Genomic DNA, 243,793 nt, shown 5'->3' with positions numbered 1-243,793 from the left:
AGAGAGGAGTAATCTAAATTTGATTGTTTGACAGTTTCACCTGTGTAATTTGGCGTTCTGATGAGCAATGAAGGAAGTATTCCCTAGGCAAAACTACAGATAGAAGGACCTTAGAAGCATTATGGATAATAAGACTAGAATGATTTCAACTAAATGAAAAAACAGCTCCCCAGAACAGGGATGCTGTTCAGTACAAGTGAAAAAGATAATATCACTCTTGGCAAGAATCAAAATAAAAATAAACTAAAATTAAAAATAACTAATAGCAAGATGAATGAACAGGGATTATGTGGAATCATACAACTGCTGAGGTTGGAAGAGACTTTTGAGATCATCAAGTCTATCTGCTTACCTAGAGCTTGCAATTCCAACACTATGGCTAGGCCACTACCACTAAACCACATCCAAGTGACTTTGAAATGCTTCTAGGAATGGTGACTCCACAACTTCTCTGAGCAGCCCGTTCCAATGTTTGATAATCCTTTCTGTGAAGAAATTTTTCCTAATATCCAAACTGAGTCAGCCCTGGCACAACTTAAGTCTGTTTCCCCTTGTCCAGTCACTTGTATGTGAGAAGTGACAAACTCCCACCTTGCTCTAACCTCTTTTGAGGTAGCTGTAGAGAGCACTGAAGTGCTCTCCTCTTCTCCTCGCCTCATCACCCTCCTCTTCTGAAGACTGAACAACCTCAGTTTTCCCAGCCATCCTCATAAAACTTGTGTTCAAGGCCCTTCATCAGCCCAGTTAGTCTTCTTTGGACATGCTTGGGCACTTCAATGTCCTTGTAGTGAATGGCCAAGAACTGAACACACTCCTTGAGGTGTGATCTCACCAATGCCAAGTAGATAATCACATACCTATACTTTCTGGTCACACTGGATGCTCTTGGCTTTCTTGGCCACCTGAGCACACTGCTGGCTCATGTTCCACCAGCTGTCAATCAACAGTCCCAGGTCCTTCTCCACTGGGCAGTTCTTTGCCCACTCTTTCCCAAACCTGTAACATTGTGTGGAGTTGTTGTGGCTGAAGTGCAGCATTTAACACTTAGCCTTGTTGAGTCTCGTACTGCTGGCCTATGGCCATGTATCCCATTTGTCCAGACCCCTCTGCAGAGCCTCTCTACCTTCATCAGGTCAACATGTCCACCCAACTTGGTATTGTCTGCAAACAAACTGAGGGTGCACCCTATCCACTTGCTGAGGACATTGATGAAGATGTTAAACAGACCTGGCCCAAATTCTGGGCACTGACCAACACCACTTTAACTGGCATCCAACTGGACTTAACTCCATTCACCAGCACTCTTTGAGCCTGGCCATTCAGACAGTTTTTCACTCAACAAAGCGTGCATTCACCCAAGACATGGATGGACAGCATCCAGGGGGATGATGTGGGCAACAGTGTTGAAGGCCTTAAGTAGAGGTGTATAACATTGACAGCCTTTCCCTCATCCACCATGATTGCCTTTCACAGAAGGAGATCAGACTGGTTAAGCAAGACCTGCCCTTCATAAATCCAGATTGGCCAGACCAGATTGTTGTGTCCAGAGAAGGGCGACAAAGCTGGTGAGAGGTCTGAACGACAAACCCTATGAGGAGAGGCTGAGGGAGCTGAGGTTGTTTAGCCTGGAGAAGAGGAGGCTCAGGGGTGACTTCATTGCTGTCTACAACTACTTGAAGGGAGGCTGTAGCCATGTGGGGGTTGGTCTCTTCTCCCAGGCAACCAGCAACAGAACAAGGGGACACAGTCTCAAGCTGTGCCAGGGGAGATATAGACTGGATGTTAGGAGGAAGTTCTTGGCAGAGAGAGTGATTTGCCATTGGAATGGGCTGCCCAGGGAGGTGGTGGAGTTGCTACCCCTGGAGGTGTTCAAGAAGATGGGGCACTTAGTGCCATGGTCTAGTTGATTGGCTAGGGCTGGGTGTTAGGTTGGCCTGGATGATCTTGGAGGTAGGTCTCTTCCAACCTGGGTGATTCTATGATTCTATGATTCCTGTGCACAATGCATGATGTCACTTAAGATGATCCGATCCATGACTTTTTCTGGAGCTGAGGCTATTCTGACAAGCCTGTGGTTTCTTGGGTTGTCCTTCTTGCCCTTATTATAGATGTGAGTCTTTAGCAAGACTGCTGTGTCCAGACTTCTTTATGTAGCAGAGGTGAAGAAGAACGCAGGACACCTGAGAGAAAAGCTAGATCAGTAGGGAAGTTGTAGAGATCTAAAAAACATGACTGTTAAGAAAAGAACTGAAAACTTGAGATTGTTTATTCTAGAAAAGGAAAAGTTGAGAGGAGACATCATAAATTCTCCAAACATAGTATACTGCTGCAGAGAGGAAAAGGTTATTCATTCAGATTGGTATAAGTTGCTACAGACTTAACTACAGAAAGGGAGATTTAGGTGAGGCTTTAGGAAACTATTTCTGAAGACAAGAGTGGTTGTGAATTGGAAATGATCATGTTGTGAAAATGTGGGCTACTGAGGGAAAGAGGTTAGACAAATCTCCATCTCAGATTTCGTAGGTGCATTTGATAATGTCCTGCGTGTTCTAACATGAAATCATGTTTAGTGGCCATGAAATTATTATTTAAAAAAAAAAAATCAGTAAAAAGAGGGTTCACAGAGCTAAGAAAGCACAAAAAGAGAAGCTTCAGGAATACTTATGTCATATGAAACCCTGTTCACTGTTGGTGTGCCAAAGACATTGAAGGTTCTTGATACATTTACTACTGTTAAATTAGTTTAGAATTAACTTTTGCTTGGTCAGTGTTGAGAAATGGTTAAAGAATAGGGGACATGGGTCCCTGGAAGTCTTGTACAACCCAGGCCTTGACATGAGTTCTGAGTATATTTGGTGTCATGGATGGGGATTCCCAGTACCTACACCTATTTGGCGGAGGGTAGAAATTAATTACCGCGAGAGGATATGTATAAAAATATGTATTTATTAACTTCCAATATTTCAACTCTTGCCTCCCCCAACCACTGAACTTTAATATTAACAGGGTTCCTTACACTGTTATGAAGACATTCTAGGATATATATCTACAGAAAACTTATTAATAACTAGCAAACATTCAAACTGTTAACAGAGAGAGAGAGAGAGTTTCCCAGCGGCTCAATGCTGTCTGTGGTCTTGTACTGCTTGCCCAGCAAAGCTGAGCTGAAAACTGCTCTCTGCTTTATGGCAGAGGCAATAGAAATTACAGAGGCATCTACTCACAATTCTTATCAATTATTAATCACCCTCCAGGGCTATATCAGCCTATTGCAAGTGTCCAATTCTTCAGGGTCTCTGCCTGTGGACTTTAAGGCTGGAATCCTCCAGCATCAGGGGAATGGCAGACTCTGGCCTTACTGCTGCTGGATTCTGCTGGCTGTTCTCTCCAGGGGTACGCAGGCAGATCTCCAGGTGCAGAGGCAGGATTCTGTGCCGTCTGAGCATGGGTCCAACGCTTGCTCCTCAGACCGATTGAATACAGACAAGTGGGTCTGCTCCTGGCAACCCACGGCAGTGTGCACACCAGGCACTCATACAAAGGCAGGCATAACGCTGCAAGGAAGTACGTAGGCAGGCAGGCAAGCAATGTGGCGGAGCTGCAAGTAATGTGGGGAAGGCTGCACGTGAGCCTGGGCACCCCTATTTATCAAATGCGGGCCAAGAGTCAATGGTCTCATTGGCCGCTCAAATGGTTGGCAGTCAGCTGAACCCTACCACACTAGGTCAAACCCACAGGCCTGGACTCCACATATGGGAATCACGTGGGCCCAGCACCAGGCAGGCCCAAGCTGGGCGTGTGGGGACTTACACAATCAGGTGTGCCTTTGTTCTCGTTTACCCCTGGTGCAGGCAGAGACATGTCCAGGAAGAGCAGGCATAAATAAGCCTGCTTTTGGGCCTACAGGCCCTCCACAACACTGGGATGCAGTAGCCCACAGTGGTGTATGTGATAAAGCTCAAGGACACTCGTTCTCAAGCTTTTAGATAAACAACTCTGGTGGGATTGTGTCCAGGAAGAAAGAGGGACTAATTTTGGCAAGAAATGGCCAGCAGGAGGATCATGCAAATGCTAACCCTTAGATGTGCCAATCACTGGGTAGCAATAACGTGCTTGTGCTTACATGCACGCTGATGGTTGGGGTATAAAAGCCTGATGCTTGCAATAACCTTTGGACTGTCTTGTAGCTAACTCATATTGAGTCGTCTCTTGACTTTCCCAAATCCTGCCTCCGCAGGTCAGGTTTGAGCTTTGTACAATATAATCTTTTTTTCCCCCCATGATTAGAGTTGCTGCTTGTATTCTCTCTTTTTAAAGTTGCCTACATTTCTGAGAGGTATAGTACATGTTTATTCACTACTCTATGAATAAATATCATGTCAGCCTCTGAGCACTCTCTTTGGATGCATTCATGATGTTCTGAAAATCTGTACTTTAGGCATTTAAGGTGGAAACCAACAGGTATCTTGAGGAACTGAGTCTTTGTGTGAAATGTCTTTGAACTTACTCTCCAAACAAGTAGTTTAACATGCTTTTCTTCTAAAAGTACATTACACACAGGGTAACCAGGAGGCACACTGACTGTCCATAGCTGTGTGATATGATGCTGGATCTGAATTCTTGTGGTTTTCCTGTGATCACAGGGGGCCACTACGCCAAGGGTCACACGGTATTATCGTGGAAGTAGCAATTAGTTTGCCACACTCTTTACCTGATTCTCTCCTCCTGTTTGGAACTTGAATTAAACTAGTGATCTGACAACTGAGCTGGCCCCTAATATTTGTGAAATACAGATCAGACCGAAACACTAGAACGGCCAGATGTGTGAGAGCAGCACTACCTTTTCTGCTGCCAATCTCTTGGTAGTGTAGCTGCTTTGACTAACAGTTCACAAAAATTATTCTTACAACAAAAAGCCCAGCTACTTATTCTTCTCCATTTTTTCCTCACATGGTAAAAGCTCCACAATACTGCGTGTTTTTGTGCTGCCGGGAAGCATGTACTTCAGCATCACCGTGACAGAAGAGAATGACATCTATTCCACAGTTCAGTAAGGGTAGATGAGCGCTAATCTCCCATATTGAAGGTAGAACTACCATAGGATACTACGCAGTGGATATGCTATGTATTGTGAAGGCTTCTATGTCAGGCACTTTTCACGACTGGGTTTTCCCGTGCCTATGAACCATGGCTGCCCAGGTAAGATCCTTGCGCAGTCACAGTACTTTTCTAGCTGTTCCCTAATCTGTGGAATCTTCTGGCATGATTCTGTTCCTCTAGATTTTACTTAAACTATCTTAACAAGTTAGTTGCACTGGGACTGTTTTGCTGCCAGCTGGTTTTCAAGTGCTGTAATATTCTAGTGTATGTATCAGTGCTCATCTGGTGCAAAGTTTTTAAATCTCATTTACTCACAGCATGAGAATCAGGATTCTTCTTGGTACTCTGTAGAGATTCCGACAGCGGGAAAATAGCTTTCTTTAAGGAAAAATGCCAATGTCATTGATAAGAAAGATGGAGACACAAGAACAAAAACTTTTCCCAGTCCTTCACTGTGGAGCTTTACAAATAGCAAGTATTTAGTAAGAACTTCTGCTATTACAGTGAAACACCACTGTCTTTTAAACAGCACAATTTACAGGAGTCAGTACTAATATCTAGACAGGTTTCACACTGTAAAGTGTACTACATTCTCATGATAATTTTAGTTAATAACAATGATGAATTTGCAGTGCACGTTTCAGCTCCTGAAGTTTACCAGAAAAAGTGTTATGGACTCACTACAGTCCATGAATGAAGCTCTCTTCTAAGAACAGGGAAGAAAGAAACATGCTTGTTTCACTTTATCTGCTAATCACCTTCTAAATACTTCTAACACTTAGTCTGGTACTAATTACTTTGACTGAGAAGAGTGTATTGTCTTCACCTCAGTATTTCTAAAAAGGTTTTTATTGGAGTCCCTGCCATTCCTCTCCTGTCCATTCCCTGTTCTAGGACTGTAACTGAGAATATGCTGTCCAGTCTGCTTGCAAAACTCCCCCTGTGTTACAAACCCTCTATTTAAAATTATCTTTAGCATTTGGAATATCCAGGTAGCTACTCAATTCAGATGTATTTCTCACTTGTGCATTCATATTTCTGGTTAAGCTCAGGAATTCCAAAAATAATATCAGAGAGGAAAACTCAAAAGCTCATTGCTTTTGTGGCTTTTTTCACTGAGACCACTTTTAGGCCCTATTGCCAATGATCAGCCTGTACTCTTTAGTTCTATGCTATATAAATAAGCCGTGTGTGCAACAAATTATGTTTTCTTAGCTTCTCCATATAGACTATTAAACAGTAGTTGGACTACTTCCACCCCTAAAGCAAAACCTTTGGCATAAATAATATTGTCATTTAGACAGGCTAGACATACTTTTGCAAAGTGGCCTTGTAAAAATATTGTCTGAGGTATGGCTGAGCCTAAATTATATGACAGTGAGGTAGTATGTTCTGGTCCCTCCAGTATATGAGGTCTCATCAGTGAAACCACCTGAAATTAAAAAAGAAACAGCAGTGTGCATCAGATTTAAGAATTTGAAGTAGCTGGTTTGGGTTTGCTTGGGCTTTTTTAGTTGCAGACGCTTATGTAAATTCTTTGTTTGGCAAAGGCAAACGTTCCTTACTGTGGTTTTTCTCTCTGATGATCTTTGTGTTAATAAAATAAAATAATATGAAACACACTCTGCCTACTTTTTAAACTTAAATAACTCTGGTAATGGGACAGAATTATTTTTTACTCTCTCTTTTTTCATCTCTCTCAAGTATTTTCCCCTGTCATCCAGAGATAACTTAATTGTCTGAGTGCTCTAGGTGACAACAACTTGCTCTCTACTAAAACACGTTTATCTTCATCAATCATTTTGCAAACTCTCTTTATACTCTGTAGAGCAGGAATAGGTTTTACAGCTGACATTCCCATTTACCAGCTCACTCCCCTGAATTCAGATATCCATGCTTCTTGTATCAGGCTACCAAGCCTATTCAATTCCATAAGAACAAATGGAATCAGCCCATGCTCCATCATTTGAAGTAATTCTTGTGCTTAGTGTGTAAACTTGTTTGTATATTCTGTAAATGTAAAGGGAAGTATATTGTAGCCATAATGGAAATATTTTTTGAAGTTACTGTACATATACTGACTCTTACTCTCTGCCATTCCAGTGAAATAACTTTAGAGATGGAAGAGCATGAGGCCTGATAATCCAGGTCTCATACAGGCCACTCACACAGTGGGGCTGCAAAGAAGAAATGTGAAAAATACAAGGGCATTTGTGAATCAATGTTTCATACTGCTTGCCAAGAACATAGAGGAACTCAGCCCAAGCAGATGAAAGAAGTATCCTTTGAGTATAATGTTGTATTAAAATCTGGTTGACTCAGAAGTTACTTATGAAGAAGAGCATACATGATTTTCGAGCCAGGTTTTCTACAGCTGTTGCAAAAATGTGATCTTCCCAGACTGTGTTGAACATAAAGGGTTTAGCTTTTAACTTTTTAATGCTGCCAAAATGAAGCTGCCAAAACTAAAGGCTATCCTAGGACTGCTCTGTGACTGTGCCCTTTTACTACCACAAACAAATCATAAACAGGAGCAAGTGTAGAGATTAAATAAATTTATGAATATTAGGCTATTTTTTCAAGTTCAAGACTCCCATTGACTGAAGAGGATGACTGTCATATCTTGAGTTGTTCCACAGCCAGTGCATTTCATAAATTAAGAATCACAGCAGAAGCGCCTTATAGCAGGAGCTGTGTTCTCTTCCATGAGATCTTCTAGAAGGTAGAGGAGGTAGAAGGTATTCCTTCTGCTTTCTCATATTGCAAAAATCCTTCATTTAGATTCGGAGAGTTTATTCATAAAAGGGAAACTTTTTTTTTTTTCCTGATGTGCTGAGGTTTTAGTGTTGGGGTGAGGGTTTTTTTGGTTGTGGGTTTCTTTCTTTGAGAAGTGCTGTCTTGTTGATTGTCTCCTTGAAAGTCTGTAAAATTAGAATTGTTATGGCACATCTGTGATGGATAATGAAGTAGAAGAGAAATCCTGTCAAGAAAAACAACCTTTGTTACACAGTACTGTCGAAAAGAAAACCAATTCAGGAAGATATTTTGTTGTGAGAGCAGGTGAGGTGTAAGGGCTGTTGGTCACTGACAGGCTGGGTGTCACTCGCTCTGGGTGTCTTTCAAACTTTGTGACCAGAGGTCATCAATCAGAGAATCTCACTGGATATGTGGTTTCCATCTGTCTGCATGAGGAATTTGTGACTTGCAAACTGGAATGTGGCATGTCTGACCAGGATAACTGAAGGCAAATCACTTAAACAGTAGTCTCATGGTACTGGCAGAACAAGTAAGTGTTATTAAAGGATATAATCTACATTCATAAATGGGTCTTAATTGATGGACATGAGCATGCACTCACCAGGGGACTTTTTGGTCTAAGGTGCTACCGAGAACGAAGGTAAATTAGCTGTGGAGCTAAGGCAGCTGCTGGAAGAGAAGACTGCAAGTGCAGCAAGAGCTCTGTAGTGAGGTAGTAGCTCATACCCTGTCTGAATGTCCATGTGCATGCGGAGTGCAGGGAGAAGCAGGGAGCTGAAGGACAGACTTAAGCGTAGAGATGAATACTTGGCACCAACACTTGCAGTCACCCTCAGGGAACTTCAGCATCGTCTCTTTCTCCAGCTACACAATGCACTCAGACTCTTGTGTTTAATGGGCAACATTTGGAAGATATTCCTGGTTGGTCTGACACTCTAAACCAGGATAAGAAACATGAGGAGATGTGATTTTGCTTCTCAGTTCACATCCACTGTGCTGTACATACTTCAGCAGCAACCTTCTAAGCCTAGCCACTTTATGATCAGCTCATGTTTTGTTACAAAGAGTGATGTAAGCAAATATCTACCTCTTTTACTAGCAACACACACATAGAGTTCCTCTCATCTTCTAATGGCCAAAGTCTGTCATCGTTTAAGTAAGGACAGACGCAAATGTCTCTAATGGAATGAGGGAGAGTCTGGAGCTACCCAATCTGTCTGAAGCAAAGTTTTATGCTGCCAAAATTTAACTATCCCATGCAAACATGAGGTTCTCTAGATGAAAACAGACAACATTTATTTGCAGTTACTTTGGAAAATAAGAGTTCAGACACCCTTCTGCTGGGGAAGTGAGACAGTATGGGAACACTGTCTTCCCAAATCTGCTCATGCTGCAAGCTTAGGGAAAGCTGTGTAATGTGGCATTGCAAACAACACCCTGAACAGCCTAGGTATAGCAACTATTTAGCAGAAATAAACCAATTCCAGTAGCACTTCAGGTTTCATTTAGCTCCAAAGTGGAAAGGGCATGTTGTACTAGCTGTTATTGACAGGATTCATGAGGCAAGACTTTAAGCAGTTCTTCAGGGTCTTGCCATTACCAGATGTAGCCTAGAATGGCCTTATCTTTCTGAAATAAAGCAAAAATACTGAGCTTGCCAACAGAATGCTCTGTTCATGGATATAAGACATCCCTACTCTTCATTTAGCAAACTTACATTCCCTGTCACATTACATGGTAGGTGAGCACAACTGGAAGGACTGTTTGCCGACTGGCCAGCCATGCTGGCACTAATGTTAATGTATTGCAATTTAGTTGCCTTTAAAACCAGACAGCTTTGACTTTTGTGCTCTAAGTAAAATTTCAGTCATAGTTTGGATTTAGCTTATTGCAATTAGTAATCAAAAAAGCAGGTGAGTGTGGTGTACAAGCAGACATTAAACAGCGACTTTTTCACAGGAAGTATTTACATACCAGCGCTGTGGCCTGTGTATTCCAGGTGGGTGATCTGTCCACATAATTAGCATCTTTCAGGAAGGAAAACATAACAAGGGTCACAACATTGTGTGCTTACACAACCAATTGCATTAGTACTTCTAGCATATGTTACAACTATGCAAAAATTATGCTTACATGTTTATACAGCCATCAGGGTGGAACATGGGATCTGCTTAATAAAAAGATTCAAGAAATCATATTCAGTGAAAAATCTCACTATCACAGAGTAAATTGTTTTTTCCAGCCATGAAGCCAGTTGTTTCTTCAGTTTTCAGCTACCAATCTAGTGCAAGACTTCTGCTTCCTGCAGAGAGGTGAACCTGCTAAGATTGCATTTCCTACCTGCTTTTCATTATCAAGAATTGAAACGTGTAACTGTGAGCACACATACTTCATAGTACTGCAATCCTCTAGCTGTCAACATTTCTGTAACTATAGAAACACCTGGTGCGACCTCACCTGGAGTACTGCATACAGTTCTGGAGCCTCCATTACAAGAAGGATGTGGACATGCTGGAGCGTGTCCAGAGAAGGGCTACTGGGATGCTCAGAGGGCTGGAGCACCTCTCCTGCAAGGACAGACTGAAAGACTTGGGGCGGTTCAGTCTGGAGAACAGGAGGCTCCAAGATGACCTTATTGTGGCCTTCAGGATCTTCAGGGAGCTTGCAAAAAAGCTAGGGAAGGACTTTTCAGGACATCAAGGAGTGACAGGACTTGGGGGAATGGAGCAAAGCTGGAGATGGGTAGGTTCAGGCTGGACATGAGGAGGAAGTTGTTCAGCATGAGAGTGGTGAGAGCCTGGAATGGGTTGCCCAGGGAGGTGGTTGAGGCCCTGTCCCTGGAGGTGTTTCAGGCCAGGCTGGATGAGGCTGTGGCCAGCCTGATCTAGGGTAGGGTGTCCCTGCCCATGTCAGGGGGGTTGGAACTAGATGATTGTCTTGGAGAGGATTTCTCTGTTCCTCCTCTGATAGGGGGAGGTGAGAAATTAATTTGAGGCAGTTTTGATTTTTTATAAAATTATTTATTAAAATTAATATTTACAAATTTGTACCACCCCCAACCACTATGAAATCCAGGGTTCGTTTGCAAGTTTATGAGAACAGCTTGGGATATATTTACAGGGATTGATTCTTAAATGGAAATATCAAATTATCAACAACTATAGACAGAGAGAAAGATTCCCTTAGGCTTAATGCCTCTTAACAACTATACTGTTTGACCAGCAAGGGCTGAAACTGTGTGTGCTCTTAAGACAGAGGTAACTTATGTTACAAAGGATTTAAGGCTTGCTTAGGTGTGTTGTTCTTGAATATTAATCATTAATCACCCTCCTGGGATTCTGTCACAGCGTGTGCCTCAGTATTGGGGCCTTGGCAAAGGCTGGTTTGTCCCGGCTTGCAGGAGAATGATACGGTTTCCCAGTCTCTGGGTTAAATGGGATTTTCTCTAACCTTCTCTCCTGGTCTCTGCCTTGGAGCTGCGGCTTCTGGATGCTGTGCGTGTCCAGGGATGATCAGCTGGCAGGTTTTCCCTGGTGCAGTAGAAGGATCTGTCCGTGCAGCTTCTAACACAGTCTCACAGCTAGCAGGCTGTGTTTGCAGGTTTGCAGACAGTCTGAGGGTCTGCTGAGCCTGGATCTTTCCAGACTTATAGGATAACTGGCAAGCAGTATCTATGCCAGGCAAGCAGGGTCTGCCGGGCTTTGGGGAGACTTAACTCTGTAGATAAATCAAGATAGCTCTAGGCTTAGGCAGGGGCTTTCAGCTCCCCATATATGTATGAAGTGCAGGCGTGCATGCGCTCTGCTTCTCAAAGGGTTCGCAGACAGCTTAACTGCACCTTGAGATCAGTGCATGAGGTCTGAGCCTCAGTAATGTTTGCAAGTGAGTAAGGCCTGACCCTGTGTCTAGGCCATGCAAGCAGGTCAGGGCAGCAGGGTGCTGCTGTGGATCAGGGCTGAGCCTGAACTTCTGAACACTTTGAACCATCTGACCACGTGGTGCTGCTATGCACCCCTCTTTATAGACTCTGGCCGAGATTCGTGCCTCATGTGGACATCTAAAGTGACCAATCAGGCTGGCAGTAAGCCAAACCTTACCCCAATAGACAGTAGGTGTTTGACTGGACCCTCCCAAGAGGGGTTACCTGGGTGGACCCCAGGGGCACACGGGCTGGGCGTGTGTGGGTTACACAACCTGTTTACTGCCTCATGGGTCCTGGCAGAAAAACATGTCCAGGCATGTAGAGGCATAGAGAAGCCTCAGTTTTGGGGCTGCTGCCCCTCCACCACATTGATCCTTGTGGTCCCTTCCAACCCTGACTGATTCTATGATGAATGAAGCAGATTTAATTTTAAAGATGCATCTGCTAGGCTAGCATCATAGGAAATAGGTGGTCTTTGCTCACAGGTAAATAGACATAGAACAAGAGGGAATGGCCTCAAGCTGCAACTGGGTAGGTTTAGAATGGACATTAGGAAAAATCTTCTCATGGAAAGAGTGGTCAGGCATTGGAATGGGCTGTCCAGGGAGGTGGTTGAGTCACCAACCCTGGATATGTTTAAAAGTTGTTTGGATGTGGTGCTTGGAGATATGGTTTAGGCTGAACCTTATCGGACTTGATGATCCTGAGGGTCTTTTCCAATCAGAATGTTTCTCCAATTTCTGTGATTGGTATTGACAGTATAGGAGCTGTTGCGGAGAGCAGGAATTAATATGTGGCCAAGTCGGGAATTTATCAAAAATAGTTATTTTTTATTTTCCCAAAAACCCGCCCCCACAACTATATATACAAAGATTAATTTAGTTTAATAAGTAGATTCAGTTGCATGAGAATTAACCTACAAGGATACCATCAATAATCTGACTATTTTTGGAAGTCAGAAGTTGGAAAAGGCCTCAGCTATTAATTAATAGCGGTTTCTTACTAAATTAAGCTAAGCCAAATAACTCACTCAGGCCGACTCCTGCGGTCTGTCTTACTCTTCTTTTCCAGTGGCTGCAGGTGAATCGTTAAGAGGTCGTTAAGGGTCGTTAGGCTCACAAAGGTGTCAATAGGAAAGCGAATTCCTGAAGGTCTCTGCAGTCCAGCCGAGGGGAGTGTGTGAGCTCAGGCAGACACATATGTCCAGGCACAGGCAAACTTCAAAGTGGGAACCCCAAAGGCGGGAAGACCCCCAATATTTATAACCTTCGCTAGACAAAGGGCAGAGTTACCACACCTTAGGCGCGAAAGCGCACGGCCAATCCCAGCCTGGCTCCAGCGCGGGAACTCACGGGGCAGTCCCTGCCCCCTTCACGGCTGCAGGGCAGGCGAGGGGGGAGAGAAACCAGGCGGCTTTTCCCCCTTCCCCCCGAAGTCCGGGCAGGAGAGGAATTTAGGGGTACAGGACTCCAGGACAGGAGCTCACTGCAACATTGCGAACCAGTTGTTCCAGAAAACTGTCATAATTTCAACCTGTTTCTTTCAGGTTCTTACTCTTTGGTGCTGGATTCTAATGTCCTCATACTGTAATGTATGTTAGTGTAGCAGTGTGGGGTTGAATGAAGAAAAGTAAGAACAGGGATGCCTCTTAAAATGGACTTCCCTAAAAACATAAGGTAATTTTTCTTAAGTTTCTTTTCTACATGCAGAATTATGTCCTTTCCCTAGGGAAAGAATAAAGGCAGATACTTTTCTTTTCTTAAAGAAGTGCTTGCATTAATAGAGGTGAACTGAAAATCCTGAGATAAACTTACTCAATGAATGCTGTGAAAAGCTACACAAGGCTGATTAGCCCTGATGATGAGTATCACTTGTAACAATTCTTTGTAATTCACAAAAATTCAAAGGCTCTGTTTCTAGGAATTAAATGTTACAAAATAATTTTATCACATAGAATTGATAACCTAAAAAATGTTTCATTTGTAGTACTTCTCATTTATGCTTCCACAGGGTGCGTTTTGCCTGCACAAGGCTCTGTGCCAAGATTCTGCATGATTTTAGGCTCAGGAAGTCCAAATATCTTCCAGGGCCTGGTACTTGGAGCTGTCCTCACCAGGGTAGAGTGGATTTTCCATGCACAATTACAATAAAATGGAAAGTTTTGACGAAAACATCCTTGTCTGAGTTTGCTACAGAGAAAAATGCAAACTGTGAAGGAAGCTGATCCCAACTCTCATTTTAAAATGCCCTGAGAGCAAGCCCCACTTCCTTTCCCAATGTTTTTTTTCTTTTTTGCATCCAGAAAGCCAACCTCATTGCTAAGCACATGCTAACTTTCTACTGGAAACCTGGGCTTAATGCAGTAAAGGGCCATTACACATGAAGACATACTAGGCACAGGAAAGATGGCTGCTAGGAGTAAGCATTCTTCCTCTTGTGCACAAAGTGTAACAGTGTAGTACTTAGAATAAGGTTAAACCGAAAACACACTTCGTTTCAACTGTAGTATTCATCACAGAAGATACTTTATCTCTGGCAAGATGTTTACTGATTTTCAATACATACTTCACTTACCAAGACACCGTCAGCACAGTTACTCTCTTGTTCTTGCGATGTTACCAGTCCTGGGTATGCAAGGTCTAGACCTCTTCCTTTCAGGCCTCTTTCTACTGAGCAGAGTGCAAATACCTGACTTAATATTTTCCCTGCTGGTCTAATGCTTAAAAACAGGAAACACATAACAGAGTACACAGAGAGCTGCTGCAGATAGTTGGTGAAAAGATGCAGCTCTAACAGGTATTATTCAATTTGCCCATTCATTGACTCATTCATCCTACTTTAGCTAACAGGAAAAAATATTTTATTGGAGCACTTTTCTATTACAGGGCAGTAGCCATCTCTTAGAACTAGTACTTAGGTTTCTCTAGATCCAGTCCTTTTTCTCCATGCTGATCCCTCTGCCAGCAAGCACACACACACACATACACACATACTCTCTTCCACCCTCTGTCCCCACCAGAATGTGATATATTCATTTCCTGTAATGGTTGCTGTAAAATTTTCTCCACAAACAAAGCAATGAGTTTCTAATGTGGGATATGTGGTAACAGCATGGGGCCTAAGGTGTTCTTGAATTTGCCAATAGCAGCCAGACAGAAAATTACTTAATGATTAAAAAGCTGAGACTCACTAATTTATGAACAGCCATGTTTAAGGATGTAATCCCTTTGAATTTCTTTACACCATAGTACTATGTAATTCATTCAACCTAAGAGAAGGATAATGCTAGCTTTATACCAAATCTCACATCACACCTCCAAGTTTTCTTCTTATCTTAAAGGTTGCAACATGCAATATTGTGTATTAATCTAACCTCTGACATTTGGGCCATACTAACCCACCGATGCGGGTTTATGTATCTCACACCTCAGACCCTATCAGGAAATATGGCAGTGGCAGCTTGATAAGGACTCCATACCTTACTGAACTTGTTCTAAAAACAACATCAGTAAAGCACTCCTCTGGCTGTTCTTTTTAGTGACCTTGCTCACTTGTGCTCACTCTTTTTTAGCTATGGCCCATATGCCAATTAAATAGTTAAGGTGAGTATCGTAATTGAAGTAGACACAAAAGTCACATCAGTTATTTTATTAAACACATGTTTCTGAAAATGTAAAGAGAGTCTGGATAATGACTGCACCAAGGGCACCTGGCAGCACAACTTAAGATGATAGCTCTGGATCAAAACTGCATGAGAGACTGAGAGATTCCTTTTTACACTTATCCAGTGATATTTTTAGGAACTACAACTTGCAAAAGAGTCAGTGCTTCACTTCAGTCACTTTGCAAGGCAGCCCTGGCTAGCTTTACACTCTTTTTATCTCCTTTCCTTTTTTTCTCTCATTATCTTCTTGCTTTCTTCTCTTCTCCTCTTAGTTACAGGATTCCGTGGATCATAGATCTCGAAAGTGTCTTCATCTTGCATGCTTGCATCTTTCACCTTTCTGCTCCTATCTTCAAACTGAAGTACATGTGACATCCTACAAAAACAAAATACAGCTCAAAGTCAGTAAAGGAATGGAAAGCTTTATTTTTTTTAATTATGACATGCACGGCAACATTTCTGCACCATGACATTTCCCTGTGTAGTCCATATTTTGCAGTTTATTTTTTGTTGGTTTATGTTTTCTTTTTTCTTTCCTCCCCTCCCCTCTTTTCTTAGCAAATGCTAATGTTACATGATAAGTACTACTGTGAAGTGAAAAATACAGATAGAGTTTGCTCTGCTGGACTTTACTTCATGTACTGAGCCCTCTTTGTCCTATCTTTTTCTGTCCCATTCACTGGAAAATTCTCCCAGGCACAGGGAGCGTTTCTCAAGTTTTCCTATTAGTCACTCTAGACTTGCTTTCACTGTTATGGTTTTACAAAAGACTGAAGAATTTACATGGAAAACACATGAAGTAGGCACACAGAAGATCAAAAAGGGAATGGTCCACATACTGTTGCTCTACCTGAACTTAGTTCAAATCATGCTTTTAAATTCTCTGAATACCAAACTAAACTAATGGTTTGTTCAATCCAGTGCTTTGTTGTTTTTTTTTTTCACTGTTGATTAAGAATTTCCCATCATTACCTATTTCCCCCTTTCAGCAAATTCCCAACAATGTGAAAACATCTCAAGTACAAGTTCAGTAAGTGAGCCCATGTGAGTCTCATGATTCACAGAATCATAGAATCACCCAGGTTGGAAAAGACCTCCAAGATCATCCATCCCAACCTATCCCCCAGCCCTGGCCAGTCAACTAGACCACGGCACTGAGTGCCTCATCCAGTCTTTTCTTGAACACCTCCAGGGACGGTGCCTCCACCACCTCCCTGGGCAGCCCATTCCAATGCCAATCACTCTCTCTGGCAAAAACTTCCTCCTAACATCCAGCCTATACTTTCCCCGGCACAACTTGAGACTGTGTCCCCTTGTTCAACAAGCCCAAATGCAAGGTCCTGCAGCTTGGCTGGAGAAACCCGCAGCATCAATACAGTCAGGAGGATGAATGAGATTGAGACCAGCCCTGTGCAGAAGGAAGTGTGGGGTTACTAGTGGGTGAAAAGCTGGACTTGAGCCAGCAATGTACGCTCATGCACCAGAAAGCCAACTTAACTTGGGCTGCATCAAAAGAAGTGTGGTCTGCAATTTGAGTGACATTGATTTTGCCCCTCTACTGTGCTCTGGTGAGAGGCCACCTGGAGTAATGCATCCAGATCTGCAGTCCTCATCACTGTAAGAGGCAGAGACCTGTTAGAGTGGATCCGGAGGAGGGCTACGACAATGCTCAGAGCTGGAGCACCTCTCCCATGAAGAAAGGCTGAGAGAATCGAAGTTGTTCAAGCTGGAGAGGTCTCCAAGGAGACTTTATTGTGGCCTTTCAATGCTTAAAGGGGGCCTATAAGAAAGATAGGGACAGACATTTTAGCAGGGCTTGCAGTGATAGGACAAGAGGTCAGAAAATGAAAAATTTTAGCTTGGCCAAACTCTTAAAAAAAAAAACAACTCAAAGTAAAGGATGGGAAGAAAAGAGAAAAAAAACAAACCAAAGATGGTTTACAAGGTGCCAATTCTAAACCGCTTGGTCTTTACTGACAAGCTAGCACAACTTCTGAATATACATTTGTAGTAAAGCTGTTATTTATGAACCAGGAGAACAAGTATAATGTTTGTATGTTCACCTAAAAAAAACCCCAAAATACATCAAACCAAAACAGAATTAAAAGAGTTTTCCAGTGCAAAGAAGTAAAAACCTCACTTAAATTTGGATCCTATATTAATCAACTACAAAAATGTCTTGATGGACAACCTAAAATACTTCGAACTATAATTGAACTGAAAATAAGCATTTTAGTCTCTGGATTTCTTTATATACACGCTCAGACAGAAAACCCAGGAAACACAAGTCAGTATCAGAATTAAAGTTTTGTGGCCAATGAAATACTGCTTCATCAGTCCCCTGCCACATGTATGAGGTCCTGAATTAACCACATTTTCCAGAGAGCTGTAGTGCAAATCTTCTTATATAAAGAAAGGAAGGGAGATGGGAAACAGCGCAGTTACCATAGATTGCAATACACTGCTTTTACAGAAATCAGACAAAATTCAAATCTATTGACTACATGGAATCTGTTTGAATGCTTCAGAAAGGTCTTACAAAAACAAACTGAGACTTTTCCCAGGCAACCAGCAACAGAATAAGGGGACACAGTCTCAAAATATGCTGGGGGAGGTCTAGGCTGGATGTTAGGAGGAAGTTCTTCCCAGAGAGAGTGATTTGGCATTGGAATGGGCTGCCCAGGGAGGTGGTGGAGTCACCATCCCTGGAGGTGTTCAAGAGAAGACTGGATGAGGCACTTAGTGCCATGGTCTAGTTGACTGGATAGGGCTGGGTGCTAGGTTGGACTGGATGATCTTGGTGGTCTCTTCCAACCTGGTTAATTCTATGATTCTATGGTCTAGTTGACGGGATAGGGCTGGGTTATAGGTTGGACTGGATGATCTCTTCCAACCTGATTGATTCTGTGATTCCTGAGAATTGATTCTTCACATAATCTCATAAATCTCATACAGTACAGCATTGTCAGCATGCCTGCATATTACCCTGTCCTATGGAAATACTTGAGTGGTTTCCAGTGTATAAAACTTCAGTGTTTTATAACCCTGTGCACACTACTAACACTGAAAGTTATTTTTTCAGTCATATCTACGATTCAAAGTCACATAATGTACCATCGGCATGACTCACAATTACGTGTTTGTAGTTTAATTATAAAAACATTGTCTCACAGCAGACGGACTGAAGTAATTTATTTTAGTTAAGATGCTTTCTGCATTTGTCATATTCTTTCCAACTTATTAAAGATGAGCATTTGAGTATGTTTTCAAGAACTGAACCACACCATCCTAGCCTGAATTAAAATACTGGCCTAGAGGAGATGGAGTCAGCCCCTCACTGAGTGGTTTTGGAGAGTGTTACATGAGTGTACGGAGAAGCACAGTCACGCCGAGACGTTTCATCAATGAGGTTTTCAAAGAATGTCACAGCACACTTGCAGAATACAACAAGTAGGAATTAAAAATAAACACATCTCTAACTTTTGGGTCAGGCCATACTGTGTCCCAGGTACTTTGCAAGTTAGACGCCCTAGATTCAGACTAAGTGATGTTTACTTCTCTCCAAGAGCTGAAAGAAGTCATAGTCTCTGACTTCTATTCATAACTTTCCACTGAGGTATTCCCAGCTGTGATTAAAAATAAGCCAATATTAAGAAACTTTTGCACGTTCCCAGAATCAATTTCAAATGCAGCATCTCATAGGTAAAGCAAAATAAACAGAGTGGAGATTAAAAAAAAATATTTTCCTGATGTGAACTTAAGCTCATTTTCTGCAAGTCACATATCTTCACAGGTAGAATGCTTTTATATCCACGCAAATGGTAAATCACACTTAGTATTATTTTGCAAAACTACTTCAGTTTGTTTTCTTTTTTAAAGGAACACGGGGAGAATGTAATAATTACTACTATATGAATCATTTGAATTTACAGTAATCTTACTCAAGCTTCTCCAACAGAAGTTTACACTTGCATAATTTTCCAAGTGCAGAGTTAGGGCTGCAATTCCAGTAATACAGGTTGTATTTTTTTTTTTTTTGTTTAATTTTGTGGTTTATAGCCTTTCCATGAGCTCTTGGGTCCTGTGTACAGAATTCTATTTGTTCATCTTCACTGTTCAGGATCTATTAACTTTTGCTTACTACTGCTCATTGACACTTCATTACAAAGGAGTAAAACATACAACTTTAAACCATCTTCTCCTCCCCACCTCAATTTAAAGGACAAAACGTTATCAGTTCTTCTATGAGGGCTTTTTTCAGCTCAAAACTAGTTTTAACAAAATAGCTTGCCAAAATTGATGACTCTGGTTTTAAAGTATCTAGGTGTGCACATTGTTGACTTTCTTTTAAAAGAAAAAGTAACTGCAAAGTTATTTTCTTAACCTCTTTTGTTTACAATAGCGCTGCAAAGCAGAAGCAGCTAACTGAGCATCGATTTATTGCTTGAGAAGGTTGATTTTTTATCTTGGCCAGATGACAGCATCCTACAGTTTAACCACTGTCCTATTGCATGTAATATGGGAGCAGCTGCACTTTTTTCCTTCAGTGTTACTAAAGGACATTCAGTATTTGGCTCTCTTCCATATGCCAAAAATAAAATGTCTCAAAACATTTGACTGAAATACTTGAATTAATTTAAGAGTTTCAGTGACAGCACTGGATTTAAAAGGCATGGACACTCTCCTGGCCCAGAGATATTCTCAGATAAAGAATTTTGCAGCAGTCAGCAAACAAGACTGCTTCTTCACAGTTAGCAGCGGAATAGCTCATTTTACTTTAAGCTGTGGTAACTAATATATTGCCTTGGTAATGAGTTTGATTACTTTCTAGGAGGTAACAAGTGGGAGAATGTTGGCTGCAACTGAAGCAAAAAAAAATAAACTTCAGCACACCGTGAAGCATTCAGAAACTATCACAGTATGATTAAGCTGTGCATCCTGTAGTCTTGTAGGCAATACCATGTTTGCCAACTGTGCATCAATGAATTAGCCTCATCTACACCTGCTCTCCAGGAAGACTTAACTAGTTTATTCAGGAGATAGACCATATTCTTCTGGACCACTCTATTGAGATGGTTGTAAGAAAAGACAGGATATACAGTGGTCTCTCTGATTCTGAGATGCATGAGCCATGCACTGGACCTGAATTGTATGCCAGCTGCTGACAAGTGCCAGTTATGTTAAGTGTAGCATAAAAAGAAATCTGGTATCAAAACTGTTCTGGCCTTTCCAAAAGTGGCCCTGGGGAGAAACCAAACCAGCAGTTGGTGAACTGAATTATTTTGAATTCAAACAGGACAAAGGAAGGATTTTGCTTTTGCACTAGTGATGAAGCTTGAATCTCCAGTTACAAATGCACTGCATGCATTAGTGATTTTTACACCAACTGAATGAAACAGTAAAGACACATTGCTTAATTCCACACTTGCTTAAGAAACTGACAAAGATGTTGGCTGTTACTAGCTCACCTGCTGCCCATTCAACCTTCCTTCCACAAGTGACTACACAGCATGTCATCTGAATCTGGCACACTGCAGACACCCGTATCAGCATTTTAAGCAGCTGAGCTTTGCAGTAAATCAACAGGTGTGGAGAGAAGTTACGTTCTGGCAGTTCTATTGTGAAGGCAGTAGCTTTTGGCAGAGAGGCAGTAACTTCTAAGTAGTTTTAGCCAGGATTAATCTGGAGGTGCCCACATAAAACATGGCAGGCATGTAGGCAATCAGTAGGCACCAAGAAAAATTGACACAGATCTTCTTACTTTGCAGATGCAGAATTATATTTTACTGAAGATGCACTACTTACAGACAGTACATCTAAATCCATACTCAGAATACTGCCAAAAATTACATACCACTTTTAAAAGGAGGTTAAATGAATTCAGCAACTAATCACATTGCTCTAAAAGGATTCTATCAGAATCCTGCTAAATATTGCTATGTTTTATGACCATCACTGGTTCTCTCCATTGGGATGCTTAAAATGAACAAAGTAGGACTAAGTATCCATGTCAAGACATTAAGTGATGCTTCTTGTGTTGTACAGGCTGACTGAAAAAGAAAGTATGATGCAAAACATAACTACTAGTACTACCATTTGTTCCTGAATTCAACACTGCTTCCATATAACAGGCCACTTACTTTTCTCAATCATTATCAATCCACCATATATTTAATAGAGAGGTTCTCAACCACTACTGCTTTTCTTAAATTATATTCTGTTTGTCTGTAATGTTTTCCTTTCAATACTGCAAATATGTATGTTAAACTGTAAGGACAAGAAACGTTCTAACACTTCAGTCCCACCAGTCTCTTGATACATAAATGGATTGAAATGTAGCTTATGTGAACAGATGAGAAAGCAGATGAGTGAATCCAAAACAAAAAAAGCAAATTAATCTCTCATTTTGGCTGTTCTGGAAGAATGAACTCACTGGCACTGTTTTCACTTCCAGCAGAGTAGCAGGTGGCATAAGAAGAGCAGAAATAGTTGGGAAATACTGTGACACAGTTGAGACACCAGAGGATAAACTGAGGAAGGTGAAGACCAAGAAAAAAAAAACCAAAACAGGATAAGAGCATAAAAGAAAAATGGAGAAAACAGACAGATGCAAAAAGTAAATAAAATGAAGAAAAATGCCAAATGTCAACTGAAAACAAGCAAAAAAATTGGATCAAGGTAAGAGGATGAATAAAACAAAACACATCGAACATGTAAAATTATGAGAATTTTGAAGGATGAAATACATTAACAGCATTAGCTTTTCCCCCCCGCCCCCCAGAACTGGGATGCTACAACTGAAGTAAGTCTATTGGCTCAGGCTGCTGTCACCACTGCTTGCATTAGAGTGTCTGAAAGCTGTACAAATAAATTTGTAAAGACAATAGAACCAGAAGCAGGCATATGTCTGTAACAAAAGCTGCAGCCATCACCAAGTGCTCTCTGTAACAGTGCTTGCAGCAAGTTCTATGGTTCTTCAGCTTTGTTTCTCTTTTCGTGTAAGGGACAACCTCTTTTCTTGCCAAAGAGTCCAGTAATCTAAGTTTCTCTCTCTCATAGATGAGGAAAAGAAAAATATTTTTTCCCCAAGGACTTGTAGCAAGTTGTGACTTTTATAGCAATAAGAGCTCAAATTTGGATTAGTTTCTTCGATTGTCTAAAGTCACTGCTACCACAAAAAAAGTATGTGCATGAGATGAACTTCCTTGAGTGTGTTTTTTACTTTTTACCTCTTTGATGGTTTGGGTGTTACCCACCCCCCCTACACTTAAGAAATCACCCAGCAGAGCTGGAAATTAAAGAATAAAGCTTTATATTTACAGCTTAGCAGAATATACAAGCAGATATTTACAATACATACAGCTATATACAGAAATATACAAGTTAAAAAAGTAACACAGGAACACAACATCCCACCCAGAAACCAGAGTTCCCAGGAGGGGCAACCACCCTTCCATCTCCTTTCCACCCCTCTACCTTATCACAGACTTTGCCTTATGTTCAAGGTGAGTCTGGAGAATTGGCCAGGGGAGTTAGGAAGCAGATGAATTAGACAGCAAGTTAGGGAGAGAAGGGAGGCAGACAGAAGCCAGAGAGCAATTGTGTTGTCTATGCTTGTGATCTTGTTTTTATACATCTCAGCAAGCCTGTGAGCGAAGTATTGTTTCCTTTTCACAGCCTATGATCTAATTCTTCTCACTAAAATATGCCAGGTAGGCTCAAACTAGCACAAACTCATAGCATTGGAGCTGTACTAAATTATGCATGGAGGCATACATTTTCTGTAGCCCTTGGTATTTAAACTCATCACTGTATCACACACTGCTCCTGTTTGAACCCAGTTTGCCAAACCAGGTTTGATTTCACTTTTAACAAAGTTTACAATGATCCTACCAATAATCACTGGTCATAGGTTTCTGCTGTGATTGTTAGCACTAAGAGATTTCACTCTTTCTTGCTTCACTGCTTGTTTCCACCATTCCACACTCTTTTTTTTCTCTTTCCCCACCTCCTCTCCTAATGATCATACAACCCATGCCTCCATTTTTTTTGGTACTTTCACAAAACCTTGCATTCTTCAAATGTTTGAAAAATACTACTTAAATAGAAAAATAAGATTTGCTATTCATGTCTAGCCAAATTCAAATCACTGGTCATTCCACACAAATTTCTTATATATATATATATATATAAATCCTTAGAATAGTAATGAGAAAACTGCTCTAAATACAGATATAGGCCATACTGCAGATAACTAAGGTTAAGCATTTAATTTTGCATCAAACAGCACTGTTTATGTATCAATTGGTGAATATGGCACAGAGAAGACTTTGGACTGAAATTTAAATTTTGACTGTTGCTGTAAATATTCCCATCCCTAAGTACTCTCCTGAGGTTTAATTTATTTCTACAATATTTCAGCATTCAAACATTAACAATGGAGGTAACATAGTACTGTTGCTCTTGCAGAGAGCAAAAATCTCCCTAATTCTAAGCAAGGAAGATTGATAAAAATGTGCACACAAAGTTAGACGATACACTTCTGTTAACTCTGACTAGCCCTTTGAAACTGTATTACAAACACCAGGGGATGAAGAAATTGGTTTAATCACTTCAGAATAACCAGCAAGTTGTGAGTCCTTCACAGGCCAAAGAATTGATTGTTTGTATTTTCTCCAAGTGTACATAAAATGACTAGAAAAGAACCTCTGCAGGTATTTCTAACATGGAGATTGTCTATCCAAATAGTATATGCTCAGTTTTATCACAAAACAGTGACTGCAAAAATAGTAAGAAACTACTAGTTTTGCTAAATATCACAGTATCACAGTATCATCAGGGTTGGAAGAGACCTCACAGATCATCAAGTCCAACCCTTTACCGCAGAGCTCAAGGCTAGACCATGGCACCAAGTGCCACGTCCAACCTTGCCTTGAACAGCCCCAGGGATGGCAACTCCACCACCTCCCTGAGCAGCCCATTCCAGTGTCCAATAACTCTCTCAGTGAAGAACTTTCTCCTCACCTCAAGCCTAAATTTCCCCTGGTGCAGCCTGAGGCTGTGCCCTCTTGTTCTGGTGCTGGCCACCTGAGAGAAGACAGCAACCTCCTCCTGGCCACAACCACCCTTCAGGTAGTTGTAGACAGCAATAAGGTCACCCCTGAGCCTCCTCTTCTCCAGGCTAAACAATCCCAGCTCCCTCAGCCTCTCCTTCTAGGGCTGTGCTCGAGGCCTCCCACCAGCCTCATCACCCTTCTCTGGACACGCTCAAGCATCTCAATGTCCCTCCTAAACTGGGGGGCCCAGAACTGAACACAGTACTCAAGGTGAGGTCTAACCAGTGCAGAGTACAGGGGCAGAATGACCTCCCTGCTCCTGCTGACCACACCATTCCTGATGCAGGCCAGGATGCCACTGGCTCTCTTGGCCACCTGGGCACACTGCTGGCTCATGTTCAGGTGGGTATCCATCAGCACCCCCAGATCCCTCTCTGTCTGGCTGCTCTCCAGCCACTCTGACCCCAGCCTGTATCTCTGCATGGGGTTGTTGTGGCCAAAGTGCAGCGCCTGGCACTTGGAGCTATTGAACCCCATCCCATTGGACTCTGCCCATCTGTCCAGGTGGTCAAGGTCCCGCTGCAGAGCCCTTCTGCCCTCCAACCCAGTCACATCTGCCCCCAGCTTAGTGTCATCTGCAAACTTGCTGATGACTGACTCCATGCCCTCATCCAGATCATCTATGAAGATGTTAAAGAGGATGGGGCCCAGCACTGATCCCTGAGGGACACCACTAGTGACTGGCCGCCAGCTGGATGTGGCACCATTCACCACCACTCTCTGGGTCCGGTCCTCCAGCCACTTCCTAACCCAGCACAGAGTATTGCCATCCAAGCCATGGATATGGGATATCCAGGTTGAAAACACTCAGAAGATGTTTCACTTTTGTAAAGCTAACAAGAAAGCAAACGATTCTTATTCTATTCATGGTAAATACTGAATAGGTAATAGAGTATAATAATACCGATAAATAAAATAGATAATAGAGTATACTTCCATTGTTCAAGACAGTGATAATCTTAAGAAGCTGGTTGCTTTAAATAGAGAACAGCTTCTGTTAGAGTAGATTGGTATGGAAGGCTATAAGGCAAATTCCAGATGCTGTTTGAAACAGTGTACTAGTGTACAGAAACTGTACACAGTATTTACTATAGGACATGGCAACCACCACGCAATAATAGACCAATGAACCATCCTGCTAGCACCTAATCTCTGGCAGTAGTTTGTATAGTACCTGATACTCCAGAAGTCTGCAAATTGCCTTCCCAGCTTAATAGTCAGGCATCACCCTATCACCAGAGCATGGAGTTGAGGTAAGTGAAAGGAGAGAACATTTCTAGCACAAAATTAGTCAGATTTTTGTAACATTCAACATTCTCTGGATTCCCTCCCATCTCCCTTGTCTCTCCCTCTCCAAATATGTCCAAATCCTTACTGTTTAAGCATATCATCAAATGACTTGAAGTTGGGGTGCCTGAAAAAGTATGTAAATATGCAGGAAGCATGAGCTATGCTATCAAAGATTTAAAGAGTACTTCTCCATACTTCACCAAGTTGGCTGGCAATAAATAAAATATAAGACTTCCAAACAGTAAATGTAATACCAGATATCCCTTGAGTAAAGCATGGATCACCTCTGAATTTAAATCAAACAGAAGTCAGTTGCAGGCCCAGATGCTTAGTCCAGATGAACTTAAGACATGGATGAATTAACAAAAAATAAACAAACAAAAACCTCACCCCAAATGCCCTGAGTTTCTCAAGCATGCTGAGCAGCTGCAAGCAACAAATATGTAACCTCACCAAAAGCATAATTTGTTCATAAGAAATTACTGACTGGCTAGCAGCTACATTTACATATCAAAGTCTGATGTACATACTGGAGTGGACAGAAAAGTAGAAGAGGAAAAAAACAGACTTAGACTGGTTTTTCTTTTTCTCTCTTTCTTCTTTAAAATGTTAGTGCCAATATTAAAAACCAAGCAAACACCACTTTTTTTTTTTTTTTTCCCCAAACAGAAAAGAAACCCCTTTCCAATGTGTTTCTAATACAGATCTCTGGCATTCCTTTATCCTTTGTAACAATCAAGTAAGTATTTTGTCAACTCTTTAAAAATGTAGTTGAGTAAATCAATGGCCTTAGCAGGAGAGACCTAATATAAAGCCAGTTTTTCCAGACTAGTAGAGGAACGTTGGCTCATGTCTCGATGGGAGGAGGGAAGCAAACATGGCTTTAATCCATCTTTGTACCTCCCTGGCATAAATTACAGCAGCACTTCTTCTCTCCTTCCACAAGCTAGCATTGGCATGTGAAAAAGACTGCTGGTTAGTTTTCAGGAGCTTACTGTGTTTGTCATAGTTAAGCTTCTGCAACTGAATCTGCAGAGACTGGTGCTAATCATGAGAAAGACATATTTCATAATCTTCAGTCGGAGGTATTATAGAAAAGAATGAGACTGAATCTTATAAAATGTGTATAAAGATAGGTTAATGGAAGAAATAGAACAGACATTTTTAGGTTTTTATCCAGAAGAACTGCACAATTCAAAGTTTAATAGTAGATGATGTATTAAATAAAAATTCTGGAAATAAAATGTAGAAGACATTATCAAATGTACCTGGAGCAGATACTAACAGTACCCATCATGACTTAGCATTTAGTATTGACGAAATCATGGAATCACAGAATGCTAGAGGTTGGAAGGGACCTCCAGAGATCAGAGTCTAACCCCTCTACAAAGCAGGACCTCTTAGGGTAAGGTCACACTGGAACATGTTCAGGTGGGTTTTGAAGGTCTCTACAGAAGAAGTCTCCACAACCTCTTTGGGCAGCCTGCTCCAGTGCTCTGTCACCCTCACAGGAAAAAAAAATCTCCTGTTGTGGTGGAATTTCCTGTGATTGAGTTTACATCCATTGCCCCTCATCCTATCACCAGGTATCACTGAAAAGAGACTGGCCGCATCCTCCTGACAGCTGCCCTTCAAATACTTGTAGACATTGGTAAAGTCCCTTCCACTCTTTTCTCTCCAAATTAAATAGTCTCAGGCCTCTCAGTCCTTACTCATAAGAGAGATGCTCACTGGAGCACCTTAATCACCCACACTGCTCTCCACTGAACTCTCCCCATTAGTTTCCTGTCTCTCTTGAGCTGGGGAGCCCAAAACTGTACACAATATTCTGGATGTGTCTGGCTAGCTATCAACGTTTACCCAATTCTGAAATTAGAATTTCAATGCAAAAATCCCAATCCCAAACCAATTCTAGCTTACTCTCTACAACACACACTGGAAAGGTTGTGTCTCGATACTTTTTATAGACTGAAATCTCTGTCTTTCAGCCACAAAGCTTTTTAGTGGGAGCATGAAATATTGTGTGCTCCCACTTCTAACAGCTCCAGATTGTCCACTGAAACCAGTGCTAAATATTCTGAGAGACATTTTCTTTGTACTCACAGCAAAAACAGTTTTAAAAGAAGATAAAGGATGTAATTATTGACACTAGACAGGGAATACCTTCACTGAATATACAGATTTACTTTTTATTCGTTCTGGAGTAAAATATAACACTGTCTACAAACAGTGTAAAAAATTATTCAGTTAAATTGCTATGAATGTCCTGGCAGAAAGAGTTTAGCATTAGTACTCAGTGTTGTCTGGTATTTAACTGCCCTCAGTGGTAGAACTGGGAACAGATTACAGAATTTAACAAATACAGACTATGCCACATTTGAAGTGGACTGCCACTGAATTTCAATGAGCTTTTTATTCACAGAGGCAACAAATTAAACCAGACCTATTCCTTTAATTTTTTTATATAAACATGCAATTTCATCTATGTGTCACTGTGTAAGTCAATGTACTTTTGTGATGGTTTGGATGTTACCTGCCCCCCCCCCACTTTTGAAATTGCCCCAGCTAACTCAGAAGGCCTCCAGGAATATAAATGAAGCTATTTATTTACAAGTAGCACAATATACAAGCAGATATTTACAATATATACAGTTATATACAGAAATATACAAAGGATAAGTAATACAGAAGCACAACTCCCCTCCCAGAAACCTGAGTCCCAGGAGGGGCTCTCAAACCACCCCAACACCTCCCCCTGCCCTCTCAACCTTACTCCAAATCCTGAGAAAGGAATAGAGGTGCAGCCAAGAGGTTAAGAAGGAAGGTTAGTGGCAGTGAGGTTAAGGAGATGTGGCTAGGTCTCAAGGCAAAAGTAGAATAAGAGACAAAATGGAGAATGTTATCTAATTGTTTACTTCTTCTTCCCAGAACTCTCAGCGAGACTGATGAGGGAAGGAGACACAACCATTGTTTAACTTTTCACTGCCCATTATCTAGTTCTTCTCACCAAAACATTCTAGCTTGCTTCAAACTAGCACTTCTTTGTGACCAAGAAGGTATCTTTAAAAGCCTTCTAAAAGCTGTAAAATCTTAGTCTATCTAAGTGACCAGTGGCATTGAAGTCCCATTTGAATTGTTTTTAGTCCTTGCTATCTTAAAAGAAGCGTGCCACAAGCAGCTGACAGTCCCACCCACATTAGTAATTTACACAACAAGACTATGAAAAAATCACAGAATCCCTCTGGTGAGAATGGACCCTCCAAGATCACCTCATCCAATTCCCAAGGGGTGAGCAGGGACACTCCCAACTAAACCAGGAAACAACATAGGAAGCAAGATCTGAAATGGATTTTTCTTTCATAGAATCATAGAATCAACCAGGTTGGAAGAGACCTCCAAGATCATCCAGTCCAACCTATCACCCAGCCCTATGCAGTCAACTAGACCATGGCACTAACTGCCTCATCCAGTCTTCTCAGAGAAGACTGGATTTTTCTTTGAGATAGAAGACTTTTGATCTCTTATAATTCTCAACACCTTCTAACTGCAAGTATTGAAAGGCATTTTCAGGCATTGACTTGCCCTCTTTAATCTAAAAAAAAAAAAAAAAAGACTATTTTTCCATTCCCTCAAATTATCTAACATTTAGAATAACTCAGATTTGACCAAGGTAGTGAACCATAAGAGTTTTAAATTTGAAAACTTCATTCCAAATTCCCACTTCACTTATTCTTTCTTTTCCTACAGTATATCTGAAAGTTGAATGGATTTATGTTTTTATAAAGAGTAAAGCTTCAGAGTCTAGACATCCTCCCAAAAATACTTAAGTGATTGTCTCATTTACATTTGTCGCTTAGCTACAGCTATGACAGCATTCCATGGGGAAGGAAAAAGCTGATCTCTTTTAAAGATTAAGAAGCTTTGTAGTTCACATCCAGCCTTCTAAATTTCACCCAAGAAACACTGCAGTGTTCAGTTATGAAACACTGGCATCAGGTGCTATCAATTAAATGAACTATGTAGCATGCAGGCAGTCACAGACAAATTCTAAATAGCTGTAAAGTGCATTACTGAGAGCAGATGGAGGACGGTGGTGAGATCTCAACAGAGAAGGAACGAAAGATCTTAAACTTTCAACCAAATGCAGAATGAAGGAAAATTCACTGGTCTTGCAGCCCCAACTTGTGAATTGATGGGATCAACAATAGGCTGAACTCCTCTAATAAGGGAGATACAAACTTTGACTTGTTTCCTAGTGGCAATCACAGTTTAAATGCACTTTGCATAATTGTGTTCATCTGGCAAGGAACTGCTTTCACATATTAATATTGCAGCTTCCTGTTACAAATTATGCAAAATTAATAACCAATACTCATTTTTATATACAGGTGAAGACTGATGATTACTATGAAGATAGTTTATTAACATCAAATCTCACCAGAAAACTTATTTACAGTGTTCAAAACACACGGTTTGGATACTTATACACACAAGGAACAGGCAAAACTAGAACACTTGAAGAAATAACTAGCAAATGCAAACATTAAAACTGGAAAGAGGTTATTAGTTTCAATTATACCTCTTGTCCACCAGGGGATCTGAGAGGCTCCTTTCCACTACCAAGGCAGAAAGGCAGAATAGAATCTAGTTACAGAATTTCTTAGAGAGAGGCTTGGAATATTTACTCATAAAAATTGGCCCCCAGCTCGTGGGGCTAGCTACAGCTTCAGACAGCACTCAAATGCTTTCAGGGAGTTCTGTTGATGCCTTGCCAGATGCTGAGGCTCCCGATTCTTCTCAGACTTCACAGGATGCTGAGGAAAGGGGACAGACAGTCTTTGACCTTATCCTGGCCCCTCTGCATGATCTGTGTATCCTTTCTAGGGCTCCTTGTCTTGGCAGGTGTAGGCAGGATGTCTTGCAATGTGCAGTCTTAGCACAATGTCACGCTGGCTATGCACATCTGTAGCATGGAGGCACTTATGCCTATTCCTGGTAAATCCAAAGCAGGCAGTTTCCAGACAGATAAACTCATAGCATCAGGGCTTCTTCTTATGCAGCAGGGCTAACTTGTAGCTTAGCACAGAATAAGGCAATGGCAGAATCACTGCCAGAAGCAGAGTTTACATTAAGGCAGCAGGCAGCAGCAAGCATGAAGACAATGGCAGAGCATGTTGTCTCTACCTGCTCATCTATCAATAGAGCCTCCGACTAATGGGCCTTTAGACACAAAACAGCCATCAGAATGGCAGATATCCAAGCTTGACCATATTAGGTGAAACCATAGGCTTGCTTTACCCAAACGTGGGAAAATATAGGCCTTGCATGAGGCAGACACAAGCCAAGTGTATGTACCTTGTTTGCCACAGGATGTAAACATGAGTAAAACAAGACTGGGCAAGCCAGGGTCCTTAGAGTCAATGGCTCTACGTTCTTTGTCCTCCTTCCTATGGTTGCTTCTCTCCACAGCAGAAGGAGTGAGAGCAGAAAAACATGTCTGGGAAAGCCAGTGTATGTTCAGGCCTATTTAGACCTACCACAACACTTCCATACTGATTGTTGATGATCCAGTAGGATAAATTTGGCATCTCTGACCAGTTCCAAAGACAAGAAAGAACAATAGTGTAAAATCATAAACTATACTTACTAGGACTCAGCTTCACAGAATCACAGATTCATAGAACCCTAAAGGTTGGAAGGGACCTCCAGAGATCACACAAGCTCCCTGGCCAAGGCAGGATCCTCTAGGGTAGTTCACATAGGAACATATCCAATTAAGTTTTGAAAGTTTCCAAAGAAGAAGACTCCATAACCTTTCTGGGCAGCCTTTTTCAGCGCTCTGTCACCCTCACAGTAAAGAAGATTCCCCTCATGTTGAGGTGAAACCTTCTGTATTCCAGTTTGTAGCCATTGCTCCTTGTCTTATTGCCGCTGATTGGCCCCATCCACTTGACACCCGCCTCTCAGACATTTGTATACATGGATCAGATCTCCTCTCAGCCTTCTCTTCTCCAGACTAAACAACTCCAGGTCTCTTGGTCTCTCTTCGCCAGGGAGATGCTCAAGTTCTCCAGACATCCTTGTGGCTCTCCACTGACTCTCTCCAGCAGGTCCCTATCACTCTTGAACTGGGGAGCCCAAAATTGGACACAGTTTGTAAACAAAACCAGAATATTGCATTCAGGCAACATTCACTACCAATACCTTTTGCTGCTCTTGTAGTATTTGCTGCCTATTACTAACTACAGTTAGTAGTGAGACTACAGCAGGTGAGACTGTAGTTTAGAAGTAAACGGAAAGACATATATTTTCAATCTGAAAAAAAAAATCATTGTGATTTGCTAACCTCTGTGTCACCCAGGTTTTAGAAGGTGCCACGATCTTACTTGGTTTAGCATGAAATGTATTTGTTTCTTTGATGGTATGGGTTACCTGATCATGACAATTAAGCTTCAAATTCAAGAACGGTACTAGCTTTGAAGAACAAAGGCATTGGCTTCTCTTCTGCTGCAGACTTCATCAGCTCAAAAATTGTCAGGATTGGGTATTTTCTCATAGGAAAAAAAATAATTCAGTAGGTCAATAAATCTAGCTGTTTCAGGAAGTCTCTGCTTGTTTTCAAAGATCAGACAGAGAAAAGAGGAAGATAGTCCAGAATTTTGGTTAAGAATATGACAGGAGATAATCTGTTCCTTCCTACAAAAATCAATATTCCATCTGGAAAAATGTAGATATCTATTTCTTAAGATTCATAAGGATGTAAAGGCTGGTAAAAATTCAGATGGAGAGGCCTACTTTTAGGAGGTGTATAGGGTTAACACTCCTGGGGGAGTGACCCTGAACCTGACCCTAGGGGTCTTGGCCCCTCCTCAGGGGTGGGCCACACTCCAGGTGATGGTTAGCCCACTCCCCCCACTTCCTGCGGTATAAAAGAGGAGCACTTCCTGCTCCTCGCTCTCTTCCCTCTTTTCTCCTTTACCTGCGTTCATGATCACACACACACTGATACTGCATACCAGCCACGAGGCAGAGACACCATCACACTACTCGGGCTGTATCCATCCCTGTTTTGTATTTTGCTGTTTTCCCTTCCTTATCCTTTGTAAACTCCCCTACCTCCAATCCCTTTTTTCTAAGTTATTGTTAAACTTTTCCTTTTTAACTTCCAAATCCAGTGAGATTGATTTATTGGGGTGTCCCTACCTTTATCTCGCTCCCTGTCTTTTGGGGAAAGGAGGGGGAGGAGGGGAGGGCACTCTATAAACTCTATAAATTCTATAAATTGTCATTGGGTCTACCAAATTTATAAGAGTCTCTGGGAACTTGCATTTGAACCCAAGACAGGAGGAGATAGCCATACTTTAATGTCAAAGTGAATAGATGAATGTGGTAGGGTTGGCTAGCTCACTTCCACCTAGGACTTAACCGAGGAAGAACATAATTACACAACCTATGTATAATATGATTTTTTTTTAAAGAAGTGTTTGGAAAGTTTATTGGAATACTTAGAATGTATATTATTTTGGCAAACAAGAGTCATAGTGAGAACTGCAGGATATGACTCAGGAAGCGTAACAGATGAATTTCAATAAGAGCAACCAATAGCATGGGTACAGAATAAAGCTAGGTTAGGCAACTCACTGTTGTCTACAACTACCTGAAGGGAGGTTGTAGACAGGTGGGTCTCTTCTCCCAGGCAACCAGCAACAGAACAAGGAGACACAGTCTCAAGTTGTGCCGGGGGAAGTATAGGCTGGATGTTAGGAGGAAGTTCTTCCCAGAGAGAGTGACTTGCCTTCGGAGTGGACTGTCCAGGGAGGTGGTGGAGGCACCGTCCCTGGAGGTGTTCAAAGAAAGACTGGATGAGGCACTTAGTGCCATGGTCTAGTTGACTGGATAGGGCTGGGTGCTAGGTTGGACTGGGTGATCTCAAAGGTCTCTTCCAACCTGGCTGATTCTGTGATTCTATTTTAGAATGATAAGGCACGAGAAATCAGGCATTGAAAGAATGACAAAAAACCTAATCCTCCCACTCAACAACTCAGTGTTGTTTCCAGTCACAGACTTCATGCTCTGAAAGGCAGATGAACCACACAAAACTCTTAGAATTACTTAACAGGAGGGTGTTTCAGAGTACTAAGTATCGCTCTTACACTATTTGAAGAGGAATATTTTGCACAGGTTAGTTAGAATAGTAATTTTTTGGAATCTATTTCACTTCACCTGAACTCTTTTCTCCCATAGCTGTATGAAAAATACTTATGTTGTATTCACAGGATCTGCATCACCAGTTTCATGATCTGCAGCTGTGGACTGAAATTTGGCATATACCGCAGCTGTAACTATTTGGTATCATAACCAGAAACCTGAAGTGTCACAGCAACCTGACAGGTTTCACGTGCACACAACTCTTTGTATACAGCAATCCAAGTCCTAAACAACACAGGGAGCAGCATTGTTTTGTATAGGGCATAGACTGCAGTGTTTTCACTGCTAAATGCAGGGCTACCCAGTAATCCACATGGGAAGCAACAAATTGATTCATTATTGCACCTGAGTCTTCTGCTGTGGCATATTTAATTTTCATACTACTAGTTTCTAAGCAGATGACAACTCATGGCTCCTGTGTGGATTCTCATCTACATTTAAGTCTTTGAGCCCTGAATGAGTGACTGAGTTCTGCCAGGTATGTCTACCTACCTCCACTGCACTCTGAGCAACCTTTGTGAAAGAGAAGAATGAAGTCACATGCCTATCTTTTTTTTTGGACTGTTAGCAGATGAAGTAAAACTAATGATCAAATAGTACTGATACCTGAGAAATTGTTACAGTTTAAAACTAAATTTAGTTGTAAGCAGAACTTGTCTAGAGGTTTTGGACAGTTCAAGAGTGGTTGACTCCTCAGAGATCACATTACAATAAAGATAAAATTCATCTCACTCAATTGATCCAAAGAAAAAGTGTATATATTCTGAAATAGCTTATATTCTTGTGAAGAAGCTACTACCTCTCTCTTCTCTCACTGCTCCACTGGGCTTGGGGCTGTGCTTCTGCGCTTTCCTCCCTCCAACCTTGCAGCTTCTCTTTTTTTGCATTTGGTAAGATAGAGTGGGGGGGTGGAAAGGGAGCACGTGCAGTTGTAAAGCCTTTTGGGGCCCTTTGGCCCTAGGAGGGGATAAAGGGGCTGAATTATGGTACAGGGAGGTCTGTGCTGTTGTTAAGCTGTACATGTATTTGTAAATATACTTTGTACATTTGTTATTGCCTTTTATATTCTTATATTTAGGTTATTTTGTAAATACAATTCCATTTTTGATTCCAAGTTCTCAGTGTAGTGAAACTGCTCTTTGGGGGGCAGATTTCCAAAAAAGGTTATTGGGCAGGATCCATTAAAATAAAAGTATAGCCATGGTCACATACAACAATGGCTGTATCTAAAAGAACTAAAATCAAGCATATCTTCCAGAGGCACACAGATGCTGTAAAACGTGTCTACTTGTTTGCAGACATTTTTATTGTTATCAGTGCCTTTTCTGGCAGTACCTACCATGCTTATTTTGATACTTTTGAATCCTGCAGGGGAAACTGGATTTTTATTGCTGCAGACAGATACATAGAATTGTTCTCATATAGCAATAGATTTTGCAACAGAGTATCTCAATGAAGAGTCTGGTATTTCATGGTAAAACCTAGTGTTATACATTTCTCTTCAACTTTCTTCACAATACTTCCTCAGATGCCTTTTTAGACAGTCAAATCTGGGAATAATTACCAAACACCATACACACTGTTTACAATAGAATCGTATTTCTTCTTTTTTTCTTGCATAAAATGTAGAATGCTGCTGAAAAGTGCCCAAATGTCTGCTATGCTTCATGCCAATACAGCAGCTCAGCCAAATATGCAGAGAGAAGTTTGCCAAATAAAAGAAAACATAACAAGTTGGTAATGGATTCTATCTTGACAGAAAATGAAAATTATACCTCAATGTGTGGCCACTCATGTGGACACATAAAAATGTCTTAAAGGCAATCATTTCACCTCAGATAACACGCCCTGACAGTAGAGCAAAGCACACTAGCAGGCTTTCAGTTCCCATAGAAACAGAAACCATGACCTACAAAATGGCCTGGAGGAACCCCATAATTTATGTGTACCCTATATGCATATGCAATAAACTAACTATATTTTACAAATATCAAATAAAGTAATTTGTTTTTTTTTTGAGGATATGACTGGAAATAATTTTAAAATGTAAAGTCACTAGTTATCTGAAATATTCCAACAAAGACAATGAAAATGTAAACTCTTATCCTAAATGATGAAATGTAATGTTGCCAAGTGATTCTAAAAATCATTAATAACTTTTACAGACTTCATTGCTTGGTCAATATTGTATATATTTATAGCAGATTTGTGTAACATAAATTAAAAAAACATATTTAGCTTCATAAGTAAGTTCTTTGAAAACACAAAGTCTCACCAGTCTGTAAAGGACATTTACTGTGCCTTAAAATTAATAATATTATCTTAATTATTAGTGTTTTATGTAGTTTTATATTATTCTAAGTCGTTGGTTTAGTGCAGTTCTGAATGCAGTTATTTTCTGAACAAAACCACAACTTCATAATTCACTACTCCCCATTCAATATGAATTATTTACAGGGAAAAATATTATTGCCAATTAGATGTCAGTAGTTATTCAGAAAGGAATGTGAAAGACAGACACTTACTTCTATAAAAGTCTTTAAAAAATCGGTCATATTACTGTGACAAGAAAATATCAGACATGAAGACCGGTCCTTCAGGTTCTTGGAAATGGGCAAGCTTACAATCATAGAATCAACCAGGTTGGAAAAGACCCCAAGATCATCCAGTCCAACCTATCACCCAGCTTTATCCAGACGGTGGTCAAACACTGGAATAAGTTTCCTAAAGAGGTGGTCAACGCTCTGAGACTGTTGGAGTTTAAGAGGCATGTGCACAAGGACATAACCTGGTCAGCCCTGAACTGATTAGGCAGTCAGATTAAATGACCACTGTATGTCCCTGCCAAATGAAACAGTCAATTCCACAATTCCTGGGGAGCTCAGAACCACACTGGCAGTTTAGAAGAATATCAGAACATCAGTGAAATCCAAGGGCATCAAAACTTATGCTGCGTGTCTCAGAGATTTTTAGCAGCCCACTTAGCAACACTGAAGTGTGATTTCAGTGATGAAAATGCAGAAACACCTATTAATCTTGGAAGCACTAATGCCCACAAAGAAATGCTGAAAAAAGAAATGCATTCATTACATGCTGTTATTTTAAAATGTTGTCTGATAAACTCCAAGAATTCTATGCTATGTGCTAAACTTGCTGGTGTGTTACTCCTTCTGTCAGCACGTGTGTCTGAAGTTTTCTGCAAATGCTGCAATTTCCCTTGTGAAGGCTCAGCTCCACTCAGTGAAAAGCAAAAAGATGTGAAGGTAAAATCGCAGAATCTGTGTAGCTTTATCATACTAATCTAAAATATATGCAACTATTTGTTATGTACATGATGTAAACAAGAAAGGAAAATTCACCTAAGAATGATCTAAAATTTTAGTGTCATCAACAGAACTGGTTTCAGAATTTCATGTCATGATGTATGATTTTTTCAATGTATTTGCAATTTTCTGTTTAGTAGAATGTATCCTTCAAGCAATCTGAAGATATTCTGATGCAATCACTTCTAAAAAGTAGCTGGCTGTAACATGACATGTAACTTGCAGATAGTTGAAGATTTCATTTATCAACATGTGGGAGGGAAAAAAGTGTCAAGATGTAAAAAATTCACTCTTCCTTTCACATATTATCTTTCCTCACTGTCTTTTCTCAGTATGCACATCTTTTTCAATGGTAGAATGGCAGTAAAAATAACTAAGTTATTTAGTCCATCTGCATCATCTGCCAAAGCTAACCAACTTCTTATTAGAGAAGAACAAATTAATGTGGTTATCTTTAAGTTTCATATGAGTCCTCTCAGAACAGATGTAGAAGTTGTAAAATGTATTTCCTCTTTAAAAAGGACATGTACACATTTATACATCTAACATTTCCCTCTTTAATCTAGTTGTTTGGGGTTTTTTTTAGGTCTAGTTACCAGTGCTAGTTTCGAGATATTGCGGAGGGTAGGTATCCTACCTACCCTCTTTTAGAAGATCGTACGAGTACATCTGACATACTTTCACTTAGTAATTTACTTATCTGAGATGCAGAAAAACTGATTGTCTTAAAAAAACTTGCCAAGAAGTTTGTTACATTTTTCTCATAGTACTCTTACTGTAGCTACGATATCTTATGCAGACAATTAAGGAAAAAGTTGTAGGCAGAGACAGCCTATTTTATCTGACCAACTACGTTCCCCACTTTATAAAAAAAGATGACATGCCCCTACAAAACATTTTTGCTATACTTTTTATTTGACTTCTTTTCCCTAGACATTTAATAAAGATAATTTTACTGCCATCAAAAATCTTGAATTCTAGGACTTGAGGATAGTGCTCCTACTAATACCGATTTTTATCCCTTTCTGTATCTAAGACAGGTTCTTTGGATGGAAGACAGACATGACACAGCACAGTGTAAGTTGCTTCCTTGACTATGAGGTGTTGAGGTCATAACTCTGCAGTGCTTTCTTTATTAATTCTAGTGCAAACCCATGTTCAGTATCACAGCATCACAGTATCACCAAGGTTGGAAGAGACCTCACAGATCATCAAGTCTAACCCTTTACCACAGAGCTCAAGGCTAGACCATGGCACCAAGTGCCACATCCAATCCTGCCTTGAACAGCCCCAGGGACGGCGACTCCACCACCTCCCCGGGCAGCCCATTCCAGTGTCCAATGACTCTCTCAGTGAAGAACTTTCTCCTCACCTCAAGTCTAAATTTCTCCCAGCCTAGCCTGAGGCTCTGTCCTCTCGTTCTGGTGCTGGCCACCTGAGAGAAGAGAGCAATCTCCTCCTGGCCACAACCACCCTTCAGGTAGTTGTAGACAGCAATAAGGTCACCCCTGAGCCTCCTCTTCTCCAGGCTAAACAATCCCAGCTCCCTCAGCCTCTCCTCATAGGGCTTGTGCTCAAGGCCTCCCACCAGCCTCGTCGCCCTTCTCTGGACACGCTCAAGCATCTCAATGTCCCTCCTAAACTGGGGGGCCCAGAACTGGACACAGTACTCAAGGTGTGGTTTAACCAGTGCAGAGTACAGGGGCAGAATGACCTCCCTGCTCCTGCTGGCCACACCATTCCTGATGGAGGCCAGGATGCCACTGGCTCTCTTGGCCACCTGGGCACACTGCTGGCTCATGTTCAGGCGGGTATCAATCAGCACCCCCAGATCCCTCTCTGTTTAGTTGCTCTCCAGCCACCCCGACCCCAGCCTGTATCTCTGCATGGGGTTGTTGTGGCCAAAGTGCAGCACCCTGCACTTGCAGCTATTGAACCCCATCCCACTGGACTCTGCCCATCTGTCCAGGTGGTCAAGGTCCCGCTGCAGAGCCCTTCTGCCCTCCAACCCAGTCACATCTGCCCCCAGCTTGGTGTCATCTGCAAACTTGCTGATGACTGACTCCATGCCCTCATCCAGGTCATCTATGAAGATGTTAAAGAGGATGGGGCCCAGCACTGATCCCTGAGGGACACCACTAGTGACTGGCCACCAGCTGGATGTGGCACCATTCACCACCACTCTCTGGGCTCGGCCCTCCAGCCACTTCCTAACCCAGCACAGAGTATTGCCATCCAAGCCATGGGCTGACAGCTTAGCCAGCAGTTTGCTGTAAGGGACAGTGTCAAAGGCCTTGCTGAAGACCAGATAGACCACATCCACAGGCCTCCCCACATCCACCAAGCGGGTCACCTGATCATAGAAGGAGATCAGGTTAGAATGGCAGGATCTGCCCTTCCTAAATCCATGTTGGCTGGACCTGAGCCCTTTGCCATCCCTCAGGTGCGCAGTTATTGCCCCCAAGATAACCTGCTCCATCAGTTTCCCTGGCACTGAGGTCAGGCTGACAGGTCTGTAGTTCCCAGGTTCCTCCATCCGACCCTTCTTGTGGATGGGGACCATGTTGGCCATTTTCCAGTCTCCTGGGACCTCTCTGGTGAGCCAGGACTGCTGGAAAATGATGGAGAGCAGCTTGGCCAGCTCAGCTGCCAGCTCTCTCAGCACCATGGGATGGATCCCATCTGGTCCCATGGACTTGTGGGTGTCCAGGTGGCTCAGCAGGTCCTGAACTAATTCCTCATGGATTTTCAGGGCAACACACACTGCTCCCCGACCCCATCCCCTCTTCCTTCAGGTCACCTTACACTTCAGGTAAGTCTATCAGTCTACCTTCATCTCATCCATCAGTCTTTAAAATACTTACCACCCACAACAAAAAGTTATAGTAGGACATTAAAATTCGCAAAGAAAAATATCTTCTGCTTTTTTTCCCCCAGATTGTTAAACCTGTGCATTTTAACTGACTCCTGGTGCTGCAAGCTGTGTTTGCATGTGGTGTTTCTGGTACTCCTTAAATTCACGCTTAACAGTATTAGTGTGGTAGAACTGGTAGTAGTAAACACTGAAATTTAAATCCAGACTCACCATCCTTCATCATTATCTATTTCAGGTTCTGAGGTCTCATCTTCAGGAGTTTCTTCAATTGCTTGAGTTAACTTTGATTTAAATTGGTCCAGCAAGGCAAGTGTCTGAAACCAAATGCATGGCTTTAGCAAAGTTAAAAATATTTGTACACAACAACATGTAAATACATAATCTTTAAACAAGAGGGCAAGATTGCATTGAGAGTGCCCATTAAGAGATTAAGAAAAGTGAGCAATCAATGCTGAGATGGTAGGAGCAAGCAGGAAGTTGCCCCAGTGGTCTGAGAGCAGTTGTATGGCCATTTGCCCTGTGGAATCAAAATGCATATTAAAGGAATAAAAGATTTTGACTCCTTACAGAATAAAACAGCTGATCAAATGATGACTGCTGACAATAAATTTTACTGTTTTGAACCTGCTATTTTATTCTTATAGAGCAATTAATTGTAAAAATTACCAAAAATTTAAGCTTTGAAGACTCAGTTTTATCAAAGTTTAAAGACTTTGTTGATTCTTTAAATTATGCACTGACTTTGAAAAAAAATTCAAAGCTTTTCAGTCAAATGCTCCAATGAATCACCGTAACTAATTCTACCGATAGAGATCCTTAGGCTATGTACATTAAACTCATACTGATTTACAACTGATATTTTATTCTCCAGCAGAAATTGTCTGGTTATTCAGCTAAAGCAAAGTCAGCAAATCTCAGGTGACACCTGAAGATTGCACTGCAGGCATTGTTTCTGATGACCTGGAAAGAGATTTTGATTATACTTGAATTGTGAGCCTTGACATGGGGGCTCTTAAAAAACAACAAAAAAGGGCAGACCGCAAGAATAACTTGCACAGCCCACAGCTTATTCCTTGCTGATACTAATGATATTCCTGGAAAGGAAAGCATCAGGGAATAAACTCTTGACTGAACTATGTGGCAGACTACATTTGATCTGTAGGTGATAGGTTGGCCACCTATGTTGTAAAACACCTCTTTACGACTGTTTAGCTTTGTTTGGCCAAGTTTTTCAAATTTAAAAGAATAAAAGCTAAACAACAATAGAAAACAGAAATAGGAAATAGCAGAAGCGTTCACTGGAATCAAATTCCCTTCTGGGAGCAATCTTAACTTCAGGAGTTTCCTGGCTTTTGAATTCTTTGAATTTTAACACTACCAATGGCAGGTTTCAGATTTTCTTTTTCCCATTTATTTTCTTTATTTTCTACTCAATCTTCTGTTTTAGGTGGGAGAACAGAAAATTTCAGGTATTTGGGCCTGCAAATCATTCAAATTCTATAGCTTTCCACATCATTGCCATCAGAAGAATACAAGTTCAAGCTTTTACATGAAATTGTGACCAACCAAAGCCACATTCCTTGTGTCTTGCCTAACTTCCTCTTGCACCTGCATTCCTGTTAAGAGATCTGATGATAGAAATAATCTTGAAATACCTTAGAAGGCATTCTTACAGAGAGTGATTATATGCCATACTGTGGATCAAATCATGTGATAAATTGACCCTTGTAGAACTTAAAGGTTAGGACTTCCAACGCCTAGTACTGTAAGGAAACATACTTTCCCCTTCTTAACTCTTGTAGAGAGGATGGAAAATGGTAGACCAGGTAGCAGAAATGCAAGACTCACCACAACTGAACTGGATTAATCACTTTTGAATAGTTCCCATCATGGTTACAAAAATAAAAATTAAGATCTGCTAAAATACGTATCCTTGTAATATCATTTTTCTATAATGTCCAGAACAGGGCTACTATAAGTTTATTAAAACTGGTTTTAAGTGTCTTGATCCACATCACCAATCGAGTTCTACAGAATCACAGAACTTTAGAGGTTGGAAGTGAGCTCCAGAGATCATAGAGTCCAACCTCCTTGCCAAGGCAGGATCCCCTAGGGGAGTTTGCACAGGAATGCATCTAGGTGGGTTTGGTAAGTCTCCAGAAAAGGAGACTCCACAACCTCTCTGGGCAGCGTGCTCCAGTGTTCAGTCCCCTCACTGTATAAAGAAGATTCTCCTCATGTTGAGGCAAAACTTTCTATGTTCCTGTTTGTATACATTGCTCCTTGTCTTATTGCTGCTGGCCAGCAAAAAGAGACTGGTCCTCTCTACCTGATGCCCATCCCTCAGATATTTGTACATGGATAAGATGTCCTTGGAGTCTTCTCTTCTCCAGATGAAACAGCACCAGGGCTCTCAGTCTCTCTTTGTAGGGGAGATGCTCAAGTTCTCTCAGCCATCCTTGTGGCTCTCTGCTGGACTCTCTCCAGCAGGTCCCTGCCTTTCATGAGCTGTGGAGCCCAAAACTGGACACAGTATTGCAGGTGTGGTTTCACCAGGGCAGAGTAGAGGGGGAAAAGAACCTCCTAGGCATGCTGGACACACTTGTCCTGATGCACCTCAGAGTATCCTATGATTCAGTAAATGGGCTTTAAAATCTATTTGTTTGAATTCAAAGTGTGAATAAACTTCTTAGTTTAGAGCTCTATCAGCTTGCCACATGTATAAATGTTTGCCAATTGCTGCTATGAAGTTAGTAAGCCTTGTTTCTAGTTTCTTCTAGCTTCAGCAGTTGGATATTAACATCTTTGTAGATGAATTCACATGCAATTTAGAAACCAATATGCTTGATGTACTGAACAGATTTTAAGCATACTGGTTTGAGGCCACTAGGAATACATCTATAACTAATGATCATTGGTTGTAAAAGAAAGTAATGATAGAGTTTATATCATTAATTGTTTGCTAAAAGAGATAAAAAACCAAAATGCAAACAATTTGACACTCTTCTGCCTTATTCACACCTAAGCATTGGATCTATTGGCTTGTCCTTTGCTCTGCTCTAGTATTTTCCACTAACAGATAACAAGTAAGCTTTATTGATGGTTTTGTCTGTCTAGGAGAGAAAGAGGCTTTGAGCCACTCCTGGGCTTCTTTAGTTTGTCCAGGGGGGAGTTTGGATTTCTTTATTATTTCTAAATTGTATATAATTGTAAATACTTGTAAATATATTGTATATATATGCTTGTAAATTTTGCTTTGCTGTAAATATAGCTATATCTTACTTCCAAGCCATCTAAGCTGGCTCACAGGTACCCACAGGTGTTTATGCACTTGTGAGTGTCCTGCCCAAATAAGGGTAAACAAGCCTTGGTTTCCCCTAACATGGTCAGTTTTGCAAATGCCATATTGATTGGTGAATCTCTGCTGTCAAAGGAGCCATTACACTTGGGTAAATAATATAAACTGAGCTAAGTTGCAAGCAGCATGCTGCTTCTGCCTCATTGGCTCCGCCTCAGTGCGTGCTGCTCTGCTCTATGTTCTGCTGTGCTCAATGTGCCCTGCCACACTGCTTTTGGCTTGGGCAATGTGTTCTGCTCTGCCTCATGCTTTGGACCAGCTTAGCCCTGATGTTTTGGGCTTGAACTCCCTGGAAAACTTAAGTGCCTCAAGTTTACCAGGAGAAATCATTAAGTGCCTCACAATGTGGTGAAAAGTGCCACCGACATTGTAGTCTCTGCATATCAGCAAGAGATTCTGCCTGCACCTCTGCAAACCTCCATGCCAAGAGGAACCAGGAACAGGTCAGAGATTGTCTGTCTCTTTCTCAGCACCCTGCTAGAGCCTGGGGAGATCTGGAAGCCTCTGAATGGCTTTCAAGATGCCGAGCAGTTCCAACACTGCTGCAAAGGAGCCAGGGACTATCTCTGAATTCTACTTCACTGCTGTGAGTAGAACAGACTTTCCCTAGGGCTCCAGGCTACCTATTTGTGGGGCAAAGCTATTTTGCATCTAAATCTTTCCAATTTTCTGATTATCATAAATTAATGAATTGCCCATAAGCATCCTTGTGAGAACATTTTCCCAACCAAATTAGAACCCAAATGTAACTATTTTGTATATAGTTTGTGGGTGGGGATTTTTGGAAATAAAATAACTACATATTTTATAATTCCTGTCTCCTTAACTGCCCCAACTAAACTAGTGGGGGCAGAAGTTCTTAATCCACCACATAAGTTAATAGTATTTTCCACTACAGAGGCTGTTACATATATTTAACAGTTTCAAAGTTTTCTATTTAAAAAAATCCAAGTATTTATGTTATAGTTTTCTTTGCTTTTATTTGCATACTGAAGTCTACATAGATCCTAATTAATTTTCATTATGCACTCTTTTTACAGTACAGTTAAAAACATTTCACAACACCAAAAGGTATGGATGACTTTGACTTCTTAATGTGTTAAAATATTCAGCTTGAACAGATGCCAAGTATGCAAATTTCTGTTAATGTTACCTTAATGCAAGCTGCAGAGCCAAGGAAAGCACTGTATAGAAACGCAAACCCTTGTAAATGGAATCAAAGATATCTGTGCCTTTTGGAAGATTTTAGTGACTAAACTGATAACAGTTTCAAATACACAGGGAAATGTCACTAACCTATCTACCTGGGTAATTAAAAGTACGGATTGAAGGGTACATTTTTGTCTTTACAAATAATATGACTCTTTTAATGGAAAATGAAACAATGGATTTTAGAACTTTAGTTTTACACAAATGAAGAGAGAAGCATATTCAGAACTTTTTCTGGACTTCTATTCCCCAGCTATCAAACTCTTACCTGATCTTCACGAGAAATCCCTTTCTTTGGCTGCTGCTTCCGCTTATCTTCATATTTTCTCTTCTCCTGAAGGTATTCTTCCACAACACTGTTTGGAGCAGATTCCTCCACTGAGTAAGGAAACATATTGGTTAAACAAATTAAACCTGGTTTTATGATTTAGTATAATCTTGGAGAACATGTTTAACTTCTGAAATATCAAGGAAAAGACTTTCATAGAATGTTTAAGTTGTATGGCTTTCTCAGCAAGCAGAATGCTTTTGCTATTAAAACACAACACTGTACTGGGCAGATTAATTCCCAAATTTCTGTTTCAATTTTATTTTACTATGGAATCAGGGACAACACAGTAACAGAAATAAAAACTCTCATGTTTAAGATGACAAATGGAAACTGTTGAAATTCCTTTAGCAAGTTTACCTTTATTCCTGAAGGTCTTTCTTGGAGCAGCCAACCTGTTGTGTGTATTAGTATCCTGTGACTGCCACAGAGGAGACAAACAGGCAAATATTGTCTATAGAGAATTTCCCCCTGTTTTTTAGACTAAAGTAGCCATAAATCAAATCCTTGATCTTGCAACAGGGCAAAAAAGCCATACTTACTTTGTTTAAACAGAGTCTATCTTGATAATCAGGAAAAAAACTCTGTATTAACAAAGTATTGTATCTGGACTACTATCCTCTTTCTAACAGTTTATTCTCTGCAGAATATCTAAGGCCATTACAAACCAATAATCAACAGGACAAAAACTCAATTTGAAAATTGATTAATGCTACCCTTTCACATTTTATTCCTCTTGAATGAAGATATTTCACAGACAGGTTAGTGTATTTTAAACATATTTACATTTTTGTTATTCCTGGTAAGGAACAAAAGAGGAAAACCTTCGTAGATCCATTGAACATGATGGCCAGAAAATATTTAGTGGGGAAAAAATTTCAGTGAATTTCAGTATATGCAGCCCTATATACAATAAATCTAAATCACAGAATCACAGAATCAGTCGGGATTGCAAGGGACCACAAGGATCACCTAGTTCCAAATCCCCTGCCATGGGCAGGGACACCCTACCCTAGATCCGGTTGGCCAGAGCCTCATCCAGCCTGGCCTTAAACACCTCCAGGGATGGGGGCCTCAACCACCTCCCTGGGCAATTCATTCCAGGGTCTCACCAATCTCATGGTGAAGGACTTTCTCCTCATGCCCAGTCTGAATCTACCCACCTCCACCTTTGGACCATTACCCCTAATGCTGTCACTACCTGATAGCCTAAAAAGTCCCTCCCCAGCTTTTCTGTAGGCCCCCTTCAGATACTGAAAGGCTCAAACTCCACAAAATTATTTTTGTAGATGACTGCTGATGGCTATGCAAATTTCTGATTCCAAACTAAATTTCTCATTTGCCTGAAGTTTCCTGTGAAGTTTCTAAACACAGGATTTAATGATGAAAGGAAACAAATGTGTAATAGTATATCTACATATAAAATATTTGTTTCTGTATTTCTACAAATAACATCTCTTATTTCCTTTTTCTCCTAACCTACATGTGTGTATTTAAAAATTATCCAGGAAAAGAATCAAATACGCACAATAACATTCAGAGGTGTTTTTTTTCCTCTTGTTTTCTAGTTGAGATTTTGGTTATAATGAAGAACAGAAGACTACAGGTATCAGCAAGAAAAAGAAAGAAAAAAGCCATCACTTACAACGGCCAAAAAATGTTAAATGCATATATACTGATATTTAGGGATGATGAAACAGCTAAACATATGCAATTAAGTCTGCCTTAAAACCTAATGTGCAACAGTATCAGATTAATGGTAGAGAGTAAGAAAGTACACTATAAAACTACAAATTGTAACTGGCTCGGTTCCATCTTTCTCCTTATTACCTCAGTCTCTTCTACTAAAACCCCCTTTCTTAATCCCAGACCAGCCCCTTGTGAAGAAAAACACTACTTTTTACATAAATGCATGTATTCAGGTAAACTTGACTGTGCGCATATAGTCCTGTTTTACTAACATTTTGCCTCAAGATAAACAACTTGAACTCAAAACCCACTGGTTTTCTTATAGAAAACAACTTTTAAGATGACAATCTACACAGTTGCTTTGAAATTAGACAATGGTAAGTATGATTGCTTATCAATGCCAATCAAAAGAACTAAGAAGTGTTCTTGAGGGGTTACGATAATGTCAGTGTCAAGATCAGCATAAACATTTAAACCTTGATATACATAGGCTAAACTTAAACATGTCATCCTTAGTCATGTATCCCTTTTGACAAAGATATTAGCTCAATCTAGAGCAACTCAATTATAATTCTCACACAAATAGCTAAAATTTCCCTGCAGTTGAGTGCCTGTGTCTACCACACCCACACAGCTGCCACTTATTTTTAATATAAATATTTTAACTGTTGGTTTCAGCCTTCTCTTGATATTATTGTTCTCTTGGGTCTTTGCCTGTCAGAGATTTTTCTAATCATCAACCTCATTCTCTCTGCCTCCTAGGAAAAACTTTTCATAAGATAATCAGATCCACCTGAACTAACCTCTGAGTGAGTCAACCAAAACAGCTATGTACTTGCATGCATTGCATTTCTGCACCTTTCATTAAAATGACTTAAAGACATGCCTGCATTCCTCCACAAAGTCTTACAACCTATTACTCCACCTTAAAAGTAATGCTACAGAAAGGATCTTCAAGAGCCCTGAAGTTATTTTTTAAACATATTAAAAAATTCTGAAAACTAACTTTGATAATTTCAAAACCTCAGTGTCTGTTTTTTATTAGAAATAAAATATTCAATTTGGTAAACAGCAATTATTTGATAAAATTATTTTGTATGCATGAATAAACTCATGCAATAGAGTGTAATGAACTTGTGTGCTGGAAAGCATCTCCATGGAAAAAGAACTTGGAGTCCTAGTGCACGACAAGTTCTCCATGGTACAGCAATGTGTCTTTGTGGCCAAGAGACCCAATGGCTTCCTGGAGTGGATCAAGAAAACTGTGTCCAGCAGTTCTAGGGAAGTTCTTCTCCTCCTCTATCCTGCCCTGATGAGACCACACCTGGAATACTGTGTCCTGTTTTGGGCTCCCCAGCTCAAGAGAGACTGGGAACTGGTGGAAAGAGCTGACAGAGAGCTACAAGGATGATTAAGGGATTTGAACAGCTCTCCAATGAAGGAAGACTAAGAGACCTAGGGCAGTTTAATCATGAGAAGGTTGGGAGAGGATCTTACTAACATGTATAAATACCTGAGAGGTGGGTGTCAAATTGAAGGTGCCAGTCTCTTTTTAGTAGTGCAGAGTAACAGGACAACAATAGGTATAAGCTAGAACACAGGAAATTCTACCTCAACATGAGGAAAAATTTCTTTGTTGTGAGAGTGATAGAGCACTGGAACAGGCTGTCCAGAGGAGTTGTGGAGTCTCCTCTCTCGAGATATTTAAAACCACCTTGGATATTTTCTGTGTGGTCTGTCCTAGGTGATCCTGCTTGGGAAGTGAAGGTTGGACTGGATGATCTCCAGAGGACTCTTCCAACCCCTACAGTTCTATGATTTTATGATAACTAACAAGCAAAAGAAAACTTCTGGAAGACAGATTTGTTGGTGGGAAGAACACCTTTTATAAAAGAGACTTCTGGCTACTACTCCCTATCTCCCAGTCAGCACCTTGCAGCCCTTTCAAACCTTTTGCAACAGAGTTGGAAAAAGGAAGAATCACAGCACTGTACGACAAGTTATTACCTTAACATCAAACTTGACAAACTTAAGTCCAGCTTGCTCGTCCTACAAAAGTGTAAGGATCACTACACTGGTATTGATATATTTAAGTTTGAAACTTCTTAATCTAAAAGGATTTCTTCAGTGAAAAATGAATGAAACATGACATGAATGTACAGCAGTGAAATAACAATTAAATGCCCTATTTAAACACAGCAGGATGTAGACAATGTTAGCTTAAGTCACATGCATCTTGCACAGTTCTGCCCTAGACATTTCATCACAGAGTGTAAATAGCTTCAGGCAAAGAAAAGACCTTTATCCTTGGACTGAAAAAATTGCTGTCACTAAGGAAGATGAGGGGTGAAGAAAAAAAACAACATAAATCTCCCTATCCCTCCTTAAAGAAAATAAAAATTCTGTTATAAGTAGGATGAAGTGTAAGTACACTGCTACTTACCTCTGACTGCCTGAATTACTGCCAAGAGATCCTTCACTTTGTTGTGAAAAAGCCTTCAGCATTTAAGTAATTTATTCTTGTTCAGATAGATGCTGAAATGCTCCTTTAAGGACTAATAGATGCCAACCTGATGGTGTAATCTAACCTAAAAGTTTTGAGACATGGTTTCCAATGATAGACTGAAAGTAAGGAGGAGATTCAGAAAATTTTAAACTAGAAAGGAAGAGACTGAGCTAAAACCAACCAAAACAGATAAGTTCATTTTTCTCACAGTTAAATTAGGATCAATTCAAATTATGTCAGTTTTTAACTGTGAAACTGCAGAAATACAACAGACGCAAGAACTTGATCTGTGGGTACTGAACAAAAGCGAGTGGCAAATTTAGCATCATATTAAATAATCTTAACAAAAGTTGCACCAGACATGCTCTATTTCAGAAACCACAACTGAATTTTATCTTCCACTTCATGAAAATCAGAAGTGTGAGTTCAGGGAATCACAGAGTCATTGAGGTTGGAAAAGACCTCTGAGATCACCAAGTCCAGCCTATGACCTAACACCACATCAGCCAAACCACGCCACCCAGGGCCACATCCACTCTTTTCTTAAAGGCCTTCAGGGGTGGGGACTCCATTACCAAATTGAGCAGTCCATTCCAGCATCTAATTATCTCTTCTGTGAGGAAGTGCTTCCTAATATCCAACCTAAACCTTCCCTGGTGCAGCTTCAGACCATGCCCTCTTGTCCTGTCACTAGTTGCCTGGGAGAAGAGCCCAACCCCCACCTGACTACAACTTCCTTTTAGGTAGCTGTAGAAAGCTATATGGTCCCCTCTAGGTCTCCTCTTCTCCAGACAGAACGACCCCAGCTGTCTCAGCCTTTCCTCATACAACTTTCCCTTCAGCCCACTTACCAGCCTCATAGCTCCCCTCTGCGGCACCTCACTATCAGTTCCAGGCCTGCTGACTGTGGTAGATCAGAAAAGTACAACCGCTGCTTATACCCATGTTCGTATTGGCTGCAACGTCTGGGCTCCATTTCCAGCACTGCAGGTAGGGTAACTTTGTCCTAGCATGTACACCAACTGTGGCACAGGTAAGCTTGAGACAAATTTATTTTTGCCAGCATGTATACGATTGTTCACTGTATGAACTTTGTTATTTTACCATTTTGTTACTTCTATCACCCGTGGCAAACTTTAATTGACTGTCCTTGTAATAAGGTGATGGAATCTGTATAAAATCTAGAGACTTTTTCCCCCCTCTGTGTGATGGTTTGGGTGTTGCCCGTCACCCTCTCCTCCCACCTTTGGAAATCACCCAGACTAAACTCAGCTGGCTCAGGAAATTGAATGAAGCTTATTATTTAGAGCTTAGCACAATATACAAGCAGATATTTACAGTATATACAGAAATATACAAGGTAAAAGGTAATACAGAAACACAGCTCCCCTCCCAGAAACCTGAGTCCCCAGAAGGGGCTCCCAACCACCCCTTCACTTTCCCTCTACCTTTCTTAACCTTACCCCAGTTTCAAGGAAGAATGGAGGTTCAGCCAGGGGGGTCAGGAAGCAAAGTGGATTAATTAAAGAAATGGCAGAGAGGCTAGAGAGAGAAAATGCAGCTCAGCCAGTTCCCCAGCAGAAGTGAGACTCCCTTATCTGTGTTTGGATTTTTGTTTTTATATATCTCAGCAAGCCTATGAGTGAGGTAGACATCAGCCTTGTTTTCCTTTCATAGCCTGTAATCTAGTTCTTCTCACCAAAACATTCCAGCTAAGCTCAAACTAGCATACTCTGTAAGCAAAAGATAATGAAGATGTGCATAAAATGTTTGTTGGAAAAAAGCATTTTAAGTTTACTGAAAATGTTACTAGAATTAGACTAATCTTCAGAAAGGTATGAACAACACATACTGTGAAAGAAAAATAATACATGCTGCTTCATAAAAAAAAAAAAAGAACTTACAGGACTGACAAGGATTAGTGAAAGAACTTTGTTTTGTTTCTTTGAAGAGGTAAGCTAGCACAAGGATTTTTATACCAATAGACTTAAGGATATGACAAAATATTCCTGATATGCTAAACTGCACAACTGTAATCCCATTAAATCTTGTAATGCAGTTTGCACAAATAATCATGAAGTCACAGGGAATCAGTGTTAAGGTAACAGAGAGAGTGTACAAAAAAGCCTGTATTAAAATGCATCCCAGTTTATACAGAAAGGTTTGAGGATGATTTCATAGAATCATAGAATCATAGAATCAACCAGGTTGGAAGAGACCTCCAAGATCATCGAGTCCAACCTACCACCCAGCCCTATCCAATCAACTAGACCATGGCTCTAAGTGCCTCATCCAGTCTTTTCTTGAAGACCCCCAGGGACGGTGCCTCCACCACCTCCCTGGGCAGCCCATTCCAATGGGAAATCACTCTCTCTGGGAAGAACTTCTTCCTAATATCCAGCCTATACCTACCCTGGCACAACTTGAGACTGTGTCCTCTTGTTCTATTGCTGGTTACCTGGGAGAAGAGGCCAACCCCCACCTGGCTACAATGCCCCTTCAGGTAGTTGTAGACAGCAATAAGATCACCCCTGAGCCTCCTCTTCTCCAGGCTAAACAGGCCCAGCTCCCTCAACCTCTCCTCATAGGGTTTGTGTTCCAGGCCCCTCACCAGCTTCGTTGCCCTTCTCTGGACATGTTCCAGCACCTCAACATCTCTCTTGAATTGAGGGGCCCAGAACTGGACACAGTACTCAAGGTGTGGCCTGACCAGTGCTGAGTACAGGGGCAGAATAACCTCCCTTGTCCTACTGGCCACACTGTTCCTGATGCAGGCCAGGATGCCATTGGCTCTCTTGGCCACCTGGGCACACTGCTGCCTCATCTTCAGCTTACTATCTATCAGTACCCCCAGGTCCCTTTCCTCCTGGCTGCTCTCCAGCCACTCAGTCCCCAGCCTGTAGCACTGCTTGGGGTTATTGTGGCCAAAGTGTAGAACCCTGCACTTGGCCTTGTTAAATCTCATCCCTTTAAACGTTGTCAGTATCTTAGATGTGTTCTTTAGCAACTCAGATGACACGCTTCACATGATAGCAGACCTGCTGGAGAGAAACGTCAAGAGGCACATGGTACAGCTGGTTTGTGAAAACCAAAAAGGGAAACAAAAAAAAAGGAAAACCCTGGACAACTATTTAATTATGGCTGATTTTTTTTTTTTTTGTGCATTAAAGAGGCCTAAAACACATTCCTGCATTTGCACATTATGTTCCCCTTCCAGCTATTCAGTTAATTAGTTTTATACTGCATTCTTCTGGAATTATAGAGGTATGTAGTACTTATTTAAAAAATCTTAATGATATTCAAATCTTGAAAAGAAAAGCTATTTTTTTCCCAAAACAAACAAAGCACTTAAGAATCAGAAAAGAAATACTGATATGCCTTAATATCAAGATGCATGGCCAGCAGGTCAAGATAGATGATTCTACCCCCCTTACTGTGCTCTTGTGAGACCCCACCAGGAGTACAGCATCCAGCCCTGAGGCCCTAAGAAGGACATGCACCTGTTTGAGAAGGTCCAGAGGCAGGTGTTGTGGAGGGCCTGTAGGCCCAAAAATAGGCTCATTTATGCCTTGCCCTGTCTGGACATGTTTTTCTGCCTAAACCAGAAGTAAATGTATTAAATGAGCAAAAAGGGGCACAAGAGACCTGGTGCCATAAAGTCTGGCCTGCCCAGGACCCCTGTTTGTAAACAGGTTGTGTGAACCCCCACATGCCCAGCTGATGTCTGCCTGGTGTAGGCCCATGTGATTCCCATATTTGGAGAACGCAGGCCTGTGGCTTTTGCCTATTATGGTAAGGTTTGGCTGACTGCCAACCTGATTGGTCATTCTAGTGGCCAGGGGCCCATTAATCTCTGCCCACATTTAATAAATAGGGGTTCACAGGTAAACAACCTGCTTGGACTCCATTGCTCACGCTACCTGCATAGCTCGGACTCTCCCAATTGCTCGGACTCTGTACATTGCTTGCCTGCCTGCATACTCACTTGCAGAGCTCACTTAAGCCTGCCTATATGTATGTGGAGCCCATAGTCTCCAGCCAGCTGTGCACACTTGCACACCACTGTGTTATCAGGACCAGATCATGTATTGCCTGCCTTTACCTACGGAGCACAGACTCCCCAGCAGCCGTGCACTCTATTATGTGCCTGCTGCCCTGTCATTGCCTGGTAAGCGCCACTGCCACCAAGTTACCAGGAAGCAGACTGAATTGTCTGCACACTATCGGCCTATGCAGCCAGTGTTACACTGTGCTGAGACAGCACGACATCCTTCTCTGCACCTGAGATCCTGCCTACGTATCCCTGGAGAGAGCATCCAGAAGAAGCCAGCAGCACAAGGTCAGAGACAGCAATTTCCCCAGAAGCCGGGAAGATTCATCCTTTCCCTTGAAGCCCGGAGGATTCCAGCCTCAAAGTCCATGGGCAAAGACTCCCCTGAAGTTTGGGCACTAAGCATAGGCTGTGATGTAGCTCCAGAGGGTGATTGATGATTAATAAGAACTGTAAGCAAATGCTTTAATGCCTCTGTGATATCTATTGTCTCTGCCACAGAGCAGAAACAGTTACAGCCCACTCAGATGGGCGAATAGTGTACAGACCCCAAGTGGCATTAAGCTGCGGGGAAAACTCCTCTCTCTGTTTATAGTTTGAATGTTTGCTAGTTATTAATAAGTTACTGTAGATATTAATCCTAGAATGTTTTCATAACCATGTAGAATCCTTTTATTATTAATATACAGTGGTTGGGGGTGGCAAGAGTTCAGAATATTGAATTTAATAAATATATATTTTTATATAACATTATCTCACATCAATTAATTTCTCCCCTCCGCCAAAATCGGCATAGGCAGCATGTATTCCCTCTGTGACAGTGGGTCACAAAAATTATCAGAGGGCTGGAGCTCATCTCCTACGATGACAGGCTGAGGAAGTTGGGTGTGTGCAGGCTGGAGGAGAGAAAGATCTCAGAAGACATTTTAAGCAGCCTTCCTGTATCTGAAGGATGCCTACAGGAAAGCTGGAGAAGGACTCTTTATAAGGGCCTGTGGTGATAGGATGAGGTGCAATGGTTTAAAACTAAAGCAGGTAGGTTAAGATGAGGTATTAGGAAGAAGTTCTTTATTATGACTGTGGTGAGACACTAGAACAGGTTGGCCAGAGAAGCTGTGGATGCCTCACACCTAGAAGTATGTAAGACCAAGCAGGATGAAGCTTGAAGCAGCCTGCTCTAGTGGGAGGTGTCTCTGCTCATGGCAGGGGGTTAAGAACTAGGAGATCTTTAAGGTCCCTTCCAACTCAAGCCACTCTATTTTATAATAATATTTCATGAATTAAAATGGATTTCCTATCAGAAGTGATAGATGGAGAACATAAAGTTGCTTTCTATAATAAATATCTAAGAGAGACAACATGCTTCTTCCAGAATTTAGTAAAGAGACTTTGAGAACTGACATTTACGACTATGAAAATAAAAGCACCAATTTACTATAAGGTAGCATAAAAATGAATGTAATAGAAAATACAATATGAAATACAGCTATGTTTGAAAAAAATTATAACATACTCTCCAGTATATTATTATTTAGGACTAATTCTACTTGTGTTTTTTTTGGCACCTTTCACTACTGTTCAGTTACTGTTACTATAGTGCTGGCCTGTCTAAGTTCCTGAAGAGCCATTGTTTGCTTACAGATTAGGTAAGAGTCAGGAAATATTCAGTAATTGTGAATAACTGAATAGATTGCTTAAAGAATGAGCTCCCAAGATTGGACTGATTATTGGATTTTCAGTTTGTTACAGTGAAAAAAACTACACTGAGCCAACTCAAACAAAATTGCAGAAGTTTTCCTGAGAGCTTCAAAACATTTATTTGAAAGAGCAGAGCCACCGATTTGCAAAATAATGTAAACTTAAATATGTCACAGAGGAAGTTTTGAGTAAATCTTTTCTGCACTTTGGTAGCTTTTAGGAACAGAGTCCCAATCTAAACCGATTAATTTTCTACTAAATTAACAAGCACGTGACATGGTTAATCACGACTAAAATCAAAGCTGTCTTACGCAGAGGCTTTTGTCTGCTTTACTTTTGCAGGCAAAGACAAGATGAAAAAGCATTCAACTTAGCAAGGAAGAGACTGAATAAGGATGGTGGCTATTACTTTTTGAGATTGAACATGGGAAAAAATCAAGTGGTGGAAGAACACAGAGGTTCACAGAAGTGACACACTGCAGGTGACTACTTTGATACAATGCAGCTCTACTGTATATACTGCAAAATATTCACACTTATTTATGCTGCTTACTTCCCAAGGCACCAAATTTGGATTTGTTTTCATGATTTTCTCAAGGGTGCACAATTCTAATAAAGTCTCAGACTTCAAGAAAGCATTTTTCCATTTAAGGCTGGTCCCAGATCTTTAAAATTTAACAAACAGAAATAAAACATGAGTTTAAACTGGCATTCTTGCCAGATTTGGAGTTTTGCTCTTGTTTTTAATTTTTTTTTTTTAAATTTGATTACCATACCACAATTAGAAGCACAAAACACTTCACACCTCAGTAAAATTCTTATTACTTAAATGCTGGGTTTCACTTTAGTTGTTGGGTTTCTCTGCTCATATAGTACTCTGTAGATTTTCTGTTTTCTCATGTTGACAATTTTCATTATCCACAGATTACCAGACAGTTTACAAAAATGTTCTAACAAGAAAAACTTTTCTTGTTTCTAACAAGAAAATACCTACTTCTTAAATACTACCACTAACATTTAAAACCAACATGTAGTTAAGTAACTGGGTGGATGGTATTTGTCTAAAGCAAATTTCAATCAAGTATATTCACAGGTTTACACTACAGAACTTTTTCAAATATTTGATTAAGTACTTCAAAATGCCGAAATAATTCAGCACTCAAATTATAGTGTTTGATGTAACTTCTGGCATCCCTACAGCGAATGTCACATAAAAGAAAAAAAACATCTTATTTAAAGTAAGGTCTTGACAGCAGTCTGGCATAGTCGACAATCTTATTCACAAACTGGAAAGCTGGTTATAATCAAACATGTATGGGGGGAATTAGTTTTTTTTCTCTGTCTTCTTGAAACAATGTCAATGCCTAAATTTTCACACCCCCTCCAATCTTCCTTATTAATCTCTGAACAAAGAAAATAAATAGGCATAATATGTAACACAAACAATTTGATATACTAACAAAGATCAGCCAATGGATGCAAAAGAGATGTGCTGTGCTGTCACCTGCTCATTAACATTCTGATAGATTTAGCCCTGATTCTGCAAAAAGTCTAATATGATGTAAGGCTTACTCTGGTCTTCTGGTCTTACTGAATTTCCTAATGCAGCCAGCTCAGAGCATAGACAGACACTGTGCAAGTGTCTGCACAATCTGCATAGACATACCTAATAGAGCACATCATAACTTACTCTCCATCATATGTTCCCCAAGAGGATCAGCAGAGAACAATGGAATAACCTCCTGCTACATATAAATTAGTTTCACGATAGTAGTTTCCTTTAAATATATGCAATTTCTTAAAAGTGAAATAATGTGGAAGGGGTTAAGTGGGGCAAAATTACTGGGTCAGTTATAACATAGGTCTACTGCTGTTAGACTTCATTGTTTTCAAGCTACAGTGTTTATAAAGTTTCTTCTTCAGCTGTAAATGGCTGGTTCATAGCAAAGGTCTCCTTCATTTCTTTCACTTCCCATCTTTAAATATGGTACCATTCCATATGACATCCTAAACCGAGCATATCTTCAAGTATCTCTGGATAATTAATTCACCTACTCTTCTGCTAGTTTTAGAGGTTTGTTTGTTTGTTTCTCTCCCCCCCCCCCCCCCCCCCCCCCATTTGTATCTCATTGTTCAATATCTGTTTTGGTGGTACAATACTTGGAACCAAGTGTTTCTACAGGTAATGCCTTTGTAACAATGAAGACACAATCGTGACCATATTGCAATGTAAATTGATGTTTAGTTTGCTCTCTATTACAAATCTTTGACTTACTATGGCTTTCCTAATGTCTCTAAGTTGTAAGTTTGTGTGCAAAATTATTTTCCTTAATACTAACATCCCAACATAACTAAAAATGTACCAAATTTTTTCCTCCTCTGAAGGCTTCTAAAACCTGTCTGGATGCATTTCTCTGTGGACTACCCTAGGTGATTTTGCTTTCACAGCAGGGGTTGGACTTGAGGATCCCTGGAGGTCCCTTCCAACCTCTAACATTCTGTGATCCTGTGATCCCCTCCACCAACTTAGTACTTCCTGTAGTAGAATGCAGTATTTAGTACTCAGTGACACTTACTTTTGTTTCTTGATAATTAATAAATTAATGTTTTTTAACAATATTTTTCCAATATGCATAAGATCCAACATAAATACTCAGTCTTTGTTTTAATTTTGGTAACATAGCAATCATAAAATATACTATAGTGAGATGTTGTCACACAGACCACAGTGAAATCTGAGATAAACCACCATAATAATTTTATAAAAATCTAAACATATTTACAACTCTTAAGTGTCTTCACAACTAGTACTATTACAGAAGTTTAGAATCCTTTGCTCAATGGAATTTTGTTTCTTTACTACTACATGACAGCAGATGACACTAAATTGGGTGGGAGTGCTAATCTGCTTGACAGCAGGAAGACTCTGCAGAGAGATCTGGGCAGGCTGGATCGATGGGCTAAGGGCAGTTACATGAGATTCAATAAAGCCAAGTGCTGGGTCCTGCACTTAAGTCACACAAACCCCATGCAATGATACAAGCTGGAAAGGTGCCTGGCCAAAAAGGACCTAAGGGGCATTGGCTGACAGACAGCTAGACATGAGCTAGCAGTGTGATTACGTGGCCAAGAAGGCCAACGGCATCCTGGCCTGTACCAAGAATAGCATGGCCAGTAGGAGCAGGGAAGTGATCATGCCTCTGCACTCAGTACTGGTGAGGCTTTGCCTCAAACACTGTGTTCAGTTTTGGGCCCCTCACTACAAAAAAAGTTATTGAGTTGTTGGAGCATGTCCAGAGGAGTGCAACAAAGCTGGTGAAAAGAGTCTAGAGAATAAGTCTTATGAAGAGTGGATAAGGGGGATTGTTTAGTCTGGAGAAGATGTGGCTGAGGGAAGACCTGAAAGGAGGTTGCAGTGAGGTAGGGCTCAGCTTTTTCTCTCTAGTATCAGGTGATAGCATGAGAGGAAATGGCCTGAAATTGCACCAAGGGAGGTTTATATTGGCTATCAGGAAGAAATTCTTTATGGAAAGAGTGGTAAGGCATTGGAATAAGTTGCCCAGAGAAGTGGTGGAGTCGCTGTCCCTGAAGGTGTTCAAGAAACATGTGGACATGGTCCTTTGAGATGTGGTTTAATGGCCATGGTGGTGTGAGGTTGACAGTCTTTTCCAACCAAAACACTTCTATGATTCTAAGATACATTAGGTTAGCTGCTACTTAATGTTCCTGGTATACATTATAAAATTTAATCTGTATCTTCATAAAGCTGATGGTTCAGAACTGTTGAATTCCAGCAGACTTTGGAGAAAAAGATATTAGTATCTGGCTATAGTGAGAAACGGAAACTTCAGAAACATACTTTTAACTCCATACAAACTGTGTTGAAGATAAAAGCTTTGTTGTAAGTGCAAACAGACTCAAAAAAATTTTAATGTTTAGATTACCAGCTGGAGCTTGTCAGGCCAAGTGAGATTTTGTTCTGTTAAAGTAGCAAAGACAATCTGAATCCCAAACTTCTAAGGACGGGTTAAAAAACCCCACATACTTTGGCTTGAATCTCCACCTTGTTCTGTTCTGATTGCTGTTGGCTCTGAAATAATACCCAGACTAAGAGCTGGAAAAGGATTTAAAGGTAAAAAAGACCATGAAAGCATGGGTAAAGGAAAATAAGGGTTGTTTTTTTTTTTCATTTACCTAACTATTCACATGTTGATTTTATTAGATACCATGGAAATACCTTAGAAGCAAGAATAGAAGGTAACAAATTCTATTTGTTTATAAACAAAACCTTTCCCTAAAGACTATTCGTAGCTATGGAGCCATCCCTTTCAGCAAAACTAGCTATGCGCAGAAGAAAGTACAACCACAACATATTTTGTTTACGTACTTTCCCACAATGATTTACACTTTCATATTTGCTATATTTGCTTTATTAAATTCTGGAGTCAAAACACACAATATTTTTAGCAACTTCACAGCTATTTTTCTCTACCAGTGTCAATGGTCATTCACATTTAGACCAAGGACCATTAACATATTCTTCAATGGCTAACCAAAAAACTATGTGGTAACTATCAGTACAATGGTGTTCTGATCACTTCTAAATGTTTAGACTCATAAACTAATATCTAAATTAAAGCTGTTCTTATATTTAATCCAAAATCCTTTATAATCCAAACTACTTGCCAGTTATACAGTAGATCTCCCACCTGCCTTTCAGTTATCACTTTAAAGCACTACGCTCATTCTACCTAATGGAGTAGTTCCACTCCTTGAAGACTATATCATAAAATCACAGAACTTTAGAGGATGGAAGGAAACTCCAGAGATCATCAAGCCCAACCTTCTTGCCAAGGCAGGATCACCTAGGGTAGCTCAGGAATGCATCCAGGTGGGTTTTTAAAGTCTCCAGAGAAAGAGACTCCATAATCTCTCTGGACAGTCTGTTCCAGTGCTCTGTCACCCTCATTGAAAAGAAGTTTCTCCTCATGTTGAGGTGAAACCCTCTGTGTTCCAGTTTGTAGCCATTGCTCCTTGTCTTATTGCTGCAGATCAGTGAAAAGAGATTGGCCCCATTCAATTGGCACCTGTCCCTCAGATATTTGTACACATTGATAAGATCTCTTCTCAGTTTTCTCTTCTCCAGACTAAACATCCCCACGTTTCTTAGTCTCCATCGGGGAGATGCTCAAGTTCCCCATCATCCTCGTGGCTCTCTGTTGGATGATTTTTAAAATATTTATTCATAAGATGTGGATTTTGTAATGGTACATTTTGTATCACCACAAAGTTTTTTTACTTTGGCAGTCCTACAACCAGCCCTTCATTTTCACTGCTTGATTAAAAACCTCACAGTGACGGTAAATACAACACTTCCACCTAACCAGTATCACCATTAACAGGATGCTTAGTATCTCCTCATGAGATTCTTCTTCCAGGTCATATCATACCTTTCTTTTTTATTAAAGTTGTGCTTCACAGAATCTTGAGAAATAGAACATGTAATCTCATCCCTCTCAAAAGGCAGGACTTTTTCTGCATCAGTTCTAGGAAGTACCTGTTATTCAAAGGTTCCGCTCTGTAGGTCACCATATTTAAATATTAGGGAAGACTGCCTAAAGGTAATCTAAATCTCCTTTGCTGTAGTTGAAGTCTTATATCCTGTCTTCTCCACAGGGATTACATATAACAATTCCCTCTTCATGGTAGACATTGTTGTTAATATGTCTCTTTTTACAAAGTCAGGTCTTCTCTAAAGAACGTCCCCAGTTCTTAAAATCTTTCAAGTATTATGGTTTCCAGTTCATCAGCCACCTTTGCTGCTTCCCTCTCTGCCCTCCTAAGATGCCTTGTTTCTTTTATGCAAATGCAATCAGCAAAAGCGAGCAAACAATTCAGGTTGATGACTTGCACAGACTGATACAAAATGAGCCTGTCTTGCCCAGAACAGCCCATTTTATGTATTTACAGTAAACTTCAGTATTTTTCAATACCATGGCATTATGAACTTGTTCTAAGCTTTGTATTTATTATGTTTTGTAGATTTTAAGCTGCTTAAGTGCCACCTAACATCTTGTGGTTTTGAGAGACATACAATGTTTTCTTTGCTTTGATCTGGTCCTAACTTCTGTGAACTGACTCCATCTACCCATCCAGCACAAAAATATTCTACCAAAAATTTTGAATACTTTTCTTCCAATTTAAACTGAGTTAGATTCGTGAAAGCAGCTCCAAGAGTTTAGCGGAAGAGAAGAGAGTCACTCAGCTCTATGTTTTAACAACTGCATGTGAAAATGCAACCCTAGTATGTAAGTTTTAGTTTTCTTTATTTTCTTTAATCTCTCCCTTCTCTGTTCCACATATTTCTCTAGTCTACAAATCTAATAAAGGTTGTCTGTTGTACTCTCCAGATCAGTAATAAAAACGTTCCCAGAACTCCTGCTTTGCTGCCTAATTGCAAACAATTCTCTAAAAACATTTTGTTAACTTCTGCTTAATGTTACTATCTCTGCAAGTGCTTTACAGAATCTCAGAATGATAGGGGTTGGAAGAGACCTCTGAAGATCATCTAGTCCAACTCCTCTGCTAGAGCAGGATCACCTAGAATAAATCACTCAGGAACTTCAGTCAAGCTTCCTTATATGCTTCAGTGAATGTCACCAAGTGATTTTAATGTATCTAATTTATCTAATTAGTCTCTAGCTGCTTGTTCTGCACTTGAATGTCACTGATCCCAGGTGACCATATGATCAAAGTCCACTGCTTGTCCTGGCAGGGCATAAATCCAGCTAAACCAGTTTGGCCACTGCCCTTCCTAGCTTGCGGAGTCCAGGAGTTGAGTTGAGGAGCAGACAAAACAAACAATGGGGTTTGGCTCCAGTATGCCTGCCCTAAGGGGTAGCAACCCAGCGCCATGGTCTCAGGTATCTTGTACAGCCCCAGACTCGCACCTTAATGCCTTTTAGGGCATATATATATAGCTCATATGAGGCACAATACTTTAAATTAATTGCCCAAAACTTCAGATACTTGTGCCCATTAGCCAGTTTGACTTTCTGTCATGGTAGGCCTGATGGGCCAGAAATAGGCTTATACCTGAACTGGCTTGCTCAGCCATGTTTTTCTCCTGTGGTAAACAAGGTACACACACTTGGCTAGTGCCTGCCTTGTGCAAGGCCTATGCTTTCCCCAAATTTGGGTAAAGCAAGCCTATGGTTTCACCTAATACGGTCAAGCTTGGCAAACTGCCATTCTGATTGGCTATTCTATATCCAAAGGCCCATTAGTCTCGGGCTCCATTGATAAAAGAAACATGCAGGTAAATGCAGTGTGCTCTGCCATTCTATTCATGACTGCTGTTGCCTGCTGCCGCTGCTTACTGCCTTATTGTCTGGAAACATCACTGTGACATTGTGCTAAGACTGCACATTGCAGTCATCCTGCCTACATCTCAAAGTCTCCTGCCAAGATGGGAAGTCCTGGAGATACACAGACCACCCAGAGGAGCCAGGAGACAAGGTCAGAGATTATCTGCCTTCTTTCCCCAGAAGCTTGGGAAGAATCAGAAGTGTCAGCGGCTGACAAGACAGAATTCCCTGAAAACGTTTGGGTTCTGTCTGAAGCTGTAGCTAGCCCTGCGAGTCGGGAGATAATATTTTATGAGTAAACACTTAAAAGCCTCTTTGTGATTCATCACTGCCTTCTGCCATAAACAGAAAGGAGGTCCTTGAGTTCATCTAGTGGGCAAGTGGTATATTGACTGCAAGATGAATTTGGCTGCAAGAATCTTCTCTTCCAGTTCAGTTAATGTTTACATTTTTTGTGGTTCCCCCCCACCCCCGATCTAGTTATTATCTGTAAAATGCTTCCATGACCGTGCAAGAACCGATTACTATTAAAATTAGTGGTTGGGGCTGGTGAGAGTTCTGAATATCAAAATTAATAAACAGTATTCATTTTGGGAAAAATGCCATCTCACATTAATTAATTACCCTTTCATAACACTTTCAAAATGTATGTAACAGGAGAATGATTTGAAAAAGCCCACCATTCTTCTGCCTTTCTTTGACTGCAATTCCTAGGGTGGTTGCTTTAGTGAATCCCTCAGCGGCTTTTCTCTCCATTAGCGGCTCATGAGCTGGATTCCTGCCTGCAGCAGTGCTATTCACAGCATTGATATCTTTTGTTTCACAGTGGCCAGGTGTTTGTAGAAGTGCAGCTAACAGCAACTGTCTTCCTCTTCCTCCCTCTGCCTTGGAATATTTTGTATTTTACCCTTGAGATTACAATCATGGGTTTTGGAAGCATCTTTACAAAGGAAACATACCAAGGAAATCAGCAAGTTGTGACTAATATTTGAGCTAGTTTTATTTAGTCTCCATAAGCTATAAAACTTGGGCTCACTCAACTGTTTATTTGGTCCATCTTGTGACCATAACCAGTACTGCTCTGCTGCACAAACTCAACAATTTCCTGTTTTCTGTGCTACTGTTTTCCAAGTTCTCACTGCTTTTAGAACTGTTTACTTCTGTGTTTATAAACACCTGTTGTGTAAATACTTGCTGTTGACCAAGATTTTGAACAAAATTCACATGATCTGGTGAATTTTTGAATATTAATAAATAACAGTATTAACAGAGGAACATTAATATTAGTAATTCATATTTCGATATAAAATCATAACATAAGACTACCCTAAGGGGTGGCAATCCAGCACCATGGTCTCAGGTGTCTTGTGCACCCCTGAACACTCTCCTACTGCCTTTTTGGGAACATACATGTAACTCACATGAGGCACAACTCTTTAAACTCATTGGCCAAAAATCCTGATGCTTGTGTCTACTGGCCAGTTTAATTTTTGAATGTATTTAATAGGTGAATGATTTAAAAAAGCCCACCTTTCTTCATTTCAGCCATTCAGAGATTCTGCAGCTTCTCCCCCATTAATGGGTCACCAACTGGGTTCCTGCCAGTACTGCCACACAGTGCCATTCACGGTGCTGATGGCTTTTGTTTCACAGCAGCCAGGTATCTGCAGCAGCTTGGCTTTACAGTGACTCAGTTTTCCTTTCCTTCCCCTCCTTGGAATTATATTGTATTTTACCCTCAGGATTGTAACTGTGGGTTTTGGAAGCATCTTTATAAAGGAAACATAGTAGGACAACTTGCATGACTGGAATGTGGCAAAGGACGACTACATACTTTTCAGGGAGAATAGATGGGTAAGACAAGGCAGTGAAGTTCCTCTCTATGTGAGTAAGCAACCAGAATGCATTAAGTTTTACCCACAGGGAAATGATGAAAGGTTGGGAGGTGATCTGCTGGAGAGCAGTCCTGTGGAGAGGGACCTAGGAGTCCTGACGCGTAACAAGTTAACTATGGGACAGCAATGTGCCCTTCTGGCCAAAAAGGCCAATGTGATCTTGGGGTGTATTAAGAAGAGTGTGTCCAGTAGATCAAGGGAGGTTCTCCTTCCCCTCTACTCTGCCCTGGTGAGACCTCATCTTGAGTAGTGAGTTCAGTTTTGGGCTCCCCAATTTAAGAGGGACAGGGATCTGCTGGAGAAGGTCCAGCAGAGTGCTACAAGGATGACTAGGGGACTGGAGGGCATGGCTGATGAGGAGAGGCTGAGGGACCTGGGGCTGCTTAATCTGGAGAAGACTGAGAGAGGATTTAATAAATGTTTATAAACATCTGAGAGCTGGTCAGGAGAGAGGCAACAGGCTCTGCTCACTTGCTCCCTGTGGTACAACAAGGAGCAATGGGTGTTAAGTTGCAGCACAAGAGGTTCCACCTCAACACAAGGGGGAACTTCTTTACTCTAAGGGTCACAGAGCACTGGAACAGGCTCTCTAGAGACGTTGCAGAGTCTCCTTCTCTGGAGACTTTCAAGGCCTGTCTGAATGCGTTCCTCTGTGATCTGTGCTAGATTGTGGGGTTGGACTTGATGATCTCCCTGAGTCCCTTCCAACCTCACAATCCTGTGAAAGCACTGAAAGCTTATGAGTAAGAATCATGGGACATGCAAACATGAATGACAGGGGTTTTGTGTTTTATTACAGGCCACCAGACCAAGAAGCAGCTCTTGATGAGGCCTTCTACAGACAACTGTAAGTATCCTCAAGATTCAGTGCTCTGGTGCTCACGAGTGACTTCAATCACTTTGATTTTAATTGGAAAGACCACACAGCCAAGCATAAACAGTTTAAAAGGTTCCTGCAATGCACTGAGGACAACTTTCTCCTGCAGGATGACCTGGATGAGGGCACTGAGTGTAGCCTCAGTAAGTTTGCTGATGATACAAAACTAGGGGTGATGGCTGACACCCATCAGGCTTTGCAGCCATCCAATGAGATCTGGACAGGCTGGAGAGCTGGGTGAAGGCAAACCTCATGAAGTTCAGTAAGGACAGGTGCAGGATCCTCCATTTGGGGAGGAATAACAACAGGCACCAGGTTGGAGGCTACCCTGCTGAAAGCAGCTCTGTGGCAAAAGACCCTGGGTCCTGGTGGACAGCAAGTTCTGTATGGGACAGCAATGTGTCTGAATGAAATTCATGTGATCTGGTGATTTTTAAATATTAATAAAGAATAATAAAATTTAAAAAATCAGCATAACCACAATAATATTAATTCATATTTCAGCATTAGATCATAACACTGCTATGCTAAAGACAAAGTGAAAACAAGCATTCAATGTTATTTCCTCTGTTTAGCCAAAGTCTTTCTCACTTGTCTCCTGTGACTGTATTTTCACTAATCATTTTGTCTGCCACCATTTGCAGGTCCTTTAGTGTCTTTTAAGTTTTGTCTTAAATTTTCAAACATTTTTTTTTAGAATTTTTAGTTAGGTACTCCATTAACTTGTTGAATATACTTTATTCTGCCATATAAGTTTCTCTACAGGTACTGGAAGAAAACCCCTTCCTGTGTTCTGTATTCACAAAAAGGAGTCACAAAAAAGAAAACCAAGATTATTCACGATTATTTTCACCATTAGACATCACCTACAGATTTTCAATAGATTTACCTCCTACCTGATCTTTATTTCAGAGAAAGTGAAAAAAAAAAAACAAACAACAAAACATCAACTGTAGTATATAAGCTCACTTCCTTGAGTAAGCAGTATACATTACAAACTGTACCATAATGGAAACTTTGAGTATTGTCCACATATTCCTTTAGTTTGTTGTTAAAGGTGGATTTGCTCAGATTTCTCCACAATAAGTCCTCTGATTTAATGGGCACCAGAATAGGGATACAGTATTCGCTGTCATACATGATACTATTCAATAGTATTCATGTCTATTCATGTCTGTACACAAGGACTACTCTTTACTTTACCTACACTTCAACTTGCATTGTTTTTTTTCACATGGCCAGTCACAGCATTCATTATTTCCCCAACAGTGACTGAGCATGATACAACTTATTTATATACTGGCTTCCTTGCGTTAGTACCTTTCCTAAGGAAAACTCATTTTCTTGGGAAAAGAAATCCACATTTCAACAATATAGTGTCTTCATTTACATAACACAGTTGAAATTTTAAGGCTGGAATGTTATTTGGAGATCTACACAATACATGCTTACCTTCCCTTTCTTTGGGTTTTAAAGCTTTTTCTTCTTTTTTCTGCTTTGCTTCCAGCAGTTCACGTTTCAGCTGTCGTGCTTCTTTCCGTAGCTCCTCACTGCAAAGAGAAAAATATTTACAAGAATGTAATCCTCTGGGAATGTAAAGACACTCAGGAGAAACAGAATCAAAGCTAATGGGCAGTAAATCTCTGATATAAACAAAGGGAAAGTAGTGACTCACTGATCCTAAGAACATGGCTTAAAATTCAACTAGAAGCTTTGACAGTTCATATTTTCATTAGCAAAGACAACAGAAGAACATAACAGATGACTTATTTTAAGCCCCTATTAGGCATATGTCAAGGACATGAATAATTAAACAAAGAAACCCTTTTGCATTTTAATTTAACACTAATATTTAACCATGAGAACAACACAAAGAGAATCTGAAAAAGCAGTACTGCCAAATAAATATTACATGTGTTAAAACATTCCATTTACTGAATAGAATAAATCTTAGCATCCCGGATTTCTTAGATGGACAGCCAATGCAGTTGTTAAGTGACAGAGACATGATTTGTCCGTAAGCATAAATGATTACCTATGAAAATTACTTTGATTTCACAAATTTTACAAAACCCCTAATCTGGTGATACCAATAGAAAGAAGAACCCAAAATTTGCAAATCATGGTACTAACATCAAATAAACATCTGTCTTTATAGGTTTTAATGGACCTCTGAAAATCAGTCAGTCCAGCTTCACTGCTCAAAGTACCATCTAACAAAGTAGTTGCAGAAAGTATTATCCAGTCAGATTTTTAATATCCATAGATGGAGACTCCACAAGCCCTCTGGGCAACTATTGCTTGAACATCTTCAATGAAAAAAACAACAACTCTGTTTGTATGTTTAAAATTCATCTCGTGCCTTTTGTGTAAGTCTAATGGTTGCCAGTGGAAAAGAACTGACAACTGCTTCAAGTTTTCCCCAGTGCTACAACCTGTATTTCTCACTTACTGAAAATATGTATATTTTGCAATCATCAGAATCAATGAGCAGAGGAAATTATTACAATGCAAGAATCTCCCTGCAGCTGTTTTATGTACTTTGATTCTCATCTGTAATACCATAACTCACAAGTCAACAACCTTTATTAAGCAGACTTGGAACTGTAGGGCAATGACTTTGGAATTCCATTGTGTATGTATGCACAAATACAGAGCTTGTGAAAAGCATCAGAACACTGCCAGTGTAATGGTATTAAAAAAATGAATCACAGCAGCAGGTTTCAAGTTTCAGTAGCATGGCAGAAGCTACACTAACACAGATTAACAGCTTTCACATAAGATTACAGTTATACTTTTCTATTTTGAGAAGAAAGACATAAGGGAAAGGTGAGACAGTTTTAAGTGAAGAAGCTTCCATTGCTTTCATAAAAGTCTGGGACAGTGTTGTATGCAAGCTATATTACAACACAAATCTAGTACACTGCAAAATTTTCTAACAGAAGTTGTACAGCAGAGACAACATGAATGTCAAGAAATTTTACATTTTTAAACTCTTTGGACAGAATGTAGTGACAGAAACACAACAAAAGAGGGTTATGAATGGCACTTACAAGTAACAGAGTGTAGTGGTTGAACAAAGCCCCCCAACACAGAAGTGAGGGGAAGTAAGGCAAAAACCCTTCCAGGTCAAGATAAAGAGCTTTAGTGAGAAAAATGAGATAATACAATGCACAGTCACCTTTGCCTATTTGCAGAAAAAGCACAGAAAAATGCACAAGAAGCAGAAGAACCCAGAGACCTACACTGCAACCACTCCCTGTCTTGCAGACAACCCAGTGAAAATGACCAGCACCCCAAATCCGGAAGACAAAAGCAGCAACTGGAACAGGAAGCCTCTCATGTTACAATGTGAACTTCAAGCCCCATGACACTGCTCTAACTACCACTTTAATTTTGAAGCTGGCATGACAGCATGGTATTGAATATCAGCAGCAGATTCAACCCAATCCATGACACAGAGCCCAGCACATCAGAAGTTATCCTGTAAGAATAACACACTCTTTCAGTTAGCTTAAACTACTGTGAAATGAAAAATAACCCAGCTAGTGATCATTATTTAGTCCACTCTCCTCACTTTTTTCTTTTCCCCTGCAGGAAAGAGGTTTTTGTACAGAACACAGAGGGTCCTAATTCCTAGACAGCCTAATTGAAAAGCTTCCTCTATAATCAGCAGTAGGTCAATAAAGGACTTTGATACTTGGCTGCTTTTAGACAACTCATATCCCATTATTTTTCTCACAGGCTCACTTTATGAAGTTGAGTTCATGAGAAAGGTAGTCCAAAAAGCCTGTTTATTTAAGACAAAGCCACATGAATTAACTGATAGGAAAGCTGAGCCATATTCACAAGCCAGAGTTACTGCAACAGAACTAAAAATGACAGACTCGTTGTAAAGTTCCAAGTTGATGAGACCAAGGAGAGTCAAAACAAGGGACTACAAATCAGTCTTTACCCGCATCTTACATATCTGAGGCACAGGTCTTTGCATGCTGTAAATAGGTTTCATGTAACACAGTGGTTGGTTTGTAGCCAATTATGAAGTTGCTTCCTGTCCTTGTAAAGTTATGTCATTAGAGAGGCATAACTTCATCTGCTCCATGCTTATGTCACTGCTCTCAGTCACACTACTGCAGGCTCTTCTCATGCTCCCTTGCTTGCTCCTCCTCTTGCCACTTCCTACAGCCTGGAAACTGTCTTTCCTCCCTCAACACAGGTCTAATTCTGTGCCAAACTGCACAAATAGAAAACAAACAAGTAAAATATAATGATTTTTTTCTCATTTAAATGTTTCTTTGCAATACTTTACATTTTTAAAACAGGAAAAGTAGTTCATTCTTTAAAATGCTGTCTTTTTTTTGCTATCTTTTATCTCCAATTTGATCTTCAACATTTCAGTGAAATTACTCAAGTACCAAACTAGATGCCACCTTGCAGTTTAGTCTAAAACTAGGCAACATAGACCAAATTTCATATTACAGTGTTTTGGCTTTTTAATAGCTCTTTAAAATATTTTTTTTTTTAAAAAGAGCTCTTGAAAATAAAGTACATTTTACAGTAAATGAAAGCCATAACTTACCAAATACTGGCTAGCACTAACAGCTTTTCACCTTTTATCTTAAGTAGTTTAGCCTAATTTCTTTCTGTAATCACTGCAAGATCTTAACCACATAACCCTCAGTCTCTGACTGAAGGTGGTACACTGCCAAAACTCTCTGGGGGACTTAGCTCCAGAAAACACTATGAGAAAAAAGAAAGATCAAAAAACCTGCTCATTGAAATGTAAAACTAGAGTGAAACAGCAATATTAAAAGAATTATTCACTTTTTCTACTCACATCAGAGTTGAATGAAATCAGAATATTAATTCTGAAGGAAACTGAAAACAAATCTAGTCAAAGTGCTTCAGAACAAGTTGTGTACATCCAGAATTTTAAGATTATTTCCTCAGAACATGATTTTTTTTTCTAATCTAGACAATTTCTTGTGAAAGTCTAGGCCTATCTTCTGTTTCATTTCTGTTCAGTTGTTTCAGTCCTTGGTCTGTTAGGACTGTGAACCAGTTTGATAAGACTGGCAGGTCCAGAATCTAGAACTTATGAGTACTTGGATATCTTGGAAATCTAGTTACACCCTAAAAACACCATGCATGGTGAAGGCATGAGCATAAGATCACCACTGAATTGAGCACTCACATTGTTTTCCACAATGACTCTAACCCCACCTTTTATCCAGTTACATTAACCTGAAGTTACAACCTGCATTTCTGACACAGAACATGTTAGTTGGTTGTATTACAAGGTGGTTGTAATTGCATTGTGGCCACTTAGGTATTGGATTAAAATTATTTTTAATGGTCTGTTCTCTTGCACCCTATTATTTTCTTACAGAGACTCTTCAAAAAGGTGGTCTGTGGCTTTTTAAACAAATGTTTGCTAAAAATCTGCCTGCACTATAGACATTACACTAACTCAGTGGTAGTTACAAATCAAAAAAAAGTTTCCCCTAATGGCAACACAGTTATCAATTACGTAGAAAATCACACTTACCAGCATTAATTACAAATGCAGTCTTTTTTGCCCTTTCTTTTCTTTTCTTTTCTTTTCTTTTCTTTTCTTTTCTTTTCTTTTCTTTTCTTTTCTTTTCTTTTCTGGAGAGTGCACCAGACAAAGCATTCTGTAATAGCTCATTAGGAGTGAAGCAAGACTAACACATCTTCATTTCTCCACATCTCACCTGCTGCCATGATTAGACTCTGACACAGTAGTACATTTTTAAAAATTTTGTGTAATTTTATTTATTTTGTTTTTAATGAACACTAGTAGAGCAGAAAGCAACACATTTTCAAAGTACTCAGTCTTCAGTTAGTCAGGTTTCTCACATGAAAATGCTTACCATTAAAAGATGCTCCTCAGCTTCCTGCTTTTTAATGGATGTGAACTTTTTACTCCATTCTTCCACCCACGGAACATAAATACTTATTGAATAATTTTACATTTTCTATATAATGATGTTACCATTTTAATACAGCAGGTGACCTTTAACATACCTTGCTGGGTTTTGTTTGCTTGCTCATTTTTGTTTGCTTTTTTTTTTTCTACTCCTTTCTCCCCCTCCTTTAAAATCTAAACTGTTTAAGAAATGCCTCCTGGCTTACTGGTAATACCACCAATATTTTGTTGACTATTTTGCCCTGTCTTGTTGGTATCTGTACTTTGACACATTCTTATCCATATACTTTTTCATTTTCATTGATGTCATGTAACTTTTAAAGTCTAATGTTTGTGATTGACATTCTTGAAGGACGTGATATCATTCAGAGGCACCTGGAAGAGCTCAAGAAGTGGGCCCATGTGAATCTCAGGAGATTCATCTAAGTCCAAGTGAAAGGTCCTGCACCTGTGTCAGGGCAACACAGAATCAAGGGAGGCTGAGGGATGAAGGGATAGAAAGCAGCCCTGCTGGCCAGCAGGACTAGTAAGTATTGCTGGATGAAAGCTGGATGTGAGCTGGCAATCAGTGCTCACAGTCAAGAAAGCCAAACATATTCTGGGCTGCATCAAAAGAAGTGGGGCCAGCAAGCTGAGGGACATGATTTTACTGCGCTTTGGTGCAACCCCACCTGGACTACTCTGTCCAGCTCTGGAGCTCTCAGCACAGGAAAGACACTGACCCTGTTGGAGTGGGTCCAAACGAGAGCCATAAAAATGATTTGGCAAATGGAGCAGAAAAAAGGCAGAGAGTTGGAGTTGTTCAGCCTGGAGAAGAGAAAGCTCTGTACAGACTTTATCATGGCCTTTCAATACTTGAAGGGGGTCTATAAGAAAGATGAGGATGGAGTTTTTAGCAGGGCCTATAGAGACAGACATGGGATGATGGTTTTAAACTAAAGGAGGGTAGATTCAGAGTAGCTATAAGAATTTTTTTAAAGATAAAGGTGATGAAACACTGGAACACGTCACCCAGAGTGGTAGAAACACCACCCCTGAAAACATTCAAGGTCAGACTGGACAGGGCTCATCTAGTCAAAGATGTCCTTGCTTATTGCAGGGCAGTTGCACTAGGTGACATTTAAAGGTCCTTTCCAACTACAACCGTTATATTCGCAATCACCGACTGCTAGTATTTAATTCAACAATAAAGTGGATCAATGTTATTTCAAACATCTCAGCTTGCACCTAATGACTGAGAAGCACCTTTGCTTAACTTCAACACAGCAGAAGTACCCTCATGATTTATTTGTGGGTTTGCATACTTCGTGGCAAGCTAGGCCTCACACAGACAGAAGTGCTGGACTGGAAAACCTTCTATTTACTATGATCCCAAAGTTAAAAATAATTTTAATTGGTTGTTTCAATATGTAAACTGCATAAGTTTCTTGACTCCAAGCCTATGATGGTTTCAGAGATTAATGTCGTAAGTCACATAAATTTAGAATACTCTAGAAGCTTACAGACATTTGTATGGCTGGACAGATTTCACACACAACCTTATGGAGTCTGTTTGACCTTAATCCTCCTACTAAATTTGAAAGAAAGCAGATTTCACCAGATCGAGATTCCATCCTTACTAATGACAAGCAGTGGCTTGAACACAAGTCTAAGAGTTAATAGCATAATTCTTATTTTAGTTCTGTCACCATGGATCTAACATTCAAGTGAGCAAGCAGACACTTGCTACACTGTGCCATTAGCTGATGAGCTGCGAGAAAGCACAGATCCAAACGCTCACGATGGTCTTGCTATGGTATGGAGTTTCAGTACCTTAGCCAATTTACTTATTCAAGCTCGGCTGTTTTTTTGCTTGGTTTCAGTGTCTGTTAAACCCACTTACATGGCTTGTTTGCTACAGTGGATCCCCCATCCCCCAGCTTTTCCTTGTACCCATATTAAATCTTTATAAAATTTCAGTATCTTAATAGTAGGGTTTTCTGCTGTTATCTTTATAACACCACACAGTCTGTGATTTAGGTGTTTTGTTTACTTGTCAGTTTTAAAATTAGGAATCAAAATTTAATTAGAAAGAAATAAAATTAATTGAAAATGTAGCCAAATATTCTAAGTTAAACTAATAAACCTGTTTCTGAGCACCATGTACTGAAGCTGCCTTACTGCAAGTAAAGAAAACTGATCAGAGAAATAAACACTAATTGTGACTTTGGTGTAAATGACCATATGATTTTACCTGCTATGCAAAAAAATAAACTCACCCCTCTTTATCTACATACATATATGTTTGTCTGTACTTGTATGCTTATGCATGCGTGTATATAAACTGTAACTGACTGTATTATGCATGAAAATATCTGTAACTGAAAAAAGACAAAGGATACACAGAGACAAAAAAGACCTATAGAGGCACAGTATGTTATCCAATTGTGATTCTGGGAAAAGATGGCTGCATATATTCAAAACTGTAATCTGTATATTCCACATCCAGTGATGACAAACTTGGCAAATGCTAAAATTAATTTGATGCCTACACTTCAGTCTTTGCCTCCTATGTGTTTCCAGATTTATCCCAACCCCATTCTAAACTTCACTACAAATCAGAGTATTCACCATTCCCCCTCTCAACTCCACTCAAAGCCCCTATAGGGGCCCAAACTGCTTGAGGTAACCCTAACACACACTCATTCACTGACTCTTATACAAACAATATTAAACAAGGCTACATCCCTTCAAAATATAAGTACTTAAGTGGTATCAAAACTAGAGATAGCTTCATAGTCAAAAGATTCACTTAGGTAACGACTGAAAGACTTACAGGCTGTTCTGCATTGCTGGACCTGGTGTTTTGTTAAAAGCTATGCTGTAGTTAGTTGAAACAAGAATTAACTCAGTGAAGTGCTGTTTTCGTCAATAATGAGTATCACATAAAATTATTACTTTTGTTGGCATAGCATGTCATTTCCCTTCCTCTTCTCATGGTATTGATTTTTTTAAAAAGACTGTTTCTTCCATTTGATGTCTTCTCATTGAGCAGCATCAGAAGAAAATTACTAACTGGCTATTCTTAAATAGCATTTAATCAGTGTTCAAAATAAACTTACCAGAACAAAAAATAATCAAAGAACAAGGGCCCAAACAAACAACACTCCCCCTTCCCTCCCCCCCTTATTAATTTTGTAATGTAATTTAACAATGTTACACATAATAAAACCATGCCAGGACTGTCATTTAATTTTCACATGTGCAGCAGTCTAATTTCTTAATAAAAATGAATGGAACATTTTAACACTGCTCATGTTAATTTCACTGCAGAACTGATGATTCTAAGCTTGTTTAGATAAACCAAGTAAAACTCAAGCCATAGTACAGTATTACCATACTTGTAATGCAAGCTAATAGTCCTTGATTCAATTGCCTCCTCTTTTTTTTCCAAAATTTATCAATTCTGTAAAACAGGGGTCCTCAAACTTTTTAAACAGGGGCTGGTTCACTGTCTCTCAGACCCTGCTGGGGGCTGGACTATGGTGTGGAAAAAAATGAACAACTTCCCATGCACACTGTACATATTTTATTTGTAGCAATGCACGAGAAACAGGAAAAAGAATGCAATATTTAAAGTGAAGAACAACTGAAATCAACAAAACAAATAATATTTCAATGTGAACTATGGGCCTGCTTTTGGCTAATGAGATGGTCAGTGTAAGGTTGCATATTTCTCACTGCTAGTCGTAGCAAGTGATGCAAGTGTTCATCAGTTAGTCTGGATCTGACTGGAGATTTCAGATGTTTCATTCGGGAGAAAGTCTGCTCACAGACATAGATGCTGCCAAAGATGGCTGCAATTTTGAGTGCACGGTTCCTGAGATTATTGATGTGGAAAAGTCCATCTAAAACTGACAAAAAGACACCTTAGTAGCATCAGGGATAATGATGAAGAATTGCTATTCAGATGATTAACTTTTGGTTCCTGTTAAGATGTGTAGTACTCTCTTTGAGAATTCAAATTCCAAGTTAAAATAGAAATAGTATTCTCCAAATAGAGAACTCTGATGACAAAATGAAACAATATAAAATGTCATGTTCACACAACTAACTGATTTGCAGAATGTGTGGAATAATCATGGGAAATGTCTGCTCTATGATGTCAGTTTCGAATCCTTTTCAGATATTCCCCCTTCTGCCCCTTGGGGTACCTGTGGAACACACAATTCTTGGAATGAATAGCAAATTGCTCCATTTGGCCTGTAGATAGAAAAGGACATTACTGGAGTTCATAATTCTTATCTTAGTCTGGATTACATTACTGTTCATCTCTGACACTGCAAGAATTTCACAACTGTATGAGTAAGAACAAAAACAGTGGATTGAGAACACGCACCGACCTCATTTTGCTGTAGGAGTCAGACAAATGTCTGTCTCTCTTGTGTAAATAGCATATCACAGTCATATCTCAAATAATACAGTGATACAAAAATGGTGACATATTCAGATCTTGACAATGGAAACCATCAAAGTATTCTAAAATAGCTGCTGGGCATTGTACAGAAACCTGTGCAAATGCTAACGGTTAATGACGGTTTTGACTTCAACCACACTGGATATATTACAGTTTCTCTGGAGAAGAGGAGGCTCCAAGGTGACCTTCTTGTGGCCTTTCAGTATCTGAGCAGGGCCTACAAAAAAGCTGGGGAGGGACTTTTCAGGATATCAGGGAGTGACAGGACTAGGGGAAATGGAGCAAAGATGGAGATGGGTAGGTTCAGACTGGACAGGAGGAGCAAGTTCTTCACCATTAGAGTGCTGAGACCCTGGAATGGGTTACCAAGGGAGGCAGATGAGGCTCCACCCCTGGAGGTGTTTAAGGCCAGGCTGGATGAGGCTGTGGCCAGTCTGTTCTAGGGTAGGGTGTCCCTGCCCATGTTAGGGGTGTTGGAACTAGATGATCCTTGTGGTCCCTTCCAACCCTGACTGATTCTATGATTCTATGACTGTACGTCAGCAGTCTCAGTACTAAGTGCTAAGCAATCAACTTTCAGAGGCTGAGACTGATGAATAATATTACCATTTTCCTTTGTCAGGAAGAGTTTAGTAAAATGGTAGGGCCTGCAAACTGAACAAGAAATACAAACTTGTGCAAGAAGAAGGAAGGTATTAATTGAAAAGCAATATATTTCACTGCATCAACTGAGACAGATGGAGAGGGCAAAAAACACACACAAGTTTCAGGGGATATGAGTTCTTCTTCAGCTAGATTATTTTTGTTGCATTTTGCCTAATAAAAGGTATTAGCTTTCCCTAGAAACCTCAGTCACTCATTACACTGCCAGGAACTGCAGATGCATGCACTAGGGCATGTATAGACACATACAGAATAGTTTCAGTTTACAGTTGATTTTACGCATTTCTATGTTCATTGCAGATTCTGAAACAGATAGGAGAACTTGAATTTTCTCAGTATAAAAGAGGAATGCAATTTTAGGTACTGTAAGATAGGCAACACTGTTAAACTAAAACAAACTCAAAAACTGGATGAGAATGCCAGCATGTCTGATTCAGATCAGTGGTGTATCTATATGGATTGCAAATAACTTGTTTCATCACAGAATCACAGAATGTTAGGAACTGGAAAAGACCTTTAAAGATCATCTAGTCCAACCCCCTCCCAGAGCAGGATCACCTACACTAAATCACACAGGGAAGCATCCAGGCAGGTGTTGAATATCTCCAGACATGCTTGATAGAAATGTCTTTGTTTTTGTTTTTTTTTTTTTTTTTTTGGTAATAGCACACCACATTGATCATTTGTAACTGCAGTAATTAAGAGTTAATCTTCCTTCTCTGTCATTTTTGAACGATGGCTTTCACAACAAATTTTTACTTTAGCTCCTTACTGCAGGATCCAATGAGCATAAAGCTTCACCCTATTTCTATTGTTAAAGCTTCTGAGACCATCCAATTTCCTATTAGAATATTCCTATTTAAGTTACTCCTACCTCATTAGCGTTACTTTTCAACTCTGTACTACCAACAATCATCCTTGGTTTTTTTTGTTTGTTTGGTTTTCATAGAATCATAGAATCAACCAGGTTGGAAGAGACCTCCAAGATCATCCAGTCCAACCCTATCCAATCAACTAGACCATGGCACTAAGTGCCTCATCCAGTCTTTTCTTGAACACCTCCAGGGACGGTGCCTCCACCACCTCCCTGGGCAGCCCATTCCAATGGGAAATCACTCTCTCTGGGAAGAACTTCTTCCTAATATCCAGCCTATACCTACCCTGGCACAACTTGAGACTGTGTCCCCTTGTTCTATTGCTGGTTGCCTGGGAGAAGAGGCCACCCCCCACCTGGCTACAATGCCCCTTTAGGTAGTTGTAGGCAGCATATTTAATGTATTAATGAAAACCTGAAATAAGAACGATCCTAATAAATCTGACCCAAACCAACAGCTGCCATTTCAACATATTTGATGATCTTTAACCACTCTTGTTCTGTATTTCCCTCTCCTATTTTAACCATCCTCTCCAGATTAATCTAGAATTAGTTTTGCTATATACACTTAGCCTAAGGAAAAACGTTACTTTTGTGCAGGAAAGACCTAAAGACAGGTTAGCTTAGCAGAATCTGTGTTTAGTAAACCAGTTAAACATATTCTCTTGTTAATAACTAACATTCTTTATTTAATAATTCTTAATTTCAAATATAGACCATTGTACTATATTATTCTACTGTCTCCAAGAAAGCAAACCAAATTCTGTCACTCTAAATGTTTAGAAATGTGTGTGTGTGTAGGTTTCACCAGATAAAGACATCTTTGAGTATCTGAGATAAAAGCTCTAAACGCTTTAGAAGTTACATGGATAGTTCCTGCAAAACACAAACAGTATTAGATGTAAAGCAGAGCTCACAAAAATGGGATCAGAAAGGCAAGGAATTAAACAGTGTGACTAAACAACAAGGGTTAAAATGTTATTGAAACCAAATAATTTTGTATCTGCAAACCTCAAGCTAGGGCTGTCAAAATGGATTGTAGAAGGTCATATTTTAAGATGCATAAAAGGTTCATATATATATGATATTTTTTTAAAGAAGAAAGAGCTGAAGGTATTAATGCTAAAATGATTGAATTAACTACAACAAAAAAAACATAAAAGAAGGAAGAGGTCACTAGGTCACATGGAATTAAAGGGAATTATAAGGTAAAACAAAACCACTGCTGATAAGATAAATGACTGATTTGTACCAGCTTTCTTAAAAAGAGATGCTAGGGAGATAAGTCTCTAAGAACCTGATCTGATTTGGACATAAAGATGAGTCAAGACCAAACACGAAAGAATCAACTGAAGTGTACATCCTTGGGAAGGAAATCAGGAATGGCCTTTCTGCTAACTCACCTTAAAAAGAATGTTGTATTGGGTGACTAGGTAGTAACAAGCCCTGTACCTCTAAAACAAAACGGAAGATAGGTGAAAGCACAGCAGAACTCCTGGTAGCTTGTGGCGAGCAGTTTTGACCAACTAATAAAACACCATCTTGAACAGCCTCTAATGTCACACGACTCTAGGAGTTTCCAACACATTGGCGAGGGTGTGGATGAACAGAGTAATAGAGTAATGGAGAAGGTGAAGAAGCTTTAGATATTCCAAAATATATTTCTGATGAGTCTTTTCTTTAAAAAGAGATATTTAATGGTAGAAATGCATTGAAAATAAAGTACATGGAAAAAAAAAAAGAAAAAAAAAAAAAAAAAAGAAAAATTGAAACAAGAATAATCCATTACCTTCCAGTATGGCAAAGTTAATACTTGCAAGTTAAAGACTTAAAAAAACTGAGAATAAACTACAAGAGATGACCAATACTGCTTAGTTTAAAATACTATAAATGAAACTGCATATCTCATATAAAAATGGCCAATGCAGTAATACAGGACACTTCTGAGAGGGTGACAAAGATTGTTCCTATCATAAAAAAAAATTACCCCCACCATGAAGATGTAGAAAAATTCAATTATTAATATCAGAAGAAAATGAGACACAGGGAATACGGCAAAGGGTAGAAAATCATAAATACTTTAGACTTCAGGTATCTGACTCAAGAAAACAGTAAAATCTCAGTAATGTAAAAAAAAAAAGAGAAAGAAGGAAAAATATTTTTCACTCTTCAGATGTGACCATACAATTGCTTCAGAGTGAAAAAAAATATTTGGAGTAAAACCTTGACACAGTTAAAACTACCTCAGATGTTTACATGAAACATAAGAACAATTATTCATGACAATTACCACTAAAAATTAACTTCAGAGGAAATATAAGACTTCATTGTTTGGGATCATCTAATTATAAACAAGTGTGTGTGTATTGCTGATAGAGTCCTCTTTCCTCTGAGGCAAATGGCCCTGGTCACTGGTTGGTCAACTCTGCTTGCAGATTCCTACATCACCAATGCAGGCAAAGATACTTCAGAAAGGAGTATATTCCTAATGGAAAGTTTTTCTCCCCGAGTCTCACTTTGGCTCTCCATTTTATGAAAATTGCCAGTGCTCACAATTACTAAGGACCAAAATATCTGTACCAGCATCAGAGCCTTCACATTAAAATACTGTAAGGAACAATGAAAATAGCTTTCTATGCACTCTATTTATACCAGTACATACACAGGACATTTTAAATATCTGAACGGACGGATTAAACTAAGAGCACAATATATGCCAATTACATATCACTGTTTCTTGGAAATTGGATAAAACACTTGCTCTGAGTTTTGCCTGCTGTTTCCCAACATCTGATAAAAATTTCTAACAGATGGAAATGATTGCAAAGTGAACAGTACTCCCTTCATGTTCTCCATTCTGCTGATTTAATCACAAACACACTGAATCTGATAGTAATGAAACAATAGCCTTGTTGTTGATGAGATCACCAAATGGCTTCCATAAAAGTCTATCAGACACAGTAAAATACAGTCACCACAGACACAGAGAATCCTTTTCTGACCTGCCATATCACCTGCTTATACAAAACAGTAAATTCTGTCACAGGAGCAGCTTTAAATAAAACAAATGCTCAACCTTACTTGATTTGTAATTATACTGAAAAGCCAGACACGAAAAAGACAGCCTTGCCAAAAATGTTTCATGGAGTTAGCTGGCCTAGACATTTCTAGATTTTAGCATTCTTCCCTATTACGAAATGGCAACATTATCCTCAAGTGAGTCTGCTCCGCAGTCTCTATACAATGCATATTTTAAACAAATCATACTCAGATGCTCTGCTACTGCAAACTACAACTGAGGACTTCGTTTGAGTACGCAGTAGTTAGTAGTTCTAACATAAAAAAGACTTGAAGTTAAGCATGTGCTGAGGTGTTTGCAGGAACACTGCCAAACTGTCTGAAAGATCAGCTAAACATTCTACCTATTGCATTTCTTCACCAAGCAAGTACAGATTTTCTTTTTCACTAAGACTCAAAATTAGTAACCTCTGAAGAGAAACAAAATAACTTAATTCTTCTAAATCCTCAACATTACTTTAAATTGCTTTTCTGTACATAAAAATGTCATCAACATACTGTCAGCTTAAATATTGATTTGCAGAATGTTTCGAGTCTAGAAGCAATCACTAAGAGTCACTCAAAACTAACAATCCCCTCCCTCTTTCCAATAGTACTGTTTGAGCCTCAAAAGATTCAAAAGGGTGATTCATCCAGCCTGAGGATTCTTCCTGGCTGCCCCTTCTTCTAGGGGCTCCTCTTATCCAGACAAGGGAGAGCAGACTGGAAAGAATTTTTCTGGCAGCAAGGAAAAAACCCTAACTGGCACATTGCCCTTCTCAAGCCCTCTTTTGTCACATGAAGGGACCACATGTACATGATGCAACAGAAGAGGGATAAAGGAGGACTCTCTGGGAATGTCAAAAGCCAGGATATCCACTGTCAGAACAATTTCTATGGCTTACATAATACATGTTGTCCAGGTACAAGGGGTTCCTGCAAAAAGTGTGCAGGAAGAGCTGGATGAGATGCTCTAGCAGCAGAATGCTGCTCATTTCCCTTTTCCTGTTTAAGGCAGAAAACGCAGGCATACACAATAAATACAGCCCTTCAGAGAACTGATCTTCAGAGATGTACTGTACAGTATATTTAAATAAGTCGAGCAGTAGTTCAAGAATTCTTCCTCTCTGAAAAAATACTTGGCTCACCAACCAGTCAAGCACCACAGTTCAGTCCATGACTACTTCTGTGTAAGAACACAAGGTTGTTAGAACAGTACTTTCTAAGAACCTCTTGTCTAATTCTTACGATCCCCTCTAATGTGCTGACAGAAGGAAGGAAAAGACCACTTTCAGTTGGGATTTCAGTGAGAAATGGCTCTCAAGTCCTTCTGATCATCCAGTGAAAAAAGACAACTGCCATGTCTTGCCACTTCCAAAGTTGTTCAAGATTCAGAATGCATGCATTAAAGATAGGATATGATTAGCAATGTGGGATATGGACATTTTAAGTTGAAGGCAAATCAGAATGTAAGTTTGAATGATCCTGAAAATGATATCCAAATAAATAGGGGATAGAAATGTCTTCAACAGAGTCTAAGCTAGCTGTGTTATTCACTATTTCTTATACAACAAGGAATTGTGGGTATAAAAAGAAACTGTAAGGCAGCAGATTTAAAATAAACAGAAGGAAATATTGTCCATACTGCTTACAATTAAATTGAGGAATGCATTGCCACAAGACATCGTACAGACCAAAACCATGAGCAGGTTCAAAGCAAACAGATCTATTCACAGAAGAAAAATACACTGAAGAGCATTAAACAGAGCAGACTAAATGAACTTTCTGACTAAGTAAGCCTTAAACTTGAGACTGTTGGAAACATGAAAAGTTCCTCAGTAGTATCATGCAAATACCCTGCTTCTGGCCACTGTCAGACACGGGCTATTTGGCTAAATGAATCTTTGATCTAATCCAGCACAGTTTATTCTTAAAGCAATTATGACTGCTAAAAACCTGACATTTATTACTTTGACTTAGCAGCACATAAGCGTGGAGTGATATTTTCCATACTGGAGAGGTCTATGTCTGAAGGTGCACAAATATATTTTGGTTTTTTGCTTCATTTTTGCACGAAGTATCTCTTATGTAGAAATATTTTTCAGAGAAAAGGATTTGTCATTTTCTGGTTTTGAATAGAGGGAAAATAAGCTTTTTCACAGCTCAAAGAGAAATCATTCTCTTTTTTTTTGTGTGACTGGAAAAGCTTGATACAACTTTGAAAACAACAACTGTGATACAGGCAAAGGTAAAACAAGAAGAAAAAAGTTTCTGATTTCTATGTAATATATGAGTAGTTAAAAAACAAATAAATTTGACAATCGTTATATGGATTTTGAAATATAATCAAAGTCCAACTCATTACTTAAGACCTGTGTGAATGTCTTCCATCTTGAACCATTAACACATGACTGTTACACCTCAGGTTGATGTCTGAAATTGTAGAATTGATTACACTGATGTATGTTCAATCACTCAGCTTCTAACAGTGTGATCAAGCATGTATTTCTTATGCAGTGCATCTGATAATTTTTATTCCAACTACAAAATTTATCACAAAAATCAGCACATATTAGCTTCACAGTAAGACTGTGGAAAAAAAATAATTCAGCAAACCAAAGTAACAGTTCCTGTAGCAATTACTAAAATATTTGAAGAATAAAAAATAAAAGACATTAATGTAAGACTTACAGAAGCACAATATCAGTAGAATAGTGAAGCTGTCTGCTCCTTACCTCAGACAGATTTCACATTCTTAGGAACTAGCTCCATCTCCTCCCTTGACCCATTCCTTTATTATACAAAGAAAGAATGGCTCCAAAATGTCTTTTGCATTATTATTCTACATCTGGACATCAATCAAGTGTGGACTATATGCATGGCTAAATGGTATTTTAAAATTGAGCTAAAGTAAGTCTCAAAAATTCAAAGCAATTAGCAAAGATGTTTTATTTTTGCAGCAGATCTCAAATTGGACCTGAATCAAATAATGTAATAGAAGTCGACTTCGGATGATCATCTCATTCTCAGATGTAATTGAAAATATTTATGCAGATTTAAAAAGCAAGGCAGGTAATTGAATAATAATTAATATTACTTATATCAAACTTGTTTTATTATGCCCAACATTAATTTTTATTTCAGTACATGTAACACAGGGATAACAGAGTGGCATGCTTAACTGAGTTAATTATTTTTGTTTTAAGTACAGTCTCAAATCTTGCACTTTTGTACTTTGCTTTACTTAATTCCACTGTGATATTCAAAGTACAGTTTAACTTACTACACTTGTATCTTAAAATTGTGATGGAAGGCATTAATGACATGAGGATTTTTTTAAAATTAATACTGCCTATTAATTTTGATATTCAGGACTCTCACCACCCATCCATTGATTTTTAATAATAATTGTTTCTTTGCACAGTCATGAAAACACTACATAGATGGAAACAGAATCTAGAATACTTAAAATACAACTAGCACTAATACAAACATTAAACCTTTAGAAGCAGAAGAGAGATTCTTGCAGTCAGTCATACCACTTGCCCATTAGGTGGACTTGGGAAGCTCCTTTCTGCTTAAAGCAGGAGGCACTTGGAATTAGAGAATTTTACAAAGTTTTGCTAAAGAGGCTTTTCAGTATTTCCTCACAAAATATTAGTATCTCCAGAGTCCTGGGACTAACTACAGTTCCCAGACAGCACCCAGACACTTGTAGGGAATTCTGCTCATCTCTTGTCAGCTGATGAGGCTTCTAGTTCTTCTAAGGCTCTTGACAGGGGTGCTGGGAGAGATGCAGACAATCTCTGACCTGATCTGGGTTCCTCTGGGATGATCTGTGTCCTTTCTAGGACTTCCAGTCTCAATAGAAGACTTACAGGCAGTATGTCTTGCAGATGTGCAGTCTTAGCATGATGTCACACTGGCTAAGAGAGCCTATTGCATGACATTCCTGTTAAACTCAAGGCAGTTTCCAGGTAGACAAACCTAAGGTAGCAGGGCTTGTTGTTATGCCACAGGACTAGGTTAGAGCTTAGCAGACATAATGCTGCAGAGCATGGCAGGATGCAGCAGCAGAGAGCAATGATGAAGCAGGGAGCACATTAAGGCAAGTGTGTTGTGTTTACCTGCTCATCAGGTCTTGACTAATGGGTCTTTGGCCACTGCTCAGCCAATCAGAATGGCAGACTGCCAAACTTAACCACATTAGGTGAAGCCAGGGTTCACTTTTACCTTTTTAGGGCAGAACACAAGCAAGTGTATAAAAAGAGTATGCTCACAAGTTTGGAAAGAGAGAAGGAGACTCTTAGGCACCAGGGGCCTTTGTTTTCCTTTCCAACGGTGCTTCCCCCAGCAGAAGGAGGGAGAGCAGAAAACATGTCTGGGCAAGCCAGGACATGTTTAGGCCTAAGTTTGGCCTATTTTGGTCTTTCATGAAGGAAAATGAAATAAAACACTAACAAAATTTGGAAAGCCTATTAATCATGTATTAGTACCCTGAATTAAAATGTTGAGACTGAAACACTTCCATAGAAGAAGCATATGCACAAAAGTTTACTATTTGACTATTTTTAACACAGGTGTAAGTTGACATCCACTTTATCCCATGTACAACTGCTTCAACTAATAAGTATCCTGCAGTTTTCACCTTTCCAGGTTTCAGCCAATTAAATTTTTATCCTTAGTAGTGTAATTTATAATAAAACAGTCATCTGTATTTTTATACTTAGGCTCATATAGACAATATTTTTACATTTAGTATGACAAGACCAGTTCTTGCAAAAATGCCACCACTAGCACCAATTTGATCAGTGTTGTAGAGGGCATCTATTTGTCAAATATAAACATTCTATTATATAAGTAATGTTTTTATAATGTACAAACACAGTACTAAAAAAAACCCCAAACATTCTGAATAGTGCATGTCCTTTACTGTTGCTTAAACAATGCACTGCATAATATAATTCCTACACTATCAGTTCTATATAATACTTCTTGTATACTGTCACCATTTTAACATATTTTACATTCTATAAATTAACCAAGATTATTCTTAGTACACGTAAGTGCCAGCAAACAGACAAAAAAACAAGTTTAGCTGTAACACTAATAAAATACTCCTATGACCTGCTGAAGACAGTGCTCATTTGGGTTAAGAAACAAAAAGTTCATAACTGGACTAGTGCATTCCTAACTTTGGAACACAATAGGCATGTGATATCACAAAGAATACTGGTTTTAATTAAATATGTAATGTGAAGGGTGACTTCTGTTTCATAAGAATTTCTGACAGCTCACAGGAGTCTAACTGCCCAAAAAACTCTTGGCATCAAACTATACATTGTCTCTAAGCTGCTTTGAATTTACATTTATTAAAGCTTGTTAGTAAACTACTATCACTCAGCGCTTTCTTAAGTCAGACAGACAGCTGGAATAATGATGATATCTGCACTTAGAAAATGAAGGCTGCCATTTCCTTCTTATTAAAATGGCTTGCAATGAACCACCTATTGCCAGTCAAGATCAATGAACATAAAGAATATCATAAAGAAAAAAAGATAAAGAGATTACAGCAAGAAATAGTCCAACTGGAACAATGTGAAATAAAATACATTGCCAATACTCTTTTTTTACTGGGGCATATCTTCTGGGTTTTTGGTTTGATTTTATATTACAGCTGTTATTCACTGCTAGAATAACAAAGATCACTGGAACACAGAGAATGAGTCCCCTAGTCTTACACCCCTGCACTTAAAAAAAATCAAACACATTTTTAATAGGATTTCTCCTTTCAATCATGAAATGCATGCATTATAAAAGTAAAATTAATGCATGTGTAATAATTTCTTACTTCAAAATTCACCACTACTTATAGGAGTATCAGTTATTTCTTATCACTATCAGCATTTTGTGATTGGTTTTTCATTTGTTGATTAATCAGCAAAATCCTGTTTATGTTTGAGCAGAATTACTGACTCTCACCAATTATTCTCAAATAAGGAATGCCAGTTGAAATGTTTTATATAACTCTTAAGTCACCACAAATAAAATTGTCACAATGATTATGACAGTTCATCTGATTTTGATATCCTCAATCCAAAAATAGTTTGATGGTTGTAAACTGAACTCAATAGTCACTCCTCACTCAAACTACCTGTACAAAAATGTCATCCTAAATGTTTTAAAACTGTAATATCCTTGCATTTTCCCCAAATATACTTCTTAAAAAAGACATCAGATATAAATGGATATAAATGTCACACTCTAAGGAGTTAAGTGAAGAAAAAGAATATTTATGATTAAGTTAAGGGATTGCAGTCATTTGACCTGGAGAAAAGAAATTAATGGGTTTAAGAAATACTTCAGATTTAATAGATTTTTGAGAAGAATGGAAGTCTATTCTTGAAGTTAGCAAGTATTAGATGATATTCAAAGAGGGAAGTTGTTGCCTTCTTTATAAAAAGAAATACTTAAAACACATGTGGCAGACAACCCATTATAAGGCTGCAAAAGGAGAGCAGGGGATTCAGCACGTACTTTATTAACTCAATTTTCTATTCAGCTTTGCAGTTCACCTTTAAAATAAAAGCTTCAATTCTGCTGAAAACAGCAAAATTTGTAGAAAATCCCTAGAGAGGCTCCAAATCCTTGGGATTTGTGGATTTTCTTTTTTATTGTTCCTGTTGATTGCCCTAACACTCACTTTCAGGCACGAGGCAGCTTGAGTTACGTTATCTGTGGGCATTTAAACAGTACCAGCAGGTAGCTTGACTTTCCAAACTCATTTTTTGTAGAAGGTAGAATGCCAAATAACTGTTTGGAGAGACATGAAAATGTAAAAAGTATGATCTTATCAGTTTTGTTAACTTAACTTGGTTTAATAATTGCCACTGACTTGTTAGATATATTAAGTTATAAAAATATTTTCATATGGACTGACACCTCTATTTTCATTCTTTTTGTTATTGCCTGGTCACATATTATAGGAAAAATGGCTGTCTGGGCGAAATGCCCAGAACATTTGAAGTATCTTACACTGAAACAATAGTGGTCTTTGTTGGACACCATCTGCTAGCAAATTTTTATTTTATTAAAAAAAAAATCATTGTGTGTCTGCTAATACAGACGCACTGCACTTACCCAAACCCAATTCCATTTATGCTTGCATTAAATGCTATTCACGTGCAAAGCGTTTCATTTCACATTATGACTGAGCTATACTGATGCAGCATACTTAAGATAAGCTTGTTCCATGTGGTCAGATTACTTCAGAAATATTTGACTTTGTTCTTCTGTTTTTTACACAGTCTGCCATGCTTTTAATACCACAAATCTTAGGTTTCAGTGATCATCTGTCTTTTGAATTTGTTGGTATGATTCACACTGCTTCTTTACTAGTTATTAGAGGCAAGTGACTTGGCTGAATTATGAATCAGAGACTAAACAGACCATTAATAAAATCTGTAGACACTAAATAATTGTCATCTCCAGTAAAAAAAAAACCAAAAAAACCCCAACTAACTCATTAAGAGACTTATAAAAATATGTCCAGGCAGGAAAAACTGCAAGAAACACAGTCAAAAGTACTAACAGTCAATGGGAAGAACTAAGTAGTAATATGAAACCCACAGAAAATTGAAACTAATCTAATTAAAGACAGAGTGGTGTATTTGCAGTTGCCTTTCAAAAGTTTAGTGGAATTAATATTCTGGTCATAACAGTCCTGACTGAAATTTCTGCATGAAGAATGATATGAGAAATGTTAATCTGATTTTTGAAACATGTAAAAAGGGATATTTCAAAATCTGTAGTAAGCTATTTTTAAAACTGGAGGAAGAAAATGCAAAAGATGCACTGTGCTAGCTAGCTAATCTACTTCCTCACTTCTACACAACACATGCCACTTCTTGGTATTTTCAGGTTTAAAATATAAAACAACAATCTCTTTATGATAAATTTGAAAATGTTTCTAATCCAGTTAAATATTCCACTTCTCCTTTCCTTGGAGCAGCCTGAGTCTTTTCTGCTCTTGTTCTAAAACCCCATTAAGTAACGTTATTTTATGCCCTCATAAATAAGCAGATGCCAAAGCTTCAGAAGCGAATTTGTATCCACTGAACAGTTATAATAGCATATATGCTCATTCAGGCAATCTTGAACACAATGTAAAATCATATTAACTTAAATCAAAAGGTCAATGTGGTAATAATAATCACTGGAGACAATGAGTCTTGTAGTGGCATCATATCAGTCAAATAATTAACATTTTTGGTAAGCTAAGTTATGCAGAATGTGCTTGGTTAAGATTATACTCAATTCTATTTTTAAACTAAATGAAATCCAAGGGATATAAAAAGATGCACAGTTAATTTTCAGGTTTTTAGCCTATTTAATACTCAAAATGCAGTAAAAAATCTGAATGGATAACAGGCCCCCTTTGAGATTTGTTCTCAACGTGGTTTGCAAAGGGGGTATTTAATGATCTACAATTTTAGACAGTTATGGACCCTGGAAGACAAAACTAATAATCTAGTATTACATACCTGTAAGTCTAGTACCTGTGAGTACTTGGGCTCTGACCTCACTACATCCTGGGTAGTTGTAGAGAGCAACAAGGTCTCAGTTCAGCCTCCTCTTCTCGAGGATGAACAACTCAAGCTACCTCAGTTGCTCCTCAGAGAACTTGTTTTCAAGACCACTCACCAGCCTTCTTGCCCTCTTCTGGACATGTTCCAGCACCTCTTTGTACTTCCTGCAGTGAGTGGCTCAAAACTGAACACAATGCTTGAGGCTCAGCATCATCAATGCCAAATACAGAGGAACAATCACCTCCCTACTTCTGCTTGCCACACTATTCCTGATATAGACTAGGCTACAGTTGGCCTTCATGGCCAGCTGAGCACACAGGTGGCTGATGTTCAGTCAGCACTTGACCTTGCTGACAGAGGCCAATGGGATGAGATTTAACAAGGCCAAGTGCAGAGTTCTACACCTTGGTCACCACAGTCCCAACCAGCGCTACAGCCTAGGGACAGAGTGGCTGGAGAGCAGCCAGGAAGAAAGGGACCTGGAGGTTCTCATAGACAGCAGGGTGAAGATGCGGCAGCAGTGTGCCCAGGTGGCCAAGAGAGCCAATGACATCCTGGCCTGCATCAGGAACAGTGTGGCCAGTAGGACAAGGGAGGTTATTCTTCCCCTGTACTCAACACTGGTCAGGCCACACCTTGAGTATTGTGTCCAGTCCTGGGCTCCTCAATTCAAGAGAGATGTTGAGGTGCTGGAACGTGTCCAGAGAAGGGTGACAAACAAACGCTATGAGTAGAGGCTGAGGGAGCTGGGGTTGTTAAGCCTCGAGAAGAGGAGGCTCAGGGGTGAATCATTGCTATCTACAACTACCTGAAGGGAGGTTGTAGCCAGGTGGGAGTTGTTCTCTTCTCCCAGGCAACCAGCAACAGATCAAGGGGACACAGTCTTGAGTTGTGCTGGGGGAAGTATAGGCTGGATGTTAGGAGGAAGTTCTTCACAGAGAGTGATTTGCCATCGGAATGGGCTGCTTAGGGAGGTGGTGGAGTCACCATCCCTGGAGGTGTTTAAGAAAAGCTTGGATGAGGCACTTAGTGCCATGGTCTAGTTGACTGGCTGGGGCTGGATGATAGAGTGGACTGGATGATCTTGGAGGTCTCTTCCAACCTGGTTGATTCTATGATTCTATGAACATATAGTTGGCCTCAGCGCATCAATCTAGCTTGCTCCAATCCCTCTCTGCAAAGGGATCCTTCCTCACCTTCAGTAGATCAACACATCCACCCAGTTTGGTGGTGTTTGAAAATATACTGAGGGCATGAATTTGATCCCCTCTCCAAGGTCATTGATGAATATGTTAAACAGAACTGGCCCCAATATCGAGCCCTGGGGAACACCATTTCTGAATGATTGCCTACTGGATTTTACTCCATTTACCAACATTCTTTGGGTCTGGCCATAGAGCCAGTTCTTCACCTAGAAGTGTGCCTGTCCAGACTATAGGCAGCCAGTTCTTCCAAGAAAACACTGTGGGCAACCATGTTGAAGACCTTACTGAAGTCCACTGCTACATGATACTACTACTATGTAAGTCTACTACTTATATCATCACATCCTTAAAATTATGACTTTCAAGATGAGGCTGGGGTTCAGATTTCATACAACTGAGGTGAGAAAAACAATTAGTGTTCATGGTATCCTGAAGTAATGTACTAATAAACAGATTATATGCCTATAATGGTTTCAGCAGTATACACACTTTTAAAGTTCCCTACATAAAAGAATAATCTCATTTGCATATCTGTTCTCTGAAAAGACCAGTCATGAACCATAGCACATTTTGTGTGAAGTAAATCTTAATGAGAACAAACCATAGAAAGGAAAGACAAATGGTACTTCATACTACTGACATTTGTATTGCAGGAAACATCATAAACTGTTAACATTTTAATAACAAACTGTCATGGGTGTAGCCAACTGAAATTGCCCATGAGTATTAAATACCATGCTGATGTCATGCCAGATTTGAAATGAAAGTGCTAGTGAGAGCAAAGAATCATGGGGCTTGTAGTCTGGATTGTAACATGAGAGGCTTCCTGTTTCCAGTTGCTGCTTACCGTTTCTGGTTTTGGGGCATTGGTCTTTTCTTCTAGTCTGGCTGTGCGCTTAGGGGCATATGGGAGTCATTTTATGGGTGGCTTCTGCCACTGCTGCTTTTGGTGTGTTTTTCTGTAAAGTAGCTAAGGTAATTGTACACTGTATCATCTCACTAAACTCCTCATCCCAACCCGGAATTTTTTGTTGTTATTTTCCCTCCTGATTTGGGGCGGGGGGGGGGTCAATGTTGTGAGAAGCAAGCAATACATGCAGCAACATTTTTGTAACTAATTACTTTTAAAAAAAAAAAATCCCTACTTCAGAATGTTGCTCGGCATGTAACTTGTGAAACAGTCAATATGGTTTTCAAGCAATATTGTAAAGCCATTACAGTAACAGAAAGCACTAATAGGCAACCTTCTCGTTAAAACCTGGCAAGTTTGGGGTTTTTAAATTTTTTTAACTGTGTGTAAAGTAATCCTTTAAAATCCGTCAATAGTTTATTGGGTTTTGGTATGCATAACATGATCAAAGTATTCTGAAAACCACAAAAACATGGAAAAAAGAACTGCATATTCAGAGCATTTTTGAAGTACAATCCATGCAAATAATGCATATAGAAAATAAGAGAAAATTGAAATACACATTTTTTATGGAAGTTGCTGGACTGACATTGTTATATCTCACAGCTGTATAAATTCATCTCTTAAGCCTGTGGTCTCCAACTGCTCTTGTGTTGGTTGATTTGGGTATTTTTTTTTTTTTTTTGGTGGTGGTGTTGGTTTTTTGTTTGGGGTTTTTTTGTTTGTTTGTTTTCAAAGTTTGTTCACAAGCTATTTGGCAGGCTTTCTTTTGTAAAAAGAGAGGGTTTTTTTTTTTCTTGATAATGGACTTTGCACTTGGCTTTCTGCTATCCACATAATTTCAGGTACTTTTAAAAAGTACTTAACATCATCTTTGTTTAGCTCAGATGTAGAAAAAGAGCTATGTTTTTTCTTCACAAGAGTAACATTCATGGTCTTGTCCTTAACAGTCTGTCTTCAGTATCAGTGCAACTGGAGGAATCTGACCAACTTTTCTCTGTCACTGTGTTACCAGATAACAAAAACATCAACCAGATAATTTTTGACTTAAACATTTAAGACACTAAAACCCATGAAAAATAAATAGCTAAAAAAGATTCATTCTAGATGTAGCATTTATTTTAGGCACAAAAGTGCTTGATATTTACCTGGCTGTTGAGTACAGTCAATTATTAATGTGTCTGAAGCCAGTTTTGGCTTGCGACTCATTACTTTTCCAGTAGTTACTCTTCCAATGTTTTTTCCTACCTTTCTATCAGTTATTCTTCTTTTCAGGCTGTTTTACGATCACTTTTTTTCCTTTAACAATTCATTCTTACACAAGATCTTGCCAAGTATCATCTTTCTTATATTTGCCATATCTTTCACATAAGAACATTTACTATAAATGTATGAATTATGTAATTTGTGGCATGGTATAAAGCATAGAGCCGTATGAGAAGACAATGCATTCATTTAAGATGTTTGGTATACGAGGCAATGAAGAGCCATATTGCTTACACGTTTATCAAGTATTATGCATGTCTGAAGTTTTTATGGAAGTTATTATTATCAAGTTTTATACTTTACTAAAACAACTCTGAAGGTTAAAAAGAAGGCTTTACTAATAATTTTTTTCCTCATATCTACTTTAAGGTGTTTAGAAGAGTGGAAACAGCAGGAACTGTAGTTAGTCCTACTGAAGTACAGCCATGCTTCACATCTGCCTGCCCTTCCTACCCACTCCTGACACTGAGCAGATAAGCCAGAATGCTATGACAAATGAAAGTAATTTCTTTAACATTGCAGAGAAAGAAGTAAAACTGTTTAAGAAGCTATGGCAAAATTAATAAATTCTTTTTATAGAGAAGCATTTTAGTATAATTTCTTAGCTACAATTTATAAAGTATAACTGTAGTAAAAGAAGCAGCCTTCTGATTACTCCTGTATTTTCCTGCGTTGATGACACTCAGCATTTTCTAGACAAAGGATTCAATACAAAGAGAAAACAGTACCTTAACAATTTAGGTGGTGAGCCTCTCTAGCAAGCAAAGGAAGATAGTGAGGGTTAAACTAAGGAGCAGGTATGACATAAATCTCACAACTCCCCAACAAACCAGAGAATGGATGTATTTGGAAAGAAGTGCAATAACTGCATCTCACATATCTGATAGGGTATGGTAAGGTGCTACCTTCAGGTTCAGTAAAAGACGGATTTATAATCAGCTAGAGAAAATGGGCCTAGGTTCAAAGCTCTCCAGAAACACATCCTAGAGCACTTAGGAAAAGAAAGATGAATGTACATACTCAAATCTGAACTTTTTTTTTTTTTTAATCTAAGTTTCAGATATGCTTCCTTAAACCAGAAAATGGATTACAGTTTGTCTGTTTCAGAGTAACAAAATTTACTGCTTTCTGGAGACAACAGATGCCTAGATCTTCTGTAGTACATAGACTTTATTACACTTAGAATCAGCCAGGTTGGAAGAGACCTCCAAGATCATCCAGTCCAACCTATCACCCAGCCCTAACCAATCAACTAGACCATGGCACTAAGTGCCTCATCCAGGCTTTTCTTGAAGACCCCCAGGGACGGTGCCTCCACCACCTCCCTGGGCAGCCCATTCCAATGGGAAATCACTCTCTCTGTGAAGAACTTCTTCCTAATATCCAGCCTATACCTACCCTGGCACAACTTGAGACTGTGTCCCCTTGTTCTATTGCTCGAAAGTAGTAAAAGAATTGCAAAATGATGTTTACACTAATTGATGACTAAAATCTCATCTGTCTTTGAATCAAAAAGGACAACACACAAAATGAGAGGATAATGTCAGTTCGTACTATTTTTCTTCCCAAGGACGTAGTGCCTGGCATTACAGAAACATACAGAGACTGCCTTGGGCATGAGGTTGTACATGCTCCTCAAAATGCCGCCCTAGTCATAAACTGAATAGCAATAGCACATGTTCGCTGTTGATTATATTTGTACAATAGGGGATTACTGCTACACAGCTGCTATGTTTCTGGGTAGACTACATAAACACCAGGAATATGAAAATTAGAGTTCACTACAGATAAGTAAAAAATCTTCAGGCAAACCTTTCATGCATATACTATGGTACAGAACGGTGTCAACCTCACTCTCACAGGGTTCCCGTAACAGCTGTATCTAGCTCTGTCTATACAGACTTTCCCGCCCCTCCCCTAAACCTTGCTTTCTTTTTCACCGCCTTTCATTTAGGTTGAAATTCCATGATAAAATCCAGACAGAGTAATAGTTCTTCCTCAAAAGCCTCGTGTTACTCATTCTCTGTCAAAATATCCACAAAACCCTTACTGATACCACAAATAAACAGATGTCTGTCTACAGCCATCTTCTGTCCTCTCTATTTTTACCCACTTTCTCCTCTCCTACTTAATTGAAACAGTAAATAAGAAGAAGAAAAAAATACAATATTTTCTAAAGACAGTCTTACAATTTGTGTTTGGCATTAGTATATTGTATCTACACCCCACTTTTCTGTTTGCCCAATCTTTGGAAGAAACCAGTGAGGAGTCTGTATTTTCCATACTATGTAACACAGAATCCAGTCTGAAATGACCTAAATCCAGTTATATATGGTGGCATCAATACTCTTACTGTCAATAATCATCAAGACTATCAAAAGCAGTGGAAGAGTAATTTCTTTATCTAAACTTTGATGGTGTCTCAAGATTCAGTAGAAATATCTGAATACGATTTAAAAAATCATTATCATGAGACCATCATCTAAATGGGCTACACCATCCAGCACCAAATGAAGAATAGCAATTTACTGTTTTGTTGTTGCTAAAAATAAGCATGACCTATCACTAGATTGGGTTTTTATCTGCAAATGTACACATATAAAAAAGTAACTTTTTTCCCCCTTATTTACTTGCCAAATACCTTCATACACGAATACAAGTAAAAATGCTTATTTTTCAGAGTAGACTTGGAAAAAAAACTGTGGTCCAAATACATACCACAAAAATAAGAATATTTCAGGGACTATATTCAGTGTAGTGTCATGCTCAAACTTCACGTTGGAACACTAAACAAATACAGCTCATAGTGTTAGCTTGCATGAAACTACTTCTGGGATAACCGGTAATCTTGCCTTTCGTGTCAGTGAAAAACAAATTGGTTTATGCAGGCAAAGAATGGCTCTAGAAATCCCACATAATTACTGTATTTGAAGACCCCCCCCCCAAAATTGAAAACATCTGCATAGGTAATTATTATACTGATAATCTTTAAGAATGAAGAGGCTAAGTCACAGTACACAGGTGTTCTTTAGCCCTTGAACCTTCTTTGCTTGAACCACAAGATCAGAGGCTTAGCAATGGCAATTTTGTTGTGCAATTAGAACCAGTAATTAAATAGTAAACCTTGTAAACATGGATTATTGTTTTGAAACTGTTAATGTTATAATAGGTATCATCTGAATTCTTATGTTTCCCCTACCCATCTACTATTCTCACTCTTTTAGTTATTCTTCATAATTTGTCTGTATACACCCTGATCTGATCAGATCTATGACACTACCAGAAATCTAGAGCAGGGAAAACATCATCCAAGTGCATTAAAGGAGGGAATGGTGCACAATGGCAGCATCTTAGTCAAAAGACATGCTCCCTTTAAGTTAAACAACTGACTGATTTCCCAGAGCTCATAAGAGAGTTAGGGGTGCTATACTGAGAAACTCAGTAACACTTTTGCCCGTGAAACTATCAGTTGCAATGGTGGTCATTCAACAGCTCTGACCCAGGAGAACAAGAGGTGCTAACAGCATCATGGAATGATTTGGGTTAGAAGAGATCTTTAAGATTTTCCAACTCAAACCTCCCTGACATGGGCAAGAACAACTTACACTATATTAGGCTGCTCACTGCTCCATCCAGCCTGGCCTTTGAAATAGTACACAAGCTCTCTCACATACATACTTAACAGTTGGAAATGTTTAAATATTAAGTAATTGGCAGAGGGAAATTAATGAGAAAAAGGTACTAATTAATAAAATGGTACTTCCTACCTGAACAGGCTGAGTTTTATATATACATGAAGAAACACTCCATTAAATATTTTGATTGAAACTGTGCTGGTTTGAGGCTAATTGGAATATTTTTCTGAGAGAAATTAAATCCTTGGCTGTGAGGAGAAGAGTAACAGTGACTTATATCACTCTTTCTTCTGCTGAAAGAAGCAATTAGTCAAAATACAGGCACTCACTTCTCACACACTTCTCAGTTCTCTTGTGTTCTCTCTGTCAGTCGGTGTGCATATATTTGCCTTAACTCTTTAATGTGATCTACTCTTTCCTCTAACCTCCTTGTCATCTTTCTGATATCTCACCTCAGACCTCTGCAGATTTATCACATGAGCTATACAGGAGTTGATCTGTTTTTTTTTTAAGTGGAGGGAAAGAAGTGTGTGGGGGAGGAGAGGTTTAGTCAGGAGCCTCCTAGGCAGTCTGAATGCTTCAGGAGGGATTTTTGTGTTTCTGAATTACTTTTAATCTGCATATAACTGTAAATATTTGTATATTCTTCATATATATGCTTGCATTTTTCTAAGCTGTGAATAGAAAGCTTCTTTCCTTAACTTCCAGATGGCTGAGTCTAGCCTGGGTGAATTCACTGTGCGTGGGGGTGGGTAACTCCCAAACCATCACAGTCACATGTACCTTTTGACTCATGTTTTAGGGCTTTGCTTGGGTGGGTTCTGGTTTGGTTTGGGTGGCTTTTTAACATTTGGCAGCAGCATTATTACAGATATTACAAATCTGTTCATGAATAACTCACAATTCAGATAACTTTTACTACTTGCGGTCATCTCTGTTTCTGAACTCAGAAACTAAAACTTAGGCTGAATTAAACAAAATTTTAAGTACATAAAATATACATTGGAAACTTATAAAATGTGATTAGTTATTAACTGTGAAGCTGTGCAACTAGTATTATAAATTATTGGTATGTGAAGTGCTGGGATCAAAAGAAAAGTATTTTGCTGGATGTAAAATTGATTCTTTTCATCCCCATTAAAAAAAAAAAAAAGGCATTTCAGACACCACACTGAAATTGAGATCTGTGCCACCCTATCATTAGCATTTAACATTTGGGCTAGGGATGTCAAATTATTTAGAACTGAACAATCTGATTTTATGGCTGGGAAACAATGGCATAACTAAAACCCACTTTAACATGAAAATAAATTTCATGTTCTGTCATCTGTTTAGGGTTTATGGGAAAGATTTTCCCAATGCAAATACTCAGTTTTGCTCTTAGGATAGCAAGTTTAGAATGAAGTTAAGAGATATTCTGCATCTTTACCTACTTCACGCCTGAACTAATGCAATGCTTTAGTTGCCAGAAAGAAAAATTAGAAGAAAACAACTTTCTCAAAATGGTGTATCTGTCTTCTGCTCTGTCCCCTAAAATGCAAAATTGCCTGGCATCTACCATTTTTCCTAAAATGCATATGGAAGAAGGCTGAAGGACAAAGAAAAAGCTGCTCTCTGTGACATTTTATTATACTATTTGATAATTCTTGCACTTGCCCATAGGAAAAAAACTACCTTGTACAGTTGAAATAGTTTGAGCTAATGACAAAAATGTTTAAATTTGTACCTCTGTATATTTGGTGCATTTTTATCTCTCCCTCTAACATTAATAGCCTTATGAATACATGACAGTTTAGCAAAATAAACTTAATGCAAATAGTTTGACCTCATATTGAAGACATGCCTATCCATGTATTTGGCACAGAAGTATCTTGCCATTAGAGTAATTTTACAAAGTAAGTAGCATATATTTGTATAAATACAGAATTAAAGACATAATATTCAAACATCATTGAACTGTCCCACAGAATAAGATAGTGCAAACCACTATTACATTCAAGAATTACCTTAGTGGGCTAACCAACCCATATGCAATTCTGAAATACTTATTTTCTTGGTAATAGTGTAAATGTGCCTTTACTTCTCTTTGTGACGAAATTACTTGTAGCTGGTAACTTCTGGGCTGTCCACATTCCTTTTAACGCCAGTGTTAGATTAACTTAGTATCACACTCTTTGTTTATGCTATGGTTTAATACAGATATACCAGAATTATATTAAAAAAATACAAGTCAATAACCTAAACCATAGCAAACCTAAAAATCTGACTAATATGTTTTCTTTATTTAAATAAAAAGGGGAAAAACATGTCCATCATTTAAGTAAGCTTTACAAACAATGGTCTGGAAATGCATGCAAAAACTTACTACAGAACACTAGATGTTAACTGTCTCAAAGCATTGCTCAATCAGACTTCCTGCCTTCAGACAGCACTAACAGTATTTTTCTGACCACACCTGTCCCACAGGGTCTCTAGTGGAGCAATGGTGTTATGTTTTTGTCTTAATTAATGGGAAAAAAAAAGGTACCCTTTCATCTGCATGTGAGCATATAAAAGACTTTTCCAGCACAAAGAGTGCATTCTCATTAAAATGTATCTTTTTTCCCTATAACTTAATTTCCTTGAGATATCTCTAAAGTCCTTCTCCCAGCTTCATTCTGTGCTACATGTTTATGTATTTCTTAAGAAGTCTTAAGATTTGGACACTGTTTAGTCTGTCTCCTATTTCACAGCCTCAGTAAGCCTCTCCCTTTTATCCCATAACCCAGAGTCTGACTTCTTCAATTCCCTTAGTCAGCAATTTTTACCTTCCAGTGAAGTGTTTGCAGAGCACTCTAGGTCTCCACCAAAAGGCAAACAGTATACACTGCATGTAGGAACAGCTAGTAAAATAAGTTTAAACCCCCACAGTCACTATCTATTTCCATTTGAGCTCACCTAATATGTAAAAGAATTTTGCAAACCTTTGCTTCATTCTCAGAACTCAGATTACTAATGTAACAGTACAGATTACAGGTGTACCTTATCAATTTTTCACATGCTGCCAGGCTATAAACTAGTGAGAAACAACGCCCACAAAGCGTCAACTTTAAGCAAACTCAACGCCTAACACCACAGGGGCGAAACAGGTAATGACTAATGAAGTAACTTCTCTCTTCTTGTCTGGATGCGTTCCTCTGTGAGCTGTATTAGATAGTATTGCCCTGCTCTGGCAGGGGTGTTGGACTTGATGGTCTCCTTGGGTCCCTTCCAACCCCTAACATCCTGTGATCCTGTGATTACAAGATGCCAGCAAGTTGCATGTAATCATTTAAGATTAATCCATAGTAACTTTTAACAACAAGAACTGGTGACATATTGTACATGTACAAAACCAACCCGGGTCAAAAATTAAATGAAGAAATTATGATTTGATGCAAGGAAAGGTGAAAGTTAAAAATATTCCATTGCTGGGTATACGAAAAAACTTTTATCCACACACATACACACTAAAAAAACAAAACAAAACAAAAATCAAACAGGAAATAAAACCTGATGCAACACATTAAACACTACTTTTTAATTAAATGGTATTTCTCACAGGCACATGACACTCCTCTTTCTTTCCAGGATAACTGATACATTGATATAATATCGATATAGTAAGTCAGTATGCTAGGAAGAATTAAGGATCAACAGAAAGAAATGCAATTAAATTACTACAGTTTGACATGCTAGTGGAAAGTATAGTGGCCAAGACACACCAATGTACTTTTAAAAAGTAGTCTTCACAAAACCAGAAAAAGGTATCCAAATTGCACAAAAGAGTTCTGTTTAGAGGAGTCCATATAAACTGGATTTTAGTAAAGCATGTACCAATCCCAAAGATGTATTAGGCACAAAACCAACAAATGTGTAACTACACTGCTAAAACAGTTCTGTTTGACTAAGGCAACTGCTAACACTTCAAAGTCTAGTGGGAAACAAAAAAAAAAAAGAAAGAGGTTTTGCAGCTGGAAAACATGTTATTCTATGGAGTAGTTAAAAGAAGCACTGGAAGTACCATCATGCTGAATGCTTTGTTCTCAACAAAATTTTAGAGAAGAGCAAAAGAGTATAATCCCCTACTGATGAGATGAGAGTCTAGATGATCTAATATACTCTCCTTCTGCCTTTAGATTACACAAATTTACCAAAATGTCCTTACTTCCAGTAGGAATGAGTCTACATTCCAAGTACTTAGTGAGATAACGCTAACTGGTAACTGACAAAGTCCGAACTACTGAACCCTGCTGGGTCAATATGAATAGCTGGACTGCTGAAGATTCTGAGTAGAAATTAGTGACCAAAATTCTAGTTAAGAAAGATAATGCAGAGTAAAAGATGGTTAAGAAGGTGAAATTAACTTAAAATACTTTTCAAGCTAAAGAAATTTTCAGGGTTGCAGTCTGATACCTAATTAAAAATGAAGATCCTGAAAAAAAAACAGAAAGATGTCTACAAGCAAAAAACCTAAACACATTTTAAAAATTGCAATACCTTAAAATTACCTGTTAATAAGACACAGAGAAATAAACTCCAGGAATTATACTAGGAATTCCTCTTCAAAGAGTATTATACAAGCTTTTAACATCTCTGACATGTTATGCAGCACAAAGTTTGTATCTTGGGCTTCATTAGGAGAGCTGAAGGTTAGTAAGATGCTGAACTGTAACCTACTGCTTAAAGACCACTGGTTACAAATAAAAAAAGAAAAAATAAGACCAAATTGGGTTACAGTCTGAAAACAGCATGACATTTAAGCTAGCTTTTCTAGTCATAAAAAATATAGGAGGATTATAAAATTATTGCAGAAATGCAGATTATGAAACCACAATGAAATTGTGATTGCAATTGAATGTCTTTAAAAAAAGGAGTTTATTTATTGGAAAATCACAGTTCTGCAACACAGAAAAAAGGAAAACATTGGTAGAAAACCCAATCAGGTTAATGGACAAAGTGGAATCACTTAGAGTTCAAAAAATACTATGTACAACAATAATGATGAACACATAAACATCTCTCTTTGACAAAACCTCAAAAAACTTTATCATACCACACAAAGATGTTGCAGTATTGTTCAGGCCACCTAAACCTCATTTAATGAAATAGTATGTTTCAATCTGTTAATTTCTGTTTAAATTACTTAACAGCTCACTTGAGAGAGTCTCTATCTCCTTATCTTCAATTTAATATATACATTAACTGGCTGGAAGGCTGGGCCCAGAGAGCAATGGTGAGTGGTGCCACATCCAGTTGGCAGCCAGTCACTATTGGTATTCCCCAAGGATCAGTCCTAGGCTCAGTCCTGTTCAATACCTTTACTGATGATCTGGACGAGAGGATTGAGTCCAGCATCAGTAAGTTTGCAGATGGCACCAAGCTAGGAGCAGATGTGGATCTGTTGAAGGGTAGGAGAGCCCTGCAGAAGGACCTTGACAGGCTGGATGGGTGGGCAGAGGCCAATGGGATGACATTTAACAAGGCCAAGTGCAGGGTTCTGCACTTTGGTCACAACAACCCCAAGCAGGGGACAGAGTGGCTGGAAAGCAGCCAGGAAGAAAGGGTCCTGGAGGTTCTGGTAGATAGTAGGCTGAAAATGAGCCAGCAGTGTGCCCAGGTGGCCAAGAGAGCCAATGGCATCCTGGCCTGCATCAAGAACAGTGTGGCCAGTAGGACAAGGGAGGTTATTCTGCCCCTGTACTCAGCACTGGTCAGGCCACCCCTTGAGTACTGTGTCCAGTTCTGGGCTCCTCAATTCAAGAGAGATGTTGAGGTGCTGGAACATGTCCAGAGAAGGGTGACAAAGCTGGTGAAGGGCCTGGAACAGAAACCCTATGAGGAGAGGCTGAGGGAGCTGGGGTTGTTTAGCCTGGAGGAGAGGAAGCTCAGGGGTGACCTCATTGCTGTCTACAACTACCTGAAGGGAGGTTGTAGCCAGGTGGGGTTGGCCTCTTCTCCCAGGCAACCAGCAACAGAACAAGGGGACACAGTCTCGAGTTGTGCTAGGGGAAGTATAGGCTGGATGTTAGGAAGAAGTTCTTCACAGAGAGAGTGATTGGCATTGGAATGGGCTGCCCAGGGAGGTGGTGGAGTCACTGTCCCTAGAGGTGTTCAAGAAAAGCCTGGATGAGGCACTCAGTGCCATGGTCTAGTTGACTGGATAGGGCTGGGGGATATGGACTGGATTATCTTGGAGGTCTCTTCCAACCTGGTTGATTCTATGCTTCTAGTACTACATGATTCAACATATCATGCCAATCTTTACAAAGTGAATTTAGGACTAACACAGGTTTTACTGGCCAACTATCCTGTTACTAACAGACTACTGAATACAAGAGAAAACAAAAGGGAACAAATAAAAAGGTATTTTCTAAGTAGTGAAGTTTCAATTATTAAAGAAGTTTATGGAAAACAGGTCTTATCTAAAAAGCGCAATTTCATAGATAGCAGAGAAGTGAGCAAAACTGCTTAGCTCAGGAGACACACCCTTTTATAAAGAGTGCAAGTCTGTCTATTCAAGAAAAAAAACCCTGGTATGATAGACAATGTAAATGCACAAATGAAATCAGAGGAAATAATACTGAGAATCAAGAAGGACCTAACCTTACTAGAAAAATACAAAATGACCCATTTGCTTGTACTGAAGCAAACGCACATTCAACAGGAGGTATGCCAAATCACCAAAGCACCAAAAGAAGAAATACATTCTCCATATTTTCTTCACCTCCCATGAAGTTAGCAATTCTCTGAATATATTCTGCAACTGATTTGCACAAATTTGCCTTCACAAAACATGTACTAGTGGGCAGGTATTAAACACAGGTAAGCGGAACAAACCCTGCTATACAGAAAGTCAGCCCAGATGATCTAATAGCTCCAAAAATCTATGCTACTTTCCTTTATTTCTAGTTCACATGATGGGAAAAAACCAAAGCTTTTCATGTTTCCACACTCCTAGCCAAAATAAACATAGCTCCTTGCCAAGCATTCACAAACCTATGGTGTCAAAGTTAACTAAGATCCATCGACCAGAACATAGACTTATGTACAAAAATGTAATGTGCAAATTGTAGATTTCTGAACAAAGTCTGAAGTAGTCACATACTATTTGTTTTCCACAATCATTAGTATGAAAGTGATGGACTCAGGCACCATTTACCCACCCACTTATACATGGAGACAGCATGGTCTGTCTACTCGAACAATGGAATTCTAGATAGTTACCTAAAAAGAACAGGAAATAAAATATGGTGAAAATCCTTTGGTTCTGCTACACTTTCCAAAGCTGTTTTCACAATATTTGAGCTCCTGCATTTGGGCAAATTTAAGAAACCATCCAGCAACTTGACCTAATATCAGAACAAAACCAAGGAAATATTCTCTTCCAGACTCTGTGTAATCTATGAAAGATATGTGAAAAGTATTTGTCCTTAGAATGATGACTGCAAGTAAATTTAATTTTCTTACCTCTCAGTCCAGATCTACACTTTTCAAAAGACAGTTGCAATCTTTTTAACAAACAGATAAAACTCCTCCTATCCTCTTCTGTACAAATCTGATGTACTTGATGTCAGAAATGTTCACAGATTCATAGAAAGGACACCTTCCACTAAACCAGGCTGCTCAAGGCCTCACCCAGCATGGCTTTGAATACCTTCAGGGAGGGAGCATCCATTACCTCCACAGGCAATCTGTTTCAGCATGTCACCAGCCTCTCTGTAATGAATTTCTTCCCCAAATCTAGTCTAAATATATCCTCTTGTCCTATCACTACAAGCACTTGTAAAATGTCCTTTCTTGGCTTTCTTTTAGGCCCCCATCAGGTACTATAACGCTGCTATAAGGTCCTCCCAGAGCCGTCTTTTTACCAGGCTGAACAGCTGCAAGTTTCTCAGCTTGTCCCTACAGGGGAGATTCTCTAGCCCTCTGATTATCTTCATGGCCCTCCTCTGGACCCACCCCAGCAGCTCCATGTCTCTCTTATGCTGGGGGTCCCAGAACTGGATGCAGTACTCCAGATGGGGTCTCACAAGAGCAGAATCACCTCCCTCATGCTGCTGGTCAAACTTCTTTTGATGCAGCCCAGAACACTCTTGGCCCTCTGGGCTGCGAGTGCACACTTCCAGCTCACGTTGAGTTTTTCCATCAGTTGACACTCCCAAGTCCTTCTCCTCAAGACTGCTCTCAAGTCACTCCTTGCTAAGCCTTTATTTGTGTTTGAAATTTCCCTGAAACAGGTGTAGGACTTTGCATTTCGCCTTGTTGAACTTCATGAGGTTGGATCTGGACCAACTCCCATGCCTATCCAAGTGCCTCTGGATAGCATCCCTTCCAGCATGTCAACCAGATCACACAGCTTGGTGTTACCTGTAAACTTGCTCAAGGTGTACTCAATCTCACTGTCCATCTTGCTGACAAACGTTAAACAACACTGGTCCCAGTACTGACCACTGAGGAATGCTATTTGTCACTGATCTCCACTTGGACCCTGATATGTAGATTGCAACTCTCTGAGTGCAGTCATCCAGGCCATTCCCTATCCAGAGAGTGGTCCACTCCTCAAGTTCATACTTTTCCAACTTGATGACAAGGGTATCATGTGGGACAGTACCAAACACTTTATCAAGTATAGGTAGATTACATCCTTTGCTCTTCTTTTACCCACTGATGCTGTAACTTCATCACAGAAAGGCATTAGGTTTGTCAGGCAGGATTTGCCCTTGGTTATGCCATAATGGTTAATAACAATCACCTTTTCTTCATTTTCTGTATGCCTTAGCAAGGCCTTCAAGAGGATCTGCTCCACAATCTTGCCTGACACAGAAGTGAGACTGACTGGCCTATTGTTTCTGGAGCTCTCCCTTATCTTCTTTGCTTTTGTGTCTAACTGTAACTCTGAGTCAAGGAAGTGCTGGACTTCACAAAAACAGTCACTGTATTTGTAAAACAAAAGAACACATAAAGCAGTAAATTAAGAAGAAAATATGTCCCTTTTTACGTTTCTTCTAGTCTAAATCATAGATGTCAGTCATACAAATGAAGGACGTAATGACAAAGACGGGATAAGAAAGTAGTCTAGTTTTTCATATATTCTGAAGAAAAAATTAGACTTCTAGGCAGCACAGTAGTAAAGGATGTATGTAGGAAAGCATGTGGAGCAAGTAAGTGAAGAGAAAGCAGCAGAATAAAAGATAAGCGTGTAAGCACATTATGGAAAGAGCATAGGTTGTCACATTTCTAGATAGAAAACTCTTAAAATGCAGGTTTTTTTATTGGAGAAGATTAGGGGGTTCCTCTCCTTGGTAGCAGGGAGGTGATTCTCCCCCTCTATACTACTGTTGTGAAACCCCACCTGGAGTACTGTGTCCAATTCTGGAGCCCCTATTATGAGAAAGATATGGATGTGCTGAAATGTGTCCAGAGAAGGACCATGAGGATGATCAGAGGGCTGAAGCATTTCTATGAGGACAAGCTCAGTGAGCTGGGGTTGTTCAGTTTGGAGAAGACAAGGCTCCAAGGAGACCTTATTGTGGGCTTTCAATATCTTACGAGGGTCCACAAGAAAGCTAGTGAGGGACTTTTTAAGATGTCAGGTAGTGATAGAACCAGGGGGAATGGATCCAAGCTAGAGGAGGGTAGATTTAGATTAGATGCCTGAAGAAGTTTTTCACCATACGGGTGGTGAGACACTGGAGTAGGTTGCCCAACGAGGTGGTGGATGCCCCACCCCTGGAAATTTTTAAGGCCAGGCTGGATGTGGCTCTGGGCAACCTGATCTAGTGGAAGGTGTCCCTGTCCATGGCCCCTTCCAACTCTGAAAATTCTGTGATTCTGTGAGGGTGGTAAGTGGAACAGGTTGCTCAGAGAGACACTGCAGATGCTCCCAGCCTTTCTGTGTTTAAGGACAGCCAATCTAGTGGAAGGTGTCCCAGCCCATGGCAGTGGGGTGGGAAAAAAGATTATTTTTATGGCCCCTTCCAACTCAAACTATTCTATCGTTTCATGATCCACATACAACAGTGAAAATATATGTATGTGACAGCACCTAACTAAATTCAGTAAAACCACAGCACACTCTTTCTTAAAATGAATCTTGATAAATTCATGAAAAGGGTTGAATAATTTAGTATCTGTGACATGAGCCTGCTCAGAGTGCCCAAGAAGGTCTGTTTTATATCTCTGCTTCTACACTCTTACATGCTCTCTTCAAGCAGAAGAGACCTTTGCTTACCCAAGAATTTCCTAGCAACAAGCATATACTTATTAAAATTGCATCCCACATGACAAAAGGATAAGCACAAACTTTGTCTTCTTAACAATACAACATTTACCTGTGATCCATTTTTACTGCCCATTAACAAACAGCCCTGCTTTACCTGGACATACTTTATGGTGAAAATTAAGGCTTACCATCTTCCTAACATCAATTCTGAATTAGGCAGTAGTAAGCAAACAAGGGCAAGAAAGATTTTAAGCCTACTTTTAAACAATTAGTTTGAGTTCTTCCCTTACTCCTGTGAAGTTTTGAGATAAAGACTCAAAACATCTAACTGGGTATTATGACTAGGGACTTCTCTTCACACATTTGGCTTCCATGACAGTTTGGGAGTTCACTTGAAGGGACGTTGTAGCCAGGTGAGGGTTGGTCTCTTCTCCCAGGCAAGCAGCAACAGAACAAGGGGACACAGTCTCAAGTTTTGCTGGGGGAAGCATAGGCTGGATGTTAGGAGGAAGTTCTTCACAGAGAGAGTGATTTCCCATTGGAATGGGTTGCCCAGGGAGGTGGTGGAGTCGCCATCCCTGGAGGTGTTCAAGAAAAGCCTGGATGAGGCACTTAGTGCCATGGTCTAGTTGACTGGATAGGGCTGGGTGATAGATTAGACTGGATGATCTTGGAGGTCTCTTCCAACCTGGCTGATTCTATGATCTATGATCTATGACTTTAAAAAAGAAAATCTGAAAACAGTGGCCTTCTCTGTATGAGCATGGTGCCTTAATAACACTGGGTCTACTTATCTAGCAGAAAACTGCGTGGTCTAAGGTCCCTGCACTCTGCTCTACTATACAACTGTAGACAAGACACATAGACAAAAAGCCAAAGTGGATCCCTTCATTAAAATAAACCCTGCATGGGTTAAAATGCTTCCAGATTAAGCATTACTAGGTTAGCACTGCTTTTCCATCAATGGTTAGACCATTTGAGACAGATTAAAGAATGTCATGGGTTACAATGCTCAAACAGTGTTTAACATAAGCATTTCATACATGAATGTAACTCTCAAAGACCAATCTGTAATACAAAGCTTAGTGGTACACTACTTGCGTGCACTTTTAAAGCAAACCTGTCACCCAAAAATCTGTTGGATATTCAAATTATGAAGCCCTGTTATATGTATATAGATGGAGAAGTTGAAAAGATTGAGCCATTGGAGGTCTCTTCCAACCTGGTTGATTCTATGATTCTAAAAACATTTCATTTCTAAACCATCATTTAGTCCAATGCAGTTTTAATTCGTGTCTCTCAACTTATTTGCAAATCTTAGAGCCAGCCAAACGCAAGAACCACAAATTGTATGTTAAAAGCAAACCAGAAGATAGCATTTATAGAAATTAATTCAAGTGTTTATAACCAGCAGCCATGTGTAAGAGCTTTTCCTTAAGATATTTTTCAAAAGCTAAGAGCATGAGATGAAGCAAGAGGTTAAAGATTACAGAAAAGGAGGACAAAATGGCATTAACTGTGTTTTCCTATACCAATAATTTCACTCAATTTTGTCAGAAAAGAAAAAAAATCCTCAAAAATCAGATTTTGTCCTGAGAAGTACAGTGTGATCTCAAACTGTGATGTCAAATAGGAATTGCTAAATAGATACTGACCTTTATAAGAAAAAAAAAAATAACAAAATAAAACATCACCCTCTTGAGGAAGTAGAAATATAACTACCTCTGGACGAATTCAAAGTTCTCACTGGAAGTCTGCATGCCTAATCCTGTGTGTCACTGTAGAATGCTGCTGAGCTTCTGTTCCCCACTTGCTTCCCATGGAGCTCAAAGCTTAACTTGGCAGCTCTGAAAGTTCTCACTGAAAATGGTTCAAACTGCTTATCATCACATCCTCCCACACACAGGCAAAAAAACATAATGTCAAAAGTCACAGACATTTCAAAAAAAACCACATGAATATCATGGAATTCATAACTCTTATGAAAGCCATGACAAAAATGCAGAGTTATTGATGGTTTAGTAAGACATTTACTTAGCCCTAGAATCCTTTATGAAGGGTGATTTGGAGGGCATAACATGGTTCATTCGTTACTGCGGCAATTTTTACCAGTTTTACTAGTTACAAGCACTTAAGGCCTGAAAAGAGCATCAGGTGAACGTGAAATCCATTTTGGCATATTTTGCAAGAAACAACATGAAACATATCAGGTTTAAAAAAAAGTATGAAGAAAACCTTTAAGAAGAAATCGAGGAAAGTGTTTAGAATTTGTAGTAGTTTCGATTCAATACCCTAAATCAGTCTAGCAGTGGATAATACAACTTACAATCAACTAAAGTGAAGCTGGAAGAAACAGAAGAGGGCAAAAGATATCTGATTTGTTACAATGCTTAACACGAGGTCAACGTAAATCAGATAGAAACATTAAACAGGAGAGAAATGAACTACACAGACATGGAAAACAGGGCAGTAAGACTTTCCACTTCCAGACTGCTACAACAGTAGGTATGACAAAGAAAAAAAAATTAATCTGAAATTTCTCTAGCTTTCTGTTCAAAAATTGTAAGGAGAGAGGGAAATCAACTTAAAAAAAATCTTTCCGTTATTTTTCAGTTCACCTGAACTCAACAAAGCGAGCAGAAACAACACCATGTAAATACTACAAAACACATGTGAAGAACAAGCATCTAATGATGCTTTAAATGCAACACGTTGGATTCACCAAGAAAAGTAAGTCCCCAAGGAAACAGTAGGAAGAAATTGCACTACTGTGTTATGCTATCCTCCTCACTATTGTAAGAATGGTACTAATGAAAGAAGCAGCAAAAACATTGACCATATAAGCTTTGCTCATGTATTCTTTCGTTCTTACAGAGTCAGAAAACTTTGTTATCAGCAACATACTACAAGATAATTTAACACCTCTCAGATTCTTACAGTCTCTGAATTTCTAATGGCTATAAGGAAGTAATTTTGAAAGTAACTGAAACAGGTACTACTCCCATATACACTTTCTTTCTATTGAGAAACTGAGGTCCTCTGTCTTTGCTGTGACACATCATTGCCTCCTACTACTGCAGGACTGTAGCCTGTAGCCTGAAAATCCAGTTAACAGCCTGTCACAAGTGCTGTTCCCCAGGGTTCAGTATCCAGGCCAGCTCTCTTTAATAACATAATGATCTGAATGAGGGGATCGAAAACATCCTCAGTAAGTTTGTAGATGACACTAAGTTGGGATGGAGTGCTGATCTGCTTCAGAGTGGGACGGCTCTGCAGAAGGTCCTGGACACACAGAATAGATTAGTCAAGGCCAGTTGTATGAGATTCAACAAGGCCATACGCTGGGTCCTTCATCTGAGGCACAACAATCCCATGCAACACCACAGTAGAGGGGGAAGAGTGGCTGGAAAGCTGCTCAGTACAGAAAGGCCTGGGCATACTGATCAACAGGTGGCTGAATATGAGCCTGCAGTGTGCTTAGGTGGCCAAGAAGGCCAACAGCATCCTGGCCTGTATCAGTAAGTGTGACAAGCAGGATCAGTAAAGTGATTGTCCACCTGTACTCAGCACTGGTGAGGTTATTAGTGAGTTCAGTTTTGGGGCCCTCACTACAAGAAAGACATTGAGGTGATAGATCAGATCCAGAGAACGGCAACAAAGACTGATGAAGAGTCTGGAGACTAGTCTTATGAAGAATAGGTAAGGGAACTTGAGTTGTGTAGCCTGGAGAAAAGAAGGCTGAAAGGTGATCTTCTCAGTCTCTACAACTACCTGGAAGGAGGTTGTAGTGAGGTGGGTACTGTTATCTTCTTCTCAGTAGGAAGTGATAGGATGAGAGGAAATGGTGTCAAGTTGCACCATGAGAGGTTTAAATTGGAGATTAGAAGAAATGTCTTAAAAATTAACTTCACTGGAATAAACTTCCTCATGCCACACCATCAACCAGTGGAATACAGTCCCTGGGGAGGTGGTTGAATCACCACCCCTGGTGCTGTTTGAAAGACAGTCTTTTCCGAGTGAAGCAATTTCACGACTGGCAGACACAGTATACAGAGAAAACTACACATCTGATCTTAAATTAGGGTCTTCTAGACTAAAATAATCTGCCTGGCATTCCTCCTCTTTTCTATGGTGATCTCTCCAATAGTACCAATTCTACAGAAACCACACTATTTTGCATTTAAAAACAACACCACAATTTTCTACTGTAACTTCCCATCAGTCCGTGTATTCAATCCACCATTAAGTAATAATTTTAGCTGTGAGGATAACAAAGATTTAATGCAAAGTTCAGAGAAGAGGAAAATGCAGAATACACAATTTGACCCTTGGAAACCAACATCATGAAATACTACATAAATTGTTTGAGATTTACCAGTATGCATACACTAAGGTCTCATGAATAGCTCAGCTGATTTAATAGTCTGCTGACACTGAAAACAGGAAGCAATGTGCTACAGTTCACTCCTAAATTGCTCCTAACTCTACTGATACATCTAGTTCAGGCAGTCTTACTCCATTTCCACAAAGTATGCTTTTTATGGAACTGGTGTGCAGTGCAAATGGCAACAACTGCAAGCAAGAGTTGGGGCTGGAGGGAAAATAAAACTTTTAAAACAAGAGACAGGTAAACATATCCTGTTGTGCTAGTTTGAGCCTAGCTAGAATGTTTTGGTGAGAAGAACTAGATTACAGGCTGTGAAAGGAAAACAATGGTGATGTTTACTTCCCTCATAGGCTTACTGAGATGTATAAGAATAAAAGCAAAACACAGATAAGGGAGTCTTCTTTTCTGCTGCTGGCAAGCTCTGAGCTGCACCTCTCTAACCTCACCCTCCTTTGTTTTTTCTAATCCACTTTGCTTCCTAACCCTCTGGCCGAACCTCCATTCTTCCTTGAGACTGGGCTAAGGTTGAGAGGGGTAGGGGGAAGGTGAAGGGGCGGTTGAGAGCCCCTCCCTGGGGACTTAGGTTTCTGGGAGGGGAGTTGTGTTTCTGTATTACCTTTTACTTTCTGTTTTTCTGTATATAGCTGTATATACTGTAAATATCTGTGTTGTGGAGGGCCTGTAGGCCCAAAAGCAGGCTTATTTACGACTATACTTGCCTGGACATGTTTTTCTGCCAGGACCCCTGGTTGTAAACAGGTTGTGTAAGCCCACACACACCCAGCTCATGTCTCCCTGGGGCAAATCCATGTGATCCCCATATTTGGGGAAAGTCCAGGCAAGAGCCTTCAGCCTATTATGGTAAGGTTTGGCTGACTGCCAACCTGATTGATCATTCTAGTGGCCAAAGAGGCCATTAATCTTGGCCCATGTTCAGTAAAAAGGGGTGCACAGGTAAATAACATGCTCCGACCCTGCACAGCTCAGCTCAGCTCAGCTCTGACTCACCTGCATGGCTCAGACACGTGCTCTGACCATCACTTGCAGCGCTCAGTCGCTCAGTCCCCCATGCTCGGACTCCATTGCATAGCTCCGATGCTCAGAGGCTCAGACCCTCATGCTCTGACTCACTAGCAGCTCACCTGCCTGCATACCTTTCTTGCAGAGCTCATATATATATATATGGAGCCTATAGTCTCCAGCCAGCTGCGCACATCTGCACGCTATTGCTATCAGGGCCAGATCCTGCACTGCCTTTACCTGCGGAGCTCAGACTCCCAGCAGCCTCACGCACCTTGCATGCCTGCTGCCTATCATTGCCTGGTAAAAGCCACTGCCACTGAGATAACCAGGAAGCAGACTCTGGATTGTCTGCACACACACACAGCCTGAAGCCATGAAGAACCATGCCAGAGTCAGCACAATATTCTCCTCCTATGATACCTGAAATCCTGCCAGCTCAGAATCCCTGGACACATCATCCAGAAGAAACCAGGTGCACTAAGGCAGAGATTACATCCTTCATCAGGAGAACAAAGGTCAGAAATCTATTTCCCCACAAACTGGGAAGATTTATCCTTTACCCTCAAGCTGGGAAGATTCCAGTGTCAGAGTCCAGGGGCAAAGACACTAGGCACAGGCTGTGACGCAGCCCCGGAAGGTGATTAATAACCGGTAAGAGTTGTGAGTAAAAGCTTTAATACCTCTGTAAATATAAGTTGCCTCTGCTATAGAGCAGAAAGCGTTTCAGCCTCCTCTGCTGGGCAAATAACATAAAGATCCCAAACGGCATTAAGCTGCGGGGAAAACTCCTCTCTCTGTTTATAGTTTGAATGTTTGCTAGTTAAATAACAAATCTCTGTACATATTTTATCCTAAATTGTTTTCATAACTGTGTACCAAACTGAATATTAATATACAGTGGTTGGGGGTGGCAAGAGTTCAGAATACTGAATTTAATAATTTTTTTAATATAAAACTATATCACCCCAATTAATTTCTCCCCTATGCCAAAATAGGCATTGGTACCGAGAACCCCCCTCTACAACAATCTGCCTGTGTATTGTGCTAGCTGTAAATATAAGCTTCATTCATATTTCTATATGAATGATATGGAATGATATGGAATAATATGGAAATATTTCCATATGAATGATACTGTAAACATCTGCTTGTATATTGTGCTAGCTGTAAATATTAGCTTCATTCATATTTCCAGAGCTGGTGGAGTCTAGTCTGGGTGATTTCTAAAGTGTGGGGGGGCAGAGAACACCCAAACCATCGCAAAACTGTAGACCTGCTCACTATAATTTGAATTGCAAAAAAAAACTCGTTTCACTGAGCAATCATTTGTTTAATTTACATCAAGCAGATCATGGCATTTGCCAGATTTATCTGCTCTGCTTCAGCACAAGTCCTTTAGTACACATCCACAAGACTTAGAGGTAAGAAATAGGTGTGATCAGTATCTAATGTAATACATTTCCACTGTTGGAAAGTTCAATTAATAACATGTATTCTGCATCAATGGAAAACCTATTTCAATTAATTTTAGATCCCTAAGAATGGAACAATAATCCTTACATGCATGCTGGAACAAAATACATCTCTTGGCCAATTTATGAGGATAACAGAGACAGACTGTATGAAGAGACTTAAAGACATGAAATCTGTTGTTGTGAAATATGAACCCCTGAATCTACATCTTTTACTTCTGTTGACAGCTCCTTAAAACACACTTCCAACAATGGTTTTCTGTAACTCCATTTAAGTATCTGTTTTGTATATCAGCTTTATCTTCCCTTTGCAACTATGAGGCGTCAAAGAATAAACTAATGCAAGGAACTGGCTGGATGATTGCACGCAGAGAGTTGTGATCACACAAAGTGAACAACGTCCACCTGGAGACCAGTGACAAGTGGCATCCCTCAGGAGTCAGTGCTAAGAATAGTGCTGTGTAACATCTTTGTCAGTGATACGGACAGGGGAAATGAGTGCACCCTCAGCAAGTTTGCAGATGACACCAAGCTGTGTGGCAGAGTCAACTTGCTAGAGGGCAGAGATGCCATCCAGAGGGACTTGGACAGGCTGGAGAGGTGGGCCCAGGCCAACCTCAGGAAATTCAACAAGGCCAAGTGTAAGGTCCTGCACCTGGGTCAGCGCAATCCCACACACAAATCCAGGCTGGGTGGCAAATGGCTGGAGAGCAGCCCTGAGGAAAAGGACCTGAGGCTCTGGCTTGATGGAAAGCTCAACATGAGCTGGCAGTGTGCAAGTGCAGCCCAGACAGCAACTGTGTGCTGGGCTGCATCATGAGAAGTGTGGCCAGCAGGGCAAGGGAAGTGATTCTCCCCCTTTACTCTGCTCTCATCAGATCCCATCTGGCGTACTGTGTGCACTTCTGGAGCCCCTAACACAAGAAGGTGTCGTGCATGGACCTGTAGACCTGAAAATAGGCTTAGTTATGCCTTGCCCTGCCTGGACATGTTTTTCTGCCTAAACCAGAGGTAAACACATTAAATGGATAAAAGGAGCACAATAGGCCTGGTGCCATAAAGTCTGGCCTGCCCAGGATCCCTGTTTGTAAACAGGTTGTGTAAGCCCTCACACACCCAGCTGATGTAGGCCCATCTGATCACCGTATTTGGAGAAAGTCCAGGAAAGTGGCTTTTGCCTATTATGGTAAGGTTTGGCTGACTGCCAACCTGATTGGTCATTCTAGTGGCCAAGGGCCCATTAATGTCAGCCCACATTTAATAAATAGGGGTTCACAGGTAAACAATGTGCTCGGACTCCCCTGCATAGCTTGGACTCCCCTGCCTGCATACTCACTTGCAGAGCTAACTTAAGCCTGCCTATACATATGTGGAGCCCATAGTCTCCCAGCCAGCTGTGCACACTTGCACGCCACTGTGTTATCAGGACCAGATCCTCTATTGCCTGCCTTTATCCACAGAGTGCAGACTCCTGAGCAGCCGTGCACCCTACTATATGCCTGCTGCCTTATCATTGCCTGGTAAGCGCCATTGCCATTGAGTTACCAGGAAGCAGACCCCACTTGTCTGCACATGATCGGCCTGAGTAACCAGCTTCAGACCATGCTGTGACAGCACGACATCCTTCTCTGCACCTGAGGTCCTGCCTCCTCAGAATTCCTGGACAGACCATCCAGAAGAAGTCAGGATTGCATCCTTTGCCTTGAGAACAAGTCAGAGACCACTATTTCCCCAGAAGCCGGGAGGATTCCAGCCTCAAAGTCCACAAGCAAAGACTCCCCTGAAGTTTGGGCACTAGTAATGGGCTGTGACGTAGCCCCGGAGGGTGATTGACAATTAATAAGAGTTGTAAGTGAACGCTTTAATGCCTCTGTAATAATCCACTGTCTCTGCCATAGAGCAGAAAAGAGTTTTCAGCCCACTCTGCTGGGCAAATAGCATATAGACCCCAAATGGTATTTGCTGCGGGGAAAAACTCCTCTCTCTGTTTACAGTTTGAACTGTTTGCTAGTTATTAATAAGTTACTGTAGATATTAATCCTAGAATGTTTTCATAATTGTGTAGAATCCTTTTAATATTAAAACACAGTGGTTGGAGGTGGCGAGAGTTCAGAATATTGAAGTTAATATATATTTTTATAGAATATTATCTCGCATCAATTAATTTCTCCCCTCTGCCACAATTGGCGTAGGTGGCAGAATACCCCTCCGCGACAGACGGACATGGAACTGCTGGAGAAAGTCCACAGGAGGGCCACAAAGATGATCAGAGGGCTGCAGCAGCTCTGCTATGAGGAACAGGCTACACGAGTTGGAGCTCTTCAGCCTGGAGAAGACTTCCAGGAGACCTTGTAGTAGCCTTCCAGTATCTGAAGGGGGCCTACATGAAGGCTGGGGAGGGACTATATACAAGGTCTTGTAATGACAGGATGAGGAGTAATGGGTTTACAATGAAAGAGGGGAGATTTAAACTAGATGTTAGGAAGAAGTTCTTTACAATTAGGATGGGGAGACAGTGAAACAGGTTACCCAGGGAGGTTGTGGATATTCCCTTTCTGGAGGTGTTCAAGGCCAGGCTGTATGAGACCTTGGGCAACCTGTTCTAGTGGAAGGTGACCCTGCCTAGGGTGGGGGGACTGGAACTAGATGATCTTTGAGGTCTCTTCCAACCTAAACTATTCTATGATTCTATGTTTCTATGACCAAAATTAGGCATGAAAACAAAGTGCAGGATAGTGTACTTAGTACAGGGAGAGAAGGTTTTGGAAATGATAGTATGAAATGACCAGTCCCATGTTATGATGCAGTATCTTTTGCCCTAGAAGAGAACAGACCATGCATATGGCAAAAACTGGTTAGTGTAGATGGTATGTATTGTTGAGCCTGTAAAGCTTTAGATGGATGACCTTGTCTTTGCAGAAGATGCTTCATATAAAGAAACTCAGCTGATATGCAAAGGTTTTTACATCTCTTAAGTCTTATTATTCGATGAAAGCAGGTCAGAGTTCCCATAACTGCAGTTTGTGAGAAACTATCTGGACAGATTTTAGAATGGTCGAATTGTTTAGTTTGGAAAAGATCTTTAAGTTAAGATCATCAAATCTAACTGTTAGCATACCACTAAACTATGGCCTTAACATCACATCTACATGTCTTTTAAATACCCCCATGAATGCTGACTCAATCAGTTCCCTGGGCAGCCTGTTCCAATGCTTGACAAGTCTTTAGGTGAAGAAATTTTTTGTAACATGCAATCTAAACCTCCTCTTGTTCTATCACTTGTTACCTGGATGAAGACATCACCAACCTTTTTACAACCTCCTTTCAGGTAAATCTAGAGAGTAATAATGTCTCCCCTGAGCCTCTTTTAATTCAGGCTAAACAACCCAGTTCTCACAACTGCTCCTCATAAGATCCCCTTCAGCAACAGATCAAGTGCAACCTCAGTAAGAAGAAATGAGTGATGACATTTTGGAAACATAAGAGAGAGAATAGCACGAAGTATTTTATTTAGTAATGCATTCAGATTAGTCTTAAAAGTCAAAGGAAGACTGCATTAGAGCATTTTTCTGCATAGCTAGAAATAGAAACTGAAAAGAACAGGGGCTTACTCTACAGCTGACCACTAGTATTACAAGAATGTATATTCCTCATGTGGATGCACACATTTACCAGAAAAAAATAATTGTAATGGCAAGGCTCAAATAAGTTTCATGGGATTCAAGCCATCATAGAACCAGTTTTATTGTTTATTAGAGTGATCACAGTTGCACAGCAATTACAGATCTTTTACAATTTATACTTTCTTTTACATGTTTACCTAGACCCTGATGCAAAACACTTCAGAATGACTTGAACCTTCAGGTACAAGACTACACAATTTTTCATACTCAGTAAAATAAAGGTATGAAACCCACACACTTTCAGACTGGGTCCTAAGATTTCTGTAAGACTATAAGGCATACGATTCAAGATTCAGTGTGCAAGAATCCAGCACACTTGCAAAAGTGGAAGCTCTAAAACACATTCACCTTCAAGTAACCTAAAAAGGTCACTTACAGTCCACTCAGTGTTTGGATTTCTGCATCATGCTGGAGGCACATCATTATATTCAAGAACAAGGCATGTAGATGTGGCACTCAGAGCCATGGTTTAGTAGTGAACTTGGCAGTGTTAGGTTTACAGTTGGACTCAATTATCTTAAAGTTCTTTCCAAACCTAAATTATCCTGTTTTTCTTAAGTCGACAATTTCACTATTTGTTATAAAATTTCTAAAAGCATACATTACCAATCTGCAACAATTCCAGTCTTCACTGCATCTGTAACAGTTCAAGAACCACAAGACATTTTAATTCCAGAGGTACTTAGAAGCATGGATTTTTACAACACTATATTAATCACAAATAGTATTTCTTACAAATGTATTTAATCAAGCTCTGTACCTTTTGGACCATGCTGGCAGAGTCTGATGAAATCATGATGGCACCAATCCTTACCTACTGTTAGCCTGGATTCAAGAATTACTCAAATATTTGGAGGTATGAAAGAGAAACTTATTACTTGCCCTTGTGGCATCCAAGTTTGTGTAAAATATATACACTTATTTAAAAAATATTACAAAACTTCTGCTCTGAAAAGAGCAGGTGATTCTTTAAGCATTCTATCCTTAAAAACATATCATGAAAGCAGAGAACAGAACAGAATCTCATGATTTGTGTTTCAAGAATTTCTATAAACCATACAAAACCATACAATAGTACACATAAGTAAGGTCTATCACGCAATAAGCACTTAGAACTCCTGTTTACTGATAGGTACTAACGTATGAATTGGCTTATAAGTAAGAATTCTGCTGAGTAGCTGATGAAGTTTAATATAGATTTTCCCATCCTCTGTCCTAAGGGCTTTTTGTACTGTCATAGTTTATCAGCACATTATTCCCACAAGACACAACATTGTCAGTTTATCTTAGCAGGCATTCTTGCTGATCCCTTAGCCAGAGGGCTTTAACCTTAATAGAACAATAGCCACCATTCAAAACTGTCCTTTTCTGCCAACATGGCTGCAACTACCACTTCAGCAGTCAATTAAAAAAACAACACAGTAAGCCTAAAGGTTACTGGGCAGTGAATTTGTGGAGGAAGCGCTTGAATGAAAACAGACATCCAAGAACACATTTTTCCTCCACTAATATTCTACAGCCTTATTGGTTATATAGCTATGAAAACAGCTCCTTAATCATTTAAACTTCCCATCAGAAAATGGCTAGAATTGTAACTAAAGATTTGCTGCTATCTTACATTAATCTATCTGCAATAGACAGACTACAGATCCAACTCCGCAGACGCAAACAGAACCATTTTGTATGCCTCTGAACAAGTTAAACTATTTCTGTCAGGAACATTTCTTCTTTTGCCTGACCACTGAAACTTTGTAGGAGAAACTTCTTAGCATACAAACGACCCGATTTGAGGGAGACCTCATAAAACTGACCTAGAGATCAATACCTATAGTATGACTAAAATAATCTCCAATTAAGGATGATCATGTAATTCTTATCATCTTTGTGGAAGAAATACAAAATAAAATAAAATATACAACAACAGTTTTAATAGTAATAACAATCCCTTAGGAGTATCAGTGGATTTTGACTCATAAAGCAGCATAAACACTGTTTTCTTGGAAGCAACATGTTGTTTTTTTTAAAGAAGTGTGAATTCAGTTATGCAGGGAAGGTGTAACATTGCTCAAGTTGATTTAAAACAATTGGAAAATTACATCAACTACAACTCTCTTTTTCTGTGCAGAAATGGTATTAAAAAGCCCAGTAGCTTCAATCTGAAAGTTGTTCTCACTGTATCATGAACTTATGTTTAAAAAATATAACTTGCCTTTAATTAAATTCATGCACTTTTATGGCAATTCAAGATTACTGACACATAAAATTCAAATGACATTTTGAGTTAAAAGTACTTATTATAAAGATATTGTTCTCAGCAAATAAAAGAGAGGTGACAACATTAAAAAACACAGCTTTGCAGATGAGAAAAAACATACTTTGCTGATGGAAGGTGACTAACTTTGAAAGTATTATAACCCTAATATATAGATTTGCATCCCAGAGGCCCAAAGTGTTTGTTTAATCTTCCAATCTGTTTTCTTTCAAGAATTTAACAAAACATCTAGTTTCAGAGACCATATCTTGTCATTTGAACACAACATACCTAAAAAATAGTCCAAGTAACCATTTGTTTCAGACTACTATGAATGGTAAATTGCTCTTTGTTGAATTACATAAAAAAACCCCAAAATCCCAAAAAAGAGCACATAAGCCTCTATGAAACAAACTTATAATGAAGATGTGATACAGGTTTCAAATAAAGCATCAGAATATTCCAAAGTAAATTTTAATCAATATCCCTAAGTACATCTTGAAGAAGCTCTCAATTTGAGCATTTCAGAGATAAGATGCATTTAAAATGAATGCTAAACTTAATTCTCAATAAAAGTGGTTTGTTGTTACTCTTTTTTCCCCCTTCCATTTTGTGTTGAAGTCAGCTGAACAATCACACAACTTATTTGTTGAAGAATGTTATCTTCTAGATGGAAATATATCCATAAAAAATAGCACGGACTCTATACCACAACTAAAGCAGCAATAAATGGTCGATTCACTATCACCCACTCCAGGCACAGTGAATTACAGTACACAAACTCTGAAAGTGACCAGTACTATGTCATTTCCATAACAATATTACATTTAATGTCACTGCCATTTCTGAATATCATTGCTATCTCTGATACAAGGATAGCATTTAACATACATGCATTCAGAAGTATTCTCCATTTTCATATACAATCAACCACTTCCAGATTAGATGCCATGACTTCACTATTTAAATACTAATTCCACCATGAAAACCCTATCAGCTTACACTTTTCAATGAAGAAACATGACTCCTGTGCCCTATGTGGCCATGAGACTCACCTCAGAACTGTGTATGTCATAAAGAAAATAAACACATTTTGCCTTATTTGGATTCTCCATTATCAATCTCTTCTTGCTCTATTTGGCCAGTCACCTGAATTTTCTTTCTCATTCTCTCCCAAGCCCCTAAACCTGACACATTCTAATACTGGCATTCTTTCATGCTCCCTGCTGACCTGGTCGTCGTAACTGTTCCCATGTCTTCAATCTTCCTGGGTTTGTCTATGATATTTTTCTGACTTCCTTGCCTGCTTCTACTGACATACATCATCTCTTGTCATTCTCATCCATTCTCCTCTCCTTTTTCTTGTGAGGTGACATTTTCGCTTGAAGCATCTACATTTGGAACTTCCACATACATTAAAGGAAAGTTAAGATGATTTTGGTCTGATCAGGAAAGTTTTAGTATTACATACAGTGACAGAATCTAGCAGCTAATCCTGTTCCATAAAGCTCCATAAAAACCCCACACATTTCCACTGAAAAGTTACTTTTAGAAGCATAAAAATTTCAGAAAGGCCTACAGAAAGGACAAGTCTGTCCTATCTTCCAAAAACAAATACAGATTCACTTGTTCATCCGGGCAGGACTCTCTAATTAATGTCCCAACAGCTCAGTACTAAGTTATAATGGCAGGTGGCCAAGGCACAGTATTTGAATACCACTCTGATTTAACTCATATACAATACTTAAAATAATAGTGATCTACTGTGGGCCATCAGATGTGCACATTCTTTTTGTAGTTCAAAAAAACTTGTGTGAACTGTGAATCACAAGTGAAGATATTAATGCAGTGTTTTCAAAGAAAGAACAAGAAAGTGAAAGAAAATTTAAACAGAATTTAATCAGACTTATCCTCTGAAGTGAGCTAGACATAACACCCCATACATACAAATGCATATTATACTATCATGCAGTAGGTAGTCCAGGAGATTCCTTGAATGTATTGAGAATAACTTCATCGAGGTAAGAGAATGCCCTCCTAGAGGAGATGTGATACCAGACCTGCTGATCACCAAGGAAAGTGAGCTAATTGGTAACATAAGATTAGAGCCAGTCTAGGCTGCAGTAATCACACACTGGTGGGGTTTACAGTCCTGAGAGACAGGAGGAAGGCAAAGTCCCACTTAATGCTATGAGAATTGCTCATATGAAGCAAACAATGATAATGTGCCAGTATTCTGCACCTATGCACGGAATAAGCTAAGTAGCTTATCCAAAAAATCTACAGGAGTTTAGCAACTTGCTTACTATAAGGCAACAAAAACTCCACCGTATATGAGTTATTTCAAATTCTTTTGCCAAGATACTCAGATGTACTTTCAAAACTCATATAGAATATGGACACATGTAGGAAACAAGTATTTGCAAAATAGACCGAATAATTCAATTTAATTCAATTCAGTTTAACAAGCTGAAGAGCACTCTAAAATGAAAAAGATGGTTTAAGTATATAAATAGAAGAAAACACAAAAATAACCATAGAATCATAGAATCAACCAGGTTGGAAGAGACCTCCAAGATCATCAAGTCCTATTTCTCCCCCAGCCCTATCCAACCAACTAGACCACGGTACTAAGTGCCTCATCTAGTCTTTTCTGGAACACTTCCCATATACAGAACTATACTGAAAATCCAATTCCCCAAACAGGATTGCAACATAAAAAGCACACTGAAAAGCACCTGAAACAGATGCACCTTAAACTCTATGACCTGGAAGGGATATCTAAATTCTAACAAATAAATACATATGTGTGAACAAATAATTACATATATGGTGTATATAGATATATTTTCCCTGGCGAAAAGCAACAATTTTAATTTAACAAGCATAACAGGTCGCCAAAATAAGTTTACATCTAACAATGTCTCCCAGTGCACTAGGTTCTTTCCTGCTCCTGCTGACCTTTCAGCACGTGGTTCTCAGACTACTGGATTAGAGCTGTTAACAAGCAACAGGTGCAGCCAATTAATCAAGCAATGACGTAACTGTGATTTCCAGTCTTAAGTGTGAGCCTTGTTCAGCAAATGAAGCTTTCCATCAATGAGCTCAGTGTGGCTACTTATCAGCCAAACCTTAGAAGAACTTCAAAAGGTCTGCACTGCTGATACACTTCTCATTAAAATGTGATTTTGCTGAGAAATTATCCAACTGTGACTATGGCATGCCTTGCTGTTCTCCAAATTGAAGTTGCTAAACAATGTGCCTTAACCCCTTTACTGAGAGAACCACAATTTTTAAAGTACACTGCAAGTCAAAATGAGAACTAATGAAAACAGTTATAGGAACTACATGCCAGTTTTGACCTCTCACAAAAAAAAAAAAAAAAAGATACAAGAAGGTAAATAGTCACAGCATTGCCAAGCAAAGAGTACAAATAAAATATTTCAATGGTGCAATTTGGAATACAGTGTTTACTCAACTCCAGGTTTTCTGGATGGTCCAAACCATTTTTAGAAACAGTCAGCAATGTAACCTGTGTCTTCCACCTTAAAAATAGACATGTCACAAAATCCACTCCTACCATTGGACAGATGCAACAGAACACCACAAAGACACTGAGCGAACCGGGAACATGGTATAACTTACTGGTCCAACCCAGCATGAAGTACCATACAAATCCAACAGCAGATCACAAAGCATCTATCCAGACACACGCCTGTGAAGATGGCAGGCTGACAAGCCTCACCTGTAACAGTCATCTCCAGAGACAGATGAAATCTGAAAAGTGTAAAGACCACCTTAATAGGAACCCTAAACCAGATAGGAAGTTTAACAATAACTTTTTTTTTCTAAGGCAGGTCTGTCATCCCTCTCTTGCATTGCAAGCATGAAAACTTGTTGCAAATGCAGTTAGCCTCATGGTTATTAACTAAGGTCCAAGATTACAGATCTTTGGGTCCCGAAGTGGGTCCAGAGAAGGGAAACCTAAGGTGGTGAAGCATCTGGAAAACAGGTCTTCTGAGGAGTGGGTGAGGAAACTGGGGTTGTTTAGTCTAGAGAAAAGGAAAGGCTGAGAGGAGACCTCCTTTCTTCCTACCTAAAATAGTACTAGTCCCTAGTAAGAAGTACTCCCTAGAATAAGAATAAATGGCCTCATGTTGCAACAGGGAACATTTAGCCTGGGTATTACAAGAAGCTCCTTCACAGAAACGGCCAACAGACACTAGAATAAGCTCAGCAGGGAGGAGGTTAAATCACCATCACTGGAGGTGTTTAAAAGATACAGATATGGTGTTAAAGGACATGATTTAGCACAAGACTTGGTAGAGTTAGATAGTGATTTGACTCAATCTTAAAGGCCTTTTCTAATCAAAATAATTCTATGAACTACCAGTTTCACTCAGTATCAGATATACTAGACCACGGATGGCTCACAACAGTACACTTGCATGCTTTGGTTATACCTTGAACAATTTTAAGACTCAAATTGTGAAACTATCCTTGAGCAAAACCAGCAGAAACAATTAACTTAAAACTAAGAAAAAATTAGGTCTGCAAATAGCAGAAATGAAAAGACTTACAAACTACCTTGTGTGAAGGAAGAAAACAGCATAATTTCCAATCAAGTTTACATACAACAGTAAATACCACAAAAGAAAGTTTAATGCTCAGTCTGCTTAATTTGTCAAAGTTCAGGAGTAATTTGGTCACAAATTGCAGATGAAGACAAATGTGCTAATACAAGGCTAGCAGATGAGTGAGAAAGGGTCTGTTGGCTTTAAGACAAGCCAGAAGGCAGACTGAAAAGAAACAGTATTTTTATTTAACAAGAAAGGCACTGACCAGAGAAAATTTACTGGGGTATCTTGCAGCATAAATCCCTACATTAAAATGGGATTTATTTTCCACTGAAAGATAACAGTGAGATAAAAGTCTTTAAGAGTCTGGTGTGCTCTACTGGGTAAAACACTGGATTAAACGATTAAATGATCACAGTAGTATTTTCTGTGTTATCCTCTCAAAGTCAAAGCTTTCTGGATATTTTCCATTTTCATTAGATAAACAGCTCCTTCTCATTAGAAGCAGATATACCCATATAAGGACTCAAGTTGTTTTTTCTTTGTTCCTGCTGACACAAATTCTATCCAGAATCTTGATTAACATTTTTTAGACCTTACTGCAGAAATAATCAATGCAAAGTCTTGTGACAGTCATTTCCTTGAAGCACATTTCTAATAAAACATCTAAAATAGTTTTATTAGGAGACTCTACGGTGCCCTCCAGCAGCAAAGACTGTAAATTGCTGTAGTAGCTAGTAAAGAAAACTCAGGATGAGAAATTTATGAAGGAAATGTGAATGTAAGTTATCTTCGGCAGGCTCAACTATTAAAGCTATGTGATGGCGGAATGAAAATGGTAATGAAGAAAAACAGAGAAAGGACAAAGAAATTGGTTAATTAAAGACCAGCTAGTGTCAAAGAATCAGAAAATTACATTGTTGTACAAATAAAGCTGAAAAAGGCCCTGTACGGTGGCTTGCTTTGGAAAGGTTACATACACAACTGAGAAAGAAGAATACAGGAAAGGTGGAAGAGTGCTTTCAGAAATCAACCAACAAAGACAGATATATGAAAGGAAAAGTTAATTATCCTACACTGTGCAGCTCTCAAAGAAAGACAGTTCATCTCCCCTGTTGACAGAAATGGTTAAGAAAACAAACAAACAAAAAAATCTGTAAGTTTGAATGCCACTACTGATTTATACAGGAATTTACAGCAGTTTACTGCAGATAACATTGCAGCTCTGAGGATGCTTTGATTAGAAATTGAGAATTTCATGCAGAAGAGAAAAAAGCATGGAGAAAAGCAAAAATTTGTTAAGATCCTTCTCCAAAAAAAAAAAGGACAGAAAATCTATTATCTGGCTCGGCAGCAAATATGATAGGTAGATTTGCAGACAATTCAGTTAAGATCTGTACTCAAGAAATTAGCAGTATCAAGAAACAGGATAAAGAACAATACAAAATATGTCTTTCTACTTATGACACTGTAATAGTTACAACCTTGGAAGTAAAAATCAAAAAGTATTAGTAGTCAATCAATTTAGTGGCAGCAATCTTCACCATCTTTACTGTCAAAGATTGCAACTGAACTTTATTTTTTTAGTACCAAAACACCAACTACTACTATTAATACCTATCAAAAAGTTGACACCTTGATTTTTTGGCAAGAATTGAATTTCACTTTTTCTTCATAAACTACTATTAAATATTCCAAAACCAGACTCTGATAATCAGTATCACTTATTCTACACTGTATTAAAAATGCCTATTACCTATTTGGCTCTGTAGTACAGCATGCAAACTTATAAAACTATTGAGTTATACCATTAACTGTCTAGAGACAAACAGCAGATGTGCTAAATAAATGTTTGAATACACTGCAGTCATTCTTCAGTGCTGTATCACTTTAGGATGCACAAAAAGTGTATTTTATAATAAAAACATTAAAACTCAAAATGTCTCTTTCATGGTGCTCAACTCTGCTGAAACAAAGAAAGGAAACGGAGCATGAACATTTAGCAATTACAAAGTAAATGGTTGTAACATTGTCAAATCCACTTTGCTATGCTAAAAAAAAAAACAATGAAAAAAGTTTAAAAAAAATTAAATCACATGTGCAACTATACAACTGAGAACAGTCCAGCCCTTTGAAGCGGTATCTTAGCCACAGCATAGTGCTAACAATTCGCTGTATACTAAGGATTACACATTATCACCTTCTATCATACTAACTGCGTTTCCATGGGTCACCTACTCGTCTTTTTTTCTTCCAGATGACTAGACAAATGCACACACAAACTTCACCTAAAAATACACTAACTCTTGCCAAGTAGCAGCAGGATGAAATATACCACAGTAACAATCCTGCCTTTGTCCCATGCTAACACTATACCTATTAACATGCTTTGATGCTTCGCCAAGAAAAACCTCAGCGCTGGGATCCTGGGTGTTGTGCCCAAACAATCTGGGTTTGTGTTTAATATAGTATAGTCTACTTTTAAGTTACTGTCAATCATGAATTCTACAAAGAGTATGTCTAGCATTGCTTTTTCTTTTAAATGAATATTATTAAGGTAAAGAATACAGAAAAATTTACATTATTTTGAGAAGGATAAATAAACCAAGAAATCCTTAGCACTAAGTAAACAGTCTTACTCAGAAAAATAAAGTATTTCTAAACCAAATTCTGAAGTAATCTTTCTTTTGTATATGTCAATTACATGTCTGAAATGCTGATATTCCTGTATATAAAATGCAAATCCTGCACATAAAAATCAAAATGTCAAGGAACACTCTATCTGCTTAATCTTACGTACAAGGATTCTTTTCTACTAAAAGGAAAACAAAGTCATACTTTTAATATTCTGAAATAGTTTAAAAGAGTCAAAAAGTAACTAGGCAACAGTTTTAAAGAAAAATGGATAGAATTTAAAACATTTTTACACTTCAGCAAAATCAAATGTTAGTGCTTTCCTTGAAGAAAACTAGGCAGAAAATTGGTGCATGAGTGAATGATTCCTCATGTACTGAGGAAAAGAAATATGCAAAGCAAAATAAATTAACAATTAGGTGTGCTGTAAAAGCATTTGTATTATGGTATTACTTGAGATGATGGGAAAATCCTAATAGTCAAATAAACCTGAGAAAACACAAGGATTAAAACAAACTTGATAAAACACAAGGATAACAATAAAAGCGAGTATCATTCAAGGTTCTAGTCCCAGCAAGACACTGTATGGCCAGCAAGACCAGGGAAGTCATTATGCCCCTGTACTCAGCACTGGTCAGGCCACATCTTGAATACTGTGTCCAGTTCTGGGTCCCTCAATTTAAGAAAAATGTTGAGGTGCTGGAATGTGTCCAGAGAAGGGCAACAAATCTGGTGAGGGGGCTGGAGCACAAGCCCTGTCATGAGCAGCTGAGGGAGCTGGGGCTGTTAAGCCTGGTGAAGAGAAGACTCAGGGGAGACCTCACTGCTCTCTACAACTACCTGAAAGGAAGTTGTAGCCAGGTGGTGTTGGTCTCTTTTTTCAGGAACCCACTGACAGAACAAGAGGACACAGCCTCAAGCTGTGCCAAGGCAGGTTTAGGCTGGGTGTCTGGAAGAAGTTCTTTGTAGAAGGAGGGATTTGCCATGGAAATGGCTGCCCGGGGAGGTGGTGGAGTCACCATCCCTGGAGGTGTTTAAAAGGAGGTAGTATGAGGTACTTAGTGCCATGGTTTAATTAATTACAAGGGTTAGGTGATAGGTTGGATTTGACGATCCTAGAGGTCTTTTCCAACCTGGTTAATTCTGTGATTCTGTTCACATTTCTCTGTAGGACTGACATATGTATCTTTAATAGAGTGCTGTGGGCAGAAAGTCATGCACTTTCTAGAGCACTAAAACTTGCTTAGAAGTCTGTTGTTTGATACCTTATTTCCATCCCTAGCTTTGCAGCTGACTTGTTCTGCATTTGGATTCGCTTTACAATAATTCCATAAGCAACTGTAGCACTCTGAAGAAGGAATGGCTTGAAAAAGTGGCCAAGAGGCCAGCAGATGAAGGCGATAATCCCTCAAGATAAACAAGCTTACTGGGTAAGGACTTTTTCTGCCATTTTCACCAAAATAGTCCATCCTCTCCTTCGTCCTTCATGCCATACAACAACTGTCAAATTCCAGTCAGAAGGAAACTCAAGCTTATTTCTATGAACATTACTCATGTTAAGTTTCACTGAAATTGAGTCATGTAAAGACCTGCACAAGTGAGTGACTTCCATATGACTGTGGATAGAAGGTACTTTGTATATTAGCACTTTAGCTTCAAGTCCATATTGAATTTATGACACGTTAAAAGTTGCTCAAAACATAAAACCCACAAATTAATTGGAAGCCTATTAAACATGTGACACATAGGTAACCTATTGTAAGGCCTGTGGGTGAGTCTGGGTACAATATCATTACAAAGATCAGGTATCAATACCAAAACAAAAGATTCAGAAAACACTTTTCTTCTTTCAGGCACCACTGAAATATATAGGAATACATCTATTTCTTTCTTTTTCCTCTTAGAGTCTAAAGTGAATTTGTGTGTGTGATTTTCTAATTTAACATTCACTGTAGTCATGGCCAAGCAAGGCACCACACAAATATTAAACATTCTTTTTCTGAAAACATGTAAAAGCAGGTCAGATCACAGACATAACTTCTTCGACTCCCAGCTGCAAAAGTTCCAGTAGATAGGATTCTCTCAACAATTTTCAGGCTCTCACAAGTCACAACTTAGAGTTATAATGTCAAGAACATATATGCAGCCTCTTGGTATCTATTTTTCACCTTAATATATTAAAATATTTTCTATATTAGACTGTGTTTTAATATACAACATATAGTACTCTAACAGGTTTAGCTCTGGAGATGTGGGTGATAAACCCTAGTTTAGTACCCAGCAAAATTTCCAAAATATTATGCTGATTACTCCATACCTAAAAATTGAAACTCAGGACACAGTGAGGATTGCTAGAGACCACTGAGTGGAAGTTTTAAGTTTAACAAGGAAGCATTCAAGAACAAATCAGAAATACTCTGAAGGAAAGCTGTGAGACAAAAAGTGCTGTAACTCTGTAGCTGGTGTTTCATAGCAGTGTATTGCACAGACCGATATCTAAACTTCGGCCATGTGTAATGAAAACAGAGTGGGTAAGGATGGTCAAGACAAATACACTCTTCAAATGCACTCTTGAGGCTAGCAAAGAAAAACAGGAAGAAGGCTAATTCCTTGTCACCACTCACTTTATAATTACTCTGTTTTAGCATGTGATTAAATATCTACCTATGCCTGAAATTGGAATGTCTCTATTTCTTCTATTATTTGAAATAGCTTTGGACACTTAGAGTTCAGCACAAAATGGCCCACTTCAAGGATGTTAAAATGAAACAGAATAAGCTACTTTGCTGGTTTATAACTATTGATGGTTTCTAGTTTTAAAAGAACACCCATACAAGTGGAGTATAGTAATCACATCATGAATTTGTCTTTTTTGAGATATGGAACAAATGATTTTGAGTAAAATACAAATATTTACATTTAAGCTTCCATTGTCGGATAAAACACAAGAATTACTCTTAACACTTATATGTAAATGTATTGGGTTTGGCTGACCTGGAGTTAATTCTCACCAGAGCACCTTTCACAGTACTGTTTTACAGTAATGTAGCTGAGTGTAGATAACACACCACTACTGCTGAGCCAAACATCAAGATTGTGTTTTTCCAACTTTTCCCTCCCCACCCAGTGGGTTGAGGGACTGGCAGGATCTTGGGAAGGGGTACAGTTGGCCCAGTTGACCCAAACTAATCAAAGGGGTATGATATCAGCTCAGAAAGAAGGAAATGGCATTTGTCCTCTGGAGCAACTGCTACACATATTGAAGCCCTGCTTTCTGTGAATTGACCAAACATGGCCTGTTTATGGGAAGTAAAGAATAACATCTTCATTTGTTCTTGCTTCCACATGTGACCTCTACTTTTGTTTTTCATCTTATTAAATTGCTTCTAGCTTGATCTGCCAGCCTTTTGTTGTATTTTTCCTCTCCCCTGTCCATCTAAGATGGGGAGTGATAGAATGGCTTTGGTGAGCATCTGGCCCCCATTGAGGACCAAATCATCACAGAAAGAATTTAAGAATTCCAAGAAAATTAAATTAAAAATGCAGGCAGCAAAGTAACAAAGATCTGAATGCACCATAACATGGAAAAATACAAGAGCAGGGCAGACTGCAAATGTCAAGGCAAACTCATGCAATAATCTTTTGTAGGAACCCAGTATATCTAGGGAGAGATTTTAATCTCTTTTTGGTTCCACTTGACAGTTTGGGTGTTTTTTTTTTTTTTTCCCTGTATTTTGCTTTGTTTGTTTTAGTCTTTTAACACCTAACAGATGTTTTCCCTTATTCTAAAACCTGGTACTTTGAGGACTTTAGCAAAGACTTTTGTATCCACTGTTATGAAGTCATGATAAAAGTGCAGTAGGTTTGTCTGTATTACAATGACCTGTAGCTAAATGACTGATTCTATATGCAAATTTCAAAATATAACATGTACTCATCTCAAGAGTTAAATCTATTTTACATCAACTTTATCGGTAATGCAAATATTTATTTTTTTGGTAAAGACCGTTACTAGTTTAGGTACAGACAAATAAGTGCTTCTATAATCAAGCTGGCATAAAATAACCCAGTAAAACTCAGACAAAGCATATTAGTCAAACCCAAAAAGTTTTCAGAGTAGCATATGAATTCTGACATAATGGCATCAGACAGTCTCTTAGCAGAATTTAACATGAGTGCCTAACTGGTTGCTAACTTGGCTAATTTTAGAGTCAACCCTTCTTATTACACAAAATCAGAATAACTTGTTTCCCAGTCCTTCAAAAAAAGTCAGCAACACGAAGCAGGCTGAAAGAATATCTTCATTATGCAAGAATTAAGTTACAAAGTTATTGCTTAATATGGCTGCCAATGAGACATTAACCACTGACTGGAAATATATCTGGTCACTCCAGGAATCTCAGTACTAAATCCATTAGCAGTGAATCACAAAAACTGTGACAGTAGCAAATTCACCCACCAGGATTGCTAGGCAACTGTGGCTTGCTAAATAAAACAACAGATGAGGAGGCTAAAAGAAGGAAAAAAAGGTCATTAATTTCTATATACAGCAGTAGTAAAGTTACTGAGAGATTACTGATTAAATCTCTTTAAAGAATCTTGAAAAACTCGAGAAGGAATAAATAAAAAATTATGAAGTGATTTAAGGACAGGAAAAAATGTCTTAGTGTGACAGACTGAAAGTCATCAGCAGGCACAGCTTAATAAAAAGGCAGAAAAGACTTAATGAAGTAGCTGAAGTAACAAGAAAAACAACATACTACAGTAAACTTCAGAAAAAGGATACAAGATGAACACAGAGAAATTAAAATGTAAAGCTGGATGAGGTACCGTTAGGGCAAAGGTATCTAAACACTGGAGAAGATTACACTCAGTTACTAAATATAGCCCCCAACTACACTCTGATACCTACGAATTACATTTGAATGCCTCTCCTGTTCAGTTGTAGTCAAATGGTGAATACAACCCAGTGGTAACTGGCAGTAAATTACAGTATAAACCAGAGTTTATCTAGTGATCAACTTTACCTTAAAACACTATTAACAGAATACCTGAATTTGCTATATGAAGACAGATGCAGTTCTTTAGGTGTAATGATGTTAGAATCCAGATGCAAAGACTCAAAAACTACTTTTATTAATTTCCTGGTACTAAACTGAAAAGGACAGAAGCTGTATTGTTGGGCAAGGCCTGACAGTACCAGTTATACCTGGTTTTAGAAAATTCTAGTGGAATGAGATACAGAATTACTGCATTGGAAACAATAATTATCGTGAAGTAAGTGAAGGAGCAGCACTCAGCACATGGCATTCACATCACACTGCCACTACATACAAATAACAGTCACCAAGAAAAGTACAAAGGTGGCTTCCTAAAGACAAAATTATGTGAGTGGGCAGGTAAAAAAAAAGATCACAGACGCATTCAAGTCAGCAGGAACCTCTGAAATTAATCTCTAGTCTCGTACTCAATCAGACCAAAGCGAGGCTAACTCCATCACCTCTGCAATGATTTCCTTTTTTGAAAGCAAGTGCATGAACACCATAGACAGCAGATTCAGGTGATACCAGTTTCTGCCCCTTGAAAGCGTTACACAGTTGCACAGAAATGTAACTGTTACAAATACCGAGTTAAGATTTTCAACTAAGAATTGTGTCCCCAAAATTATTTCTATTTCTTTTCGTTATAATGCTTACATTACATGCATAAGATAACAAGTGCACAGTAAATATGGTTAGAGCAAAATATCCTACCACATATTATTAATTTATGAATACAAAGGTTCAATTCTTCATTTATAACACATGCAGAACTACAAAGAACAAGTTTTGATTTAAAGGTCTATTTAAAAAGACTTCCATGATATCACACAGTTACCTTTGGCTGTTCTGCACCACAGATTTTGGGAAATCAGTCTTGCGTTCTCAGTGTACCTTTGGTTGTTCCATGCTAATAAATGTTGTAGTGTCTTAACTATATGCAGCTTTTATTTCATGGTCTGAAATGCACATAGCATGAACTTGAGCATGTCTCTTAGCATTATTAACTATTTTTATTGCTACTGTGCAAATACCTGTAAACAAATTAGCTATCTCATCTTGTCATTTAGCAAATGAAGAAAACAGAAGTCAGTGAAATTACACTTTAAACAATGTTACAGACTTCTGTTTTGAGGACGCAAGTAATTTCTTTTATCTGTACGCAGCAGATGTCTGAAGCCTCATGGGATGTTTTATTTAACTCAGAACAAGCAACATGCATATAAGAACAATTAACACAAAGGAGCGGTAGTACACCTACTGTTAGTTAAAATTGCAATTGATAGTAACTACTACTATTATTATTCCTTTATGACTTTATTACTACTGCTTTCTTATGAAATAAATGCTGCTACTTAGAACCCCAGTTGATAGGATCACTAGGATAAAAATACACAATAGGAAATACAAAATGAGTTAAATTCACACAATACTAACTACTATAAAGTCTGCTTTTATTCCTCAGCAGTTTAATCTATTCTAAACACTTATTTCATATTGCTATTTGATAGCTCATCCTTATAAGAACACAACTGATTTTTTTGACTGTACAATGAAAACCTGTACAATTAGTTGCACTCTTCCTGGATACTGGGTTTCTTGCAAACAAGCACTGAAAATTTCAACAGGCCGAGTAACCAGAAATGTGTAGCACTTGAGCTCCATCTACAGGATGAAAACAAATGTAAATTTTTTCCAATTATGAAAGGAGTATTGTTTACTCTAAGGCCTTGAAGATCATCATTACTATTAAATAAATTCAATGTAATGCCCATAAATTTGATTGCTTCTGCAATGATGTGAAACACTTGTATCAGTATAGAATTCTTCATGTAAACAGCTGTTCTAAACTTTTAAGTTTAGATTTAAGCTTTCTAATTAAAAAAAACCCAGACCTGCAGAATTTCTCTACCACTGTTCCGTAATGATTGGGATGTTCTTTTTCCCAGGGTTTCCTAATATAAAATCACAAGATGCCTCAACCTATTTTTCAAAAATACACAAAAGGTTCAAATGCAGAACTGAAATTACCACAATATTGCCATTTGATGACTCCAACTATGATTGCATTTAGAAATGGTATCAGACCTCAGAATCATGAATTTGAGAAGGTGTCTATGGTGTCTATTATTTCCATATTGTTTCTCTGAAACAGATGTGCATATTTCTCACTTTACAAATGGATTTGCATTAAAAGAGACAAGACTGCTATAAATGAAGGCAGATTTGTAGAAAAGGTCATACACATTAAGAGATAGTACTCTGAATAAAATATTTTCAGAAGTTCATTCATTCTATTAGCTTATTTAAATAGCTGAAGAGATGAACAATTCTAATAGGTGTTTCTTGGCCCTCTGGTATGCTAGTATATTCAGGCTATGTATGGTGAGTTCATAAAAAAAAAAAATTTGCTCCTCCCACATCTCTCTGCCCTGATAAGCATGCTCTTGGACCACAGTAGATGGTGAACTCCCATAAGAATATTATCAGTCATTTCCAGTACACTTACAAAAATGTCACTACTACAGAAAATGAAACTCAATTATGTTTATATTACTTTATCTCATCAGACCTCAAAGTTAATAACATTTTATTTGTAGCAAACAATACCATGCCTTTGATTTTCATCCTACAAGATGCCAGACAATTATTTCGTAAACATGAAGTCCAAGGATTCACGTTACTTGTGGCACTAAGCAATGTCTTCGAAGGTGATGCTTCCCTGCTGCTAAAAACATGCCCAAACCCTCACACCACTCTAAAAGCATGGCCTGCTTCTAAACATATAGGCCACACAGAGTTAAAAATATTAATCCATGTGAAATGGTCAATATTTCTTACACTTGCTTTTAAAATCATAGCAAATACTTTCAGTAAAAGCAATCAATGACCATCAAGTTGCAAAAGTCAGGGTGTGATCTCCCTTGCTTCTTAATTTTGTTTTACAATTAAGATACAGACTCAATGCCCACCATAAGAGCCCCTTCATCAAAATACAGTTCTTTGATTTTCAGAAGGTATATATAGTCACATAAAACCAGAACAGCCTATAAGGGATGCAAGTCAGGTGTGTGATGGCTGAAAATAAGTGACTGTTTCAGTTACTCCTGTTTTCCAAGTAAAATTTCAATATGTATTGCATCTCAAGGCGTATCACTATTACTACAAATGTATGTGTCTTGACCTAAAGCCTTGATTTCCCAGTTGTTAATAGGAACGATGATTCATGGAACTTGGAAGTGAATATCAAATACCATGTACTCTTTTGTCATTGTCCTGAATTTTTGTTGGCAATAAGTCTGGGCCATTATATATAAAATTGTATCTGTTGTAGGAGTAAACAGAGGAAGATGGGGGGGGAAGGGGACTGGGCAGAGAGGAAGGAAGAAGAAAATAAAAAACACAGGAGAAACGGTTCTGTTTAGAAGAAAATGCTGGAGAAGAGAATCTAAGAGAGTCACTACATATGCAGAGTTTAATACAGACAAAGCCTGAATAATTTTGTCAGGTAGCTATTTACGTCAACTGTGCAGAAATAAAATAGAAAAATTTCACAGTTATCATCAGGGTTGGAAGAGACCTCACAGATCATCAAGTCCAACCCTTTACCACAGAGCTCAAGCCTAGACCATGGCACCAAGTGCCACGTCCAATCCTGCCTTGAACAGCTCCAGGGACGGCGACTCCACCACCTCCCCAGGCAGCCCATTCCAGTGTCCAATGACTCTCTCAGTGAAGAACTTTCTCCTCACCTTCAGCCTAAATTTCCCCTGGTGCAGCTTGAGGCTGTGTCCTCTTGTTCTGGTGCTGGCCACCTGAGAGAAGAGAGCAACCTCCTCCTGGCCACAGCCTCCCCTCAGGTAGTTGTAGACAGCAATAAAGTCTCCCCTGAGCCTTCTCTTCTCCAGGCTAAACAATCCCAGCTCCCTCAGCCTCTCCTCATAGGGCTTGTGCTCAAGGCCTCTCATCAGCCTCGTCGCCCTTGTCTGGACACGCTCAAGCATCTCAATGTCCCTCCTAAACTGGGGGGCCCAGAACTGAACACAGGACTCAAGGTGTGGTCTAACCAGTGCAGAGTACAGGGGCAGAATGACCTCCCTGCTCCTGCTGGCCACACCATTCCTGATGCAGGCCAGGATGCCATTGGCTCTCTTGGCCACCTGGGCACACTGCTGGCTCATGTTCAGGCGGGTATCAATCAGCACCCCCAGATCCCTTTTTGTTTGGCTGCTCTCCAGCCACTCCGACCCCAGCCTGTATCTCTGCATGGGGTTGTTGTGGCCAAAGTGCAGCACCTGGCACTTGGAGCTACTGAATGCCATCCCTTTAGACTCTGCCCATCTGTCCAGGCGGTCAAGGTCCTGCTGCAGAGCCCGTCTGCCCTCCAACCCAGCCACATCTGCCCCCAGCTTAGTGCCATCTGCAAACTTGCTGATGACTGACTCCATGCCCTCATCCAGATCATCTATGAAGATGTTAAAGAGGATGGAGCCCAGCACTGATCCCTGAGGGACACCACTAGTGACTGGCTGCCAGCTGGATGTGGCACCATTCACCACCACTCTCTGGGTCCGGTCCTCCAGCCAGTTACTAACCCAGCACAGAGTGTTGCCATCCAAGCCATGGGCTGACAGCTTAACCAGCAGTTTGCTGTGGGGGACAGTGTCAAAGGCCTTGCTGAAGTCCAGATAGACCACATCCACAGGCCTCCCCACATCCACCAAGCGGGTCACCTGATCACAGAAGGAGATCAGGTTAGAAAGGCAGGATCTGCCCTTCCTAAACTCATGCTGGCTGGACCTGAGCCCTTTCAATTACCTTTCGCATGCTTCCTCCTCCTACACCCCTGTAAGCTTTATTTAAGTAAATTTAAATGTCAAACTTGCAAAGATTTAATTGTTTAGTACTATCTGGGGGCCATGTTAATTGAAATACTGGATGTTAATTCCTAGTAAGTTTGCTGTCAGGTGTACTACACATTCCTTGTATACACGATGGATACTTGCATATAAACTTACTATGCAGAAATTCCCAAACCAATACTGGAAGAAAGATTGCCAAGACGCCAAGAAATCAAATTAACTCATTGAAAATTAAGTGCTCATCAGTATGTGAATGCTGGCACAGCTATACTGCATATTACTACAGCTATATTACATGTGTAACATGACTGGAAACCATAGTTTGATTAGCTGAATACAGCTGTAAAAACATAATAATCTGAATACTGTGTTGTACCACTAAACACAGATATATTCTAACCCTCTAAGAACAACCCTAGATTGTTTCTAAAACCTGTGTAACAATTGTCATGTTAAAAACCAGATATATTGCAAGAATGGCAGCTATGTTAAGCCAGACATTAATGGATGATTAGGAAGTCTTTATCTGAAATCTCAGTAGTGGAAGACTACCCTTTTTTGTCATGGATAAAGCAACATTGAAATTCAAGCTTATAATTGTGTATAATGTAACACATGTGTGTGGTTGAAGCTAATTAGAATATTTAAATGAGAAATATTAGATTAAAGGCTGTGAAAAGAAAACAATTGTGATGTCTACTTCACTCACAGGTTTGCTGAGATATATAAAAGCAAGGACACAAACACAGATAAGTTAGTCTATCTGTCAGAGTGCGGTGTCTGTTTTCAACCTGGGCTGTTCCGCTTGGATCTGTATAACCCAGCTAATCATTCTGCTCTAACCCTCCTCTTGCTGATCCTCCCACCTCACTTTGCACATAAGACAAACTCTGGGATAAGGTGGACGGGTGGAAAGAAGGTGGAAGGGGTGGTTGGGAGCCCCTCCTGGAGACTCTGATTTCTGGGATAGGTACTGTGTTTCTGTATTACTTTTAACTTGTATATATCTGTAAACAGCTGTAAATATTTGTAATATATTGTAAATACCTCCTTGTATATCATGCTAAACTGTGAATAGGAAGTTTCATTCCTTAACTTCCAGCCATCTGAGTCTAGTCTGGGTGATTTCATTGTGTGTGGGGATGGGTAACTCCCAAACCATCACACACATGATAAATACTTTTCACTTACAATTCACCTGGGGAAAGCAAAACTGTCATACAAAAGTATCAATAAGAAAATAAAGCTAACCAATGTCACCTTCCATGGTTTGCGGTAGAGAAGAGAGAGCAATTTTAATGTAATACTAAATTATCAATGAAGTAACTGTAAAACTGGAGTGGAACAGAAAATCTAAGTGTAAACAAGATGAAGGAAGAAAAATCAAGACTCCTACCTGCGACTAGTTGTTTTCTTCTCTGCCTTAGTTTCTTCATCTTGAAGTTGCTGTTTAGCATTTTCACTTGTTTCAATTTTCAACTTTTTGGCAATGCGTTCTTTCATTTCGAACCTCTCATTGCTAGCAGCTTCACGTCCCACACTATCAGCATCTTCATCATTATCTTCCTCCTTTATTGATTTGAAATTATAAAACTCCTTTAGCTTCTTTTTACTACAGAATGTTGAATACACACGAAGTTTTTCCTAAAAATTTAATCCCTCACAAAAGAGAAGAAAAATAATTTCAAAGAAAACTCTTCAAATAACTTACTTGATTCAGAGGAGGAAAAATAATAATTATTTTTTCATACACAAAGTAGATAATTTCTGAATGTTTTAATAAAGTAAAAGGGTATATTCTAGCCTTACATGATTGCAAAACACCTAACGGCAATGTGGTGTTCAGTTATTGTTCATGAATCCAAAATTTGATTGAGAAAATATTTTTTTTTCTTCCCAGTAAAACAATATTTTAGTAGGAACTTCCTGCCACAGGCCTGTACTACATGAACAGGTTTGTCCACAAGTCTCTGTGAAGGAATTTACAAACTGATCAAAAGAGGCTGTGAAAATCTGCAGAATCAATCATCCCAGCTTGCTGTCTATGAGATGGTGTCCTTCCATTAAGACTGATGCAGAATTCCTTCTTCAGGGAAGGAAATAGTCAAACTTAGATTCCTTGGTTTAGTTAGGCTTCTTAATTTCTGAGAAGAACGAGTTTTTTCTCCCTCCAAATGTCTTTGAACTAAGGCGGTTTATCCTCTTTTGCCATCCTTCGCTAGGCCTGGAAGCATAATAACCTCTGTAGCAAGTTGGGATGATTGATTCTGCAGGTTTTCACAGCCTCTTTTGATCAGTTTGTAAATTCCTTCACAGAGACTGATGGGCAAACCTGTTCCTGTAGTAGAGGCCTGTGGCAGGAAGTTCCTAATAAGTATTGTTTTACTGGGAAGAAGAAAAAAAAATCACTTAATTTCTCAGAAAGTTTTGTTTACCAGACAAGATAATGAAACTTTCTGAAAGATTTGCCTAATTGATAAATTATCAGGAAGACCTCAATGGCACAGGGCAGAATCCAACGTTGGAGCATGAAAGTACTGTGTTCAAGGTTTTTAACTGTCAGTGTTGAAGACAGACTCCTCATGATTTGGCCAGGGCTTAGCTAAGAGCATTTTACTGAAACATTAAATGCTGGCAGGAGAATTTCTAGTATAAAAATGGGTAACTCCAGACAAACTGCCAGTTGCTCAGTAAATTAATTAAAAATACAAAAATCTGAGCAAGAAGATGGGAATTACATGGATAATTTACTGTCCAACTCAGCTGAAGCCCCTACTTCCCAAACTTTCCCTTCCCCTCACTCTGCACAGGATTTCATTAGTTGTATTCTAGAATAAGTATGACAAGACAAGGTATAACCTTCCTCTTCAACTCCTTTATTCCTGGAACCCGCCACTTTACTTCTGCCCCGTCTTCTCCTTCAGTTTCTCTTCTGTCCCATTATTAATTCAATCTGATCTAGTATTTTTTAGGCACTCATTTTTGCGAAGTCTCCTTACTTACCAACTAACAAATTTTTACATGTTTCCACTAAGAGTGGGCTACATGACAGTTCAGAAGGGAAGCCACTGTTCAGTTGGTTGATGTTCTCTTTGTAACAAGAAATGCAAAACTGCCTCCTGCAAGCTGTGCCTAGTTCTGCTGCTTTATTAGCTGTGTTGCGCTACACTTATTTTTGCTCTAGAAATCAAAAGGTCGGAAGAGATTTTGTGTCAGAATAATGAAAGGCTACTGACTTTGAGGACTGCAGCAAGAGAAACAGGATGATATTTAATAGCATGAACAATAAAATTAGATGCTTAGAGAATAATAACAAAATATTTCTCTTACATGCCAAGGAATTGTGACCTGCGGGAGGCCAGGAGACATGTAGAGAATTATTTGCTTGTAAAATGGCTTATAAAATTACCACTGTGTTGAACCCATGTAAATACAGAAGTGACCCCGTGATGTATTTAATCTGAGAGAGAGGATAAAATACTAGTATCATAGAATCAACCAGGTTGGAAGAGACCTCCAAGATCATCCAGCCCAACCTAGCACCCAGCCCTAGCCAGTCAACTAGACCATGGCACTAAGTGTCTCATCCAGTCTTTTCTTAAACACTTCCAGGGACGGTGACTCCACCACCTCCCTAAGCAGTCCATTCCAATGCCAATCACCCTCTCTGGCAAGAACTTCCTCCTAACATCCAGCCTGTACTTCCCCTGGCACAACTTGAGACTGTGTCCCCTTGTTCTATTGCTGGCTGCCTGGGAAAAGAGGCCACCCCCCACCTGGCTACAACCTCCCTTCAGGTAGTTGTAGACAGCAATGAGGTCACCCCTGAGCTTCCTCTTCTCCAGGATAAACAACACCAGCTCCCTCAGCCTCTCCTCATAGGGTTTGTGTTCCAGGCCTCTCACCAGCTTTGTCACCCTTCTCTGGACACGTTCCAGCACCTCTACATCTCTCTTGAATTGAGGGGCCCAGAACTGGACACAGGACTCAAGGTGTGGCCTGACCAGTGTTGAGTACAGGGGAAGAATAACCTCCCTTGTACTACTGGCCACACTGTTCCTGATGCAGGCCAGGATGCCATTGGCTCTCTTGGCCACCTGGGCACACTGCTGGCTCATCTTCAGCCTGCTATCTCTCTGTACCCCCAGGTCCCTTTCTTCCTGGCTGCTCCCCAGCCACTCTGTCCCCAGCCTGTAACGCTGCTTGGGGTTGTTGTGGCCAAAGTGCAGAACTCTGCACTTGGCCTTGTTAAATGTCTGCCCACCTGCTCCTAGCTTGGTGTCATCTGCAAACTCACTTTATGAGGCTCAGGTAACTCCCTGAAATGCTAGATTCTAACTAAGATCATTCAATGAAATGAAGCCTAAGGAAAACACCTGCATGGAAAAAAAAATCCTTTTCCCCGCTTCATGACGTTATTACAACAGCATTCAGATTAATTAGGCTGCGAAATAAAACATTTAAATAAATATAACTAGCATATCCCTATTCTGTATTCCTCAAACCCAGTTCTTTGTTAAGAACAAAGGGCTATTTGAACATCCAAATAAACGAAATATCATTCTCAGAACCCTTTTGACACTTAAATGCTCCTGCACAGCAGAATCACAAATGAGAAGCGCAATCTGAATTCATACTATGCCTTGCAGAAGAAGATTACAGGTTGTGTCATTCCTTCACTTCACTACCTATACAGCGTGGATAGATACGCAAAACAGTACTTTCAGGATGCAGTTCGGGGAACAGGAAGTTACACTCTTCCTGAAACATTACAACCTCGTCTCAAAAGCTACATGACCATGGCCTATGGCTGAAGGCAAAGACATACTTCAGCTAGCGATCTTACTCTGCACCACACACAATGATCTCATTGTAACTAAAATAATCTCCCTGCCTAGCTTTACCTAACTTCCTCATTACTCAGAATTCCTGTCTTTCAGATATGACAGTCTTCATCAACACAATCTAAGTGATACAGACTCACTGAAATTTTATTTTCCTAAAGAAATCTTTTCCAACAAGACTCTCACTCATACGGAGACTTCCCCTCAGACATCAAGAGTTGCATCATTATTCATGTCAAATGAAATGTTGACTTGATTTTTTTTTAACAAGGGATCTCAGGACTCTTATTAATGGTTTATCATTCTGAGGTACTTTACCTCCCACACACCTACTGTATTGATTGAAGTATCTGCTAAGCAATTGTTGTAAAATGCAAGAGGTTGTACACAGTATTAACCTCACTCTGCTGTGAATGCTCATGGTGGATGAACCTTAGAGCTTTCATAGAATCATAGAATCAACCAGGTTGGAAGAGACCTCAAAGATCATCCAGTCCAACCTATCACCCAGCCCTAGCCAGTCAACTAGACCATGGCACTGAGTGCCTCATCCAGTCTTTTCTTGAAGACCCCCAGGGACGGTGCCTCCACCACCTCCCTGGGCAGCCCATTCCAATGGGAAATCACTCTCTCTGTGAAAAACTTCTTCCTAACATCCAGCCTATACCTACCCTGGCACAACTTGAGACTGTGTCCCCTTGTTCTATTGCTGGTTACCTGGGAGAAGAGGCCAACCCCCACCTGGCTACAATGTCCCTTCAGGTAGTTGTAGACAGTAATAAGATCACCCCTGAGCCTCCTCTTCTCCAGGCTAAACAGGCCCAGTTCTCTCAACCTCTCCTCATAGGATTTGTGCTCCAGGCCCCTCACCAGCTTCGTTGCCCTTCTCTGGACATGTTCCAGTACCTCAACATCTTTCTTGAATTGAGGGGCCCAGAACTGGACACAGTACTCAAGGTGTGGCCTGACCAGTGCTGAGTACAGGGGAAGAATAACCTCCCTTGTCCTACTGGCCACACTGTTCCTGATGCAGGCCAGGATGCCATTGGCTCTCTTGGCCACCTGGGCACACTGCTGGCTCATCTTCAGCTTACTATCTATCAGTACCCCCAGGTCCCTTTCCTCCTGGCTGCTCTCCAGCCACTCAGTCCCCAGCCTATAGCGCTGCTTGGGGTTATTGTGGCCAAAGTGCAGAACCCTGCACTTGGCCTTGTTAAATCTCATCTCATTGGCCTCTGCCCACCCATCCAGCCTGTCCAGGTCCCTCTGCAGGGCTCTCCTACCTTCCAACAGATCAACACCTGCTCCTAGCTTGGTGTCATCTGCAAACTTACTGATGCTGGACTCAATGCCCTCGTCCAGATCATCAATAAAGATATTGAACAGGACTGGGCCCAGCACTGATCCTTGGGGAACACCACTTGTGACTGGCTGCCAACTGGACGTGGCACCATTCACCACCACTCTCTGAGCTCTGCCATCCAGCCAGTTCTTGATCCAGCACAGAGTGAATCTGTCCAAACCATGAGCTGCCAGCTTGGCTAGGAGCTTCTTGTGGCAGACAGTGTCAAAGGCTTTGCTGAAGTCCAAGTAGACTACATCCACAGCCTTCCCCACATTCACCAGGCGGGTAACCTGATCATAAAAGGAGATCAGGTTGGTGAGGCAGGACCTGCCCTTCCTAAACCCATGCTGGCTGGGCCTGATCCCTTGGCTATCCTGTAGGTGCTTTGTGATGGCACCCAAGATGACCTGTTCCATGACCTTGCCTGGCACTGAGGTCAGGCTCACAGGTCTGTAGTTTTCTGGCTCCTCCTTACGACCCTTCTTGTGTATGGGAATCACATTGGCCAGCTTCCAGTCTTCAGGGACCTCTCCAGTGAGCCAGGACTGCTGATAAATGATGGAGAGTGGCTTGGCCAGCTCAGCTGCCAGCTCTCTCAGCACCCTAGGGTGGATCCCATCCGGTCCCATGGACTTGTGAGGATCCAAGTGACTTAGCAGATCCCTTACTGCTTCCTCATGGATTAGAGGGGGACTGTACTGGTCCCTGACTCCATCCACCACTTCAGGAGTCCAGCTGTCCTGGAGACAACCTGTCCCACTAGTGAAGATTGAGGCAAAGAAGGTGTTAAGCACCTCTGCCTTTTCCTCATCCTTTGTCACTCTATTCCCCTCTCTATCTAACAAGGACTGGAGGTTGTCCTTGGCCCTTCTCTTGCTATTCATATATTTAAAGAAACACTTTTTATTTTCCTTGGCAGCTGTGGCCAGCCTGAGCTCCAAGTGGGCTTTTGCCTCTCTAATTTTTCCTCTACAAGACCTAGCAACCTCCTTGAACTTCTCCTGGGACACCTCCCCTCTTTTCCAAAGGTGATACACTCTCTTTTTAATCTTTAATTCCTTCAGCAGCTCCCTGCCCATCCAGCCTGGCTGCCTCCCTCGTCGGCTCATCTTCCGGCTCAGTGGCACTGCCTGCTCCTGTGCCTTCAGGAGTTCTTTCTTGAAGCAGGTCCAACCTTCCTGGACCCCTTTGTTTCTAAGGGCTATTTCCCAAGGAACTTTCTGAATTAGTTCCTTAAATAGGCTGAAGTCTGCCCTTCGGAAGTCCAGTGTGGAGGTTCTGTTGATGCCCCTCCTGGTTTCTCCACGTATTGAAAACTCTATAATTTCATGGTCACTGGACCCCAGGCAGCCTCCAACCACCACATCCCCTACCAGCCCCTCTCTATTTGTGAGCAGCAGGTCAAGCAGGGCTGCCCCCCTGGTAGGCTCACGTAACAGCTGGGATAGGAAGTTGTCTTCCACACATTGCAGAAACCTTCTAGACTGCTTCTTCTCTGCAGTGTTTAAGTCCCAGCAGATGTCTGGTAGGTTAAAGTCGCCCACCAGAACAAGGGCAGGTGATCTTTGAAAGGACCTTCAGCCTTTTGCTGAAAAACTGACTTGAACTAGTTTAAAAAAACACTTAAGTGTTCACACATGGTAAAAATGAAAGTCTTATTTATTAAAAAAATGTTACTTACCTCACTCAAATCCCTTTCTTCACTTGCTGCCTCACTAAAAGAATAAAAATAACCATAATTACTTCCAAGAATGAGAGGAGATTAAAAATGTAATTTAAAAATCAAAGTTCTCTATAAATACTGAAAAGCTGATTCAAATTTATATAATCCTCACATTCATCTTACAAATATCACTTACTAGTATTTTCTATCATTTGATTGTCATAATCCTCTGTAATTGGAAATGCTGAAGAACACAGGATAAAATCAAAGACTTCCATATTATATCTTGAGTTATCTAGGCTAACCACTAATGTATACAGTTAAAAGAAAAACCTCAAACAACAAAAGCAGCTCACAATGGATGGTTTGGATTTCACGTATCAAAGAACTTTCAGCATTTCATTCACAATGGTCTATATTTCAGGAAGTCTTCTTTATATGGATATATTTGATGCGCACTATAATAATAAGTTTAACATCAGAATTTTCAATTGTAATGCAGCTACAATTTAGTGCACTAAACAAGGAATCTATCTGAATATACTGCAGCTAACAGAGCCATTGTTAATTATCACAAATTAATAAGAAAAAACCTTGAAGATTTTTTTCATTGCATAATTTAAAGAAGTTTTGATAGAGAAACAAAGCAAAGAATATTGAAGGAGTTCCCGAAGTCAAGGCTTTGAGCTGAACTCTAAGCCAGTGATAACTCACCATGGTCATCAAAGAAACTCTAAATTTGTTGGAATCAATTAAATTAATTGTAAAAACTGATTGAGAAAACTCTCAGTAAATGATTTAATAATGGATTATAATTTAAACAAAAAATATTTGAAGACTATTTATATACCTTAAAGAATCCAACTGCAATTCTGATGTTAATCCTGAACAAGTAGAAGCCACAATAAAAGAGGTATAATTACCTGTGCTGGATTTGTGACATAGCTTTAAAGGGAATTGCCTTACCAACCTCTGGGAGTGCTTTGAAGAAGCTACATGTGATCATATATGACCTTTCTCGTTTATTTGGACTCACACAGAATCTACAACCACAGGTTATTACAGAAACAAAGTAATCCTGGGGCAAGTACAAATCAATAGATGGTTAAAAAGACAAAAACCAAGTCAGAAGGAAGCTGCCTGAGCAGCTAGAGATCTGGTTAGGAAAGCCAAGATACAGTTTGAATTGAATCTAGCTAGAGAGGTCAAAGTGAGCACCAAGAATTTCTACAGGTATATTAATGGTAAAAAGACCAGGGAAGGCGTGGGCCCCCTCAGAAAGGAAGCAGGTGAAATGGACACAAGTGACATGGAAAAGTCTGAGGTTCTCAACAACTTCTTTACCTCAGTCTTCACTGCAAAGAAGACTGGCAAAGGCCCCCAGCCACACTCCTGCAGTCATGGAAGATAATGGCAGGGGCTCGAAGGAAGAACTGCCCATCATAAGTGAACATCAGGTTTGTGATATCTGAAGAACCTAAAGTGTTCAAGTCCATGGGACCAAATGGCTACTGAGAACACTGGTGGATGAGATTGCTAAACCCCTCTCTATTCCATTCTAAAAGTCATGGCAGTCTGGTGCAGTCCCCACTCACCAGAAAAAGGGAAACATAACTTCCATTTTCAAAAAGGTTAGGAAGGAGGAGCCAGGGAACTCCAGGCCAGTCAGTCTCACCACTGTGCCCAGTAAGATCATGGAGCAGATCCTCCTGGAGGTACTACTGAGACAGAAGAATAGTGAAGAGTTGATTTGCTACAATCAGCATGGCTTCACCAAGGGCAAATCCTGCCTGACAAACCTGTTGGCCTTCTATGAACAGGTCACAACATTCAGAGATGAAAGGCAAGCAACTGATGTCACTTACCTGGACCTGAGCAAGGCCTTTGACACTGTCCCACACCACATCCTGGTCTCCAAGCTGGTGAAACATGGTGGACCACGAGATGGATAAAGAATTGACTTGATGGCTGCACCCAAAGAGTGGCTGTTAACAGGTCTATGTCCAAGTGGAGGCCAGTGACAAGTGGAGTCCCTCAGGGATGAGTCCTGGGACCAGTCTTGTTCAAAATCTTTGTTGGTGACATGGACAGTGGCACTGAGTGCACCCTCAGCAAGTTTGCTGATGACACCAAGCTGTGTGGTGCAAGAGACACGCTGGAGGGAAGGGATCCATCCAGAGGATCCTGGACAGGCTGGAGAGGTGGGCATAAGCCAACCACATAAGGTTCAACAAGACGAAGTGCAAGGTCCTGCATCTGGGTTGAGGCAATCCCAAGCACAAATACAGGCTGGTCAATGACGGTCTGGAGAGCGGCCCTGAGGACAGGGACTTGGAGGTGCTGGTAGATGAGAAGCTCAACTTGAACCAGCAGTGTGCACTTGCAGCCCAGAGGGCAAATCAGATCCTGGGCTGCATCAGAAGAAGTGTGGCCAGCAGGTCGAGGGAGGTAATTTTCCCCCTCTACACCGCTCTGGTGAGACCCTACTTCTAGTACCGCATCCAATTCTGGAGCCCTCATTACAAGAAGGATGTGGACATGCTGGATCATGTCCAGAGAAGGGCCACCGGGATGATCAGAGGTCTGGAGCAGCTCTGCTATGAGGACAGACTTAAAGAGTTGAGGCTGTCAGTTTGCAGAAGAGGAGGCTCCCATGCGACCTTATTGTGGCCTTTCAGTATCTGAAGGAGGCCTACAAAATAGCTAGGGAGGGACTTTGTAGGCTGTCAGGGAGTGACAGGACCAGGAAGAATGGAGTGAAGCTGGAGATGGGTAGGTTCAGACTGGACATGAAGAGGAAGTTCTTCAGCATGAGAGCGGTGAGATCCTGGAATGAGTTGCCCAGGGAGGAGGTTGAGGCCCCATCCCTGGAGATGTTTAAGGCAAGGCTGGATGAAGGTGTGACTAGTCTGATCTAGGATAGAGTGTCCTTGCCTATTGCAGGGGTGTTGGAAGTAGATATTCTTGTGGTCCCTTCCAACCCTGACTGATTCAATGATGCTATGCAGCTCTGTAGTCCTCTGCACAGGAAAGAAGTGGACTTACTGGAGCAGCTCAAAAGGAGTGGTACAAAAATAATCAGAGGGATGGAATACCCCTCCTATTAGCAAACAGTTAAGAGAATGAGTGCTATTCAGCCTGGATAAAATTTCTGGGACACCTTATTGTGGTATTTCAGCACTTAAAAGTAGGTTACAGGAAAGAAAAGGACAGATTTCCTATCAGGGCCTGTAGTGTTGAAACAAGGACTAATGGCTTTAACTAAAAGAGGGTAGATTCAGACTAGATATAAAGATGACACTTTTCAAAGTGAAGGTGAAGAAATGTTAGAATAGGCTGCTCAGAGAGATGGCAGATGCCCCATCCCTGGAAACACTGAAGTCAGGATGGCTTGGCCTCTGAGCTACCTGATTTAACTGAAAATGTCTCTGCTCATTGCAAGGGATTGGAATATATATCACCTTTAGAGGCAACTTTCAACGCAAACTATACTAGCAAATTCTTGGGAGTTGATATATTTCAATGGAATAGTCTCAGCTCAACACTCAATAGTGGTTAAAAAGGAAAATCAGAAGTGTAAGAATTAAGAAATGGAAAATTAAGCAGAGACCGTCTTTATGCAAGCATACATCCACTCATGACTCAATTTTTAATATGCTGCTTAGATTTAAAAAAAAAAAGATATTTTGGAACAAAAAATAGGGCTGGGAAGAGCAACAAGAACAATCACTAGTGTGAAAGAAAGTTGAGTAGGCTTTAAAAGTTTAGGCTAGAAAGGAGATGGACGAAGAAGAAACTGCGGTAACGAAAGGTAAAAAGGGACTGACTGCTCACTATCTTTTCCAGTCTAAGAGTCATAATTTATCAAATGATGCCAGCAGCAGCCAGGTTCAGAAACTGGTCACTGTTGGTGACAGCAGACAAATATTTGGTCTGATACGGAATTATCTTTCTTAATTTCTTAAGAGTGACAGACAAATATGATGCTAATTTGGTATCACATCCTGGAAGTAGATCTGTTTTGGTAATTGGAAATCATATATTTACCTCTTGACAGCAGGAATTGAGCTCAATTGTGGATCATCCTTCAGTAGATCATGACTACTTTTACTTTTGCCTTTCATGCTCTGTTTAAAAAAAAACACATAAAATTTCAGTGTCTGAGAGAACAGATGATGAAGAAGTATAACAATAAGAGAGTAATAACTTCTTTCTTGTCAATGTTAACCAACCAACACACACAAACACTTTAATAGTTGAAGAATAGGGAAGGCATTCCAGTAAGAGGAGCATCAAACTGCCCCTATGGATTTACAAAGTATTTTTTTAATAGCAATGCACCAACTTTCAAAGAGAGAGGAGGGAAAAAAAAGGAAAAGAAAAAAAACAATATTGAAGAGATTGTTTAATCTTCACAGTTATTACATATCATAAAAAACATGTGGTCTAGAACATGAAGTCACTGAAAAGGTAAGAATGACTTTCCAGTAGTGATATAAGACAAATAACTACGTCAATGCAGTACTTATCAATTAGTAGGATGCAAATTAGGCCCCTAGGTAAGGTAAAAAGCCCCAATAAAGTAACAAACTGCAACACATCAACCTGCAATACATTGTACAGGAAGCATCCACTGAAGCAAGCAGTCAAACAAATCTAACTACAAAAGATCCTCAGACAGAAAGACTGTAGTAAGAAAGCATTCTGCATGCTAATCCAAAAAGTACATCTACATTTCAGACTGAAATCAGACTGAAAATATCTGTTACAGAAGCAGTCTGTGTTGTGACATTAATGTCTCCAATTCAGTCACATTTTATAATCCTTTCAGAAAGACAGCAGTTGTGTGAATAATAACATTCACTCGTTCAAACACAATTTCAGTTTTTTATTATGCAGAAAAAAAGGACACATTCAACAATACCAAAAATTACTTCCTTCAACAAGTATGTGGGAGCTAGATCATATCATCACTGTAAACTGCTCCAAACAAGCAGAGACAATTAAATGAGCAGTTCAGATGCTGAATACTCCAGTTCAAACACTAAGCAGCAACCACTAGTAGCCTCATCATCAAGTCTCTGAATGCACTGATAGACTTTAATGGCCTGGAGTTTTATCTGGAGCTCCTCTGACCACAAGCATCATTTTAGACCAGGTCTGACAATCCTCTCACTGCCTAACATGTCAAGGGTGTATCTGACACTAACCCTGTCTTCTGGCTGGGACTGTTGCACTTAGACCTGTCCCCAGTCCAGTCCTGAGTTCCATCTCTTGCTGCTCCTGACTGGACTCTACGGGTAGGTCTTGGCTATTGCTTGTCGTGTATGGGACTGTCGATGCATCCTGTTACTAGCAACCAATTCTGCCTGCTTCATCCATATTGTGCCCCTGTTGGTGAATGCACTGACTGTGCTGGAATTAAGTCTTGCCTAGTGGCTCACACTCACTTCTACTAAATAGTGCCAACTCTCTCAGCCTGTCTGTCTCCGTTAAGGGAGATGTTCCAGCCCTCTGATCAATTAATTTTAGGAACTCATTAAGTGAAAGAGTTCTTACCCCTTAATTGATGATATCCCAACAGTGCGCTGCAGTGAGACTAAAAACTTAGCCAAGACATTTACTTGTGCACACTGCAGCAGAAAGCTGCGGAAATACAGAGCAGGGAAAAGGAAAGCAGGGGGGGGAAGAGAAAGATCACAGCAGATTTCAGCTGAACTTAAGGAGAAACTTCTTTAATTTGAGGTGATGGAGAACTAGAACAGGCTACACAGAGAGGTTGCGAAGTCTTCTTCTCTAGAGATTTTCAAAACCTGCCTGGACATGTTCCTGTGCAAGCTGATCCAGGTATACTTGCACTAGCAGGGGGAAGGTCCCTGTGAACTACCATTCTGTGATTCTATGAGCATGCTAAGCTATAGCTACCCTGACTGCTGAAGTGAAACAGGCAAGAAAAACAGTCAAAGCTACTGTTGTGATAAACCCCTACTATCACTCTGACTGATACCATCTCATTGTAATGTCACTCAAGACTATTCACAGCTGTGTCTCGTATTTTAACTAAATCCTGTGGACCATTTTTGACACTTGGTACAGAACTCAGTACCACACAGTTGGATCACTAACTGAAGCACGTAGATACCTGAACTATACAAATAAATATGAAAGGCCAGGGCTCTAGACAAGTAACTTGTCAGCAATAGAAGAATGGCAACTTCTGGCAAAGTCAGGAAAGGAAACGTTAGGCTAAAGACTTCCTATGTAACCCTCATTATGTGAATATGGATAATTCACAACAGTGCAATATTTGATCATGGTAAGGCACTAGTTCCCACTCAGTAATCTCACTTCAGTTTGCACACAGAATGGACATACGTAAGAAAACGGAGCTAACAATGCACTGAGAGTGAACAAATTGATTTACTTCAAATCTCAAGTATTTTGTCATCTAATCATACTCATATAATTTAGGATGTGAATGAAGCATCTGTCACTTTGACAAATTTTAAAACAGAGCACGTGGATCTGCACTATGAAACGGGACTTTGTGGAAATGTAAAATATAACTGAAGGTACTTCCAAAGCCAGAAAAGCTAAAGCTCTGGTTCTTTTCAATATGTTAAAATAGTGGAACCATAAAACTTAAATAATTTCTAGTATTGTTGTTCAAAACTCAAACACAAGAACAAGATTAAGAACTTTAAAGCTTACATACACAAAATGTACTTTAGAATTGAACTGAAAAATTGGGATAGTTTTGTACAATACCTGACTAACTCTACTGACTTCCTCCTCTTCTTCTTCGGCTTCTTCCCCAAAGGACAGCAGGTTAAAATTTCTTTGAGAGAAAATAAATTTTCTAGTAAAACTCTAAATACTGTCTTATTAACATTCTATAAACTAGAATACTACTTCCAAATTGCATGCCATGGTTTAAAACAACTTTTTGTCCTGCTAAATGTACCAATTCCAAATAACTGCAACACACTTTTTTGCAGTAAACCATGAATATTTAGAGAAGCACATCCTATTCTATTTCTCAGCCAAAAGTATCAGGATGGTAACTATCATTCAGAAGATGGTAAGGTGGAACTTAAGAAATTATGCCTTGATTAACTTTCTCAGACTCTTAAAAGCTGAAGAGCTTTGAAAACAAAGCAGTTGCTTTTTCTTCAGGTTGTTTTTGGTTTTGTTTTTTTTTTTTTTTCCAAAGAGAGCAGCGTGCTAAGTATCAAACATAAAAATTTTAAGGTATAATTGCTCAGAAAGGCATCAAATACACACATGCACAAAATGTAATTATAAGAAATAATGATCTTCAAATTTTCATTTTCAAAATTAATTACTTGCACATAATAGATTTCTGTTCAACAGAACTGTCAGTGTGCACACACTTTAGATTTCCCACTACTTTTCAGTGCATGCTTATGACTACTGCATTTCATCCACAGAAACTGAAATTTCCCAGGTTGCCATGACTTCTGCCAAATATTTAGTGGAAAAGAAGTGGCAGCTGGTAAAATTCAAAACCCTCGAACAACTAAGCTATGAACCAGTTTACAGTAAGTTTTAACTTCAGTGTCATCTTGGTCCAAAAGAATGACTGCATGTTCTTGTCTGTGGGAAAGGTTTAAACTATCTTTTAGCTCTCTTACAAAAACATGCACAAACCCATTACAACTCAGCTGATGCACAGGAACCTCTGAGAGCAACTAGATTATGTATGAACTCTTCAGAAACTGAGGTTTTGCTAAGATTAGAAAATATTTATCCGCACATTTTGATATGGCCTTTTGTTTCAAAAACAGAAATAGTAAACTACTAAGCCGCAAAATAAAGGTGAAAGAAAAATAACCACCATGTATGTTGTATATATTTACTTTGTGCCTTTTACTTTCGATTTTTTTGTTTCTTCTTCTGGTTTGTCCTTCTTCAGCTTTCTATTTGGTCTTGGAACAATGTCATCAAAAGGATTAAACAAAACCTGTTAAAATAAGCAATATTTCAGACACCTCTTTTATACCTGCTATGTTAGAATTGAATTGTTCAACACTTTTATTTTAAAATGACATACTAGGGCAGTATGAACAAGAGAATATTAAAAATGTCAAACTTCAAACATACTTCACTACTTCTTATTTTGTGTGGACTGAGAGGCCTCTCTTCTTTGTCAACCTCCACTTCAGCCAGGCGTAGCATATTATATATTGTATCCCCTGTAACCTGTTGAATTTTAGAAAGAGGTTAGAGAGTCTTGGTCTAAAATTTTTGTTTATTATTCTGCAAAATGCAAGACAAATATTATGTAAACATTTTTGAAATTACAAATTATACAGGAAATACTATAAGCATGTAAGTCTTCTCAAATGCAGCAAGTGAAGCATACAAATATTTCAGTATTTTTTTAAATTTAACAGCAAAGGTTGAAGGAATAAAGGGATCTAAACCTGCAATTTTGAGACTGTATGGAGGAGAAGATGAAAAATTCTTACTGTGAGATTTGAAACAGGAAAAGAAATTTAAAAACACCTGCTTGATTTTCTTTCAAGAGTGGTAATTAATCTTAAGTTTTTCATTTTCCCAATTCTTCTGGGGTAATTAGAATTTATAAACAGAATTTCCTAGCATGTCACTAGTATTAGATGAACTGATTAATAAAAGACATAACAGTATTGGTAAGATTATTCAAAGCATGCACAATATGAAACTAAAATTCAGATGAAAAATGACAAGGTACATAATTACGGGAACAACCATAAAAACTTTTCTACCAGTAATGGGAAACAAGAACAGAGACAGCTTAAAAGCGGTGAAATAAAATTAAACTGTACACAGCAGCAAATGTCACTAAAATAGCTTTTTAATACAGAGAAACTTATAGTAGCTTTTGTCAAACTGGAGTTTGAGTTCATGTAGCAGACCTTTCCAAAGATTGTGTGCTTGTTATTAAGTTCATCTGCACGACCCAACGTAAAGAAGAACTGACTCCCATTATCATGGGGCCCAGCATTTGCCATAGCAACAAGCCCTCTTCGATTAAATCGCAGTCGTGAGTGAAACTCATCCTGGCAAAGACAGAAAACAAAAGAACACAATTTAAGTAGCTAATTAATTTTTTCCACTTCTTTAGCTAGAGCTTATTTATATCAGCATGCACACAGAGAAAATATGTTGTTTAATTTTCTTTTAAATTCAAATAATACTAAACCAAAAGTCTTTTGAAACTTAATGCTACAATTGTATTTAAAAGCTTGTTTTTAGCAGAAAAGATTACTTTCAGTCATTCCTTTTTCTTCTTAATGCCTATAATGCAAATACATGAACGATCTTTTTTCATAAGAAATCATAAACATATTTTTAATGAACAACAAAAAAAAAATAAAATGGAAACTAGTATATTGACAAAAGAATGAGATATGATTTCATTACAGCTCTCAGTTCTGTCTTGCTAACTTTCTCTACTTCCAGTCATTGGCTAAAAATCTATTGTTATTAATTTTTTTTTTCTGGAATCTGCTAACTTCTCAGTATCAAGAAAATCCAAAGCATTTCTGAAAACACACGTATTTCACACCTTTCTTGTAAAATTATTGTTCTTGTTTTCCACAGTACTTAGAGGTAAAGGTCTAATTATGATAGAACACCTGGTAGATCAAGAAGAGGTTCTAAGAGTACAATATTGCAAAAAAATCGATAGAAAGAATGCTTTCTAGACCACAAGATGACAGAATCAGACTACTTTCAAAGTAAGATGAAAATGATGAGCAATATATTAACACCATAGCAGTACTGCAATTCTTGACATTGCAATACTGAGATATCACTAGTTCTAAGCAGCACTGCTACTATAATACTGGTATTGCATATTGTGATCTCTAGTCAGGTACCAACCTCTTTCACAGACTTCATATTCATGTTATGAGTCTACCCTAGCACCAAGGAAATGCATCACATATACCAACAGACACGTATAAAATACTCAAGAGATCTTTGCTAAATGAGACACAGGTGTCTAGCACTGTACATTCCTACACCTGAGTTTGCCATATACAGTTACCTATTCTTCACTCTTCCCCTCCCCTATTTTTCCTTGTGAAGTTCATGCTAGTAAGGTTTATCACAATATCAAAACAGCTAGATATAAGAACTCTCAATTCAAAAAGGCACATGCAAAAATACCAAAACAACTTGAGAAAGCAATTATTGTGTGTGCACAGTGTTGCACTTCTAATCTAAGGTTTGTTTTCTCACAGCTTAACATGGTAGGAAAAACAACTGACAGAAAATAAGCAATAATTAATTAATATGACACCCAGATACATACCTTGAAGGGAGCCCCATAAATTGAATCTCCACCTGATCCAGTACCAGTGGGATCACCTCCCTGCACTATAAAACCAGGCACTACTCTGTGAAATATTGTGTTATTGTAATACTCTAAAAAAAACAACCAAAAACAAACAAGGATATTAGGATATTAAATACATGCAAGTGGTCACCACATAAAAAAATAATACAGATTATCATAGAATGGCTCAGGTTGGAAAAGGACCTGAGAGACCATCCACTCCAACCTCCCCACCAGAGGCGGGGGAACCTCTCAACTAGAGAGGCCTCAAGGCCTATCAAACTTGGCCTTCAGTAACCCCATGCAGAAGGCACCTGCAACCCCTATGGGCAACCTAATCCAGTCTTCACATCCTTGTACTGAAGAACATCTTTGCTAAGATTCAGTTGAAACCTACTCTCCCTCATCTTAAAACCATTCACCTTTGTTCTATTGCTAGACACCATTCCTGTAGGCTCCCCTCAAGTATTGGAAGGTAGCTATGGAGTCCCCCAGAATCTTTTCTTCTGTAGACGAACAACCCCAGCTCCTTCAGCCTATCCTCAGAGGTACTCCAGTCCTTGGACCACGACTGAAATTCCAGAATGCAAATACTGCAACTGGATTCTGCTGTTTACACTGGGTTTCTTCTTTTTCCACTCTACAGCTCCTTTTTGACTCTACCTCAGTTTCATAGTATTGCTGCTGACACTTAGGAAAAATCAATGTCATGCCATAGCAAAAGACAGCACATGACAAGGCGACACTGATAAATTATTTTCTTTTCAGGTTTTAAGTTCTACCATTGGAACAATACTATGAAAGTGCATCAATTTAGAAGCAGAAATGATTCTCTGTGCCAGGTAACACCTCATATATATCCTTATTTATATCACACACTGAATTATTAGCATTTACACTCATCAGTATGGAATACAGATATCACTGCTTTCATCATCTACACTGTAGCCAAACTGCTGATTTTCTGAGAATGAAACATGTAGTACATTTTGCTCCCCAATTTACTTTTTATTTATCTATCATGTAAGGGTTCTGAGATCATAAGAAAACAAAAGGGATGAAAAATTCACTTGATACATATTTCTGCTTGCTTAGAAGAAAAAAAAAAGAATCTACAGTATGTTGCAAGACAAAGCAGAATCTGTAAATGTTGCAGTATAGCTCCATATGAACAGTTACATGCTAGGATACTCATTTATACTTTGGTATACAAAGCAAAACACAAGATCCTACACTGCACTCAGACAAATTCATAAGAAAACCAAAACCCAGTTCTTTAACACTAAGAAAAACTGTCCTCTTAAGACTTGCCAAGGAATTGATTTACCCTTGCAAAAAATAATCTCTGCATCTTCATGTTGGGTGTAAGAAGACAGAACAGGCTGGATTCATGCTGGAAGCATAAATCCTACACTGCTATATTTTCCTTAATAGAGAAGAGCTGAAAGAACTCGTAACTACTCTGCAAATGCATTTTTCCAGCAGCAGCTAGAAAATACATAAAGGGTCCAGATTCTTCACAAATATTGGTCACAGTTTTTCCCAGAGGGAAGATCTTATTCTGGCACCCACTACTGTAGTGAAGAGCATTACAAAGCTTCCACCAACAGAAAAAAACTTCAGGTGACAAAACATTACGAGTACTCGTGTAAGAAAGATTTAAAAATAGTAAAAATGGTGACACAGAAATCAGAATTTTGAAGGATGTCCAGTGGCATCCTGGCCTGCATCAGGAATGGTGTAGCCAGCAGGAGCAGGGAGGTCATTCTGCCCCTGTGCTCTGCACTGGTTAGACCACACCTTGAGTCCTGTGTTCAGTTCTGGGCCCCCCAGTTTAGGAGGGACATTGAGATGCTTGAGCGTGTCCAGAGAAGGGCGACGAGGCTGGTGAGAGACCTCGAGCACAAGTCCTACGAGGAGAGGCTGAGGGAGCTGGGATTGTTTAGCCTGGAGAAGAGGAGGCTCAGGGGTGACCTTATTGCTGTCTACAACTACCTGAAGGGTGGTTGTAGCCAGGAGGAGGTTGCTCTCTTCTCTCAGGTGGCCAGCACCAGAACAAGAGGACACAGCCTCAGGCTGTGCCAGGGGAGATTTAGGCTCGAGGTGAGGAGAAAGTTCTTCACTGAGAGAGTCATTGGACACTGGAATGGGCTGCCCGGGGAGGTGGTGGAGTCGCTGTCCCTGGGGCTGCTCAAGGCAAGGCTGGACATGGCACTTGGTGCCATGGTCTAGGCTTGAGCTCTGTGGTAAAGGATTGGACTTGATGATCTGTGAGGTCTCTTCCAACCCTGATGATACTGTGATATTGCACCACTGCCATTTCATATATACATTAAAGTTTTTAGGCTTTGTAGACACTTGCTGAAAGTAAGCCTTACCAAGCTTTTTCCATAAGCTTCTTTCAGCAAGAGTACATCAACTGCCACATCTAATTTCCCCCCACAAGTTCCTTCATAACTTTGAAAAACACTGGGTGTTATTTGACAATCTAAAAATATATTAAAAATTATTAACATATTTAAATTATTTATGATCTGTATTTAAAAAACAAACAAAAAAAAAAGACATAAAGATTGCATATGAAATGATTTCAGCAACTCTTCTCCCATTCCGTCATTACCTTCCATACAAAGCTGGATGAAATTTCGACATGCTTTTGGTGCTTCTTTTGACCATAATTCTATATCTATATCTCCTGCTGTTGTTCTCAGCAAAACCTATAAAAATATAGACAAATACACAATCAGCTTTACTTTGTCACTGGTTAAAGAACACCCTTTTTAAGTTTAAAGGTTATGTCTCCATGTATTATATTAGTAACAGCAGGAGACATGCAAATGTGCCAGGTACTTACTGTTGGTTCTGTACTGTACCATCACAAATTAAGACACAGTTCTGAATTAATATTCATAATAAGGCCTCATGGCCAACTGTACGGTACCCGACCTATGACAGAAACTTCAGATACCCTTCCGTAGCGGAAGAACATGTTTGTGGGGGTTTGTTTGTTTGTTTTTGTTTTTTAATTATGCCATAAATACACAAAGGCAAATATCTCTCTTCAAAGTACTGCCATTAAATTCAGTGAAAAACCGTCATGAAAATAAGAACGTAAAATAAAGAGAAGCCTAGAGGAAAAGAAATGAAACGCTTTACGGACTGCTCTCGGTTACATATCCGCAAAGCACTCCTCGGGCTTTGACTCAGGTAACGTGTCTTAAGGGCTGCATTACCTAACTTTAAGCAACATGAAAACGACGAGCATCACACGCATACAGCGCACATTCTCCTGCACTGTGTCCTCATCTCCTGCAACGTATGATTTCCGCAACTTTCTCCACTCAACACTAACCGCAGTGCAAAACACTGCCCGCCTCCCCGACACAGCGCGCATCACCCTTGCACGCAAAGCCCCGCCGAGCAGTTCCCTCACCCGCACCCCGTCGAGCCTCTTAGTCACCTCAACAGCAGCTCACTCCCGCACCCCGTCGAGCCTCGCAGTCACCTCAACAGCAGCTCACTCCCGCACCCCGCCGAGCCGCGCAGTCACCTCAACAGCAGCTCACTCCCGCAACCCGCCGAGCCGCGCAGTCACCTCAACAGCAGCTCACTCCCGCAACCCGCCGAGCCGCGCAGTCACCTCAACAGCAGCTCACTCCCGCACCCCGCCGAGCCGCGTAGTCACTTCAACAACAGCTCACTCCCGCACCCCGCCGAGCCGCGCAGTCACCTCAACAGCAGCTCACTCCCGCACCCCGCCGAGCCGCGTAGTCACTTCAACAGCAGCTCACTCCCGCAACCCGCCGAGCCGCGCAGTCACCTCAACAGCAGCTCACTCCCGCACGCCATGCGCTGCCCCTTCACCCGCGCCGCGACACAGATTTCCTACCCTGACGGCATGGTCTACCCTTCACCCCCCAGCGACCATCACCTTGCCATTAGTGGGGGGTTCCTGGATATAGATGTTGCTCATGGTCAGGAAAGCAGCGTCCCAGCAAATTGGCCAACCACCTAGCCTCGATGGCCACCTACGCTTCCCCTTTAACGCTTCCTACCACCCGCCACCTTGGGCCCCTCTATGTAGCTCGGGGAGGTGGGGAGGAGGTTGCTCAAGCCAAGGAGGAAGAAAGAAAGCATTAGGTTCCTGTTGCAAGCTTCTACGGGAGTCAGTAAACAAGACATTCCTTTCAGGAAGATCAGAAGTCTTCCCTACAGAGCCGTAGTCCTTCCTCCTGCCCCCAACATGTACTGAGCTCTCCCGTCCCTCTGTTAGTGGTACGGTCTGAGAGTGCGTTCGGCAAAGCGTTCCGGCGGGGAGAAGCACTACTGCAGGCTTGGGCCGGGCCGGTGAGAAAAGCGGCGGGAGGAGGCATGGCGCTGCCGGGTGAGGAGCTCACAGCGGGGTCTGCGGGGAGACAAGTGGCTATAGGCTGCTGGCTCATGGGTCGGCATGTTAGGAAGGAGAAATAAGAGGCGAGTTGATGGAAAAGTGCTCGGAGGGGTGGCCCGCGTAATCGCGTGTCGCAGTAGAAAGCGTGAGGTAGGGAACTCGGAGCTGCGGCGGATCTCTGTAAGGCCGCAGAGGCAACCGGGGGGGAAACGCTGTTGTAGTCTTCGCGGCTCACTTTGTAAACCAGCTGGCATTTGGGCAGCGGGAGAGAGGGAGAAGGACTGAGAGGGTTGGGAGTGGGGTGAATGTGAGACCAGCCGTTTACGGGCGCAGACGTGCATGCGAGGCCTCTCCCCGATATTTGGGATGAGTGATGGCCAAGTGCGACGTTCCTATCGTCTATTAGTACGAGCCGCCTTTAAAGTTAGAGCCATGAGGCATGGCTAGTGTTCGGTTGGAGGGCAGCTGAACAAATCTGAGCTTTGGTAAGCTTTTTTTCTTAAGAAGAGACCATAATAAGCTTGTCCCCATTATAGAAGGGATCTTGAGTAAGACGTGCCTGCATTCAGCTGTTGGCAGAGCTTTTTGGTTTTTTGCAATCTCGTGCTCTGCTGAATTATTTCGGTCCTTAGTAGTGGTTGCTGCTGGGTTTTTAATTTTCCTGAGGCTTAACACCTGAGGAGAAGGAGCTGAGTAAATGAAGCTTCTAGTAATTTGTTTGCTTTTAATAATTTGAAGCTTAATCTAGTCTAAAACTTTGATTTTAATATTAGTGTTTAAAGACAAAAGTAATAACAGAATTAGAAGAGGAGGCTCAGGGGTGATCTTTTTACTGTCTACAATTACCTGAAGGGACATTGTGGCCAGGTGGGGGGTGGCCTCTTCTCCCAGGCAACCAGCAATAGAACAAGGGGACACAGTCTCAAGTTGTGCCGGGGTAGGTATAGGCTGAATGTTAGGAGGAAGTTCTTGCCAGAGAGAGTTATTGGCATTGGAATGGGCTGCCCAGGGAGGTGGTGGAGGCACCGTCCCTGGAGGTGTTCAAGAAAAGCCTGGATGAGGCACTTAGTGCCATGGTCTAGTTGACTGGATATGGCTGGGTGCTAGGTTGGACTGGATGATCTTGGAGGTCTCTTCCAACCTGCTTGATTCTATGATTCTACAAGAATCCAGTTGGCAGCCAGTCACAAGTGGTGTTCCCCAAGGATCAGTGCTGGGCCCAGTCCTGTTCAATATCTTTATTGATGATCTGGACGAGGGCATTGAGTCCAGCATCAGTAAGTTTGCAGATGACACCAAGCTAGGAGCAGGTGTTGATCTGTTGGAAGGTAGGAGAGCCCTGCAGAGGGACCTGGACAGGCTGGATGGGTGGGAAGAGGCCAATGGGATGAGATTTAACAAGGCCAAGTGCAGGGTTCTGCACTTTGGCCACAATAACCCCAAGCAGCGCTATAGGCTGGGGACTGAGTGGCTGGAGAGCAGCCAGGAGGAAAGGGACCTGGGGGTACTGATAGATAGTAAGCTGAAGATGAGCCAGCAGTGTGCCCAGGTGGCCAAGAGAGCCAATGGCATCCTGGCCTGCATCAGGAACAGTGTGGCCAGTAGGACAAGGGAGGTTATTCTTCCCCTGTACTCAGCACTGGTCAGGCCACACCTTGAATACTGTGTCCAGTTCTGGGCTCCTCAATTCAAGAAAGATGTTGAGGTGCTGGAACATGTCCAGAGAAGGGCAACGAAGCTGGTGAGGGGCCTGGAACACAAATCCTATGAGGAGAGGTTGAGGGAACTGGGCCTGTTTAACCTGGAGAAGAGGAGGCTCAGGGGTGATCTTATTACTGCCTACAACTACCTGAAGGGGCATTGTAGCCAGGTGGGGGTTGGCCTCTTCTCCCAGGCAACCAGCAGTAGAACAAGGGGACACAGTCTCAAGTTGTGCCAGGGTAGGTATAGGCTGGATGTTAGGAAGAAGTTCTTCACAGAGAGAGTGATTTCCCATTGGAATGGGCTGCCCAGGGAGGTGGTGGAGGCACCGTCCCTGGGGGTCTTCAAGAAAAGACTGGATGAGGCACTCAGTGCCATGGTCTAGTTGACTGGCTAGAGCTGGGTGATAGGTTGGACTCGATGATCTTGGAGGTCTCTTCCGACCTGGTTGATTCTATGATTCTATGATTCTATGAAGTTTGATGGAAGTATTTGGTGATAATATTCTGTCATCGGCTGGATTTTTCTGTTGGAAATCTTGTAATGCATACAGGTGCATTTATGAGGATATTTTGTACCATGTACCTGACTGTACTCACAGATCAGTTACACAACAGGGATGAAGTTTATTATTTCAGAAAGCCAGGACACCGTAGGTAGCTGGGATGATTGTGCTTTTTAATTCCTGTTGTAGTGAACAAACAGATCCTATTCTGAGTTAATCTTTGATACCACATTGCTTGCTTCTTGACGCTTTATTCTGTGTTCTATGAGTTGTTGCCTCCTCTGCATTTCTCGCAAAAGATAAACCAGGCACCTAAACACTGATGAATTTATAGGCCTCGAAGGGAGTATGTCATACTAAGGTTTTGGATCTGCAGAAAGATGTATGCCATAATGGAATGTATGTATCTTTATTGCGTAGCTTTCCAGTGCACTTCAAGCCACAGACCAATGACTTGTCCAAGCTTCCAAGGTAGTTTTTAAACCTGGGATTCGAAGTTTTCTCCTGTTACTTTGAGTAGAATTTTCTAGGGACAGTGCTTTTCTCAGTAAATTACAGTTTAAATGTATGGAGTCTATGTACCCCTTTTCTGATTCTCTAGTTTCTGTTACAGGTTTTTTCTTACATTTGCTTATTTATTTAAATAGGTGATCAAGTTATTCAGAAAATTGTATATAACTTTGTTCAGTTGGAAGACAGAAGGACACCCTTTGATTTTTGAAGTTCAGTAGTGATTTTCTTTATGAATAGACTCAGACAATTAAAAATAACACTGATCTATTTTGGGGACAGGTCTCTGGGGTTTCTCTTCTGAGTCATGTCCTACTATGTTTGTTTCCCTTTACGGTGGGCTCAAATAAGAAACTACAAGAAATTTGCAGTTTTAAGGTCTTCATTTCTGCATAACATCTACAGATTTTTCTGTCACTCTCTTTATTCAACATCTGTGTCCTTGCAACTATTAATTCTTCATATTCCATGCCATGTTGCCTGGATTCAGAACAATGTATCTATTTTCTTAGCTTTTATTTTAAAATTGCTTCAATCTTTTGTCACTTCTCAAGAGTGATTTTTCATCTCTTTTTTTTTTTTTACTTGCCTTTTAAAGACAAGCTTGATTGGTTCAGCGTTTGCAGTGGATACCTGTGAACATCATGCACTACTGGAATTTACAAGTACACATGTGGTGTGTAGTTAGAGATCACTGACATTTCAGATAGCTATTATCATGTTCATACTGACATTAAACTAGGACCTGAGCTTCCAGAGAAGTAGAATAATCATTAAAAATATAATGGAAAGGTCTTAATAAATGGGAATTTGACATTGAGTTATGTGAAACCAGGTTATTTGTAGCAGTTTATACTAGCCAAATATGTTCTGATAGATTACTACACAGAATAGTGACCTTAGAAATGCACTACTTTGCTTTAATTTTTTTTTTTTTTTGAGAGAGAACCTAGAGTGCTTCAATGTCTGAGGCATGATTACTCTTACCTATTGGCACTGTCAAGCCAGATTTTTTTTAAATTGAGAGTTCTGCATAGAAACAACTAATTGATGAAATTTTCTGTTTCAGGTGGAAATAAGGATAACATCAGAGCAGGATGCAAGAAGTGTGGCTACCGTAAGTCTGTAGTAAGCAATACGAAGTACAAAGATTTTCTGGATTTATGGTAGAATTACATTTTCTGGAGGGCAGGGGAAGTACAAAAGCAATTTTCTCCCTTGCTGCCTAGACATTTGTCTGCTTTTGAAAACACTGAGGAGAAAAATGTATGCTGTTGCTTAACATATCCTATGTTTGTGACACAGTTAATTGAAAATTTTAATTGAAGTACGGTCTTTGGTATCTGCTGGGATTAGCGTTTGTGCTTCTTCTGAATCTCACTCCACCCTTAGGCGAACATTTCAGCTCAGGCCCAATCTTTTAAGAGAAAAACTAATTTAAAGTATATATTACCTTCTGTGCTTAGTTGTTCATTCTGTATTTAAAAAAACTTATTTTTGTTACTTAAAAGTTATGTACTTAGTGTTTAGCTTGTGCTTCAGATCATATAAGCATGTCTGTGGCTATTCTGATGAATAGAGGGTAGTCTTAATAAAGATTTTAATTGTTAATCTAACTTTCAGAATGTGGGTGGACATTGTGTTGTAGTGAAGCATGTTGAACTTGTAACAGTGGTTTAGTCTGATTTTCAATGAATGGGGTGAAGGAGCAGAAAGCTTGCTTTGTTCTTAGTCTCGGACAAATTTTGTCAGTGAATTGCTTTGTGTATCCATTCTTCTAAAAGAACGTGGGTATCGTTAGAGATTTAGAGTTTAATTTCCACATGCAGTATCAGAAGCTTTCTGGAAGTGAGGAAAACTTGTAGTCAAGTCAGACAATGTGTATTTGTGTTCCTAAAAGCAATGTCTTCAAGGTGTAGGTATTTCATTATGAAAAAGATGTGTTTATTTCAATTGCTATTTGAATTCCTGTGTGTTTAGCTTAGTTTCTCCCAAACTTTATCTTCAATTTATTCTGGTTTTCTTTCTTATACCAATAGGTGTATTCAGCACAATGTTTCTAACTCTGGTCATAATTATTGAGGTGTAACTTTGAAAATACTAGTCAAGGAGTGGCTTAGTTGGTATTATGTAACATTTAAGCAAGATTCTTCTGTTTCACTAGAGGGAGACAGCAATACACCACACTTGCTGGAGTGTTTTTAGCACTTAACACTCCCAGGTAATTCTTTCAGGAAGAATTTGAGACTACTTTAAAAAGCAGAATGTAAAGTTTGAACTAAATCTTTAAATTACCATAAACAAGGAAGGTCATAAAGCACTAATAAATAATGTTGGCATAACCTGTTACAGTTGTTTAAAGCTTTTTCTGAGTAGGCCTTCTGCCTCTTCATTCACAGATTGCAGCTTAGGGTTTTTTCACTTCTCAAACCCGGTTAACACTAAACCAGTTATTATTTAGTTGTTGATATTTTTAGGTAAATTCTGATTATTCTTTCTGAATATTTCTTTTGTTTAGCTGGTCATCTGACATTTGAGTGTCGAAATTTCCTCCGAGTAGATCCTCAAAGAGATATTGTTTTGGATGTTAGCAGCACTAGCAGTGAAGACAGTGAGGAGGAAGAACTACAGAGATTGCAAGCCATGCGTGAAAAGAAGAGTAAGATGTTTTGTTCTTTAAAGACTGAATTGGATAATGGTCTTCTGAAGTAATAGCTCTCACTTTATCCATTTACATCTACGTTTACAGACTGTGCTGTAAAAGTAGATCTTTCACTTCTTGCGTTCGTACTTCAGAGATGTGATACAGCCACATACTATTTCTTTTTTCACTGTTGTCAATTACTTTCATAGGAAATTAATAATGCATCCATTTCAAATGTCTCAAAATAGGTTCCTAAATGTAAAAGATTATTACTAAGAACATGCTTAGGAGAAAATCTCCTGTATGTTCTGAGTTTATCTTTTGATTGGTGTGCAGTTTAAACATCTTAAAATTGGTAGTAACTCCTAAATCTAATGACAAATATGATAGCTGATTTTTCTGTTCATTTTGCAAGTAGTGTTTTGTCTGAAACAGTTAATGATTTGAATTTAAACATTCATATTTGGACAAGTACTGCTTGGAAGGTGTGTGAACATCAATTGATTGTCAGAGAGAGAATGAGTTATTTATCAGATACTTGAGTTTGTTTAAATTTGGACTTCAAAGAGGCAGTTCTCCTAAGTAAGCTGGGGAGGTTGTTCCACTATAGATTGTCTTAAATGAATGAAATATCTCCCTTTATGCACCGTTAAACATTGCATTTTGTTCTGTTGCTCTGACATTTGAAGCTCAACAGTTGGTTTCTATTAAAAATCCTGCTGTTTATCTGCTCTTTCTCCATCATAGAATTCTGTAGCTGAAACACTTCAAAAGAAATGGATAGTCTGCTTGTCAAGAGTGCTGTGTTGGTATTGTAATAGTTCTTCTCACAATTCTCTTTGGAAAAACTTTTTTCCCACTTACTATATCACTTGGAATGTAATGTTAGTTTTTAGCCCTACCTAAACTGATTGAAGAGGGATATATGCAGGAAAAAACAGCTGTTTGATTGCAATACCATTGTTTATTACATATTCTTTCTGAACCTGGATACTATGTGTAGTGTAAGGGCATATGTGTCTTTACCTGTTAATCTAGGCTGGATTTTGCTATTTTCAATTTGCCTTATATAATTAAGATTTGTACACAGTTTTTGTACTGTGAGTGCATATTCACATGTTCATCGTTTTTCACTGCTCCAAAAATAAATGGATTTTTGTAACCCATGTGGAATTATTTTGAATTTTCCCTCAGAACATTTAGACCATTGATTTCCATGTATGGTAGCAAATGAGAACTGTACCAGTGTGCAGACTCTGTGGAAATGTGTTTGTATGGTAGAGATAAGATGAAATTTAAGGATAAATTGTAATGCCAGTATTTTCTTCTTAGGTGATATTATAATGTGCATTTATGTAGTGGCTTTCTATTTTGAAGAATTCAGAAATACATCTTGAAATGTTATAGGAAAATGTAAGGTCAGAAATTTCCTCTAGTCTGATAAAGCGTAAGTGAAATGTGAAGATGATATACTGTACTATACAGTGTTAGGACAGGTAACAAACACAACCAGATAAGTGGTGACTCTTCTGCCAGTATTCGTGGACAATACGTTTGTTAACTCGAATTATCTAAGTTATGGCAAACTATTTGTGAAGTGAGGATGTGTGAGAGTAATTCAGGTATGTGTAAGGAAATATTGGTATTTTGTGCATTTTCATTAGATGAACTGCTTTCACATTTGGGCGGGTCTTTTAAAATATAGAGGAGCATACACAAAAATCTAAAGCTGATTTGAACATGTAGGAAAGGTCACAACTTGTTGCTGCCTTTTTATTGGCCTTCAATTCTTAGTGCTTACATCAAAGTCATTCAAATGTAAGTGGTATAAAATATTCTGCTACTATGCAATGTATTTCTAAAATTACTAGACAAGAATTTGGAGGAAAGAAAAGAAAGACTTCTAAAAAGAATTTTAGAGTAACTTGATGTTTCTGTTGAAGCCCCTATTTTAATGCCCATCTTAATTCAGATAAATGTTTTTTAAACTATAGCTTTTTATCCATAGGTTTAAACGAGGAGGAAGAAAAAAAGAAACAGAAGAGAAAAAGTAAAGAAAAACCAAAATTAAAGAGATCAAGGAAAAGGTAACTCTATAAGATACCTGGTTTAATTTCAAACCAGAACTTTAGAAATATTACTAAATAATAGGTGTTTTCTCTGAAAACTTGCTTCTTCTGATAACACTTTGTTTGCAGGCACATGTTTGGTTTAAAAAGCTTTCTGTTTTCCAGTGAGACCATGTTTATTCTTTGAGTAATGGTAAAGCCACAGGCTTTCTGCTATGATGTTAGGACCATTGAACTCCAGAAAGCTCTAGCAAGATGGAAGACTGCAGGTCTGAGAAAGCAGTGCTCTCCCTGACTATCCAATACTGTGTAATATGTGGTAGGGAAAGAACAAGGGGTCAGGACGATTATGGTGTTGCCTCCCAGTTCAGGTCATGTGGAGAAGCCTCCCTGAAGTTCAGACACCCTCAGATTTGCTATGTATGCACATACATGTGTAGACACATGGACACCGGTGTGCACATACACAGATCGGAGTAACACATTACTATGTAAAGGAAAATTTCCATAGCTTTACTTGGCATGTGTGGATTTTTAATGTTTTTTAATATAGAAGTCTAAAAAAGTGTTACTCTAGTCTCAAAGGAAAATGATAGTCAAATTTATTGTGAATCTCAGTTTTGGCCCCCTGACTGATGTATTTATATTTTTTAAAGATGAAATTGTAGTCTGGTTAGTCATTAAAATGACACAGTATCTGAGAAACTGCACTGAGGAATAGGAAACACCTGATGTGTTTGAAGGCTACAGTAAGATGAGTCAGAAATTCAGGCTGTGTCCAGTTCTGGAGCCCTTATTACAAGAAAGGTATGGACATGCTGGAGTGTATCCAGAGAAGGTTCACAAGGATGATCGGAGGGCTGAAGCTCCTCTCCTGTGAAGGTGGACTGAGAGAGTTGGGGCAGTTCAATCTGAAGAAGGGAAGGCTCTGAAGAGACCTTATTGTGGCCTTCCAGTATCTGAAGGGGGCCTACAGGAAAGCTGATATGGGACTTCTGAGGTAGCAATAAGACTGGAGGGAATGGAGCAAAACTGGAAGTGGGTAGATTGAGATTGGATGTTAGGAAGAAGTTCTTCACCACGAGGGTGGTGAGACGCTGGAACAGGTTGCCCAGGGAGGTAGTAGAGGCTGTATCCCTGATATTTTTTAAGACCAGGCTCGATGTGCATCTAAGCAACCTGATCTAGTGTGAGGCGTCCCTGTCTGTGGCAGGAGGATTGGAACTACATGATCCTTGAAGTCCCATCCAGGCCTGACAATTCTGTAATTCTATGAAAGGATTTAATGCTCGGTTTATTGGTGCTTTTCCCCATTCCTTAGCTCTAACTTAGGAAGACTGTAGAAAAGAGTCAATCTGCTGACTGTAGTCCTTACACGAAAGTAATTAGTAATTAATCACATAAACAATAGCACAAAGCTGCCCTCTGGAGTATAATGATCATGACTTTTATTGTCATTTTAATTCTTGTGTGTATGTAACAACTCCTCACTGCTAGATACAGACCAGTATTACCACTGCATTTGTCATACCTGTTTCTGTTAGATTTTTGTGTGGGAGAAAAATGTTAAGATTTGCCTGAAGGCATTACCAGAGTGGTGTTGATGGTAATGTGATATTTTAAAAGGTGGAAACTGTCTTACTACCATACTTCCAGTTTTCTGTCAGCCTGTACTCTTAGTCTTTTTCTTAGCCTATCCCATTGTTAATTAATCTGTAGTATAAATACACTGTTTGGCCAGAAAGTTTTTGTTTGATTTGATACGCAGACTGAAATACCCTAAGTTTTCCTGTGGATTCTGCTGTATGAATTCTCCATAAAATTCAATTTGTGACATATAGATAGTAATTTTTTTAAAAACCCAACTGTTATTCTTGTGTATTTTTTTCCTTTAATTACATATCAATCTACCTTTTTTTTTTCCACTAGATCATCCTCATCAAGTGAAACTGAAGAGGATGGGCCAAAGTCAAAAAAGCAAAAGTCACACAAAAAAGAAAGGGAAAAAGAAAAAAAGAACAAAACTAAGAAAGGAAAGCATCACAAAAAGGAAAAAAAGAAGAGACGAAAGGAAAAAAGCTCATCTTCTGATAGTTCAGATAGTTCTAGTAGTGACTGAGGTGTTGGCCTATGTTTGTGTTTACTTCTGCAGGGAAGACAATTCTCCTTTCAAATCAAATTTATTTATGCTTTGAAAATGCTGTATTAAAATGAGATGTATATGTATTTTTAAGAAATCTATTTGCAAATATCAGTGTTTAAAATTTATTAAATGGACCATTTAATAAAATGTAGGGAGAAAAACCTGCTCTTAATTCTATTGTGGTTAGTGGTTTGAAATCTTTTACACCAGGATATGGTGAACTTTAGAAGAGTTTGTGTGGAAAGATTTGGATTTAAATATGCTCAATATCAAAATGGTTAAATCAGATTTGGAAATTATATTACTCAGTAAGTGCAAATATGAAATAGTGTTTGAGCCCAGAAAAGGGAACAAGTGGGCACTGAGAAGCTAAAGAGATTGCTCCTTCAAAATTATTTTCTAAAGTTGATCTAGTCATAGACTCTGAAGCACAATTACACGTTCTTTAGCAGGACCACTGTAAGCAAGCTGAAAACAAACCAAAGGAAAGAAGAAGTATTAATGTTCCAAAGTCTTTTCTTTCTGCCTAGGTTTTGTTATTTTAAAGTTGCACCCATTTCTTCTTTGACATAAAGTGCCGCTTCCTAACACTAGGTCCTTGTCCAGTAAGATAGCTTACAAAATTCTAAAAAACATGTTCATACAGTGTGTGATGGTTAATATCTACCTGAACTGAAACAGGAAATGAGAAGATTGGCAATTGACAATAATCAAGGAGCTTCTATTTCGTTCTAATTCAGCTCCCACTGAAAAGTTTTTAAAAACCTCATAGACCTTTTTTGACTATAAGCAATCTATCCTGTTAAGGTCAGTAGCAAAATTTACCATTTACTATTGGGAGCAGTGTTAAGCACATCAAAGTTTTACATCTGAATTCTAGACTATCCAGTTAATACCTTGTAGTATGGTAGATTGTAGGTTTGAGACAGACTGATAATTTCAAGCAGATTTTCAATGTGTAATGGTTCCTGTGTTTGGCCGAGAAGTGAGATGGGGCTTTGAGCAACCTCATCTAGTAAGAGGTGTCTCTGCTCATGGTTGGGGGGCTTGAAACTGGCTGATATTTGTTGTGTCTCCCAACCCAAATCATTCTGTGATTCTACCTAGATCTAATTCTGTCTTTCAAATTTTAATATCTTGGACTGGTACTGTTATTGGACAGCTCATGCTGTAGATTCCTTAGTAGGGAATGTTAAAATACTCAGGAAGCCACAGAGCAGAGAAGTGATCTGTAACCTTCTGTGTAGGTCTTGCAGTAGAGCATTAAACCGTCCTTGCATATGCTCTTTGTGCTGCTAATCTCATTTTCATGTCATATGTAATTTCTGGGATGGGCTTGGATCATGTGGTCTCTAGTTAGCTGGTACCTGTGCATGGTATAAAGAACATTTCTTTCATGAATACTAATTTAACATGTTCTATCTCCTTAGTGTTGCTGTGGCTGTTGGAGATTATTTTTGACTGAGTGAATTCTCTGAAACAGTCATTATGTGGAGAGCGACAGGGCAATTGTGGGGTACTTAAGGCAGTGCTGTTGACAAAGGAAATACTTAAATAAGACAGTTTAAGATACAACTGGCTGTAATTTCTTCCCTTCCCATGGCTTCCCAAGAGTGGGGAAAAAAAGGAAAGTTACTTACTTGATGAGATTGGAAGGGTTATTGGAATTGAGGTTACTCCTATGTACTTTTCTTATAATCTGCCCCATCCTGTGATGATCCCATGATGCTAGCACTGGGGAATGGGAGTTTGTACCTTAGTTGTTTCTTGATTTCTGAAGCTTCACCTGAAGACAAGAAGCTGAAGAGAGATTTTGTCCAAGCTTTTCTATACTAGAATGACCGAAGAGTTTATTGAGCAAGTTAGTATATTTCTATGCAAAAGTGTAATTTAGATGTCAAACTATATTTAATGATAAAGAATGGACAGATTCTTAAGTATCAGAAGAGCAACTGTTATATTTTAGTAGTGTTCCTTATACTTTTGCATAGTCATTTTTGATTCTAGTTTTAACTGGCGAAATTCAAATGATTACCTGTCTAAATGATAGTGTAGTTACCTTGCATGCAGCATTGCAGCAGCTATCTATGGTAGTTATAATGGTATTTTTCAGTGTTCATGCTTTGCCACTTTTTACTAGCATACATAGATACTCATATTGCAAAAAGGCTTTTCTAATTTGAAAAATTTAAATGTCATTAGTTTCTCAATTCATGTATTTCTGTAACTATGAGAATATCACGCATCAGCTTATTTTTCAGGATATCTTGCTGTTTTATTTACAAGCATACACTGAAGTAAATGGATTTTGACACAAGTGTTCAAGATTCCAGGAGATGCTGCAATCAACAGTTCTCTGCCAAGTTAATATTTAATAATCTTTAAAAGTGATGTACAAATAAATATTCTTATATTTTTCTTCTGGCATTTCAGCATCATTTCAGTGACTATGACACTTAACAAGTACTATTGTTTTCACTGGACTCTCAGCTTGAAGCAAAATGCCTACTCTTGTTTCAGAAAAAAAGTGACATTCAGCAGGTCTAGTTAGGCAAACAAGACTTCTGACGTTAAAAGGCAGCTATTTCTTTGCCCATATCAATTGTTATATGCCTTGTTTTTCATGAGTCACACTTTAAAGGGCAACACCTGATGTAACTATTGCTGTTGTGTAGGCCCAAGATGGGAGTTGTCTGCCTGCTACTCAAGAAACGCCAGAGATGTTGCAATATGAAGGCAATGCCAGTACAAACAAGGACTGTGATTCCTTGGCAGCTTATATCAGTTACAGAATTAAATTCTTGTTTTATGCAAGTAGTATATGGGGTGGGATGAAGAAATTAAGGCAAGAGCATGCCAAATGGATAGATTAATGTATAGTCAATGACCTCCATGTGCCATTAAGCTCTGAAATGCAAGTCAAGTCAGCCTCCATCATAGGCACCAGGAGACAAAGTAGATACCCAGTGTTTCCTTCATCTGCAGTCCACCTAGTAGCTGGGGAACAGACCTTGCTGTAAACACAGTAAAGGCTGGAATTACTGAATCAAAGGTGAATTGACTTGTTTTAAAATAGCTTAAGGATATACACATTCACAACACAGAAATCACATCCTCACCACCCTCTGCAGCTTGTGAGATGTCATGGAAAACCCTTTAGTGTCTTTCAGGGTGTATGCATATACATTTTTATGTACCCAAAATAATGGAAATTTATTTTCAGCACAATCAAATAAATTTGTATAACATTGTTAAATAGTAGACTGGCAGAGAGATGCAAAAGTCTTCCTTGCTTTATACTTTCCTAAAGTTAATGCTGATGTGCTTAGTAGTTTTCATGATCTTTAGAGGCATTTTGTCAATATGAATGTATTTGCTATCTTCATAATCTCTCAAAAGTATTTTAGTTGCTACTGGCATCAGTTCATAGTGTGAGTGCTGCATACACCACTGGCTAACAATATAAAAATTAGTTTCTTCCTTTACCATCAGACTCACCTTTACTATCACAATTTATGTGAGTATTGTGACATCACTCAGTAAGTTTACTTTTTTTTTTTTTAGCTTACAGCATTCAGTGATGTCAGTTTGCTGTGGGTTAGATAATTTGTCTTGTATTCTGAGCTCTCAGTGGTTGACACTGGTTCTTGTGCAGTCTGCGTGGGAACATAAAGGAGGGAAAAACAAAAGCGCTAGCAGTAGGTTACTAAAACCAAAAGGAACAATATTATTACACAGCGCTACAATTGAAGGGTTTTGTCTTCTTTTTCCTAAGTATTACAGTGAAAACCATAATATAGCTGAGAATTGCAACAAGGCAAATATAGCTACTGAAAACTATAATGTCCAACTATGAACTTAGAATGGACTAAGTCATCTTAGAAATTTGATCTTCAAGGAGATCAAAACTGCTGTGAAATGTATATTGAACACTGTTTGTGCTTTTATAAGTGACAACAACAAAGCAAGTCATAGCTGCAGGTCACTTCGAGGTGTATCATGAGTAATTAATCAGTCACTGTGCCTGTTGTCTGTTCAGTACAATAATCAGTTCCAGGAACTTCTGAACTGCATTTTCAGCAGTTCATCTGTCACAGATCCTCACATCTTCACTCTGCAGTCATAAAAAGGTGGAATGTGTATGTATGAATGTCAAATACCACAAACCTCTTCCCTGAACTGATTATTCAGTAGCATCTTGCAGTCTCCACAGGAGAGCCAGCAGTGAGAGTAGTTCTGATGTACCACGTCTTGGAGACTCACCTATCTTAACTTTTCAAGTTTATTATACGTCACAGACTCTTGGTGCCTTTTACTACAACTCTTCCTCCTCGAGGCAGTAGTACCAGAGAAGGGCATTAATGGAGTCTCTAAGCTGTAAATCACAGTAAATACAAACATGAATGGATAGAAAAATAACTTTTCTCATAAAATTACCACAGCACTGAAACTGTTCACAAGAAATCCTAGTATATCAATCATGAAGACAAGTGGCCAGAAGGACAAGGGAGATTATTATTCCCCCGTACTCAGCACTGGTCAGGCCACACCTTGAGTACTGTGTCCAGTCCTGGGCTCCTCAATTCAAGAGAGATGTTGAGATACTGGAATGTGTCCAAAGAAGGGAGATGAAGCTGGTGAGAGGCCTGGAACACAAACCCTATGAGGAGAGGCTGAGGGAGCTGGGGTTGTTTAGCCTGGAGAAGAGGAGGCTCAGGGGTGACCTCATTGCTGTCTGCAACCACCTGAAGGGAGGTTGTAGCCAGGTGGGGGTTGGTCTCTTCTCCCAGGCAACCAGCAACAGAACAAGGGGACACAATCTCAAGTTGTGCCAGGGTAGGTCTAGGCTGGATGTTAGGAGGAAGTTCTTGCCAGAGAGAGTGATTTCCCATTGGAATGGGCTGCCCCGGGAGGTGGTGGAGGCACCGTCCCTGGAGGTGTTCAAGAAAAGCCTGGATGAGGCACTTGGTGCCATGGTCTAGTTGACTGGATATGGCTGGGGGATAGTTTGGACTGGATGCTCTTGGAGGTCTCTTCCAACCTGGTTGATTCTATGATTCTAAGATGAGGCAGTGGTAGTAGAAAATAAGCAATGGCAGAAAAGGTAGAAGAATTAAGGAACCAAAGGGATTAGAGAAACACAAACACAAGGATGGTAAAGATACAAGCAGTTTAAATCAGTGATATTCTGCACAGTAAAATTGTTTCCTGTCAAGAATATTATAATACTTCTATGCTAAAAAAAATAAATAAATTGGAAAACAACATCAGCATGGAATGCTTCCCTAGAAATAGACATACGCTCTCAAAACACAGTAGTTCAAATAAAAGCAGTAAAGGAGAAAAGTCTGAAGTAGAAAGTCTACTTAGCTAATTTATGTTCTAGCATAATATTCAATGTGACTAGCTATTGTTTAGAGCTTTCTGTATAAGCTAAATGTTTGGCCCACCGAGAAAGTGTACTTTGAAGAAGAATGGTTAATCCTTATTTATCTATGTTGTATATAAATATTCTTGAGGCTTTAACATAATGTAATACTTTATGAAACATCCTAGCAGACCTTTGACTGTAAGAGAATTTCAACAAAGAACTAAGTTGATCTATAAGAAACACTCTTTGTAATAACAGTATATCAATACTGTCTTAGCATCATTTCATCCCAGTGCACTTTACATTTTAGTAGTTATAAACCACTTTTATGGATCCTCTGCTCCAAACTGCCACAACAATGTCATGTGGTGATATTTTGAAGACACAGTTCACAAATTACAATGTTTATCCATATAGAACTCCTACATCTAATTAAGAAAAATAGAACTGCAGCTTACTTTGGTGACATCTCCAACACAGTAATTTAAAACTAAAGGCAGATGGTTCTGAAATAATGCAAACAAGAACGGCTGGTCAGCTTCAGCCACAAATTTTTGTATGTACATCTATTTCAAAATATTTTATAATAGATTATTTAGTATCCAGCCCAGATGTGAAGAAAAGGCAATTTCAAGACTGTTCTAATTTTGACAGTTTGTGCTACACATACCATAGTATTTGTATCCTACTTGTCATGGGTTAAGGCTGGACTGCTTACTAAACAGGTGTTCTCCATTAGCCTTTCTACCTTCCCAGAGGGGATGGGAAAGGGAAAGAGAATAAGGGAGAAAACATTATGGGTTGAAACCAAAACCAAACTCAAACTAAACAAACAAACAAACAAACAAAAAAACCAACCCAAACCACCAAAACCACAACAACAAAAAAATCCCACAAACCCAAGCAGCCAACCAAAAAAAAAAACCAAATGAACTGTCTTGTCTTAAATTATAACAATTAAAAGAAAATACATAGCAAGAAAATAATTAAATACACACAAAACAAATATGAAATTGCCCTAGAGTCCAAACTAGATCCAGTGACAGATGACAACTGGATTCCAGAACCCATAGATCGGAATTAAAGGCAGAAGAATCAAAAGTGTTCTTCCCAAGAACCAGCCATAGAAGAAGAGGGGTTGATCTGCTGTGATTCTCAGCATTATCTCGAGTATGATGTACATAGAATGGAATACCTTGCTGGTAAGGTTTGAGTCACCTCTTACTATTTGTTACTTTCCTCAAATGTGACTTTCTTTACCTACTACAGTGTGGTACACTATTTAGATGTGACCTTGGTTTCTGTAGTAGTAAATATAAGCCAGAGCCTTTCTGCATACCCATCCTTGGTTACTAACAATAAACGTTGAGTGATACCACTTCTAGACAAAGACATTGTCTGTTAACTTTAGAAAGTGCAGTTGTGTAGAGGAGACTGAGCTGAAAAGTAAAGTCAATGAGCAAAATTAGTTCTGCTCTGAGTCAAACTGGGAGAGTAAGTAATTTGTTTCAGGAAGCTCAGCGAAGTCAAAAAAACCCAAATGTTTCTTCAACCAAACCAAGTGTGAACTTTTAGACTTATGAACCTAATGGAAATTATTTTAGCAATAGAAGCAATGCACTTTTTAAATTAACAATATCTTGGCCCTCTAGTTTGCAGGAAATTTTAGTCAGCTTTTGAAAAGACAATTATGCCTTGTTGAATTTTGCATTGTATGCAACAGATTCACAGAAACATCCAGATAAGAAAAGACCCTCAGGATCACCAAGTCTAACCTTTAACCCTACTCTGTAAGATTCATCTTAAACCACATCCCTGAGCACCACATCCAAACTACCCTTAAACACATCCAGGGTCAGTGACTCAACCACCTCCCTGGGCAGCTCATTCCTGTGCCTGACCACTCTCTCTTTTCCTAATGTCCAATCTAAACCTACCCAGTCTCATCTTGAGGTCATTCGCTCTTGTTCTGTCTCCAACTACCTGTGAGAAGAGACCTGGACCAGCCTCTCCACAATGTCCCTACAGGTAGTTGTACACAACAGTAAGGTCTCCTCTCAGCCCCCTCTTTTTCAAACTAAACAGCCTCAGCTCCCTCAGTTGCTCTTCATAAGATATATTCTCTAGGCCCTTCACCAGCTCCATTGCCTACCTCCAGACCTGCTCCAGCACCTCCACATCTCTCTTGTATTGCAGTGCCCAAAACTGAACACAATGCTCAATGTGTGGCCTCACCAAAGCTAACTGCAAGGGGGCAATCACCTCCCTACTCTTGCTGGCCACAGTATTTTTAATACAAGCCAGGATGCCATTTGCCCTCTTGGCCACTTGGGTGCACTGCTGGCTCGTATTCAGCTGCCTGTCTATTACGATCCCTAGATCCCTTTCTGCCAGGCAACTCTCTAGCCACGCTGCCCCAAGCCTGCAGTGTCACTTGAGGTTGCTGTGACCCAAGTACAGGACCTGGCATTTGGCCTTGTTGAAATGCATCCCATTAACGTTGTCCCATTGATCTAGCCTATCTAAGTCCCTCTGAAAAGCCTCTCTACCCTCATTCAAATCAACATTGCCAGCTAACTTGGTGTCGTCTGATGACACCCTCTATGCCTGAATCAAGGTCACCAATATAAGATGTTAAAAAGAAGTGGTCCTAACACAGATTCCTGAGGAACACCACTAGTGACCAGCTGCTAGCTGGATTTAACTCCATTGGCCACCACTCTCTGGGCCCTCCTGTTCAGCTAGTGCTTTATCCAGGAGACAGTGTGCTCAGCCAAGCAAGCCTACAAGAATTTTGTGGGGAACAGTATCAAAGGCTTTTTGAAAGTCTAGGAATACAATAAACATTGTCAGCCTTTCCCTCATCCAGTAGCTGGGTTATCTTGTCATAGAAGGAGATGAGGTTGGTCAGGCAGGACCCACCTCTCATAAACCCATGCTGTCTTGGCCTGATTCTCTGATTGTTGTCTATGTGATGTATGATGGCATTTGAGATGACCTGCTCCATGACCTTCCCTGGTACCAAGGTCAGACTGACAGGTCTATAGTTTCCTGGAGCTTCCTTTCTGCACTTCTTGTAGATAGGTGTCACATTTGCTGCCCTGCTGTCCATTGGCAGGGCTTCTGGTAAGTAATGGACAGTGGCTTGGTGATTACATCTGCCAACTCCCTCAGCACCCTTGGGTATCGCCCATCCAGCCCAACAGACTTGTGTATGTTTAAGTGGCACAGCAGGTCAGTGACCACTTCCTCCTTTATTGTGCTGTCCTTGTTCCAGTTCCCCTCCCAGACTTCTACTTCACGAGAGTGGGTGCCCAGGGCAAGACTGGGTCCAGCACTAAAGACTGAGGCAGAGGAGGCATTGAGGAATACTTTAAAACTGTTACATCCCTCTTGTATTTCACCCTTTTTCCTCTTACCTCTCTCGGGTAAGTATTCTGGAGATATTCATACTTTTAAACTGCTTTTTTGTTAGTTTTGTTACAAACTGTCAAGAATTAAATCAAGTAATCATGACAGTGAGTACAACAGGAAGTCCCCAATCTTAGACTCTAACAATGAACTACAGGTGATATGTAACAGAAACCTTTTAAAACTTGAGAAACTCAGATGCTGGTAAACGTTTTCCAGACCTCAGGAATTTATCTTTAAAACTTTCTTAAAGAAGATAACTTAATAATTTAATTTCTGTATTTAGATAATGGATAATTATAGCTTGCTATAGAAAGGCTAATTTGCCAAACACTTACTACAGAGTGCTTGTTTCCCTTTCACGTTCTTTGTCAATTCAGATCCATGCTGTAATGAGGTATTGATGTGAAAGAAGTTCCTTGGTATTACATTCAGCTTCAGAATAAACAAAGTAGGGAAGATGAAGAGGCTGAAGTTTTGTTTCTAAGAGACTAGTGGCAGAGACTAGAAATGTAAGGACTAGAAAGAAGGATGAAAGACTGGGATCTTTTTGTGTATCTGTACCAATGAGTGTTTCTTTCAAAGGAGAAAAAGCAGACTCTCAATCCACTGAAAGATACAATTTTCAGATTGGTAACCTTGGCAAATTTCTGCTTTCATCAGAATCGAAAGTTTTGCACAAGTTATCAGTAACATGATCTCTGCAGTCCAGGATCCTGGCAACATTAGTAAGGGTTAAGCTGTCTCTCCTGGTCAGTGAATCAAATACTTCAGTAAAATTCAACCTGCTACTGCAGTGCCTCTTGTGACTAGGAAAGACGAATACTATACTCTCACTTGGGATTTGACAAAGACCTAGAATCTGTTGCAGTTATGTTTCCCTATTCTTAGTTCAGTATGGATTCAGAGGCCATTTCCTGGTGAGATTTTTCATAATACCTCAGTAAGTCTCAACATTTGCTTCATTTTCTAGTGTCTTAAAGCAGGTTAAAAAAACAAAGAAACAAAACAGAAAAAGTAACATCATCAACAAAATACAACAAAAAAATCCAAACACATCCCACCCCCCCCCAAAAAAAAATACAACCAAAAAACCAACCAACCAAAACCAAACCCAAAAACCCAACACAAAACCCCCCTGTGGATCTTTGGCAAATTTAGGTGCCATAGACCTCAAAATTATCACTGCTCAGGCAACGCTTAAGTGCTCATGCGCTGCTTAAGACCTGAGTCTGTGGTCTTAAGCCACTTCCCTTGTGTTTTATGTTCTGCTTCTGCACCTGCCTATGACACAATTAAGCAGCTCAGCTCCTGTTCCACACTACCTTCAGTGTTTGAAGCTCAAAACATCCTGTAAGAAACCTAAATATTTCTAGAATTCTAGAGTCTACTTTGGGAGCTGAAAGTCTTAAGGAATTGTTCCATGCTCAGTTCTGCGTGAAAACCATCTCTTTTTGTGTCTAGTCCCATGGGAGAAAGTCAGGTTATGGGCTTTTGAAAAGGAAGCAAGTTTTCACTGACTCCTTTTGAAAACTCTTCTTTGTTTGTACTTGTTAAAGGCTTCAACTCACCTTACCTTGAATCAAATGGTTTGTTTCCATTTACTGCAATTGGAGTCTGAGCAGATACAGAGAATTGTCAGTGGTTAGATAATCGTCAGCTGTTTTTTCTCTGTTGACAATGTTTAATTGGTTGAAACTGTTTTATCACAGTATCACAGTATTATCAGGGTTGGAAGAGACCTCACAGATCATCAAGTCCAACCCTTAACCACAGAGCTCAAGGCTAGACCATGGCACCAAGTGCCACGTCCAGTCCTGCTTTGAACAGCTCCAGGGACGGCGACTCCACCACCTCTCTGGGCAGCCCATTCCAGTGTCCAATGACTCTCTCAGTGAAGAACTTTCTCCTCACCTCGAGCCTAAATCTCCCCTGGCGCAGCCTGAGGCTGTGTCCTCTTGTTCTGGTGCTGGCCACCTGAGAGAAGAGAGCAACCTCCTCCTGGCCACAACTACCCTTCAGGTAGTTGTAGACAGCAATAAGGTCACCTCTGAGCCTCCTCTTCTCCAGGCTAAACAATCCCAGCTCCCTCAGCCTCTCCTCGTAGGGCTTGTGCTCGAGGTCTCTCACCAGCCTCGTCGCCCTTCTCTGGACATGCTCAAGCATCTCGATGTCCCTCCTAAACTGGGGGGCCCAGAACTGAACATAAACTGATGGTTTATTATTAAGAACTGAAGAATGCTACTGTTTTCTCACCCATTTGAGTGAATAAACACAGGCAGTTTGCAGAAGAGTCTGTTCAACACTCCTCAGCTGCTTCTTCTCTTTGCTATTGCCCAGTCTGTAGCAAGGATTCCACCACTCTTCATATTCCAAGAGATCATGTATAGGTACTTCAGTATTACTACAATGTTTTTCATGAATTGCTTATACCGATGAATGATGGGACATTTAACTCCTTGCAGTTCTAAAGTAAAACACGTCAATACTACAAAGTTTATTTATGGCTTTATTAAGCTGACATGCATTCGGTGCATACTTTGCATACTATTTCAAGAGCAGCTACACATTTTATGCTTTCAATCACAAAAAACTCTGAAAAATGCTTCTGCAAAATATGTCCTCATAAATGGCATATAAATAAATTTTGACTCCGTTGTACTGGCTTTTAATCACATACTGATATAAAAGCTAGAATAGTTCTAAAGATACCCACCTAATGATTCTAAAGTTCCATGAAAAATGCACTGTAGAGTCTTTTGCCAATTCTTGCAGAAATCACTTGGCATGTCTAAATCATTGAAGTGTTTCTCTCTAGCTGACTAATGCTTATTTCTGACAGTGGGAAAGTAAAGCATTATTTCTTTAAAGCCTCTCAGCTTCCCCCCCCTTCCCTACCCCCACAGTTAATACTTTTCTATTATATTCATGCTGAACTCAAAGCCTTGGCCTTTTTTTGCCCCCAATGGTCCTTGTTCACGTGTGAACAATCTACTGTGTTCCTTACCACAGATTGACTTTCTTTGCTGGCATATTGACACATTAGCTCCATGGTTTAAATAAGCATGATGTGCATGCTTGTATTTTGTTTAAATTACAAGATTTTGGTACCAGAGATGGTGAGAAGTTACCAAAAAGCTGCCCTCAGGTTGGGCAGATTCATTTCCAGCCAGTTCCAAGACAGACTTACCACTGCCCAAAGCTGAGCTCAGTGATACTGGTAGCATCTTTATGATAAGCAGCTGAAGATGAAAACTGCTGCACAACAACAGCTAAAAAATGAAAGAACTCTGCCTATACAAGCTGAGAAAAGGAGAGAGAAGGTGCTCCAGGTGCCAGAGCAGAGATTCTCATGAAGCCTGTCCCATAGTGAGGCAAACTGTCCTTCTGCAGCCCATGGAAGTCAATGGTGGAGCAGATAACCAGCTGCAGCCTGTGGGAGACTTGCAAGCTGGAGCCCCTGGCTGCTTGAAGGAGACTGTAACCCTGTGGGAAGTGCATTTTGGAGAAGACTCCTGAAATAACCTGTGACTCCATGGATAAGGAAGACCTGGAGCAGGTTTGCTGGCAGGACTTGTGGTGCCACAGGGAGCCCATGCTGCAGCAGTGTTCTTGAAGGACTACACCCCACAGAAGGGATCCACACTCGTGCACCTTTGAAGAACTGCACTGACACTGGAGAAGTTTGTGGAGGACGGTCTCACACAGGTGGGATCCCATACTGGAGCTGAGTGTGAGGAGTAAGGAGCAGCAGAGGCATGTGATGAACTGACTGCAACCCCCTTTTCCATCTTCCTGTGCCACTTGTGGGGAGGAGGCAGAGAAAATGAGTGAAGTTGAGCACAGAAAGAAGGCAGAGTTGGGGGAAGGTAGTTTTAAATTGATTCTTATTTCTCATTGTCCTACTCCACTATCAACTGGCAATAAATTAAACTCACGTTCCCAAGAAGAGTCTGTTTTGCCTGTGATGGTAATTGAATTATGGAGTGATCCCCTTGCTGACCATAGCCCACCCCCTCAGCCTTTTGTCATATTTTTCTTCCCTTGTCCACTTGAAGAGGGAAAGAGCAATTTGGGGCACCTTGTGCCCAGCTAAGGTCAACCTAGTGCTGAATAAAGAAGCTCAGTTAAGGTTTGTTTTTCTCCTATCTTCATTTTCACCTAGTTACTGTATTTGCACTGATTTTTGTCTTCAAATCTGTAGAGTCTCTGCATCTTCTTCAAAGAAAATAAATTTTAGCCTATGTAATAAACATTTCTTGTAGTAGTCATAGCATCACCACAGTCTAGACTGCTCTTCAAACTCTTGGAAGTCCTTTTATTATGTATCTCATCCCAAGTAAAGATTGTGATGGGATAATTATTTATTAGGTCATAGAAACAACCTTTTATGTATTCATTAAATTAACATGGAGATTTTGCATGCTTTTACACACTGGGAAAGATAACATTCACCCTACAATATGTATTTACAATGTTTTGGTATGCTTTTATTTTGCTTCTCCTTTGTAAACTTTACACATTACACTGTTACTTTTAGACAAGAATTTATTTCATAATATAAAACTATCTGTGAAAAGAAAAAGGTATTACAAGTGAACAGTGGTTATGAAGAATTTGGTTTCGCTCCAAAAAGCCAGAGCTGCACAAAGTTTTAGCAGAAAAGCGTTGATGGAACTTGACCTATTTGGTGTGTACAGGAATTTTGGTTCTGATTTCTTACCCTGCAAAAGAATTGTGGTGCTTACAGCATCTTCAGCTAAAATGTTTAAACTCCTTTAAGAATCTTTAATGTTTAAACTGCTTTAAGAATTTAGAAAGCAGTATTCTCTCTAAATGTCATGTTTCCATGTATGCAGGTATTCGTCAATGTAAGGTTGCCTTTTCTGCAATACTTGGAAAATAGAACAAATGCACGGTTCTACATCATGTCTAGTTGATTTGCATATTGTTTTCTTGTGGGAAGTTTTAAACTTTGATCCCACCTTGTTCTATTTCATTAAACTAAAATGTAATAATGTTTAGCATTCTTGGATTGTTTAGTCTGGAGAAGAGGAGGCTCAGGGGTGACCTTATTGCTGTCTACAACTACCTGAAGGGTGGTTGTGGCCAGGAGGAGGTTGCTCTCTTCTCTCAGGTGGCCAGCAGAGAGAGGACACAGCCTCAAGCTATGCCAGGGGAAACTTAGGCTCGAGATGAGGAGAAAGTTCTTCACTGAGAGAGTCATTGGATACTGGAATGGGCTGCCTGGGGAGGTGGTGGAGTCGCCGTCCCTGGAGCTGTTCAAGGCAAGATTGGACGTGGCACTTGGTGCCATAGTCTAGCCTTGAGAATTGTGGTAAAGGGTTGGACTTGATGATCTATGAGGTCTCTTCCAACCTTGGTGATACTGTGATACTGTGATTTGTGTGATGTTCTGGGACTTAAATGCTTGAAGTTTCATTTCCATTTGAATTTCAATGAAAGACAATCCTCTGCATTCGTATCTAAGCATATTTATCCTTTAACACTTCTTCAGGTCACATAATTAATAGGATTTAGTGGATGGCCACTGTCTACTAAAAGATAACTGGAGGACACTCCATTCATGCTTGATCACCACTACTGCTTAAGTGACCATAAAGCTTGAGAATTAAAGCATGTGTCCATCAGGATTAGTAAAACACATAACAAATACAAACGTTTGGAAAGAAGCTGCAAAACTTGTTAGAAGTATTGAAGGGCATAAAAATAAGTGAAAACTATAATTTCAGTGGCCTTTAGATCAGGAGAGAGAGAGACATAACTAAAGTTTCCAGAAAAACAAGGGTACAAGGTATACAAGGATGTGCAAATTAATGTACACTTTAAAACAGTGCAAGCAAAATGGATTTTAAAGACAACCTGTGTGTTTCTATCAGTTGCTAGAGCTATGCAACCCATTATGATGACAGTCAAGAGTTTTGCACAATCACTTAACATTTGCATATTTGTCTCCCTAATATATAATCCACTGAAAGAAATGCAATAAAAATAGAGGTATGAGCTGTCATGTAACTTGCCATGTCAGATTCTGTGTGGTAAGTGGGCAGGTACTACAAGTACTACACATTTACTACTTAGTCTGCCTATCGTCCTTTGAAATTAGGTTTTGAAAAGATATTGCAGATGTGACAGAGCAATTTCTCTGTGTGTGCAAATATAGCAAGATTTAAAGATTTAACATAGTATACTTGTGTGAAAATTTCCCTTCCCCCTTCCTATTCTGTAGCACCGCCGCACGTTGTCTTTTGTTCACAGAATTAACAAAATAGCGTCAATTTGCCTTTTTATGCTTAATCAAAATTAATAAGTTACTTGCAGTAACAATTCACTTTCTCAGACAGGATGTTTTTAACAGTAATTAGACATCAGGAGTGGTTTATCCAAAGTTTTGACAGCTAGAAAACCTGCTGGCATCAAGGGTGGCTACCAGGAGGATGGAGACTCCCTTTTTACAGAGTCACATGGAAACACAAGGGATAATCGGCACAAGCTAATCCTGGGAAGATTCTGATTAGAAACCAGAAGAGTTTTTTTAACCACAGAAACAGACACCAACATTTTTCCCAAGGTAAGTAGTGGGTTCCCCTACAGTGGACAGTTCTAAGTCATCTTGACAGGATGCTCAGCCATCTCATTCAAACCACACGATTACCTAAAAAGGTTAGAAGAGATGATCCTTGGGATCCTTTCTGACCTGGTATTCCGAAACATAAAAGCCAAAACAAAACAAAACCGGTTGCAACAAAAAACAGGAGTGGTGTGGCTCTTTATGAATAAAGTGTTTCCTGTGAGAAGAATGCAGCACCTTCTTACCCTCCACTAAAGCCTTGCCCAGTAAGAAGAAAATTGTTTCCTGTTGACACACTGGGTCATAGTGTAATGGCAGAAAGGCTCATAGTCACCTTCTGCATACATTGCTGGCTACTGTTTTATACAGTAGTAAGTTACAGATGGTTACAGGTTTCACAGTATTCAGTCTGGCACAAGTTTAGTTCTGGTGTCTTGCCTGTCATCCTCATATACCAGTACAATGAGTCTGATCTACTTATTATCTATTGCTACTACTGTCTGTAGATACGTCTGTACAGACAGACGTATCTATAGCTGTCATTTTAGCACTTACATATTCATCACAGTCTTCTATCTATCTTTGTAAACATATTTCTCTGACAGCAAAATCAGAAAAAAACCCACATATTCTGGCAACAGAACAAGAAACAAGGCAATATTTAAGTTAAATAAAAAACTTTATTAACAATGTAAAACATTTAGTATCTTACAGTCTCAGATAATTCTGTCATGCCCAGTAAGAGTTAATACTTAGTGATATGCAGACACCATGCTTTGACTTCTATTGGAAACAAACTGGGTTGGTGGTGTGTTTTACATTGTTTATTTTAATACATCTTCTCTTAATAAATTACTTATTTTTTTTTCTAAGTGCCTCTAGAGCTTAAGGTCTTGTAGCTTAAAAGGAAATAAGTTATGCATTGTACAGTGTGTAGATAGTATGATGTCTCTTTATTTACAAGCTCCTAGTGTTTCAATACATGGTTTGTGTATCACAAATTAAGGTAATTTTCTACGAAGCTTTTAAACTGAAATATAGTGGAAGACTAAATATGAATGAGAGCACAAAAAGCAACAGTAGATTTTGTGCAAATTCTGTTACGATACTGTTTAAATGTTTTGTAACTTTAATGCTTCTGCTGTTAAGTAGTTTTCTATGCTTAATGACTGTTAGATTATGACCAAGTGTTGTAATACACTAGCAAGAGTACTGTACTATGCACAAACTTTTAACTGCAGTTCAAACAATAAATTTTTTTTTTTTAAAATCTATTAACCATGATTTGAGTGTGTTGTCTATGAGTGGTTGAAAATGAGCATGCAAAACATAGTTTAAAAAGTTTAAAAAACATTCTTAAATATGCTAGATCTATTCCACTGCTAGTTTTTTATCACCATTAACTTTAAACTATTAAAATCCTTATTTTGGAAAGTGGGATGGAGCAGAAGAGAAAAAAAGCAAGAGAGAGTGTAGAAAATGAAAATGCATTTTATAGTAAAGAGTAGCAATGTTTCTTTTCTGTGGTCAAGTAGCAGCGGTTCAATCAGAGTAACGATTTTCTTGGCGCTTCTGTGTTTACTCTTCTAACTTGAGACAAGGCAACACAGTCCAAAGAATCTTCGCTTTCGCCTTCTTACCAATGGATAGGGAGTCAAATTTAGGAGGCTGCTATCATCTGTGATGAAAAACCCTACATGTTAATACAAGCACGTACACACGCACACAGATAAAGTTTGTATCATTTATATGTCCTAGCGGTACCTAAAGGGTCAAGTAATAGACACCATTGTTCGAGGCACAGAGCAAATAATAACCTGAATTCTTTATATGAAATTTTTACATTGTTAATTATCAGAATCTCCATCATAATGCAGCAGAAATTCTGCCAAGACAAGTACCAGCCTTCTGACTCTAATGAAATTATACCCTTATTACTGGAAGATCTAGCCTGCCACAATATTTCTGCATAGATGAATAATATTTTGCTCCCCAATAAAGTCTAAAGTTAAGAACTTGAAGACATAGAAAATTTGAAATGTTGATGCTAAGGTTAGGTTCAGGCCTCCTAATTAAAAAGAAAAAAAAAATCCCTTTATTCAGTGCCTATGTGTCTGTATCACAGGGACTTTCCATTTAAAACTGCATCACAGGAACATCTTGGCACATCAAGAGAAAAACTTGCACTTGTGTGGGAAAGTTTTATGCTCTATTTCTGGTTAGCATTCTGCCTTTAATATTATCTCCTTTTAAAATAATAAACATTTGATAGATTTGCACACATACTTATGTTAACTCATGAAGTGGCTGTGAGCTACCTCACAAAACCTCTAAAATTCACTTTGAATTTTAGGCATCTTCAGGCATGATTTCAGGCCAAGAGCTATACCTCAATATGCTCCTGTTCTAGTCACATCAGGAATCTAGACAGTACTGTAAATACATATATGTAACTATAAGAACCTAGGTAAGAGATCATTTAATAGTGTTACTCAAGCATGTGACACATAACTAATTTCTTAGCAGAAATGCTGATGTCAATTCAGAGAATTTCATGGGGAAAAAAAGTGAGTGTGCTAGTTTGAAGCTAGCTAGAATGTTTTGGTGAGAAGAATGAGATTATAGGCTGTGAGAAGAAAACAATGGTGATGTCTACTTCACTCATAGGCTTGCTGCGATGTATAAGAACAAGAATGTCAATACAGATGACACAGTTGCTCTTTGTCTGGGCTTTGGGCTGCATCTCTCTCTAGCTTAACCTGCCATCTCTGTGATTAATCCACCTGCTTCCTAACCCCCTGGCCAACCCTCCAATCTTCCTTGGGGTAAGGTTGAGAGGGGTAGGGGGAAAGTGAATGGGTGGTTGAGAGCCCCTCCTGGGGACTTAGGTTTCTGGGAGGAGAGTTGTGTTTCTGTATTACCTTTTACCTTGTATATTTCTGTATATAACTGTACATATTGTAAACATCTGCTTGTATATTGTGCTAAGCTGTAAATATAAAGCTTCATTCAATTTCGAGTCACTTAGTCTAGTCTGGGTGATTTCCAAAGTGTGGGGTGGTGGGTAGCAACCAAACCATTACATCACAATTTTGGCGCCCAACGTGGGGCTAACTAAATTTGATTGATTGTTAATTAACTCTGGGAATCAGAATGAAGCTCTTCAAGCTATTTTGCTTAGTGGAGGATGTTGTGTGGCCAGTTTTTGGCTTTTTCTTTTACCATTGGCTGACAGCCCAAATTAGTTACCTTTCGTTTAATCTAATTTGGAGAAAGATTAAATCAATGTTCTTTGATTTTGAGGACTACATTCTTGGATGGGTCGGATTCAACATCACGAGTTTTACTACCAATGCTGTTGTTAATCACTCAGGAAATGACACATCTCCTGGAACTTATTCAGCAGCTTTAATGAAAGTAATTTTACCTGAAACCCAGTTACCTAGTCCTTGCTCTGAATTTTATTCACATGATACTGTGGCATTTTTGTCATGTGTTATCTTAGGTCTTGTAACTTTAATTTTCATATTGATTTTGGCATTATGTATGAGAAATTTGGACATGGTGCCTTTAAGAAGCCAGAAAAAGAGATGCGAGATCAGCAGAGGGAGAGCCTCGGTAATGGCTAGCTGAGGTGTGCTTTTGATTTGGTTTGTTTGGGCTTTCCGGGCTTCCTTAGGCACTTTCTGTGGGCGGAAGAACCCCAGGGAAAGGGCAGGAGCAGCGAGAGCTGTCCTCAGCGCGCCTGCTCAAAAAGTGATGTAGCTGGAGGGGGTCTTGCCAGGTGACCGTGTGGAATTTAGACAGCCCAATAGCATGAGCCACTCATTCCAATGTGAGATCAGCGGAGGGAGAGCCAACAGCCTCCTCACTGCAGTAAGGAGAGTAGCACCTGAGGGGGGGGCAGAAAAAAATAACCAAAACCCCACAAAACAAGCAAACAAAGAAAAAATCCCAAACCACATAATCCAAAACCTAACCTGCTCGCCTATAATCACATCACCATAGTAGGTAAGCATAATGGTCTCCACTCCACAGAAGAAGGGCAGGCTTCTGGTGCCAACTAAGATGGAAATGGGAACACAGATGGAGGCTGAAATGAAATAGGCTAATACACAGACCACAGGCTGCAGTGAATGCCTCAGTCTCTCCTCTGTACCAGGGAACTGTATATGCTGTGAACAGGTAGATTTCCTGCTCAGAAGAGCAGTGCAGCTGGAGGATGAAGTTGAAAGATTGAAGGATGAAGTTCATAGGCTTAGAAAAATCAGAAAAGAAGAGATGAGATAGATGGTGGTACCAGGCTCTGGCAGCCCAAATGGAGCGACAGGATTACCCATTATGAGACACTGAGAGTCAAGTACCCCCTGTATTCACCCCCTGTCAGATTGAAGCCAGTAACTCAAAGGAAAAGAGGAAGGGGAGGCAAGTCCATGGTCAAGGCAGTAAAGAAACTCCTGCCTTGTCCATCTCCCACCCCCTGAACTCCCCTACCAAATCAACAAGGGGCTGTGGCAACAAATTCCAACCTGTCGTGGTGGGAGTGTTGCTTCACTTATTAACCATGCTCACCAGGTGCCTTTGCAGAACAGGTTTGATGTCTTGCAGGTACAACTGGCCAGTGAGGAAGGTGAACCAGAAAAAAAAAAAAAGCTATAGAGACTTCAGGGCCTTAGGTCAAGTGGTCAAGGGAGTGGGAGTCCAGGTAATATTCTCTCCTATCTTCTCTGTTGAAGGGATCAACCCAGAGAGAGTGAGGAGGACTCACATGCTCAATGCTTGGCTTTGAGACTGGTGCCTCCAACAAGATTTTAGCTTCTTTGACCACGGGTCCCCCTACATGACACCAGGTCTGCTGGTAGCAGATGGGGTGCAGCTCTCTCCAAGTGGAAGGAGGTTTGTATCACAGGGGTTGGCTGGGATCACTCATCATGCTTTAAACTAGGTTGGAAGGAGGGGAGAGCAGAAGCCAGGCTTACTACAAGCAAGCCTGAGACAATTGTGGAGCCACGTGTCAGCTCCACTGGCAGCTCCATTGGTGGCTCAGGGGAGGTAGGTAACAATGAGTTGTGTGCTGGAGAAGAGAAGAGGCAAGATGTGGTGTATCAGGGAGGGAGGCTAACAGGAGCCTTCAGCCTGATACCTTGCAGCACACTGGGGACACACAAGAGCTCTTTAAATCTTGCAGAGATGGATCATGGGGATCAAGCAATGAGGAATCAGCACTTGCAGAGCTTACTGCTAGGTTGGGGGCCATGGAAGGAGCTGGGAATGGTGAGACAGCAAGAGTGGAAGCTAATGGACTAACTCCTTCCCTGAAATGCTTATACATCAATGCACGGAGCATGGGGAATAAGCAGGAGGAGCTGGAGATCTGTGTTAGGTGGAATGACTATGTTATAATTGCCATCACTGAAACATGGTGGGACAGCTCCCACAACTGCAATGTTGCCATGGATGCCTGTGTACTGTTCAGGAAGGATAGACCAGCCAGACGAGGTGGGGGAGTTGCCCTCTATGTGCGAGAGCAACTGAAATGTGCTGAGTTCTGTTCAAGGCAGAGGGCAGAACAGGTTGAAAGCTTGTGGGTAAGAATAAGGGCATGTGGAAAAGGAGATGAAATTGTTGTAGGGGTCTACAATAGACCACCAGACCAAGAGGAAGATGTTGATGAGGCCTTCTACAAACAGCTGGAGGTAGCTTCTACAGCTAACGCTTTGGTACCCATAGGAGACTTCAATCACCCTGATATTTGCTGGGAAGATCACACAGCCAGGCACAGGCAGTCCAAAAGGCTCTTGCAGTGTATCAACGATACCTTCTTGATGCAGGTAGTGGAGGAACCAACAAGGAGACCTTGTATTAAGTAATAAAGAGGGACTGGTTGAGGACATTAGGTTGGGAACAGCCTTGAGGACAGTGATCATAACATAGTGGAGTTTAGTATTCTAAAGGGTAGAATCAGAGCAACAAGTAGAATTGCAACCCTGGACTTCTGCAGAGCTAACTCTGTGCTCTTCAGGAACATGCTTGTAGAAATCCCATGGGGTGAGGCTCTGAAGGGGAAAGGAGCCCAAGAAAATTGGCTAATTTTTAAAGACCACTTCCTCCAAGCCCAAGCCAGGTGTGTTCCCCTGAGTCAAAAATCAGGTAGAGACATGCTAGGAGACCTGCATGGTTGAATAAGGAGCTCCTGAAGGAAATCTCAGGGAAGAAGGAATCTTACAATTCATGGAAGAAGGGATTGGTCACTTGGGAGAACTACAGAGAAATAGTCAGGGCTTGTAGGAAAGCAAAAAGGAAGGCCAAAGCCCTCTTGGAACTGAAGCTGGCAAAGGAAGTAAAACAGAACAAGAAGGGCTTCTTCAAATACATCAGTAGAAAAAGGAAGCACAGGGTAAGTGTGAGGGCACTGCTGAACGAGAAGCAGCCTTGATAACTGAGGATGCAGAGAAGGCAGAGTTGCTGAATGCCTTCTTTGCTTCAGACTTTACACCTAAGGCTGAACTCCCCTAGGTACTCCAGATCCTAGATGAAGGGGAGGAATTCTGGAGGAGGGAATGCTCCCCACTGGTCAGTGCAGACTGGGTTAGGGATCAGATACACAAATTAAACATTCACAAGTCCATGAGCCCTGATGGGATGCAACCAAGGGTGCTGAGAGAACTGGCTGACGTTATCACTCTACCACTCATCATCATCTTTACCAAATCGTGGCAGACAGGAGAGGTGCCTGAGGACTGGAGGAGAGCCAGTGTCACTTCAGTCTTCAAAAAGGTCAAGAAAGAGGTTCCAGGAAACCACAGACCAGTCAGCCTCACCTCCATTCCTGGAAAAGTGATGGAGCAGCTCCTGCTGGAGGGCATCTCAACGCACTTGGAAGAGAAGAAGGTTATCAGGAGTAGCCAGCATGGACTTACCAAGAGGAAGTCATGCTTAACTAACCTGATAGCATTTTATGATGCCATAACTGAATGGGTAGATTCAGAGAAACCAGTGGATGTAGTCTACCTTGACCTTAGCAAGGCCTTTGACACCATCTCCCATGACATTTTAGTGAGCAAGCTGAGGAAGTGTGGGATGGAAGAGCAGACAGTGAGATGGGTTAGGATCTGGTTGCAAGATAGAGTTCAGAGGGTGGTGATCAACAGTGCCAGCTGGGGAGCTGTGACTAGTGGTGTCCCCCAGGGGTCAGTGCTGGGGCAAGTCCTGTTCAACATCTTCAATGACATTGATGACGGCACAGAGTGTCTGCTGAGCAAGTGACATAGGGGATCTGGAAGTGCCAATTGCTACTCAAACTGTGCACCACAGGCAGTACAGAACTAACCGTGACTCTTTGTTGCCCATTCATCAGCTGATTCGTCAACTGGAGAGCCAGGCTGTCATGGAGAAAGCTCATTCACCTTTCAACAGTCCCATCTGGCCTGTGCGCAAGCCTAACGGAGACTGGAGACTGACAGCTGATTTTTGTGCCCTCAATGAGGTGACTCCACCCATGAGCACAGCTGTGCTGGACATGCTGGAACTCCAGTACGAGCTGGAATCGAAGGAGGCTAAATGGTATGCAACCATAGACATTGCTAATGCTTTCTTCTCTATTCCCATAGCAAAGGAGTGCAGGCCTCAGTTTGCATTCACCTGGAGAGGAATCCAGTACCAGTTCAACCGTTTGCCTCAGGGGTGGAAACACAGCTCAACCATCTGTCACTCAGTCATCCACAATGCACTGGAGAAAGGTAAAGCTCCAGAGCACATCCAGTACATCGATGACATCATTGTGTGGGGCCAAACTGCTAAGGAAGTCTTCGAGAAAGGTAACAAAATCATTGACATTCTGTTGCAAGCAGGTTTTGCCATTAAGAGAGACAAGGTCAAAGGACCTGCCAGAGAAATTCAGTTTCTGGGAGTGAGGTGGCAGGATGGTCGCCGTCACATTCCTCAGGATGTGATCAACAAAGTCTCTACCATGGCAGCTCCCACCAATAAGAAGGACACCCTCTCTTTCTTAGGTGCAGTGGGATTTTGGAGACTACACATTCCTGGTTTCAGTCAGATTGTCAAACCTCTGCACGATGTGACTTGTAAGAGAAACAATTTTGAGTGGGGAGCTGAACAACAAGCAGCCTTTGATCAGATCAAACGAGAAATAGTCCATGCAGTTGGCTTGGGACCTGTGAGATCTGGTCCGGACATTAAGAACATTCTGTACATGGCTGCCAGCGACAATGGTCCAACTTGGAGCCTTTGGCAGAGAGCTCCAAATGAGACATGTGGTTGTCCACTTGGTTTCTGGGGTTGTAGCTACAGAGGTTCAGAGAAAAATTGCACTGCAACAGAGAAAGAGATACTAGCAGCCTATGAGGGAGTGAAAGCAACTTCTGAAGTGATTGGAACTGAGTCACAACTGCTTTTAGCTCCTAGATTGCCAGTTCTAAACTGGATGTTCAAAGGCAAAGGTTCATCACCGCATCATGCCACAGATGCAACCTGGTCTAAATGGATGGCTTTGATAACCCAACGAGCACGAATGGGTAATCTTGATCGACCTGGTCTGGTGGAGGTGATCACCAATTGGCCGGAAGGCACAGACTGTACAAAACCTCCAGAGGAGAAAATAACTCATACTGAGGAAGCTCCTCCCTATGGTGATCTCTCTGATCAGGAAAAGAACTATGCTTTGTTCACAGATGGTTCCTGTCTCTTATTTGGAACAAGCAAAGGTGGAAGTCAGCAGTCTGGAGTCCAACCAGGAGAGTTACCGAAGCGAGAGATGGCGAAGGAGAATCCAGTCAGTTTGCTGAGGTAAAAGCTGTTCAACTTGCTCTTGATGTGGCTGAACGTGAGAATTGGCCTATCCTTTACCTCTACACCGACTCATGGATGGCAGCCAATGCTCTAAGGGGTTGGCTAAAGGACTGGAAGAAGAATGGTTGGCAGAGGAAAGGAAAGCCTATTTGGTGTGCTGATCTATGGCAGGACATTGATGAATGGCTGGAGAGAACTCCAGTGAAGGTGCGGCACGTAGATGCACACATGCACAAGAGCAGAGCTACTGAGGAACACCAACACAACCAGCAGGCAGACCAAGCTGCTAAGATTTCTCAAGTTGATACAAACTCTGATCTTGACCTTGATTGGAAACACCAAGGTGAACTGTTCTTAGCTCAGTGGACCCATGACTCATCTGGACATCAAGGCAGAGATGGAACATACCGATGGGCACGGGATAGGTCAATTGACTTGTCCATGGACGCTATCACCCAAGTCATCTATGACTGTGATATTTGTGCTGCTATTAAGCAGGCTAAGCGAATCAAGCCCTTATGGTATGGTGAGAGATGGTCAAAGTACAAGTATGGTGAAGCCTGGCAGATTGACTACATCACTTTACCTCGATCTCGTTCTGGCAAGCAGTATGTGCTGACGATGGTAGAGGCCAGCACCGGATGGCTGGAAACCTATCCAGTTCCACATGCTACTGCACGTAACACCATTCTTGGCTTGGAGAGACAGATCATGTGGAGACATGGAACTCCAGAGAGAATCGAGTCAGACAATGGCACTCATTTCAAGAACAATCTTGTGAAAAACTGGGCCAAAGAGCACGGTATTGAGTGGATCTACCACATACCCTACTATGCACCAGCTTCAAGGGAGATTGAGTGCTACAATGGTATGCTGAAAACCAGCCTAAAAGCCAAGGGAATGAAACTCTGAAAAACTGGGATGGTGAGTAGTCAATTTGTGAAGCACACAATCTTAAATCCATTCTGTCTGTCACTGACATCAACAGCAAAAGACTCATTTACTGAAGGCAGGATCAAGTCCTGCAAAGGTCAGCTCATTCAGTGTCATTTATTGATCTCATTTATTGTTTTCTTAAAGAGAGCTTGTAATTCACGTTGAGGTCAACACTACAGTCCAGACAATACTAACTACCTATAACATTGGTTATTTGTTCTGTTTACTAACATTGTTAGTGTAAGTTAATTAAATCTTGTAGTATTTTAAGTAAATTTAAGTGTTGTATGATTATACATTCCTGAGGAATCTATTCTCAGAGCTCATCTGTAAACGATGATCACAGTCAGGAGTCTGTGGGAGCTGCAAAAATACCTCCTACAATTACATGACCTTGGGACACATGTCAGGGTTTTTAAACTCTAGCTGACAAGTTTCCTATTCTGATGTAGAGGTGATCAGTGATTTTCTGGCCAGTGCTAACAGGAAGCATAGACATCAGACAGCTGAGAATAATTTTCAATGTCTTTTATCTCTACTTTGACTTAAATTTCTATATGCTTTATACTTCTCTAATCTGTCTTTTCCTTCCTTATTTCCACTACACTTCTTTCATATAGACTAGGCACAGGCATCATGGCATTCTTATAGTGTCTGTAACGTACATCTGTATCATGTTTTTCCATAAAGCCATCCTCCTCAAACTCTTACTTGCATAATGAATTTTTACATTCCATATTCGTTTTGTGTTATGCAGACTGCTGGATTGCTTGGTTTCTTGGGACAGGATCTAGGATGCATTAGCTGCCACAATGCAAAGACTACAGAGCACTTAAGAAACACATTATCAAGAAGCTATCAAAAAGGAAAATTACTCTCTTTTAATGTTCACACAAACATTGTAGGTGTAGAATATTTAACACTGCTGGGACAGGAAATGAAGGCCCAGTGCTAAATGCATGCATAGGCTGGAGATCTTGCCCCACTGTGTGTTGGTATGGGGTGCTTTATAGCTGGCTGCTGAGAAAAGCAGGCTGGTGGCAGACTCAAACAAGTATCTTTTCAGCATGGTTAGTGTCATGTCACAGAAGCTACAAACCCATTACTCAGCAGGATCCCAATCCTTAGTTTGGAAAAAGAAATCCCCCTGACACTGGGAATTAGTTGTGATGCTGCCTTCATACCAACATGAAAAGTCTATTGTTGCATAGATACTGTATCTATAGAATTCCAGAACATTGAAAGTGAAACTCGAGAGGCTGTGAGAGAGGCTGAAGTTCACACACTAAATTTTGACTCCACCAAATCAGTAGGGAAGAGAACCTTCCTAGATTTTTTGTTTTGTAATTTATATAAAATATCTCTAGTTATTTTAGACCTAATTGTGCTAGTTTGAAGCAGGCTAGAATGTTTTGGTGAGAAGAACTAGATTACAGGCTGTAAAAGGAAAACAGTGGTGATGTCTACTTCGCTCACAGTCTTGCTGAGATGCAGAGGAACAAGAAATAAAAACATTAGATAATCACTCTCGCTGGGGCTGCTGGCTGAGCTGCATCTCTCTAACCTCACCCTCTATTTTGAGCTAACCCACTTTGCTTCCTAACCTCTGGCTGAACCTCTATTCTTCCTTGGGACTGGGGTAAGGTTGAGAGGGGTAGGGGGAAAGTGAATGGGTGGTTGAGAGCCCCTCCTGGGGACTCAGGTTTCTGGGAGGGGAGTTGTGTTTCTGTATTACCTTTTACCTTGTATATTTCTGTATATAACTGTATATACTGTAAATATCTGCTTGTATGTTGTGCCAGCTGTAAATATAAGCTTCATTCATATTTCCAGAGCTGGCTGAGTCTAGTCTCGGTCTAAAGTGGTGGGGGGGGCGGGGAACACCCAAACCATCACACTAATGTAATGCAAATCCTTTCGCTATCTTAATTTTCCTTACACAAAGAAAACACAAACCTACCTTGATTTTTTAGTGGTAAAGGCATAGTCTCCCTGAGTTTACTTAAAAGGTTTTTCATTTCTCTCATATCTCTGTAGAAACACAAGTTGAAAGAGATGAAATAGAACAGCAGTTGAAGCCTGAATGGGGAATGGCTCACAGCATAGTCTTACATACGGAAATAACAGAGCAATAAAGGAAAACATCTATGAGGTAAGCATTCGCTCCACATACATGTATCGAGAGAGGTACACCAATATAAAGGGTAGTAAATATAAGGGAGCACTTTTACTCCAGTCTCATAGTTACTAGTAGCTAGCATGATTCAAGCATGTGACACATCAACTGAAGTTCTTAGCAGAAATTCTGCTGTCAATTAGAGAATTTAATGGTAAAAAAAGAAAAAAAAGTCTGTGAGCAGTTGACTTGTGGTGCATGCATTCTTAAATCCCTTCTGTCTGTCACTGACACCAACAGCAAAAGGCTCATTTACTGAAAGCTTAATATCCTCTATCAGCATTGTCGAGCTTGTGCCATGAATGTGTTCTATTGTTCAGAAGGAAATGTTTACACAAGTAGCTAAACTGTGACACTTAAAACTCCTTACATAGAAAGCAAAGATTTTAGAAACAGGGCCATCAGTTTCACCTCTCTTAGGAGGACTCTACCATGACATTTTCTAAATGGCCACATTTAGACAAGAAAATATCATCTCACAAAGCAAGTTACCCTAGACAGAAATTAATTTGGTTTAGGTATGAAGTGCTACACATACCTTTCAGTGTTTTCAATATCTGTGGAAACCTGCCATAAATGCTGTTGAGTATCTGTTGGTGATGATGATGTGTCTTCTAGAATAGGTACTTCAGAACTCTCTTCCACTTTTGTATCTAGGATCTTGGGTGGGGCACAAGGCTCCTTTCCTTTTAACATATTGAAACAAAAGACACATTCGAATTATTTATTAATTAAAATGCATATAAACTTGCATATCCTACGACCTTGCACAGGATAAATGAATACAGACAGTGGTGAATACAAAGTCTGAGTAAGAACTGCTCAGAAAGACAGCAGACCACACCAATTTGGTAATCAGTGCTGCTATATGTTACTCCTACCAAATAAAACTTCAAGAAGTTCTATACAAATATATGTGCAGTTTAGAATTTTACATAGTGTGAGCGTTATGAAAGGTTTCAGTTAAACTCTGGTGGCTCCCATGTAATGCAAAATAAGAGAGGACAAAACAGAACAAAGTAAGTGAAGGAACTACAACATACTAGTGCTAGTTTGAAGCTAGCTAGAATGTTCTGATGAGAAGAACTAAATTACAGGCTGTGAAAGGAAAACAATGGTGATGTCTACTTCCCTCAGAAGTTTCACTGAGGAGTTTGGGAAGAAGAAATGAAAACATCAGATAACACTCTCGCCATTTTCTCTCACTCTGGCTTGGGCTGCTGACTGAGCAACATCTTACTCCCTAACCACACCTTCCATTTGGCCTAACCCACTTTGCTTCATAACCTCTTGGCCGAACCTCTATTCTTCTTTAGGACTGGGGTAAGGTTGAGAGGGGCAGGGGGAAGGTGCAGGGGTGGTTGAGAGCCCCTCCTGGGGACTCAGGTTTCTGGGAGGGAAGTTGTGTTTCTGTATTACCTTTTACCTTATATATTTCTGTATATAACTGTATATACTGTAAATATCTGCTTGTATATTGTGCCAGCTGTAAATAAATAGCTTCATTCATATTTCCAGAGCTGGCTGAGTCTAGTCTGGGTGATTTCTAAAGTGTGGGGGGCGGGGAACACCAAAACCATCACAATTCTGAAAGCAGTTTCAAAAGCTTAAACACTGAAGAACATCGCAATGCACATTTCCTGGCATTACAGCCACACTAAGGGAAAACAGAAGACAAAAACGTGCAGTTTTATGCTTGGTGATTTAAAATACATAGCTGCCACCACTCATAGCTTAACATACATTATTTCCATGCTTACACTTGCTTAATTCATGCTCGCTATATGAAAATAAAATGCAGTGCCAGAAATGAATGGAGGCCAGGGCTTTCATCAGGGAAAGAACAGGACAAAGCATATGGACCATCACAGCAGAGCATGCAAGATAGTGAAGTGTTGGTGGTGGGATTTTTTGGTACCCTTGCAAACCTCCTGTGGACCCCCTGAATGATATTCCTTGTCTGTAGTGGCAAGTACACTCCTGGCCTCAAGAACATTTAAATGTGGAAAGACAAACTGAAATGCATCCAGGACATGTTACTGAGAAGTTTAAGTTTTTATCTTTCTGAGTCCTCTTGAGAAAAAAAAAGTACATAATGAAGCACATAGAACTTTCTAAAACTGGAGAAAAAAGGTCAATGTTTAAATCAGCACTATGAGGAGTTGAGTAGAAATCTTTCTTTCATTTCATCGTTGCTGCAATTTGAACAATTTTCACATTCAGGACAAATATCAGTAGTTTCTCTAAGGTTTGACAAGGAACAAGAAGAACAAGCACAATTAACAGAGTAGTGGTGATTTGTCCCACTTTTCTGGAACACTAGAGACCAAGCCAACGGTACACTGCTGTTCTATATCACAAGTAAGCATTTTTGCTATTAGTCTGGGTTTTTAAAAAGTAGAAACCTCTGGATCTTTAGAATACTTTTTGGAGCAGGTTCTATGAATTTTTTATTATGGTAAGTTACTCCTTTCCTGAAAAATGAAAATATAAAATATTCTTAGCTACTTGTCCAAATGTCAAACTAGACATTACTTATACTACAAAAGATACCTCTTTAAAGTCCTTACTCCCCCCGCATCTGTCACCTAGCTGTGATTCAAAGACATTGAATGACCTCATGTAGTATGTTTAACATCGATAAATGAATTACAGTGTGTGTCCTTTCTCTGCTGCTTACTTTGTCATCCACTTCTGCTTTGTCTGACACGTCTGTGAGCCACTTGATTCAATCAAATGCTAAAAGATTACCCAAGTAAAACAAAAACTATGGGTTTTTTTTGACATTGCGGTGATTTAGTTTATTTCAGTAAAAAATCTTACATGTTCTATAGCAAGTGCCAGAGGAGGGGGAAGATCATATAGTCCAAAGCAGTGAAAGAGGGGAAGAAGTGAAAGTATAAGGAAGAGGAGACAGAGAGGAAGGGATCAAGATCTTTCTGGCAATAACAAGCTATTAGGCTGACTCGCTTGTGGAACTGCATCCTAAGCCTACCTCCCAGATTGCTTTTTAGTCTCCTACTATCCTGTGCTTACAAAGTTCAAAATCTAGTTCCTAACTGTTGGTTATGTCATTATTTTAAGGTAGCTGATATAGTACAATTTTAATTGTTTATTTGTGTCAACTTCACAGTTCATTATTAAGCCCTTAACACAACATACTTAGAGCAATATCTCACTTACCACTTATTTGTAAAAGAGAACTGCCCCAGGGAAACTATCTAATTTGCCACTGATACCACAAGGTGTTACCCTGAAACCAGGCACCCATTCATTTTCCCATTTCACCATTGTCTTTGCGGCGTTACAGTAGAGCTGTGACTTGACCTTTGGTGACAGGCTGTCAAGAACAACCCTGTCTATAGATGCCTCCCTTAGGGATGTAAAAGGCCCTTCAATGGAAACAGTAACAGTACTATATGAAAAACGAGTAAATGTTATTTTCTGCAACTTGAGAACAGAAGCATTGAGACTAGCATGTTCTTTTTGATAGCAAAAAAACCCCAAACTTTTGCAGATTGAGCACAACAAACAGAACGGACTTCAATTGAACAGAGCAGTTTACCAGTAATTCTGTTGTTTTGTACACAATTCACGAAGCTTTTCTGAATTTCAGAGCATCTGCTCAATCATTTGAAAACAGTTTAAGAGTTATAATAAGGGCCAATAATAAAGACTTTACTTGAATAATATATATAATGCTCAGGTTCAACATTTCTACTGCATAGCACAGTCCGCAGAGAAACAAAAGTGCTTTTATTTCTTCTTTTAATGGTGATATTACACATTCTTAAAATAGTGATACGAACACTAAATTTTACTTTCAGTTTACTCCATGTGAAGACTTCCATCCATTTCAGTTGGGATTACATCATGCACACAATGCTGTCAGTGTTGCTCACACACACTTGCTGTTCATGCCAGCAGACTGCACAGATGCTCTTTTGACGGTGATCTTTTAACACAAACCATGATATATTCTTTGGTTTATAGCCTAAAATTAATTGTGTTCTTCTTTTAAGAAGTAGAAAATGCCTTTGGTATGAAATTAAATGAACTAGACAATGCTGAATATCAGACTTGAGTGAGGATAAATAAGAACACAGAAAATGATCAGTTCAGTGAGATTATACACACCATCTCTGGTGGCTGTGCTTTATGTGTTCCACTCATTCTGCTTCTCACTGCTCTTGTGGTCACCTTGGTATTTGCTTTTGTCATGCCACCCTACGCAGCTACTCTTAGTCATCATCTATATCACACAGAAACTTACATAATGAAAAAACCATCTATGTCCCTCAGAGATAGTTAAAAGTTAGTGACAGATGAATGAGAAGATCTCTAAAAAGACTAACAGAATTTAACAAAGCTGATAAAACCTCTCTCCCAAAGGCAAGACAGCATTTGCGTTAGGCTTCTAATATGGCAGTTAAGGACAAATGCACCAGCTATAGGTCACAGCTAAAATAAATAAAAAGGGGAACAGGAAAGAATTGTGTATAAAGTAAAACGAAAGCATAGAATGATGTAGGTTGCAAGGACCTCAAAGATCATCCAGTTCTAACCCCCTGCCATAGGCAGGGCCATCTCTCACTAGAACAGGTCACTCAAGGTGTCATCCAACCTGGCCTTGAACACCTCCAGGAAGGAAGCATCCACAACCTCCCTGGACAACCTACTCCAGTGTTTCACCACCCTCACTGTAAAGAGCTTACATCTATTAAGAACTTACATCTGTAAAGAACTAACATCTGCTTTAAATCTCCCCTCTTCCAGTTTAAACCCATTATCCCTCATCTTGTTATTACAAGACCTTGTAAATAGTCCCTCCCCAGCCCTCCTATAGGCCCCCTTCAGATACTGGATCGAGGATCTGAAGCCTTCTCATCTCCAGGCTGAAAAGGCCCAACTCTCACAGCCTGTCCTCATAGCAGAGGTCCTCCAGCCCTCTGATCATATTCACAGCCCTCCTCTGGACTCACTCTAACAGTTCCATGTTCTTCTTGTGTTGGGGGCTCCAGAACGGCGCACAGCATTCCAGGTGGGATCTGACAAGAGCAGAGTAAAGGGGGAGAATCCCCTCCCTTGCCCTGCTGGCCATGCTTCTCTTGATGCAGCCCCCCACATGGTTGCTGTCTGGGCTGCACTTGCACACTGCCAGCTCATGTTGAGCTTTTCACCAATCCAGACCATCAGGTCCTTTTCCTCAGGGCTGCTCTCCAACCATTCACCACCTAACCTGTATTTATGTCCTTGGGATTGCGCTGACCCAGGTGCAGGACCTTACACTTGGCCATGCTGAATTTCTTGAGGTTGGCCTGGGCACACCTCTTCAGCCTGTCCGGGTCCCCTTGGATGGCATCCCTGCCCTCTGGCAAGTCAGCTGTGCCACACTGCTTGGTGTCATCTGCAAACTTGTTGAGGGTACACTCAATTTCTCTGTCTACATCACTGATAAAGATGTTAAACAGCACTGGTTCCAGCACTGACTCCTGAGGGATGTCACTTGCCACTGGTCTCCAAGTTGCAAACTATGTCTAATAGTCTGATGAACTCATTCCTCACTTAGACTTAAGACCTGAAGAACTCATAGACTGTCTCACCAGAAAGTTTAAGGAAAACCCAAAAGGAACAAGTCTGTGTCAGAAGTTGTGTTCTCCTTCCATGACTGTTTTTGTTTTTGTTTTATTCATTTTATCCAATTCACAAGTGAAATTCACACGAGAAAAGGTGGTTTGCTGGATTTTTTAAGTGTTTTTTTCTCCATGCCTGTATGATCTTTCCTCTCACATTTTACTCCTCTTGTGAAAGTAATCACACAGGATCTACTCATCTTTAAATAGAATATTTAAAAAAATTAGCATATCTGTTAAGCAAGCCCTCCTTTCCTTTTCAAAATGTCACATAGCATGTAATTTAAACAAAGCCAATTATTAAAATGAGTGCCTTGCTCAAATACTGCATAGCTAGTTAACAGAATGATTACAATCTGAAAATTGGGGTTTTAAAAAATGTTTTCTAATACATGCAATTATGTAACCACCCAATCATCTCTGTAGATGATCCTGATAAATTAATGTTCTCTATATACATGTTTAGACACCTTCAGAGTGGCATGCTACAGTGATCCAATGATTGGAGGAAGTTCTTCCCAGAGAGAGTGATTTGCCATTGGAATGGGCTGCCCAGGGAGGTGGTGGAGTCACCGTCCCTGGAGGTGTTCAAGAAAAGCCTGGATGAGGCACTTAGTGCCATGGTCTAGTTGACTGGATAGGGCTGGGTGCTAGGTTGGACTGGATGATATTTGAGGTCTCTTCCAACCCGGTTGATTCTATGATTCTGTGAAAATATACTGTTATTATTGTGGATATATGAATCAGCAAACCTCTTTTATTTGTTTACATATTAAAAGTACAATTAAGTTATTTTTTAAGGTATCAGTGAAAGCGTTTGACCCCAAAAATAACTGTGGCTGAATACAACAATGTATGTTGAAGTATACAAAAGAACTCTGAGATAGTTCTGGTTTTCTCAGTGTGGGACCTTGACATCTGCAGTATTAATTTATTATAAAGATAATCACATCCAGCAGCTTCCATGGACAGAAATTATGTTGGTGACACATTAAAAAGAAGTAGTCTCCCAGCAGGAAGCATTGCCTAAGTTTTCCTTGAGAAAAGAGCATCAACACAGTATCACAGTATCACAGTATCACCAAGGTTGGAAGAGACCTCACTGCCTCAGATTTATCAGTTCTATAATTTCTTTGATACTATCTGGTCATGATACTGGTATCCACATTATTATTTATTACTTGCAGGTTGCTGAGAACAAGCTGCATGTCATTCTATTTGAATCTTTGCTGACTCTCAAGTAATAAAATAAATTGGTGAAATCTCATAGAGATTAAAAAACTCTAACAAACCACTTTTCCAACAGGCAGGAGGGCTAGAAAATGGAAAATATTGCCTTCACAAAATGAGTTTCAAGACACATCGAGAACATCAGACATTTATAAATGAAGCAAAGTTTCTAAGGGCAGTACACTTCACCCACAAGAAAACTTTTTTTTTTCAATATAGTCACTCAGATCATGAAAAGCTGATGAAAAAGTAAAAAAGCCATACATACCAAGAGCATAATACATTTTGTAATAGTGAAATTACTCTTTCATTCCCAAAGATAAATGTATACAAACTGCCTACACGACAATATGAGAAAGGTATGGGTTCATTCTAGTCTTTGCGAAACAGTATGTTTTGGCAGAATGTAGAACAAGTAGGTGGAAGGTCACAGAATCATAGAATAGTCTGAGTTAAGTCATCTAGTCCAACCCCTCTGCAGTCAGCACGGGCATTCTCAACTAGATCAGGTTGCTCAGAGTCCTGTCGAGCCTTGAGTATTTCCAGGGATGGGGCCCCACACACCTCTCTGGGAACCTTCCAGTGTTCCATTACCCTCATGGTAAACTTCTTCCTAATATCCAATCTAAATCTGCTCTTCTCTAGTTTGAAGCTATTGCCCTTCATCCTATCACCATAGGCCTTTGCAGACTCTCTCCAGCCTTCCTGAAGGCCCCCTTCAGGTACTGGAAGGCTGCTATTAGGTTTCCCTGGAACATCCTCAGCTCCCTCAGCCTGTCTTTGTAGCAGAGATATTCTAACCCCTTGATCATTTTTCTGACCCTACTCTGGATCTGCTCCATCAGGCCTGAGCTCTTTCTGTATTAAGGACTCCAGACGTGGACGCAGGACTCCAGGTGAGGTGAGCCGAGTGAAGAGGAATCACCTCTCTGGATCTGCTGGCCACACACCTTTTGATGCAGCCCAGGATGGGATTGGCCTCCTGGGCTGCAAATACATACTGTCTGCTCATGTCCAGCTTCTTGTCCATCAGCACCCCCAAGTTCTTTCCTACAGAGTTGCTTTATATCATCTCACTCCTTAGTCTGTATTGATACTGAGGATTGTTCTGGCCCAGATGCAGAATCCTGCACTTGCCCTTGTTGAACCTTGTGCTGGGCCCACCTCTCCAGTTTGTCCAGGTCCCTCTGGATGACATCACATCCCTCTGAATCCAGTGTAATACCCTACTGAAAGCAGGTTAGTCATACTGAAAGCAGGACCAACCTGCATCAGATTGCTTAGGGTTATTTCAGTTATCAGTATTTCCAAGGATGAAAATTCCATAGCCTCTTTGGATGCTTGTTCTAGTATATGATGAACTCCACTATGAAAAAACACTTAACACATGACTTCCATTGTTGGACGAAACTTTACAGAACTTCTAGGTGTTGTGAATACCAGGTTTTTAATACAACAGAGCAGTGTTCTACTGGCTAAGTTTTAAGATTTAAATAACTTGAATTCCCACGGTTCTATTATTTTTTTACTATTACGATTTTTTTTCAAAGAATGCCACAGAAATTTGGACACAGGTTACCATGAGTACCACTAAATGGATATAGGACAAAACTTACTCTAGAATGGCTGTCATGGTGAGATGAGGAATCAATGTGTATTAATGGCTATGGTGGTTTTCTGTCAACTGCTGGACTCAGTAATCTTAGATGTCTTTTCTAACCAAAACAACTCCATGATTCTGTTCTATAAATAACGCTGCCAAAAGGAACTGAAGCTGACCCATACTATAATGCTGTAATTCACCTTATCCTTTAGACATCTAATAGTTTTATATTTAAAGTCATTAATTTAGATTCCATCTTGAGGCAAAGGGAAAGACAAGATGCAGTAGGGCTACTCAGGTCATCTCAGGATACCTTCTTTCTGCAATTACAGAAAGTGGTTTGACAAGTGCAGCCAATGCTCAGAAATGTAGTACAATCTGTCCTAAAAAAATATTAACTTCAACAGTTACTGGCACTGTGTTACACAGTGGCTCTGTTAATTCTGCCTCTTCCTATTTTATAAATTTCTTTTCAACTTGGGAAAATCACCTGCCTTTAGCTGTATGCTAAAGATAGACTTGAAAAATACATTACAGGATCTTTCAGCATGGCAGGAAACACATACGGTTCTTACAAGACCTTTGCTACAGTTCATTACAGAAATTTGTCTTGTCGTTACTGGGGACAGAGTAGCTACAACCAGCACAAATACAGTACTGTCCCTCTTATTTCTGAGCAATGAGGTTACTAAGAATCTTCTTCAGTACATCATCTGCATACATCTTTCTTTTATTAGGTGGCTAATTGTATATGAAATCATTATAGAGAGATTCATTTTCATTGAAGCAAGCACATGTCTTTATGGAAAAATGAGTCTATGAGGTAGATTTCAGTTCTGAATCATAGAATCAACCAGGTTGGAAGAGACCTCCAAGATCATCCAGTCCAACATATCCATCCAGTCCAACCTATCCAACCAAGATCATCCAGTCTAGCCCTATCCAACCAACTAGACCATGACACTAAGTGCCTCATCCAGTCTTTTCTTGACCAGCTCCAGCGATGGCGACTCCACCACCTCCCTGGGCAGCCCATTCCAATGGCAAATCACTCTCTCTGGCAAGAACTTCCTCCTAACATTGAGCCCAGACCTCCCCTGGCACAACTTGAGACTGTGTCCCCTTGTTCTGTTGCTGGTTGCCTGGGAGAAGAGACCAACCCCCACCTGGCTACAGCCTCCCTTCAGGTGGTTGTAGACAGCAACTCCGGTATATAGTTTTGTAAACGTAGGCACCTTTTCATCTGATCTATCTCTTGCTATAAGCTGGCATTTCTGGATAAACAACGTGGAGATATTAAGGGATCAGTTTAACACTAAATGCAAACATACTGCTCTACCAAACACTTGCCCCAAATATCATATCCAACAAATACCTCAAATAAAGTGACCATGACAGCTTGCCTACTAAACTGATTAATAACAGCTCAATCTTTGACAAAAAAAATCATATTTCTGAACTGCAAGGACGTCAGTGATACATGCCTGATATGATGCATTCATGTATCTGAAAAGCTTCAGTTGCGTAATTAATTTAAAAATTTGAGGCTTTGTCTTTCATGAATACTCATGTATGCCCTAAAGGTCTGTTCTGTTTTTAAATCAGCAGCTGTGTATTTGTGCAGTTCGGTACCTTTCCGATGAAACTGCAGGGATCCTAGCAGACATATGGACTTAAGCATTTCTGTCGTGTACATTTCTAAGCAGCATTGCAACTGGATGTAGAGTCTACAGATTTCAGGATGAATTTCACCATCTTCAGGGCTGCAGTAAAAGAGAAAAATAAGTTAGCATTGGGACTGGAAGGACATTATGGTTATCAAATCCACCTCCTTACTGTTGCAAGTGATATCGTAACCTGCTTCGTCAACTATTAAGCTATGCAGATATGATAAAACACCTGTTTCTACCAAACCATATTTACAAACAATTCCTTAGCTCTATGAAACCCTAGACATCAAACTGTTGAATGTGGGTAGTCTTTGGTAAGATTGCATGTCCTTATTTTCTTCTCTGCATATTTTTTTTTAAAGGGATAAATAAGTCACTGAGATCTTTTCTCATCTTTTAAAGCTTTGGAGAAGTCTTTTCTGGTATACTGCCAACCAGTTTGAGTTACCATTGGACCTGGTGCACACGCAGGAGACTGTAGGGCCACTTTAACTGTTGCTGTTTAGGTTACAAATCCCAGATCAGGCAAGATCAAGCTTACTTCAAACACACTCTTTTAAGAAACAAGTTAGTTGCAGTGTTTTTAGTCTGCATTTCTCGCCTCTACCCGCTTGTATTTAAGTTAGTAGCTGTAGGATATTGCATGCATTGCAAGGAGAATGAGATTTGTGTATTTTTTTTTTCCAAAAAAGTAATCCTACACTTCCAATTAACTGCTCATGACACTACGAAAATACTTACTCAGATACGAGCACCAATTCTCATTTGGGGCTGTATAATCAGGTACTAAATCTCACATTTGTAGGCTGAGAATGCTGCGCAGCCATGAATATACCTTTAGAAAGAAACTTAATTGTTTCTCTAAATGATGACTTAGTCACACCTGAGAATTAGGTTTTCGATCCTCCTTCCTCAGGCCGTTACAATTGGGCTGCAAGTGGAAAGGTTCAAGAGATGGATTTCAGCAATTAAAGGTTCAGACATTATTGCTGTTGGTTTACCACAGTGATGTTAAACGGCAAAACAACCCTCTAGACGGAATTTTTTAACTAGGAGAACCTGCTTTTCTAAGAAACCTGAACCTAATGGCATTTCTGAATACTAGTGCTAAAATAAATAATAATTAAGCATGTGTGCAGACTTCTAGACTGTAAGTAATGAAGCTTTCACAATGAAAGATTGCTAGCATTCTATGCAATGACTGAACTCCCTGTGGCTAAACGAATGCTTCCCATAAATGCAGACTTATGCATTTCCTCTTAGGAACCAAAACAGCCTGTCTGATAAATTATTTGCAGCAGTAATAGATGTGGTTGCTACGTTGGAATGCTTTCTTAATACCAATCTAGACCAAAGACTTTGACACCTAAAGTGTATTTATGCATATTTAAACTAGTAAAAGAAGCTAAGGTAAGCAATCATACCTGTACTTAGATCCAGCATCCAGTCAAAATGTTAAGCCCAGCTCTTGTCAAGAGCAGATTTTAAGGAAAATCCCATCAGTTTGTGCTGATACAACTTTACAGAAGTTCAGCATAAATGAATGGTGCATACTAAAAGCTGTTAATTCTTGTATTTGAGACTCATCATTACTCCCAAAAAAGGAGACCATACGTTGCTTATGAAGATACTACAGGTCAGAGCCACAAATTCTGTGTGATAAAGTGAGTGGAACATCTCCCTTATGAGGCAAGGCTGAGGGAGCTGGGACTCTTTAGCTTGAAGGAGACCGTGGGATGACCTCATTAATGTTTATAAATACATGAAGGGTGAGTGCTGGGAGAACAGAGCCAGACTCTTCTCAGTTATGTCCAATGATATGACAAGGGGCAATAGGTGCAAGCTGAGCATAGGAAGTTCCATGTAAATATAAGAAAAAAACTTTTTTCTCAATGAGAATGACAGAACACTGGAACAGGCTGCTCAGACAGGTTGTGGAGTCTCCTCTGGAGATCTTCAAAACATGCCTGGATGCACTCCTGTGTGACCTACTCTAGGTGGCCCTGTTCTAGCACTGGAGTTGGACTACATGACCTCTGGAAGTCTCTTCCAACTCCTAACATTCTGTCATTCTGTGTTTCTGCCACTGATTTCAGTGACACCAAGGAAAAACATAGTCACAATACAGGGTAAGAAAGTAAGGCAAGTATAAGGCAGACCTTTATGCATGTAGCTATGTGAGCAGAACGAAGGAGCAATCTCAAAGGACTATTTGCTGGAGGAAGACTGATCCCACCTGCTAATTCCTCATAAAAATGGAACTTAACCATAAAGGCAAGAAATGTCCGGAGAACAAATTACCATTGCTGTGGTCAGTATTACTTCAGGAGTAATACCACATATAATGATAACAAACCTGACCACTCTAGTAACTTTATTTCTTTTGGTGAGAGGCCTCGAGCACAAGCCCTACGAGGAGAGGCTGAGGGAGCTGGGATTGTTTAGCCTGGAGAAGAGGAGGCTCAGGGGTGACCTTATTGCTGTCTACAACTACCTGAAGGGTGGTTGTGGCCAGGAGGAGGTTGCTCTCTTCTCTCAGGTGGCCAGCTCCAGAACAAGAGGACACAGCCTCAGGCTGTGCCAGGGGAAATTTCGGCTCGAGGTGAGGAGAAAGTTCTTCACTGAGAGAGTCATTAGGCACTGGAATGGGCTGCCTGGGGAGGTGGTGGAGTCGTCGTCCCTGGGGCAGTTCAAGGCAAGGTTGGATGTGGCACTTGGTGCCATGGTCTAGCCTTGGGCACTGTGGTAAAGGGTTGGACTTGATGATCTGTGAGGTCTCTTCCAACCTTGGTGATACTGTGATACTGTGATACTGTGATAATATGTGCATTTCTCTTAAGCCACATCCATTTTTCTACTTCTGAAGATCCTTCTCTGTTGAAAATGTCTATCATGCACAAAATGGTAGTTCTTGCATCTTGTAAGGAATACAGAAGAAAGCTAAGGTAGCAGAACAGAAAGGGTTCACACTCAATGCTTTGAAGATGTCTTTTTAATATGCTTTCCGTCATATTTCCTCCTATTCTAAGTGACTTAAACTCAAAAAGCATTAGATAGCATTATGATCTTGAATAATTTGAGGAAAAAATGGCTACCTGATGGGTTTTTTTCATATAAGTCAGTCCTTAATTGCATACGATAAGATGTGCTTCCTAGAAATACATCCATGTCGAAATCTCACATTCTTCTCGAAAGATAGGAACATGACTATTTTTAGTGACTGCAGTAGTATAACAAAATGAAGAATGCAGACTACGAAATGCTGAAAATTATTCTTAGAAGACACATAGCATTGCAATAACCGTGCTCATAGAACTAATCTGAGATAAACTGAATTTTATTTTTAAAAAACTGTACTTAATTGCAGACTCCTCAGTCACTTTTAAGTTCTATTTTGCATTATTTTATACTCTTAAAAATTGCATCAAATATCTATTGATCTTGCATTAATCCATACTGTGGATGAGCTGAAACTTAACATTCTCTGAAGTGTTGCTTTCTGTTTCTTTTAGTTTTAACCAATCTGTTACGATTTGTGACCACTTAGCTGATTAGAAACAGGCTGTTATTTTTGCACAAATAACAACCATAAATTTAACAGCATTTCTTTGCAAATTAGCAGATGGCAAGAAGGGGTTTTGATATAATCATATTGGTATTAATCAAAGAAGACAAAGCACACATAGCCCTGACAGAAATGTTATTTGGTTAAGTATAAATACTAAAGATCAACATCTACTCTTTCATTTTGCATTCATTGCTCCTATTGATTTCAACATTTTCAGTGAAGTTATTACAAAACTGAATAAACTTTAGACCGGAATGAAACTGTGATGTTTTATGTAGAAGGCACTTTCAGGAGTTAACTGCAACCTTAATAGAATTAATCTAACACATATCATATGTTTTTTTCCTTTGAAAGGGTATTTTAACATTCTGAATTGTAGGTTTTGTAAACCTATTTTTATTTCTCCAACAACAAATTTAAGAACTAAGCATATTTAGGTAATACATGGCCTCTTGGATGCTTTTACTACGCTTATTTTTTCTACCTTTTAGCTTGCAGGTGAGATTTTTTTATACCCCTTAGTGTCATTTATTCTCACATGTTCATTGACCACTGTTCTCAAGTTCAGCACCATGGAATCACTGCAATAAACAGATACCACTATGTTCTTCTCCTGTAGTCTCCATGACTTACTGCTGTAGCTTGTTTCACTATAAGCACTCACGCAGTAATTTCCTGTGATTTATCCTTACAAGTCTGAGGGTTAAAAAAAAAGATTCAGAGGTCTAGAATTCCATTTACATTTAGTACGAAGATCCCAATTTAGCTCTTTAAAATTATTGCTACATTTCATGTTTTACTCAAGTCCTTGAGTCTCACCAACATACCAGCACTTCCACTTTCTGCTCGAACTTCCCAGATGCCTAAATTCTGCTTTCTGAGCAAGGTTTCCTTTTCCCTGAAGATGGATAGTTACACAACTAGTAACAGATAAATGAGTCACCGATTTGCCTGTTCCACCTGCAGGGCACTGCCCCATAAAATTTCATATGCAAAATGGTACCTGGAAAGAGTAAAGCTACCACAGATGGTAATGGCGACCTTTTCCTGCTCAGTTTTAAGAGCTCTTTCTGACATGGAGACGCAGATATACTCCACTCTTTTATGCAAGAAAAGATGAATCTGTTCAGCTTTTTTGAAAGATAGGATTCTCTAACCCTAACACTATCACTCAAGAGAGGGGTATGGAAAATTACATACTGAAAATAAAATTCCCTTTTAGGAGATTTAGGTAAAGCTGTGGTTGTGCTATTTTTCTCCACATTGTTTTGAATGTTAGAAATCCTTAGAATTTTTAGAAGTCATGGCCAGAACTGTATTTATAAGGTTGGATTTATTTCCTTTCTAACACCCAATGGCAAAAAGGATCTACACACAGGTGTAAGAAAACAGTATTATCTTCACACAGCTATTTAATTACTAAGATGCAAAAATGGTACTTTTTTTTCAATTGTGTGAACTGAGAAAGCAACAATTACACACAAAGCAACTGGCTCATAAGCCAATGTGAATTTATCAATGGCTTCCTATTTACATATGCAAGAGCTGCAAGAATAATCAGAAAACACAGTAACAGGTATTTTAATTGACTGTTTTTTTCTCTTGGCTGTTGTAAATGTAATGTATTTTTCTTGTAAACTGTATTCATGAATAGCATGAGAATAAGAACTAGAAACATCTACAATGTATGAATGTTCAGATCTATCATTGTTTTTTCAATAACATGAAGCATCTGTAGTTGGGCTGCAGGCAAATTCTCTTCTCATTTGCAAATCCAGAAAGCCAGAGTAAAGGCAGTATTTTTAATTATCCAAAGTTTATACAATATTGATTATTATCAGGCCACTACCCTCACTGACTGTGTCAAACTGTTTAATTACTGTTTAACTGCAATAATAACCACAAGAATTCCACTAGCTTGCAAAAAATCAAGTCTCTAGTATGTGTGAACATAGGCCTCATTCTAATCTCTGGAAGCCACACACTCTGACGTCAATGCACGTAAAGATTTCTTTTATAACCCCCGAAGGACAAAATATTCTGTGTAGCGAGCTTCACATTTCCCTTTAAAGTGTCAGCAATTTAACTTCTTTCAGGAATTTCTTCTTTCCGTATGATCAGTGTCATGCCATGAATAATGCTGAACACAGGACTAGAGTAGCCATGACTTTCAGAATACTAATTATAATGTTTATTATTAACTAGCTATATGCTGAACACACACTTGTATTGTTACCCCCCCCGAGTCCTCTGTTTTAGTTAGTCCATCTGAGTTCTCTACAAAGATCACTTACTCAAGAGAAAACTCACATAACACAATCTCATACAAGTACTGTGCCAAACTGTGTTCTCACAGAGCAGTTTAACAGCTTATGTGCATCTGTGCATATGAAAGCTAGCACAGCACTACGCATCTGCCCATGCAAGATGTTGTTTTGTTTTTCCAAAATTAATAGTTTATTAATCTTGATATTCAGAACTCTCACTGCCCCCAACCACTAATTTTAATAATAATCAGTTCTTCACACAGTTATGGAAACATTATACAGAGGATAACTATAACTAGAAATAACCAGCAAAAATATATAACATTATTTGAACTGGAAGAGGATGTTCTTGCAGCCAAATACTGCTTGCAGTCAATATACTGCTTGCCCAGTAGATGGACTCAAGGAGCTCCTTTCTGCTCATGGCAGAAGGCAGCAGTGAATTACAAGAGGCTTTAAGTATTTACTCACAAAATACTATTTCCCGACTCACAGGCCTAGCTACAGCTTCAAACAGTACCAAACACTTTCAGGGAATGCTGTCACTTGCCAGCTGCTGAGGCTTCTGATTCTTCCCAGGATTCATGGAATGCTGGTAAAGGAGGCAGAGAATCTCTGACCTGGTCCTCTGGACAATCTGTCCATCCAGGACTTCCCATTTTGGCAGTAAACTTTCTGATGTAGGCAGGATGTCTTGTGATGGGCAGTCTTAGCACGATGTCATGCTGGCTATGCAGGCCGATCGTGTGGAGGCATTTAGAACCTGTTCCTGGTAAACTCAAGCCAGTGGAATTTACAGGCAGTTTCAGGATGCAATGAGGCAGTAAGCAATAGCAGCAGGAAACAGCAAGCACAAATACAATGGCAGAGCACACTGTGTTCACCTGCGTATCTCTTTTTATCAATGTAGGCTGAGACCAATGGACCTTTGAACATAGAAAGGCCAATCAGAACGGTAGCTATCCAAGCCTGACCATATTAGGTGAAGCCATAGCACAAGGCAGGCACAAGCTAAGTGTGTGTACCTTGTTTACCACAGGAGCAAAACAAGTCTGGGTAGGCCAGAGTACTTAAGATTCAGTGGCTCCAGGTTCTTTGTCCTCTTTCCCGCAGTTGTGTCTCCCCACAAGAGAAGGAGGAGAGCAGAAAAATATGCTTGGGCAAGCCAGGATATGGATAAGCCCATTTTTGGCCTATCAGGCCTACCATGACACTCATGAGCCAAAGACCCATTTCTCACTGCTGGCTGCTAAGCACAGCTGCCACAAGACCACGAATATAACTTGTGCTCACTTTCCTGCATCCATTTTGGAGCAGAAATTTCCCAGCTTCTTCTTATCCACTTTGGTAAGATAAAGAGGTATTGGGAACTTTTATGTGATTTGGATATACAGGTTGTGGCTTCCTGTGGATACCTCATCTGGCAGGGGAGCACTGCTGCCTTTCACGAGGTATTCCTTAAATCCTGCAGTTTACCAGGCTGCCATTAGAAGTGTGTGTTTTTGTAAACACAGCTTATATATACATCAAGAACTTTAGACTTTCATACGTTAACCATTGGTAAAGGAACATTCCATAAACCCCATTTCTTTCCATAAAATCCTGTGTTTTAAAAAATCAAGTCACGTTGACTGAACATGTTCCTGAAGCACTGACAAGGTGGAATCTACTTTTCCTTCTATTTTCCTACGCTGGCATTTAAGACAAAGCCTTTAGAGGGAGCTCTTATACCAACCGTATAGTACCCAGTAGGTAAGAAGTGTTTATTAAAATGCCCCCCCAGCAACAGGAAAAGATAAAGAGTGAAAATGGCATTAAAAGCTCCCATTTTTTCCCCCTGAAATAGTTGGACAGATTATTTTGTTGTACTGCCAAAATGTTGGTTGCATGTGAAAAACACCTTCAGATTTTCCTCAGCTCTCACAGGTGTTCAGCATTATAGTTCGTTCCACTGAAATGAATGAAACTTAAGACTGCTAAAATGCAACAAAGATTCTGGTCTAACTCTGAATTTAACTTGAAAATTTTACTTACATATCTACAGGAGAGGAGTTACTATGAACATTTAAAAATACATACTGATGCTTTTATCTCTGGTTGAAAGACCAACTAAGCCATTACAGATTTTGTATACACCTTCTTGTGAAAGTACTGTTTTCATTAATTCTATAGCTACCTCAAAGGAAAAATATTTTTATGAATGGTATCAATAGTTACAAAATATAATGAGCTGAAAGCCCTGTCTAGACATACAAATGAAAACTGCTTGTCTTCAAAAGCTAAAGGAAAATAAACCTCTGGCAAATCAGTAGTGAAAATAATGTGAAGTCCACCTTACACCCTGTATATGCACTTCTCGTGAAAAGGAATCTACATTGGCTTGGTAAGCTGTGGAAAGCCACTGTCCACAAATACTGTCCTGTAGACTTTTCTTTTAATTTCACATCAGAAACACTGTAGGTTTAGAAAGACACAGCAGCTACAAAGATGCTCTTGAAACAATCATACCTCAGATACAATGGTTCTGCTACAATGAAAAATATCACAAATGCTCCAGAGGAACTACATTTCATCCCCTTAGATACTGAGGGCAAGAGCCCTCTTCTGATTATGGATCAGATGCAAAAGCTTGCTAAACCTGCCTTTGCTTTTGTTATCTCATACACAGTTCATTTATCACTTAACTATTCATTTGCTAAGGTAGCAAATTACTTGCTGAATCATTTTGAATGCAAGTAGAGAAGTCACCCAATGGCAAATGTTTCCATCTAAACAGATCTTTCCCCCCCCCCCCCCTTTTTTTTAATACATGTTTCACATGAATGGTTGTCAGATTCAGTACCATGTGCTGTTTTTTTGTTCTGCACTGATGTGCTGTAATACTTTGATACAGCTGTGACATTAACACCCCAGTTCAGCCAGAGGATAAGCTCTTTCCAGCAGACCCACGAAAGGTAGCAACAATATTTTTATTAAATCTTTTGAAGAAGTTAAAACAACACTCTCAATAATAGAAGAGAGGTGGTCAGATTTTGTTTAGTTAGACCAGTGTAAATCTCAAGCTACTCTACTAAGGTTGATGGAGTCCATCTGGGTAAATGATAACAGAAGTAGAATAAAATCACAATGCTGTAACTTACATTGCAGAGCCATTTCTAACTCCAGGTTGATGCCAGTTCAGATATTTTCCATGCCTGAACAATTTAGATGCAACTACAATGGCAGGAAATATACCTACCTATCAGAAGCATCTAACTGGCTTCCCAAGAAATTACCCAATAAACTCAAGAGCCACATGCAGCCTGTAAATCACTGTAATTTTGAATAATTTACTGTTTCTTTCTCCTGTCAAGAGTCCTTCTTTCAAAATACCTCCAAAAGAAAAAATGTAGCATCACTTTTCCAAATTTTTCCAAAATTCTCTTGGAAAATAACTATGTAATTACTACAGATGCAGTAACATTACTGCTTAATTAATACTGCAAATTCTTCCACATGCTGTATGTTATCAGGAGAACAGATATCCCACAGTATTTTAAGGAGATGTGTCTGTACCTGGCAGCATGCTCACTATTTGCAGGTGCTACTCAGAAATCAAATTTTTTAAACTATAAGAATCACAGGTCAGAATTTTCTAGACTTGTTCTCTCAGAAGTGAACTTTACTAGCTGAAAACAACTTACGTGCGGGCAGTAAGTAAATTACCAGAGTCCTCAAACTGTTCCTCTACAGGACAAAACTGACTGCAATCACTTGGTAAAACTTCTTGCACTTGAGTAAAACAGCTCTAGCACAAAAAAAAAAAATTCTTGATACTTGCTCCTTTTAGGTAAGACTAAGTGCACTGGGGGTAGGTGCAAGTGCACAGGGTTGCAGCTACAAGGAGGAGATAAAGGACTGACAGACAGTTCCAGCCAGTTCCTGCCAGCTTTACAGTGGACCCATAGCAGAACAAAGCCGAGCCTACCACCTCTTTGAAAACTTTCTTTTTTAAAAGGGCAGAAAATGCCACAGGAAGAGAGGAAGAGGGAACAAGAAGAGTAAGAGACAGAGAAACATCAACGTTAGAGAAAAAAGGAGGAGGTTCTTCATGGCAGAGTAGATATTTCCTTGAGCCTGAAGAGAGGAACACACCAGAGCAGATGGATATACCTCAAGGAAATACCACCTGTGTAGAGCCTCTATTGGAACAGATTTTCCTGACAGGACTACAGCCTGTGGAGGAGCCCATTATAGAACAGAGGAAAAGTCTGAGGACAAAAAGGAGGACTGTCACGGACCAACTGCAACCCTCTATTCCCCATCCTTCCTCCACTGCTCAGGGGCATGGGATACGTAGAAGAGCCTCGAGTGAAGTTGAGCATGGAAAAGGGAGTGGAAAATGTGAAACACATTGGTTTAACATCAGTCTTTGTTTCCCCATGCCCTGCTGATGAGTAAGTGATCAAGCACTTGGGAGAGAGTCTGATTATTGGCCAAGGCTAAAACACCACACTAGCTAAGCCTAAAATCCATGCAAGGAGACTTTAAGCAATCAGAATTCCAAGTGAAATTGCAAATGTGTCTTTAACTATGCTTTTGAGTTACTATAAGACATTTTTAGAAAATGAGTGCTTGACTACTACACCTTTGCAGAAACTAACTTTAAGCCCCCTTCTATACTTGTGTCCTTCACCCATCCATCTGTCTCTTGCCTTTACTTTAGAGAAGTCCACAACGTTTCTGTGCTAGTCAAAGATGAGCTGAACAGGACTTCTCTCTCTGTACACTATCAACCTCCCTGTTGAGAAGATACGGTGCCCAGTTAGATAAGGGAAATCTTCAGGAGAGCTGTAAAATAAGCCTTGTTTAGCTGAAGCCTCAGCTGGACAAAAAATTTTAAAAATCTCAGCACTTCACTGTCTAGAATTACATGATACCCAGTAACAGATAAACCATGCACAGATCTTCCAGAAACGATCAGAGCTAACTGTCCTGGAAGGCTAACAGGCCTATCAGATGTCTTGGCTTGCCCCACCCTTCTGCTGATGGGGAAAGCAAGGGCAGGAGGAAAATGAAGGCTTGGGCATTATGTCCCCTCCCAAAGTGGTAAACAGGTACCCACAGGTGTTCAGGTACTTGTTGATGTCTTGCCCAAATAAGGGTGAGCAAGCCCTGGTTTCACCTAATATGGTCAGTTTTGCAAATGCCATTCTGGTTGATGAATCTCTGTGGCCAAAGGAGCCATTACACTTAGGCAAATAATATAAATCGAGCTAAGTTGCAAGCAGTTGTGCTGCCTCAAGTTTCCCAGGAGAAGGCATTTAAGTGGCAAGAAGTGCCACTGACATTGTGCTCTCTGCACACCTGCAAGAGATCCTGCCTGCACCGCTGCAAACCTCCATGACAAGAGGAACCAGGATCAAGTCAGACATTATCTGCCTCTTTTCCAGCACCCTGGGAAGATCTAGAAGCCTCTCAACGGCCAAGCAGTTCCAGCACTGCCACAAAGGAGCCAGTGACTATCCTGAAACTTCTACTCCACTGCAGTGAGCAGAACAGACTTTCACTAGGGCTTCAGGCTGCTTATTTGTAAGTGGGGCAAAGCCATCTTGTGGCTAAACTTTTCCATTTTTCCTCATTCTCCTAAATGAATGAATTGTCCACAAGCATCCTTGTGAAGATTTTCCCAACCAAATTAGAATCTAAACTTAACTAATTTGTATACAGTTGCGGGTGGGGCTTTCCAGAAATAAAATTAACTACACATTTTATAATTCCTGCCTCACTAATTGCCACAACTGAATCAATAACCAAGGAGGTAGTCCTATTAGTTGTGTATGCAATAATTTTTAAGCTTCCCAAGGGAATTCCTATTCAGCACTCTGCCTTGTCAGCACCAGCAAGTCGTTCTCAATTGCATTTCTCTGATACACCAGTAACAAGTGTGCAGACACAGTTCTGTGACAGCTAACGGGCTCAAAACCAATATACATCCATATTGCCTCTTGCAACTTGACTGCAGACAGCTGGAATTCATGCTGCCAACAGATCTCTCCTTTCAGTTCAGTTAAGATATCTAGTTCTTAAAAATGGTTTTTAATCACTTATATTTATTAATAATGTATGGGTTGTATCTCAACAGTTTGCAAAACTGAAACGGTAAGAGATCAGACTCTCCTCTGCAGTTCCTCTGGGTAAGAGCCAGAAAGAAAATGTTTGAGAGCTTTCAAAACAAGTATACTCTGTGGGATAATGTATGAAATTTCTGCACGGAAAAGTAGGGTCACACTACACAAAAAGGTCTGAAAATCAATTAGGATCTAGGTCACAACAAACCACTAACATACAGCATCTAGAAGGAACTCTGCTGCAGGCAAACGATGCCATCTGCTGTTGATCATCCACAGGACATTAAACCATATGACTGCTTTATGACATCTCCCCTTTTCATTTTTTTCTGCCTGTATTACCTACTTTGGATATAAATTTCAATATATTTTTTTTTTTATCCAAAGGACACTGCAGATCTGAAGAGGTGATGAACTCAGAAGCAGCAAGGAACAGTGTATTTGCATTTCCTCAATAGCTTAATAAAATACTTTGTGCCAGAAACTACTGAAACTAAAGGAAAACTGTTCACTAAACTTTGCTGGGATTTAGGCAACAGTTATATTGCATTAAACATTACTGAAAAGATTCACACATTGTCGTTCTCATTTTTTTTTTTTCTTTTCCTATTAGCGAAAGAATATGACTGCTACACTTGCAAAACTGAAGGAAAACAGTTCAACAAATACATCACTACTAGGATCCTCAGAATAAGGCAAAATTCAGAATTTGGAAGTACCACATGCTTCTAGGAGTGCTCTGAATAGATCATTATGTCCTTGAGTATTTATCTTTTGAAAAAACAAATACACGAAGAGTTCTTGAAGTTAAAAATGAAACTGTGGTAGTGTCAGTAGAAGACTCTCACACAGCCCCACAAGGTATTTGACAGATAAATCTCTGAGTAGTTAAGTTAAAATTCACAGCTGAGAGATTGTGAGAAAATGAATGTGTCAAAAAAAAAAAAAAAAAAAAAAAGAGAGAAAAAGTAGATTAGCTTCCTGAAATGTTTAAATTCATATACAGAGAAAGACTTTTTTTCAACCATCTGTTGATAACATGTGCTCAGGAAGCAGTATTTTAGCATAAAGAAGTTGGCATTTTTTTCTCCTTGGATTTTTGACTCTGGCTCTGGTCTTCACTTGCCTTTGTGAACTCTTTTGCCTCTTTGGAATACCCGTTTCTGCACAGGAAGCAAAGATGCCTCCAGAGTGTCTTCCTTGGGAATCCAGTATCCCATACTAGTAGCTGCATTGTTCTGCATCTTGAATGGCATAAAACATAGCAATGCTGTAGACACACTACTTTGGGTAGGTCTGCACTCAGTTACATGCCTGGACTTTGGAGCATACAGGACTTTGGGGCGCTGGTCTTCTTCAGCCTGTGTGAAGAGCACACTTCCTCTGCACACAACCTCACATTACTCAGCCTGTATACAGGGGTATGGTTGCAGCTGTCGTACTATCTCAAATTACCCATCTCTTGTTTTGTTGATGTTAAGGTTTTTTGGAGGGTGGTGTAAAATGCACATGGGCGGACAGCTCTGCTTCACTACAGCAACAGCTCCAGAACTTATGGAACTAATTTGAGGCTGCTGTATAAACAAGGCACTTTCACATATTTTGCCTCTTAAGAATTTGCCACGCTGACAAGCTTAGCAAAGTACATTTGCAATGATCTGTCTTGCCATGATAGACAGAGTTACAAAGTGTCAGCTTTTGTTTGCTCACTCAATAAATGCAGACTTGTTTTCTCCTGCCAGGAGAAAGCAGCTTTTTCAACAGCTTTGAGAACATGATTTAGTGTGACAGTATTTGAATTCTTATGCCAAATCTGCTGGCAGAAAATGTTCAGGCAGAAAGTATTCATAAGAAAGATAAGAATAGCAAGGTAAAAAATGGAACGTAAGAGATAAAAAGAACTACAATGAATAACTGTTCACATACAGAGTGTATTATTTCTCCTACAGCAAAAAAAAAAAAAAGCACAAAATTTAAATCTACAAATTTATCCAGTAAAGATAAAACAATATTCAGCTAAAAGCTATCACTTCAGTATGTCTTTGACTCTAAAATACAAATTTAAATGCCATTTAATTGACAGTACTGTAAAGATTCCACATTTGGGAATATTTATCCTAATGTTTTGTTCAGATGAGACCTTGATGCCCAGAAAACAGTTTGAAATGTTTAATTGTAAAAAAAAAAAAAAAAAAAAAAAGAAAAAAAAAAGTAGAAAAATAAAGCAAGTAGTAAAATTAGAAGATATTTTACACATTGTAATACATTTGGATTTGGCTGGAATTTTACTTGTGTACACCTGAAAGATATGAGGTCTCCCTTGGCTGGAAACCAATCTTGCAATTTACTGATGATTCTATTGACAGCAGTTACGCTTTACCTTTGGTGTTTGACATCTTCCCAGAGCAAGTCTCCATGCACCAAAGTTCATGATAAATACAAAGTGTTTTCTTAGGTGATTCTGCAGGAAGTCTGCCACTTGGAGGGACATGACAATACACAGTATCACAGTATCAAAGTATCACAGTTATCACCAAGGTTGGAAGAGAACTGATAGATCATCACGTCCAACCCTTTACCACAGATCTCAAGGCTAGACCATGGCACCAAGTGCCACTCAGCAACTGCACTGGTTCATTTCAGTGAGAGGCATGGAATCAAAATAGTTGGTGGTTTTTGTTTTTTTTTTTTTTAATTAAAGTGTTTCAGAATTTCAAGAACTAGTTAGAATTGGTAAAAGTGCTGTCAATTAACAGGCAATTTTCAGTATAAAACTTAGAACTAGAAAAAAAACCCAGAAGCAAAACCCCAGCATACATGGAGTTCTAGGAGTCCATGTTTAAAGTCTTCTTCTAATGCAAAACTTCATGATCTCATATTCTCATTTCTCTTAAGACTTATGAGCACATTGATAACACGGATTTGCAAGATGCAGTAAGAATCAGATGTATTTTCTCAAAGCAATATAACCAAAGTTGTGCAGAGCCAAGGTAAGCAGAGCGTCTAACACTGAACACTGTAGCCATGTGGGATTTCCTAATCAAATGCTATTTAAGAAAATTATCAGGAAAAAAAGCACTTGAAACTCATGATTAACTTCTCAGCTCTGGAACCAGCTATGTTTCAGCAAAGATCTAGAGAAGAAAATTAGTGAAATATGCTTGTGAGACAGTTTTGAAAGCACTAGGTTGAAAGGGGACAGAATGGCACTCTTCTCAACCATCTTGGTGCAAATGCAACTTCTCATGACATCTGAGAAGTTAGGCAGGAGCTCAGAGTAGTTTTTTAGCCATCAAATAAAATTTTTTTATTTAAACTTCTGAAGGAAACAGAATTTCTCTCAGAAATAGTCTGGTGGACAGCACGTTATCCATGGGAAAGCAATATGCCCTTCTAGCCAACAAGGCCAATGGCATGCTGGAGTGCATTAAGAAAAGTTTGTTCAGCAGCTCTGGGGGTTGTTTTGTCTTGAGGAAGCTGAAATGGAACCTTACACACCTATAAGTATCTGTGGGGTGAGTGTCAAGTCGAAGGTGATAGTCTCTTTTTGGTGGTGATGTCCAATGATAGGACACAGGAGTTTGCAGCTCAACATGAGGAGACACTTTGTGGTGGAACAGGCTGCTCAGAGAGGTTGTGGTCTCTTTCTCTGGAGACATTCAAAACCCACCTGACTGCATTCCTGTGTGGCCCGCCCTACATGATCCTGCTTTGGCAGGGAGACTGGATTAGATGATCTCGAGAGGTCCCTTCTAAACCCCTATCATTCTGTGAAATACCAAAACCTAAGAATTATTTTGGATTGGTGCAGTGTTAATTTTCAACCATGTAGGCTTCTCTGGTAATCCTAATTTTTGTTGGCATCAGGTCACCAGTGTCATGGAGGGCCTGTAGGCCTGAACAGAGGCTTCTTTATGCCCCTACATGCCTGGACATGTTTTTCTGCCAAGACCCCTGGTAGTAAACAGGTTGTGTAACACATACACCCCCAGCTCGTGTTCCCCTGGGGCGTGCCCATGTGATCCCCATATTTGGGAGAGTCCAGGCAGGAGCCTCCTGCCTATTGTGGTGGGGTTTGGCTTACTGCCAACTTGACTGGTCATTCTGGTGGCCAAAGGGCACATTAATCTCAGCCCACAGTCACAGTATCACAGTATCACAGTATCATCAGGGTTGGAAGAGACCTCACAGATCATCAAGTCCAACCCTTTACCACAGAGCTCAAGGCTAGACCATGGCACCAAGTGCCACATCCAACCTTGCCTTGAACAGCCCCAGGGACGGCGACTCCACCACCTCCCCGGGCAGCCCATTCCAGTATCCAATGACTCTCTCAGTGAAGAACTTTCTCCTCACCTCGAGCCTAAATCTCCCCTGGCACAGCCTGAGGCTGTGTCCTCTTGTTCTAGTGCTGGCCATCTGAGAGAAGAGAGCAACCTCTTCCTGGCCACAACCACTCCTCAGGTAGTTGTAGACAGCAATAAGGTCACCCCTGAGCCTCCTCTTCTCCAGGCTAAACAATCCCAGCTCCCTCAGCCTCTCCTCACAGGGCTTGTGCTCAAGGCCTCTCACCAGCCTCGTCGCCCTTCTCTGGACACGCTCAAGCATCTCGATGTCCCTTTTAAACTGAGGGGCCCAGAACTGGACACAGTACTCAAGGTGTGTCTAAGCAGTGCAGAGTACAGGGGCAGAATGACCTCCCTGCTCCTGCTGACCACACCATTCCTGATGCAGGCCAGGATGCCACTGGCTCTCTTGGCCACCTGGGCACACTGCTGACTCAAAAGTCCATAAAGAGGGATGCACAGGAGAACCACGTGTTCAGTTCAGCTCAGCTCAGCTGTCTGACCCACCTGCAAGATCAGACTCAGCTCTGACCTTCACCTGAAACGCTCAGCCGCTCATACTCACATGCTCGGAAGCCACAGCATAGCTCCGATGCTCTCTGATGCACAGACCTCATTCAAGCCTGCACGCATATATATATAAGGAGCCGATAGCCTCCTAAACCAGCACCAGCTGTGCATATCTGCAAGCTGATCTTGCTTTATCTACGGAGCTCAGACTCCCAGCAGCCTACCATACTTTGCATACCTGCTGCTTTTGTCTGGAGAGAACCAGGAAGCAGACTTCTGGATTGTCTGCACACACACACACACGGCCTGAACCCATGTGAGAATGGTGCCAAGAGCCAGCACGGACATTCTTCTCCTGTTCCTGGAATTCTGCCAGCTGATGATCCCTGGACATGGCATCCAGAAGAAAGCAGCTGCATCGAGGCAGAGATCATCCCACGCCAGGAGAACAAAAGGTTAGAAAAACCTATTACCCCAGAGACCGGGAAGATTTATCATCTCCCCTCAAGCCGGGAAGATTCCAGCATCCAAGGGTCCACGGGCAAAGATCCCCTGAAGTCCGGACATTGGGCACAGGCTGTGACACAGCCCTGGGAGGGTGATTAATAATTAACAGCAAGACTTATAAATAAAGCTTTAATTTCTCTGTAATATAAGTTACCTCTGCCTTACAGCAGAAAGAGTTCCAGCCCCCCTGCTGGGCAAATAGCATAAGCTCCCAAGCAGCACTAAGCCAAAGGGAAATTCCTCTCTCTGTTTATAGTTGAATGTTTTGCCAGTTATTGACCAAATCCCTGTATATATTCTGTCCTAATTGTTTTCATAATCTTGCACAGAACTAAGTTTTAATACACAGTGGTTGGGGGTGGCGAGAGTTCATAAATATTAATTTTAATAAATTATATTTTATATAAATTTTGTATTGCCTCAAATTAATTTCTCACCTCCGCCAAATAGGCGTAGGTACAGAAATTCCCCTCTGCAACAACCAGAACAAAATTGAAGATTAGATCCACTTTTAAATCTTACTCCACTCTTAAGCTTAGTTCTAAATTCCCTTTTAAATATCTAAAGTCAGTGTCACTGATTTTTTTTCTCAGGAAGAGTTTATTAACTGATTCAATTGTGACATTCCAAGACACATTGTTACTGTTTAGGGCCTAAAATTATAAAATGCTAAGATTAAAAATCTATTTTAAAAGAAAGAATTTAGCAAAAATGGTATGATAAAAATGAGATCTTCATTTAGAAAACACTGTAACAATGATACAATTGTGTGCAGGAATATTGTGCTGTCTTTTGCAAGACTGAAATATGATGTAAAAGCATTAAATAATATAAGAAGTATTTTTCAGAGATAAGAAGTACTGGTACACCTACTTAGTAAGTGATTCACCTAAAACATCAGCCACAGGTTCACATTTAGATGAATGAAAGTGAATGAATGATTTTCACTATTTCTCCGAAACAGTAAAGAAAGATTAGAAACATTAATTACTCATCAATCATGCTTATTACAATAATGCTTTTGATCTAAAAGTCCGTAGATGCCAGTGGGCTTGTTATAATTACATTCAGGTCTGTGCCCTGAAGAGTTTCTACACAGTTAACATTACAGCATTAAAAGTGATATTGCTTTCACTACTGTTTGGAGATGGGCTATTAGGGAAAGATAGGCAAGAAACAGGAACACTGAAGAAAAAGGATGATAAAAGAGAAGAGGGTATGAGAGAATTTAGACAGGCAAAGGTACAGCAACTGCCAAAAATAAGTCTACATTTAAGTTTTGTAGGCTTGTCAAAATCCCCACAGCTCCCATTTAAGCTTTGTAAGCTTGTCAAAATCCCCACAGCTTCTGCTAATAGCTGGATCCTCCTGCTGATTACTCCCCAAGATAACTGCTTTTTATGTCCAACAGTAATAGCAGTTATTCTGAAGGAAGGATAAAGTGGGTTAGGAGAAGGGCATGAATTTTGGAGAATGCTTGCAGAAGCACTGAACTGTCTGAACAAGGTCAGTTCTGATGCAGCAGCATTTTTAAAGGGATTTTGCCAAGGTAATTCAGTCCCCAAATCTCTCTATGTATGTTGCTTTCCTCTGCTTCAGTTTCTGATGTAAAAGGTTTGTGTATCTCAAAATAGAAGTGCAAAACAGAGTAGGTATTTCAACTACTGTCACAGATAACTAAGTTTACCAATGGCTGGAATAGTATTCCTGAGGTAGATTTTGAGAAACAAACACCCTGGAATCTAACTACAGTGCCTTAAAAAAGGCAACAACTTATGTTTTGGTATCTGATCCCTGGCTAGAGTTTGTAATCCAGAATGGGGTGATGAATGTAGAAGGCATGAAAAAATGGAAGCCAAACCAACCTAAACCTGCAGCCTACTCCAACCTAGGAATGGTGTAGATGATTTACACATTGCTCATTGAAGATGCAGAATCCTGAACAATTGTCAGTACTTACGAGTTCTGAATCTCTACTTAAAACACAATAAAAATCATGGGAGCAGAGACTAGAACACAAGTTCTCCTCACCATCAAGAAAAGTTCCTTAGCAGTCTTCCATGATTTCCTGCACCAGCACTGCTAACCTCTACACCATTTTGGTCCCACGTGCACAGTACTCTTTCGAGGTCAGATGACGGCGCTGTGCCTCCTGCAGTTACCTTACAGCTTCAGGTCATTTTGTAGAGGAAATGCTACATTGCTATATGCCTGCCAAGAATATGGCTATTTGTGATAAACCTGGAGCACGAGGCAGAGCCCCTGACTGTCAGGCTAGGACATAGCTTCTCTTTTGTGAGAGGACTCTTCACATAAGTGGCAGGCTTACTCAGCATGTGCAGTCATTAAGTGTCTCAGCAGTGGTAGCTGCTGCACTGGAAAGTGCTGTGAATGTGCCCATTGAGTATGCGATGGAATTAAGCAGCAAATAAACGATGAACAAAGATGATGTCTATTCTGCTTCTAGCTTCCACTTTCCCATGACTACAATCAGGGCATTTTTCTGGGAGGCAGGTGCAAGTGGTCTAGAAGTTAAGTAGGTTCATCTTCCGCTTTGGTTTAAGATCGTAGGCAGGTGCCACTGCGCTTTGTTAAGGAGTCTAAAAGGGACAGTGTCTGATAAGCTCTGAGGATGCTCTGAAAACAACTATTGGGTCAAGCTCATCAAAGCTTGGAGAAGTTAGAATGCCTCACCTTTACCTGCTGATTACAAGGTGCTCTTGCACTTTGTCAAAGCTAAGTTACACCATGTCACTGCAGATGTAGAACGTCCAGGTGTCTCAGAATTGCTATTTTGGACAGAGAGAAGTAAATGCTAAATTCAATTCTAGGAATGTTTGCCCTTTACTGAATCCAGCCTCCAGTTAAGAAAGACAGATCTATAAAGGGAGACAGTAATACCTTCCACCGTTAAGTCCTAATTGCCTATTAGAACACGCTTCCAAAGACAAAGGTACAAAGGAAAAGTGAGTCTGTAGAGGTTAGCTATTTTGAGAGCCCCAGCTTTAGTAAGTAACCTTGTTTTCTCCTCGCATTATTTGCTGTCTGAATTTGTCTGTCAGAACTGGAGGTATCTTCTCACCTTGAAACTTCAATTGAGTATTGAGATTTTATTCTCAACAGAACCTTATTTAACTCAGCTCCACAGAAAATGGTCTTAGCTTTTCAGTGTCCTTTTCCATTATTTTAGATGCACATGGCTTGCATAGAGAACTTTCTGCAAAGGAATCTAGTGACTGCTCCTTACCCTCTTGAAAAAGGAGTAAACTATGGTGTACTTACTGCACCACTATGCACTTGTTTGTCCAGAAAGTTCACGAAATACCCATATCTGAACTTCTGAACACTCCCATGTAGATTAACTTCCATTAGTCAGAAGCGAGATTTAAATGGGATTTGAGTAATGGGAACAGGTGCAGTGTCTGATGCCCCATACTAACTCTAGAATCACTTTAGTGAAGACACTGCAAGTTTAAGGTATTCCAAAGAAGCCCTAGAATGTGAGCTGCTCAAAATCACACATATTAAAAAAAAAAACACCCCACAAAAAAAACCCAAACAAACAAAACCAACCAAACAAACAAACAGATTTAAGCAGGTTACAGTAAATGTTTATAGAAGTTGACTATAAGTGCTGAGGGAAAATGGGACTTTACATCACAGGGCTAAGGCCACATGGCAATAATTTCACACCAGAGTTGGTTAAGTATGATAACAGGCATGTCCTGATGGAAAGCAGCTATATGGAGAAAGACTTTGGACTCCTAGTAGACAGCAGGTTATCCACGGGGTAACAATATGCCTTTGTGCCAAGAAGACCAATGGCATCCTGGGTTGCATTAGAAGTGTGTTCAGTGGATCTAAGAAAGGTTCTTTCCTCTCTACTTTGCTCTGGTAAGACCACACCTGGAATACAGTTTCGGGCTCCCCAGCTGAAAAGAGGCAGGGATCTGGTGGAGACAGTCCAATGGAGAGCTATGGGAATGATTGTGGGACTTGAACGCATTTCCTATGAAGAAAAACTGACAGACTGGGGGCTGTTTAGTCTTGACAAGAGAAGGCTAAGATGGGATCGCATAAACATCCACAAATATCTCAGGGGTGGTTCACGTTGGTAGTGATGGTCTCCTTTTGGTGGTTCCCAGTGATAAGACAAGGCACAACGGCTACATGGTAAAACACAGGAGTTTGGAGCTCAACAAGAGGAGGCACTTCCCTCTGGTGAGGGTGTCAGAGCACTGGAACAGACTGTCCAGAGAGGTTGTGGAGCATCTTTCTCTGGAGACTTTCAAAACCCACCTGGATGTGTTCCTATGCAACCTGCCGTAAGTGATCCTGCTTTGGCAGGGGTAGTTGGACTAGATGATCTCTAGAGATCCCTCCTAACCCCAAATTTTCTGTGATTCTGTGAATAGTTGGACCTGATGATCTTTAAAGTCTTTTCCAAGCAAAACAATTCTACAATTCTATGATAAGAATGCTCACAAATGAACCTGCTCCAGATTGTGAAATCTCTTCATTGGATGGAGACAAAGATCTCTCTGACTTTTCTCATTTCAGCAGTCCCAGTATAACGGTGTTGATGTGTGCAGAGAATACTGCTTACTTTCTTTGTTCTCTTACATGACATCCCATTATTTTTAATATTTAATCATACTTTCATCAGGCCACATTCTGGTTAGCATGTTGCAACCTCTGTGAAGAACTTATCTTATTCTTTACTTTTGTCTGGCTAATGAAACAATGCTGACTGTAAATGAGGTAGGATACAGGAGCACTGCCTGTAATTCAGAACTCTAGGGACCAAGACTAATATTCTTTACACCTCTGACACATACATTTAAAGGAGTACAATAACAGAGACTGTAAAGATAGCTAGGGAGGACAAAAGATCTCCATACATACTGCATGACTGGTTGGTATCTAGCTTGGGCAGAACTTGTTTGTTTCTTTATCTGCTGGCATTACCTTAGTTATGATTCCTGATTATAAAAATTCTTCCCTGTTGAGCTAAGTGTTGCTACATTTTGTTTCTGCTTGGCTATACTGCCTGCCAGCAGTGCTTTATTTAACATCTGAAGTTACACCATTAAAACTGTCTGTTACGTCTGTCTTAATGCAGCTTTCCTTAAGTTGTAAGCCTCAATTCTCATCTTCTGCTGTTTCGTAAAGTATTTTGGAGCAGGCTCCTTGTTTTGTTGTATCCTTTAGAAAGCAGATGATCTTGTGTCATAATCTGGGGAAAATGCAGACAGTTTAACAACAATTTCAACACACCTGAGTGTCAATAGAATGTTTTAACTCCACCTTAGGAACTGATTTAATATTAACTAGGTCTGAGAAATTACCCTCTGCTTCTTATTGAAAACATGTAATCTACTGCAGATGACAAAACAAAAGCAGAAATCACTTAAGAGTACATACTTAAAGCAACACTATGATTATGCTTGTGTGCACTAAAATAAAGCCAAAAATGCAACCATGACACAATTTTTAAGTCTGCCTTCTTAACTTTTCCTAAATTCAGGCAAAGTTGCATTAACAATTGATTTATATAAACAACAGATGCACCTCAGTGTCAAATAAAGATAGTTTATTTTTTTATTTTTCCAACCAGAAGATTTACAGGGACTTGTGTCAAGCCAGAAGGAACATCTAGAACTAATCTAGTCCAACTTTCCTGCTCCAAGCAGTGTCAGCTAGAGGTTCCTAAAGACCATGCCAAGTTGAGTTTCGATTATCTCCAAGGAATGAAGACTCCACGACCTCCCAGGGCACCTGTTACAATATATTAGTTGCCTCATAGTAAAAAATAGGTTTTAAAAATGTTTGTATTAGCTTTTCAGTGCTTCAGTATGTGCCTGCTGTCTTATCACTGGATACCACTGAGAAAAGGCTGTCTGCTTCTTTACAGTATCTCATCAGGTATTTTTTTACACACTTTGGTAAGATTCTCTTCCAAACTTTCTCTTCTCCAGCCTCTCCTTGTTTATCAGGTGTCTCATGTTCTTCATCATATTCATGGCCATTGACTAGACCTAATCTGATATGTCCCTTTCTTTCCTGCTAGGGAGCCCTGAACAGGACAAAGTACTAAGAATATGACCTCAACAGCAGAGTAGAAGAGAAGGATCAATTCCTTCAGCTTGCTGGCAGCATGAGAAGCTTGTTGGCCCAATTTACCACATGGGCACTGTTTCGGCTCATGTTCAGCTTGGGGTTCACCAGAATCCCACAAGTTGGGTCTATATATCTGCTTTCCAGATAGCTGCCTCCCAGCCTGCACCAGTGCAGGGGTTTACTCCTTAGATTCAGGACCTTGCAACACCAGTCTGAGTAACAGAGGATGATCATTTTCAAAGCTGTGTTCACACAGATGCACACTGCAGTGCATCCCTGAGCTCCTCACATAAGTTTCATTTTGTGCACAAAAACCTAGCCACTGTTGACATTATATCAGACTGTCACAGAGATACTGCCAGTTCTACTTTCAGTGTGCCAAGTGCACACAGAAGTACTTGCATTATGTAAGCACATCAAGTGCTTGAGAAAATGAAAGGGACATTTACCAAAAATGTGTACAGTTGTGCAGACTTGTATCTGAAAATACAGTTCTATTTTCATTCATATCCCACACTTCGTGTACTTCACCAATAAAGTTGGCTCTCATTTTGATGACTTCTAAAATACCACTACTCTTTATCATCCCATTAAGCAAACTTCTTTCAAAAAAGAGGTTTGCACTTTCCCCCATCTTCCTATTATTACAAGTATTTTTACTTTCATTCTAACTCACTTGCTACTTGATTTTCTCCAGTTTTGAATATATGTCACACTGCAAGGGTGCGCAATATAATTAATTTGAGATATTTGATATCTGATAAATTAATATAGCAGAAAATGTAATTAAAGGATCAAACTTTACTCACTTTTTTTCAGGTGACAATTCATTGAAAATTACTAAGCATTTCTAGCTTGAGTGTGATAGCAGGAATGACCTGAAGTCCTCATAAAACCAACACTGAAAGAACAGTTTACTCTCATTTGCATTTCGAGAGATCAATTGGAATTAGCATGTTTCAATTTAAACTGTTGTTATTTCTAATCTTTATTCCCTGAAAGCCATGATAGTATTGGTAAACTGAAACAGGAATCTGCTGTTTCAATAAAATTTCACCTACTTCTACAATAAAAATACCTAAGAAAGCAAATGTGACAATTCAGACTGGCAAAAAGAAAGCTCTGGGAAAACCTTATAGCAGCCTTCCAATACTTGAAAGGGTCTTAAAAGAAAGCCAGAAAGGGTCTTTTTACAAGGGCTTATAGTGAATGGATGAGAGGAAATGGACTGAAGATTAAGGAGAGTAAATTTAGACTTCATATTAGAAATAAATTCTTTACAGTAAGGGTGGTGAGACACTGGCACAGGTTGCCCAGGTAGGTCGTTCACCTTGCAGGTGTCCAGGCTAGGTTAGATAAGGATCCTGGTCTAATGGAAGGTGGCACAAGCGTTGGAAATAGATGATCTTTAAGGTCCCTTCCAACCTGAACCATTCTATGAATCTATGAGTCTACAAAATTAGGAAGATGTAATAGTGTAATAGCTATGAGGCCCTGATAAGTTGGCAATTGTATCTGAGATTTCCTTTTTAAACAGTATTTTTTTAAAACTCACTGCAGTGTAAAGATGTCATTATTCGCCCTCAGAATGTTCCAAATAGAAGACCTTCATATTTAGATAAGTCTTGAAATTTTCTGTATGATCTCATATTTATCTGATGCAAACACTTCAAATGCAGCCTTTGGCTCATGAAACCCCTAAACTACTGACTGCTGGGCAGTGGGAATAATACTAGGGGGAAGTCATCATTCTGTGAATAGCCTGCAGTTTATGTGCTTTTATATGAAATATCTGCTATAAGCAGTTGTCAGATTTGAGCTAGCTGGGGTGATAGGGTCTAATCCAGTGCAGAACTCCTAAGGTTTTAAATTTCCTTGCTACTTCCATCTTTGTCATCATCTCTTTTGTTTTTCTTTTTCCTAGTTTTTAAGTGTAGCTTTCATTTCCCCATTTGCTTTTGCTGGCCTATCAGTAGGTATTTTTTCCTACAGTTACACTGGCAGGCTTCTCTTTTTCGCTCATATTACACCACTCTTCTACTTTACTGTCCAAACATCTAATATCCCAGAATTGTTATGCTCATGACCAAAGTTTTTTCCATCTCCTGAGGAAAAAAAAAATCCTGTTCAGTTCTTAAGGTCTTATATTCACCTCAGCATTTCTTTCCCTTCCCAGTTTCCAAATTTTATTTCAGAGCTGCTTTTCTCAGTAGCTCTGGAGGATCTCTTCTTAACTTTCCCTACAGGTCTTAGCACCTTTTCTCTCTGCTACTTTCCCTGGTCTTGTAGAACTAGTGATTTTGGAAGGGAAGTAGGTGCCTCTTCTGGTTCTCTGGATCAGGAGAGACTTTAAGAGTCTCAAATCCTGAAATACTCAAACACGAAGCATAAAATGAAGCTGTGAATTTTCCAAGGAAGAAATCAGCAGAAACAAGATTAATGTTCTTAATGTTGTCTTAGATAGTGATGCCAGCTTCCTGAATGAAAGTGCCCTGCAAGAGCTCAGGTCACTTTCACTAAATGAACACTGCTGATGATCTTAAGTAACACAACATTGGTGTGTAAAGAAATTTTACAGTCTGGTAACATAATTAGTTAGTTGCTATTATTTTCTCTGGGTGGGAAAGCTTCTTCTAATAAGTTTACAACGATGGACTTGGTTGTGCTTCCCAGAAGTTTGTACATCGGAGGCAGAGCACCAAACTAAATGAGCCTTTGTTTCATCTGCAGACTACCAGTAGTTTCTGAGCAATAAACTACCCTCAAGACTATCTAATAATGAGGATGACTTAATACATTTCTATCCCTAAGTTTTTTTCTTTATGTTACTTCTTTCTAACAGTTTATGCTCCCATTCTCATGCCATATGCAATATATCACTCTTCCTGATGAATTAAAGACTGAACTTTGAAGAGTACTTATTACTCCTCTCTTTCTGTTTTCTTTACTAAACGGAATCATTGATGCACACCTTCATCTTCCATCTTTCCTCACAGATACACCAAGCAAATTAAGTTGTCTCGCATGGCTTTCCTCAGCTGTAGGAGTGTGGGGATGTGAAGCACATCTTGTAAAATGTCTGTCAAACCAAACAAGCAGTTTCCAGAGTGTTTCTAACACATATCAGTTGTTACAGATATCACATTATTATCACAGTTATTTAAAACAGTTTTAGATTAGCTAAATGTCAATCTCACAGCAACTGCACAACCTTCACGACATCTTTGTGTATATGACAGACACCCAGCTGTGATATGAGTATTTAAAATAATTTCATGCTTCTAAGTAAGCATGTATCAATGGATTTCTTTACAGTGAAAAAACAATTAAACCCCCCTCAGTTTAGGTTCTGATATTTGGATGTATTATTTTGTTTTGCATTAGTCTCCCTTTTTGACTCTGAAAGTGCACAAGATAAATTTCACTCCTGTTTGCTTCCACATTTTCAGTTGACTCCTTAAAAAAAACTGTATCTCCTGGTTGGTTTGTTTGCTCATTTTAATTCTCACAGGCTTTGGAGTAACTTAAAAGCATGTACTTTGAGGAATAAATCAGAGGTCAAAATGTCAACTTGCACAAAATCAGCTCTGAGAATGCTGACAGTTCTACAAAAGTGACCAGCCAGTGTTTATTTCTGTTCAGTTTGTGTAGTCTTCTCTCACACATTAAACTTATGTCATATTTCTCATCCCTTTAACGTATATGAAAGAACATCAATACAGCTTAGGTGCAGAGTAAAATAAAAAGAAAAATTCCACTGGTACACAACAGTTTATGGTGCATAAAAGCAAGTGCAAAAGTTACAATGAAGTATAGTCAGAGAGACATGATTTAAGAGGTACATGTGATAATACAAACGCCCTTGTCACCATACTGTGAGGAATCCACAGTTACATTTTAAATAAGCAGCTGAATTCCCATTTTATAATACACAGACACTGCTGGTTTGTCTTGTACTGAGACACAGTCTGTCACCATGGAAAGAAATGTAAATAATATAATATCAAATAAGTGAAAAATTTATACACTGGTATATCGTCAGTCCTTATTTCAACACAAATTAGGATTTTAAAACATGTAGCATATAAACACAGGTTTTCACAACAGCACTTGTATTCCACTCTCTTTTACCTAATTATTCGTTCACATAATTTTGTTAAGTTTCTAGCTGAGCTGAACTCGTCTTTAACTATTCAATTAGGTATGCCCAGCAAAAGACTGGGCAGAAGCTACTGCTGTTTCGCACCTGAAAGGCAAGCCTGTCTAGAGATAGAGTAAAATCCTGTCCACCTTACATAAAAGCATCCAATGTAATCAGTAGAACACCATCTTGCAAACGGCACCAGGGTTTGACCTAAATTGCACTATCACAAGGTTATGAGCATTTGGCAGAAGTCATGGTACGACATTTCTATGCCTAACACTGAAAAAAAAGTTAATGGTTTTGCTGAAAGTTTCCATAGTGTAGTATTTAGCAAAGAGGTGCATATGAGCACGGCTTTAATTAAACAAAAAATGTGTTCCTACCCAGAAATTGCTGCTAACTTTTGATGAGCCTGATAGGCCATCTCACATCCTTGGGTTCGAGTTTTGTGCATTTCTGCATGCAGTGATGGACAGGTGACTGAGACATCCCCAATGGAAATTACGAGCTCCCGATATAGAGCCACTTGTGTATTGAACTCCTGGACAAGCTGAAAAATAGAGAAGATTTACTTACATGAGAAGTTTAACTACACCAATAAAAACAATCAAGTTATGTAAAAACCATGCCAAATCCAGGGCTTATTTCTGCTGCTCCAGATTTCATGGCATACATAATCAAGTGCCCAATATTTAGTAAATTACTAGGGTACATGTAGCAGCTGCCTCTTCTGGGAGCTATAAATGTTCATTTCCAGAAAACAAGTGTCTCTGCTTCTAATCTCTGAAAATCTTTGAGCTGTTAGTCTTAAATATTAAGCAAAAAAAAAAAAAAAACCAACAAAAACCAAACCAACAAACAAAACCAACAGAAAAGCAAAACTCAACAAAAACCAAAACCACAAAAAAAAAATCCCACAAACAGCTGTTTCACTAATAGGATATTTTTTGCTATCATAAAAGACGAAAATATCTCCAAATTCCTGATTAACAGAACATTTTGAGATTGGAATGCAGCACTTGCTTTTACACTTTTGGATTTATTAATTAATTTTGTAAATTATTTCTGTTCTGTCATTGGCCTCTAACCCAAATTTCAGATTTAAAAATTATTTAACGTTACTGGTTGAGAAGATGCATAAGACAGGCACCTTCCAGTTAGGGTTCTATAAAGGACTTTTTCCAATACATGTATATGAAAACCAGTAAATAATACATTATAAACCAGAAAATAATATAACACAAACAAACCAGGAAATACACAATTCATGTACCCCACTGTAACTCCTCCATGCAATTAAGAATTCATATCAGGACCCTTCTTCTGGTCATGCTTTCTTACATTTCCTTGAGTAGGAGTAGCAAACATGTTTCTTTGCTTTGGGAGCAGCAAAACAATCCCAGCGTGTTCCAGTACTTCTGCCCTTTCTCACCCCCAATGCGCAAACAAAACCAAACCCACACACAAAGTCCTAGGCACCGTATTTGCTAAACTTGGCTTCATCTCTCTCAGTCTGTTGCTTAAGAGAATGCATGAGAGCAGTAGAGAAAGAAATTATTTGTACTACATTGTATCACAGTCTAAGTATCTGCATTAAGGGGAAAAGCGCCTCATCTTGCAACTGGTATTTAGTTACGCCAGACAAGGTAAGTCAGTTCTCACAGCTCTCATCTAAACTAAGCACATATTCAGCCAAGGAAAACAAAAACTACACCAATGTCACACCACTGACACAGAGAACAGGACAAAAAACAACACTTTTATCTCCTCAATCTTTCTACATCATGACAGCTCATCTGTAATCATGTTTTATTTCTAATCAATGAATTCTAGACAGCTAGCACTTCTTTTTAACTAACCACATCAGGGTGCTTGGTTTGAAAAAGAAGGCAGGATCCAGCAGAATCCATTTCTTCGGTGTATTTATAGAGCTACTATAGCAGCTTTTTTTGCTCAGTGCACTGATAGTTGCTCCCGATTTAAGTATCAAAAGTGAGCATCTGCCATCACAATTTGCTTTCAGAGGAAAAAATAAATCCTGTTTAGAGGAAAAAAAACTGACAGAGTCCTGCAGAACAGAAGTATCAAGTACATTTCCAATTCACTGGATCCAGATATTTCAAGTGAAGTAGCAACAACTTAATCTATTTTCTACTTCTGTCATGGGTTAGAACAGCAATTCTGGGGCCAAAGGTCCAGCTGGCTGTAGCTTAAGGAGACAGATACGAGGGTATATAGCACTGACCTGTAGAAGAGCATCAGGAGCCAAGCATTTTGAATGTGAATAGAGAAAATATCATATAATAATATGACAATCCAAAATTAACATCGACTGAAAGGGCTTTATCTGAGGTTTTACTATTGCAACCTGCTACTCTGGGGAGACTGAAAACAGGTACCGCGTACGTCACGAACTTTGGGAGGATTTTAGGGCGAGAATGCAGTTGCTGCACGAGAGCAAACAGAGAGTACAACGATACAGTGGAGGCCACTATTTCTTTACCTATTTAGGCTCCAGGGGGCACGATCTAGGGACAGATTTGACCGGGTCTAGCAAAGCACAGCGGCACGTGTTGAGGCGAGGGTTCCGGTGGGACCTGGCGCCCCACTCCTGTCCCGCAGCGCCCAACCCGCTCCTCGGGGGTGTCATTTCCCCTCCCCTCTCTTGCTTTCGAATCGTCAAAAGTCAGGCTACGGGGCAGCATCCCTGTTAGGGACTGCAGTTTTAAAAATAGTGCAACTGCACGTGATAGGAATAGGCAAGCCGACGGGAGGAGCTGCACGGTCGCCGGCGACCAGAACACTCGGGAAAGACAAGAACTGAAGCAAGCCCGTTCACGGTACTCACCATCTTGCAGTCATCCAGGACTCTTTGGGTCTGGTAGGCGCTATCGGAGTCGCTACCCCGGCGCTCGCTGTCGCGGCCGTGCGGCGAGGTCTTGATGCCCTGGAAGATGGAGGCGGCGGAGCGGGGGCGCTTTCTGCGCCCGCTCGGTGCAGCGCTCATGCACACGCATCCGCCGCGCGGAGCCGCCCGCCGCGCGGAGCTCCGCGGGCGCGGGCAGCACCTTCTCCCGCCGCCACCCAGGGGGGCTGCGGACCCACGCCACTCGTTGCCTCGGCCGGCCGGGACCGCGCTTCTCAAGGCAGCGAGCGCGGCCGCTGTGGGCGATAGCCCGGCGCTTGCGGGAGAGCCTGAGGAGCGCCCTGCAGCATCGCCTTCACTACCGCGGGGAGAGGCGGAGGGGCTGGCGCTTTCTGTCCTTCAGCAGCATGTCAGTCCCTGCAGAACCACCCTACCGGTAACATGTTCTGCCGTCCTCCTTCCAGCAGCCGGCCGGGGCGCGAGCACCGCCGTGCCCGGCGGGGAAGGGTTCCCATCCAGCGGCCGCCAAAACCTGCCTGGTGCTCCTGGCGAGGGAGCCCGCCCCGCCACGGCCCGTCTCGCCGGGAGCCGTTCAGAAGTGCCGGTGGAGCCGCGACGGGCTGACGCCGTCAAGAGCGCACCGCCCTCACAGGGCGGGGAGCGCGGGAGGCAGCCGCCCCGCCCGGCCTTCGCCTCCCCGCTGAGTCCGGCCGCGGGAGGCGGGTCAACGTCGGGGCCCAGAGTCTGCGCTTCGGGTGGTTGCTGGTTCCTTCACCTGCGGACCTTAGCTCATCGGCTGTCCAGCTGTGGCCGCGGCCGTTACTAATCTTCGAGAAGTTTACTTGGAAAATAGTTTTATATTTAACAAAGATTCGGTTCCCAGCTCAAATTTTATTTCTTCTGTAAAAAAACCAATATGTTGTTTTGGGGCTCTGAGAGAGTGATGCAGCTACACTGTTGGCTGCATTTGTCCATTGCAGAAAAGACTAAATACTAATCGATCGGAGAAGTGGTTTCCTCTGTGCTCCAGCACCACAGTGCAGTTGCAGTTAACACGGCTGATGATCACAGACATCACCATATACCCCAGGCCTCAGGCACCAGCCCCTCCGATACAACTGGCTGTGGGGTTCTTTAGCTCATTTCTGATATAATTTTTTGTCTTATAAAAAAAGTTTCAATAATGTTCTTGATGCCAAAGGAATGCTGAATACTTTACACACAGAACCTAGTTTTGCCAAAGAGCTTGACTATGCCAGTGATTGCTCTCTGGCTGTGTTGAGTATTATAACACAGACACCTTGATATCTGCCTGAGCATGACCACTGCCTGTTAGTCTACTTTGAAAGTCTTATCAGATACTTGCTGAAATTTTCTCAGAAATGGGAGCTACTGGATGTGTGTTAGTATTGGATTTGCAGTGCTTGCAAGTACTGTCATCACTAGGTAAAACTAAAATGACCTTGTAATTAGAATGCTAACTATTTTAAACATACTACTAGATCTTCAGCATCCAGAGCAGCATGCAGTTTACAAGTGCTATTTTAAGGACACCACTTTCTTTTTTTTTTCCTAGTCTGTAGTAAACTTAATTCTATTACTCATAGGAAACAAATGCTTGAATTTGTTGCTGCATGAACACAAGCTTTGAGCCAGAACATCCTACTGCTCCCATTTACAGACAAACCACTATATAAGGACAAGGAAAATATTTGTAATGCTGGCAAAAAGCAAAATAACTACATATTCTCTTCACATCTCTGTAGAATAAAGCATACATACTTGTAAAAAGTAAGTGAAAAAATAGTACTAGATGCCACATTAATGCAAGTGTTTTAATTGTTGATTGTATATGACTTTAGTCAGATGTCCTGGTCTTATTTCAGTCTATTTCTAGTCTTATTAAGAGCTTCTTTAATAGAAATAATGAAACTATGCTAATACCAATACTAAACCAAACAATAATAGCAGTAAATCTAGCAAAGAACGGAGTACATCATCTGTCTTGGTTGAAGTTTCTGCCCCTTAAAGTCAATGCTGGAAGTCTTACTGATTTGTAAAGGTTAGAATTTAGTTCCTGGTGATACAGCTGCCTGAATTTTGACAAACTTTGTGCTTCAGCCAGCACTGGAAGAGTTTTTAAATCAGTGACAAACAGTATGCTTACTCTTTGTTGTTTGTGTCTTCAGTATGTCCACATTTGGTAGTGGATCTGTTCATTCTGTAATTTATATGACTGCAAGTTTTCATAATTCTTCCATCTGACCTCTGAAGTCATGAAACTTGAAGAATTTGATGGCACCCCAGCATTATGTTGAAGAAACAGGAATTATAGGGAACAAGTCAGTGTGGAATGCATAAGAAGCAATGATTTTTGTAGGCATCCGTTCTGAGGCTAAGGTGAAGAGCTAAGCTGGCCACCAAGTGCTGTCACAGGGTGGGCAGCAGAAGCAGTAAGACTCAGCTTGAAAATATACACTAGCAGGAAAAAATAAAGCTCGCTTAGGGAAGCAGAGGTATATATGTTGCAATGCTTTCCTAAGTGAGACAAGATTGTTTCCTCTTTTGTGAATTCAAGTTTCTATCATAAATGGCATTATTCTAGCTTCATGTCCCTGTGTTTAATGGATTGCAACAAACAGGAGCTTATTGCTCCCTCCTGCTGTGTCCCCTCAAGACCACAGGTAGATTATCTTGAAGTAAGCTCAGAGAGTACTCGGCCCACTACATAGTCAAATTATTCAGCAACTTCACAGTTCATAATTAAAGTAAATATGTAGGCTTTGCCATACCTAGCTTATACTGTATTTAAAAAAAAATAATCTGAGATCAACTCTTTTGCTTGGGATGCTCTCTTGTTCCATTCTGTTGTAATCTTTGTCTAACCTATTTATTTCTCTGGCTGTTGGCTTCTGCTAGTATTTCTCAAGGATCTAATGGACTAAATAAGTTATGAAAGAGACTTTGATTAGCTGAGAAATGTGAGATGTCTTTGAAGGAAAAAAAAAAAGTGAAAAAAGAGGCAGAGCAATGGAAAGAAATAGAACAGAAAACCAGCAAACAGGTACAGAACAAAATGTAATTATTCTGCATGATCTCTTTAGGGAGAAAATCAAAATACAAGTTCTGAAGTTAGATTGAAAATGAAAACATAGTAGTAGCAGATACTTTTTCACATTTCTTTAAGGTATTTATTTTAAAGAAAGTGAACTGACTATCTCTCTAAGTAAATATGCTACATTTTAAGCAGAGCACAAATTTATTCCCTGGAAATTCAGGGTCTGGAAGTAGTGTTCAATTTTTGTACCAGGCTTTCTGTGAAGCAAAACTGTTTAATCCTTATAACTAATAATGTAACAATTAATTTGAGAATCACAACTTCTATGGCCATTTTCTTTTTTTATGAATTATTTCCTACAGACTAGGCATTTAGAATAATAGAATTGTTTTGATTAGAAAAGACCTCTAAGATCATTGAGTCCAACCATTAATGTAACACCACCATGGCCATTAAATCACGTCCTGAATTGCCATGCCCACACCATGGCATGCCTACACCATGGACAGTGACTCCACCACCTCCTTGGGCAAGCTATTCTAAGAGTGGCCTGGCACTCTTTCAGGAAATAATTTTTTCCTAAGACCCCATCTAAACCTCCACTGGTGCAACCTGAAGCCATTTCATCCCATTCTAGCACTTGATACTAGGGAGAAGAGACTGATCCCCACCTCATGACAACCTCCTTTCAGGTAGTTGTAGAGAACAGTGATTTCTCCCCTCATCCTCCTCCAAACTTAACAGTCCTAGTTCTCTGAGCTACTCTTCACGAGACTTGTTCTCTAGACCCTTTATCAGCTTCACTGCCCTTCTCTGGAAACGGTTGAGCACCTCAGTGTCCTTCTTGTAGTAAGGAGCCCAAAACTGAACACAGCGTTTGATGTGTGGCCTCACCAGTGCCAAGTGTAGGGGGCACAATCACTTCCTTAATCTTGCTGAGCACACTGTTCCTGATACAGGCTGAGATGCCTTGGTCATCTTGGTCATCTAAACAAAAATTCTGGTTCATGTTCATGTCAGCCAAAATGACCATGTCACTTTCTGTCACTGGAAGTACTTTGGCTTGATTCCATAACCACAATCCATAATTTTCTGCATCCAAGACATTATCCTTCTTGACTCCAGAGATTCTCCAGCAGAGGTAGTTCCCTGCACCTATTCTCCTTAGCCTGTGCTCAGTGCGAGGCTTACCAAGTGAAACAGTTTTGTAGCAAAGCTTGCACATGGATTTGTTTTTGTTGTCTACTAGTCTAATACCAAGATATAGAAAAATGTTGTACTTATTCTCTTTAGAAGTCAGTACAGTGTTTTTAACCCCAAATGCTGTAATTATTTTTAAAAATGTCTAAAAATAATATATGTTGATAAGCCTTCAAAGCAAACACAGGCATTGTGCTCTGTGAAATTTAAATTCAGTGTTCAACAAAAGCTAGCAATTATTACATAAGGTTGTAAAGAAAACAGAAACATTTTTCAAAGTTCTGTATCAGTCTCAACAATTTCAAAGTTTACTTAGGAAATAAATGTCTGTGCAATTTATTAGCAGTAGAGATGCTGAGTAAGAGGCACATTTTGCTTGCAGTCACTGAAAGTTTTTTAAAAATGGAATCATTAGTGAGTCTGTCTGTAGCTGTCAGCCCAGTATAGGCATGTTCCTCCTAGTTATGAATGCATGAAGCAACATGCCTAACCTAGCAAAAATATAAGAACGGCTTAGTCTGCTTTTCTTGTCTTCTCTTTAAACGTTGCAAAAGACTGTGACACATGTCATGTCTTGAGGGTTCTAGAGATTATTGCAATAAGACTTTTGACACTTAAGAACTTAAATGAGGCATGAACGAAATTATAAATCAGATAATCCAGATATGTTCCCACTTTCTCTATCTGGTTTACAACATGTATGTATATACGCAATTCCAGCATGAATTTATGTGAAAGTACCTGTGGGAGCATGCAGGTAGCTAGACAACTGATTCAAATTCAGTCAGGTATGCCCAACACAATGTATGATTTAATTATGATGACATCTAAAAAATGGCCCATATAGCCAGATTGTTTTTGCTCTCACCCCTCTAATTCTTGTTAATGTCATCAGATCTTTTGTTATTAAGAGAAAAAACAAGTGCTTACCCTAAACAAACAAACAAACAAAATCATTAGTGTAACAGATCATTAAACTACAAAACTGATTTCTAAAAAGTACAAGGATAACATCAGTTTCTCACTGTGGGAGTATCAATGGAATTATTTACCTTTAGCTCTAGTATAGTATAGAATACAGAATGCTTGCATTAAATAAACATGCATTTGTATTTAACAACATCTTTCTTGTTGATGGTATTTTTTTTGGTCTGATAGAAAATCTGGCATGTAAACAAACCACACAAAGAATGGAAGATAAAAAAGACTGCTGACAAATCTTCCTTTAAATGTCTGTAAAAAAGCCAGGAAAAAACTACCTTTAATGTCATAAAGCATAGAACTTGAAATATTTTAAAAATACTTTTAAGAACTAACAATTAAAAGCTAAGTTTTATGATACTACTTAAATTCCTTATGAATCAAAAGTCCCTTGACAAATTTCCTAAGTTACTGCGTAGTAAAATATTAAAAGCAAGCCTTACACATAATAAGTCCATAGATTATGAAATGGTGAAGACTGAACTTTTGAAGTAACACATTGCTATTATTAAAAGTAGAACGGGAATGGATTTCTGAGGAGCTGGAGTGAGAGATTACAGCTCTAGCCAAATGGATATTTAAGAAATTAATGTCTATAGCTGTATTGGTGCCTTGCTACACAGAAAATGCAATGTTTGCATATAGTGGTTTGGAGACCACTTGATGGATGCATAGGAGAAATAGATGGGGGTCTGTATATTTATATTAAATGTATAGGTTGCAGAGTTGCAGTCCTTGGTGTATTCAGGCAACATACACTTAATGCAAATGCCAAAAAATGTTAGAATAACGCATAAATACCAAAACCTAATAATCTCCACCCCCCTTACTCCTACAGAAAAAAAAAAACCAAACCACTCTGACCAATGCAGAGAACCTCCAATACATCTTCAGCAACATTTTGAAAAGTCACGTGCTTTACAGAAGTGGGAGAGATGGCAAACTTTGTAGTCATTGTCATGCCCATGGGTTGTTCTGTAGAGCCTTGTGGTTATTAGCTACAAAAGTCCTATACAAAAGTTCTTCTTTAGTCAGTATGAGAAATTCTTTACCACTGTGTCTATGCTGTCTCCTAGTCACAAGATTCAGGTGCTCAGAAATGGAATAGCAAGCAGCATAAACTTTACCAATGAGAGGAACCTTACTATTTATTAGCTACATACATACATTATTAAAAGAAATAATATTTTAGTGATATTTTGGCAATTTTCTTCCAAGATGTTAAAGGAGAACAAATATTTTTGGATTTCAAAAGCACTCAAGATTCACTGCTGTACCTCATGTAAATACAGCACAAGATTTATGCCATTACAGGGAATAATCCCAATGCAACTTTCAAAACTAGTGACCTAATGAACATCTGGAAGCTAAATTAGATGACACTAAGGTTTGGTCAATTTGACAAAATTCTGTTTATGCTATAAGGAGAATATTACTTAAAATGAGCAAACTCATCAAAGACTGTACTACTGTGACACCTCTTCTGCTTGCCATCTAAATTTGTTAAAAAGCCTTTACTGGTTTCTTTATCTCTGCACTCTTCTGCCCATTCTGGTAACTATGCCCTAGCCCCATGTTTGAAAGAGATGTTGTAGCCCTACAAAGAAAAGTTATTTCAGTTCAATTTCAGTTATTCAATTTCAGTAATTTTGTTGTTGCACATTTCTGTTAAATGGGTGGAAGACATACAACTTTGATTTTTAAAATTCTCATCACTTCACTTTGGAATTAATGTTTTATTGAAACGAACAGAAATGGATCACATCCTCTTAAGAGCTATCGTCTGGACTGTTACCCTGCAGGTTCGATACATTTTCATATTTGAAAGTTGTTTGTTTTGTTTTGTTTTTAATAACCACATTTTCATTTCTTCTTTAAATGAAAGCCTTAATCACACAGAAAGTGATGTGGTTTATAAGTACACATCGTTACAGCACACCACAAACTATGACTTAATCTACTTTGGGTATATGGCAAGTGCAGCACAGCTCATTTTCACATGAAACTGCAGTGTGGGTTGAATCAAATGATCAGTAATTTCAGTGGGGAAATCTAAGTTCTTATTCTGCCTTACAGGCTTCTTAGCCTTGCTGCTATGACTAACTGCACTGAAATCAAGTAATTCTTAATAGAAACATGTACTGCCAAGTGTTTTTATTGTCCTTGTCCTTAATCAGATTTCAACAGCTCATCAACCTACTAAATTCAGTGTAAAAAAAAATTAGGGGTATAATTTTCAGCTCAAAATAAACAAAAACTGTAATTGTTTTTGGTGAATGCTGTGCACTTCTGAGAATCTGACTGTGCATATGTGATGTCCTCTGGTAATGAAGACTTTCCTTTTTTGATTTCATCATCTTTAAATATTACATTATTTTTTCAAAAAATCTAGGAAACAATTGAAAACTATGTTCCTGCCTAATATTTTTTCAATGACATTAGCTGAAATCAGGGAGAATTTTCAGGAAAAGAGAAATTAATAAACTAGGAAATGTGAGAATATGAAAATTCAGAGA

At 39.9% G+C, this 243,793-nt stretch overlaps 3 protein-coding genes across 4 annotated transcripts; 1 reads left to right on the top strand and 2 right to left on the bottom strand.

Annotated features, from left to right (window-relative positions):
• Positions 1 to 15,412: 15,412 nt before the first annotated feature.
• On the bottom strand, positions 15,413 to 158,318 carry CWC27 (CWC27 spliceosome associated cyclophilin). Of its 2 annotated transcripts, none has more exons than XM_064140908.1 (14): positions 158,140 to 158,318; positions 156,829 to 156,925; positions 154,185 to 154,297; positions 152,782 to 152,925; positions 151,985 to 152,083; positions 151,741 to 151,844; positions 150,629 to 150,698; positions 147,908 to 147,987; positions 143,879 to 143,912; positions 137,405 to 137,577; positions 66,686 to 66,783; positions 45,091 to 45,200; positions 40,466 to 40,569; positions 15,413 to 15,819 (listed from the first exon to the last, which is right to left on the bottom strand). In XM_064140908.1, exons 1-14 carry the CDS (start codon positions 158,179 to 158,181, stop codon positions 15,657 to 15,659), a joined length of 1,431 nt encoding a protein of 476 aa, XP_063996978.1. In that variant the 5' UTR covers positions 158,182 to 158,318; the 3' UTR covers positions 15,413 to 15,656. The 2 variants fall into 2 exon arrangements, with proteins under 2 accessions (XP_063996978.1, XP_063996979.1); XM_064140909.1 differs by lacking the exon at positions 158,140 to 158,318 and adding an exon at positions 157,714 to 157,781.
• A 158-nt stretch (positions 158,319 to 158,476) lies between these two features.
• Positions 158,477 to 170,597, top strand: SREK1IP1 (SREK1 interacting protein 1). Its single transcript, XM_064140910.1, has 5 exons — positions 158,477 to 158,592; positions 162,384 to 162,431; positions 163,833 to 163,973; positions 165,967 to 166,045; positions 167,957 to 170,597. The coding sequence occupies exons 1-5, from the start codon at positions 158,580 to 158,582 to the stop codon at positions 168,144 to 168,146; spliced, it is 471 nt and encodes a 156-aa protein (XP_063996980.1). The 5' UTR covers positions 158,477 to 158,579; the 3' UTR covers positions 168,147 to 170,597.
• Positions 170,598 to 184,204: 13,607 nt separating this feature from the next.
• Positions 184,205 to 236,701, bottom strand: RGS7BP (regulator of G protein signaling 7 binding protein). The gene is made up of 6 exons (XM_064140022.1): positions 236,021 to 236,701; positions 233,556 to 233,722; positions 205,563 to 205,693; positions 196,003 to 196,150; positions 195,249 to 195,319; positions 184,205 to 185,222 (listed from the first exon to the last, which is right to left on the bottom strand). The coding sequence occupies exons 1-6, from the start codon at positions 236,177 to 236,179 to the stop codon at positions 185,131 to 185,133; spliced, it is 768 nt and encodes a 255-aa protein (XP_063996092.1). The 5' UTR covers positions 236,180 to 236,701; the 3' UTR covers positions 184,205 to 185,130.
• Between the last annotated feature and the right edge of the window lie 7,092 nt (positions 236,702 to 243,793).

The sequence above is a fragment of the Pogoniulus pusillus genome, chromosome Z (assembly GCF_015220805.1).
Source record: "Pogoniulus pusillus isolate bPogPus1 chromosome Z, bPogPus1.pri, whole genome shotgun sequence".
NCBI lineage: Eukaryota > Metazoa > Chordata > Aves > Piciformes > Lybiidae > Pogoniulus > Pogoniulus pusillus.
This window is presented reverse-complemented; position numbering and strand designations above follow the sequence as displayed.

What these genes read in the sequence shown, in the direction of transcription:
- CWC27 (XM_064140908.1), bottom strand. Translation starts at nt 158,181, where the DNA reads ATGAGCAACATCTATATCCAGGAACCCCCCACTAATGGCAAG. An exon ending in CATCCAGCTTTGTATGGAAG is followed by an intron (nt 154,298 to 156,828) that starts GTAATGACGGAA and finishes TGTTTTTTTTAG; the next exon opens with AGTATTACAATAACACAATA. An exon ending in TTTATGGGGCTCCCTTCAAG is followed by an intron (nt 152,926 to 154,184) that starts GTATGTATCTGG and finishes TGTCTTTGCCAG; the next exon opens with GATGAGTTTCACTCACGACT.
- SREK1IP1 (XM_064140910.1), top strand. An exon ending in AGCCATGCGTGAAAAGAAGA is followed by an intron (nt 163,974 to 165,966) that starts GTAAGATGTTTT and finishes TTTTATCCATAG; the next exon opens with GTTTAAACGAGGAGGAAGAA. An exon ending in TTAAAGAGATCAAGGAAAAG is followed by an intron (nt 166,046 to 167,956) that starts GTAACTCTATAA and finishes TTTTTCCACTAG; the next exon opens with ATCATCCTCATCAAGTGAAA.
- RGS7BP (XM_064140022.1), bottom strand. Translation starts at nt 236,179, where the DNA reads ATGAGCGCTGCACCGAGCGGGCGCAGAAAGCGCCCCCGCTCCGCCGCC. An exon ending in TCCTGGATGACTGCAAGATG is followed by an intron (nt 233,723 to 236,020) that starts GTGAGTACCGTG and finishes TCTATTTTTCAG; the next exon opens with CTTGTCCAGGAGTTCAATAC. An exon ending in CCTGCAGTTTCATCGGAAAG is followed by an intron (nt 196,151 to 205,562) that starts GTACCGAACTGC and finishes ATATGTTAAAAG; the next exon opens with GAAAGGAGCCTTGTGCCCCA.